A 288,358-nucleotide genomic window follows, 5' to 3' on the forward strand; every position below is an offset into this window, starting at 1 on the left:
AGCTTTAACTTCCTGACTAATGTCTTGAGATGTTGCTTCAATATATCCACAAAATGTTCCTACCTCATGATGCCATCTATTTTGTGAAGTGCACCAGTCCCTCCTGCAGCAGAGCACCCCCACAACATGATGCTGCCACCCCTGTGCTTCACGGTTGGGATGGTGTTCTTTGGCTTGCAAGCCTCCCCCTTTTTTCCTCCAAGCATAACAACGGTCCTTATGGCCAAATAGTTATATTTTTGTTTCATCAGACCAGAGGACATTTCTTCAAAAAGTACGATTTTGTCCCCATATGCAGTTGCAAACCATAGTCTGGCTTTTTTATGGCAGTTTTGGAGCAGTGGCTTCTTCCTTGCTGAGCGGCCTTTCAGGTTATGTCGATATAGGACTCGTTTTACTGTGGATATAGATGCATTTTTACCTGTTTCCTCCAGCATCTTCACAAGGTCCTTTACTGTTGTTCTGGGATTAATTAGCACTTTTCGCACCAAAGTACGTTCATCTCTAGGAGACAGAACGTGTCTCCTTCCTGAGCAGTATGACGGCTGCGTGGTCCCATGGTGTTTATACTTGCGTACTATTATTGGTACAGATGAACGTGGTACTTTCAGGCGTTTGGAAATTGCTCCCAAGGATGAACCAGACTTGTGGAGATCTACAATTATTTTTCTGAGGTCTTGGCTGATTTCTTTTGATTTCCCATGATTTCAAGCAAAGAGGCACTGAGTTTGAAGGTAGGCCTTGAAATACATCCACAGGTACACCTCCAATTGACTCAAATGATGTCAATTAGCCTATCAGAAGCTTCTAACGCCATGACATCATTTTCTGGAATTTTCCAAGCTGTTTAAAGGCACAGTCAACTTAGTGTATGTAAACTTCTTACCCACTGGACTTGTGATACAGTGAATTATAAGTGAAATAATCTGTCTGTAAACAATTGTTGGAAAACTTACTTGTGTCATGCATAAAGTAGATGTCCTAACGACTTGCCAAAACTATAGTTGGTTAACAAGAAATTTGTGGAGTGGTTGAAAATGAGTTTTAATGACTAAGTGTATGTAAACTTTTGACTTCAACTGTATGTATGAAAATGCACTCAAATAAAAGGTGACATTCTGTACTGTTGCCTCATGATACGTTTGATCTCTCATCTAAATAAGTATCATTCATGACATATCCCACACCATGGAATTACAGTCTGTGTGCTTCAGAACCAAGCTCCTGTATCTTATGACCAATGCATGTTGTGTGGGACTGTGCTATCACATCTTTGAGAAACATTCATACAGAGTTGTACCAACTCAAAGAGAAAACATTACATAACCCATTTCTATTTGCATTGGGCCAACATACCGTGGCTGGAAATGCATTCCTTAACATTTACAAATCCATATAAGTATAAACAGAATGTCTTAGAACACAAACAGTACGTCATGGTGTTCAATGTATGCAGGTATACTGGTGAATTATTGCCTAATGGCATATACCTGCTCTTTCCATGACATAGACTGATCAGGGGAATCCAGGTGAAAGCTATGATCCCTTATTGATGTCACTTGTTGAATACACTTCAATCAGTGTAGATGGAAGGGAGGAGACAGGTTAAATAAGGATTTTTATGCTTTGAGACAATTGAGAAATTGATTGTGTATGTGTGCCATTCCGAGGGGGAATGGGCAAGACAACATATTTAAGTGCCTTTACACGGATCATGTTAGTAGGTGCCCGGCACACCGGTTTGGGTGTATTAAGAACTGCAACACTGCTGTTTTTTAGTTTTTTTTCACGCTCAACAGTTTGCCGTGTGTATCAAGAATGGTCCACCACCCAATGGACATCCAGCCAACTTTACACAACTGTGGAGTCAACATGGGCCAGCATTCCTGTGGAATGCGTTAAACACCTTGTAGAGTCCATGCCCCAACGAATGTTCCTAATGTTTTGCACACTCAGTGTAATTCCTGTTGCTGGAGGCGCCTCTCATTAAGCTTCCGGCAGACCGAGAGACACCACTGAGTCACGAGCAGCGATAGGACCAAACAGACTGTAGCCACGGAAAGGCCCACCGACATCACCACAGACACTGGCATCTGGTTGATGTCTTTGAGCAGGGCAAAGCTGCTGAGATGACTGCAGGAACACACTGTGTGGGTGGAGTTAGAAACCACTGAGGCACAGCCTCGCCACTTTTTCTTCTTAGGAATATGTGTGACATCTATCACGTTTGAATTGAGTATGCACATAGCTACTGACAGATTTAAGAAGTTTTACATTGCAATCTCTGCTTGCTCATTTCTCCTTTGACCAATAAACACAGGCGTGCTAGTGCCAGTAAACCGGGCTTCAGGTGTGTGACGGTAAGAATGACCGGTTGGCGCAGCCTTGTTGTGTTGGGGTTGCTAACGGATACAGTAACCACTCTGGAGCCAAGTTTTTAATTGTTTTTATATCCATTGGCCAAAGTCTTTGTAACTGAGTAGAGTAACAAAGGCATTGCCTGGGCAGGTGTCTCCGTTGCGGTTTCCTAGGTGGTGTCGAGTTGGGTGTTCTGATTGGTCAGGCTGACCAGCCCACTGGGTGGAGTCCGTTCCCCCCTGACAACAAGCTCCACCTCTGTGTGGTTGGTCCTGATCCTGGTTGTGGTGTTTCTCACCTGAGGACTTACTTCTAAAATCACTTCTCCAGTCAACCGCTCCCCTTTTGCTCCAGACTTATTCAGCAACAGCCAGTTCTGTCTCAACAGAGACAAAAGACTGCCAAAGCCTGGCAGAGCCTGTCCAGGTGCAGCCTGCTGTGGTCGATACAGCTCACAATTCAGCTCTGTACACCGAGCATGTTTGTTGTCATAATTACTGAACCCAGGGGGGCACTGGCGCTGGTAGGTGCTCTCCAGATTCTGACAGGTTCCCCTCTTTCTGCAGAACAACTTGTCTGTCTTACACTCGTCCAGTTCCACATATCGTTCTGATGCACTCTTCTTTGCTATGAACCCAGGTTGACACTCACAGCAGTAGCCACCATTGGTGTTGAGGCAAGCCAAATAGGCCCTACAGATGGTCGGCTTGTCCACACACTCATCGATATCCACACACCGAGTGTGGTCCTTGCCGTAGTAAATTGATCCACTGGGACATTGACACGATTCGCAGCTGAACAGATGTCCTGCAAACTGTCCTGCTGCTAAATCATTCTGTATGGCCAGGAGCAGAAGGAATAGAGTAACTCCCATACTTCAATCCAGACCCAGACAAGTAGTGAGTCTCTGTCAGCTTCCTACTTTATGAAAAGAGAAGTCATTGAGTTTGTCCCATGCCTCCAACTAGCCAAAGGTTAACCATCTTTGTCCACCGCTTTTTCTCAACAACTTCCGCTTAATTTCCTAATTTGTCATCTTTCATCTGAATGAGGAAGTCTCTTGGTACAGCATCTCCCCCTCACTTCCACCTACTGAGCTGACGTTGATCTTACAGTCACTATCTATACTTAGGAATATGTGTGACATGCATCACGTTTGAATTGAGTGTGCGTATAGCTACTGACAGATTAAATAAGCTTTACATTGCAATCTCTGCTTGCTCATTTCCATGCTCCACCTCTGATGTATAGAACCTCTGTGCAAATTTGTGATCTTGTTGTAATTTAAATACCTTCCATTCAGTAGTTGAAACTCTCTTGGCTTGTTTTGCACTAGAAATGTGTTTCAATGGCTGCAAATAGGCAAGAAAGACACATTTTGAAAAAAGAAAATGATATTGGTGGTTTGGTGCATTTGGTTTCAAGATGGGGATCTACAGTATAATTGTGACCGCTTACAACGACATTGTGCCATCTTGTGTTGTTGCCATAGGTCTCCCTTCATGTAGTAGGGTGATATCTCTCTAGTCGTGATGTGATTTGTTTCCATTGTCTGCCTGCTGATGTATCTGTGTTGTTGCTAGTGTAACTGTCTTCAGTCTGTGTTGTCTTACTTTTAGTTTTTAAAAACTAATAGTCCGTCGTCTTACTTTTAGTTTTGAATCCCCGCCCCCTGGCCCACAGGAGGCCTTTTGCCTCATGCCAGGTAGTCATTGTAAATAAGAATTTGTTGTTTAATTAACCTGCCTGGTCAAATAAAGGTACACGAGACCTTGTGGGTCTAGTCACGATGCTGAGTCACAATGCTGATCCACGATGCAAAATGAACATACAGTATCACCTAAAGCCATAACGCATAAGTACTAGCTATCCCTTTCAAATAAATTGTTATATTACGGTTAAGTTAACCACAACATCGAACTCATGACTTCAATTAAGGTCAAATAATAGACAAACACTTTATTGTTTTGATAAAACATCACAGTTAAACAAGACCACACATGGAAGTTAAATCATATTAATTAAAAGTCAAAAATACTTTTAAAAACATGGCAATAAACAATTGACAGAAGAGTATCAAAATAATAGGTTCAAAGTTCAGACAACTCAAACACTCATGAGCAGGTGTGTGTACAATGCATCTTCCATCCAGTTTTCATAGTATCTTCAGCATCTTTTCTCAACATCTTCGTTTGTTTCATCTTTCATGAGGAAGTCCTTCGTAAAAAATCTCCAATCACTTCTTCCTACTTCTACCTGTCTTTGTAGGTCCCCGTTTCTAGTTAGGAATATGTGTGACATGCATCACGTTTGAATTGAGTGTGCGCATAGCTACTGACAGATTAAAGAAGCTTTCATTCTCAATCTCTGCTTGCTCATTTCCATGCTTCACCTCTGTTGTATAGAACCTCTGTGCATATTTGTGATCTTGTTGTAATTTAAAATACCTTCCATTCTGTAGTTACAAGTGTTTTCACTTGAAATTAGTTTCAATGGCTGCAAACAGGCAAGAAAGACACAGTATGTCTTCCTATTGGTGGCTTGGTGAGTTCTGTGTCAAGATGGGGATCTATGGGGTGGGTTTGCAGAACTGTTGTGGCCAAGCTTACAGCGACCTCTTGTGGGTCGTAATAAAATACCAAACAAAAGGTGCTATTTAAGGTACTTAATTGTTACCCAGAAATAATTTGATATCGAGATAAAATCAGCTGCATTGGACATTTAAGAAATATACATTCATATTCTTCTGGACTATGACTTCAATACACACACTGACTCACGTACGCTCAATGGATATGTTAGAACAATCATTACAGTAAACAGCCATGTACCGACAAAACAAGATTTTTGCCTCCTGTTAGAGATGGGATGCTACATTTAAAAGGTTAAGTCATCTCCAAACCTCAAACCTCATTTCACAATTTCTCTGTAGATAGCCTATTAAGGCTGACCATGCCTTTTGGTACTAACACAGGCTCAAATGGTTAGTGGCAGAGAGTGGAACAGTATGGGCTATTTTATTATGTGTGCTATTTTGCATAATCTTACTGGCTGACGTATTATAAATTATGGATTAGTCTATGTTGCTGTATATGTAATGCAAATGGCTGATCTGGTGTCTTCCACTGGGTTATTCAATACCACCATGGGCATGGAGTGAATTTGTTTTTTGCTGAGCCGGTTGAGTGCAGAGACAGCGGTCCAGTTGTGGTCACACCTCAGTGACAGTGCATTGACCGTCAGGGCTGCGTGAGCGCACACTGAGGCCTCCGCTGGAGGACCCACCTCCAGGTGGCAGTCTGTCAGGCTGGACCTCTCTGAGCCGGCGCTGTAGGAGTCTATGTCTGGGCCTCCGTCGAGACCCAACTTCCCGTCCCCCCCTCTCCCTATCCCACCCCCGCCCTACTTCATCACCACCACCATCCTCATCCTCACTGCTACCAGATGCTGACTCGTACACCTGGCTTATTCTTGAAGCTACCTCTTCATTCTCCTCTTCCTCCTCCTCTGGTTGGCTGATGAGGAGCTGGGACAGAGAGTCTTCAAGGGAGATGGAGGCTGAGGTGGCAGGGTGGGCACCCAGGACTGTGGGGGGTCTGACTGGAGGAGCCGGGATGACAACCCCTAAGCCCCCCGCCTGCGACCGTCCAGTCACATCCTCCCCATCAGCAGAGCTTGGCCGTTCCACTGTTGCCGCTGTGACCGGAACAGCTGCCACGGCAACAACTGGCGGGATGGGGTCAGGGTCCAGTCTGAGTCCGGCCACGCCCTTTTTGGGAATGTCTACCACATCACGCTTCATGCGTCGGCGGCGACCATGCTCGTTGCGGCGATACTGCACCATGTTCTCCAGGTCAGCCACGTACAGGAAGCCAGCAATCAGCATCTCAGCGCTCTTCCTGCCCTTGGCGAAAGCGTCCTCCAGCTCACGGCTGGTCCTCTCGTCATACTGCCACCAGCCGTTCCTCCCCTCGTAGTACCATGCATGGTCTCCGCCAGCGCTCCCTGGCCCGGTTCCTCCTCGTCCTCCTGCGGCTGCTGCCTTCAGCTCCTCTGGGGACAGCAGAGTTGGATGCTCCAGGAAGTCCTCAGGTACTTCCTGTCGGCAAAGAGCGCAGCGCTTGCTGTGCCAGGAGGCTCCTTTGACGCACAGGAAACAGAAAACGTGGCGGCAGGGCAGGCGAACTGGGTGGACACAGGTCTGGAGGCAGATGGCACATTCCGGCACGGGGTTGGCCGAGGGGGTAGGTGAGCTGGGGGAGTCACCTGTGAAGGCGTCCCCTCCGTCTTCTACCTTTGAGGAGGACACAGAGTCCACTGAGTGGTCCACCTCACCACAGCTCGCCATGCTGAGGGGAGACACAGCAAGTTAGGCAAATTCTGAGACAGACGAACAAACCTGCAGTCTAATTTTACTCTATTATCAAAATCTGGATATTCAAGATTGAAGCTTCATAGGATTAGCAATAATCTTCTCACCCTGGAGACTCAAATCACAAAGCTGTCATGAGATATTAAATTAGCAATAGGCCTAAATATCTAAATTTGAATTTCAGACGATCTTATTTCTAAAATTGCTATGATGGAAAATAAATTATCGCCTTACTGTTTCAAGTGCAGTTACTGGGATGTCATCAGGATCAAATCTGTATTCTCTCAAAGTTCCTCTCTATGGAAAAATATTGTTGAAAAGATGATATTGTCTCTGCACTCTTTCCCAGAGAGATTGTAACACTGGTAACTCGCCTCTCACTGTTTGTTTTGCTCAACAAAAACAAAGCCTGCCAAAGTTAGCTAGCTAGCCAACAAGACTAACTATACAGCATTTCACTATAACGTTATTAGCCATCTTGCTAATCTAAAGAGAACATATGTGCATTATAGAATTAATAGGAAAACTCTCCATACAAAATATATGTTGTTACTAAACCGACAGTATTACTAAATCATAGTATGATTTTGTCGTCATGAAACTAGTTAGCTATTTCTTGTAACGTTAACGTTAGCTTGCTAGCTTCGGAGGCCCAGTTGTCAAAGGTGACAGAATGGGGGGATTTCATCCATACTCACCTGTCAAAAATACTGTTTGCACTTCGCTCAGTGACGTAGCTATTTAGACAGTTCGCAAAATAGATGCTACCAAAACAAAGCAAAATAGAAGCGTTCCTCCTCTTTCAGAGAAGAAAAGGCGAAGCGAGAGGTTTTACTCTGAACAAAATCTGTCAAGAAAATAAAGCCATGAAGTGAGACATTTTTGTGTAGACGCCAATGAGAGGGTGTCGAATTTGGTCAACAAAAACGTCATTGATTTGATTGAATATAAGTTTCGTAATGGTTATGTTGTTATGAAAGCACTGATATAAGTAGACGCATGTGACATTTTGCCAACTTAAAAAAACACGACTTTATATCCGAGTTGTGCCTATTGCCATAGAGATGGATAGAGGACATGGACATAACACGTTTTAGCAAGGACATTGAGATTGCGGGCTTCCACCATTTTAAAGTAGTCAACTGGGTGGGGATTCTTATGAGTTGGGAGCAAGCAGCCAATGAAGAGGACAATTGACTACTTTAAAATGGGCATGGCTTCACTGCCCATGCTGTCACAGACGCGGAGGTATAGATACAAAAACGAGTCCTGTATCTATCTCTATGGCCTGTTGTTCACACTCATTGGCTAGAATGGTCCCACCTGATGTCACCTCCCACCTGTCTTCCATCTTTGAGGACATGTATTTCCATTGTTAGAGCGGTCACTCGAATATCTTGTCACTATAATAGACAATATTTGCCCATAGGTACTAAATACAGCATAGAGCTCGCCAGTTTGTAATGCTAAAACCGGAAATGAGTTACCGCTAGTTCGTTCAGAATGGGGAAAAAATAGGGTTTTGGGATAAACGCCGAATATAAGGTCTGAGATAAACACAGGCTTATACGTTTTGTTATATGAGAGAATAGAAATCAGTTAACATTACCTTTATGATTTATGAAGACTTTGTTTTTGAAATTACATAAATGCTTCAAAATTCACAAAAAGTGACGTTATCTGATGAAGATTATCTAATAGAACAACATTTATCAAATCTCCTGTATACCACAGACCTTATTTTTAGTCTTTATCCACAATCCCTACAAAAACACCATTAATTTCTGCATAGACTTTGTCCAATGAACCATGGTAGAGTTAGTGCCCACAAAAATACGCCATTACTATTTATCGCGACTGGCGAAGGGAGGTCATATCCACTTTAGAAATCTTTGGAAAAGGCTTGCCACATAAAAACAAAGTTAGTTGGTTCATTTTTTAATTCAGTAATTTGTGAAAACAATATAATTGACATTAACATCTTCTACACAAACAAACCAATGTGGGACCATACAAAAGATTTGAATCATCAAACGGCATCATTAGGTTCAATTTGACTTTATATATAAAGAAATGCTACACTTGTAGAACAAGTAGGCTAGCCACTGTCATGATGATGATAGAAATAAAAAATAATCTGAAAAGACAGTTTGCTTTCTGAACACTGCTTAATTCAGTCCATAACAATTTAGTGACTGTTTCCTGAAATGGATGGTTGAGGTAACATGTTGAAATAAACCCACAATGTTGGATGCCCATTATTATACAGCATATGATAGAGGAATAAACTGCTGCACACCGTCTTGACTACAGGCAAAACAGAGTTTGAGTTCTGGCCCCATCATTAAGGTCTCTCTCTCAACCCAGTCAATCCAGTCTTCCATCTGTCCATCCAAATGCTATATCGATCCAACCATCCATTAGGCCCGCAGTCAGTGTTCCAATTAATCCCAAAGGTGTTCGATGGGGTTGAGGTCAGGGCTGTATGCAGGCCAGTCAAGTTCTTCCACAATAATCTTGAAAAAACATTTATGTATGTGTAACAGTATAACTTCAGACCGTCCCCTCGCCCATACCCGGGCACGAACCAGGGACCCTCTGCACACATCAACAACAGTCACCCTCGAAGCATCGTTACCCATCGCTCCACAAAAGCCGCGGCCCTTGCAGAGCAAGGGGAACCACTACTTCAAGGTCTCAGAGCAAGTGACGTCACCGATTGAAACGCTATTTAGTGCGCACCGCTAACTAAGCTAGCCGTTTCACATCCGTTACATATGGACCTCGCTTAGTGCATAGGGGCACTGTCACACTGAAACAGGAAATGGCCTTCCCCATACTGTTGCCACAAATTTGGATGCACAGAATCATCTAGAATGTCATTGTATGCTGTAGAGTTAAGATTTCCCTCCACTGGAACTAAGGTTCCTAGCCCGAACCATAAAACAGCCCCAGAACATTATTCATACTCCACCAAACTGGCCAAACCCTGATTAGTCCGTCGGACTGCCAGATGATGAAGCATGATTCATCACTCCAGAGAACACGTTTCCACTGCTCCAGAGCCAAATGGCGGCAAGCTTTTTATTTTACTTTATTTTACCTTTATTTAACTAGGCAAGTCAGTTAAGAACAAATTCTTTGTGTGTGGCTGCTCGGCCATGAAAACCAATTTAATGAAGCTCCCGACGAACAGTTCTTGTGCTGACTTTGCTTCCATTGGCAGTTTGGAACTCGTTAGTGAGTGTTGCAGCCGAGGACAGATGATTTTTACACGCTTCCGCATTCTGTCATTCCGTTCTGTGAGCTTGTGTGGCCTACCACTTCGCGGCTGAGCCGTTGTTCCTCCTAGATGTTTCCACTTCACAATAACAGCAGTTACAGTTGACTGGGGAAGATCTAGCAGGGCAGAAATTTGACGAACTGACTTGTTGGAAAGGTGGCATCCTATGATGGTGCCACGTTGAAAGTTATTGAGCTCTTCAGTAAGGCCATTCTACTGTCAATGTTTGTCTATGGAGATTGCATGGTTGTGCGCTCCATTTTACACACCTTTCAGCAACAGGTTTGGCTGAAACAGCTGAATCCACTAATTTGGGGTGTCCACATACGGTTGTATATATTTTATGTGGAAAAATGTCAATAGAAAGGGATTTGATCACCAGTATTCCTTGACTCTTCCTCCTTTCGATGACACATTTCCTCCAATCTGTGACATGGGGTCAGGAGTTGCCGTACATGGTGGGGTGCCATAGGACCTCTCGTCTTTGTACCTCCTCAAACTTCCTGTAGACTCGTGTCCTCCCTCTCCGAAAGCAGGCGCCCGACTCCCCATTCACAAAAAGCGAGAGAGAGCAAGAGAGAGAGAATATACACACAAATTAGGATTATAGAGTGATCAACGATCTATTGGAATGGGTCATGTACAGAGATGGGGAAGAACAGGGAATGTATAACCTTGAGGAATGCACTACATAAGCTGTCCCTCAAGCATAACATATATTCTGCAGCCCCTACTTCTGGTTTCTAGAAAGTGTCAAAAACAGTGTCAGCAGGAGTTTCAGAGGATTGACGTTGGAGTGGATTTATTTGTTAGAGACGAGACCCAAAGACGCTGGCAGACAGGGGAGCTGGACGAGTCTAAGATCAAATTGAGTAGGTGCTCCCATACACCTACATATTTCTACATTACAGAAGAGATTAGTATTTTTTTCCCCAGTGAAATTACAAAAATGTTAGCATGTTGTTTCCTCAAGAAAAAGATACCATTGATATTTAGATAAAATCACAGATCTCCCTCTTCTAGCTGTACAAGTAAGCTTTCTTTCAGTGTAGGAAAAATTGTTAGTTTTTTCCTTTCCAGTTCCCACTGAACGTCATGTTTTGCCCTACATCTGCACCTGGATCCTGAACAGTGACAGCTGCTCTGCTATAACTGTCTGTCAGAGGCAGAAACTGGGACTGTCAGAGGGTCAAAGGTCCGACGGGTGGGGTTACACACCCAGAAACCCCATGCTAACTGTGAATAGAAACAAGGAAAGGCTAAGCTCGCTGGAACACCAAATCAGATTCACCAAATCTGGAAACAATCGCTAGAGAAAGGCAGGGAAGTATAACAACCCAGCTGGAGGTGGGGGAAAGCAAGAGGATAAGGAGGGAGACAATGGGGGATGAGAGAGTGGTGGAGAGATAGACACTGGTTCAAATGGTTGATTTTCATGCCAAGCCACCAAAATATGATTGAGCATGAGGCTGAGCCATACAGTAAAAAATATACTATGCATCAGTCCATTAGTAGAATTACAGTACATTGTGTCTTGTGTGAATGTTATTCTCATCATAACCTGATTATTATCACAATGAAGAAAGAACTTAAGATCCCTACAGCAGACCTCCTACAGGGCTCTATAAGAAAAAAAACAGTTGATTGGAGTGCTAAGAACGCACTCACGTGAAAACACATGCCACACAGTTCAAGTGCCATGGCTTCAGAAACCCCTCTGTAGTAAAATATGAGTGGGATAACATCTTGACATGCGGATAATATATGTAGGGTGAATAGGTAAGGAATTTGGGAGGAGTTTGGGGGCAGGCCAATGCATGGTCTTTGAAGCATTCAGCCTGCAGCTCTGACCACCGTGACCAACTGTTGATGACAGAGAATATAGGCCCGAGGATGAGGCTTTCATAAATGCTAGCTGGCTATTGCCTTTGTGAAGGAAGGAAACCGATAGAAGGCACCGGGTGCCGAAACGTTGGTTTAACCATTCAATTGTTGGGAGCATACTGCACATAGTGTGCAACTTTCTTCTTTTAATTATGTTTTTTTTTTTTTTTTTACAAAGGAAAACATTATTGGCATCAAACACCAACTGTACTGGCCAGAGTACTAAAGTGCATCGTACACCGAGTATACCAAACATTAGGAACACCGTCCTAATATTCAGGGGCACGGACTACATAAAGGTGTCGAAAGCGTTTCACAGGGATGTTGGCCCATGTTGACTCCAATGCTTCCCACAGTTGTGTCAAGTTAGCTGGATGATGGTAGCCTTGGCGCCAGTCTCTGTATTTTGTGTCACTTCTCTCAAAATAAGTGCATTTCTCTGACAGGGAACTAGGCTAGTATAACAGAAAAAAAACATTCTAGTCAGCTTGATGGAACATGACAGGGACAACAAGGCCTACACCAGAGATAGATCTACAGAACACAACATTTAATTGGACAGCATATAAAAATGTTCTAAAAATCTCTGTGCATTGTGGAAATACAAAATGACAGACAAAACAGATCAAATGAATACAGACAAGAACTAGAGACCACAGAAAAGATTAAAAATATAGGTTCAATATATAATTCAGGCCAATCTGACAATTAATAAAGTTGTTGAATCATGTTCATGTAGAACGGCCTCTCCTCTTCACCCTCGGGCTCGTTTCAGCAGTTTCTAAGGAAAGACAAAAAATCATCATTGACATTTGGAAAGTAGCATGATAAAGTCAGGAATCATAAGACAATCCTCTGACAAATGAACTGAAGGAATAGGACATCTCAATGTAGGATATCCATTAATCCACATGACTCGACTACAGCTGTATAACATTTAGCCACCTTGAGAGACATTTGCTGACGTGTACCTGTCCGGCGGCACTTTTCCCACGTCGGAGAGCATATCCTTGGATTGTTCCGAGGAAATCGTTATTTGCGTCGCCAAGCAGTACCCAGAAAATAATTGCATCCCATTGTTAGACACCCCGCCCAAATCAAAACCAAACGTGGATTCCATGTTGTGTCTTGCTTAGCTTGCCCACGTGAATTCTTTCCACACATAAAATGTATGCATGCTTGACTACATCACTTTTTCTAAATGGCATATTATTATGATGATATTTTTAGCACGCACACCTGTCTGTTTCACACCTGTTTGTCTAGCTAATAAGCCTCGTAATTGGGCAGCATGTTTGGTTTGGATTTGGAGGGGGGTGGTAGCATCTAACAATTGGATTCAATTCTTTCCTTGGTACTGCAAACAACGATTTCCTATAAGAACCGTCCACAGATAGTTGTATTTGTCCATGTTGCTAAACAGGCACAGGTAGGCAAATATCTCACACGCCACTTCAAAAGGTATGTCCTAAAACAGAATATTACAGTTTAAATAACTGTATATGACGAAGGGTCTGTAGGGCTAACTCACTACCACAACATCTATGACGTCAATACAGCAACCACAGACATTTGCCCCTCTCTCTATAAAGTATATTTTTTAAAGGTAACAATTCAATATTGTTATGTACTGATCTGAAAACCCATCACATTAGCGGGAACTTGCTTTCACCTGTCCAGGCTATTTCAGATCAGTGCTGATGAAGGAGAGAAAGACCCTTTAGCCCATTGATATGCACCCTGTGTTCTGCACCCAATGTTGCTGGGAATCCCCATACCTTGGATACTGCTTTGACGTGATGTGCTTTGATAGTAGCCGATTTCTCCTCGAAAGCTTTCGTCCTCGCCTCTTCTGCGAGGCTATGCAGAAATAGCAGCACGTTCAGCTCAACCTAAAATTGACATTCAAATTCAGGCACTGAAACACATGAAAATTAGAGAACTATCCTACTTGCTAGGCTAAGTTACACAGCTACTATAACGATAGCTGTATTGCATGTTTACCTGTGCGTGAAAGCTGTTCGTGTTAAAACAGTGTTGTAACGTTTAGCCTAGCTAGCATGTTAGCTAGCTACGAGAGCATTTTTAACAAACATACCATTACATCTGCCGCTGTGCCTATACGAATGTTGGCTTTATTCCTCATTAGAGACTTTAATGTAGCCTTGGGCACCTTTTTCAACATATTGCCAAACTTGTAGTTAGCAACATTAGCTAGTTATCCTCAGCACGGTGACCGTTGTTTAAGTTTTTCAATCTCCCGCGTTGCTCACTACCGGCGCATAATGTGACGTCAGGATTTTAAATAATGTTCAATGATTTGCTTTATAATAACACATATTCATATTGGTTCTTTCAATTGAAAATATAAAATTAATATTTATTTAGTTGAGGTGATGGCCATCTAATGCTGCATTCATAGCCAAGTGGGAAGGTGGTAATTACCAGTTATGAAGTCATAAATACCATTTGGATGCATTCAAGTGCTTTGAACTAGCTGAGAAACGCCGATTCGATCATGGCCAACAAGCTGGGTCAACCATAAACTAAAAGTACATCTATCATGCTTGATTCTAATGTTCAAAAAACATATTAATAGAGTGCTTTTTATAAATAATGTTTTGTTGTTTTTACGCACTGACTTTTGATGGGAAAATGCACATGTTGTTTTTATTCACGTGAACATTTCTCGCCAATTGGATGGAAACCTAGCTATAGACACCACAGGAGGTTGGTGGCACCTTAATTGGGGAGGACGGGCTCATGGTAATGGCTGAAGCGAAATAGGTGGAGTGGTATCAAATACATCAAACACATGGTTTGAGCCATCCTCCCCTCAGCAGCCTCCACTGATAAACACGCTAGAGACTCTGGCAAGTGTGCTAGTACAGTGTCACTTTGATTATGCCTGCACATCATGGTTCACCAGCAGCTTTAAACATCTAAATAAGCTTCAGACCAGCCAAAACAAGACATGTACTTAAACTCCCCCTGATACTCATCTGGAGGTCAAGCATTTTAAGCAGCTAGGTTGCCTATCGGTGGAAAAATAGTACTATTAATTCAACTTGATCCACAGAATTATCACGGACTCAGCCCCCAGGTACTTATCCAACCATTTTTTTTTTTATTAGAGATGTCCACCAGCATAATACCGGAGCTGTGTAGCAACCATTTGATGAAAAAGTTTAATGACATTCTGAGATTGTCAAGCCAAGCCTTCGATACTGGGTAGGCCTATAAGGTAGGGAGGGATGTCATTTCTGTTTGTCAAGTTTTTTTGGGGCGTTGAAAATGCAAACCATGATATTAAAGCGCCCAAAGTCGGTCTGCTTTGTTTATTGGTTGTGTGGTGCATTGGCACTGAAACCTGTTGGTGAAAAAGTGTTGCAAAATGTACAAAACATTAAGAACACCTGCTCTTTCCATGACATAGACTGACCAGGTGAATCCAGGTTAAAGCTATGAACCCTTATTGATGTCAGTTGTTAAATCCACTTCAAATCAGTGTAGATGAAGGAGGAGGGGGGAGACAGGATAAAGAAGGATTTTTAAGCCTTGAGACATGGATTCTGTATGTCAAATCAAATGTATTTAAATCAAATGTATTTACAGTGCCTTGCGAAAGTATTCGGCCCCCTTGAACTTTGCAACCTTTTGCCACATTTCAGGCTTCAAACATAAAGATATAAAACTGTATTTTTTTGTGAAGAATCAACAACAAGTGGGACACAATCATGAAGTGGAACGACATTTATTGGATATTTCAAACTTTTTTAACAAATCAAAAACTGAAAAATTGGGCGTGCAAAATTATTCAGCCCCTTTACTTTCAGTGCAGCAAACTCTCTCCAGAAGTTCAGTGAGGATCTCTGAATGATCCAATGTTGACCTAAATGACTAATGATGATAAATACAATCCACCTGTGTGTAATCAAGTCTCCGTATAAGTGCACCTGCACTGTGATAGTCTCAGAGGTCTGTTAAAAGCGCAGAGAGCATCATGAAGAACAAGGAACACACCAGGCAGGTCCGAGATACTGTTGTGAAGAAGTTTAAAGCCGGATTTGGATACAAAAAGATTTCCCAAGCTTTAAACATCCCAAGGAGCACTGTGCAAGCGATAATATTGAAATGGAAGGAGTATCAGACCACTGCAAATCTACCAAGACCTGTCCGTCCCTCTAAACTTTCAGCTCATACAAGGAGAAGACTGATCAGAGATGCAGCCAAGAGGCCCATGATCACTCTGGATGAACTGTAGAGATCTACAGCTGAGGTGGGAGACTCTGTCCATAGGACAACAATCAGTCGTATATTGCACAAATCTGGCCTTTATGGAAGAGTGGCAAGAAGAAAGCCATTTCTTAAAGATATCCATAAAAAGTGTTGTTTAAAGTTTGCCACAAGCCACCTGGGAGACACACCAAACATGTGGAAGAAGGTGCTCTGGTCAGATTAAACCAAAATTGAACTTTTTGGCAACAATGCAAGACGTTATGTTTGGCGTAAAAGCAACACAGCTCATCACCCTGAACACACCATCCCCACTGTCAAACATGGTGGTGGCAGCATCATGGTTTGGGCCTGCTTTTCTTCAGCAGGGACCGGGAAGATGGTTAAAATTGATGGGAAGATGGATGGAGCCAAATACAGGACCATTCTGGAAGAAAACCTGATGGAGTCTGCAAAAGACCTGAGACTGGGACGGAGATTTGTCTTCCAACAAGACAATGATCCAAAACATAAAGCAAAATCTACAATGGAATGGGTCAAAAATAAACATATCCAGGTGTTAGAATGGCCAAGTCAAAGTCCAGACCTGAATCCAATCGAGAATCTGTGGAAAGAACTGAAAACTGCTGTTCACAAATGCTCTCCATCCAACCTCACTGAGCTCGAGCTGTTTTGCAAGGAGGAATGGGAAAAAATTTCAGTCTCTCGATGTGCAAAACTGATAGAGACATACCCCAAGTGACTTACAGCTGTAATCGCAGCAAAAGGTGGCGCTACAAAGTATTAACTTAAGGGGGCTGAATAATTTTGCACGCCCAATTTTTCAGTTTTTGATTTGTTAAAAACGTTTGAAATATCCAATAAATGTCGTTCCACTTCATGATTGTGTCCCACTTGTTGTTGATTCTTCACAAAAAAATACAGTTTTATATCTTTATGTTTGAAGCCTGAAATGTGGCAAAAGGTCGCAAAGTTCAAGGGGGCCGAATACTTTCGCAAGGCACTGTATATAGCCCTTTGTACATCAGCTGATATCTCAAAGTGCTGTACAAAAACCCAGCCTAAAACCCCAAACAGCAAGCAATGCAGGTGTTGAGGCACGTTGGCTAGGAAAAACTCCCTAGAAAAGCCAAAACGTAGCAAGAAACCTAGAGAGGAACCAGGCTATGAGGGGTGGCCAGTCCTCTTCTGGCTGTGCCGGGTGGAGATTATAACAGAACATGGCCAAGATGTTCAAATGTTCATAAATGACCAGCATGGTCAAATAATAGGTTTGGGACAGGTAGCACGTCCGGTGAACAGGTCAGGATTCCATAGCCGCAGGCAGAACAGTTGAAACTGGAGCAGCAGCACGGCCAGGTGGACTGGGGACAGCAAGGAGTCATCATGCCAGGTAGTCCTGAGGCATGGTCCTAGGGCTCAGGTCCTCCGAGAGAGAGAGAAAGAGAGAATTAGAGAGAGCATACTTAAATTCACACAGGACACCGGATAAGACAGGAGAAGTACTCCAGATATAACAAACTGACCCTAGCCCCCGACACATAAACTACTGCAGCATAAATCCTGGAGGCTGAGACAGGAGGGGTCAGGAGACACTGTGGCCCCATCCGATGATACCCCCAGACAGGGCCAAACAGGAAGGATATAACCCCACCCACTTTGCCAAAGCACAGCCCCCACACCACTAGAGGGATATCTCCAACCACCAACTTACCATCCTGAGACATGGCCGAGTATAGCCCACAAAGATCTCCCCCACGGCACAACCCTCTACCGTGCCATCCCTAGGAGGGGTGAATCACTTAAGTGGGTTTTTTAATGTTATTATTTTACCTTTATTTAACTAGGCAAGTCAGTTAAGAACAAATTCTTATTTTCAATGATGGCCTAGGAACAGTGGGTTAACTGCCTTGTTCAGGGGCAGAACGACAGATTTGTACCTTCTCAGTTCGGTGATTCAAACTTGCAACCTTTCGGTTACTAGCCCAACGCTCTAACCACTAGGCTACCCTGCTGCTACCCTGCCGCCCCTGCCGGTTGAGTCACAAATGGGATCTTCCTGTCTGGGTTGGCACCCCCCTCCTAGGGATGGCACGGAAGAGCACCAGTAAGCCAGTGACTCAGCCCCTGTAATAGGGTTTGAGGCAGAGAATCCCAGTGGAGAGAGGGGAACCAGCCAGGCAGAGACAGCAAGGGTGATTCGTTGCTCCAGTGCCTTTCCATTCACCTTCACACTCCTGGGCCAGACTACACTCAATCATAGGACCTACTGAAGAGATGAGTCTTCAATAAAAGCTTAAAGGTTGAGACCGAGTCTGTGTCTCTCACATGGATAGGCAGAACATTCCATAAAAATGGAGCTCTATAGGAGAAAGCCCTGCCTCCAGCTGTTTGCTTAGAAATTCTAGGGACAATTAGGAGGCCTGCGTCTTGTGACCGTAGCGTACGTGTAGGTATGTACGGCAGGACCAAATCAGAGGGATAGGTAGGAGAAAGCCCATGTAATGCTTTGTAGGTTAGCAGTAAAACCTTGAAATCAGCCCTTGCCTTGACAGGAAGCCAGTGTAGGGAGGTTAGCACTGGAGTAATATGATCATATTTTTTGGTTCTAGCCAGGATTCTAGCAGCCATATTTAACACTAACTGAAGTTTATTTAGTGCTTTATCCGGGTAGCCGGAAAGTAGAGCATTGCAGGAGTCTAACCTAGAAGTAACAAAAGCATGGATGAATTTTTCTGCATAATTTTTGGACAGAAAGTTTCTGATTTTTGCAATGTTACGTAGATGGAAAAAAGCTGTCCTTGACACAGTCTTGATATGTTCGTCAAAAGAGAGATCAGGGTCCAGAGTAACGCCGAGGTCCTTCACAGTTTTATTTGAGATGACTGTACAACCATTAAGATTAATTGTCAGATTCAACAGAAGATCTCTTTGTTTCTTGGGACCTAGAACAAGCATCTCTGTTTTGTCCGAGTTTAAAAGTAGAACGTTTGCAGCCACCCACTTCCTTATGTCTGAAACACAGGCTTCTAGCGAGGGCAATTTTGGGGCTTCACCATGTTTCATTGAAATGTACAGCTGTGTGTCATCTGCATAGCATTGAACGTTAACATTATGTTTTCGAATGACATCCACAAGAGGTCAAATATATAGTGAAAACAATAGTGGTCCTAAAACAGAACCTTGAGGAACACCGACATTTACAGTTGATTTGTCAGAGGACAAACCATTCACAGAGACAAACTGATATATTTCCGACAGATAAGATCTAAACCAGGCCAGAACTTGTCCGTGTAGACCAATTTGGGTTTCCAATCGCTCCAAAAGAATGTGGTGATCGATGGTATCAAAAGCAGCATTAAGGTCTAGGAGCACGAGGACAGATGCAGAGCCTCGGTCTGATGGCATTAAAAGGTAATTTACCACCTTCAAAAGTGCAGTCTTAGTGCTATTTTCCTCAAAGAAGTTCATGAATTTATTACTGCTGAAGTGAAAGCCATCCTCACTTGGGGAATGCGGATTTTTAGTTAGCTTTGCGACAGTATCAAAAATAAATTTTGGATTGTTCTTATTTTCCCTCAATTAAATTGGAAAAATAGGATGATCGAGTAGCAGTAAGGGCTCTTCGATACTGCACGGTACTGTCTTTCCAAGCTAGTCGGAAGACTTCCAGTTTGGTGTGGCGCCATTTCCGTTCCAATTTTCTTTAAGCTTGCTTCAGAGCTTGGGTATTTTCTGTATACCAGGGAGGTAATTTCTTATGAGAACTGTTTTTAGTTTTTAGGGGTGCAACTGCATCTAGGGTATTGCGCAAGGTTAAATTGAGTTCCTCAGTTAGGTGGTTAACATATTTTTGTCCTCTGGCGTCCTTGGGTAGGCAGAGGGAGTCTGTAAGGGCATCAAGGAATATTTGTGTTGTCTGTGAATTTATAGCACGACTTTTGATGCTCCTTGGTTGGGGTGTGAGCAGATTATTTGTTGGAATTGCAAACGTAATAAAATGGTGGTCCGATAGTCCAGGATTATGAGGAAAAACATTAAGATCCACAAAATTTATTCCATGGGACAAAACTAGGTCCAGAGTATGACTGTGACAGTGAGTAGGTCCAGAGACATGTTGGACAAAACCCACTGAGTCGATGATGGTCTGTGGACTTTTCCATGTGAATATTAAAGTCACCAAAAATTTGAATATTATCTGCTATGACTACAAGGTCCGATAGGAATTCAGGGAACTCTTTGAGGAACGCTGTATATAGCCCAGGAGGCCTGTAAACAGTAGCTATAAAAAGTGATTGAGTAGGCTGCATAGATTTCATGACTAGAAGCTCAAAAGACGAAAACGTCATTTTTTAAAACATTCACAACAGATTTCACAAAACATTAAGTGTGTGCCCTCAAGTTAACACATATCTACAACATAAAATCCATGTTCTCGTGTGTTTGTATGCATGTGTCTCTGCCTATGTTTGTGTTGCTTCATTGTCCCACTGTTCCATACGGTGTATTTTTATCTGTTTTTTAAATCTTAATTTTACTGCTTGCATGAGTTACTTGATGTGGAATAGAGTTCCATGTGGTCATGGCTCTATGTAGTACTGTGCACCTCCCATACTCTGTTCTGGACTTGGTGACTGAAGAGACCTCTGGTGGCATGTCTTGTGGGGTATGCATGGGTGTCTAAGCTGTGTGCCAGTAGTTCAAACAGACAGCTCGGGGCATTCAACATGTCAATACCTCTCACAAATAAAAGTATTGATGAAGTCAATCTCTCCTCCACTTTGAGCCAGGAGAGATTCAAATCAAATTGTATTGGTCACATGGCCGAATACAACAAGCCCTTAACCAGCAATGAATTTCAAGAAATAGAGTTAAGAAAATGTTTAGTAAATAATTATACAGGGGGTACCCATACCGTGTCATTGTGCGGGGTTACAGGTTAGTTGAGGTAATTTATAAATTGACTATTCAGAGGTAATGAACAGCGAGTAGTAACAGTGTAAAACAAAGAGGGGGACGGGGGGGGTGTGTGTGTGTGGGGGACGGGGGGAGGCATTTGATTAATTGTTCAGCAGTCTTATGGTTTGGGGTAGAAGCTTTTAAGGAGCCTTTTGGTCCTAGACTTGGCGATCCAGTACCGCTTGCCAGAATGACATGCATATATTGTTAGCTCTCTGTGTACATCTAAGTCCCTTTTTGTGGCACCTGACCACACAACTGAACAGTAGTCCAGGTGCAACAGAACTAGGGCCTGTAAGACCTGCCTTGTTGATAGTGCTGTTAAGAAAGCAGAGCAGTGCTTTATTATGGACAGACTTCTCCCCATCTTAGCTACTGTTGTATCAATATGTTTTGACCATGTTAGTTTACAATCCAGGGTAACTCCAAGCAGTTTAGTCACCTCAACGTGCTCAATTTCCACATTTCTCATTGCAAGATTTAGTTGAGGTTTAGGGTTTAGTGAATGATTTGTCCCAAATACAATGCTTTAAGTTTTTGAAATATTTAGGACAAATGTATTCCTTTCCACCCATTCTGAAACTAACTGTAGCGCTTAAGTGTTGCAGTCATTTCAGTCGTTGTAGTAGCTGACGTGTATTGGGTTGAGTCATCCGCCTGCATAGACACTCTGGCTTTACACTCTGGCTTTACTCAAAGCCTGTGGCATGTCGTTGGTAAAGATTGAAAATATTAAGGGACCTAGACAACTGCCCTGGGGAATTCCTGATTATGTTGGAGAGGCTTCCATTAAAGAACACCCTCTGTGTTTTGTTACTTTTTTACCCCTATTGGTAGTTACAGCCTTGTCCCATAGCTGCAACTCCCATACGGACTCGGGAGAGGCGAAGGTCGAGAGCCATGCATCCTCCGAAACACGACTCTGCCAAGCCACATTGCTTCTTGACACACTTCTCGCTTAACCCAGAAGCCAGCCGCACCACTGTGTCGGGGGAAACACCATACAACTCTCGACCGTATCAGCGTGCATGCACCCGGCCCGCTACAGGAGTCGCTAGAGTGCGATGGGACAAGAACATCCCAGTCGGCCAAACTCTTCCCTAAACTGGACAACGCTGGGCCAATTGTGCACCGCATCATGGGTCTCCCGGTCACGCCCAGCTGCAATACGGTCTGTAACGATGCCTCAAGCACTGCAATGCAGCCTTGGACTGCTGCGCCACTCGGGAGGCCAGACAGGTAACTCTCAATCCACAATATAGCAGGGGGTGTAAAGTCATAACATATACGTTTTCCAGCAGCAGACTATAATTGATTATGTCAAAAGTCGCACTGAAACAGCCCCCACAGTATTTTTGTTATCAATTTCTCTCAGCCAATCATCAGTCATTTGTGTAAGTGCTGTGCAATTTGATTGTCCTTCCCTATAAGCTTGCTGAAAGTCTGTTGTTTACTGTAAAATAGCATACTATCTGGTCAAACACTATTTGTCCCAAAAGTTTATTAAGGTTTGGTAACAGGCTGATTGGTTGGCTATTTGAGCCAGTAAAGGGGGCTTTACTATTATTAGGTGGGGGAATGACTTTAAAAATAGTATGATATGTTACGTTTGGTATGGTTTCATAAGACAGATAGAAAGTAGGGTGATCGGTCGGGCATATAACGCGAACATCTAGCAACCCAAATGTTGCGAGTTTGAATCTCATCACAGACAACTTTATCATTTTAGCTAATTTTCAAATTTTGAACTACTTACAACTACCTAGCATGTTAGTGAACCAGCCCCCGAACCCTAACTTTAACCATTTTAGCTAACCCATCCCTTAACCTTTAAAAAAAACTCCTAAACCTAACCTAACCTAACCCCTAGCCTAGCTAATGTTAACCGGTTAGCTAAAGTTAGCTACCTAGCCAGAATTCATAACATATCATACGTTTTGCAAGTCGTAACATATAGTACGTTTTGCGAATTCGTAACATATTGTACATTATGAAAATTCGTAACATATAATACTAATTGTATTTCGTGACATATCATACGAAATGGGGGATGCACATCCACAAATTAATACTACGAAACCTTTCATACTATTATATTATATGGAGAGTCTCAGATGTATGTACAGAATAATACACAAGGCTCTGAGACCAGGGGGGGTTTGCCAACCAGTTCAATGTATTCCAAAACACTGGTGATAACCAAAGATACCAATACCTTAGTTAGAAAACAATGTCCCCCATTGCAACCTGGTCTAAGAGCACTTTGTATTATTCTGTACGTAAAGCTGAGGTACTATTTAGTATGATATGTTACATTTCATATGGTATGTATTAATTTGTGCATGTCCATCACCCATTTCGTATATGTTACAAATGACAATTTATGTTATATGTTTTACAAATAAGCAAAACATACAGTGTGTTACAGATTTTCAAAATGAATGATATGTTACAAATTCTAGCTCGGTGGCCAACGTTAGCTAGACTAGGAGTTTAAGTTTAGGAGTAAGGTTAAAGGGTTAAGTTCAGGGTTAGGTGAAGGGTTAGCTAAAAGGGTTAAGGTTAGGGTTAGCTAACATGCTAAGTAGTTTCTGGTAGCTAAAAAGTAGTATGTAGATGAAAAGTTGCTAAAATGCTAAAGTTGTCCATGATGAAATTACAACCTTTTGAGTTGCTAGACATTGGTGTTATACTCCCACCCATCCAACCACCCTTATTTCATCTTTGCCTTGAGTAACCATCTGTCTTATGTAACCATATCAAATATACAGTGGTCAGAAAAAGTTTGTGAACCCTTTGGAATTACCTGAATTTCTGCATAAATTAGTCATCAAATTTGATTTGATATTCATCTAAGTCACAACAATAGACAAACATAGTGTGCTTAAACTAATAACACACAAATTATGGATTTTTCTTGTCTATATTGAATACATCATTTAAACATTCACAGTGTAGGTTGGAAAAAATATTTGAGCCCCTAGGCTAAGGACTTCTCCAAAAGCTAATTGAAATCAGGAGTCAGCTAACCTGGAGTCCAATCAATGAAACAAGATTGGAGATGTTGGTTAGAGCTGCCTTGCCGGTTAAAAAAAACCACTCACAACATTTGACTTTGCCATTCACAAGAAGTATTGCCTAATGTGAACCATGCCAAGCTGGAAAGGGTTACACAAGTATCTCTAAAAGCCTTGACGTTCATCAGTCCATGGTAAGACAAATTGTCTATAAATGGAGAAAGTTCAGCAATGTTGCTACTCTCCCTAGGAGTGGCGGTCCTGCAAAGATGACTGCAAGAGCACAGCGCAGAATGCTCAACGAGATTAAGAAGAATCCTAGAGTTTCAGCTAAAGACTTACAGAAATCTCTCAAACATGCTAACATCTCTGTTGAGGAGTCTACGATACGTAAAACACTAAACAAGAATGGTGTTCATGGGAGGACACCACGGAAGAAGCCACTGCTGTCCAAAAAAAAACATTTCTGCACGTCTGAAGTTTGCAAAAGTGCACCTGGATGTTCCACAGCGCTACTGGCAAAATATTCTGTGGACAGATGAAACTACATTTGAGTTGTTTGGAAGGAACACACAACACTGTGTGGAGAAAAAAAAGGCACAGCACAGCACACCAACATCAAAACCTCATATGGTGGAGGGAGCATCATCATTTGGGGCTGCTTAGCTGCCTCAGGGCCTGGACAGCTTGCTATCATCAAAATAAAAATTAATTTACAAGTTTATCAAGACATTTTGCAGGAGAATGTTAGGCTATCTGTCCGCCAATTGAAACTAAACAGAAGTTGGGTGATGCAACAGGACAACGACCAAAAACAGAAGTAAATGAACAACAGAATGGCTTCAACAGAAGAAAATACCCCTTCTGGAGTGGGCCAGACAGAGTCCTGATCTCAAACCGATTGAGATGCTGTGGCATGACCTCAAGAGAGCAGTTCACACCAGACATCCCAATAATATTGCTGAACTGAAACAGTTTTGTAAAGAGGAATGGTCCAAAATTTCTCCTGACCGTTGTGCAGGTCTGATCTGCAACTACAGAAAACGTTTAGTTGAGGTTATTGCTGCCAAAGGAGGGTCAACCAGTTATTAAATCCAAGGGTTCACATACTTTTCCAACCCCGCACTGTGAATGTTTACACGGTGTGTTCAATAAAGACATGAAAATGTATAATTGTTTGTGTGTTATTAGTTTAAACAGACTGTTTGTCTATTTTTGTGACCTAGATGAAGATCAGATGAAATTTGATGACCAATTTATGCAGAAATCCAGGCCTTTCCAAAGGGTTCACATACTTTTTTTTGCCACTGTACATATCATACTACATGGAGTCTCGGCTTTACATACAGAATAATATGAAATGCTCTGAGACCAGATTACCCTCTGGCATGTTCTATTGAGAACAGTTTGGGACTCGTTGATTCCTTCTCAAATATATTTTACTTAAGTCAGACGAAATTAACTGGAATACACTGGTCTCAAATATAACTACGTTACACAGAACCACGGCGGACCCATTTTAAAATTAGGCTTTTCTCCATATTGAAACGTGTCCAAGTGAAATATGCCTATCTCTGCCCACTTGAGCGTGGTTTACGAAGTGTTCTTAGAAATAAATCATCTTATCTTCACATTCCAACGGATCGAGTTCTCACCACGCCGTCCTGGAGAGTCCTCCTTCCTGCTGTGCTGACTTAGTAGCTCTATGTTTGTCTGCTTTGTATAGCTCCCGTATCTTATGATAGGGCAATACTGCATAAACTGTCTATAAGAACTATAGTGTAGTAGTTAATGAAAAGTTGTGGCAAGTCGAGTCCCAGACAACCCCTGGGCATAAAGGTGTCTTTTGTCATAACAGTTTTCCCATCTGGTGTAAGGAAATAACTCAGCTCAACAGACATCAAATCACATGTTATTTGTCACATGCACCGATTACAACAGCTGTAGATCTTAGGGGGGATGCTTACTTAACCAACAATGCAGTTAAGAAAAAAACAAGTATTAAGAAAGTATTTACTAAATATACTGAAGTAAACAAAGAACATGTAAAAATACCAAATAATTAAATAGCCACAATAAAATAACAGTAACGAGGCTATATACAGGAGGTACCGGTACAGAGTCATTGTGCGGGGGCAAAGGTTAGGCAAGGTAATTGAGGTAATATGTACATGTAGAAGTCAAATGACTATGCAAAGATAATAAAAAGAGTAGCAACAGTGTAAAAATGGGGGTGGGTGGGGTCAATGCAAATAGTCCAGGTAGCCATTTGGTTAGCAGTTCAAGAGTCTTATGGCTTGAAGTTGTTAAGAAGTCTTTTGGACCTAGACTTGGCACTCCGGTACCACTTGCCGTGTAGTAGCAGAGAGAACAGTCCATGAATAGGGTGGCTGGCGTCTTTGGCAATTTTTAGAGCCTTCCTCTGACACTGCCTGGTATTGAGGTCCTGGATGGCAGGGAGCTTGGCCCAGTTATGTACTGTTCCGCACGCACTACCCTCGATAGTGCTTTGCGGTTGGTGGCAGCAGTTGCCATATCAGGCGGTGATGCTCTCGATGGTGCAGCAGCAGAACTTTTTGAGGATCTGAGGACCCTGTCAAATCTTGGAGGGAACTGGAGGGAGTAGGTGTTGTCGTGCCCTCTTCAAGACGGTCTTGGTGTGTTTGGATGATAGTTCGTTGGTGATGTGGACACCAAGAAACTTGAAGCGCTCAACCAGCTCCACTACAGCCTCGATGAGAATGGAGGCGTGCTCGGCCCTTCTTTTCTTGTAGCCCACGATCATCTCCTTTGTCTTGATCACGTTGAGATGGTTATCCTGGCACCACTGCCAGGTCTCTGACCTCCTCCCTATAGGCTGTCTCATCTGCAAACTTAATGCTGTGCTTGGCCATGCAGTCATGGGTGAACAGGGAATATAGGAGGACTGAGCACGCACCCCTGAGGGGCCCCCGTGTTGAGGATCAGCATGGCAGATGTGTTGTTGCCTACCTTTACCACCTGGGGGCAGCTCATCAGGAAGTCCAGGATCCAGAGGGAGGTGTTAAGTCCCAGGGTCCTTAGCTAAGTGATGAGCTTTGAGGGCACTATGGTGTTGAACACTGAGCTGTAGTCAATGAATAGCATTCTCAAGCACCTACACCTGCTAGATGTTGAGCAATTTTATAAATCCTAAACTACTTTGAAACATTGTCAGCTTTACCTATAGTAAATGTGCCTATGTAGCCTACCTAAAAGGAAATAAGCAAACCTTGGAAAAAAAGAGGATATGGGGGGGAAAAGTCTCAGGCTGGAATCGTATTATGTTATGTTTATTATTTCATTTTAAACATAACAATACAATAAATATCCTCAGTGATACTCACCTATAATATGACTGTTTTGGATTCACAGGAAATAACACTTTGGGAACATTCACAGTGAGAACAACACTCAACATCTATTACACAGAAAGAAACAAAGCCACACCTATAAGGATTTGTGAATAGTAGGATGCAGAAAGGGGAATGTCATATTTAAGCAGTATTGTCTGTATTACAGTATTTTCTGTATATCATGCAGTAGGTTTAGTCAGCTCATGGTAACTTACTTGAGACAGAAACAAAACACTCCATTTATCAACATTGGTCTGGAAAACAGTGGTATAAGATCTCAACAGAACACGTTAAGAAAAAAAACTAAAATGGTATATCCCTTTCTTTCCCGAAATTTCAGTACTCACCGGTCCTTCCCTTATGTAGTGGCAGAAAATGACAATCGTGACAGGTTTATACACAAACAAATGATTGATGTTAATGCCACAGACCAGACCAATCAACTTGGGAGTTATTGAACCGTCTTACTTCCCTTGGCTCATGTGTTCTAATGAACAGTTGAGTAGACTAAACTCACTCTGCAGTAACTCACTCTACTTACAGAAACACACCGTAAAACAAAGAGAAGGTACAGTTGGTCAAAGATGTGACAGACTAATACTGCCTTGAGATTCTTCAATCTATTTAGTGCTTGGATGTATCAACCTTGTGGCCGATTACAGGACTTACCTAAAAACAACAGAAAACAAACCAACACATTCACCAAAAAAAATACAATTCTGTAACAAAATGATACTATTTCAAACATCATACATTCTTTGTACAAATAAATCATAAGAAAAATTATAAAATGTGACGAGAAACAAACAAAACAGATACAAAAGTAAAATAAAACGACATTTGGTCATTGCAAAACCCCCTTTATGTTCCCTTCTTAGTTGACAGTTGTTTTGGAAAGAGACATGGAATGCTCTGAAATGCAATGTAACATTCTCATTAAGTCTATTTAGGACTGGAGACATGAAAACAAGAACCTTCAGTCATGGTAAGCCTCTTCTTTGTAAACAATTACTCCTATATTTAAAGTGGTTTTGGGGCAGATGTGTTTTGGAAGAGAAATTAGTCACAAAATGCCTACCTAAAACATCTAACCTTTCCCCTTTCACATGTTTTTTCCCCTGACATGTTATGGACTTGTCAACAAGAATATTCCGATTTTCTGCGTTTGTAGAGAATTGATGGTTGTGTTTACTCACCTGTAACCAGATACCTTGTTCCTTTTTGATGTGCATTGCACCCACTAGCCACATCCCTAATACAACAATCTCCCATCTCATTGCCTATGTTTTGATATTGTGTTTGAAATTAACTCATGACTGATTCCATTAGCTAGGACAATTGCCTCTTTGATCCTCCAGGAACATGTCGCTCTTCTCCAAGTGGGTAGAAGTTTTGAGTTCTGTAGGCAGGCTGCATGCTGGGATAGCTGTGGGTGGCATAAGGCAGCCAATAGAGTAATAGGGAAATACACCAGCCACAGCTTCTCACACCTCTGCCACCCTCAGGACAAACCACATCAAATCAGCTGTCATAAACCATGTCAAATTATCAGCTTCCCATTCTGGTAGAGTAAGGGGTGGGCGTTGAAGCCAGATCCTGGTCTCCCCCCTGGAGGGTTTTGGAGGGGACTGGATGAGGTGGAGGGAGGCTACTCGAAGGCCCAGACCTCCACACTGTGGATGATGAAGTCCTTCTGAGTAGAGAGGGGCTGGTTGTGGAAAGTGGCACAGCTGGAGGTGGTGCCATGATACAGGTCAGCATCCAGCCACAGCCCTATCTGACCTCTAGATGGAGGGAAGGAGAAAGAGACAGGAAAAAGTCAGACAAACTCATAACTACAAGTTGACTTCAACAGAAAGAGAGAGCAGGTCACACAAAGATAGTCTCACATTGCTCAACCACATACAGTACCTTCAGAACATATTCACACCCCTTGACTTTTTCCAGCTGTTGAAACAGCCAGAATATTAATAAAAATATTAAATTGAGATTGTGTGTGTGTGTGTACTGCAGTGACAATACCCCATACTTTCAAAGTGGAGTTATGTTTTTGAAATTTGACAAATGAAAAGCTGAAATGTCTTGAGTCAACCCCATTATTATGGCAAGCCTAAATAAGTTCAGGAGTAAAAATGTGCTTAACAAGTCATGGACTCCCTCTGTGTTTAACATGGTTTTTGAAGGACTACCTCATCTCTGTAGCCATATACAGTTAATTGTAAGGTCCCTCAGTAGAACATGAATTTCACAGATTCAACCACAAGGTCTAGGGAGGTTTTTCAACGCCTCGCAATGAAGGGCATCCATTGTTAGATAAGGGAAAAACTAAATAAAGCAGACATTGAATATCCGTTTGAGCATGGTGAAGTTATTAATTACAATTTGGATAGTGTATCAATACACCAAGTCACTTCAAGGATACAAACGTCCTTCCTAACTCAGTTTCTGTAGAGGAAGGAAACCACTCAGCGATTTCTCCATGAGGACAATGGTGACTTTAAAACAGTAACAGGGTTTAATGGCTGCGATAAGAGAAAACTGAGGATGGATCAACAACATTGTACTTACTCCACAAAGCTAACCTACATGACAGGGTGAAAAGAAGGAAGCCTGTACAGAATAAAAAATATTCCAAAAGGTGCATCCTGTTTGCAATAAGGCACTAAAGTAAAACTGCAACAAAAAAAAATGTGGCAAAGAAATTCACTTTATGTCCTGAATGCAAGGTCTTGTGATATGTTTGGGGCAAATCCAACACCGAGTACCACAATTCATATTTTCAGGAATGGTGGTGGCTACATCATGTTATGGGTATGTGTGTCATCGGCAAGGACCGGGGAGTTTTTCAGTATAAAAATAAACAGAATAGCGCTACGCACAGGAAAAACCTAGAGGAAAACGTGGTTCAATCTGCTTTCCAACAGACACGGAGACAAATTCACCTTTCCGCAGGACAATAAACTAAAACACAAGGCCAAATAAAGACCGGAGTTGCTTACCAATGTTCCTGAGTGGCCCAGTTAGTTTTGACTTAAACTCTATGGAAAGACTTCAATTGCTGACTAAGAATGATCAACAACCAACTTGACACATCTTGAAGATTTTTTATGAAAGAATGTGCAAATATTGTACAATCCAGGTGTGCAAAGCTCCTAGAGACTTACCCAAAAAGACTCTCAGCTGTAATCACTGCCAAGCGTGATTCTAACGTATTGACTCAGGGGTATAAATACTTATGTAGATTTTATATTTCACTTTCAATACATTTGCTAACATGTCTAAAAACATGATTTCACTTTGTCACTATGGAGTATTATGTGTAGATGGGTGAGAAGAAAATGATGTTAGAATCATTTTGAATACAGGCTGTAACACAAAATGTGTAATAAGTCAAAAGGTATGAATACTTTCTGAAGGGACTGTATATTCAAATACACTCACCCTCCTCCTCCCATCTGAAGAGAATCTGTGTTGCCTTTCACAAAGTAGGAGTTCTCCCCAGTCCAGCGGTAAACCTGAGAAAAGGAAAAGCAACCCACATCAAGTCAGGCAGCAAGGCAATGACAGAGGTCATATGAATTCTAAAACATACACTAACGTTCAAATGTTTGGGGGTCACTTAAAAATGTCCTCGTTTTTGAAAGCACATTTTTTTGTCCATTAAAATAACATCAAATTGATCAGAAGTACAGTGCAGACATTGTTAATGTTGTAAATGACTATTGTAGCTGGAAACGACTGATTTCTAATGGAACATCTACATAGGCGTACAGAGGCCCATTATCAGCAACCATCTCTTGCATTTCAAAGGCACCTTGTGTTGGATAATCCAAGTTTATCATTTTAAAAGGCTAATTGATCATTAGAAAACCCATTTGCAATTATGCTAGCACAGCTGAAAACGGTTGTTCTCATTAAAGAAGCAATAAAACTGGCCTTCTTCAGACTAGTTGAGTATCTGGAGCATCAGCATTTGTGGGTTCGATTATAGGCTCAAAATGTCCAGAAACAAATAACTTTCTTCTGAAACTAGTCAGTCTATTCTTGTTCTGAGAAATGATGGCTATTGTATGCGAGAAATTGCCAAGAAACTGAAGAACTCATACAACGCTGTGTATTACTCCCTTCACAGAACAGCGCAAACGGTCTCTAACCAGAATAAAAAGAGTGGGAGGCCCCAGTGCACAACTGAGCAAGAGGACAAGTACATTAGAGTGTCTAGTTTGAGAAACAGACACCTCACAAGTCCTCAACGGGCAGCTTCATTAAATAGTACCCACAAAACACCAGTCTCAACATCAACAGTGAAGAGGCGACTCTGGGACGCTGGCCTTCTAGGCAGAGTTGCAAAGAAAAAGCCATATCTCAGACTGGCCAATAAAAATACAAAATTAAAATGGGCAAAAGAACACAGACACTGGACAGAGGAAGATTGGAAAAAAGTGTTATGGACAGACGAATCTAAGTTTGAGGTGTTCGGATCACATTCGCAAGACAGAAAAAATGAAAAGATGCTGGAGGAGTGCTTGACACCATCTGTCAAGCATGGTGTAGGCAATGTGATGGTCTGGGCCTGCTTTGGCGGTGGTAAAGTGGGAGACTTGTACAGGGATCTTGCAACGCCATGCCATACACTACACGGCCCTTAATTGGAGCCAATTTCCTCCTACAACACGGAAATGACAAAGCACAGCGCCAAACTATGCAATAACTATTTATGGAAGAAGCAGTCAGCTGGTATCCTGTCTATAATAGAGTGGCCAGCACAGTCACCGGATCTCAACCCTATTGAGCTGTTGTGGGAGAAGCTTGACCATAGGGTATGTATGAAGTGCCCATCAAGCCAGTCCAACTTGTGGGACGTGCTTCAGGAAGCATAGGGTGAAATCTCTTCAGATTACCTCAACAAATTGACAACTAGAATGCCAAAGGTCTGCAAGGCTGTAATTGATGCAAATGGAGGAGTCTTTGAAGAAAGCAAAGTTTGCAGGACACAATTACTTAAATTAAAAATCATTATTTATAACCTTGTCACTCTCCTGACTATATTTCCAATTCATTTTGCAACAATTTCATGTAGGTTTTCATGGAAAACAAGGACATTTCTAAGTGACCCCAAACTTTTGAACGGTAGTGTAGGTATGCAGATACAACAGAGTATAAATTAGATTATGTCTGACCTTGATTTCAGGGCAGAAACTGAAGAGGAAGGTCTCTCCCGTGCCATAGCAGTGCTCACTTACTCTGAAGGGATGGGTGGAGTATCCCCCAAACAACTGGGGGGGAGAGATAAAGAGTGCGAATAAAACTCAAGAGCCCAATACAAATTGAGCACCATGTTCAGTGTGTGAGTACCTGGTTGTCCATGTCTTTGATGACCAGTAGCACAGGGCTGTCCACCTCTAATAGGCTCCTGTACAGGGTCTTTAGGCTGGTCCCGTGTTCCACCGTACTGTAAGCCAGTCGCCATGGATACCCCTGCACCCGCGCTGGCAGCCGACAAGCAAGCTGTGGGGAGACAGAGAAACGTGATTGCGTGAATATGTGTATTTCGGCATTTGTGGGCAGGTTGTGTAGGTGAAGTCACACTGGGTATGTTTTCTTGATTGAAAGTGTTTTGTGTGTCATGGCATTTGTGTGTTTACCTTCTCTATGTGTGTGTCCTGTAGCAGAGCACTGGGGTCACTGAGCATGGGCAGTAGATCCCCAAAAGGCTCCTCCCCATCATAGCTGCCAAAACTCTGCCTGCGCTTCGCTTCGTTGATGGTGATGATCTACGAACACAACCATGTATGGTCAGACACCTCAACAGTACAGTCAAAACATACTAAACTCAATGCATGGTCAAAACATTGAACACAGCTTGGGCCAAACACAAAAAAATGCATAGTCCACAAAGTCACAAAACACTTAAACACAATGCGAACATACACCACCACACAGACCAAGGTCATGCCATGTGAACACACCTCCCAGCTGCGAGAAGACTTGGGGTCACTGAAGAAGTTATCGATCATGTTGAGCTCGTCCTTCTCCACGACCACGAAGCCCTGCTCCCTGGCCTCCTTACCATACACATCAGGAGACCACTGGACAAAGAATGCATAGAGGTGGTCCACCCTGAAACACACCACACTTAAGTTTTAGAACATTCAACATTTATAGCATTGTGAATACACCCCAGTTCTCAAAGAGGTTCCGACTGTGACCGTTGTCATTGTTGACCTCTCACCTCTCCTGGGGCACAGCAAACCAGTACTCTGGCTGTTTTCCTCGCGTGTGGGCGGGGCTGGATGTCCGGCCAATGATGAAGGACTTTCTCATGGGCTTGCCCACCTTGAAGCAAAGGAACATGGGCGGGGTCTTACTCTTCTCCTCTGTGGAGAGCAGCATGTCTGCAGAGAGAGAGAGGGAAGTGTAATATTTAAATAATGCTATACAAGAAACCACACAAACCGCTTGTGAACACTCACTTTGGATGGGCGCCTGCATCCTCTCCAGCAGCCAAGACTTCACCTCCGCCTTGTTGCTCCTCTTTCGCTTCTCTTCCTCACTCAGCCACTCCTCTGCAGGGCTGGGTTCCTGAGAACTACATTTCCCTGAAGCCGCAGCGGTCTCACTCAAGCTCAGCTTCCTATTTTGGGCCATTGCCGATTCTGATTGGTCGCTAACACCGTTCACCAGTTGCCCTGAAGAGTTCCCGTCTTTGGCTTGGCGTGTGGCTAGGCTAGCAGGCTTCAACAGTTCACCGTTATTCTCAGTCTCTGAAAGGACAGGCAGTGATTGGGTCGTTTCCTCGATGGAGCGGTTCTGGACCAGTCCTTCATCGTCCTCCTCTCCTCTCTGCGAGGTCAGTGGGACTGGGTCAGAGAGGGACTGGGACTCCACCCGTTTAGGGGAACTCGATCCTGGGAGCTCTCCCCGCTGGTCCTGGCTGGTAGCACTGGCAGGTGGCCTGGATCCACTCATTGGTTCCTCAGCGCTCCCGTTCAAGGGAAGCTCCAGCTCTGTGAAACCCTCGTCTGATGGAGACTGGTCTGCTGGCTCACACTCTGCCCTCTCTATGACTGGGATATAAGAAACCATGAGGTATTACAAAAATTACCACATGGATCTAAATAATGCGAAATAAATTATTCCGCATAAGCCATTTGGTTTAGATTTCTCTTAAACTACACATACAATGATTCACTATGATGTATATTGATTTTCTATGATTCATCCCGATCCAATACAAGTCATTGTGCGTCATCTCTCAGTCATACCCGTGTCTGACAGGGCAGAGTCGATGTCGTCCAGGACAATGGGTCGTTTGGGATCCAGCGCCTCGTAGCGGCTGAAGGGGTTGAGGTCGCGCTCTGAGGGCAGCTCCTCCCACTCTCCGGGCCTATACAGAGGACACAGATCCTGGGGTAGGTCTCTGTGCGGGCCAGGAGTCAGGGGGCACCACACGCACATCACAACGGAGGATGGGAAAATTTAAACAAATCATATATGAACAAAATGAAAATGTAACTCAAAAACAGAACACAAATAAAATAATGTAAAAAAGGCTAAATAATAATACTAATTAAACAACAATGAACCAGTACAAAATGAAACAGATAAACTAAAAAAATGGAGTGTCATGTCTGCCCCTACAATCTGGTACAGGAAACCCAACAGCATGAGCTCGGCCAATCAGTTAACATTTTCACCTCCGAAGGAGAAGAACGAACGAACACGGGAGAGTGCAGAAAGAGGTAGAAAGACAGAATGCGACACTTGACAAATAAGCAAGGAAAGCAAGGATAAGATCAGGAAAGGGGGAAAAAGGGTTTAAATAGGGAGTGAAAGATGAATTGACAGTGCGAAAGAGTCTCAGGATGCCTGGGTGGGTCCTTACGACGGCAGCGCGTCCTTCAGCTTCATGCGGGAGATGTCGTTGTAGAGGGCCACAGACACCACCTCCTCCATTGGGCAGATCAGGCCGTACTCCTCACAGCCGTGCTCAATCACCAGGGGGTCCGACTTGTGAGGGTCAAACATGATGTTGTTGGGCGTCACGATCATCACCCCTCCCACCACACCCTGGGAGACAATAGAAGACACGAGTTTTAATCTCTGTTGCTGTGGTGGTTGTTTTAATTTCAAAATGGCCTCCGGCGTGGCCACTCACCATTCCGTCAGTGAAGTACTTGCAGCTCATCTTGATGAACTTGACAATGGCGGGGTTCTCATCCTCGGACAGGGAAGACCGCTCACGTCGTAGCGGTCTTACTGATCTGCCACTGAAGTCTCCATCCTGTAACATTGCCAGGCAGCAGGGACGAGCACAGTACTAGGATCAAATTGATTACTTTAGTCTGGGTTGTTCTTATCAAGGATAACTGACTTACCTGTGACACCTTCTCTGTTAGATCTTTGATGGAGGTGGGGTCAGAGGAACCCACAGACTGAGAGTCGGCTTCCGATTGGCCCACGTCAGGAACAAATAGCTTCTGCAAGGGTGACAGACAGGCTTGTTTGCCAATCAGAAAGCTAAGATTGACAGCAGGAAGTGGTGTGTTAAGTGCTGAAAGCTCACCTGTCCTGGATAGACACTGCGGGAAAAGAGGCGGTTGAGCTGCACCAATTTGTTGGGGGTGATGTTGAACTTCAGAGCAATGCTGTTTAGAGATTCTTGGGGTCCCACCTGCAACAAAGTTAAACATTTACCAAGGATGTATTACCAAAAGTATCAATCTAGCCAAGCCAAAATGCAGCACGAAAGACTAAAGTAGAAAGCAGAAACCTTGACTCCCTGAATAGGATGCAACCCTTTTGCTTTATTATTGAATTACAAAAAAATGTAGGCTTATCGTCCACATTGCCTACCTAAGTTAAGAGTCTGAGTCAGAACCCCATGTGGGAGTTGTAGTGTCAGAGGGTGGAGGTAGTGAGGCATTACGGAGGCAGCCTGTACTCACAGTATACTCCACTGTCCCGGGGGGCCTCCTCTTCTCTTTCTTGGCCTGGCTGCTCATGTTGTTGCTGTCATCTGAAAGACAGAGAAATAGGTCAGTGACACAGTATAGAGATGAATAAAAATAATCGTTCCGTTCATTCAGAAACAAAATGCATGTATACACCAACAAACTAGCACACACTGCTTTAAATAGAATTATATTAAAAAGCATAACCCTAGCTCGCGAACACACACACACGGCTAGCTAGTATCCTAGTGAACTCTGTACGCTACAGTCATAGTCAGCACTTCTTATTGCCAGAACCAGTTCATTAGAACACCCTCCCACTACTTCCGCTTTCCTCTACTCCAGCTCCTCTATAGAAACTGGAGGAATGACTCAGCATTGTACAGCAGGCTGTGAGGAGTCCAGCTGTGGGTCACTGTACATCCACACAGAATTGACCTCTGGTAAGAGCGGTCACTTACTCATTACGGTCTTTGTACCAATGTCATAATATAGATTTTTTAAAGTTGCTAAGTTAATGCAGTGTAGTCCTACATAGACTCCTTAGTCAGTGTATAACTAGGATGACTACCTTTTCGGATTTAATAACTTGTTTGTATGGTCATTATGCAACATCCTCGGAATTAAAAAGGCCGCAGACTAGCAATGTATAGTGAGTGTATGGAGTAAGAAAGTAGCTTGCTTAATGTGTCAACTAAATGGCTCTGTCTCACCAGAGTGAGCCATGAGCAAGCCAGAGAGGAGACTCATTGCTAGGCAACTCACAGACACAGGCTGCAGCAGTGGAGCAGAGGGAGAGACAGAGGAGCAGCACTCAGCAGCTTAGCTAGCAGTAGGAAACAAAAAAGCTTCTCAGAATTTCACTACTGGTTTTCATATCAACTTTCTTTGTTGTCCAGAAGCCAAAAAGGGACAATCCTAGTCATTAACCACCAGTCCTAGTTGTTGCATATTTAGATTTTCCTCTCAGATTATAACGAAGATCAGGGTTTTCTGTATAGAAAAGTGTAATTATTATTATAATTAGGGGCTGCCCATGTCCAAACAGTGAATAGAAAATAATTGTAGGGGTAAACATAAGACTAAAACCAGATATAATATAATGGACCTTTAAATAAGATGATTTTTGAGAACCAACAATCAACATAAAAGCTTGACAGTCAGGTACATCTAAAATGTAAAAAATTATGCATTTGAGTATTTTTTATCATGGCATGGGGATCCCATTGATTGTGCTATAATGTTTGAGTCACTCAGATTGCATGAGCCATGGCAAAATCTGTAGAATTACAGGAAATTAGCTTTAAAAACAGCTACATTTTGTCACTGCGGCCAACACGAGGGCCTCTAAAATGTCTAATCAGCGACAGCACCAGTGGCCACGCCCCCAAACCATGACTGGATGTCCTTTGGGTGGTGGATCCAGAAAAAACTACGGAAACATTAATCTGTCACACAAAACGACTCACATCATGTGTCTTTGAGAACAGTGTATTCCCGCAAATACATTTTTGCAAATGTTGTTTACTTCAAATCAAATTGTATTTGTCACTTCGTAAACAACAGGTGTGGACGAACAGTGAAATGCTTGCTTACGGGTCCTTCCCAACAATGCAGAGAGAAAGAAAATATAGAAATAATAGAAAAGTAAAAACACATAAAAGTATTAAGACACACACATTGATTAACAATAACATGGCTACATACAACATGTATCAGTACCGAGTCCATGTGCGAGGTAGTTGAGGTAGATCGATATGTACTTATAAAGTAGGAATAAAGTGACAGATTTTAGTAAACAGTATGTGAACAGCGTATGTGATGAGTCAAAAAATTTAGTGGAAAAAGGGTCAATGCAAATTGTTAAATAGTTAACCAAATAGCTACCCAGACTAACTATTTAACAGTCTTATGGCTTGGGGGAAGAAACTGTTCAGGGTCCTGTTGGTTTCAGATTTGGTGCATCGGTACTGCTTGCCGTGCGGTAGCAGAGAGAACAGTCTATGACTTGGGTGGCTGCAGTCTGACAATTTTTTGTGATGTACCATCCGCACTACCTTCTGTAGGGCATTGTGGTCGGATCCCAAGTGGTTGCCCATACCAAGCGTTGATGCAGCTAGTCAACATGCTCTCAATGATGCAGATGTAGAACTTTTTGAGGATTTGAGGGCCCATGCTGAATCGTTTAAGTCTCCTGAGGAAGAGGCATCGTGCCCTCTTCACAACGGTGTTAGTGTGTTTGGACCACGATAGATCCTTAGTGATGTGGACACAGAGGAACTTGAAGATCTTGCACCTTCCCATTTTGCCCTCAGAACAGCCTCAATTCGTTGGGGCATGGACTCTACAAGGTGTTAAAAGCATTCCACAGGGATGCTGGCCCATGTTGACTCCAATGCATCCCACAATTGTGTCAAGTTGACTGGATGTCCTTTGGGTGGTGGTACACACGGGAAACTGTTCAATGTGGAAAAACCCAGCAGCGTTGCAGTTCTTGACACAAACTGGTGCGCCTGGCACCTACTACTAAACAGCAAAAAAAAGAAACGTCCCCTTTTCAGGGCCCTGTCTTTCAAAGCTCATTCAAAACAAATCAAAATAACTTCACAGATCTTCATTTTAAAGGGTTTAAACACTGTTTCCCATGCTTGTCCAATGAACCATAAACAATTCATGAACATGCATCTGTGGAACGGTCGTTAAGACACCAACAGCTTACAGACGGTAAGCAATTAAGGTCACAGTTATGAAAACTTAGGACACGAAAGAGGCCTTTCTACGGACTCTGAAAAACACCAAAAGAAAGATGCCCAGGGTCCCTGCTCATCTGTGTGAACGTGCCTTAGGCAGGCTGCAAGGAGGCATGAGGACTGCAGATGTGGCCAGGGCAATAAATTGCAATGTCCGTACTCTGAGACCCCTAAGAAAGCGCTACAGGGAGACATTGTCCTCGCAGTGGTAGACCACGTGCAACACCACCTGCACAGGATCGGTACATCCGAACATTACACCTGCGGGACAGGTACAGGATGGCAACAACCACTGCCCGAGTTACACCAGGAACGCACAATCCCTCCATCAGTGCTCAGACTGTCCGCAATAGGTTGAGAGAGGCTGGACTGAGGGCTTGTAGGCCTGTTGTAAAGGCAGGTCCTTACCAGACATCACCGGCAACAATGTCACCTATGGACACAAACCCACTGTCGCTGGACTAGACAGGACTGGCAAAAAGTGCTCTTCACTGACGAGTCGCTGTTTTGTCTCACCAGGGGTGATGGTCGGATTTGCGTTTATCGTCGAAGGAATGAGCGTTACACCAGGGCCTGAACTCTGGAGCGGGATCGATTTGGAGGTGGAGGGTCCGTTATGGTCTGGGGCGGTCTGTCATTGCATCATCTGACTGAGCCGTTTGTCATTGCAGGCAATCTCAACGCTGTGCGTTACAGGAAAGACATCCTCCTCCCTCATGTGGTACCCTTCCTGCAGGCTCACCCTGACATGACCCTCCAGCATGACAATGACACCAGCCATACTGCTCGTTCTGTGCGTGATTTCCTGCAAGACAGGAATGTCAGTGTTCTGCCATGGCCAGCGAAGAGCCCGGATCTCAATCCCATTGAGCACATCTGGGACCTGTTGGATCGGAGGGTGAACGCTAGGGCCATTCCCCCCAGAAATGTCCGGGAACTTGCAGGTGCCTTGGTGGAAGAGTGGGGTAACAACTCACAGCAAGAATGGCAAATCTGGTGCAGTCCATGAGGAGGAGATGCACTGCAGTACTTAATGCAGCTGGTGGCCACACCAGATACTGACTTAATTTTGATTTTGACCCCCCCTATGTTCAGGGACACATTATTCAATTTCTGTTAGTCACATGTCTGTGGAACTTGCTAAGTTTGTGTCTCAGTTGTTTAATCTTATGTTCATACAAATATTTACATGTTAAGTTTGCTGAAAATAAACAGTTGACAGTGAGAGGACGTTTCTTTTTTTGCTGAGTTTATATCCCGTTCAAAAGGCACTTAAATCTTTTGTCTTGCCAATTCACCCTCTGAATGGCACACATACACAATCGATGTCTCAATTGTCTTAAGGCTTAAAAATCATTATTTAACCTGTCTCCTCCCCTTCATTGACACTGATTGAAGTGGATTTAACAAGTGACATAGCTTTTACCTGGATTCACCTGATCAGTCTGTCATGGAAAGAGCTGGTGTCCTTAAAAAGGAATAATCCACCATTCCTTTAAATGTGAGAATTTTTTTGTGAACAAATGTTTAATTTTCCTTTTATAATAAGGTTGGTAGCAACATGGAAAATTGTTGTTGAAATCTGTTGCAGGTCAAGTCGACTACAAAAATCCACAACGCAATGATCTCGTTATGGGCTGGCTTGCTAGCAAACGTAGTTAAACACAACAACCAAAGACAATACCATCATGTAAAGTAGGTAGTTAGCTGTCCACAATCTCATCATGTTCAACCTGCAGATCGATGTGCCTCACAGAGTGGAGTCTGAATCCAATGAATGAAGGAACATATAATTCTCCACCCAGCAGACTGTGGTCCAATCGTGTGAACAGTCATGCACGGTCAAGTTAATCGTTACACGGACTTTGAGAAGGGATTGCGTATGTCAAGAAACACGTCTATTTTCCTTGAAAGTAGAGAATGTCACGATTCCAAAGCTATACGATATTACAGATAGCAAGTTAATTCTCACATCTCAGAAAATATTTGCAATGTTGTACTTATTGTTGATGAAATTTGTGTTAATGTTGGGTTTTTGAGCTAGCGTCCAATAAACTCCCATTCACGTCTTGTCCCAGAATCGCCCAGAATGCACCACACGGCCCATTGGCGTAGCATGGGCAACGTTTCCCATGGACTGCGTGGTGCATTCTGGGCGATTCTGGGACAAGACGTGAATGAGAGTTTATTGGACTCGCGGCACTGTTCCAACATCTAGTGGAAAGCTTTCCCAGAAGAGTGGAGGCTGTTATAGCAGCGAAGGGTAAACCAACTCCATATTAATGCCCATGATTCTGGAATGAGATGTTCGACAAGATGTCCACACTTTTGGTCATGTAGTGCACTTCTGACCCTTTTTTAATGTGCCCATAGAAAGGCTGTGTGTGTGAGGCGTGTTTTACCTAAACCTTCAGGTGGGTTTGGTATTATCCTCTCCTGGGGATCAGAAAAAGCAGGGAGGGATGGGCAGGAGATGACGGGCGTCTTTAAGGACGAATCCGACGGGTTCTGCTCAGCCATAGCCTTCTCTGATTGGCTCTGTTTGAGCTGTCTCCGTCTCTTCAACCTGAGGATATGGAGAGAGGGCTGGTCAATCTGTTTACTTCCAATCATGCTTATGAACATTGGATTTCACGACTAATGAATGTTTCCTGTTAGGTTGTGAAAAACTCAAAAACAGAAATCCAAAACGTCACTGTCTTTTGCTTGCCCACTTTCTCTTCTCCTCTGTCCTTTTTCCTGATTCATTATTGATAGGTCAGGCGGTGATGTCATGGCATCTCCCACCCCCGCCTGCCTGGGTTCATTAACAGGGGCAGCTGCAGCTAACTAAGCCGACATGGCAGCATGTAGCTCTAGTCAGATTGAAATGGATTGTAAACAAGATCCTGGCTGTCTGGGCCCAGTACAGAAAAAGCTGGAGAAAGAATGGGGCAGGGAAATCAAAATTCAAGGAAAACAGATGCTGTACAGGCAAAGGACATGTGAAAATGGAGAAGCAGACGACTAAAGAGAGCGCTTGACAGCGACAGAGTAATGGAGGAGCACTGGATCAATAGGTTTGGATACAAGACAGACAGATATAGTTCTGGCCTTCAAATAGCATCTCTTCCATTACAAACACAGCAGCAGACCATACACACATATGGTAAACATTTCTGGATTCCACCAACAAATTCCACACAGCACACTACTGTTTCACACAGGGACATTAACAAGAGAGGAATGTAGAGATTTCCTTTGGCGCTTTACCTTTTTATCCACCTCTTGCTTTCTCTCTAGCCTGGTAGCAGAGGAATAGCTAGTCTGCCTGCGTACTCACTCAAGCGCAGCAAAACATAAACAACTCGTCCAAAAACAGCAGCAACCTCCTTATCCCAGGAGTAGAGAGCCAGGATCTCAAGCATACATCATCACTGCTGGATGTCTCATGCTTCAGCTACTTACAGGGATAGAAATCCAGTCGGCTACTCTACTGTGCGTGAGCATTGACGCATGACTCCATTGCATCAGTGCCAGTATCAGGTGTACCCAGTGCAGTGAGGGCCAGATGGCTACAGAGCACTACTCAGTGAACACAATGTCAGTCAGAGTAAAAGTGGACAGTCACTCAATGCACCGTAACAAACAACGGCATAGTGGGACGTCAGTTAGTGGTGCTACAAAACATCTCGTCCTCCCTCAAATCGCTATGCACACAGGGAAGCAAAACTGTTGCCACATGCTGGTAACACTAAAACCCACTTCACAGGCTCTCGAAAAACACAACACTATAAACACTTTGGCATAGACCTAAAAGAGGCTATACACAGAAGAACCGTTCACTTACCTGGCAAAGTAGCCCGGCTTCCTGTCTCTCTTCTCCATCAGTGCGGTATTCTAAAGCTGCATGCACCCCAACGCACACACACGCGCCGAGTCTGTGGGCACAACGTCCTAATGATCCCGCTCTTCTCCCTTTCCACAATCTTCCCACTTCCTTATCATGGGGGAGATAAAAACAATTATTGAAGGGAATTAGCTAAAATATCTGCATCATCTGCTGTATGCAGCAACGCAGAAGTGTACCAAACAGCAAGCCAAAAGACGCCAATCGAGCTGACTGAAGGTTAATGCCACAGCGTAGTCAGAGTGCTGAAAGCATATCGAATGAGCATTAGTCATGCTGTTCAACTGATACAATCTACTGGTCAGAGGATGTTTTTGTCACCTGCACAGGGTGCAGATGTAGTTGCAGTCTACAGTGAAATACTTGCGCTCCGAGTGCCAACAGCGTAGGTGTGAATAAAGCAAAAAATACATATTTACAACTGAGATATGATAATGTCCATTGGGATGTGGGCAGGGTAGATGTCTGTTGGGGGACGACGACGGCTACTGGTGGCTATTCAGCGGTCTGGAGGTACAAGCATTAGGCCAGTCTTAGTTTTAGCCATAATGCTCCTATATTGCCTGCGGCTGAGTGATGGAAGCGGGGAGACCAGGCTGTGGCTCGTGTGGCTGAGCTACCTGATGATAATCTTAGCCTCCCTGCAACACCTGGTGTTGTATGTGTCCTGGAGGGCAGGCAGTGTGCACCCAATGGTGCGTTAGGCTGAGCATACCACCCTCTGTCGTGCCATGCGGTCAGCGGCGGTGGAGTTACAAAGCTGCGATGCAGCCAGACAGTATGCTTGATGATGCTCCCATTGAACACTGAGGGTCCTCGGGGACAGACCAAATTTCTTCAGCCTCCTGAGGTTAAAGAGTTGCTATCGTGCCTTCTTCATTACGGGTTCTGTGTTGTTTGACTGTTTCAGCTCCTTGGATGTGTACACCAGAGTACTTTTTGACCGTGTCCACATTGATGAGGATGGGGCGTGCCCCATTGTTTTGCTGATGTTGATGGAGAGGTTGTTTACCTGGCACCACACTGTCAGAGTGCCTACTTTCTCCTTGTAGGCAATCAGGCCTACTACTGTCGTGTCTGCAGTGAACTTGAGGATGGAGCTGTGAGAGTTCACTCAGTAGTGGGTATACAGTGAGTACAGGTGGGGACTGAGGACACACCCTTGTGGGGCCCCATGCTGAGGATCAGTGTGGAGGAGGTAATGTTGCCTACCTTCACCAGGTAGGCTCCCTGTCAGAAATTACATGACCCAGTAGCATAGGGAGGTAAGTCCCAGGGCTGTGAGCTTTGGGGTGAGCTTAGAGGGCACTATGGTATTGAAGGTCGAGTGGTAGTTGAACAGCATCCCTCACATATGCATTCCTCTTGTCCAGGTGGGTGAGGGCAGTGTGCAGTGCAATGGCGATTGCGTAGTCTGTGGATCTTGTTGGGCAGTAGGTAAATTGGAGGGTCAAGTGTGTCGGGGAGGGAGGAGGTGACCAACTCTGACTAGCCTGTTGAATAACTTCATTACATGAGAGCTACTGGTCGATAGTTATTCAGTTCAGTTACTTTCCCTTTCTTGGGCACAGGAATGATGGTGGACATCTTGAAGCAAGTGTGAATAACAGCCTGAGTTAGAGATTGAACATTTCAGAAAACACAACAGCTAGTTGGTCTGCACATGTTCTGAGGCTAGGGATGTCGTCTGGGCCGGCAGCCTTGTGAGGGTTTACATGATTGAATGACTTACATACGCCCTCCATGGAGACCTTAAGCACGTAGCCTCATGGTCCTCAGGGGCGCTCCTTTGCAGCTCAGAGTCGTTTTGCACAAAGCGTGAGAAAAATAAGTTTCGCTCGTCCGGTAGGGAGGCAAGCGTTGGTGTCCACAACCTGACTGGGTTTCTTTTTATAATTTGTGATGTTTAGAAGCCACTGCCACATACACCTAGTATCCAAACCGCTAAATTTCTCCTCCATGTTGTACCTATACTTGTGTCTCCTCATCTTGATTTATCTGCATAGGTCATATTTGTACTGTTTAACCAAACAATTGTCCCCGGTCACCTTGCCGTATTTATAAGCAGCATCTCTCTCCTTCAGTTTCTCATCAATCCACAGTTTAAGTTTTGAAAGACACCATCGGTATCACATTATCTATGCATTTTTCCATGAATCATGTGACTGACTCAGTAGCAGCACATCCCTTGGCTTCTAAAGAAAATATCCCTAGTCATTCTGCTCACAATTTGATTTAGCTACCCACCTTTAGTCTTTTCCAGTTGCATGTTACTGCCATCGTGGTTGCAATGACATTGTCTCATGCCGTTATCATGTTTGCCATGTTATCTGCTCATTTGCAAAGCATTTTGCATAGCTTATCAGTCTCAAATCCCAGTGTGTGTGAGTTTAATATTTGCCTTTTGATTAGTGGGTGGGTATGAATAGGTGCATAGTTCCCTGAACCACTGCAACAGATCACAATGAAAAGCTTGGCAAACGGCTGTAGTAACCAATATTTTATTATACACATTGGTAGTAACTCTGAGCAACTGTATTAGAGCTCAAGGTGATACTGACTACTCTCTTCAAGACAGGGCATCTCCGTTAGCTAGCTAGGTACTTTTTACAATACATAACGTTACATTTTGTATGACTGTAGCTAACAAGTGCAGCAGAAATTAAACAGCTAACACTGAGCCTTTGATATTGCTAACAAGTGCAGCAGAAATTAAACAGCCAACATTGAGCCTTTGATATTGGCAAACAAAATATATATAGTGTCAAATAACGTTATTTTTTTTCATGTTGCTGTTTATCTATAACAATTAACGTTAGCTCAAATGTTCCTTTCCGTTAACAGTTATCGTTCGCTAACTAATATACTGTTGACGTAGTAGCTAGCTAACTTCGAATTAGAACTAGCTCGGTTAATTTAGCTAGTTAAGATTGCTAGCTCATACATGCTAACGCTAGTTTTAACAGCGAACTAAGGTTAGCTAGTTAAGTTAACGTTACCCACCGTGTTTCTAGCTACATCCTTTGCTTTGGCTGCTTCGCTTGTTTCTGGTGCAGCAATACCGAGATTTCCCGATAATTATGTAACCTTATGCAACCGGAGTCTACTGACTGGATGGATGCTGCGTGAAACTGTGGAGAGGGGACACTTTTAGCTACGCAGAAGGGACAAGGTCCACACACAACTGACAGCTGCGCTGATGCTGGCTCAGCACGTTAACGGTGGCCTAGCTTCGTCAAAGATTACGTTGTCTGTGGCTGCGTAGGCACATTTATTAGCCAGTTCGTTTACGATCAGTGCTATCTGGGATCCTTGGGCCGTCCCTACCCTAACGTACATTTACCATACCCATTTAAGCTACATTTCAATTTAAATGGCGGTATGGACGTCCGAAGCCTCCCAGATAGCATTCAGTCGCGTAGTTATCCCTTGACAACCACATTATAAATGAACGTGAGATACGATTTCCAAATAGTGGACATGCACGCATAAAACGTTTACATATATCATCCAATGGTAGCTACGAGCAAACATGGATACATGTTCATACTTCGAACACAAATACAACCTGTCCAGTTTACCTTACCGCATGCCATGGCATTTCCCACCTTTTCCTGTTTACGAATGCACAGCGCCCTCTGGTGCTAGAACAATCACCTGAGGAACAAACGTAAATTAATCACATCACATTAAACGTAACAATCTTCCGAACTGACTTTGTCAAAGAAACAAAATAACAATGGCTTTACAACGATTTTGAACAAACATGACGTGAGACATGCCAAAATGTGGCCCAAACGGTCGCCAGATGGCCCTATTATCCCCTTTACGTCATTTGTAATAATAGTGCCATGCCATCTGGCGGCTGGTTAGGCTAGCCAAATTGGGGGTTTTCATAGAAAGCATCTGATTTATTTGAATGAAAACACACCACTATTGGATTTTTTTTCAACATGGTTTAGTTAGAGCTTAGATGCATGTGATCCAACCGTACAATGTTGTGTTTTATCCAAATTTACACACAATGTCCACGGTTGACGCCATCACACTGCCTTATCCCATCTGGACAAGAGAAATACCTAGAGGAATATCATTGCTACAGCTCAGCCTTCAACACCATAGTACCCTCCAAGCTCATCATTAAGCTAAGGAACCTGGGTCTGAACCCCGCCCTGTGAAACTGGGTCCTTTGATTTCCTGAAGGGCCGCCCCCAGGTGCTGAAGGTAGGCAACAACACGTCCACTAGGCTAATCCTCAACACATGGGCTCCACAAGAGTGTGTGCTCAGCCTCTTCCTATACTCCCTGTTCACCCATGACTGCATGGCCACACATGTCTCCAACTCAATCATCAAGTTTGCAGATGACACAACAGTGGTAGGCCTGATTACCAACAACGATGAGACATCCTACAGGGAGGAGTTGAGGGCCCAGGTGGAGTGGTGCCAGGAAAATAACCTCTCTCTCAACGTCAACAAAACGCAGGAGTTGATAGTGGACTTCAGGAGACAGCAGAGGGAGCACGCCCCCATCCACATCGACGGGGCAGCAGTGGAGAAGGTGAAAAGCGTCAAGTTCCTCTGTGTACTCATCACTGACAATCTGAAATGGTCCACCCACACAGACAGTGTGGTGAAAAAGGCGCAACAGAGCCTCTTCAACCTCAGGAGGCTGAAGAAATTCAGCATTGCACCAAAAACCATCACTAACATCTACAGATGCACCATTGAGAGTATCCTGTTGGGCTGTATCACTGCATGGTACGGCAACAGTACCGAACGCATCCGCAGGACTCTCCAGAGTGTGGTGTGGTCTGCTCAACACATCACACTGCCTGCATCCAGGACATCGACACAACCTGGTATCACAGGAAGGCCAAGAAAATCATTAAGGACCTCAGCCACCCGAGCCACGGCCTGTTCACCCCGCTACAATCCAGAACATAAGGTCAGTACAGGTGCATCAAAGCTGGGACTGAGAGACTGAAAAACAGCTTCTATCTCAACTCCATCAGAATGTTAAATAGTCAACACTAGCCGGTACACTGCCCTGAAATTTAGTCACTGTCACTACCCGGCTACTCTACCATGCACCTTAGAGGCTGCTGCCCTATGTACATAGTAATGGAACACTGGTCACTTTAATAATGGAATACTAGTCACTTTAATAATGTTTACATACAGTTATACCCATTTCATATGTATATACTGTATATTCTAGTCAAGGCCTATCCTGTTTAACTATTGCTGTACATATGCTATTCTACCCTACGTATTCTTCAGATATATAGGCAATATGGATAGAATATGTAGCATATCCCAAGACACACACTGGAAGCTGACATTGCTCATCCTAATATTTCTATATTTCAGAATTCCATTAATAGCACTTTTTTTAGATTTGTGTATATTATTGTGTATTGCTAGATATAACTGCACTGTTGGAAGTAGGAACACAAGCATTTTCCTACATCCGCAATAACATCTGCTAAATATATGTATGCGACCAATAACATTTGATTTGAAAGACACTATTTGTGGAATAACCTAAAAGCTGTATGGCTAAGAGGCCATGTTGAATTTAAAAACATTTTTTTTAAAGATTTTATTTCACAACCCAGCTCCCTTAGTAGAGGTTCTTGTAGACAGATTGCATGATCAATATCCAGTTTTTTGCTATGCATTATACATTTCTTGAAAATTGCAGGTTGTGAAAATATGAAATCAGTTGATTAGCTTGGCAATAAATTGACTTGAGATAGTAACCAAGTTCTACAACTACTTTGGTGTTGTTACTGACTTATAAACAAGAACATACTGTCACAATATTCAGAGCAGATAGCCTAACATAAAAAAAAATATCGCTTTATTGATTATTATAATAGGCATTTTAGCCTAGGAATTTTGATAAACCTGGGAAAATGTATCAAAAGCCACAACAGAAAGATATAGCAGTGAGATGATTCGATTAACCTGTCTCGGGCGCCCGGTTACGCGTGCTGTACACCGGGTGAAAGTTGATTGCATTCGTTTCATAACAGGGCTGCCCCGCTCAAAGCCCACGGCTAAATCGGCTCAAAATATGCTGCCTTGTTGACAACATTGCCGAGTGGCGCAGATTACTGATCGATTTGAGAATGGTGCTCCTCACCGTTTTTGCCCGTTCACGTCACGGGCCATAGACCGGTGCCCTGCTGCTCAGCATAATCGAATCCGCCCAGTGAAGCTCTTCAAGGATAAATAATATCATGCGTTTGTAATACTCACGAGAGAAAGCTAGATGGTAGCATTGGCCAACTACAGTTCCCAGAAAACGCTTATCGCTATAAGCATGCACATTGGCTTTTTGATAATCGCAAAGGGGATGATGTCACTGGGACAATCTCTATTGAATTCTCCTCGCGTCCTCTCTCCTCTCTTATCTCCTCGCCTCCTTATTAAACCCGATTGGAGGATAAGGTCAGAAGGGCGGGACCTCTTTTTTAAAAATCCAATGGCTTTTGAGTAGGAGGCGAGGAGAATGCCTATGCAATTGAGATTATCCCAAAAATACTGAGTCTACCGGTAGCTCAATATTAAACAGTACATTGTTTGCTGGGAGTACTTGTGGATATCATCAGAAAAATGTGCACCCACACGAGGTAAGAATGCTTTTGGTGCAGACTTTTGAACGAGTTTCTTGAATACGCTCATCATCCGTGCAGAACCTTCGATAGGCCCCTTAGAAATTCTATTGTGCTGTTTGTCTTGCAGAAAGATGCAGTGACACCGGCTAGAGTGATCAGAGACAACTGCATTTAGGACGCATTTCCTTCTGTTGCTGTGTAACGTGGTTACATCCTGCGTATTTGTTGTTGCTGTGTTAACTTTTTCTATACTCATATTTCCACAACTTGTATACCTAGTGTTGAAGTTCGACGCTCAGGAGAGCCTCTGTGATCAATTGTTTATTATCAACAGTTTCGATGTCGTTCGAGTTGGCAAAGCCTGTCAGTAATTTGCAGGTGCTGTTTGCATCTCATGTAAGATAAACACCCACGTAGGCTAGCCTACTCAATTGGTTTAGTAGCTGTAACGGGCTAATTTGATGCTCCATTAGCCGTTACAGGTTAGGTACTGTTTGGCGTAGCAGAGGAGACTGGTACATACCGGTAGTTAGTCCGGCTAGCTATTGGTTAACTATCTGCATTGACCCTTTTTAGTGTTAACTCTGACACGCTGACCAGACCGGACACGTCGCGTGCGCGAACGTCGCTAAATAAGTGTAGAAATCCATGTTATTCAATTATTGCGCCAACGAGCGTCTGCGATGCCAAGGGCTAAAATAGAAGTAATTCCCATTTCTGACGCAGATCGAGCTGAAAGTCCTGCCTCTCCTCATTGGTTTATAGAAGCAGGTACCCATTGAAAGACAAACTGTTTTGCTGGTAGTCGTGGTAATACTATGAAAGTTTAGATTTATCACCATATAAGTTCAACAGGAAAAAGCTTGGAAGGAGGAGTGATGACTAGAAACGATTCGGTTGGCCGTTTTATGTGTGGATTAATTTGTCGGAGTAGAGTTCAGGTAAAACAACCTTGTGCAGTTCAGGTAAAATAACAAGTCAATGTTTATATCCCAGGACAAATTAGCTAGCAACAGCAAGCTAGCTAAATAGGACAAATTAGCTAGCAAGTGCAAGCTAACTAGCTAAATTGCCATACATGTTTAATGCTTTTTGACCTGTCCCCAAATTAATGTCATTGGTTCAGAGTTTGTTTTGATATTTTACCCTGCGTGTCGTGGTCGCATTTGGTGTAGGGAGACAAAATACATTTATGCACGATGGCGCACGCGTGCAGCCGGTTTGGGTTCCGTGTGACTCTTCACATGCGCTGCTTAGTATCTATCCTGTTGTCTAGTCACGTGCTTTCGGAAAGTATTCAGACACCTTGACCTTTTCCACATTTTGTTACTTTACAGCCTTGTTCTAAAATTGATTTCAAATAATAATAATCCTCAGCAATCTACACACAATACCCCATAATGACAAAGCAGAAAAAAAACAAATACCTTACTTACTCAGCCATGAGATCAAAGGGATTGTCCGTAGAGTTCTGAGACAGGATTGTGTCGAGGCACAGATCTGGGGAAGGGTACCAAAACATGTCTGCAGCATTGAAGGTCCCCAAGAACAGTGGCTTCCATTATTCTTAAATTGAAGAAGTTTGGAACCACCAAGACTCTACCTAGAGCTGGCCGCCTGGCCAAACTGAGCAATCGGGGGAGAAGGGCCTTGGTCAGCGAGAACCCAATGGTCACTCTGACAGAGCTCCAGAGTTTCTCTGTGGAGATGGTTGTCCTTCTGGAAGTTTCTCCCATTCTGCAGCACGCCACCAATCAGGCCTTTATGGTAGAGTGGTGAGACGGGAGCCACTCCTCAGTAAAAGGCATATGACAGCCTGCTTGGAGTTTGCCAAAAGGCACATGAAGACTATATAGACCATGAGAAACAACATTCTATGGTCTGATGAAACCAAGATGTAACTCTTTGGCCTGAATGCCAAGCGTCACGTCTGGAGGAAACCTAGGACCATCCCTATGGTGACGCATGGGTGGCAGCATCATGCTGTGGGGATATTTTTCAGGGACTGGGAGACTAGTCAGGATCGATGCAAAGATGAACGGAGAAAAGTACAGAGATCCTTGACGAAAAGCTGCTCCAGGGCTCTCAGGACCTCCAGACTGGGGTGAAGGTTCACCTTCCAACAGGACAATGACCCTAAGCACACAGCCAAGACAATGCAGGAGTGGCTTCGGGACAAGTCTCTGAATGTCCTTGAGTGGCCCAGACTTGAACCCGATCGATCGAACATCTCTGGAGAGACCTGAAAATCGCTGTGCAGCGACGCTCCCCATCCAACCGGACAGAGCTTGATAGGATGTGCAGAGAAGAATGGGAGAAACTCTCCAAATGCATGGCCGATTAATTAGGGTCGATTTCAAGTTTTCATAACAATCGGAAATCGGTATTTCTGGACACCGATTTGTCCGTTTTACATTTTTTATTTTATTTTTTACAACTTAAATAAATTGAACTAGGCAAGTCAGTTAACCACCTGCCTCTCATTGCACTCCACGGGGAGCCTGCCTGTTACGTGAATGCAGTAAGAAGCCAAGGTAAGTTGCTAGCTAGCATTAAACTTATCTTATAAAAAACAATCAATCAATCATAATCACTAGTTAACTACACATGGTTGATGATATTACTAGTTTATCTATCATGTCCTGCGTTGCATATGTAACAGTATAACTTTAGTCTGTCCCCTCACCCCTACCTGGGCTCAAACCAGGGACCCTCTGCACACATAGACAACTGACACCCACGAAGCATCGTTACCCATCGCTCCACAAAAGTCGCAGCCCTTGCAGAGCAAGGGGAACAGCTACTTCAGGTCTCAGCGAGTGACGTCACCGATTGAAATGCTATTAGCACCACCGCTAACTAGCTAGCAATTTTACATCAGTTACACATATAATCGATGCAACGCAGGGGGATGATTTAACAAAAGCGCATTTGCGAAAAAAGCACAATCGTTGCACGACTGTACCTAACCATAAACACCAATGCTTTTCTTAAAATCAATACACAGAAGTATATATTTTTAAACCTGCATATTTAGCTAAAAGAAATCCTGGTTAGCAGGCAATATTAACCAGGTGAAATTGTGTCACTTCTCTTGCGTTCATTGCACGCAGAGTCAGGGTATATGCAACAGTTTGGGCAGCCTGGCTCGTTGTGAACTAATTTGCCAGAATTTTACGTAATTATGACATAACATTGAAGGTTGTACAATGTAACAGGATTATTTAGACTTATGGATGCCACCCGTTAGATAAAATACCGAACGGTTCTGTATTTCACTGAAATAATAAACGTTTTGTTTTCGAAATGATAGTTTCCGGATTCGACCATATTAATGACCTAAGGCTCGTATTTCTGTGTATTATTATGTTATAATTAAGTCTATGATTTGATATTTGATAGAGCAGTCTGACTGAGCGGTGGTTGGCAGCAGCAGGCTCGTAAGCATTCATTCAAACAGCACTTTAGTGTGTTTTGCCAGCAGCTCTTCCCTGTGCTTCAAGCATTGAGCTGTTTAGGACTTCAAGCCTATCAACTCCCGAGATTAGGCTGGTGTAACCGATGTGAAATGGCTAGCTAGTTAGCGGGGTGCGCGCTAATAGCGTTTCAAACGTCACTCGCTCTAAGACTTGGAGTAGTTATTCCCCTTGCTCTGCATGGGTAACGCTGCTTTGATGGTGGCTGTTGTCGTTGTGTTCCTGGTTCGAGCGAGGAGAGCTGGCAAAACGCACAAAAGTGCTGTTTGAATGAATGCTTATGAGCCTGCTGGTGCCTACCATCGCCCAGACTGCTCTATCAAATCATAGACTTAATTATAACATAATAACACACAAATGCGAGCCTTAGGTCATTAATATGGTTGAATCCGGAAACTATCATCTCTAAAACAAGACGTTTTTTCTTTCAGTGAAATACTATTATATTATATAGATATTTTATCTAACGGGTGGCATCCATCAGTCTAAATATTCCTGTTACATTGCACAACCTTCAATGTTATGTCATAATTACGTAAAATTCTGGCAAATTAGTTCGCAATGAGCCAGGCTGCCCAAACTGTTGCATATACCCTGACTCTGCGTGCAATGAACGCAAGAGAAGTGACACAATTTCACCTGGTTAATATTGCCTGCTAACCAGGATTTCTTTTAGCTAAATATGCAGGTTTATGAAGGCATTGGTGTTTATGGTTAGGTACACGTTGGAGCAACAGCAGTCATTTTTCGTGAATGCGCACTGCATCGATTATATGCAACGCAGGACACGCTAGATAAACTAGTAATATCATCAACCATGTGTAGTTAACTAGAGATTATGATTGATGAAGTTTAATGCTAGCTAGCAACTTATCTTGGCTTCTTACTGCATTCGCGTAACAGGCGGGCTCCTCGTGAGGCAGGTGGTTAGAGCATTGGACTAGTTAACCGTAAGGTTGCAAGATTGAATCCCCGAGCTGACAAGGTAAAAATCTGTCGTTCTGCCCCTGAACAAGGCAGTTAACCCACCGTTCCTAGGCTGTCATTGAAAATAAGAATGTGTTCTTAACTGACTTGCCTAGTTAAATAAAGATTAAATAAAAGGTGTAAAAAAAAATTAAATAGCAAAATCGGTGTCCAAAATGACCGATTTCTGATTGTTATGAAAACTTGAAATCGGCCCTAATTAATCGGTCGACCTCTACACTGTATGTACATATCTACCTCAATTACCTCGTACCCCTACACATTGACTCGGTACTGGTACCCCGTGTATATAGCAAAGTTATCATTACTCATTGTATATTTATTCCTCATGCTATTATTTTTTAAATTATTTATTTTTCTCTCTCCATTGTTGGGACGATCCCGTAAGTAAGCATTTCATCATTAGTCTACACCTGTTGTTTACAAAGCATGTGACAACGTTATTATTTTTTGACCTGTATGAGATGGAACACGGGATATCCCGCAGATTTTATACTAAAGCTGGCAAGTGTATTCCTGTTTGGTGGACAATTTATTAGCAGAGCTGGAGAAAATGATAAGGCAATTTACTCATGTCCGGTGCCCTACTGAAAGGTAAGTGATCGTCAGCAGCCTTGGATATCTTGGTGTTTTCTGTATACATGTATTCAGCTTATTTTTAGATGGTGTGGTGCATTAAACTGAATATTTTTGCAAGCCATTTCAGTCTTGGTTACATAAGGGAATAGGCCCAGAGGCCCACAGCAGTTTATGAAATCATCTTGGTATCATCAGTGCAATATTTTATTAAGTGCAGTGAAGGTCAGTAGGCTATTATGGCTTCACGGTTCAAAAAACGATCATGCATTTTATATTCTGTGGTTTTCAGTGATCTTTCATACCTCTAATGGGCATCAGTGAATGTACTATGTGAGATGTAGATCTGTGGCTTGGCATACACCCCTAAATCACCCGTGCATGTCCTGTGTCTCAAGGATTGTGTGTAATGGAGTTCGCTACAGTATGCCTTGGTGTGGATACAGTTTTCTTCTGAAATATACAAGCCATCTATACACCTCATGACCAAGTCTATGAATCACATGCTAAAAAGTAGTAGACTAGTAAATTCTAGGCTTATAGAATGAGCAGTCAGTCGGTGACTAGACCCTGGTATTAAACCAACAAAGGTGCAGGGCTCTTTTTAGAGTGATGATTATATAACTTTTCTCTATAGAGTCTCAAGGTTCCTCCCCTGAGCACAAAGTCATTGCCACCTGTCTCCATTAATTTCTTCTTTTGCTCATTGGAGATGCTCTCAGAAAGGTCAGGCTCCTTAAAGCCCCTGATTTGACTGTTTTGGGTATTTATAACCAATACCCCTTTCTCCTTATCCTGTGTGCGCCTCTGGGCCAGTCGCCATGGCAACTGGCTCGACCTTGGGAAAGTGGGGAGGGGAAAGGGAGCAATGCGGGGATGCTCTCTCTATCTTCCACAGGCTCCATTCCACTCCATTCAACTGCCTGGCCTTGAGTCGTAGGGCTGGATTAGCCGGACAATAGCAGGAAAATCCATCTGCAGTGACTGCCTCGCTTAGTACTGCTTCTGTTCAGAGACTTAGCTCTGTTTGGTTCCCTTGTCATTTATGCGAAAGGAGGAGGAACAGTACAAGAAAATTGTTTTCATGCCCCGGTTTACATAAGAGTGCAGGTCACGATTTCTGCTCTAACACTGAGGGAGAGCATCTTTGGGAGAATAAGGAAGAATGGGGGCTCTTATTGAAGTTCATCGTGTTGTTGCCACAGGGGGTTGCTACCGAGATTTTTTTCAGTTATTTTAAAGAGATTGAACTGAGATTTTGTATACTTATAAGGCAGTAGTTTTTAAAGTAGCGCTCAGGAGCCTGAAAGGGTCCCCAAAAATTGTGTACAACAACATCACGTCATTGTTCTCGAGCCCCCATATCGGGTGCCTAATGACAGTCAAAAAAATAAAAAAATAATTGTGGTGTCCATGTTGGGCTCCATCATTGGACAATACTGTGCTGACCTGATCCCGCCTCCCACTTTAACCTTGCAACCTTATTGGTCATAATTCCACCTGCCAATCAACATTGTCCATCAGTTCGGTTACAACAGGGGTGTTCTAGTAGTTGCATGCATGATCTCATGAGAATAGTATGGCAAGCGAATGTGATAATGTAATTTTATACAATGGAAAAGTTATACTTTTATATGTTGGTATAAAAATGTTCTACTCCTTGAAAGTTGTGTATTGATTATAGCATATGCCTCATGATGAATTATGATCGCTGGCAATCAACAGCTGCAGGGTTGCCCATTGGATAATCCCATATCATGGAATATGTGTGAAAGTTTATAAAAACTAGGGGCACACATGGGATTATTTGTTTTGGATGGTTGACACAATAAAGGTAGAGTTATATTTTCTTAAAAAGTGGGTGAAAGTTTGCAGTATACATTTCTCGATCATATAATAGTTATGCGTGTTGTCACGATTCATGAACGGTATAAATGGATGGACGTGAACCTTGTAGTCTATTGTGCAAAACTTTCCTAAATTCAAACAAAATACACCAGCGATACCATTTAGGAGATACAGGTTGTGAGCATAGTGTTTCTGATCTGGTTGACAATCATCTTGCAATGTATTTGTCTGGCTACAATGCCATCTTTCCAGAGAAATGCATTGAAAGAGTAATGAAACTACTACCGAGGTTTAATAGATTAGAAAACATTTGAACTTATGATGCATGGATTTGATCGCTGTATTTTCACTTATCAAAATAACTAAGGGCATGCAGCCAGGAAAGGCATTCACGACATGACAGGGATGAGCGTGCAGATCTGATGCACTAAAGGATGCCGGGTTAGAATGTTTCTCCGCTGGGAGAGGACTGTAGATGGTTTATTGCATTATGTGTCAATGTATGCATAATGTAATTAAACCATCTACAGTCCTCGCCAAGTCCAAAATGAGAGCGTTTAAAAAATAACGAGAGAATTTGACATTACATTCATAAATGGATATTTCCAACAATGACTGATAAAACATAGCAGGGGCTACAAAGTGGACTTTCTAATGGCTGCATACTCCAGTCTATCATTGTTGATCCTGGAGCCATTGAATGCTGGACTTCACTCCAGTTGAACATGAGAGTAGACACTTAAGTAGTGTGCTTGTTAAAAGCGGAAGACACATTTCAGTTGAATGCAGTCAGTTGAACAACTGAGTAGGTATCCCCCTTGTTTCAGAGTATAAGAGTTTGAACCAATTTCAAGTTAGCCAGAGCAACAATGCTCTCATTTCTCAAAATGTGGATGTTTGGGACATCCACTTTCATAATGTATTGAGACTTTATGAAACAACAGTGATACTCTGACACCAGAGTTGAGAAACCCTGATAAATAGTGGAACATTTCTAAGTGATTTAGCAGGTGATGTATGGCACTACTACATCTGACTGTACCATACTATGGTGTTTGGTACTACAGCAGTTTCAGAGGACCAACATTGTGCAGGCCCACCATACAGTATGCGATAGGACCCTGTTGGCAATGGAAACAACAATGGGCCTGTGTGGCTGTTTTGAATGTCTCTTTCTCTGCACAGTGTGCTTCACTTCGGACAGACAATGGCTTCATTTAGCGTCACTTATCCACTGAGTCCCTGTCTGTCACCAGGGTGCTCCCACCACACCCTGCCCTCGTCTCGCCTCGTCCACTTGGGATTGACGGGTCAGACACTGAATTGACCACACCTGACCCTAAGATGGGAGAACACTTTAGGGATACTTCGTAAACAAATCAAATTTAGAGAATATATTGAAACAATGGTCTTGCCTTGACCAAGACACTTAACCCTACTTTTCTCCAGGGTGCCGTACTACAATGGCTGACCCTGTAAAGCAACACATTTCACTGCACCTATCTTTTTTTGCCTGGATGCAAGCATATAAGGAATTTAGCTCATCTGGTACACTTGGGTCACTGGCAGCTCATGTTTGGGTTTCCCTTTTATATTCTGTGATTGTTGGATGTGGTAGGGTTTGCAAACCCTATCTTATTCCTGTATTGATGTTTTCAGTTTGTTGTCTTATTAGTGTCCCGCTCTTGAAAGTGGCAGCTCTAGTCTCTAGCTCAGTGCAGATGTTTCCTGTAGTCCATGGCTTCTGGCTGGGATATGTACATCATTGTGATGATGACTTCGTCGATGCACTTTTTAATGAAGCTGGGGATTTATGTGGTAAACTCCTCAATGCAATCAGATGAATCCCGGAACATATTCCAGTCTGTGCTAGCAAAACAGTCCTGTAGCTTAGCATCTGCTTCATCCGACCTCTTCCGTATTGAGTGTATAACTGGTACTTCCTGTTTTGAGTTTTTGCTTGTAAGCAGGAATCAGGAGGATAGAGTTATGGTCAGATTTACCAAATGGAGGGCGAGCAAGAGCTTTGTATGCGAGGGAGGGAGAGCTTTGTTTACGTCTCTGTGTGTGGGGTAAATGTGATCTAGAGTTTTTTTTTTTACAGCTCCAGTTGCACAGGTGACATGCTGGTAAAACTAAGGTAAGAGGGATTTCAGTTTCCGCTGTATTAAAATGACCGGCCACTAGGAGCGTCACCTCTGGATGTGCATTTTCTTGTTTGCTTATGGCCCTATACAGATCATTAGGTGTGATATTAGTGACAGCATCAGTTTGTGGTGGTAAATAGACAGCTATGAAAAATATAGATAAACTATTGTTGCGTGTCACATGCATGTAGTTTTTGTGGCCCCAAGATGGAGACGGGCTAGAATTTTTGGTAAAACTTGCCTATTTGGTTAGTGAACGGTCTTGACCACTGTCAATGTCTGTCAATCGGCACCACGCCCATGTTAATGCTGTACATGACATATGAGCCAGTTACTTTTGTATACAGTACAGAACGTGGAGAAAAAGTAGAGTAGTTCTGGAGGAAAAGTAGAGTAGTTCTTGTCTTGTTCTCCTTTTTCCATTTTGTTTCCCTCCGATCACGCTCTGTTCTTCTTTGCAGCTAAAATAGGATTATGCACCAAGCCGGGTGACTGTAATTACCTCTGATCTCTGCCCCGCCTCACCCTCCCTCTCTGCTATTTTCTCCTCCATCTCCCTCATTTTTCTCTTCAATTGCACTGTTTGTTTGCATTCATGTGGAAGTATCATTATTACAAGCTCTGCAGGAGAGCTTAGCTCAACTGAGCCGTTTTATCTGGACTCTCCCAGCAATTTAGGCCTAGATTATATTTGCGTCTTTTCTTTTGCCATTGTTTGAAGCTATCGACGAATATGTCTTGAATTACTGATATAATTGTACCCCTATTAAATGAAGCAATGAAAAGATTACCAAAAAAACTATATTTTAGAAATGCTGGTATTTGATTTTCTGGGCCGCATGATTTTGCGTCTTTTCTGCAAATTGATAGTGCGGTTATGAATTTCCTAAACTTAAACGTGTACATGCGTGACTTATTTGCCTGGCTACCCAAACCCCTTCCGCTGGCCAAACTCTACGCCACGCCCAGGGACGTTAGTTTCTTCTCTGCAATGAGTCTTGATCTGAGTACCTCCCCGACTATTACTAGAATGGGAATCCATTCTAGACCCTCTGATTGGTCCCAGAAACCAATGGGTTGGGCCAGAGCAGAACAAACTTGGGTAAAGCGGTGTTTTGAAAATGTGTCATTGGCTTTGATACTCTTGATTGGATCATCTCTAATCAATCTCTGACTTTGTTTTGTACAACACCCCTCGTTTGACTCCCCACAATCGACTTCAATGATGTCAGTCTCCGACTGAAGTATGTAGCAAACGATACATGCAATGGAGCAGTGGAAGAATTCGGTTTGAGTCGTCAGGCAAATGAGATATACAGTTCCTTGCAAAATTATTCAGCCCCCTTTGCATTTTTCCTATTTTGTTGCATTACAACCTGTAATTTATTTTTATTTGGGTTTTTATTTGGATTTCATGCGATGGACATACACAGTACAAATTGGTGAAGTGAAATAAATTAAAACAAAGTAGTGGGTGCATATGTATTCGCCCCTAAATACGATCTGGTGCAACTAATTACCTTCAGAAGTAACATAATTAGTTAAATAAAGTCTACCTGTGTGCAGTCTGTCACATGATCTGTCACATGATCTCAGTACATATACACCTGTTCTGAAAGGCCCCAGAGTCTGCAACACCACTAAGCAAGGGGCACCACCAAGCAAGTGGCACCATAAAGATCATGGAGCTCTTCAAACAGGTCAGGGACAAAGTTGTGGAGAAGTACAGATTACGGTTGGGTTATAAAAATAAAAAAATCGGAAACTTTGAACATCCCACTGAGCACCGTTAAATCTAGAGGTCGACCGATTAATTGGAAGAAGGTACTCTGGTCAGATGAGACTAAAATGTAGCTTTTTGACCATCAAGGAAAACGCTATGTCTGGCACAAACCCAACACCTCTCATCACCCCAAGAACACCATCCCCACAGTGAAGCATGGTGGTGGCAACATCATGCTGTGGGGATGTTTTTCCACCGGCAGGGACTGGGAAACTGGTCGGAATGATGGATGGCGCTAAATACAGGGAAATTCTTGAGGGAAACCTGTTTCAGTCTTCCATAGATTTGGGAGTGGGATGGAGGTTCACCTCGCAATACGACAATGACCGTAAGCATACTGTTAAAGCATCACTCAAGTTGTTTAAGCCCAGACCTCAATCCAATGGAGAATATGTGGTATGACTTAAAGATTGCTGTACACCAGCAGAACCCATCCACCTTGAAGGAGCTGGAGCAGTTTTGCCTTGAAGAATGGGCAAAAATGCCAGTGGCTAGATATGCCACGCTTATAGAGACATAACCCAAGAGACTTGCAGCTGTAATTGCTGCAAAAGGTGGCTCTACAAAGTATTGACTTTGGGGGGGTGAATAGTTATGCACGCTCAAGTTTTCAGGTTTTTTTTCTTCTTTTTTGTCTTGTTACTTGTTTGTTTCACAATAAAAAATATTTGGTATCTTCAAAGTGGTAGGCATGTTGTGTAAATCAAATGATTCAACAAAATAGGAAAAATGCCAAGGGGGTGAATACTTTCGCAAGCCACTGTAGCCTTAGAAGCATTTTTCCAGATGAGCCTTTACTTTGAGTAAAATGTCTGCCCCTTCACCTTTCTCATTCTCTATGGGCCGATGGGTCAGTCACCCTACTCCCAAGTCCTGAATAGAGGGAGATCTTCATTTATGGGAGTTGCCGTGCTGAAACTCCTGGTTATGGGGGACCTTGTATGTGTCCAAAAGAGCTCTTCTCAAGTCTTTGCTGCTGTTTGGTGTTAATTAGCACCCTAACCCAACCCACTGTTTTGCGCATTAGCTTGCAATTTCAATAACCTTGTGGAGGACGTGGACACTCCAAGTTCAAATGGGGCTTTTTCTACCTTCCATGGAGGCAGAGATTCTTCAATGGCCCCCTTCTTTCAATCTGAGCCTCACCAGATGTTCAAATTCATCTCTGTGAAATGCTTTCTCGCTTGACGCGATCAAATAAATGACTGGTTCTGAATCTGAGTTTTTGGCGTTGGTGGAGCAGTTCGGAATTTGAAATTCCTGAAAATGGAGTAGGCCTGGGTACTTTGGAATGCCTTCCATAAATTTGCTCAGAATTCTGCAACTCCTGATGTGGTAAATAATTGCAGTTTCTCCCTCGAACCTTTGTAAACAGAAACTTATTGAATATCATGAACATATTACGGCAATTCCACAGTAACTGAATTGTGTCGAATCAGATTTTCTCTTAAAAATGTATACCAAACAAAAAACATTGATTTCAAAGTTTATCAAACCATACTAAAATATGCACAAGTACTACTTTTAACCATTTACAGTGAATATTTAAAAAAAATTAACATTTACTGGAATAATTGTACAGATGTAACGTTTGGTAACAGAATTTCAGTAAAATCTCCCTGTTTTTTAATATGACCACATTTTCTCTAAATATCTGCCCCAAATTAAGTTTCAAAGATGGCTGCAGAAAGATTGGGGTGACACCTTGACTTTAAAAAAACATGTTATTGAACTACATTAAATTAAGTGGATTCATAAGCCTTAACAGTATTGTAGTAATGGAATTCTATCGTTTGCATAATCTCTACTTCACAGAAGTGCATTATTATGAATATTAATGTCATTCTCTTTATGGTGATGTATCCTAAATAGGTACACAAAGGCATACCTATGCAATATCCTCCTTTGTATATTTGGGTATTCTATAACTAATTGGTAGGTCTACCTTTACTTGTTACTTCTGTGAAATTGTATTACCCTTACGAGGGAGAGAAATGTGAAAATATGTTAAACTTACACAAGGCAAATAATTTATCCAAAACTAAATATGTGTTTTATTTGTTGGCAGGGATCTATACTTTCTATTTCTAATACTTTTTAAATACTTTTTCTAATGATTTTTTCTAAGACCCCTTTTCCATCTGTATGACCAGAAATCAAAGCCTTTGCTTATTCCTAATATTTAGGATGCCATCATTTATACAAGATATAGACTCTTAGCTAATATTTGACACCAGATTTGACATGCTCCTATGAACTTGGTGCTCAAGGGTCCTTTTACATGGAAATGACAGTTAGTCTTGGAAGACTAGCCCTTGGTGGGCTCAAAGAGATCCTAATAAACAAACAAACAAACATTTAGAATTTTGGACAGCGAATGTAAGACAATTCAACCAGTTCGAATCCCCAAATACTTCACCAATCTGTGTGGATAGAGCAGGCAAAATAGTTGTTTACATGCATGATGGACAAACAAGTGGTGAAAGATGTGACTGAAATTTTAAAGGTGGGGAGAGAACGAGAGGGTTGATGAGCAGGCTTGACGTGCTCACATCTTATGACATGAATTAGGTCCACAGAATTATACCTAGGATGAGTGGCTTCAATGAAGGAACTTTGAATATCTTTTGCGCTAACAGGCTTGAGCTAGCAAGGTAACAAGCTTGTGTGTGCAGAGTGGCACCAGAATTAACACATCTTATCTTTTTTATGTAGTTTATGCTTCGGAGGTAGCCTAAACATGCACACACATCTGCAAAGATTTTCAGCTTGCAGGCAGACGCTGGAATACATTTCTGAGTGACAGTGAGGGCTTTGTATAGGCACGTTGTTGTGCTTTTTGTGGGACTAGAAAAAAATGCCTTGATCGTAAAATAAAGTTTATTAAGCGGTTTCCATGCATTTAATATAACGGTTCTGTTATTGAACAGTATGGATCACTTTCGTTCCTGGTTCTGTTCCTTGATAAAAATATTTTTAATTCCGGTTCTGTTTCCTGAATCACTTCCAACCCTTGATAGAATTAGTGTTATTTTTGATACTTCTGTCAAATGTGTCTCACGGATCAAGCCTGTCCATCAGCGCAGCCGACCCCTTATCATAGTGCACACTTACTCATTGCTAGTCTGAGTCTGAGCTGCATCATGTTGGCTCCCCACTCCGTTTAGGTATGTTGAAACTGTTAACTACTGTTTGCAAAACAGTGTCCGTAAAGACTACAACACTTTACAATGGAAGATAGTGATCAACGACGAGGGCTTTTTGAGTTCGGTTTTTGGTTTTGATTGTATTTTTGTAGTTTTAAAAAAACAAACATTTTTAACATATTAAACGTTTTTTAATAGAAATTCCAACCCCAAAATAGTGAACATTCAATTGCCAAAACATAAAATATTCCATTGTCTCTGTCAGGTCCACATTGGGTAGACGTCAATAGAAAAATTGGAAATTACTCTGAAATGATACAATTTATATTACTTACTCATTTTTATTAGATTACTTTATCATCTGATCTCTGCTCAGGCAAAGGCAGCCAATACACAAGTATATATTTTTAAACCTGCATATTTAGCTAAAAGAAATCAAGGTTAGCAGGCAATATTAAACTAGGGAAATTGTGTCACTTCTCTTGCGTTCATTAAACGCAGAGTCAGGGTATATGCAACAGTTTGGGCAGCCTGGCTCGTTGCGAACTAATTTGCCAGAATTTTACGTTATGACATAACATTGTGCAATGTAACAGGAATATTTAGACTTATGGATGCCACTCGTTAGATAAAATACGGAATGGTTCCGTATTTCACTAAAATAATAAACGTTTTGTTTTCTAAATGATAGTTTCCGGATTTGACCATATTAATGACCAACGGCTCATATTTCTGTGTTTATTATATTATAATTAAGTCTATGATTTGATAGAACAGTCTGACTGAGGGGTGGTAGGCGGCAGCAGGCTCGTAAGCATTCAAACTTTACTGCGTTTGCCAGCAGCTCTTAGCAACGCTTGCTTCACAGCACTGTTTATGACTTCAAACCTATCAACTCCCGAGATTAGGCTGGCAATACTAAAGTGTCTATAAGAACATCGAAAAGTCAAAAGGTATATGAAATACAAATGGTATAGAGAGAAATAGTCGACGTGTCATAATTCCTATAATAACTACAACCCAAAACATACATATATGTAAATAATATAATAATAATTCGGCCGATTAGTTGGTATCGGCTATTTTTGGTCCTCCAATAATCGGTATCGGCGTTGAAAAATCATAATCGTTCGACCTCTACTTTCAAGTGATATCCTCTGGGTCCACATTGTACATTTTGTTGTATATGTCTGTTACCCAAAATAAATTCAATTCAATACTGTGTACTAATTTAGAACATACTGTTTAGTAAAAACAAATAGACTAAGAAACAAATATCAGCATGCTAGGCTCATCCTACTGAGAATGCGTCATTTTATGCTCAATTCTGTTGATTCCCACCTTTGTTAATTTTGGTACAGCGCGTCCCGTCAGCTGATTATCAGCTATTATCTAACACACGTGAGTCTCGAAAGACGATTCTCTTCCTCAAAAGTGTGCAGTAAATTAAACTAGATGAAAAGCCAAAATGACATCCTGGCATTTAAAGCATACAAAATGTTTGAAATTTCACATACAGTACCTTAAATAGCTACTATTTAGAACGCAAGAACGGGTATTGGGACTCCACCATTGTCCTCATTCAGTTATAGAAGCATATCAGAACAACAAATCAGAACAAGAGTTTGTTGTCTGCAAGGTAGGTCACCATTTGCTTGACAGCAGTGCAAAGCAGGTAATGCTCCTCCAAACAGTTACAGATAATCCCCTGCTGACAACGGTCTGCTCGCCTCAACCCATTCCCTGACCTGCTGGAGACTACCATTGTGTTTGGTTTCTAAGGAAACACTCGTCAGAATGGATGACTGCTGCCCTCATCGACAGCACGTGTCAATTGTTGGTTCTTCTTCTCTAAATAACATGACAAAAAACAAATGGAGTAAAGGCTAAATGCACTCAGACTAGTTGTAGGAAAGGCTAGGAAACCTAACGATCTGATAATCTGAGAAGTAGTATGAAATATCGCTGACGCAGCCCAGATTAACTGCTGCATCGAACATTGTCAACTGAAAGTTCTGGCACCATGACAGCATCTCTTTCCATGTGATCCCAGTGTAACCGGAATACAGTCTAAATTCTATAGCATCCTACCCAAATCCTTCTGCAGACAGCCAATATCTGCACTCCATCATTTAGCTACAATTGTGTGACCTGGAGACAGACTTTGAACAGGGACATCCTAGTTATGAAATGCATACACCAAGCCCCTTATCACCCCCATGGTCTTGTCACGGCTTCACTGGAGCCAGCTGACCCCCACCACCACCACTCTTTGTCTGCGCTGGGTGTTAGTGGTGCACGCCCTCTCCTCATCGCCAGGGCTCTGCCAGCTGTTCATTTGTGAATTATTTGTTCATTATCATGGTAATCTAGGCCTTGGTTCCGCTTCTGGCTTCTCTCTGGCTTCTCTGGCAGAGCAACTGTCGCTTGGGGACAAAGTGACACTTAAAACAGGCCATCGTTTGACACAGACTGCAGTGGAGAGGGAGTTGCTGCAACCCTCTTAAAAAGGGGAATTTAAATGAAAAATATTTGTTTGTGCTTATAACCCTACAATTGAATGGTGTCAATAGCGCTACATTGCTAGACTGTTGGAGTCACCCTGATCTCTCTAGCAAAGGCCCTCTGCGTTCCATTTGTCACTTAAAATAAACATTTCATTTTACATTATCCTGTTCGGGAAGCCCAGTCAAATATGAGATGAGCTTTACAGACCGTTTACAAACGGAAACTGCGTTGTTTCCAAATCTGCATATTTGAGCACTCCACAGGGATGCCCGATTTCAAGTCAAATCTTTCTCTTGATTAAATACAATTCTTTATAAACGGCAGAGTCAGAGATAAAAGCTGGCACACATTTAACCCTTTAGGAAGTAGGCTACAGTCCATAAAGTATTTTGGATTAATTGTGAAACTACTTAACTACATTCCTGCCGCTTAACATTTAAAAAGACTACCAAACTATTTTCCCTATTCAAAGAACTAAAACAGTCTGATATTTGTATGTGTTTTTGCAGGTCCTTGAAGCTCCTCCACTGAAGTGAAACCAGAGCGGGTGGCATAGTTACACCAGAACTAGAACATCCTGTGCCTTTGACTCAAGGACACATCTTAGAATTTCAGTGGCCCAAAAAACCATTACATAGGTCACCCATTTCTGCATCGCCAGTATATTAATAGTAGTATAAAGTAGAGTGCAGCTACAAGGATTACTTCTCTTGGGAATATGTGAAGACTTTTGGGTGTGTTATTTGCGTTTAACCAAGCAAGTGCATTACTAACATTAAAAAGCAGAAGAGTTGCAAGGGACAAGGCGGCAGGGTAGCCTAGTGGTTAGAGCGTTGGACTAGTAACCGGAAGGTTGCAAGTTCAAACCCCCGAGCTGACAAGGTACAAATCTGTTGTTCTGCCCCTGAACAGGCAATTAACCCACTGTTCCTAGGCCGTCATTGAAAATAAGAATTTGTTCTTTACTGACTTGCCTGGTTAAATAAAGGTAAAATAAATAAATAAAATGCGAGGAGACCCAGCAATGAGAGCTTGTCCTTTTGCCCTTTCATTTCACCCTCTTCAAGTTCATAGATAGCTAGTAAGCCACACAAGCATGAACATCAGCATGTCTATGTCTAAGCATGATATGATCAGAGGGGGAGGGGGGGGGGGGGTCCTATACAGTCACAGGCTTAAAGGTGCACAATGCAGAAATCACTCTGCCATTTCCTGGTTGCAAAAATTCTAATAGTTATCCTGATTTCAGTTTGTGTGATAAAACAAGCAACTAAAGTTTAGAAAATCATTGGACCATCTAAAACACTGTGAAATATATTTTTCCTTACCAAAAATAGTGCACTTTCAGCTGTTTGAAGCTGGTATACAAAACCGAAAGTAAGACATTGTTGTACTTGTTATCAATGACAGATTATATCGGGTTGCCCAAAAAGTTGCAGATTTAACAGAGTAAACTCAAAGGCTGCTCATCTCCCCCTTCAGGATGAAGGAGAAAATGCTCTGAACTGCACGCCATTCTGTGCCCCGTTTCAAGAGCTGTACACTGGTCGCTGGTGACGCAGCTCAGATTGGTCAGTGCAACTAGTGTTCCACATCCTTTTTTCTTGTACTATTGACCACACTTGCAAAAAGTATTCCTCCTTCAAATCGAACGGCATGTCAAAATATTCCAAAGAACAGTGCCACTGACAGAAAACAAATTACAGGTAAACAACGGAGCAACTCTAGATAATAATTAAGAAAATACCACAAGCACATCCTGAACTGGAGACAAGTTGAGCAAACTATATTGTTTTCAGGGTTATTGTAAGACATGACCGAGTACATACAGTATCTTTATGCTGGTGCTGAATACCCAGGAATAGGGAATGGACAAAAACAAGTGCTGAGCAAATTAATATCCCTTCATTTTCTATTTCACCATAAGAGTAAGCGGTAGACAGAAAGAAGATTTATGAGTGTTCAAACCTGCTGCCATGTTGCTCCCTTTACCCCGAAGACACATGAAATCTAGTGCTTTCCCGACAGAGCAAAGTTATCAAATATAAAAGGGCCTCTTTTCCAGCATCAGTCCTCGCACCAACTAGTGGAATAGTGTAAATTTCAGGGCCCTGGATAGCAGCAGGGTTCAGGACAAGCCAAGGCAATCTGTGTTGCTGCTGAAGCACTTTTGGTAATTGGATGATGCCTCCTGTCTCGTCATTTTTCTGAAAATGGCTCAGAGAAACCCAATGACTATCAAACCAGACATATGGTGAAGATATCAAATGTTTCAAATGTGGGGGAAAGCCTTTTTTTTAACAAGGAAGGGCTTTTTGGAATCCAGGGCGAACCAATGGCCCCATGACCCTTATACTCTCTGTCCTCTTAACCCAAAGAGGCTGCTTTCTTGTTTGAAGGTTACTCTCTGCACACGTAGTTCCCTGTGTCAGATGTTGCTCAGTCGCAAACAATGACGAACAAGACAATGCCTTGTCACAGGTAACGAAAGAAAGGTGAACAAACGGGTGTGGAAGCAAAGTAGAAAAAAGCATGGTGGCAAAACACGAGACATCTCTTGCTGTTGAGAGAGGGGGTGATCTTACGATGGGAAAATGTAATGATAAAAGGAATCTGACAGGCACCTACGTACTGACTGAGATAATCTAACAAGTCATGGCTTCCAGGAGGAAACCACACATCCTACACATTGAGATTTCACATTCAAAATGTTCACTGAACAAAAATATACACTTGAAGTCAGAAGTTTACATACACTTACATTGGAGTCATTAAAACTCGTTTTTCAACCACTCCAAATTTCTTGTTAGCAAACTATAGATTTGGCAAGTTGGTTAGGATATCTACTTTGTGCATGACACAAGTAATTTTTCCAACAATTGTTAACAGACAGATTTCATTTATAATCCACTGTATCACAATTCCAGTGGGTCAGAAGTTTACATACACTAACTTGACTGTGCCTTTAAACAGCTTGGAAAATTCCAGAAAATTATGTCATGGCTTTAGAAGCTTCTGATAGGCTAATTGACATCATTTGAGTCAATTGGAGGTAAACCTGTGGATGTATTTCAAGGCCTACATTCAAACTCAGTGCCTCTTTGCTTGACATCATGAGAAAATCTAAATAAATCGGCCAAGACCTCAGAAAAACAATTGTAGACCTGCACAAGTCTGGTTCATCCTTGGGAGCAATTTCCAAATGCCTTAAGGTACCACGTTCATCTGTACAAACAATAGTACGCAAGTATTAACACCATGGGACCATGCAGTCATCATACCGCTCAGGAAGGAGACGCGTTCTGTCTCCTAAAGATGAATGTACTTTGGTGCGAAAAGTGCAAATCAATCACAGAACAAAAGCAAAGGACCTTGTGAAGATGCTGGAGGAAACCGGTACAAAAGTATCTATATCCACAGTAAAACAAGTCCTATATCGACATAACCTGAAAGGCTGCTCAGGAAGCCACTGCTCCAAAACCGTCATAGAAAAGCCAGACTACGGTTTGCAACTGCAGAGATCATACTTTTTGATGAAACAAAAATAGAAATGTTGGCCATAATGACCATCTTTATGTTTGGAGAAAAAGGGGGAGGCTTACAAGCCGATGAACACCATCCCAACTGTGAAGCACGGGGATGGCAGCATCATGTTGTGGGGGTGCTTTGCAAGAGGGACTGGTGCACTTCCCAAAATAGATGGCATCATGAAGGAGGAAATGTATGTGGCTATATTGAAGCAACATCTCAAGACATCAGTCAGGAAGTTAAAGCTTGGTCGCAAATGGGTCTTCCAAATGAACAATGACCCCAAGCATACTTTCAAAGTTGTGGCAAAATGGTTTAAGGACAACAAAGTCAAGGTATTGGAGTGGCCATCACAAAGCCCTGACCTCAATCCTATAGAAAATTTGTGGGCAGAACTGAAAAAGTGTGTGCGAGCAGAGAAGCCTACAAACCTGACTGTTATACCAGCTCTGTCAAATTTCACCCAACTTATTGTGGGAAGCTTGTGGAAGGCTACCTGAATGCTACCAAATACTAATTGAGCTTATGTAAACTTCTGACCCACTGGGAATGTGATGAAAGAAGTAAAAAGCTGAAATAAATCATTCTCTCTTATTATTCTAACATTTCACATTCTTAAAATAAAGTGGTGATCCTAACTGACCTAAGACAGGGCATTTTTAAAAGGATTAAATGTCAGGAATTGTGAAAAACTGAGTTTAAATGTATTTGGCTAAGGTGTATGTAAACTTCTGACTTCAACTGTAAATGCAACATGTAAAGTGTTGGTCCCATGTTTCATGAGCTGAAATCAAAGATCCTAGAAATGTTCCATATGCACAAAAACATATTTCTCTCAGATTTTGTGGCCGAATCTGTTTACTTCCCTGTTAGTGTAACAGTACTCTTCTTGCGTTGTGTACAATCAGTCATCGACACGGAACTCCAATATGTAGCACCAGTCATGTAGCTTTATTCTGATAAGAACGACACAAAATTGCACGTCATGCAATGCACGTCTCACCATCCAACTCTGCACTCACGCACTGTACAAAATATATGAACCCCCCCCCACCAGACACAGTAAGTTGCTAGCTAGTACTGGCGGGAATTCTCTACAACAAAATGCACAACAAATATTCTCCAAAAACCGCTGCATCTTATGTGTGATGTTCGAATAACATTTACAAACAATTTGATATAAATTGTACATTTAAATCATCACTTGAGAGTATAAAAATCACTTTTGATGTACAGTGCTTTGCAACCAACAACTTACCGCTGGTTTGGTGCTTGTTCACTGGGACGATTCTAACTGGAACATCCCCCCTCGTAAGCAAGCTACGCAAACCAGCCAATAAGATGCCATGTTGAGTAGGTGAAGGCAAGACAAACTCAAACCAAAAACCCATTGGCTTAACAATAAAGTGGCAAGGGGAATCACCAATATAACCCTGTTACATTAGTGAGCATTTCTTCTTTGCCAAAGTGTCTGAACTCTCTACGGACAGTGGCTCTGGACTGGATCTGATCTGACCTTTGAACTGTTTGTTTGTTTATGTCTGACTGTTATTTTCATCTTTGAACTTGTTGCATATCAAGAAGCTGATTAAACAGCATGATCATTACACAGTTGCACCTTATGCTGGGGGCAGTAAAAGGCCACTATAAAATGTGCAGTTTTGTCACACAACACAATGCTACAGATGTCTCAAGTATTCAGGGAGCGTGCAATTGGCAAGCTGACTGCAGGAATGTCCACCAGAGCTGTTGTCAGAGAATTGAATGTTCATTTCTCTACCACAAGTTGTCTCCAATGTCGTTGCAGAGAATTTGGCAATATGTCCAACTGACCTCACAACCGCAGACCACGTGTAACCACGCAAGCCCAGGACCTCAACGTCCGGCTTCTTCACCTGCGGGATCGTTTGAAATCAGCCACCCGGACAGCAGATGAAAGGTTTACACAACTGAAGAATTATGGCATCGTAACTGACTTCAGTGGGCAAATGCTCACCTTCAATGGCCTCTGGCACGCTGGAGACGTGTGCTATTTATGGATGAATCGTTCTCATTCTGAGAAATAAGCATCTTCTCATCAGGTAGGCCACTTGATTTCAATAATCTTAAAGTGAGCAGGCTGTTGTTCAAACAGTTGGAGACTGACAGGAGGGTGTATTCATAACAGTTCAAACTGTTCTACCTTGTTAGCAAGCACATACTGTATCTATAATGGACAGACTTTAAATATAAAGATTAGCCCGCTACTCACTGGCATGTGGGCTTGTGCTTATTTATTTATCATTAGTGGATGTGCATTGTTCTGGTTGAATTTGTAATGTTTACCCCCGAGTGGGGCAGTGGTCTAAGGCACTGCATCACTGTGCTAGCTGCGCCACTAGAGATCCTGGTTCGAGTCCATGTATGCCGGGGAATGTCGCCGCCCCAAAGCAGAGCTGGAGGCAGCGAAGGCAGAGAGGCGCTGGTATGAGGAGGCAGCACGGCGGGGAACACGGGGAGTATGGCGAAGCCAGGTAGGAGACCTGCGCCAACTTCCCGTACTTACCGGAGAGCGTGAGAGACCGGGAAGGCACCGTGTTATGCTGTGGAGCGCACGGTGTCCCCGGTGCAGGTGCATAGCCCGGTGCGGTACATTCCAGCTCCTCGTATCGGGCCGGGCTAGAGTGGGCATCGAGCCAGGTGCCATGAAGCCGGCTCTACGCATCTGGTCTCCAGTGCGTCTCCTTGGGCCGGCGTACATGGCACCAGCCTTACGCATGGTGTCCCCAGTTCGCCAGCGCGGCCTATTCCACCTCGCCGCACTGGCCTGGCTACCGGGAGCATTCAACCAGGTAAGGTTGGGCAGGCTCAGTGCTCAAGAGCTCCAGTGCGCCTGCACGGTCTGTTCTACCCAGTGCCACCTCCACGCACCAGCCCTCTGGTGGCAGCCCCCCCACACCAGGCTGTCTCTCCGTTTTCTGCCTACAGGGTCTCCCGTCTGTCCGGAGCTGCCAGGGTCTCCCGTCTGTCCGGAGCTGCCAGAGTCTCCCGTCTGTCCGGAGCTGCCAGAGTCTCCCGTCTGTCCGGAGCTGCCAGAGTCTCCCGTCTGTCCGGAGCTGCCAGAGTCTCCCGTCTGTCCGGAGCTGCCAGAGTCTCCCGTCTGTCCGGAGCTGCCAGAGTCTCCCGTCTGTCCGGAGCTGCCAGCCAGCCAAGAGCTGCCAGAGCCGCTACCAAGCCAGGATCTGCCAGAATCGCCCTTCACTCCGGAGCTGCCGGAGTCTCCCGCCTATTCGGGACCCATTTCTAGGGTCCCCAGTCCAAGGTTGGTGGCGAGGGTCGCCGCTTTAAAGAGGCCACGGAGGCGGGCGAAGAGGCGCACTAGAACTATGGTGAAGTGGGGTCCACGTCCCGCGCCAGAACCGCCACCGCGGACAGACGCCCACCCAGACCCTCCCCTATAGGTTCAGGTTTTGCGGCTGGAGTCTGCACCTTTGGGGGGGGTAATGTCACGTTCTGACCTTTTATTTCCTTTGTTTTTATTTAGTATGGTCAGGGCGTGAGTTGGGGTAGGCAGTCTATGTTTCTATGTGTTTGGCCTGATATAGTTCTCAATCAGAGGCAGCTGTTTATCGTTGTCCCTGATTGAGAACCATATTTAGGTAGCCTGGGTTTCACTGTTGGTTTGTGGGTGTTTGTTTCCTGTGTCAGTGTTTGTGCCACACGGGACTGTTTCGGTTAGTTTATATTCACTTTCTTGTATTTCATAGTGTTCAGTCTTTTCTATTAAAACATGGACACTTACCATGCTGCGTATTGGTCCGATCCTTGCTACACCTCTTCAGAAGAAGAGGAGGAAATCTGCCGTTACAGATGCATTTATTTTGGGACATGTGCTCTCACCACTCTGTGTGTAAGGATAGAGGACTCACTCAGAGAGTAATGCTACCCAAGTTTCTTTACATTTGGGGTGTCGCCGCAAGGCCATCTACTAGTGTTGTCATGATTCCAGAATTTTGACATATACCAGGCATTTTAGCCAAAGTCATCAAATGGCACTTGGTCCAGACAGAAACTCAGCTACTGGGCATCTTTTGAGTTTCGAGTAGCAAACTACATAATTGTAATGATTTATTTGAATGGTAAATCAAGATGTAGCCTAGGCCAATCCACAATACAGGTGAATGCATATTCAATAGGAGTGCATCCATTGGGTGAATGCTTGTTTTGGCTGATTTCATGGGGCTACAGATAACAAAAAAATATATTTGCCGTTCCATTTTAGACTTATTTTATGATACTGATCAACAACTGCATAGAAGTAGCTTCTTTTATAGAAAATATGCGCTCTCTCTTTAACCAGTCATCATTAGTGAGGCAGTCAGTTTGCTGAGGCAATAGATAATCTTTGGGAGAGACATGAGATGTTCATTTTGGTGGTGTTCAGCTTCGAAATCAGCATATTTTGCGTTATGGTTTGCATATTAAATCACAAACAAAGTACTAGGGTAGTGAAGTGATGTTAGCTTTAGCTGTCAGCTAGCAAGGAAAGTTAACCTACAAAGCTGGAAGCTACCAGTGTCTCTTCCATTAGTGCTGAGCAATTAACCGACATATCGTTTTTTGGGGGTGTTATTAAACTACTAATTGACCGATGTCGGTACATTTTGTGAGCCAATTGATCTTTGTCGGTCAATTTTGTGAGCCCAATGCACTGTTTCGAAAGAGAGAAATCAAATCATTCATGAGATAAATCCTGTGAAGAACTACGGGGGATGCTGGGCTGAAGTGAGTTTTAATTAAGCAAATAGTCAACCTAGTTCAGAGCAAGAACATGGTAATGAAATACAATGACCAAAATCCATTTTGCCTGTTTTTTCCGGCTCCGTCTGAGATGGATCTACTTTTACGCCTGCTATGTTAGATACACACAGACCACATGAGATAGGAATGTAGACAACTAGGAGAGGGAGACAGTTTGTGAAAGTATGCCTTATCTACTTTTTAAGAACTAGTAAAATGATTGTCAGACAGCTCTGCAGCATGCTTAGCCAGGCTAGCCTAGCTACAGTGCCTTGCGAAAGTATTCGGCCCCCTTGAACTTTACGACCTTTTGCCACATTTCCGGCTTCAAACATAAAGATATAAAACTATATTTTTTTGTGAAGAATCAACAACAAGTGGGACACAATCATGAAGTGGAACGACATTTATTGGATATTTCAAACTTTTTTAACAAATCAAAAACTGAAAAATTGGGCGTGCAAAATTATTCAGCCCCTTTACTTTCAGTGCAGCAAACTCTCTCCAGAAGTTCAGTGAGGATATCTGAATGATCCAATGTTGACCTAAATGACTAATGATGATAAATACAATCCACCTGTGTGTAATCAAGTCTCCGTATAAATGCACCTGCACTGTGATAGTCTCAGAGGTCCGTTAAAAGCGCAGAGAGCATCATGAAGAACAAGGAACACACCAGGCAGGTCCGAGATACTGTTGTGAAGAAGTTTAAAGCCGGATTTGGATACAAAAAGATTTCCCAAGCTTTAAACATCCCAAGGAGCACTGTGCAAGCGATAATATTGAAATGGAAGGAGTATCAGACCACTGCAAATCTACCAAGACCTGGCCGTCCCTCTAAACTTTCAGCTCATACAAGGAGAAGACTGATCAGAGATGCAGCCAAGAGGCCCATGATCACTCTGGATGAACAGCAGAGATCTACAGCTGAGGTGGGAGACTCTGTCCATAGGACAACAATCAGTCGTATATTGCACAAATCTGGCCTTTATGGAAGAGTGGCAAGAAGAAAGCCATTTCTTAAAGGTATCCATAAAAAGTGTAGTTTAAAGTTTGCCACAAGCCACCTGGGAGACACACCAAACATGTGGAAGAAGGTGCTCTGGTCAGATGAAACCAAAATTGAACTTTTTGGCAACAATGCAAAACGTTATGTTTGGCGTAAAAGCAACACAGCTGAACACACCATCCCCACTGTCAAACATGGTGGTGGCAGCATCATGGTTTGGGCCTGCTTTTCTTCAGCAGGGACAGGGAAGATGGTTAAAATTGATGGAAATATGGATGGAGCCAAATACAGGACCATTCTGGAAGAACCTGATGGAGTCTGCAAAAGACCTGAGACTGGGACGGAGATTTGTCTTCCAACAAGACAATGATCCAAAACATAAAGCAAAATCTACAATGGAATGGTTCAAAAATAAACATATCCAGGTGTTAGAATGGCCAAGTCAAAGTCCAGACCTGAATCCAATCGAGAATCTGTGGAAAGAACTGAAAACTGCTGTTCACAAATGCTCTCCATCCAACCTCACTGAGCTCGGGCTGTTTTGCAAGGAGGAATGGGAAAAAATGTCAGTCTCTCGATGTGCAAAACTGATAGAGACATACCCCAAGCGACTTACAGCTGTAATCGCAGCAAAAGGTGGCGCTACAAAGTATTAACTTAAGGGGGCTGAATAATTTTGCATGCCCAATTTTTCAGTTTTGGATTTGTTAAAAAAGTTTGAAATATCCAATAAATGTCGTTCCACTTCATGATTGTGTCCCACTTGTTGTTGATTCTTCACAAAAAAATACAGTTTTATATCTTTATGTTTGAAGCCTGAAATGTGGCAAAAGGTTGCAAAGTTCAAGGGGGCCGAATACTTTCGCAAGGCACTGTAAGTAGGATGACTAAAGACAATAGCCTACAGTATGGGGAGAACAGAGAACATTGTCTGGCTGTTTGATTTTAAGAAAGGTTTTTGATGTTTATGGTTAGGTACACATTGGTGCAACGACAGTGATTTTTTTCGGGAATGCGCTTGTTAAAAATCACCCAATTGGCGAAGTAGGCTGTGATTCAATGATAAATTAACAGGCACCGCATCGATTATATGCAACGCAGGACAAGCTAGATAAACTAGTAATATCATCAACCATGTGTAGTTAACTAGTGATTATGTTAAGATTGATTGTTTTTTTTATAAGATCCGTTTAATGCTAGCTAGCACCTTACTGGGGCTCCTTGCTTCACTCGCATAACAGGTAGTCAGCCTGCCACACAGTCTCCTCGTGGAGTGCAATGTAAAACAGAGGCACAACATGAGGCGTCTGTCCTCTGGTGCAGGACGTGTGTGTGTGAGCGTGTGTGTGTGTGTGTGTGTGAGCGTGTGTGTGTGTGTGTGAGCGTGTGTGTGTGTGTGAGCGTGTGTGTGTGTGAGCGTGTGTGTGTGTGAGCGTGTGTGTGTGTGTGTGAGCGTGTGTGTGTGTGAGCGTGTGTGTGTGTGTGTGTGAGCGTGTGTGTGTGTGAGAGTGAGTGAGAGTGAGTGAGACATGCTGGCCAAACCGGATGCGCACACATTGATTTTGTTCACCCACACCAGAAGCTATCAGGACACGCAGGTTGAAATATCAAAACAAACTGTGAACCAATTATATTAATTTGGGGACAGGTCAAAAAGCATTAAACATTTATGGCAATTTAGCTTGCTGTTGCTAGCTAATTTGTCCTGGTATATAAACATTGGGTTGTTAATTTACCTGAAATGCACAAGTACCTCAACTCTGACAATTAATCCACAGATAAAACGGTAAAGTGAATTAGTTTCTCATCTTTCTTCCTTCCTTAAGGCTTCTTTTTCTTCTTTGGACTTTATATGGCGGTTGGCAACCAACTTTACAGCATTACCACAATCTATCGGAGTGTGGACCTTAGTTCATATTCCAATCACCCACGTGGGTATATACTGCTTAAAACCAATGAGAAGATGGCAGGTGGGTATATGCTCCTAAAAACCAATGAGGAGATGGGAGAGACCGGACTTCCATTGCTTTGAGCGTCACAAATAGAACCAATTTCTATTTTAGCACCTTGCCACGCAGATGCCCGCGAGCAGTGTGGGTGCCATGATTGAATAACATGTATGTGTTCATGTTTTTTGCAATGCTCGCGCACTTGACGCGAGTGGTGTGGTCAGCATGTTAGAGTAGGAATTGGAACACAGAGAGCATTTGCATGATGGTATTAAGTGGTCAAGCCAAGAGGCCATCGAGACAGCATCAACCAGTGGTCACTCTGTCAGTGAGCTTTTACACCCAGAAACTTGTTTAATCATCACATGACATGTATACAGCCATATTGTTTTAGCCTCCTAAAGTACAATTTTGATAGCCTATGTCTGGCTAGTCTAAAAAGGAATCATGCCATTAGATCAGTTTCCTACTATGGCCAATAGTTGCTTATAAACTGGATGGTTCGAGCCCTGAATGCTGATTGGCTGACAGCTGAGGTATATCAGACCGTATACCACTGGTATGACAAAACCATTTATTTTTACTACTCTAATTATAATAGAACCCTCTGGGGTTTGTGATATATGGCCAATATACCACGGCTAAGGGCTGTATCAGGTACTGCCTTTAGCCGTGGTATATTGGCCATATACCACACCTGCTCGGCCTTATTGCTTAAAAATATCTCAGGATATGCATAGGCCTAAATTCCCATTAATTCTTAATTGAGATCTGGCTGAGGATCAAGTACATGTTATGATAGTCTCTTTGTCTGCCCTCTCTCATTCTCTCCACGAATCAGCAATGGTTGCTTGAGCTCTTCATAGCATTGAGGCACATCTGGGGGGGATCAACAAGTTAGGCCCTAAACCAGAACTGTTAACCCCCAAATTCCATAAATCCAGTGCAAGCACGTTTCCCCAACAGCTGCAGCCCTTTGCCTTGCTCTTTCCTTTCTCCCATTAAAAGTTTGGAATTCCTTAATTCACAACACGACACAACACATCAAGCAAAGCTCCCATGGAAGGACGTCTCTTTTGAAACCTAATGTGCGAACCAGACAGGGACTAAGTATGTTTTGTGTGGTTGATGTACCTTGCCAGCTTAGAATTGGTTCATTGATTTGATTTTGATTTCATCCTTTATTTAGCCAGGTAAGTCATTGAGAACAAATTCAATAACAACCTTTATTAATTATTTAGATTAAGCGGTTCAACTGGAAAGTATTTCACGTCCCTATAGCAGAATTCAGATTTTGCCAAGGCTGTCCTCTGAGTTGGAGAGGACAATCAGGAAAGCCTAAAACCTTTTGAGGTAGCCACCAATGCAAATAGACCGAGATCCTCTGAAAGTTAAACACACAAGCTCCCTCCCCTCTCTTCTACTCATATTTCCCACTCTCAATCACTCCCTCTTTCTCATTCTCACTTTATCTTTCTTTTGAAGTTCAAAAGACAGCTGCATGGAATAAAATGCTATTTTGACCACGAACAGGAGGAGCAGTTGCTTTTCTCTCCTTTTATTTTGGATCCCAGATTTAAAAAGCAGTGCTCCCCGCCTTGGCGAGATAGCGGCCCTTTTTTTCACAGCTCCAGTTGTTCAGTGGCATTCAGGGTAGATTACAGGACACAATGCGTGGCAAGGCCCCTCGTGGGGTGTCCGGAGTGATGCCAGGCGGCAATTACAAGGCCTTTCCACCCCTCTTAACGCAACCCTCTCTACGCCAAGCTTTTAATTTGTGATCACGATAGTCCCAAATTAGGGGGGCTGCATTGATGGAATTTGTGGGTACGGCCCATCCCTGAATTCACCACTCCTTTTGGTTTGGAATGGGACAACTGGGCTTTTATGTAGAACCCCCACACATGATGCACACCCCCACATAGTTTAGTGGTTAGGTGCACTTGGTTCAGAGGCAGGGCACATATCAGGCTTTACTCAATGGAACTTTACCCCCCTCCCGGATCGTTAGTTGCCCCTCACACTGCAGAGCAGAAGCCCAGAGAGAGTCAGGGCTGCTCTCCATGGAACTGGACCTGTGTGTTATTCCAGCTGCAGTCGGCCCTTTTCAGAGGCGGCATCCCAGAACAAGATAGCTCCTTGTGTTATCCATTGGTTCAACACATGCCCCTTTGCTTTAGGTACATCGGTTACATAACTATATTGCTACTAGCACAACTAGAATGGTGATGAACAAAGGAAAACAATGTAGGCTGCTTGAGTCAATTACATGTCAGTTCCAATAGAAGACCCTACATTATGGACATTTGTTAATTAGAAAGGTATTCCGAGTTGGACACATTTTGATGAATAGAAGTACGTTCCTTGGAGAATTTCTGTATCCTGCTGTAAATTATGTAACCTCTGCTCCAGACTAGAATGCTGCTAGCTGTGGCTTAATGCAGAGCTCATCCCTCTGCATTGTGACAAGTGTTGGCCTGACGAGATTGTTGTTTCTTCAAATAAACAAATGTGAAGACCAGCCTCACTGTTGGTTCGATCTTATTTCTACAAATACCCAATACACCATAAAAACCAAGGGTTTGTGCTATGCCATGTCCATCTCTTTCTTCTCTTAGTAGCCTAATACTTGTTAATTAAATTATACTTATCCCACCAGACATGCCACCAGGGGTCTTTTCACAGTCCCCAAATCCAGAACAAATTCAAGAACGCGTACAGTATTATATAGAGCCCTTATTACATGGAACTTCCTTCCACCTCATATTGCTCAAATAAACAGCAAACCTGGTTTGAAAAACCAGATAAAGTAACACCTCACGGCACAACGCCTCTCCCCTATTTGACCTAGATAGTTTGTGTGTATGCATTGATATCTAGGCTACTTGTGCCTTTTTAAAAATGTATGTAGTACTGTCCTAGAGCTGTTCTTGTCTATTGATGTTCTGTATTATGTTTTGTGTGGACCCCAGGAAGAGTAGCTGCTGCTTTTGCAACAGCTAATGGGGATCCTAATAAAATATCAAATAAGTATTCAGACCACTTTACTTTTTCCACATTTTGTTACGTTACAGCCTTACTCTAAATGGATTAAATAAAACAAATTCCTCATCAATCTACACACAATACCCCCTAATAACAAAGCAAAAACACGTTTTTTTTCTCGCATTTATAAAGAAACATTTGCATAAGTATTCAGACCCTCTATTCAGTACTTTGTTGAAGCACCTTTGGCAGCGATTACAGCCTCGAATATGACGCTACAAGCTGGGCACACTGGTATTTGGGGAGTTTCTCCCATTCTTCTCTGCAGATCCTCTCAAGCTCTGTCAGGTTGGATGAGGAGCGTCACTGCACAGCTATTTCCAGGTCTCTCCAGAGATGTTTGATCAGGTTCAATTCCGGGCCCTGGCTGGGCCCCTCAAGGACATTCAGAGACTTATCCCGAAGTCAATCCTGCATTATCTTGGCTGTGTGCTTAGGGTCGTTGTCTTGTTGGAAGGTGAACTTTCACCACAGTCTGCGGTCCTGAGCGCTCTGGAGCAGGTTTTCATCAAGGAGTTCTCTGTACTTTGCTCCGTTCATATTTCCCTCAATCCTGACTAGTCTCCCAGTCCCTACCGCTGAAAAACATCCCCACAGCATGATGCTGCCACCACCGTGCTTCACCGTAGGGATGGTGCCAGGTTTCCTCCAGACATGATGCTTGGAATTCAGGCCAAAGAGTTCAACCTGGTTTCATCAAAACAGAGAATCCTGTTTCTCCTGGTCTGAGAGTCCTTTAGGTGCCCTTTGGCAAACTCCAAGCGGGCTATTGTGTGACTTTTTACTGAGTGGCTTCCATCTGGCCAGAGATGGTTGTCCTTCTGGAAGGTTCTCCCATCTCAGAGGAACTCAAGAGCGCTGTCAGCGTGACCATCGGAGTCTTGGTCACCTCCCTGAACAAGGCCCTTCTCCCCCGACTGCTCAGTTTGGTCGGCGGCCAGCTCTAGGAAGAGTATTGGTGGTTCCAAACTTCATCCATTTAAGAATGATGGAGGCCACTGTGTTCTTGGACCTTCAATGCTGCAGAAATGTTTTGGTACCCTTCCCCAGATCTGTACCTCGACACAATTCTGTCTCAGAGCTCTACAGACAATTCCTTTGACCTCATGGCTTGATTTTTGCTTCTACATGCACTGTCAACTGTGGGACCTTTTTATATAGACAGGTGTATGCCTTTCCAGATGATGTCCAATCAATTGAATTTGCTACAGGTGGACTCCAAGTAGAAACATCTGAAGGATGATCAATGGAAACAGGATGCACATGAGCTCAATTTCGAGTGAAGGGTGTGAATACTTATTTAAATAATGTATTTATAAAAACCTGGTTTTGCTTTGTCATTATTTGTTATTGTGTGTAAATTGAGGGAAACAAAACATTAAAACCAACAAATAAAAACACATAGCAGCCCGCAGGTAGAAAATATCCAAATTAAAAATAAATATCCTAGAAATCACATTGGCTACCCATGGCCTGTCTGCAAGGAACTTGAAACACGAGCTTCAGAAGAAAGTTCTTTGTTTCTGGCCCTTTTGAGCCTGTAATCGAACACACAAATGCTGATGTTCCAGGTACTCAACTAGTCGAAAGAAGGCCAGTTTTATTGCTTCTTTAATCAGGACAACAGTTTTCAGCTGTGCTAACATAATTGCAAAAGGGTTTTCTAATGGTCAATTAGCCTTTTAAAATGATAAACTTAGCTAACACAATGTGCCATTGGAACACAGGAGTGATTTTAAAAACCAGGACGTTTCTAAGTGACTCCAAACATATGAACAGTTTGTGTGTGTGAGTGATATATATATCTAACAAATAAATCTATTTACCACTGCTCGACAAAGAAAATGTGGATCTACCAACATTCTATCGACAAAACAATTGACTAAATGGGGTCAGCCCTACAAACTATGTTTTAGTCAAATAGTCTATCTGTTTGTGCTTCTTGCAGTCAATTTGACGTCTACAAATTATTTGTAATTTTGTTCCGCCCCCTCTCAAGGACAAAATCGGCCCGCGGCTGAATCTAGTTGATGATCCCTGATCTGTGGCAAGACCTGAAAATGGTAGTCTGTCAATGATTAACAACCAATTTCATAGCTTGAAGAATTTGTCTCTTTGTCCCGCAGGTGTGATGTTCGGATGTACCTGTGCAGGTGTTGTTACACGTGGTCTGCCACTGCGAGGATGATCAGCTGTCCGTCCTGTCTCCCTGTAGTGCTGTCTTAGGCGTCTCACAGTACGGACATTGCAATTTATTGCCCTGGCCACATCTGCAGTCCTCATGCCTCCTTGCAGCATACCTAAGACACATTCACGCAGATGAGCAGGGATCCTGGGCATCTTTCTTTTGGTGTTTTTCAGAGTCGGTAGAAAGGACTCTTTAGTGTCCTAAGTTTTCATAACTGTGCCCTTAATTGCCTACGGTCTGTAAGCTGTTAGTGTCTTAACGAACGTTCCACAGGAGCATGTTCATGAATTGTTTATGGTTCATTGAACAAGCATGGGAAACAGTATTTAAACCCTTTACAATGAAGATCTGTGAAGTTATTTGGATTTTTACAAGTGATCTTTGAAAGATAGGGTCCTGAAAAAGGGACGTTTCTTTTTTTGCTGAGTTTATATGGAAAAGCTCTATTAGCGCTATTTAGTGTTTTCCCACCAATTGCATTTTGGCAAATATTTGATCATGATGTTTTATTGGCTGCTTCTTACAGGACTTTCATTTTCTGTTTAAAATTAATTACAATAATATAAATGGGATTTCTGTAATCCTGAACACCGTAGGTGGGCGCCCTAATGGGTTATGCACCCAATTCATATGGGTCCGGTAAATTTCTCAAATTGCCGGTAAATTTAAATCTTCCCATTCACATTGTCTGGCGCCACAGTTTTCTCCATAGCCCACAACTTTTCAACATTCAAAATACTACATTTGATTTGTCGACTGTCAGAGTGATGGAGGATTGTTTGATTTCCAGTTTAAGACTAAGTTTTCTTTAAATCATTTACAAGAAAAGTCTGGTCCTCACCATTGGGTATCTCACCGCACCCTCATATGCCATGTCTTGAAATATGCAGATATACGGATTGAAAGTAAATTTAGATTGTAAAACTTCTGACGACCAACTTTTGGACTTTGTAGCACTCCCAGAAGTCATGAATTATTGAGTCCTTTTTATTTTTACACTTAAGATATGACTCTGTGCTGTATAATTGTCTCTTGTATAATACATTCTATACATTAGGTTATACTGGATTAAGCGTACATTTTGTTAACTGTAATTTCATTAATTACTACACATGTTCTAACACTCCCTCCATCTTGTAGAGATATTAGTATTTCTGTTATTCATAAATAACTGGCTAGGTAGCAAACGTCATAACTTTTAGGACCTAGATTTGTTCGCTGACAGAAAAAACTATTGGTAACTTCAGCTAACAGGATAGCTTCTTCGTTCCGGGTCTCCCGGAGCGAAGAGGCTACTAACTAGTAACTAGCTAACAGTAGTATCGGCAATATAATGGCACCGTTCGCTAACTTAAGTAATGTTATCTAGCTCGCTACAACGTTAACATAAATTAAAAGGGAATACAATGACTTGTTTGGTTACAAGGCCCTATCAAACTAGCTAACTGTGTATCTTATGAGGGGGGTATATATCTTATGAAATAGTTAGCTAGCTAGCAATCAATGTTTAAACGTTACGTAGCTAGCTAGATACAAACAGAATGATGCATAGAATGATCTTCAGAAAAAGGCAAACAAGGTCTGTCAGCTAACTGTGACCCCCTTCTGGTCTGTTTTAACTAACGTTAGCTGTCACTGCCCAGCGACAGTTTCAACAAACAAAGCAACGTTTTACCTTCAATAATTCTTACCTTAACATAACTTACAACAATACATCAACACATGCTTCACCGTTTCATCAACCATACATTCCATACACATTCTTGCCAACCAGATGAAATGATGAGTTCATTGTTAATGTCCTAGGCATAACCAAGCAAACACAACCTCATTGCAGGTTTAAACTTATTTTTTTATTTTCTAGTGTTTTTCTCAAATTTTCTTAATCAGTTTGTTCATTACTACACACACCCGGGTAGAAATGTTGAATACTAATTGCTGGGTACTTACCGTCCACCTGACCTCCCCGAATTCCCTGAGACGGCAGAACAATGCACTAGCTTCTTTGGCGAGGTGTCGAGCTTCTTGGGAGTCCTACCGAAGAGTAGGAAGCAGAGACACCGACAGAGAGGCAGATGTGGCAGGGTTTTAGTCCTCCATTACTGAGCATACTACCCGCCAATGTTCAATCATTAATGAACAAACTAGACGAACTCAGAGCGAGGATCTCCTACCAGAGGAACATCAGATCCTGCAACATACTCTGTTTTTCTGAGACTTGGCTTTCAGATGGATTATATACAACCAGCGGGCTTTAGTTGTTTGAGCGGAAAGGAAGTGGGCTCTACAACACGGTGCGACACGGGAAACGTACAGGAACTTGCGAGTTTCTGCTCCGCCAGCTTGGAATACTTATTCATAAAATGTCTTCCAATTTACCTTCCGAGAGAGTACACAGGGATTATTGCCATGGCTGTGTACATTCCGCACCAAGCGTACTCCCTTCCCTCCCTGACATACTCAACCCTCTCCAATTTGCCTACCACCCTGTCAGATCCACGGGAGATGCAATCACCATGACCTGAAGCAGGTCACCTTCTGTGAGCTTGTGTGGCCTACCACTTTGTGGCTGAGCCGTTGTTGCTCATAATGTTCCCACTACACAATAACCGCACTTACAGTTGACCGGGGCAGCTCTAGGAGGGCAGAAATTTGACGAACTGACTTGTTAGAAAGGTGGCATCCTATGACGGTGCCACGTTGAATGTCACTGAGCTCTTTAGTAAGGCCATTCTACTGCCAATGTTTGTCTATAGAGATTACATGGTTGTGTGCTTGATTTTATACACCTACCAGCAACAGGTGTGGCTGAAATAGCCGAATTCACTAATTTGGAGGGGTGTCCACATACTTTGTATATATTGTTGAGTATACGGTTAATTAAAACAACAACCTGTCTACAGAAGGAACCTCTGTAGAGGAAGGGTTCAGCTAGCGTGTGTGTGTGTGTGTGTGTGTGTGTGATGAACCCATATACACTACGGGTCAAAAGTTTTAGAACACCTACTCATTCAAGGGTTTTTCTTTATTTTTACTATTTTTTACATTGTAGAATAATAGTGATTACATCAAAACTATGAAATAACACGTGGAATCATGTAGTAAGTAAAAATGTGTTAAACAAATCTAAATATATTTTATATTTGAAATTTTTCAAAGTAGCCACCCTTTGCCTTGATGACAGCTTTGCACACTCTTGGCATTCTCTCTACCAGCTTCACCTGGAATGCTTTTCCAACAGTCTTGAAGGAGTTCCGACATATGCTGAGCACTCATTGGCTGTTTTTCCTTCACTCTGCGGTCCAAAACTCTGCTGTCTCATCCAAAACCATCTCAATTTGGTTGAGGTTGGGGGATTGTGGAGGCCAGGTCATCTGATGCAGCACTCCATCACTCTCCTTCTTGGTCAAATAACGCTTACACAGCCTGGAGGTGTGTTAGGTCACTGTTCTGTTGAAAAACAAATGATAGTCGCACTAAGCCCAAACCAGATGGGATGGCATATCGCTGCAGAATACTGTGGTAGCCTTGCTGGTTAAGTGTGGCTTGAATTCTAAATAAATCATTGCCAGTGTCACCAGCAAATCACCCCCACACCATAACCCCCCCCCTCCCCCCCTCCATCCTTTACGGTGGGCAATATACAAGCCGAGATCCTCCGTTCACCCACACCGCACTTGCAAAGACACGGCGGTTGGAACTAAAAATCTCCAATTTGGACTCCAGACCAAAGGACAAATGTCCATTGCTCGTGTTTCTTAGCCCAAGTAGGTCTCATCTTCGTAGTGGTTTCTTTGCAGCAATTCGACCATAAAGGCCTGATTCACATCCTCTGAACAGTTGATGTTGATGTGTCTGTTACTTGAACTCTGTGAAGCAATTCTTTGGGCTGCAATTTCTGACTCTAATGAACGTATCTTCTGCAGCAGAGGTAACTCTGGGTCTTCCATTCCTGTGGCGGTCCTCATGAGAGCCAGTTTCATCATAGTGCTTGATGGTTTTTGCAACATCACTTTCAAAGTTCTTGAAATGTTCCATATTGACTGACCTTCATGTCCAAAACTAATGATGGGCTGTCATTTCTCTTTGCTAATTTGAGCTGTTCTTGCCACATTATTTTACCAAATAGGGCTATCTTCTGCCCCCCCACCTTGTCACAACACAACTGATTGGCTCAAACATTAATTTGTGGAATTTCTTTCCTTAACTTTTCAGGAAGGCACACCTGTTAATTGAAATGTATTCCAGGTGACTACCTCATGAAGCTGGTTGAGAGAATGCCAAGAGTGTGCTGTCATCAAGGCAAAGGGTGGCTACTTTGAAGAATCTCAAATACAAAATATATGTTGATTTGTTTGACACATTTTTGGTTATTCCATATTGTTATTTCATGGTTTTTATGTCTTCACTATTATTCTACAATGTAGAAAATCCCTTGAATGAGTAGGTGTTCTAAAACGTTTGACCAGTAGTGTACGTAAATACCCATCAACATTATTTAGTAACATTATCTATTGCTATTTTTTTTACTCCCTCACTGACACTCTCCTCCTCTCTCTCTTGCTCACACTCTCAGACATACACACACACACACACACACACACACACACACACACACACACACACACACACAGGCTCACACCTAGGCTTTATTTTCTCACAACCCTTCTCTAAACAAACCCTAAACACTTTAGCAAACCATAAGGGGGTTAAACTGCCTGAGTCCTATAATGGTTCTGGCTGTTGAAAAGGGGTGTGGTCTAAAGCCAGTAACATCTGTGCCTTTACCCTCAGCCCCCAACAGCATGCTGGTGGAACAGAGCGAGAGAGGGGAGGGAGAGAGATTATGACGTAGCGAGGCAGGGATGGACCATTTGTTTTCGCAAATTCTCAGGAATACTAGGGAGAGGCTGCATTTGCCGGCCGGCTGGGGGAAGATCAGGAACGTCTGCTTTTGCTGTGTGCTTTTAACCTTCCACAAACCGGGCTCTGGGAATACATCCAACCAGAGCTGGCCTATATTCTTCCTCCCTTTCATTGTGGACAGCCCTTGGGGAATTTTGTCACTTGAGGCTTTTTATTCATGTGCTGAGATCCAATCAGTGTGTTACCTGGATACTGATAGCTCCCAGAAACAGTCTTTCGCTGGGAAGCTGTGATGGAAGCAGCTCTGTAGTAATGTGCGTGTGCAAAACTGGATACTGCAGCAACGCGGACTCTTAAAGGGGATACAGCAACTCTCACTCACTTCAATAGGGGGTAAGAAAATGCTGAATTTGATATCACACCATTCTCCCCCGTAATGAAGTGAGAGAAATGGGGTTGAGCATTGTCCAGTCAGCGAGCCTGTCTGCTATCTCTGCCGATAGGATGGTGTGATGCCTGCATGTGATTATTACCTCTGCGAGGGGTATAGGCCTTGATGGACTGTTAACCCTTCAGTTGGCTATCTCACTCAGTGTGTTATTCCACTCGCTGGGAGGTGTGACTGCTTGTATAATTAATTGGGAGGTGGCGGTTTGTTGAGAGGGGGGGAGGGTGCCTTGGGCAGTTGGTAATGTAGAGATCTGTCCTCTCTGCATGCGGGGGAATGCCCCGTAATGACAAGCTTCGTCTAGAGATGTGCTGAGGCGGCGGGACAAAAATGCTCCAACCTCCCTCAACAGTTTTCTGTATCAGAGTATGCAGCCTTTGAGCAGAGCTGTGTGTGTGTGTGCGTGTGTGTGTGTGTGTGTGTGTGAGTGAGGGAGGGAGATGGGCTGGCATACATTTTTATCGAGGGGGTGGGGCAGTGCAGATAAGGAGGTCAATGAAATGGAGAGTCACCTTGAAAAGAGAAGTCTCTTCAAGCGGTCTCTCTCCCAGGCATGCTATTTTCCACTCTTCATATGGTCTCTCTCAATTAATGTTGCTTTGCTTTATCAACATGCCCGTAAGAGATGCAGCAAATCCAAGGAACAAATAGTTGAACTTAATGCCTACGTAGATCGTTTCAATCCCTTTCCCTAAAAGTTGAGAATGGTGGTGCAGACTCTTGTGTAACCTAGTCCCAAATTGTGTGCATCCCTTCCTCTGGTTTCCATCCCTCTCCTCACCTCCCCTTCCCTGCCCCATCAGTCTTTAATGTTAAGCAGTGTGTGTGTGTGTGTGTGTGTGTGTGAGAGAGCGGGATCCCCAAGCTGGTTGTCATGGCAGTTCCTAGAACTCATCATTCCATCCATCCAGACAGTACATCTATCCATTTTGGGGGTATTTTTAAAACTCCATCAAAACATTTAAGGTACAATACTAAACATCCATACTTTAATGTGAGATATGACAGAGAACTAGACATTTACTAGTTTTTAAGCCAATATGTAGGCGTGGCCTCTGCTTGGGAGTGGGTGCTCTCTCAAATCCAATTTGCTTTGAATCATTAAAGCTGTGTTTGATTTTTGGCTGGCGAATTTGGAAGAAAATAACTTTTCTCTCCACAAATGACAACAAACGGAGGATTAAAGAAAAGGCAATATGTGGAATATGAGATCTTAAATAATACACAAAGCTTTAACTAGTCACCCAGCTGGCGTTGTCAAGGCAACTGAGGCATCGTGAGGATTCCGCAGTTTGAAACTGTACATTGCAGGATAAGATGGTGTCTTATGGAGAAATAACATGCACAGCTTGAGCTACTCCAGGAAGTGACGTTGCAGGCTATCTCAGTGCTGGCCCCTCTCACTGAGTAACTCTAGTTGAAGGCCGACCGGGTACTGCAGGCTAACTAAAATATCCTTATAACTTCTGTGTGCGATTTTTAAGAAACTGTTCAAGGACATACGTCTGGTGTATTAGAAGCAATAATTGGCACCTTGATTGTCTTTGCACATTTTTTATTCATTTACACAAATGATTTACATTGACAATGAAGATTGCAATTTTTCCCTTCACAATAATGGGGATCCTGTTTTCTGCTAACAATAACGGCAGCACCGCAGTAGGTCTTGAACGTCTATGGCTTCAATGAGAAGGGGCAGTCATTCTCCCCTGGATCTGCCTATGTATTGTACACAGAATTGCTTTTAAATAGTGCTCAATGGTTGCATGAGCGGTGACCAGTTTAGTGGATTGGAAATCTAGAGAACATGTTGTTTGGGATTCAAATGAGCAATTTATGAACTTTTCTAAGGGTCCAGTTCGAAGCTCCAAGGATTCCCTCTGACCCCACCTGTTTTCTTTCTCTTCCCTTTTTGTCCTCTCCCTTCATAGGCCCTTTGACCAGGACAAACATACTGCCTGGATGACACCCACCTGACCAAGCATGTTAGGACACTAATGTCACTCCCAACCCTTCCCTACTATTTGCACGAATCTTATAGTTATGGCCTTGCTTAAAGTGGTCCTTTGCCAAAAACTATATTAATAAAACCCTATGAAATATGTCAAGAAGACATTGTGATGACAAGCAACCCCCTTTTTAAGTCTTCTGGGAGTGTGGAAAGGATAGACTATTGTCTCTCTGGATTGGAATTTTAATATCTGTCTGACTTTGCTTGTAATGAATCTCTAGAGGCATGTCAAGTAATGAAGTTTAAATGTTTGCTTAAAGTGAAGGAATTTTGGAGAACAGTCATTTTTGGTGTCATGGGTGCACACTAGGGCTGGGAATTGCCGATATGATATGTAATGCGGTTCTCAAGATTCTATATGTATTGCGATTCGATACTGTGATTTTTATTGCGATTTGATGTTCCAAACATATTGCTCGCCACGTCTGCTGCGGAGGTACAAGAGAGAGTCATGAGAACAAGTTTAGATCAGTCATGGAAATAAAAGTGCTGAAAACAAATTGCATAATGTTGTGGGGGTGCATTGCTACAGGAGGGACTGGTGCACTTTGCAAAATAGATGGCATCATGAGGTAGGAAAATAATGTGGCTATATTGAAGCAACATCTCAAGACATCAGGCAGGAAGTTAAAGCTTGGTCGCAAATTGGTCTTCCAAATGGACAATGACCCCAAGCATACTTCCAAAGTTGTGGCAAAATGGCTTAAGGACAACAAAGTCAAGGTATTGGAGTGGCCATCACAAAGCCCTGACCTCAATCTTATAGAAAATGTGTGTGCAGAACTGAAAAAGCGTGTGCGAGCAAGGAGGCCTACAACCCTGACTCAGTTACACCAGCTCTGTCAGGAGGAATGGGCCAAAATTCACCCAACTTATTGTGGGAAGCTTGTGGAAGGCTACCTGAAACGTTTGACCCAAGTTAAACAATTTAAAGGCAATGCTACCAAATACTAATTGAGTGTATGTAAACTTCTGACCGACTGGGAATGTGATGAAAGAAATACAAGCTGAAATCAATAATTATATGTACAATTATTCTGGCATTGGTGATCCTAACTGACCTAAGACAGGGAATTTTTACTCGGATTAAATGTCAGGAATTGTGAAAAATGTAGTTTAAATGTATTTGGCTAAGGTGTATGTAAACTTCCGACTTCAACTGTAGGTATAACTAGCTAGCTACTAACTAGTTCAATTTCTCTCATGATTATAACATTTTAATAAAAACAGCATATTATTTAACTAAAAGTTGAACTGTGTTAGCCCAGTCGGTAGTTTATCCAGGGTCAGTGATACATAGAGCAACCATGTGTTGTCTATGGGGAACAACTGCAACCTTTTGCAAGTCGCATTGCTAAAATAAGATGAACCTCATAATGTCATCTGTAAAGCATTATCTCCTTATTTGACATATTTTTATATATTTTTTAATCATTTCGCAGACGCTCTAAACCTTAATTGCTCCTGCAAGTCGCTCAGGATAAGTGCCTTGCTCAAGGGCACATCGACAGATTTATTTTCTTACTTAGTTCGAATTAACGAGCCGACTAACGGCCTTTCGGTAACTGGCCCAACGCTCTTAACCGCTAAGCTACCTGTACTTCAATTACAAGGGTTGGATTTGAACGAAACAATTTTGTACGTCAACACGTGCTGCATATGGTTAGCCTCAAATGCATTGTCTACCGGTGTTATTTTAAATCGAGAACCTATAGCTCAGCATCTAGACTGTGTGAGTTTAGCTATTCTCTGCTTCAGACGACAGATGCCCAGTATTGCCATAATACTGTAGATCTACGGCTGCATTGGCAATGCATGCCATATGATAAGCTGCAAAATGGATTCACATATCTTAATACTGAGAGAGGGTGACAATCAAATAAAACAGATTGGAGATCTTACAACTAGACAAAAATGAAATGTTCACTTTAGAAACACAAATATTAGAGACGACCCCTCCCCATCTTTATTGCAGGATTGTGATCTGATTCATCAACATTGACACTAGTTCATTTTGAATAATAGTTGAACAATTCAAACAAGTTTAAACACTTCACTTCAAGGAATCAACACTTCATCACTTCAAAATGTACAAATAAGCTAACTTTTATGTAAAGATGATAACATATCTTAGTCTAAACAACAATAGATAATTGAGAAATAACATGTAGGCATCATTTCAGGTGAACAAAAAGCCCATTCCAGCAGTGGCCAACCTTGCTTCACTGATCCCTGATCTACTTGGTGAACAAACTTCTATTCCAGCCCAGCAATAGCACACTCATAAGTTTTAATAAGTTGAATTAGGTGTGTTATTGCTGGGCTAAAACAGAACCCTGCACACCCAGCAGGGTTAGCCTGCTCCAATTGTGTGTGATTAACTGTATTTGTTTTGTATACAACATTTTCTTACATAGATAGGCCTATGCATATAACCCATGGCATATAGGATATACCCTTAGTATCTTGAGACATCTATTGGGATTACTCTCTTCACCTGCAAACAGGTTGTCACAGCTTTCCATATGAGGACAGAAAACGTCACAAAGAAGCAGGCTTCTTTATACTAAAATTAGATAGCACTGAAATATTATCTTGCTATTACTGTATCTCTCCGTACTCAAAGTTTTCCCCTCTAGGGACTGTAACTGGAGAATAATTTCATAATGTCCTCCCACAGAATTACCCGCCTTACCCATACAAAAGAAATTGTAGTTTTGAAACTGCAGTAAAAGTGCAGTAACTGCAGTTGTCTGTGGCATTTTGGGCGCAGTAATTGCAGAAGAAATGCAGTGTACTGCAGTTGAACTGCAGTTCTACTGCACTGTAACTGCAGTTACAATGCAAAATTACTGCAGTAAAAAGAAGTTGCTTTTATGCAGTATTTGCAGCATACTGCAATTATACTGCACTCTGACTGCAACCTTTTTTTGTAAGGGTATCCTGTAGCCTACACCCTCACTTTACTGACAGCTGGAGCTGCAATCTCACTCTTTTAGATGGCTGTTATCTACAAATGAATTTAGAGACTGTTTATAATTTACAATGATTACATCAAAAATAACTACCTATTAGCTAGCTAACTAGCTGATGACATTTAATTCACGTACCTAAACCGTGTGTATAGTTAGCTAGCTAGCAGCTCAGTTGAGTTAGCTTAGTAAGTGGCCTACTGTAGCCAGCTAGCTAATAATACATCCCGTTTTTACATTTTAAAAAATGTATTCACTTGAATATGTTCTCCCACTGCCAATTATTTTGTTTTTGTAAGGACAATCTTCCAGATTTTGTGACGCACATAACACCCAGCACTGCTTCTACGGGCAGGTTCTTGAAATGTAACATCCAATACAAATTTTGCTGCAGGGAGCCAGTGGATCATTTTAAACCGTTTTTGCAATACAAAATTCTCCAAAACACGAGACTACCTTGTATGTAACAATGTCACATGGTTATTTCAATTTAATTTAGAAAAAGCCTTTTTAGTGTTTAACATTTTTTAACATATTACTCACACAAGTGTTTGAGTACTAATATCAATTTGAATATTCTAATAACCCGATCATCCCTAATATGAATCATATTTGGGGAGTCACCAGAGCACTTCAGGCCAGGTTTACTTTCAAAGCAGTTAGACCTCTGTACCAAATGCTTACCATTTCTTTAACCTCAATTTGAAGGTCGACCTCGGGAAGAATGCAAACTCATCGCAGTGAAGTTTAGACTGGGGGGTGGATGACATGTCTTGTTGAGATTGACAACCCTGCCCGTCTTTCAGCCAGCTCTTTTATCCTCACTCCCTCAATTGCCCCAGTCAGGAGGGAGTGTGGAATTTGACCCGTGTTGAGTTTACCCGAGAACCTGATTTGTCTTTCACTCACGCTGTGTGACCACAGTGTGTAAATGCACTGTCCTTACCATGGCTCTGTAAGGGGAAAGACTAGGGTTGGCTTTATACTCAAATAAACATACTCTGTAACCAGTTTGATACTTCACCACTCACTGTACAGAGGTCTCCATGTGGAACACAAGCTCAGACCATATGACATACATTCGTTTTGGAGCTCAGCTCATACTCCTCTGGAAACCAACAGTCTTTGGATAAATGGAGTTCCTTCCCTTACAAACACGTTTGCAGTTAGAGTGCAGTATAACTGCAGTATGCTACAAACACTGTCCAACATTTTAAATTTTTTACTGCAGTAATTTGCTGTTTTAAAAAGCCTTTTTTCTTCATATTATTGTTCTTCACCTCCTAGATATGATCACATACTGTACTCTGCAGTTTCAGTCCCTAGGTAACTTTTCAGTGTACTACAGCTGCCTAGTCCAGCCTTGACGATATACAATTGGAGTTTAGAACCATTGGCCAGTGAAATAAATGCATGTTCTCATCCTAGGTCATAACACTAAGTGTTGATGACTGAACTGTCGCCCCATTGATGTGTTCTCGGTTAAAGACGACCTTAAGTCATTTAACCAAATCAAATGTGTTTTTCCCAACAGTTAGTGATTCACTTAACACTAGCCAAAGTTAATTCCAAGCAAAACTTCCTTCCTTTCTCGTCTGTCCTTCTCTCTTTGTTAATCCAGTAATCTGAGAAGGATCTCAGACGCCACTCCCATGAACACCTTGGGCTTTCGCCCATGTGACATTCACACTTCAGAGACACTGCTCCCCTGTCACATCAACACACACACAAACACTTTCATAAGAACTCTGTTACTTTTGTGTTCGGGGCTTGCCATACACTCGCAAGAAACTCACGTGTGCAATTATGTTATACTCGACAAACTCGGGTTTAGTCCCCTTTAAAGCAGACCAAATTGCTGTTATGGTAACGTAGTACATAGTGTTATAGCTTATGCATTTACAGTTGTTTGAGTCAGAAGTCTAGGTTATAGTCTAGGTCTATAGTCTAGGTTATATCCATATTAGGTGTACAGTTTGTTGCTTTATTAAAGGAAAAGTTTATATTTTTCCAACCAAACTTACCGGACCCATTTGCATTGGGTGCGTAACCTGATTATGGCGTCCACCCACGGTGCTCAGAACGACAGAAAGAAATAGCCTATTCCAAACAGACTGGGACAGTTGTGGGACAATAGATCCCACATTCATACAACCTGTTGGCCTACATCCCAAAAACATTCAAAAGCAATGGTGTTCATGCAACAGATCAGAACGTTTAGCTTAAAATGTTGACAAACTATTATTTCTTAATATTAATAAGCGCATCAATGTACACAAGGCAGTAGGTTACGTGCAAATGTTCCCGCAATTAGCAGGAAAACACCATTGTGAAAAGGGCACCACATATGCAAGCTGTTTCATGAGATGGAGATGAACATATCAATTAGAAATTTAGAAAGAGGGGAGATCTAAAAGTGCAACAACAGGCATGGTTTGCTAATATGACTAGGATTGTGTCTTTGCCTTCTGGACAATGAAAGAAAGTTGATTTGAAAACCAATAGAACATGAGAGAATTAGCTACAGGCTTCAATGGCATATGGACGTATTTGAAAAATAATTGCCTGCATGTTTGGTTGCCTGCATGCCTCACAATAAAGAAGTCAGGTTTCAAATTTTTTGAAAGTATGTTTTCAAAATGTATACTGCATCCAGCTCATTGCAAAGTGGTGTGACATGCTGAAGCCTGCTTTTGAATGGCGAATGGAAAGTGTGCTTCAATTACCATTAGAGAAATAAAAATGTGTAATCGTGGCCATAAACTGTTAAGATGTGATTGCATTTAAAATTGTTGCGCAATGATTGGGCTTATAAAAGCACATTTCACTCCATCAGCAACAAACAAGCTGTTTTGATGAGCTGAAGCAGCAGCTCTTACGCTTCATCGACTCATATTCCAATCAATGAATGGGCTAAAATGCATTTTCGCATTTGGCTGGCATCAATATTTTTATTTTTTATCGGCAAAAAGCCGGCTATTAACGGCTAATGGAAACACTGTCCCAGACACTTTTTGGGTGAGTTCACATGGTTTTGAGAAACTTACCCCAACCAGCGATAGACTTCCTCATGCTCATTCTGCATTGCCAGGACATGGATAAAAGCTCCAAAAACACCCAAATATGGCCTTTTAGAAAGGGCAACGCTCTTAGTATAGGCTAGTGATGCAGGTCTTTAGTTGTTGTGGACATGAAATTGTGTCATTTCGAACTGTATCCACAACGTTATGTCCTTGTGCTGGACTCAAGTGATACTTTTCTGTGTGCGCATGTGCTCACCAACGCTGTATTCACTAGCCAAGCCATTGATTTTTGTGTTCACCTTCAGATTGAATTTCAAGCAGAAGTGCATGTTGAGTGAGCCAAAGTCAACGTGATGTCATGACATGTCTTGTGGAAAGAGGCGCAAATGGGATGCCATTGAATCTCTCGATGCCCCATGAGGGATTCCAACCGTTATTGAAAATGCACTCTTACTTCCCCCTTTCCCGACGGTAGCCTAATCGTCAGACCTGACTGGATTAATGAATCAAAGATCAGTTACTGGTCCAGAGAAGGGATGAGAGGAGACTTGAGTTTTGAACATACTCTGATAGGGCTGTGCACTCATGATGGAATGGAAGGAACGGTTGGTTATAAGTGATATGGAGACAAAGTCCTCCTCTCCTTGTTTCTACCCATAAAGATTATCTGGCACAGTGTTTGAAGCTTGAGCATGCCAAGAGATAAAGCAGAACATCTCAAAGAAACTGGGCGAGGAAAGGGAGAGAGGAAGGGGATCGAGGGAGAGGGAAGAGGCAAGTGAGAGCGCGATGAAAGAGGAGAGCGAGAAGAGGGTTGGTTATGTGAGAGCGGGAGCCAGAAGGGAGGGAGGCCGCTGGAGTGAAGGTGCCAGCTCTCGTTTGATGTGTGCAGCACAGCAGGCCTCCTTTGTGGGGTTGCCTCCAGACTGCCAGCGATGATACACCTCTGTCCACATTCATCCATCACCTTCTTTAGTCAGGTACATGGTTTAGGAACGTGCCCACCACCCACGTTTAGGGCTCTTCTCTTCTGTTTTTTTTTTCTCTGCGAGACCTAATATAGGTGAAGGCTTCTTGGGGTTAATCTCGGATACAAGTACTGCATGTAATGTGCCCTTGTCTCAAGCTACAAAGATTTGATGCTACTCTACACAGGAACTCCGCACCAAGCCAGGAGTAGACTTGCCTATCAGAATAAGAATTAGAGTTTTTGGTTAGTTTGTGGAATTGTGTTTTTGTGTGCATGTATTGAAGAGAGCGATATTATTGCAAGTAATAATGTGGTCGAGAGTGTGGGAGAACTAGTAATATGAGGTGAGAGTAGCTGGTAGGTGTTGTTGTGTTGAAGTTGTGTTGAAGTTGTTCAGGGTCATTGAGCCCTCCAAAATATGAGTGGAATGTGATCCTGTCTTGACAAGCCAATGGGAGGAGGGGGGGGGGGACTTGACAGCTTCACATACAACCTTATAGAGGGGCAAGTTCAGGGGCCAGAGTCAGGTTAATGAAATGACTATAAACATGCAAACCCTTTGAGATTTACGGTGACATTACTGCTAATCTGGTGCACACACTCTCTCTCCCTCCCTCGTTTCACGCTCCCTTTATTACATTCCCCCACATTCTCCCACAATTTTTCACACTCTCCTGCTTTTGCACTCACACTCTTTAAAACTCACAAGGTCTCCCAGCTAGAGGTCCAAAAAAGCCAATGGAAAGCAGACCCCAGAAGACCCATGCCCATTTGGATGTAAGAGACTCGTTCAGATCTGAGAGTAGAACGAAATGGAGAAATAAACCCTTGACCTGGCGTAGCCAGTGCCATCAATGTCATGCCTTTTTAAATAGCAGGGGGGAAAAATAATTGTCGACATTCATAACAGTTATAGTCTATGACGATGTCGTCTATATCAGGGGTGTCTAATATTGATATTGAACCTACATTTATACAGTTTATTGACTGTGTCCAGCTTGCTAATAATCACTGGAATTAAACTAGACAGTCGGGAGAAAAGAAAATTCCAAAACGATGGATAGTTCTCTATGTTTTGCAAATTTGGATGGCGAGGAAATGTAACCAATTTTCGGTGTGGCCTTCCAGAACTGATTGATGAACGAATGCAGCCCCCTGGGGCAAAATGTAGTTTGACACCTCTGGTCTATATGAATGCAGCCTCCTGGGGCAAAATGTAGTTTGACACCCCTGGTCTATATGAATGCAGCCCCCTGGGGCAAAATGTAGTTTGACACCCCTGGTCTATATGAATGCAGCCCCCTGGGGCAAAATGTAGTTTGACACCCCTGGTCTATATGAATGCAGCTGCAACTGTATTGAAGCCATTGGACGCAGTTTATTATGGCGCAATACGCTTCATTAACGTGCAACAGGTTCAGTACACATCACTGCATTCTGTATCAGAAAGTAGGCTGGGCCTCTTTTGAAGTCTTGTACATAGATGCATTGCACTCTTTTTGTTAATATAGCCCTTTTGCACAAACCTCCATCGTACTTTACTTCATTGTTAACCTACAGATGTACAAACTACTAGACCTGGTCTCAGGGATGGCTCACTCTAGAGAGCTCTATTGAGTAAGGTAAATCTGCTTTCAGTTTCTTTGCACCCCATGTATGGAATGATTGACAGAGTTCCCTGCAACTTGATGTTATGGTGCCTCTGGGGCAGTTCAAATTGTTGATTTAAGAACCTCTTTGCTAAGGAATGTGATCGTTTTCCCTGTGGAAATAAAGTTTATAAAACTGGATGTGAAAAATAAACTAGTGATATTGGCCAAATGAGCCAGAGTTGCGTGTCCCTAAAGACTACCTATAACAAATTACAAAAAACCAATACCTTATGTTTCGATGTGTAGTATATTTAAAACTTTAGGCTATAGCCTATCGAACTCGCCCAGTCAAGTGAAAGGGTCGCACTCTGGAGCCCTGTCATCGTTGAGCTTGTCCTACTCAATTTATGTGTCTTAGTCTCCTCACACAGATTATTGTTTTGGCAGACTCAATAGTTCTGTGTTTTTTGTGTGATTGTCAGATGTGTTTCTGAACTGCTCAGTACCAATGAGGTGGTACCACAAAACCATTTCTCCAAACCACCCCTTTTGGTCAAACCACAATGTCATAAGTTCAGCCAAGAGGACCGGGAGTCCAAGACTCTGGAGCAAATATAGCTTCCACAGGGATGGAGATGGTAGAATGTCTAAATGCACCAAAGACTATACAAAGGGATAATAGGAATCATTTCCAGATGCTTTGCTCTGGCTTTAAGAGTCCAGTTTGCTCACATTTGGATTTGAGTCTGCTTCAAAAATGCACCTGTGCACTGCACTTGTACTCAACAATAAATTACAGTTTGTTGTTGCAGCGATCATTCAGGGCCACACTTTTTGCTGCTGGATTGAAGTGCTTGATCACGGAGGTCCAGCAGGGACTAGAGACAGCTGCTGACAGATCTCTCGCTTGTTCACCGCATGTTTTGGCCATGTTTTGATGCTGCTGTGCTGCGGGCAGGAAAGCATGGTGACCCTTGACTGCTTGCACAGTTCGGGTGGTGGCCAGAACAGATTTCTTTTCTCCCACTGGTATTGGGCAGTATCTGTATCAGGATGTTCCACACAACCCTGTTGGAGTATCGAGAGATGCACAGCTAGATCACAGCTGGTCGTTCTGTGGCGGACTGCCCCAAAAGGAGGGGTTGTGTTTGAACACTTGTCGACATTGGTGAACTTTGTCTTATCCTTCAGCAATATTTTAGCATCCCTCATTGCTTGAATGAGACCGATTTGCATTCACAATCACATGTACATAAGGAATGTTTTTTGTATTTTTGTTGTTGTTCGAATCTCTGCTAAGAATGTGTACAAAAATTCTGAGTGCTCTAATATGTGACATTATGCAAAGGTGCTTACTCTTTTCACTTAAAGATCACAGGATCACAGTGTCAAGTGTAGACAGGTCATGTCTACACTTGATACTTACATGTGACTTCAGCTATCAGAATGCAAAGATCACATTGAAAAGACAGGTGTAGACGCAAAAAAAGTTGCTTTCTGGTCTCGAGTTCAGATCTGGCTGACCACCTTGACCACTTCAGGAGGTCAGAGAGCGTCCTTTTTATCCACGCCAAACTTGTGGCAAAACCACTCCCACGAGAAACCTAGCAACATTCAAAGCCGTGCTGATTGGTCAGACTTTGGTTGTCCCCTGCGAGAAGTAAAGGTGCGCTAGAGACGGAAGACCGCTAGAGACGGAATCCCCAACAAAACATAGCATTTTCCCGAATTTGGATATGAAGTTGCATTAAACTATGTAGCTTTTTAGTGAGTGATTGCAGGCAGCCTGATCAAATGGATAGCAGTGGCATTGTTTTCGGGTGGTAAGTAAGCTGTGATTTATATCAAAGTGTTATCTCTATCTTACAACGCCGATTGGGATGAAGCTGTCTAGTAGTGTGCATCATCTAGCGTTAGCTTAGTGTGGTTATCTAAGTGTTTACGAAAGGACTATTGAGATACTTAGCTACATGACATTTGCTAGATGACAACTAAAAGAGATGCTGCATAGCTAGCTTCATTGATTCACTATTAATGACAATCATGTAATGTTAGCTATCTACACTATGTACACTATGCCTTGAATCTATGCTATCGTGCCCAGAAACCTGCTCCTTTTACTCTCTGTTCTGAACGTCCTAGACGGCCAGTTCGTATAGCATTTAGCCGTACCCTTATCCTACTTCTCCTCTGTTCCTCTGGTGATGTAGAGGTTAATCCAGGCCCTGCAGTGCCTAGCTCCACTCCCCAGGTGCTCTCATTTGTTGACTTCTGTAACCGTAAAAGCCTTGGTTTCATGCATGTTAACATTAGAAACCTACTCCTTAAGTTTGTTTTACTCACTGCTTTAGCACACTCTGCCAACCCGGATGTCTTAGTCGTGTCTGAATCCCGGCTTAGGAAAACCACCAAAAACCTTGGAATCTCCATCGCTAACTATAACATTTTCCGCCAAGATAGAACTGCCAAAGGGGGCGTTGTTGCAATCTACTGCAAAGATAACCTGCAGAGTTCTGTATTACTATCCAAGTCTGTACCCAAACAATTTGAGCTTCTACTTCTAAAAATTCAACTTTCTCTCACTGTTGCCGCTTGCTATAGACCTCTCTCTGTCCCCAGCTGTGCCCTCGATACCATATGTGAATTGATTGCCCCCCATTTATCATCTGAGCTCGTGCTACTAGGTAACATAAACTGGGACATGTTTAACACCCCGGCCATCCTACAATCCAAGCTTGATACCCTCAATCTCACACAAATTATCAATGAACCTACCAGGTACAACTCCAAATCCGTAAACACGGGCACCCTCATAGATGTCATCCTAACTAACTCACCCTCAATCAAGATCTCAGCGATCACTGCTTCATTGCCTGCATCCGTATTGGGTCTCCGACCAAACGACCACCCCTCATCACTGTAAAACGCTCCCTAAAACACTTCTGCGAGCAGGCCTTTCTAATTGACCTGGCCGGGGTATCCTGGAATGACATTGACCTCATCCCGTCAGTAGATGATGCCTGGCTATTCTTTAAAAGTGCCTTCTTCACCATCTTAAATAAGCATGCCCCGTTCAAAAAATGTAGAACTAGGAATAGATATAGTTATTGGTTCACTCCAGACCTGTTGGCCCTTGACCAGCACAAAAACATCCTGTGGGGTTCTGCATTAGCATCGAATAGCCCCCATGATATGCAACTTTTCAGGGAAGTTAGGAACAAATATACACAGGCAGTTAGGAAAGCTAAGGCTAGCTTTTTCTAACAGAAATTTGCATCCTGTAGTACTAACTCAAAAAAGTTCGGAGACACTGTAATGTCCATGGAGAATAAGAGCACCTCCTCCCAGCTGCCCACTGCTCTGAGGCTAGGAAACACTGTCACCACGATAAATCCACTATAATTGAGAATTTCAATAAGCATTTCTCTACGGCTGGCCATGCTTTCCACCTGGCTATCCCTACTGCCCGGCACCCTCCACAGCAACCCGCCAAAGCCCCCACCATTTCTCCTTTACCCAAATCCAGATAGCTGATGTTCTGAAAGAGCTGCAAAATCTGGACCCCTACAAATCAGCCAGGCTAGACAATCTGGACCCTCTCTTTTTAAAATTAAAATTATTATTAATTATTGTTGCAACCCCTATTACTAGCCTGTTCAACCTCTCTTTTGTATCGTCTGAGATTCCCAAAGATTGGAAAGCTGCCACTGTCATTCCCCTCTTCAAAGGGGGTGACACTCTAGACCCAAAACTGCTACAGACCTATATCTATCCTACCCTGTCTTTCTAAGGTCTTCGAAAGCCAAGTTAACAAACAGATTACCGACCATTTCGAATCCCACTGTACCTTCTCCGCAATGCAATCTGGTTTCAGAGCTGGTCATGGGTGCACCTCAGCCACGCTCAAGGTCCTAAAAGACATCATAACCGCCATCGATAAGAGACATTACTGTGGTTTACCAACTACTTCGCAGACAGAGTTCAGTGTGTCAAATCGGAGGGCCTGTTGTCCGGACCTCTGGCAGTCTCTATGGGGGTGCCACAGGGTTCAATTCTCAGGCCGACTCTCTTCTCTGTATACATCAATGATGTTGCTCTTGCTGCTGGTGATTCTCTGGTACACCTCTACGCAGATGACACCATTCTATATACTTCTGGCCCCTCTTTGGACACTGTGTTAACTAACCTCCAGACAAGCTTCAATGCCACACAACTCTCCTTCCGTGGCCTCCAACTGCTCTTAAACGCAAGTAAAACTAAATGCATGCTATTCAACCGATCACTGCCTGCACCTGCTCGCCCGTCCAGCATCACTACTCTGGACGGCTCTGAATTAGAATACGTGGACAACTACAAATACCTAGGTGTCTGGTTAGACATTGTAAACTCTCCTTCCAGACTCACATTAAGCATCTCCAATCCAAAATTAATTATAGAATTGGCTTCCTACATCGCAACAAACATCCTTCACTCATGCTGCCAAACATACCCTCGTAAATCTGACCATCCTACCGATCCTCGACTTCGGTGATGTCATCTATAAAATAGCCTCCAACACTCTACTCAACAAACTGGATGCAGTCTATCACAGTGCCATCCGTTTTGTCACCAAAGCCTCATACACTACCCACCATTGCAAAGCCCTCGCTTCATACTCGTTGCCAAACCCACTGGCTACAGGTTATCTACAAGTCTCTGCTAGGTAAAGCCCCGCCTTATCTCTGCTCACTGGTCACCATAGCGGCACCCACTCGTAGCATGCGCTCCAGCAGGTATATCTCACTGGTCATCCCCAAAGCCAATTCCTCCTTTGGTCGTCTTTCCTTCCAGTTCTCTGCTGCCAATGACTGAACAAACTGCAAAAATCTCTGAAGCTGGAGACTCATATCTCCCTCACTAGCTTTAAGCACCAGCTGTCATAGCAGCTCATAGATCACTGCACCTGTACATAGCCCATCTGTAAACAGCCCATCTATCTACCTACCTCATCCCCATACAGTATTTATTTATTTATCTTGCTCCTTTGCACCCCAGTATCTCTACTTGTACATTCATCTTCTGCACATCTACCATTCCAGTGTTTAATTGCTATATTGTAATTACTTTGCCACTATGGCCTATTTATTGCCTTAACTCCCTTATCTTACCACATTTGCACTCACTGTATATAGACTTTTTTGTTTTCTTTTGTTCTACTGTATTATTGACTATGTTTTGTTTATTCCATGTGTAACTCTGTGTTGTTGTATGTGTCGAATTGCTATGCTTTATCTTGGCCAGGTCGCAGTTGCAAATGAGAACTTGTTCTCAACTAGCCTACCTGGTTAAATAAAGGTAAAGTAAAGTAAAGTAAAGTAAATAAAATAAAAAAATACAGAGTCAGTTGTTGCTTGCCTTTTGTTTAGATCATTTCAAACGAGGCCGCGAAACTGTGCATCTCCCTTGGTTTGTGGCATGGCAGGCACGAGCAAACTCCGATTCCCTGTTCACAGGGATTCCCTCTAGCGTTCTTCTTCTCTCACACTCATTTACTTTGTCACAGGGAACCTCCGAACTCTGTTACTCGTGGGCGTGGCTTTACACCAAATTTGGCGTGGAAGAAAAAGGCGCGATCAGGGATGCATTGTGTGCTGATTTCTTCTCCGTCTGGATGCAATTTGGCTACCAAAAGCGCATACAGTGGGTGACGTCATCAGCGCTCCTCCCACAAGTTTCCAGAAATGTGTGTTTTGGGACCGAGGCACCGTTTCATTATAATGTTGGAAGAAATAAATGTGATTAATGTGTTTGCTGGCCTCATAAATGCTAGCCAGCTAGCTAATATTTAGAAAAAAAATGGTTTTGTTTGGCCAAAGTTATGCTAACTTCTTTGCAATCCCTTTAGCGTTGCTTGCTAGCTAGTTAGCTACAGTAGTTAGCTACTGCCATCAGTTGTTGTGTTATCATATTTTGCCTATTCCACCGTTTTGTAGAATGCATACTGGCATTTGAATATAGCACAGGTAAAGGGAATCCGGACACAATGGACACATATTTAAGTGTAGATGCATGACGCGTTCGGGATTCCATGATCAGAACTCTGTGATCAGAATATTAAAGCTGCATGAACTGTGAAGTCTAGACACGGCCTGAGCGCAGTCTGACAGTTTTTTAAAGAAGAGGCAGCTGGGAATTTCTCTCCGGCGTCAGATTAGCTGAGATTTGAGGTTCAGCTGTGCCACTGTGGTGTGGCCAGAAGTCTGTCAAGCATCTTTGCCAGGACAGCCCTGGCCACCTCGGAGGAAATGTGGGCGATTCCCTCTGAGACCCTACATTTACTCTATTGTGTATAACTTTACCACTCAGGACTCCACCTTCTACAACTTGAAATGTTTTCCTTGCCCCATGCTTTGTCCTGGCAAACTCATTATCTTGGCTACACTGACACATTCACCGAGGTGAGGTGAAACCCTACCGTGTTTTTCCAACAATTGTCCGCAGCCCTCGGGCTAAGCAGCTGGGCTGAGGTACCATACCGCCGCCCTCACCTCTGTCATTATATACCCTCACTCTGCACAGGTGTGCACTCCCTGCTTCTGCTTGGGTAATGCTACACTTGTGGATCACCCTGCTGTGTTACACCACTTGAACTTTCTGGCTGACTGGATGAACTGTGGGGTGGTGTGATCCTTTAATTGTTAATGGCAAATCTCATCTGTGCGTGTACAGGAAAATGTATCTGAAATATAGGCTCAACCCAACCCAGTAAAGCTACACAGGGTGCATGTCCCCACAGAGCAACGCTTGAAATGCTCACATTTTTGTGAAAATGTGAAAACAGACGTTCGTACAGGGCTATGTCAGGCATGGCTTGAGCCCATATAGCCAGGTGTTGTTTACCCAGCATCTTTTGCTGGCATAAGACTGCGTCTCTGAAATGTGCACATTTCAGCAGCTCTGAGTGAGGCGGTGACCTCTGCCCCATGTCTTGGCCCGCCCTGTGATAAAATCTCTGATCCTAAACTGGTGTATGGCAAGAGACAGTAGCACAGTGGTAGTGAAACTTGTTACAAGCTCAAAGGGCTATCATAGATTGTAGCTGAGACAGCTGACCCGTATCGCTTTCTGGGGGACTTCGGGAGGCATACTATGGAAGTATAAAGAAAATGATATTTTTTGCCTATATTGGCGATTCCAGCGTTATGGATGTGACATTTGCATGCAAAATCACACATTGAATTTCTCACATATTGGACTAACAAAACATAAATTAAAATGTTGACGTATGTGTCTGTAGTACCCCTTGGGTTGAGTGTATACCCCAAAAAACTGGCTCCTAAATATAAGCATGTTGGATAAAAAAAAAGAAGCTTTATGGGAGACTTAACTTATTAGCAAACTCTTGAGTTTGTAAGTCTTAGGTTAAAACATTCATAGCCATTTTGAAGGAAAAGATTGTCATATCCATTATTACTTTATTACGATCGTTATGGATGTTACGCTATTTGTTATGGATGTGACAGTCTGAAATAAAATAAAACAAAATCGATTAGTTGTCATCTGGAATGTTTTAAAAATGTCAGCAGAAGGCTGAGTACTTTAGGGTAACATTATTACAGGTAGCCAGAATAGTATACTACATAGCATAAGGCCAGGAAGGCAACGTACCCTAATGGATGAAAACATATTTTATCTTCACATGCATCGAAATTGACCTTGGACAGTGGAATGTAGACATTTTAGATTAAAAAAAAAATGTATTATGCCTTTTCTGAAATATTCCAATAAAACATGCAAATGAGGCAATATACTGTACAAATGCTTACACAGCCAATACACTTTTAGGGTCAATGGATGAAGTCAGCATATTTTGGGTGTGTTTAATTTAGAATAACACAATCAAGGAATATTCACAGATTGTGGATAAACACCTTTCTATCAAAAAATCTATCACTAAGTTACTGCCATGTGTGAGAAATGCATTTAGTCATATACTGTGTTCTCTAAGAAAATCTTACCCAGAACACAGACTTTTAATGATATCAACAATTTGCTTCTTTGAAAGTCTGAAGAGTATTTCTCAGAAGCACACAGTGTGTGGTGCATGCACATGCATCTGAAGCCAAGAATACGATGCATTCGTATCCATCTAATCCACAACCGTTATGGATGTGACTATATCATAATGCTGAAAAAGGATACCGACAATGAAAAGATGCCAATTATAAACCATATGAAATATTGATGGAAGTTGGCTTTACAGAGTAAGTTTCAAGATGATCTGATGAAATGATTATGTTTTACAAAAACTTTTCATTTTCCTAAAAGACTGTAGAACTCTCCAATAAAACTCAGGACAGTTCAATGTAGTATTATGATGTCAACTTCATAACAAACACTGGGGGGAAAAAACAGTGGGGAAAAAAATTAAAAATAAATAGAAGCTCTGTGAGTCCTTTCCAAAAGCCATGAAATATGATTGACTGAAAAGCCTTATTTGAGACTTGGCATCCTACTCCGTAATGACCAAAATTCATCAAATAAATGTCTTACTAAAACTGGTGGACTAAAGCATACACTCAAACAAATAATTACGAATGTGGTGTCATTTGGAAATGAACAACTATTTTTGCATTCTCAAGTTGACTTTCCCACAGAATTGACCATATGCAATTTTATATTTCTTACACAACATTGTCTCTTTGTTTTTTTCCCCCCATAAAAATGACTAATAGACATATATTACGTGCATGATATTACCATATCTCTAGAATTTTCATTAGCATTGAACAGCTGTTGTGGTTTGATTAAGTTATATAGCACCTGTGCTCAGAAGGCCTGAGGTTGAAATGCATTTATGAACCATATGTCTGTGGTGTTTCTCATGCTCTTCACTGACTGTTTTAGACCTCTACACATGCATAGCAAGGTAACATGTTAACAGATGCAACTTCTAGACTGCACTGACCACTGTGATTATTATTATTATTTGACCCTGCTGGTCATCTGTGAACGTTTGAACATCTTGGCCATGTACTGTTACAATCTCCACCCGGCACAGCCAGAAGAGGACTGGCTAACCCTCAGAGCCTGGTTCCTCTCTAGGTTTCTTCCTAGGTTCCTGCCTTTCTAGGGAGTTTTTGCCTAGCCACCGTGCTTCTACACCTGCATTGCTTGCTGTTTGTTTGGGGTTTTAGGTTGGGTTTCTGTACAGCACTGTGTGACATCAGTTGATGTAAGAAGGGCTTTATAAATAGATTTGATTTAAATTTGATTGATCACAATCATTACGTCCTGGAAGGAAAGCTGTTGCTCCCGAGGGAGAGGGTCTAGATTTCAACTACCATCTGCTTTTTACCCTGTGTTGTAAATCAATACAAGTGGCTGTGCGTTTACAACCAGTGAAATGCGATAGTGTGCCACCTCTTAACAGACACCTCTTTAAATATTAGCTTTTTAAGTGTGAGGTTTCTATCAAGCCAATGAAAGCCTTTTTAATTATGGCAATTTTTCTGTGATTTGGCTCAGAAAATCTCTGGCCCTTGCTAACTAGGAGCTTTTTCCTTAACAGGAAAAAATTATTTGGCCTAGAGCAGGAAAAAACCCTAGCCCTACTTATAATCAATGCATGCTGTGTAAGCCAGGGATGTTGTATTGTTTAGATATTGTGTTGTTTAACCGACCCCATCTTCTCCATTTTTGTACCGTCACAGGGCTCTCTAAAGGAGTTGAAACACTGAGGTAGCGGAGGCAGGTGTTGCAGAAAGAGCCTCACCCCCTTCTCCCCCCAAACCTGAACCCTCTGCCGCAGCAGCGGTAGCCATGGCACCCCGGAAGCGTGGTGGTGGCGGTGGCGCCGGAATCTCCTTCATCTTCTGCTGCTTCCAGAGTGGCAGCGACCACCCAGAGATCACCTACCAGCTACGCGAGGACTTCGCCCTGCAGACCATGGAGCCTTCACTGCCCATGCCAGGCTATGATGAGCTGGACGGCATGTTCTCCGAGTTGGTGGTACGTAGCGACCGGAGTTTCCTTTTTGGTATTATTGTCAGGATTGTCATGATTTATCTTCTGAACATGGGCCACAGTTGAAAATGAGCTATGTTGCTAGCTTGGGTTTAATACTCCGGGTCGCTATTCACAATTTCCCCACTGGGGGGAAACACGGGGGAGTTCTCATAAACCACAAGCAAAGAAAAGCCTACATTTACATGTTGCTTATGAGTGCGTTTCACACTACTTTTGGATTATAATTGGATTGTAAAGGTTTCAATATCCTGCTTAATATAATGTTTTTGTAATCGTCGCCAATCAACTGCATTAAACTTGAATCACTTCAACTACAACCAGTAAAATGCTCTTTGGCTAGATCACAACAAAATATAATCTTAGCGACTGTTCAAGCAATAACCAAAACATTGTAACCATATGGGAACCCCCAAAATTGTTTTGTTTAGAAGTAATAGCCTAGATTTACGTAGTTATGTTGAATGGGCAAAGATGGCCAATGGCAGTTAACTTCCCCCAAGGTGGGTGTGGTTTAGGAGACTACTTCTTCATGATGTGAATAGCGATTCGGAGCTTAGCCTACTTTCGTTGTGCAATCATTTTCCTCTCGTCTCAGTTTAGCTGCCTTTTCTCATCCTTTCAGTCTGTTCTAACTTCTTTAATCTGCCATCCACTGCCTATGTGGTCCTCTGACATGGTTGCCACACTTATGCAGGCCGCCACCAGATCGTTTTGCACATCAATAGACCCCTATTGAGAGGCCCTGTGTCTCGGCCTCCTCCTTCTGCTAATTGCTTGTTTTTGTCTGGCCTGCCCTCCCTCTCTCCAGCCTGGATTGAATAAGTGGAGTGTGACGACAAAGGGGGCTTCCAGTCGCTATGTTTTCACTGAGGAGATAGACACAAGCCATCCACTTGCTCGATAAACCCTAATTTGTCTGGGTCGGAGGTAATTTAGTGAAAAAGCTTTAAAAGATCAGGGCTGGCAGGGAGATTGGCGGCCACCTATAAAATACCATTACCTTATTTAACAGATTTATATTCTGCTCAACTGTAGACATGAAGGGGATTGTTTGCTCTTGTATAAAGAGGGCAACCAAGTTGGTTGTCCCTGTAGTCTTGAATATCTTCTATCTCGGGTGTCCTTTCCCTTGTGACCAGTGACAAGCTCGTGACCACTACCCTGGCATTGGTCATGGGGCTAGAAGGTATGAAGGAAACTGTTTGAGACTATTCCAGCAGCATTTAGTCTCCCGTCTCGGGATCAGCCAGGCCCAATCCTGCTTAGCTTTAGAGGCTAGGGTGGTATTTACATGGTTTAGTATGTCGACTCTAAATAAAACGAATGATGATTGTCCCCTTCATAAAATCTAATTATAGTATTAATGTATAACAATGCAGCCGTCATTATCCTTGTAGAACCTGAATTGATTCCTTGAGTCAAATAGATAGATTGTAGATGGTGAGGCACTCTATTCTCTTGTCATAATTTAATTCAGTCTGCATGCCACGGCCACAGTAACAATTCTGTCCTTTGTCATTTGGGTTGTTCCACGAAGAGTCTCTTGAGTAGTGTAACTTAGAATAAAAAAAATATATAATCTTATAATCTTATTTTAACATTCTGTCATAAAGAGCACATCAATTTAATAAAAAAAACATGTTTTCCCATTTCAAGAGAATAAATAAAAATGACTGTAGTCAAATCAAATCAAATTTTATTTGTCACATACACATGGTTAGCAGATGTTAATGCGAGTGTAGCAAAATGCTTTTGGGTGTAGCGAAATTAAATGCTTGTAGTAAGTGCCAAATTAAGTAACAGGTTTGACCGTAATAGTGACAGGAGGAATGGAAGCTTGTTGTGTGCAACAGGGAGAGGCAATTAAATGCAATTCTTAACAAAACATTTTTTTTTTAAACATTTCTTTCCATGGGTAACAGGGTTGACTTGTTAAGCCCAACCCGCTCAGTTTTCCACCACAAAACACCAGAAAATGGCCAAAAAGAATAGAACCATCTCACCTGCTTTTATACTGATTTAACTATTTAAATGTTTGTTTCTTTAAAAAATATATATTTAAAGAGGAATAGTTTCACCATAAAAAAACGAGAGTTCAGTTCATGTAACACGGTTGACGTTAAAATGAGGGACAGTTTTTTTACTTTTATTTATTTTTTATTTATGAATCACTAATCACATGAAATGAATAACCTCCAGAAATGACTTTGTTAAAGCAACAATATTACTAGTGCTTTACAATGATGGTGAAAACTTGGAGGTTAGAGGAGGTTAGGGGTTAAGTAGGTCAACAAGCCCGTTTAGAAATGTTGTACGTGGTCTATCTTAAAGGGCTTTTAAAATTCAATATTTGTGCACTACTTTCTACTTAAAATATCAAAGCGATGCAAAAGGCCTCATTTCGCAGAATGACCCGCTTGAGTCGCTAAGTTGAACCACAGGGCATATGAATTGAGTAGCCATCGGCCTTATAACTAGCGTAGAGCCTGTGCTAATATGGTTGGGAAAACTCAAATGAACATGTATTTTACTGCACTTTTACTGCGTCTTTTTAATATTTTGTGACGGTAGGCGGATGCTGAATAAATGCGGGGATTCTCCCAGAGGCTAAAGTGTTCCTTGGTGGAGGCTCTGAGACGCTTTTCTGAATGACAGGTCTGGCGACTTCACTGAGCAGCTCACAGAGCATGGAGACATTGCCAGTCCCATTTTAGATTGGGTCAGAACATCTTTAGACCTCAAATGGCAAGCTGCGTGCTGTTGTCTCTAGCCACGAATGTCGCATGGACGCATCTTGTAATGTATCGTTGTAATCTGTATATTCTTTTACAATGTCCAAAATGTTGCATCCCATGCTATTGCTACCTTAAGTGTCATCCTGTGTATTGGTGCGCGCAACAGGTGCTGTTTTGTGGAGAGAAAATACATTTAACATAGTAGTACTGATCATTAGGCTTTGCCTTTATAGACCCAAATAGACTCTTCCCCTGGAATGAAAGAGAGTAACCTAATTGTACTTCTGAAATACAGCTTTACCTCAAAAGGAATACCATATTAGGGAAATACTGGAAGATCCATAAACTGTATGCTTAATGTTAAACTCAGATTAATTTGGGATTTAAAAGGCCAACCAACTAGAGCCGTGTCTTTTCTTGGTCTTATAAATGGAATCAAACAAACGGTCATATTAAAATATATTTAGACCTTGATTCAAGGAAACCTACCTCAGCAATGTTTATGCAGTTCCTTTGTTTATGCAACGAGCTACTGCCAGGCAGCAAAATCTTATTCTGAAACTGGAAGCATCGTACGAAGAGCCTTCTTTGTCCATACTCAAAACAAAACCACACAGATTTTATTTGACTACAGGAGAAATGGGTTTGTTTATATGCTACCACAGAATTCAAAACGCATCCGGACAGAATTCAATTGGACATGTAGCAATGCACAGACATAAGCAGTGACATAAGTAAAAGTGTGAGTCTTTGTTGCTATATTTTTCTTCAAATATCTATTGCTGTACGTCTAGGAGTGAAATTGATCATTTTTCAGGCATTGTTTTTGGCTTGTCTGTATCTTGTTATCTCTAGCACTATATGGTAGTTGATTCAGAACAGTCCCCTTCCTGATGGCCCTAGGAGGATAGGCTACTGGAGCTAGGTAGGAGAGGCCTATCTGGTGAGGTCATCTAAAGAGGCCTTCAGCCCCACACTACTCATCAACTTGTAGCTTGGCTATTCCCTGCCTTATGACAGTTAACTTAAGCTCTATTGGCTCTGGTTTCCCTCAACATGCTATCTTTCATAGCATTTGTTTATACACAACATGGGAACTCTCTGGCCCTGTACACATAGTCTGCATAAAGCCCACTAAGGCCATTGCCAGACATCTGTCATGGCAGGCACCTTTTGAATGTCCCCCCCCCCCCCCCCCCCCCCCTCCCCCAGCAGTATTCCCAAGGAAGTAAACCCTAGAATTTCTCCCTACGATAATAAATAAGATGTTTAATGACCATGACACATCGCAATGAAGATCAGATGACTCTGATGAATGTGTTGTGTTGCTAGTGTTAACACACCTAAACTATAGATCTTATAGATCTTAATATGTAAGGCTATAATCCTCTATCATTTTAATCTTATCAATGGATTTGTTTGAAATTAAATGCAATTTAATGCTTTCCTTATTACTGTGGTAAGGACATTTGTGCCTGTCGTAAGTCATCATAAGTCTAAGTGTAGAAGCAAATCCTTGTCCAGGGTTAGCGACTATTATACAATATGACAATATATATGAGGCTCAGCGGACCAAGTCCTGTCTTTGATCAGCTGCATGTTGACGGGAGTGCTGTCAGGTGAGCTTGAAATAGAGGTTGGTTAATGGAGCCTTGGGTTCCTGTCTGACATTTTCGTTTTTGTTTACACAGCTAAAGCTCTGAAATGGAGATGGCCTTTGGGAAGCATTACACTAGCTTGTTATCGTTATGCTAGTACTTCAGATGAACCGGCCTGGCTGGTCGGCTTTGCATATGAATGTCATGCAAAGCCGACCAGAGCCGAAAATGACATACTTCTAGTTTAAAACAAGTATAACCTGTTACTGTGACTGCCTCCACAGTGTAACACAGACAAATAATACTAAATTTGTAATGTAATCGTCCTACATTTTAGAATGCAAACACTGTTTTAAGCATTGCACAACTATTTGCAATGCATTGGCCACCTCCTAACAAGAAATAGATGTCCCACCTCCAACAGCTGAAGTCAGAAGTTTACATACACTTAGGTTGGAGTCATTAAAACTTGTTTTTCAACCACTCCACACATTTCTTGTTAACAAAATATAGTTTTGGCAAGTTGGTTAGGACATCTACTTTGTGCATGACACAAGTAATTTTTCCAACAATTGTTTACAGACAGATTATTTCACTTATAATTCACTGTATCACAATTCCAGTGGATCAGAAGTTTACTTACACTAAGCTGATTGTGCCTTTAAACAGCTTGGGAAATTCCAGAAAATGATGTCATGGCTTTAGAAGCTTCTGATAAGCTAATTGACATCATTTGGGTCAATTGGAGGTGTATCTGTGGATGTATTTCAAGGCCTACCTTCAAACGCAGGGTCTCTTTGCTTGACATCATGGGAAAATCTAAAGAAATCAGCCAAGACCTCAGAATTTTTTTTTTTAACCTAAACTGGTTCATCCTTGGGAGGAATTTCCAAACGGCTGAAGGGACCACGTTCATCTGTACAAACAATAATGCGCAAGTATAAACACCATGGGACCACGCAGCCGTCATACCGCTCAGGAAGGAGACGCGTTCTGTCTCCTGAAGATTAATGTACTTTGGTGCGAAAAGTGCAAATCAATCCCAGAACAACAGCAAAGGACCTTGTGAAGATACTGGAGGAAACAGGTACAAAATTATCTATATCCACAGTAAAACAAGTCCTATATCGACATAACCTGAAAAGCCACTCAGCAAGGAAGCAGCCACTGCTACAAACCCGCCATATAAAAGCCAGACTATGGTTTGCAACTTCACATGGGGACAAAAATCTTACTTTTTGGAGAAATGTCCTCTGGTCCGATGAAACAAAAATAGAACTTTGGCCGTAAGGACCATCGTTATGTTTGGAGGAAAAAGGAGGAGGCTTGCAAGCCGAAGAACACCATCCCAACTGTGAAGCCAGAGGTGGCAGCATCATGTTGTGGGGGTGCTTTGCTGCAGGAGGGACTGGTGCACTTCACAAAATAGATGGTATCATGAAGGAGGAAATGTATGTGGATATATTGAAGCAACATTTCAAGACATCAGTCACTCAAGTTAAAACTTGGTCGCAAATGGGTCTTCCAAATGAACAATGACCACAAGCATACTTCCAAAGTTGTGGTAAAATGGCTTAAGGACAACAAAGTCAAGGTACTGGAGTGGCCATCACAAAGCCCTGACCTCAATCCTATGGAAAATGTGTGGGCAGAACTGAAAAAGCATGTGCGAGCAAGGAGGCCTACAAACCTGACTCAGTTACACCAGCTCTGTCAGGAGGAATGGGCCAAAATTCACCCAACTTATTGTGGGAAGCTTGTGGAAGGCTACCCGAAATGTTTGACGCAAGGTAAACAATTTAAAGGCAGTGCTACCAAATACTAATTGAGTGTATGTAAACTTCTGACCCACTGGGAATGTGATGAAAGAAATACAAGCTGAAATCAATAATTCTCTCTACTGTTATTCTGACATCTGACATTCTTAAAATAAAGTGGTGATCCTAAATGACCTAAGACAGGGAATTTTTACTAAGATTAAATGTCAGGAATTGTGAAAAAGTAAGTTTAAATGTTTTTGTCTAAGGTGTATGTAAACCTCCGACTTCAACTGTATATGCAACGTTCACTGAAATGCTGCTAACAGTAACACGATTCTGCGCACAACAAACTGAGCATTAATTTGAAACTATCAATGAACATTGATTCTCTCATTTTAATAGGGTCTGCTCTGTTCTACATTTTGGGAGTTGAGACAAAAAAGGTATATTTTTTTAAAGGTTAATTTCTCATCTATTACAGTAAAATGTCTCTAAGCGTTTCTGTTGGACCAAACCTCGTGTAAATAGCGAGTTTAAACTTCTTCCTCTCTGACAACAAGCAGTTATCTTTCATCATTGTTGTTGTTGTGAGTGACAGGGGGAGGGGCTTGGTGTCTGTGTGTGAGTGGGAAGGTGCACATAAAAATAAAATAAACATATTGATTCTTGCGATACAGGCATTTGGAACATCGCACTGAAACATACATTGGATTGAATTCTATATATCGCCCAGCCATACATAACATGACGCTATTAATCTTGCACCCAAAACATCTGGCTTGCGTCTGATTTGGCTTGCTTATTACACAACAGCGCAGGTACTAATTTAACAATTCCACGGGTCCACCACTGCCCGTAGCTGAAAAATACTTCAGAGGAAGAGCTCCTCCACCCTGTAACCCTTCCCAGTGGCTCCCTGCCCAGATAGGAACCCTAGAACACATGTGAGACAGTGTTCAGTTCCAGAGAGAGCGTCTGTTTGCTGCAAATGTGGTTGCATGCAGAAATTATAGTTGAATAGTTGAGCTGACTCTCTCACACCCCACCACACCCCTCCGCCCCACGAAGACCATATGGGTACACATATTTTCTACACAGACTTGCATGCATGCTCTGACATAGTTAGTACTCACACACAGTGCATATAGATATATACACACACAGACACCATTGAATTAACATGAGATTTTAATAATTTAACAAACTCTGGCTAAGACTGACTTACAATAAGTATATCCTGGCTTTGTTGATCACTTTGTTCACTGTCAGAGGTAGGAAGTCTTTCTAGGTTAAAATACATTTAGAGAACAATGCATTCTCTAGTCTTATGGTTGTCGGTGTTGCTATCAGAGGTTTGTGGCAAAGATTTAGTTCTGCAGTACCTGATGAAAGACTCATTTTGATTCATACGATGCAGTAGGTTTTCTTTCAGGACAGTCATAACAATGTAGCTCACTGGCCTGTGATCATTTGCCTGCAAGTTCAATCTTGATTGTTGTTACTGAAAATCATGGTATTTTTCCTCACATGACCAGGACCCGTATCCACAAAACATCAAAGATGCTTGAAGATCTAGACAAACAGAAAGCCACAGGACTGGATAACGTCCCAGCTAGATTCCTGAGTGATGCTACTGATTGTATCGGACCTTATGTAACACACATCAACCTTTCCATTCAACATGAAAGGTATCACGGGTCGAAGAGTTCCTTTATTCAAGAAAGGAAGCAAAGTTGAACAAGGGAACTACAGACCAGTGTCAATCTTGGGTGTGTTGTCAAAGGTTTTAGAAAAATCACTCCATGAACAGATCATAAAGTACAATGATGACCATGACATTTTATATGACCTTCAGTCAGGTTTTTAGACAATCTTATTCTACCGATACCTGTTTACTATACTTGACAGAAAAGCATTTGATACTGTAAACCATGATATTTTGTTGTACAAACTGAAAGCAATTGATTTTTGCACTAACTCCTTATTATGGGTGAAGTTATACCTATCTGATAGGGTCCAAAGGGTGGATGTAGCCAGGACACTGTCTTATGCTAAAGAGAGAAACTATGGTGTCCTCCAGGGGAGCATTTTGGGGCCTTTGCTTTTTTTTTGCTCTTCATAAATGACATGGATTCTGCCTGTTCATGCCCTCTGTTCCTGTATGCAGATGATTCTGCCCTCTTGGTTTCACATAAGAATAAGGAGATCGTTGAAAACACCCTAAGCTGCGAAATGACTAAAGTCAGTAAGTGGTTATCCGACAACAAACTGTCTCTGCATTAAGGCAAGACGGAATGTATCATGTTTGGTTCCAAAAACAAAGTGAGAAACCTTTCCAACTTCTCAGGTGTAATGGTGTAGCGGTGATGGGGAAAATGCTCTGTTACATACTTGGGATGTGAACACATGACCGATGAACCCAGGGCTCTAAAGGTCATTGGGAATGTTTATTCCAGGACAAAGATCCCGGCAAGGGTAGCCAAGTTCGTGGATACAGAGACTATGAGAACCATGGCAACATCTCTGATACATTGCCACTATGACTATGCTTGTATCTCATGGTTCAGTGGCATAAAAAAAACTCTGAAGTACAAACTTCAAATGGCCCAAAACAAACTATTGACAATTATACTCAAGCTCAGCCCGAGGATGCACATTTGTCCTAATCATTGCAGGGAACTGAACTGGCTTCCAGTTGATCTCTGGGTGGTGCAGATCAAACTGTTGATGGTTGTTAAAGTTGTACATGACCTTTCCCCCAGTTATCTGTCTGGTTATTTTAATTTCATTAGAGACTCTCGTAGCCATCACACCAGTTGCCAATATCAGACTGCTGTGCTATTGGAGCATGGTAGGAAAAAGCTTTTTCCTTAACCCTGGTGCAGAGGAATGGAATGGTGTACCAAACCATATAAAATATATCCCTACGCTAGGGAGTTTTAAGAGAAACCTTAAGAAATGGTTTATGGGCAAAATGCTTTAAAACTGCACAGGCTTAAAACAAGTTTAATTGTTTTCCATGAACGTTACATGGTAATCTATGAATTCCTTTTACAGTTTCCTCTCTATTGATGAGATGTATTCATGTGGGCCATAATAGAAATAGGTTTTAAAACTTTTTTTGTGTCATACTCAATGATTTTAATGACATTGTATTGTATCCACATGCGTGGTTGTATTGTTTTGAAATGGTCAAATAAATCAAATAAAAACATTTCAGAAAAGGTTCAAACCTGTTTTAACACTAAAATAACTAATAGCTTTCACCTTGCGGGTTCTGGGTCCTTCATGACCATGGTTCTAATCCTATGAAGGTGCCCATCCCTTCGGCGACCGATTGGTGGTTGTTTAGCCCCGGGGAGGGCTGGCTCTCGGGTCCAGTCCCCAGCTTGGTTCATCTTGCGTCTCCATGGTTCCCCTCTGTTGTCGAGCCAGTTTAATTTCTTCTGACCGATTGGCATTCGTTATCCACCTGGGAGGGCCCTATCGGCCGGCCTTAGGCCGGTGTTCAGATGGACGGTTCCTCCCACTATGTGGATTAGCTTCTATCGGGGGAGCCCCTTTCGGAGACGGTTTACCCCATTTCTTCGATACGCTCCAGCCGAGCCCCAACTCGGAGTAGGTTTTAGGATGATGTTAAGACAATGCCCAGACAAACTCTAAGTCACGAGTAAAATCAACTCATTAAAAGTTTCTCAGCTGGTAATCGTTGCAGTTTGAGGCAAAGGAAAGATTGTGTTGGCGCTCATTGACATTGTTGCAAGTTACGGGGAATAGCCAATTGCAATGAGGCATCTCTTCAGGCAACCACAGTGATTGTGACTGTACATCAAATGTTGCAATGGTAAAAGGATTTATATCATTTTCACCTGACAGTCACTTTGCCTACTATTAATTGTTGCCTATTATGTTGGCATGCATAACTTTTGAACCTTTTTTTGACCAATTCTGGTCAAGTCATTTGCCGATTTTCTAAAGTTGCATACAATGTTTGAAAGGTCTATAATTTACATTGATTTTAGTTCAAAGTTAACATACAGTGTCAAGAAAAAGTATGTGAACCCTTTGGAATTACCTGGATTTCTGCATAAATTAGTCATCAAATTTGATCTGATATTCATCTGTACATCAATAGACAGGCATAGTGTGCTTAAACTAATAACACACCAATTATTGTATTTTTCTACTCTATATTGAATACATCATTTAAACATTCACTGTGTAGGTTGGAAAAAGTATGTGAACCCCTAGGCTAATGACTTCTCCAAAAGCTAATTGGAGTCCGCTAACCTGGAGTTCAATCAATGAAACGAGATTGGAGATGTTGGTTAGAGCTGCCTTGCCCTATAAAAAAACACTCACAACAATTTGAGTTTGCCATTCACAAGAAGCGTTGCCTGATGTGAACCATGCCTCGAACAAAAGAGATCTCAGAAGACCTAAGAGACCTAAGAATTGTTGAATTGCATAAAGCTGGAAAGGGTTACAAAAGTATCTCCACGACCAGTCTACGATACGTAAAACACCAAACAAGAATGGTGTTCATGGGAGGGCACCACGGAAGAAGCCACTGCTGTCCAAAAAAAACATTGCTGCACCTCTGAAGTTTGCAAAAGTGCCCCTGGATGTTCCACAATATTCTGTGGACAGATGAAACTACAGTTGAGTTGTTTGGAAGGAAAACACAACAGTCTGTGTGGAGAAAAAGAGGCACAGCACACCAACATCAAAACCTCATCCCAACTGTAAAGTATGGTGGAGGGAGCATCGTGGTTTTGGGCTGCCTCGGGGCCTAGACAGCTTGCTCTCATCGACGGAAAAATGAATTTTCAAGTTTATCAAGACATTTTTCAGGAGAATGTTAGGCTATCTGTCCGCCAATTGAAGCTCAACAGAGGTTGGGTGATGCAACAGGACAACAACCCAAAACACAGAAGTAAACAACAGAATGGCTTCAACAGAAGAAAATACGCCTTCTGGACTGACCTCAACCCGATTTGAGATGCTGTGGCATGAATTTGAGAGTAGTTCACATCCCAAGAATATTGCTGAACTGAAGCAGTTTTGTAAAGAGGAATGGTCCAAAATTCCCCCTGACCGTTGTGCAGGTCTGATCCGCAACTACAGAAAACATTTGGTTGAGGTTATTGCTGCCAAAGGAGAGTCAACCAGTTATTAAATCCAAGGTTTCACATACTTTTCCCACCCTGCACCATGAATGTTTACACTGTGTTCAATAAAGACATGAATGTATAGTTGTTTGTGTGTTAATTTAAGCAGACTGTGTTTATCTATTGTTCTGACCTAGATGAAGATCAGATCAAATTTGATGACCAATTTATGCAGAAATCCAGGTATTTCCAAAGGGTTCACATGATTTTTCTTGCCACTGTAAGCCATAGATACACAATATATACAAAGTATGTGGACATCCCTTCAAATGAGTGGATGCAGCTGTTTCAGCCACACCCGTTGCTGCCAGGTGTATAAAATCGAGCATACAGCCATCCAATCTCCAGAGACAAACATTGCCAGTAGAAAGGCCAATACTGAAGTGCTCAGTGACTTTTAACGTGTCACTGTCATAGGATGCCACCTTTCCAACGTCAGTTTGTCATATTTCTGCCTATTAGTGCTTCCCCTGTCAACTGTAAGTGCTGTTATTCTGTTGTGGAAACGTCTATGAGCAACAACGGCTCAGCCGTGAAGTAGTAGGCCACAAAAGTTCACAGAATAGGACCACTGAGTACTGAAGTGCATAGCGCGTAAAAATCATCTGTCCACGGGATTAACACTCACTACCTAGTTCTAAACTGCCAATGAAAGCAACGTCAGCACAAGAACTGTTCGTAGGGAGCTTCACGAAATGGGTTTCCATGGCCAAGCAGCCGCACACCAGCCTAAGATTACCGTGCACAATGCCAAGCATTGGTTGGAATGGTGTAAAGCTTGCCGCCATTGGACTCAGTGGCAGTGGAAATGCGTTCTCTGGAGTGATGAATCACGCTTCACCATCTGGCAGTCCGATGAACAAACCTGTGTTTGGCGGATTCCAGGAGAACGCTACCTGCCCCAATACATAGTGCCAACTGTAAAGTTTGGTGGAGGATGAATAATGGTCTGGGGCTGTTTTTCATGGTTCGAGCTAGGCCAGCATATCAATGACATTCTAGACAATTCTGTGCTGTTTGGGGAATGCCGTATAGAAATGGTTTGTTGAGATCGGTGTGGAAGAACTTGACTGGCCTGCAAAGAGCCCTGACCTCAATCTCATCAAACACCTTTGGGATGAATTGGAACGCTGACTGCGTGCCAGGCCTAATTGCCCAACATCAGTGCCTGACCTCACTAATGCCCTTAAGGATGAATGGAATCAATTCCCCGCACCAATGTTCCAACATCTAGTGGAAAGCCTTTCCATAAGAGTGGAGGCTGTTATAGCAGCAAAGGGGGGACCAACTCCATATTAATGCCCATAACTTAGGAATGAGATGTACTTTTGGTAATGTAGTGTACCTTCAATTGCCCAACTTATCGGCATAACCAATTTGTACATATTTTTGAACAACGGCATGTCGTGCTCCAAATGGATAACTTGAAATAACATGGTCATTAAATAATCAAAAGAAAACGTGTTTATTTATTAGCCTAGTGGTTATAAGGATTTAGGCATATCATGTGAAATGGGCCTCGTGAAACCATCGTCAAAGCACGAGATACTGTTGCATGTAGGTTTAGATCATTTATCGATTGATCAAATTGAAATATCTAAACATTATTTTTACTACTCCAAAGCAATTGCATGTGGTGCAGGAACCACTGACTCGCTTTAACGAAAAAAGTTAAACATTACTTAAACTTAACCCCATGCATTGCACTGTGGTTCTTCTCGGACAATAAAAAAAAAAAAATCATAAGTCACACTTCATTATTTCTGCCTCACACCAATTCATGTTTACTCCTATGACCAGACAATGTGAAATATTCCTCTATTAAGAAAGACAAGACGCTAATAATAACCCCCTTCTGTCGATAGACTTTGTAGTGCGAGTGGATAGGGAGAAATGTGTTTTATGGCTCAAAAGTGTTGAATAAAAAAGTAAACGTGAACTCACAGCTGCTCTTTGCTGTATTCGCTGGCAGTCTCTCGCTAGTCATGGTTTTATAGGTTTTGAAATCTCACAGTATGAACTTCGCTGTGGTCTCATGGAAGCTACACGTGGATCTGTGATATCTGATTGGCCAGCGGTAGGCCTATAGGTGCACTTGATTTGCTCTCAGGGATCACTGGGTAGGCGTAGTTTGTTCCCTTAAGACACTTGAAATGGTTTAATTAATCTCTCTTGGGTAGGGGGCAGTATTTTGACATCCGGAGGAAAAGTGTGCCCAAAGTAAACTGCCTGTTACTCAGGCACAGAAGCTAGGATATGCATATTGGTAGATTTAGATAGAAAACACACTAACGTTTCTAAAACTGTTAAAATTGTGTCTGTGAGTATAACAGAACTGATATGGCAGTCGAAACCCAGAGGACAACCCCCCAAAAAATGTCAGCTTACCACTATTTTCAATGGCTAGTACTATAATTATAAGCCCAAGTCCTCCCAAATTGCAGTCCTAGGGCTTCCACTACATGTCAACAGTCTTTAGAAAGAGTTTCAGGCTGGTTTCTGGAAAAATGACCCAGAAATTGTCGTTTTTTCTAGGTGGCTCCCATTTTGGCTGTAGTGTTTCCAAGCGCGTGGAGGAAAGCGCGTTCTTTCTTATTTATCTCCGGGAATGAACATACTATTCTCTGTCTTAAATTTATTACGTTTATTTGCATTTTAGGATACCTAAGGTTTGATTATAAACATTGTTTGACGTGTTTGGAAAAGTTTATTAGTAACGTTTGGGATTCATTTTGTATGCATTTTAATGGAGGTAAACTGAGTTGATTATTGACTGAGTTTTTATGGATATAAAGAAAGACATTATCGAACTAAAGAACCATTTGTGATGTAACTGGGACCTTTTGGGGTGCCAACAGAAGATGATCATCAAAGGTAAGACAATTTTTATAGCGCTATTTCTGACTTTTGTGTCACACCTGCCTGGTTGAAATATGATTTTCATGCTTTTTATGCAGGGTGCTGACCTCAGGTAATCACATAGTTTGCTTTCGCTGTAAAGTCTGGATTAACAAGAAGTTAAGCTTTATTTTGATGTATAACACATATATTTTCAAGAATGTTAAATATTTGAATTATTTTAATTTTATTTCGCGCTCTGCAATTTCACTGGATGTTGGCCAGGTGGGACGCTACCGTCCCACGTACCCGTAAGATAAAATGCGATCACTTCAACTACCCGGCACACAAGCCAGCAATCAAGTGCACCTACTGTAAACCGCAAATTCCCCCTAACTTGGATTAGTGGCTTGTAGGCTATGTGTGGAAGCCAGGAGGTGCTAAATGTGTTTATGTTAATTAATGGTTAATGACTGTGAGACCGGCAGTGATTTGCTTGACAATCCAGCCTTTCTCTTATAGTCTAGCAGTCTGACGTTGGCAATGCTGGCTCTGGTATGATGGAAGGTCAACTGGAAACCAGTGCAGTTCCCTGAAATGATTAGGATCAGTGTCCATTCTGGGGCTTAGCTTGAGTATAATTCTCATCAGTTTTTTCTGGGTCATTCAGAGTTGTTCTTTCAGAATTGTTGTCATGGCGCTGAACAATGGCACTGGATCAGAGGTGTTCCCAGGGTCCTCCTAGTCTTCTTATACAGGGTGATGGCCACCCTTGCCAGGAACTTTGTCAGTCTGTCATGGAAAGAGCAGGTGTCCTTAATATTTTGTACACTCAGTGTAAATGTGCCAATTTAGCATTTGTTATCTGTAATGGGTATAATACATTAGGCATTGTTGCTTACTGTTTGCATATAGATAAATGCACAACAACAAAAAAATCCAGTGCCACCTTGTTCAAAGAATAGCTTTTTATTTTGATTTGAGTACTCGAAAAATAATCATGCGAGTACTCGACCAGTCAAAGGCAAAATGCCCATCCCTACTCCTGTGGCACCTGTACGATCGGCAGCATCACTCAAGAACCAAGGTGTCTTTTTGTTTATCATGATCTTGAAGCATCTTTGCAACATCTGAAATTGAAACCTGGGAAAAGGCAAACTGTCCTTCGAAGATGCCCTTGGCTGAATAATAGGTTTGAATATGAGGGTTTCCAAATTCTACAGAGCATTAACTGAGTTGGTCAACAAGGTTGCTGTCAATGGTGGTGAAAAACTCACTAAAATGATCAGCCACCTGTTACTGTTGTCTACAAGTTGTATTCCACATTAATGTACAACTGTGAATTATATATTGTCTATACATTAATTCATCAATAAGGGTTTGTGTGTAGATTATAATATTTACTGTATTTGTAGGCTACTCACACAGACTCATTTTCTCTCTCCATCTCTCCCCCTTTCCCCACACACACTCTCTCTCTGCAGGATGAACTTGACCTCACAGAGAAACACAGGGAGGCCATGTTCAACCTGCCTGCAGAGAAGAAATGGCAGATCTACTGCAGCAAGAAAAAGGTAAGGTTTTCTGACCGCATCATTGTGTGCGTGTCATGTAATTCAAGGGTGTCCGCGTGCATATGCATGTTTGTGTCGGTCTCCCTGTTGTAGTAATCTTGGTATAAGTGCATTTCTGTGCCCCATTAGAGGGCATAAGGCAAGCCCAAGCATCTTGCCCTTTTACCTTAGTCAATCCATCACTGGTTAATTTCAACAGAAGCCTGCGCCAACTTCTCCAAAACATTTTAGAGGACCACTTCACTTAATGAAGATGTTCTCAGCAAAGCATCTAATCTCTTTAACCAAAGAGCTGCAGTGAATAAATCTCTCATAGGAGTGGAACGGCCCACAATATTAATGTGCCCCCCTCCCCCTGTACCGGTCATAATAAATCTTGCTGAAGTTTCTCAATCGCCTGATGCAGTGCACGGGTTTCAATCAGCTAAAATGCAGGATAGCCGCTTTCTGTGGAGAAAAGTCTGTAAGAGGATGTTTAGTATTTTCCTGTACTCTTTGACCCCTATGAGAGGTCATTTGGGTGGAGCCTGTTGCCATTTAGAGATGCTGCCCATCTGGCAAAGAACAGTCAGCTGTAGGCCATCCCCGCACTTTAGTTGCGGCGAAGTGCAGGATACCCTTAGCCAGTTGGAGGCTGTGTAGGTTGCACAAATCTGTTGCTTTATCCCATTGTTAACTCCAGGTGATGAGGCAGGAGAGTCAAATTCGCTGACCAGGATAATACACAAAATTAACCATCCTGCAGGGATATGACTGCACAGCTGCTTTTCCAAAGACTTCAGATGAAGAATTGTCTGTGCTGGTATTCTCAGCTGTAGAATTGTCCGTGCTGGTATTCTCAGCTGTAGAATTGTCCGTGCTGGTATTCTCAGCTGTAGAATTGTCCATGCTGGTATTCTCAGCTGTAGAATTGTCCGTGCTGGTATTCTCAGCTGTAGAATTGTCCGTGCTGGTATTCTCAGCTGTAGAATTGTCCGTGCTGGTATTCTCAGCTGTAGAATTGTCCGTGCTGGTATTCTCAGCTGTAGAATTGTCCGTGCTGGTATTCTCAGCTGTAGAATTGTCCGTGCTGGAAGTCCAGCTAATTTGGAAGATTTATGATTGTAGGCAACTGTATATTAACTGCATGAGTTTTTGTGATATGGTTTGGTCTGAGCTGTATTTGGTTAATGGTCTTTAAGGGAGACCGGAGTTTGACATAAGATGATAGATCGCTCAATGTCTGGAATGGAGTATGATAGTGGTGAGAGACAGCTTAGTTTTGTTGGAGTAATAACTTAGAAAATATGGTTCGTATTCTCACAGTGAGTCGAGGGAGTTGATAAGGACACGCCACATTTCACATCCTGTCACAACTGGTGACCTCATCAGCTTTTTGACATGTATTCTCTCTGACCCCATCCACACTCTGCTTACTGCTGGACTTTTTGGACTCCCGTCTTGGGACATAACCCTTGGGTCTCACCAAATGACCTTTCCATGACCTGTCTGTACAACTCATCTTCAAGCATTGGCTGATGGTCCTTTTTATATGGACAATAAAACCCCTACACTGCCTCTTACATATCCAATGTTTGTCACTTGCTTACTGGGTTTTAGGCTTGTTCAAACAACAGGTTGCCATGGTTTAATTCCAGGACCTTTCGAAGCCGCATGATCCTGGGAAAGTTATTTCGAAGAAAGAACTGCCTCCCTCTTTAGCCCGAAGATGGATGAGTCCACTGTTTAGAGTAGCAGTATGCACATTCTGTTTGTCACATGCTGCTTTAAGATATTCATATTATCTTGACAAGGAAGCTGGGGCAGCAGGTAGCCTAGTGGTTAGAGCGTTGGGCCAGTAACTGAAAGGTTGCTAGTTCGAATCCCCGAGCTGACAGGGTAAAAGTCATTCGTTCTGCCCCTGAACAAGGCAGTTTAACCCACTGTTCCTAGGCCTTCATTGTAAATAAGAAATTGTTCTTAACTGACTTGCCTAGTTAAATAAAGGTATAACAAAAATTAACCCCCCCCCCCCCCCATTCTCTGCAGCCTCACCAAACACAAGCTTTAACTCTCTTCGACGCTCTGGAAAGACGAGGTGGCCATTTTATCTGATGCTTCCCATCAGCCTTCAACAATTAGGATTTTAATTTGATCCAGATGGCAGGCAGGCACCAAGTTCTCCACTGTAATGTCGGAGTGAATAGTCAGGGGGCCGGAACATGGTTATAATAATTTGTACACTTCAAACTAAATGCAAAATTACGTTGTATTTGAAAATAAAATAATTTCATACCCTGATTACATTGAGACACGATCTCATTTGTGAGAACTTGGAAACAGATTTTCTAAATTAAGCTCTCTCACTCTTAGTTAGTTAGTTAGTTAGTTTGGGGACACTTATAAATGTCCTTGTTTTTGAAAGAAAAGCAAGGTTTGGTCAGCATGTCACACACACAAGCCTTAACATGTCCCACACCAGAGAACAGACGCCTCAAGTTGTGCTTCTGTTTTAACAACATGTCTGGTACGATTGTAGTTGAAGGGTTAAAGCGGGTGAGGGGACAGGGTGAAAAACCCCCACATACGCTACCGTTCAAAAGTTTGGGGTCACTTAGAAATGTCTGTGTTTTTGAAAGAAAAGCACTTTTTTTTTGTCCATTAAAATAACATCGAATTGATCAGAAATACAGTGTAGACATTGTTTATGTTGTAAATGACGATTGTAGCTTTTTTTATAGAATATCTACATTTATCAGCAACCATCACGTTGTGTTAGCTAATCCAAGTTTATAATTTTAAAATGCTAATTGATCATTAGCAAACCCTTTCGCAATTATGTTAGCACAGGTGAAAACGGTTGTTCTGATTAAAGAAGAAATAAAACTGGCCTTCTTTAGACTAGTTTAGTATCTGGAGTATCAGCATTTGTGGGTTCAATTACAGGCTAAAAATGGCCAGAAACAAATAACTTTCTCCTGAAACTCGTCAGTCTATTCTTGTTCTGAGAAATGAAGGCTATTCCATGCGAGAAATTGGCAAGAAACTGAGGATCTCATACAGCGCTGTGTACTACTCCCTTCACAGAACAGCGCAAACTGGCCCTAACCAGAATATAAAGAGGAGTGGAAAGCCCTGGTGCACAACTGAGCAAGAGGACAAGTACATTAGAATGTCTAGTTTGAGAAACAGTCCTCAACTGGCAGCTTGATTAAATAGTACCCGCAAAACACTGTTTGTTTGTGGGTGTTTGTTTCCGTGTCTGTGTTTTTCACCACACGGTACTGTTTTGGGTTTCGTTCGTTCCACGTTTATTGTGTTTGTATTCAGTCGTGTTCATGGTGAGTATTTCTTATTAAAAGAACCATGGACACTTACCACGCCGCATATTGGTCCTCCGATCCTTCTCGCCTCTCCTCTTCAGACAAAGAGGAGGAAATCCATTACATCAACAGTGAAGAGGCGACTCCGGGATGCTGGCCTTCTAGGCAGAGTTGCAAATTAAAAGCTATATCTCAGACTGGCCAATTAAAAGAAAATATTAAAATAGGCAAAAGAACACAGACACTGAACAGAGGAAGATTGGAAAGAAGTGGTATGGACAAATCTAAGTTTGAGGGGTTCGGATCGCAAAGAACAACATTTGTGAGATGCAAAAAAAATGAAAAGATGCTGGAGGAGTGCTTGACGCCATCTGTCAAGCATGGTGGAGGCAAAGTGATGGTCTGGGGGTGCTTTGGTGGTGGTAAAGTGGGAGATTTGTACAGGGTAAAAGATCCTTCCTTCTTCAAGATCCATCACTCCATTTTGCAAGGCCATGCCATACCCTGTGGACGGCGCTTAATTGGAGCCAATTTCCTCCTACAACAAGACAATGACCTAAAGCACAGCTCCAAACTATGCAAGAACTATTTAGGGAAGAAGCAGTCAGCTGGTATTCTGTCTATAATGGAATGTTAAGCACAGTCACTGGATCTCAACCTTATTGAGCTGTTGTGGGAGCAACTTGACCATATGGTACATAAGAAGTGCCCTTCAAGACAATCCAACTTGTGGGAGGTGCTTCTGGAAGTATGGGGTGAAATCTCTTCAGATTACCTCAACAAATTGACAACTAGAATACCAACGGTCTGCAAGTCTGTAATTGCTGCAAATAGAGGATTCTTTGATGAAAGCTAAGTTTTCAGGACACACTTATTTCAATTAAGAATAATTATTTATAACCTTGCCAACGTCTTGACTATATTTCCTATTCATTTTGCAACTAATTTCACGTATGTTTTCATGGAAAACAAGGACATTTCTAAGTGACGCCAAACTTTTGAGTGTGTGTGTGTGATGGATGTATGTATGTATGTATGTATGTATGTATGTATGTATGTATGTATGTATGTATGTATGTATGTGTGTGTATATAATATATATATATATATATATACATATACATATACATACTTTTTTGCCCCACTGTATGTATGTGTATGTGTATATATATATATATATACATATACATACTTTTTTGCCCCACTGTATGTATATATATATATACATACAGTGGGGCAAAAAAGTATGTATATGTGTATATATATATATATACATACATACATACATACATACATACATACATACATACATACAGTGGGGCAAAAAAGTATTTAGTCAGCCACCAATTGTGCAAGTTCTCCCACTTAAAAAGATGAGAGAGGCCTGTAATTTTCATCATAGGTACACTTCAACTATGACAGACAAAATGAGAAAAAAAAATCCAGAAAATCACATTGTAGGATTTTTTTATTAATTTATTTGCAAATTATGGTTGAAAATACGTATTTGGTCAATAACAAAAGTTTCTCAATACTTTGTTATATACCCTTTGTTGGCAATGACAGAGGTCAAACATTTTCTTTAAGTCTTCACAAGGTTTTCACACACTGTTGCTGGTATTTTGGCCCATTCCTCCATGCAGATCTCCTCTAGAGCAGTGATGTTTTGGGGCTGTTGCTGGGCAACACGGACTTTCAACTCCCTCCAAATATTTTCTATGGGGTTGAGATCTGGAGACTGTCTAGGCCATTCCAGGACCTTGAAATGCTTCTTAAGAAGCCACTCCTTCGTTGCCCGGGTGGTGTGTTTGGGATCATTGTCATGCTGAAAGACCCAGCCACGTTTCATCTTCAATGCCCTTGCTGATGGAAGGAGGTTTTCACTCAAAATCTCACGGTACATGGCCCCATTCATTCTTTCCTTTACACGGATCAGTCGTCCTAGTCCCTTTGCAGAAAAACAGCCCCAAAGCATGATGTTTCCACCCCCATGCTTCACATTAGGTATGGTGTTCTTTGGATGCAACTCAGCATTCTTTGTCCTCTAAACACGACGAGTTTAGTTTTTACCAAAAAGTTATATTTTGGTTTCATCTGACCATACGACATTCTCCCAATCTTCTTCTGGATCATCCAAATGCTCTCTAGCAAACTTCAGACGGGCCTGTACATGTACTGACTTAAGCAGGGGGACACGTCTGGCACTGCAGGATTTGAGTCCCTGGCGGCGTAGTGTGTTACTGATGGTAGGCTTTGTTACTTTGGTCCCAGCTCTCTGCAGGTCATTCACTAGGTGTGGTTCTGGGATTTTTGCTCACCGTTCTTGTAATCATTTTGACCCCACGGGGTGAGATCTTGCGTGGAGCCCCAGATCGAGGGAGATTATCAGTGGTCTTGTATGTCTTCCATTTCCTAATAATTGCTCCCACAGTTGATTTCTGCAATTTTGTTTCTGGTGTCCTTTGACAGCTCTTTGGTCTTGGCCATAGTGGAGTTTGGAGTGTGACTGTTTGAGGTTGTGGACAGGTGTCTTTTATACTGATAAGAAGTTCAAACAGGTGCCATTAATACAGGTAACGAGTGGAGGACAGAGGAGCCTCTTAAAGAAGTTGTTACAGGTCTGTGAGAGCCAGAAATCTTGCTTGTTTGTAGGTGACCAAATACTTATTTTCCACCATAATTTGCAAATAAATTCATTGAAAATCCTACAATGTGATTTTCTGGATTTTTTTTCTCGTTTTGTCTGTCATAGTTGAAGTGTACCTATGATGAAAATTACAGGCCTCTCTCATCTTTTTAAGTGGGAGAACTTGCACAATTGGTGGCTGACTAAATACTTTTTTGCCCCACTGTATGGAATCATGTAGTAACCAAAAAAATGTTAAACAAATCAAAGTATATTTGAAATTCATCAATGTAGCCACCCTTTCCCATGACCGCTTTGCACACTCTTGGCATTCTCTCAACCAGCTTCATGAGGTCACCTGGAATGCATTTCAATTAATGTGTGCCTTGTTCAAAGTTAATTTGTGGAATTTCTTTCCTTAATGTGTTTGAGCCAATGAGTTGTGTTGTGACAAGAACATAGCCCTATTTGGTAAAACACCAAGTCCATATAATGGCAAGAACATCTCAAATAAGCAAAGAGAAACAACAGTCCATCATTACTTTAAGACATGAAGGTCAGTCAATACGGACAATTTCAAGAACTTTGAAAGTTTCTTCAAGTGCAGTTGAAAAAACCATCAAGCACTATGATGAAACTGGCTCAGGACCACCAGAGGAAAGTTAGAACAAGAGTTACCTCTGTTGCAGAGGATAAATGCATTAGAGTTAACTGCACCTCAGACTACAGCCCAAATAAATGCTTCACAGAGTTCAAGTAACAGACACATCTCAACATCAACTGTTCAGAGGAGACTGCGTGAATCAGGCCTTCATGGTCGAATTGCTGCAAAGAAGCCAATACTAAAGGACACCAATAATAAGAAGAGACTTGCTTGCCAAGAAACACGAGCAGTGGACATTAGACCTGTGCAAATCTGTCCTTTTTGTCTGAGTCCAAATTTGAGATTTTTGATTCCAACCGCCGTATCTTTGTGAGACGCAAAGTAGGTTAACGGATGAACTCCCAGCGTGTGTGGTTCCCACCGTGAAGCATGGAGGAGGAGGTGTGATGGTGTGGGGTTGCTTTGCTGGTGACACTGTCTGTGATTTATTTAGAATTCAAGGCAGACTTAACCAGCATGGCTACCACAACATTATACAGCGATATGCCATCCCATCTGGTTTGCGCTTAGTGGGAATATCTTCTGTTTTTCAACAGGACAGTGTGTAATTATGCATTTCTTAGGCTGACCCATGCCAGACCTAGGCTTCAGACTTTTAAAGAGTCGGCTTGTGATTTCCCTCACACCTCCTTACATATTCGGGCAGATAAAACATGATTGTCCACTTCTGACGGCGAAACTACTTACACTACTGCATATGTCGTGCCCCAATTAGTGGCCTAATTAAGAATCATCTTGGGGCCTGGACTAGCCTAAATGGGTCTCCCTACGTCTGAAAACAAGCCAAAAATGTCTCCATACCCTCATTATTATAAATGTGAGAAATGCTTGGAGTTGCACTTTATCCAACCTGCTTTCCCTTCACTATGTTGCTTTTATTCTTCTCTCTTTCTCTCCCTATTTCACTTGATTCTTTCTGTATGTTTGCTTAGCTGTGGTCCGAAGCAGAGTGGATCAGCAGGACTTTGCTGGGATTTTTTTACCAGTGTTGCAGTGAGGATCAAAGCAGGGTAGTGTGTTTGGGCACAATTAATCAGCAGAGTTGGAGGAGGATAAACCCCTAGAGCCAGTGTGGAGGAAGGGGAAGCGGGGAGAGGGGATGGATGGATGGCCTTTGGGAGGTAGTTGGCCGCAGAGAGAGGGGAGTCTTGGCAGCGGGACGTCAGTAATGCAGACTCAGCAGTGAGCCTGGCCCGGGCCCAGCTAGCAAGGGCTTGGCATGGCTCCCCAAAGGCCTAAAGCTCACAGACAGAGCGGGTGGGGGGTTGTAAGGGTTGTGCTCAGTCGTCCAAAGCAAACAGGAAAGCCTCCCTTGGCAGGTGCAGCTTTTGTTTTCGAGGGAGATGGGGTTGGTGGTGGGGGCGGCCAAGCCCGCAGAGTGATGGAGGCACTCCTTTCTCAGTCCCCACTTCACAGCCAGCCAGTTCATTATGGAGCCTTTGTGTTCCAGAGGACTTCGATACGGTAACAGTTATCCAGTAAACACGATCCCCCGCAAGTTCCGCAGAACAAGCAATGAATGGTAGGCTAGCAGCGGCGCTGTCTCTCTGAATTAATTTGTTTACTTTGGTTCAGCCACCTGAATTGATGAGGTCATGCTGGAGATCATCAATCGCTTTCTACAATTTAATTTAATATGGTTTCCTCTGTATTTGTCTCTGTTAATCAGGAGGTGCCCTGCTTAGCTGCTCTGTTAGCAGGGGATCTGCACTTGAAACACACAAAATGAAGGATGCTTGTTTTTTTCTGTTCAAATATATTTTAATATATTTTATTTTTTGTTGTTGGTCAAATCCACTTTGCCATAGTGCAATCTGCTTTAAAAGTTATTATAGTTACCTCCCTGGGTCCACTAACTACAGTAGGCACAATACCACTCAATTTTGTTCCAGATTCTGGATTATGTCCTAGGTGAAAGTACACATGTACACACTGACACACAGAGGCATACCACTGATTATGTATGGGTGAAGGAAGTTTTGTTTTGCTATATGGAATTCTGTGTATTTGCTGTTATTTTAGTTTGTCAACTTTCCTTTCAGCCCTAGACTATGGCGACATAATAATCTATATGATCTAGAAAAAAAAGAAACGCACACCTATTTAGGCGAGGTGCTGGCTAGCGGAGTAGAAAACGTGAAAATAAAGGAGAGCCGCACACTGTAGGAGCTCAGATGTAAAAATGTAATATCCAACGTCAAGACATAATCTATATGAACACAGCTGCCACTTCTTTAACACTAGAACTGCTGGGCCCCGAGGGACCCCCCTTCAAACTAATGAGCAGTCATTTTGACTGCAAAACACTAGCAGTGTAATTAATAAATGTAATATATGCTATCGCAAAAATTATCAGTTGGTTGTGTTTATGACAGTCTTAGGTAACATTAGAATACATTTTTATAACACAATAGCATTTTCATTAGTTTTACTGTAGGCTATTATGTTAAAAAAAACAAGTTTAAGTTTTCAATCAGTTTTATTTGTGGAATACATTTGTTGCAACTATGAAACAAAACACATATGTGTTGGAGCACAGTAACAGCTTCTTGACAACAACAAGAATTATAAAAAACCCAACCACCAAGATGCACAGTCAGCAAGACGCGCCATCAAATAATGAAAACATCAGAAGCCTAAACATTATTATAAGCGCCAATTGTGAATGATAAAGTGAAAATCAGCACAAAAGTAATAATGGCATTACAAAAACAATAATAGCATAATTTGACAGCTGTCGATATTCTGATAATCTGACCGTAGCATTGTCACCGGCTTGTTCTATCCAACCAATGTCATCCTTTCCTGTTTCCTGTCTCACCGTTTCATTTGGTGGTGGCACGGGCACCTGCTCAGTGCGCACGGTTCTGGCCTCAGAGGTGAAGGTTCAGAATTAGAAGAAGAATCATCAGAAATGTCATGATTCATTTCTTCCACACCATCTGATTGGTTTTCATTCAGATTTTGTAGCAGCGCTAATGCGGCATGTGCATCCATTCTTCTTGGTCTTCTTGCCATTGTAAATTGCTCACTATCTCACTGTGTACTCCAAGTAGGGCACAGTAGACTGATAAGACTGCTTGGATTTGATGGACTGATGTAGGGTACATTCCATTTTGAGATTACAATTAGAATAGATCAGTACAATAAAATGGGCCACCTTGTTCTTCATTCACAGTTGGTGATTACTCAATTATGCATCATTCGCTTCCCCTCGCTCATCAACTCACGCATTGTCCCCCTTTCTCCCCATCATACTTTACTTCATTTATTTGTTATGTGTGAAATTTAGTTTTGGTTTAGGTTCAGCTTCGAGGCAATTATCAATGTGAATATCAACTGGGCACAGCGAGAAGGTGTGGAGCAGGCCTTACTGTCGGGGGAAGGAGGGGCAATGGGGGAAAACCATTTTAAAAATATCACATGCCCTCCTAGAACTGGGTAGAACTTACATTTTGTTGGTGATATTAAGATTCTAACAACAACAGTGTGTTATATAGACTTATTTAGGAAAGGTCAAGGATGGAGTGAGGCATGACTTAAAAAATAAGTAATACAATGAGTAATACATTTTTTAAATTAATGAGCAATCAAAATGACTGCTTCCTGTTGTTAAAAACCATTGGATGCTGTTTATCATAGCGCTCTATGCTTTATTATGGGTGACCAATAAAACTACCATACTGTGTTACCTCGTCACTCCTAATTTACAGAAATACATTACTCATTCACAGGAATGGCTAACTCTTGAAATTCCTAGTTGCCAAAGATTTAGGTAGAACAGCCTTTAGTTCTTATGAGCCACATACTTGAACAAATTTCAGAATACCTTACGATTGGTTGCACTAGTGTTTAAAAAAATATATATATATATATCATTTGTATTTTTCCTTATTATTTACGTTGTGTTTTCTGCATTATGAAGCAGGGCTCTCTCGGAAAGAGACCTTGGTCGCAATGGAATATCCCTGATTTAAATAAAGGTCAAATAAATAAATGTTACGATGCTCCCACCAGCTCTCTGTAGTCAACTGCCAATGCCAGAAACCACCAGCTGCCATGGTTTGGGGGGGACCCTCATTTCAGGTCTCAGATTAGGTAAAGTCACTGTGCAAAGCTAGGCTAGCTATGACTAGCTGAACTACGCTATATGAGACAAACACTCTGGCATATACACTACATGACCAAGAGTATGTGGACACCTGCTCGTTGAACATCTCATTCCAAAATCATGGGCATTAATATGGAGTTGGTCCCCCCTTTGCTGCTATAAATGCCTCCACTATTCTGGGAAGGCTTTCCACTTGATGTTGGAACATTGCTGCGTGGACTTGCTTCCATTCAGCCATGAGCATTGGTGAGGTCAGGCACTGATGTTGTGCAATTAGGCCTGGCTCGCAGTCGGCGTTCCAATTCATTCCATAGGTGTTTGATGGGGTTGAGGTCGGGGCTTTGCAGGCCAGTCAAGTTCTTCCACACTGATCTCGACAAACCATTTCTGTATGGACCTCGCTTTGTGCTCGGGGGCATTGACATGCTAAACAGGAAGGGCCTTCCCCAAACTGTTGCCATAAAGTTGGAAGCACAGAATCATCTAGAATGTCATTGTATGCTGTAGCGTTAATATTTCCCTTCACTGGAACTAAGAGGCCTAGCCTGAACCATGAAAAGCAGTTCCAGACCATTATTCCTCCTCCACCAAACTTTAAAGTTGTCATTTTAAGGTTTGGAAGCTCCCAACGAACAGTTATTGCGCTGGCATTGCTTCCGGAGGCAGTTTGGAACTCAGTAGTTAATGTTGCAACCGAGGACAGACTATTGTTAGTTGCTACGCACTTCAGCACTCGGTGGTCCCATTAGGTAAGCTTGGATGTCCACTTCCTTTTGTATATATAGTGTATGTAAATGTTTGTAAGCCCATACTGGTCAACATGACCTTGAAGAGAGGTTGAGGGCTGCTGGCCACCCATCTTAAGGTCAGTGCTGGAGGTGCCGGATAGAGACAGCAGTTTTTAACCAGATTTCCAATAAAATTCTAATAAAATAATTTTAAAAAGCAGACAGCTCACTCAAAGTTAACAATGAACTGCACAAGATCAAATCTGTCTCGACTAATGCAATATGTATCACATTAAGTATGGAGAAAACAACAATGTTGGCCAATGTTGGATTTTTGAGGTTGGTTAGTTTTTTTATTGTTTTTATTTAATTGAATTTTTTTATATATAATCACAGTTTTTGATTTCTGAATCTCTGAGCAATTGTATTTGTATAAAATAATTTTCCAAATGTTTTGAGCTCAGTATTAGTATCATGTATTGTATACAGTCATTTTGGCTCATCTCTATCAAGGGTGCCAATCATTTTGGAGGTGACTGTAGGTTGTACGCCATTTGGTCTGCCTACTTGTAGTCCCAAAACTGAAATAGAACAGAGACTCAAAGTAGGACAATGCAGATAAGTGGGCCTAGTTTATCTTCAACTCATCTCTGCGAACTGTGGCCCAGAACACAGAGTGAGAAAACCAAACCTTTATGTCCATAGATTATTCCTGGCTACATACGAAAGCACAAGCTTGATGAAAATCTTGGGAGAATTGTGAATGAATGCTCAAGTTGTGCATTGGGGACATTGCTCGAATTTGGAAGGCTACATCTGCCTTGCAGGGCCGTTGTCCATTAATTACAGTGGGCTCCAAAAGTATCGGGACAGTGACTGTTGTCATTTTGGCTCTGTACTCCAGCACTTTGGATTTCAAATTATACTATTAATTTGAAGGTATTTCCGGGTGAACTTAAAGCACTTTTTGTACATAGTTTAGAAATTACATCACTTTTTTGTACATAGTCCCCCCATTTTAGGGGACCAAAAGTATTGGGACAAATTCACTTGTGTAGTAAAGTAGTCAAAAGTTATGTATTTGGTTCCATATTCCTAGTATGCAATGATTACATCGAGCTTGTTACTAGCACGCAATGATTACATCATGCATCATCAAACTTGTTGAATGCATTGGCTGTCTGTAGAGTCCCAAGCATGATGTAATCATCGCATGCTAGGAATATGGGAATAAATACTAAACTTTTGACTACTCTAATACACATATAAGTGAATTTGTCCCAATACTTTTGGTTCCCTGAAATGGGGGGCTATGTACAAAAAGTGATGTAATTTCTAAACGGTTCACACAGAGAAGTCCACAGAGAAGTCACTAATTCCTTTAATTTACAATCATTTTTGTGAATAAATATTTAATTTTGATGTTATAATAAGGTTGGTAGCAACATGGAAAATCGTAGTTGAAATTTGATGCACCTCAAGTCGACTGCAAAAGCCACAATGGGCTGGCTAGCTAGCTAGCAAACGTGGCTACAAACAATAGTAACAAAGCTAGTTAGCTGTAAAATCGTCTAAACAAACTACACTATAAATTTAATAGTCAACAATCTCTCCATGTTCAACATGCATATCGATGTGCCTCACAGAGTGGAGTCTAACATTCGCAAAGGTAGATATACTTTTGAGGAGATGGGAAACGTTGCCAACGTTAATGGGCTGCGTGGTGCATTCTGGTCGATTCTTGGACAAGACGTGAATGGGAGTCTTCTGAAATGGGAGTTAATTAACTTGCTATCTGTAGCATCGTATAGCTTTGGAATCGTGACATTACGTACTATCAAGGAAAATAGGCAAAAAAAGAAACGTTCCTTTTTCTGGGCCCTGTCTTTTAAAGATAATTTGTAAAAATCCAAATAAGTTCACCAGATCTTCATTGTAAAGGGTTTAAACACTGTTTTCCATGCTTGTTCAATGAACCATAAACAATTAATGAACAGACGGTAGACAATTAAGGTCACAGTTATGAAAACTTATGACACTAAAGAAGCCTTTCTACTGACTCTGAAAAACACCAAAAGAAAGATGCCCAGGGTCCCTGCTCATCTGTGTGAACGTGCCTTAGGCATGCTGCAAGGAGGCATGAGGACTGCAGATGTGGCCAGGGCAATGTCCGTACTCTGAGACCCCTAAGAAAGCGCTACAGGGATACAGGACGGACAGCTGATCATCCTCACAGTGGCAGACCACTTGTAACAACACCTGCACAGGATCGGTACATCCAAATATCACACCTGCGGGACATGTACAGCATGGCAACAACAATTGCCTGAGTTACACCAGGAACGCACAATCCCTCCATCAGTGCTCAGACTGTCTGCAATAGGCTGAGAGAGGCTGGACTGAGGGCTTGTAGGCCTGTTGTAAGGCAGGTCCTCACCAGACATCACCGGCAACAACGTCGCCTATGAGCACAAACCCACCGTCGCTGGACCAGACAGGACTGCCAAAAAGTGCTCTTCACTGACGAGTCGCGGTTTTGTCTCACCAGGGGTGATGGTCGGATTCTAATTTATTGTAGAAGGAATGAGCGTTACACCGAGTTCTGTACTCTGGAGGCGGGATCAATTTGGAGGTGGAGGGTCCGTCATGGTCTGAGGCGGTGTGTCACAGCATCATTGGACTGAGCCTGTTGTCATTGCAGGCAATCTCAATGCTGTGCGTTACAGGGAAGACATCCTCCTCATGTGGTACCCTTCCTGCATACTCATCCTGACATGACCCTCCAGCATGCCACCAGCCATACTGCTCATTCTGTGCTTGATTTCCTGCAAGACATGAATGTCAGTGTTCTGCCATGGCCAGCGAAGAGCCCGGGTCTCAATCCCATTGAGCAGGTCTGGGACCTGTTGGATCGGAGGTTGAGGGCTAGGGCCATTCCCTCAGAAATGTCTGGGAACTTGCAGGTGCCTTGGGGGAAGAGTGGGGTAACGTCTCACAGCAAGAATGGGCAAGTCTGGTGCAGTCCATGAGGAGGAGATGCACTGCAGTACTTAATGCAGCTGGTGGCCACACCAGATACTGACTGTTGCTTTTGATTTTGACCCCCCCCCCCCCTTTGTTCAGGGACACATTCCATTTCTGTTAGTCACATGTCTGTGGAACTTGTTCAGTTTATGTCTCAGTTGTTGAATCTTGATAGGTTCGTACAAATATTTGCGCATGTTATGTTTGCTGAACAAAAACGCAGTTGAAAGTGAGAGGACATTTTATTTTTTTGCTGAGTTTACATTGACTTTGAGAAGGGATTGCGTAACTATTAGTCTAGCGACAACCTGAACGCGATTGGTCGATAGTCTGCTTAGTGGGGCGATTTACGTTCCTTTGTTCATTGGATCTCTTTTCTATAATATCTCAGACAAATGCACCATACAATGCACCCTGGACTAAAGAGGCAAACAAATAGGAATAATGTGCTAGACCTTTCATTAAATTACACATTTCTCGAGGTAGGAATATCACAAAAATATCATCAGTGGCTCATTTGAGAGAAGACATCCTCCAGAGTTATGACATTGGCCAGTATTGAAATCTGACATATATGATAGACGTTTTTGTGATCTAAAAGCCGTATTCCTATGAACTACCAGTGTAGTAAGAGCGATTTTGCACGGTGCTACGTAATACTGTCCGAACACCAATAACTCGGATACACATGAAAACTTGAAATGACCCAGAGAATCGATAGAACATCACTCAGAGATGCATAAAAACATAGCATTCAAAATGGGTGAACCTTTCATTTAAGGCTGACAATCTGCACTTTCACCTCAGTCATTGTATCATTTCAAATCCAAAGTGCTGGAGTACAGAGCCTAAACAACAACAAAATTGTCACTGGCCCAATACTTTTGAAGCTTACTGTAATTAATGGACTTCAGTCCTGCAAGGCAGATGTAGCCTGCCAAATTCGAGCAATGTCCCCAATGCACAACTTGAACATTCTTTCACTAATCTCCCAAGGTTTTAATCAAGCTTGTGCTTTCGTATGTTGCCAGGCAGAATCTATGGCCATAAGGGTTGGTTTTCTTCCTCTGTGTTCTGGGCCACAGTTCTCAGAGACGAGTTGATGATAAACTAGGCCCCCTTATCTGCACTGTCCTACTTTGAGTCTCTGCTCTGTTTCAGTTTGGACTATTCATGTATCCACTATACTAGATCTACTCTGTTTCTTGTGTCAAGTTGTGTGAGTGTGTTTGTGCTCATATTTTGTATGTTTATGTTGTGTGTTTTTGTGTCTGTGCACACATGCCTGTTTAGGTCCATGTGAATTGTGTGTAAATTAGGTAATTTACTCTCAGGGCCCTGAATGTGGTTGACAAATCTGTTGTTGAAATGCTAAATGTGTTTCTGCTTTCAAGAGGAAGTCCCTGTCGTGATGGCTGCAATGGCATGTGAAATGTGTTATTCCCATGGTTCTCATTCACAATATATAATTCCCACATTGTGTTATGAGCATTTTATTCCAACTCTACAATTCCCACTAATTTCATGCTTTACGTTACTTTCATCATTCTACCTACCCTGTTATTGTTGAGGATGTTCTCAGCTTAAGTAGGCCACATGATTTATTGGGGTCATGATGATTTAAAACAATATGCTTCCATTACTGTGTTTTATTCTCAACTCCTCTGTGCTCCCGGTCTCTTGCATGGACTTAACAATGGTGGAAACTCAGTCCAGCCGATGCTGACACCAATCATTTGAGATTGTACAAGTGCACCCTTCTGTAAAAGGGTGCAGAATTTGGACGCAAGCCCTAGTGGAAGACTCTAACCGACCAAACACATACTCTCTTCTCCTCTTTTTAGGAACAAGAGGAGAACAAAGGTGCAACCAGCTGGCCAGAGTATTACATTGACCAGCTCAATTCCATGGCTGCCGTAAGTAATGACTCCTTGTCATTCTTTACTCTAGGTCTCTTGTCTATGATTTTGTATCAATCTCTATCATTGACACTTCCAAAGTGAGTGTACTGTGGTACTGAATTTCACTTTCACACTCCTTAAACAGATCTGGAAGAGACTTGACTGTCAATATAAACATTTAACTTTATCATTTACATGCTTGATATCAGTGATCCTAAAACCTGATATGCAGTATGCAGGTTTATGCCCCAGCTTAGTTGCATCTCACCTGATTCTACTGAGCTGGGACTAAAGCGTTGAATACGCTGCGACGATGAATGGCTAAAAGCTGCGGGTTGCCGTCCTATTTGCTGTCGCTGCGGTGTGTTATAGGGACCACTCGGTTGCACTCGGCCGTCCATGGATCTGGTGTGTGTTTCCCATAAAATGTGCGTTACTGCGGCTCTCCAAGAGCAGGATGGAGGATCACTGTGTCTATATCAACTTTTGCACTGATTTGAGATTATCCTTGATTGAAACCTGATCAGGTAATAAAAAGCATGTGCAGTAACTTAAATGATTCTTAAATTCTCAATAAAAGAGATTGTACTGTACTCTAACTTCAAAACAATGTAACAAACAAATGCAAACAGTTATAATTACATCGGTAATCTGTAGCTCCTCAGATCAATCCTAAATCAGATTAATTCTGCATCCATGTTAGATTCAAAATGTAACCGCAATTGTCAGCGTTTTAACTCCTGGCACGTGCTATGTTGATATGTTTTTGGTAATACTATTGCAGTTTTGGCAGGTGCAAGAGGTTCTGGGTAAGTTCCAAAGAAAGTCAGGCAATATCTAGCACAGACATGCCTCAGGCCTAGACACATCCAGCCGACTCAACTATCTAGAACTGTTCCTTTTGTATTCAAACAGCCGAGCAAAAACCTGGCACAGATTCGAGACCTTTCTCCTTTATCTGAATGGCACGTTCTCCACTACACTTCATTTATAATAAAAGCCAATGAACACAGAAATTGCTGGCACATGCTGGGATGCTTGTTATCGGATCCAAACATGGAGTCCCTTTCAGGTGCTTGTTCCCCAGCTGTTCCATACGCTTGATAAGCAGCATAGGTTTTTAGCTGCACATGTGCAAAAAGCGTATGTTTGGTCAAGCAAAATATTACTTTCCAGTCAGAAATGGTATCTTTTGAAGCCACAGTCTGTAAGATTTCCAGTAATTAAATACAGAAATTGTACACATTGATTTTGAATATGACTTACAGTACAAATACCTTCCTCAGTTTAGTACAACTTTCCTACCTTTTTATGTAACCAAATAACGAAAGACCTGTTACTTCATGTTTTACTTCATGTTTTTGTTGTATTTATGTATGAATCGAATCATGCTTAAACAGTAATGTTGCTCTCACAGGATGTCATACGTCGAGCACTACAGATAATCTGTATCATGCCAATATCACAGGATGCATTTGCTCTATTGTCTCTGTTCCTATTGGTACTATTCACAGTTAGTGTGGCTTGAAAATACAGCACCTGGCTCAAGGAGTAGTCTAACCAATTCACGGCATTTTGACATGTTGTAACAGCTTTGGTGACGCTATATTTACGTTGCACAGAGGAAGACACTCCTTGCCCTGGAGAAGGAAGATGAGGAGGAGAGGAACAAAACGATAGAGAGCCTGAAGACTGCTTTGCGGACGCAACCCATGAGGTGCCCTGGCTCTCAAACTTCCATACACTTCACTGTACGGCGCATACACTCGCTAAAGAAACTCATTTAAATAGACTTGTAGATAGACACACACCCTCTTCAAAAATGACCTGTAGCTACCACACATAGAATAAACACAGGAGGGAACAGGATTGTTTTCTGAAATGAATTTCATTATACAAACGCTCACAGACACACACACACACCCCCTTCTCTCTATTTCCATGCACTCTTCCTTCATTTTTTTTGTACTCTCTTTGAATTACAAGAACTGAAATAACAGGACCCTACAGGGAGTAATTGCCATTGGAGTTACAGACCTATAGAAGTGTATATGCAGACCAGAATGAACAACAACGGCCCAGTAATTCATCACTGTACTGTAGATGGCTAGGCTGGAACACCACTCTTGGATATTGTCACACATGTCATAAATGATATGGTCCCTCTGCTGCGCTAGTTACAGTACCAATGCTATGTGGAGCAGTTATGTAACTGCTCTTAATAAAAGTAGGCTTTATTATTCTAACGCTTCAGGCAGTCCTTCCCAGAACACCTAATCTTTCATTCAAATCACCTATTATGTCGTTAATCATACTTACTGCTGTGGGGCAGTAACCTGGGTAGCGTTCATTGCAACGTAAAATGTATTGAAATGAAGATGAGTGTTTCTTATTGGCCAAGTCCAGGTAGACCCCTCCCTGTTTGTCTGTTTCTTCCGTTTGGTGCCAAATGAACACGACCCAGATTGATCTGCTGATTGAACATATGGTGTCCCTCTGGCTGCATTGTGTGTAGCATGTTTTTTTGTCTCTTTCACATTAGTGTGTGTTGCACCGTTTAATGACCCTGTGCGACCTGAAGATCAGGTGTCAGAATTTCACCCCCAGGGGTTATGGTGGCACTTGGTCACTTACTGGCCTTTTATTTCTTCAGGTCTTTGTTTTTTAACAACTTTGATAACACACTCACAGAGGTTGACCATTTCCTCAAGATGTTAGACCTAATTACTATTTTGGGTATTTCCAGTGCTTAGGATTGTAGTCTTTATACCCTATTTCAAGTGGAAGAAATGACAATTACTACATGAGATCCCATAGACTAGCCCCTTTCCTCCAACTGGCAACTGGCACTTGCACTTTTAACTTAGTTTTTTTTTATTGATATCCCCATTTCCACTTGACCTTCCTCAGGTTTGTGACTAGGTTCATTGACCTAGATGGCCTGACCTGTATCCTCAACTTCCTGAAGACCATGGACTATGAGACGACCGAGTCGCAGATCCACACCTCGCTCATCGGCTGCATCAAGGCCCTGATGAACAACTCCCAGGGGCGCGCCCACGTGCTCTCGCACTCGGAAAGCATCAACATCATCGCCCAGAGTTTGGCCACCGAGAACGTCAAGACCAAGGTGGCGGTGCTGGAGATCATGGGCGCTGTGTGCCTTGTGCCTGGCGGGCATCGGAAGATCCTGGAGGCCATGCTGCACTACCAGCGCTTCGCCTGTGAGAGGACGCGCTTCCAGGTGGGCAAGGGGAGGGTTATTAATTAATATTTTAGTCACCGTTAGCAACCAATCCCCTTAGTTGTATTGGATAAACATTCAGTACCATTTAATATTGTAACATTTTGACTTTTGGCTGGGTTATATACACTGAGTGTACAAAACATCCAGGTGAAAGCTATGATACCTTATTGATGTAATTTGTTAAATACACTTTAATCAGTGTAGATGAGGGGGAGGTGACAGGTTAAAGAAGGATCTTTAAGCCTGGGGACAATTGAGACATGGATTGTGTATGTGTGCCACTCAGACGGTGAATGGGCAAGACGAAAGATTTAAGTGCCTTTGAACGGGGTATGGTAGTAGGTGCCAGGCGCACCAGTTTGTGTCAAGAACTGCAACGCTGCTGGGTTTTTCACACTCAACAGTTTCCCTAGTATATCAAGAATGGTCCTCCATCCAAATGACAACCAACCAACTTGACACTACTGTGGGATACATTGGAGTCAACATGGGTCAGCATCCCTGTAGAACGCTTTCGACACCTTGTAGAGTCCATGCCCTGGTGAATTGAGGCTGTTCTGAGGGCAAAAGGGGGTGCAACTCTATATTAGGAAGGTGTTCCTAATGTTTTGAACACTCAGTGTATAGTTGACACCCAATTATAGTTATTCATTTCAGCGCTTGAATAATGAATAATGTAATATTTCCTTTAAACATCCGCCCTTTATTCAAATAACATGATTGGCTGGCCATTTGCAACAGTAAACGCTTTACATTGGCTAAAGTGGTTTGGCTCCAATGGTTTGTGCAACTTTGTGTCTGCAATATAAATTGTCTCTACAATATGATTGCTCTCTGAACGACGAGCCATATCTGTGGTCATCTCCTCTCCTTCACCACCCAGACCCTGCTGAACGATCTGGACCGGAGTACGGGTCGGTACCGGGATGAGGTCAACCTGAAGACAGCCATCATGTCCTTTATCAATGCTGTCCTCAGCCAAGGTGCCGGAGAGGTAAAATTAGCCGTCAACCTCTGCATCGCTTGTCTCCTAACTCCACACTTGCACCATACTTCAATTTGATTTTCTCTTCAATCGAACTTGTGCTGCACCTCAATCTGACTTAACTTTATTGACACCTACTTTTGGTCCTCCATCTTGTTATGTTCCCAGGCCAGTTTAGAGTTCCGCATCCACCTCCGTTACGAGTTCCTGATGCTCGGAATTCAGCCAGTCATTGATAAACTTCGCTCCCATGACAACTCCACATTAGACCGGTGAGTTGGAGCCCAGTTCCCGTTAACCTGAATTGTGACACAAGCCCCTTTTTTCTCTTGATCTCTGACTAAGCATACCCCTATTCATTTTACTTCCTCTCCCCCAGGCATTTGGATTACTTTGAAATGCTGCGCAATGAGGACGAGCTAACTATGTCGCGACGTTTTGAGTCGGTAAGTAAAAACTTCTTGTTTCCTTCCTGAATCCCATCGTCGGTTGTGCATAATAAGGACTGTGACTTGTCAACGTGTTCTCTGTTCCCAGGTGCACATAGACACTAAAAGTGCTTCCCAGGTATTTGACCTCATCCGGAAGAAGATGAACCACACTGACGCATACCCTCACTTTATCTCCGTCCTGCACCACTGTCTCCTCATGCCTCGTAAGTGCTCCCTGCCTCATTCCTGACCTGCTACTAATGTTGACCCCGGTCAGTAAGAATTTAGCGCTGTGACTTTGGTAGTTGCCCAGAATATTGTGTTTCCCTATTCCTGTCAGTGGAGGCTGCCGAGGGGAGGATGCCTCATAATAATGGCTTGGAATGAAGCGTATGAAATGGTATCAAACACATGGAAACCATATGTTTGATGTATTTTCTACCATTCCACGTGTTCTGCTCCGGCCATTACCACGAGCCCGTCCTCCCCAATTAAGGTGCCAGCCAACCTCATGATTCCAGTAGAGCTGACCTGCTGTCTTCTTCCTGCTAGCTGTGCGTGTGCGGGTGCACGCCGTGTGGGGGTGCAGGTGTGTGGGTGCAGGCGTGTGGGTGTGCAATTTGAATGAATTTTTATCTGTATGACGATTTGTCAGCAAACCAAGATGGCATCTTGCCCTCTAGCCACACTATGTATAAATCAATTGTGGAAACCTCTTTCTGTCCTTAGTTAAATATCTACTTGTGCAGAGAGGCCTCTTCTACTCGACGACATCTCTGTAACGGCTGTATTTGATGATCTCACTGTGCCCCCCCCCCAGATAAAAGGAGTGGGAACACGGTGCAGTATTGGCTGCTGCTGGACCGCATCGTCCAGCAGATGGTCCTGCAGAACGACAAAGGCCACGACCCCGACGTCACGCCACTTGAGAACTTCAATGTTAAGAACGTGGTGCGGATGTGAGTGCTCTCTGTGTAACCCCTTAAGATGACGAGGGAGAGAGGGAGCGCGCCCTGCTTGAGCGCAACTGACTGGGATGACCTGGGATGATATAGGCCTAGGAAAGACATGAAAATTCATAATTGAACTGTCAAATGAAATCATTTCCTAACTGACCCTCCAATCAATACTTCAATACTGTAGGGAACCTCAGTCCCTTGGAGGCTTCTTATAAAATGTATTTAAAATCTGTTAGTCTGCACTGCTTCAGTATGAAAACTGTATTTTAATTCCCATAATAGCAATGAGCTCAGCTCCATTTCCACAGGATTGATTGTTTGCATGTTGTCTTTCACATAAGTCAATGCATCAGTCATAGAATGCTCACATTGAGGACCCTCCAGTAACTTTGTTTGTGTGTCTCTCCTTACAGGCTGGTCAATGAAAATGAGGTCAAGCAGTGGAAAGAGCAGGCGGAGAAAATGCGAAAAGGTCAGTTTCATGTTTTGAGTTGCTTCTTTGTGAAACACTGCCCTTTTGGCTCTATTGCACGTTTTAAAAAAGACCACAAAGAATTCGACAGCATGTAATTTACACTTCACATGGAAGGGATTGACTACTACCTCCTCTACCTCACCAGTAGCACATTGATCCAGTCACTGCCTACTATTGGCCCATATGTTACCCTGCCCCTGTTAGATCTATCAGAAATAACAGCAGACAACCATCTTCTGAGCCACCCTGTGGTCCCATGGGTTGATCGCAACAAAGATTGTGATTTAACATTTCAACACGGTCAACTCAGGAAATGATTAGAAAATGATCATAGAAAGGAATTGGTGATATCCAAATGTCCTAATTGAATTGAGTTGAACCGAACCTGTTCACACTCACAACATAACCTCCAACCCCATCGGGCAGAGCACCACGAGCTCCAGCAGAAGTTTGAGAAGAAGGAGCGCGAGTGTGACGCCAAGACCCAGGAGAAGGAGGACATGATGCAGACCCTCAACAAGATGAAGGAGAAGCTAGAGAAGGAGAGCACCGAGCACAAGGCAGTCAAGCAGCAAGTGGCTGACCTCTCTCTCCAGCTCCACGACCTCAGCTCTGTACGTCACCCTTCAACTCCTTCAGACTTATACAAAGAAATGGCACCAAATATGCCTTAATGTAGATTCATTATGTTTCATCAAGATTCATTTACTGTTATTAGATTTACAGTACATTATAGAAGGCACATAAAGTAAATTACTGCGTGGGTCTCTGATGCAACCAATGTTACGACATCAAATTGAAAGGGAACGATAAGCTAAGGATTGAAATACGATTAATTAAGATAAGTGATGGTGCATTGTCTTTATCTGTGTATTTTCCCCCAACATTTCCAGAGACCGATCGCCAGTGTCCCAGGCGGTCCCCCCTTCATCCCTGGCCCCCCTGGTGGGCCTCTCCCACCCCCCCCTCCCCCAGGAGGCATAATGCTCCCTCCCCCACCACCCCCAGGGGGTATGATGCCCCCTCCACCACCCCCACCTCCAGGTGGTCCCCCGCCTCCTTTTGGACGGCCACCCATGGGAGGGATACCTCCTCCCCCTGGGGCACCCCTGGGGTCCACTCTCAAGAAGAAGAACATCCCCCAGCCGTCCAACCCACTCAAATCTTTCAACTGGGCCAAGCTGGCTGAGGTGAGATTGCAAGGGTTTGAAAAGGGTCATGTTCATAAGAGATCAAACAGAAGTCAACGGACTGAAACAGGGAGAGACTACCTAGACTTGTCCAATAAGGAACACTCGTTTCTGTTCCTTTGCAAAACGTTTTAAAACAGTTTCTGTTGCGTGCCCTAAAGAACATGACCCCGGTAATTCCCTACAGAGTCAATTTGACCTCCTCTTTGTCATCATTGACAGCGACAGGGAAATGTTAGTCTGTAAAACCTGCAGACAATATTTTGATCCCTGAAAGTTTCGGTTTAGTTAGGGAGAATGTTACTTTTTTCCCCAGTTATTCAAGTGCACTTAGAATGGGGAACCAGATGAAAACGTTCCTGTATGTTCTGGGAATATTTTTGTTAGTGTTTAAGCTGATTCTATATTAGCTCCTATAAGTGATTATTCTTCTGTTGCAATCTTTGAATAACATACTCTTGTGTTAGGCCTTGGTGATTGAACTATGGCTGCTGGAGATTGCTTACAGAACATATTGAGGATACTGAAAGCCAGGGTTGGGGTCAATTCCATCTCAAATCAGTCATTTCAGGAGGTGAACTGAAATGTTCCTCTTTGCTTGGAATTTCTGTTTATTTCGTTGAATTGAAATGGAATTGATCCCGACCCTTCTGAAAGCACCACCTCAAAAAATGTCAATAAAATTCTCCCACTCTCCATCCCAGAATAAGTTGGAGGGCACTGTATGGACAGAAGTGGACGACGGGAAGGTTTTCAAAATCCTCGACCTGGAGGACATTGAGAAGACCTTCTCGGCCTACCAGAGGCAACAGGTACTGTACTACGGCCAAGTGTTCACGCTGGTCCTGCTGATGAAGAGAACAGTTTTATAGAGCCACCAACATGTATCCATCCTCACCCTTTTTCTACTTATTCCCTTCTCGTTAGAGATAAATCACCAATACAAAACATGACTTCACTCATGCTGATTATTTGCCATCTCACAAATGTAGAGTAATACCATATTGTTTGGCTAGTGTGCAGTCTACTGGCATTTGGCACTACTAAATAACATAAAAGCCTTGCATGTATGAATAACAGAAATACAAAAGAGCACTGACTACTTAGCGTACACTGTCATAACCTTTTTATGATGCTAGAGTATCAATGTAAAATATCTTCAAGATCATCAGACACGTAAAGATTGAGTTTGGCCCTTAGTGCCTGGAGCTTAGTATTACCTAATACCACAACACTCTGATGTTTGTGGGATGAACAGATCACCATATTGTCGTCAGGGGAAACATAGGGACTTTTGTGTTCACAAACATTTGCAGACATTGTCCTGACGAAATTGGACCCAGGGCTACTAAAATCATCAGCTAGTTAGCACATAAGCCACAAACACAGGGAATAGCTCTTATCTCACTACTCAATGGCCCTCTGTATGGAATGCAAATCTGCTTGAGTTCACCTTGATCATACCAATGCAAGAGATTTAGTCACAATGTAGCCTAGGTTTTCATTCTGCGCTATTTAAATCAGGGGTGTCAAGCAATGAGGCCCAACATCTGATTTAATATGGCCTCCATGTGTGTCCCCTTCGCTAGTTTCTTTGCATGTTTGAAAAAAAAAAAGATTTGAATGTAGTTAAAAAAATAATAATCTAATAACATCAGTGAATTCATAGTTAAGGATCTGTTGTAGATGAGGCCGCTCTCACATTTGCCTTAACATTTTGACGTCCCTGGTCTAAATGAACATTATGACAAACGTATCACGCTCAACTGACTCCAATGTTGCCACATTTGTTTTGCCTGTGACTCACGCTAACACCCGCACCTCATGATCAGCTCACACGCATGCACGCAAACACACATGCATTTGGCAATTCCCCAGCCCCCATCCGACACCCATCTCTTATGGCCCATCAGCCTTTGCTTGCCTAGGCCAGTCACACTCCCACTTCACTCATCACTGATCAACCGTATGAGCTTGTTTCTATTTGTTTGTTTGGTTTGGCCTGAATTCACCTAACTGCGCTATCATTATAATGAGTGCCCACATCTTCCTTGCTTCTTGCCTGCGTTCTAGGACTTCTTTATGGTCAATAACAGCAAACAGGTGAGTTCATTCATTTCCACACCCAAAATGGTGTGGCACTTTTTTCATCCTCCTCCTCTTCTATCATTTAGAACATTTTGCTTTCCTTATCTTATCCTCTTGACATCTTCATCCTCTTGAAAATATATATATCTTCAGTAGACACATGAAGAAATACTTATAGCTTATGGTTTCCATAAATCAACAATATCCTTTTGTACATTGCAGTAATTTAGGCTTAGAAACTGTTCGTTTTTTTTCTGTGAAGGAAATACCCTCTTATTTTAAAGTATGTCAAAAAAAAATCCCAACCCCTTTTCATGAGAATGTCCATTCACTCATAATGCAGTGTATGTCTGTGTCTGTTACTGTGTTCGCACACGTAGGTGCCTGTGTCTGTATTCCTCCATGTATTTGCTTGTTTTCCTTGTCTGTCTTCGTAAGTTTGTCTCGTATCTGTGCGTTTTGTCTTTCTTTACTTTTTATGTATGTGTGTAATGTATTCCTCCTGTTGCTCCTAGTTAAGATACCTACCATTCTGAAATGCATCTCCTCTGAACGACTCTCCACAGAAAGAGAGTGAGGATTCGGACTCCTTGAGCTCCAAGAAGGTCAAGGAGCTCTCGGTCATCGATGGCCGCCGAGCCCAGAACTGTAATATCCTCCTGTTGCGGTGAGTGTGTGAATACTGGCAGTCAGAAACTGGGCCATGCTATTGAGGTAATTTCCTGTTCTGATGAGAGTAACATATTAGCACTGAAATGTCATATGCTGTTGATAGGAAATACTTTTTGTCTAATTATGATTTGATCCTGATGTCAGTGAGTAGGCTTTCTTCTTTGCGTCATTCTTCTCTTTCAATGCAGGCTCCAGTGAATCATGGGACTTTATCTCATAATCAAAACATTCTCTCTTTCTTTACACAAGGCTAATCTTGAGAATCCGGAACTAAACTATTGCGTAATTGTGTCAGATGGTCGATTAGGTATGAGGGAATATGTATGAGAGAAGATACTAATGAGACTAGCGAAGTCTCCACCCCCCTGAAACGGAAACTCTCAGCCAAAGCCCCCTTTTGATAAATGTTCGCTTTACAGAGAAAGTTTCAAGTTTTACAAAAACTTTTCCTTAAAAACATGCTACAATATTGCAGCATATTGATGATTACATCATCACTAATGTGTGGTTAGTTGGCAGATTGTTTTGCCCCAATGCAATGTGTAGAAGGAGTCATGCTTGTGCTACTGCAAAATCCTAAATTGCAACAGATAAAATTAGCCTACAAAATATATGTATGTATGTATGTATGTATGTATGTATGTATGTATGTATGTATGTATGTATGTATGTATGTATGTATGTATGTATGTATGTATGTATGTATGTATGTATGTATGTATGTATGTATGTATGTGTGTTTAGCATTTCAGTTCAGAGACGTAGGCTACATCATGTCAGTCAAATTGGTTGAGGGTTCAGAAGAAGGTGTGTAAAAGAGAGAAGCGGGAGGGTGAGCAGAAGCTACATAAAAATAAAAATGTGTGCGGCAGACAGACATCCAAGGTGATATGTATGTCATTGTTTTTAAAATATATTGACAGTAGACGTTACTTGGAGACAAATTCCTGGCTCTCAAAACTTGACTGAAACAACATGAAACAGCTCTCCGTTAGCAGAGCTGCTGTGATTTCTCAATAATTGAATGTGGTCTGGTATCATTAGTAAGCCACACATTCACACAGAGGGGAACTTTTAATTTAATCAAGACCAATCTGACTCAAAACGACCACGAAACAAGCCAAAATGGAACCCACTACTTCTAATGCTTCCTTTTTGGGTGTTCAAATCGGGTTGTCCCACATCAAGGCGATTTTATTAAGAGTTTGGTGGAGGAGGACCATTCAGTTGTGATGCAAGAGTAATGGTTTAGCTCAGGAGGAGAGATGGTTGTGTTTTTAGTTTTCCTGGTCATGAACTCCGGTCAATAATTACTCTCTATGTGGAAGCTTAGACCACTTCTAACAATTTATTGAAAAGGAGTGATTTTATAATAGAAGTAGAGTTGATCGTAGGATCACAACTTATTTTTTTCCAAACGCGAGAAGGTTGAGGTTTCTCAGTCAGAGCATGTGGTGTGATATGAAGAAGTTGCTCCATAGCTAGCTTTTATTTTACAATGTGTTTATTAGGTTTCCTAAGTAAAAGCTGTGCACAAACACACACCAAATTAGCTCCCGTTACAGTCTAGCCCATCTCGCAATTCAGAATCCTAGCTAAAATCAACCGCCCCTCCTATACTAATTTAATTTAATGGTTTTTAATGGGCTTCAAAAAGCCTTTAACAGAGACCTCCCATGCGGATGCACTCCAAGGGGATTGAATGGAGTACTACGCTCCCTTTTAAGTGGGTGCCCTCAAAAGACGGTACACAGATTTTGAGGAGCAAACATGATCTGTGAATAATCTGTGGTCAATGCCATTTAAAGACACCAGAGACAAAGATGCTCCCATCAATGGGCAGTCTAGTAAGCAAATGCTTACCACGACTCCATTTTGTTGCTCCCAGCCTACGGACAGAAACTCAAACAAGAAGCTCCCGCGCTCAGGTCTGTTCAACGCTGGTCCGACCACTCTGATTCCACGCTTCAAGACTGCTTCGATCACGTGGATTGGGATATGTTCCGCATTGCGTCCAACAACAACATTGACGAATATGCTGATTCGGTGAGCGAGTTCATTAGAAAGTGCATTGACGATGTTGTACCCATAGCAACAATTAAAACATTCCCAAACCAGAAACCGTGGATTGATGGCAGCATTCGTGTGAAACTGAAAGCGCGAACCACTGCTTTTAATCAGGGCAAGGTGACCGGAAACAAACAGTGTTGCTATTCCCTCTGTAAGGCAATCAAACAAGCCAAGCGTCAGTGTAGAGACAAAGTAGAGTCGCAATTCAACGGCTCAGACACAAGAGGTATGTGGCAGGTTCTACAGTCAATCACGGATTACAAAAAGAAAACCAGCCCCGTCGCGGACCAGGATGTCTTGCTCTCAGACAGACTAAATAACTTTTTTGCCCACTTTGAGGACCATACAGTGCCACTGACACAGCCCACAACCAAAACCTGCGAACTCTCTTTACTTGCAGCCGACGTGAGTAAAACACTTAAACGTGTTAACCCTCGCAGGGCTGCAGGCCCAGACGGCATCCCCAGCCGCGAGCATGCGCAGACCAGCTGGCTGGTGTGTTTACGGACATATTCAATCAATCCTTATCCCAGTCTGCTGTTCCCACATGCTTCAAGAGGGCCACCATTGTCCCTGTTCCCAAGAAAGCTAAGGTAACTGAGCTAAACGACTACCGCCCCCCGTAGCACTCACTTCCGTCATCATGAAGTGCTTTGAGAGACTAGTCAAGGACCATATCACCTCCACCCTACCTGACACCTTAGACCCACTCCAATTTGCTTACCGCCCAAATAGGTTCACAGACGACGCAATCGCAACCGCACTGCACACTGCCCTAACCCATCTGGACAAGAGGAATACCTATGTGAGAATGCTGTTCATCGACTACAGCTCAGCATTTAACACCATAGTACCCTCCAAACTAGTCACCAAGCTCGAGACTTTGGGTCTCGACCCCGCCCTGTGCAACTGGGTACTGGACTTCCTGTCGGGCCACCCCCAGGTGGTGAGGGTAGGTAACAACATCTCCACCCCGCTGATCCTCAACACTGGGGCCCCACAAGGGTGCGTTCTGAGCCCTCTCCTGTACTCCCTGTTCACCCACGACTGCGTGGCCATGCACGCCTCCAACTCAATCATCAAGTTTGCGGACGACACTACAGTGGTAGTCTTGATTAACAACAACGACGAGACGGCCTACAGGGAGGAGGTGAGGGCCCTCGGAGTGTGGTGTCAGGAAAATAACTTCAAAACTCAACGTCAACAAAACAAAGGAGATGATTGTGGACTTCAGGAAACAGCAGAGGGAGCACCCCCCTATCCATATCGACGGGACAGTAGTGGAGAGGGTAGTAAGTTTTAAGTTCCTCGGTGTACACATCACGGACAAACTGAATTGGTCCACCCACACAGACAGTGTCGTGAAGAAGGCGCAGCAGCGCCTCTTCAACCTCAGGAGGCTGAAGAAATTCGGCTTGTCACCAAAAGCACTCACAAACTTCTACAGATGCACAATCGAAAGAATCCTGTCGGGCTGTATCACCGCCTGGTACGGCAACTGCTCCGCCCACAACCGTAAGGCTCTCCAGAGGGTAGTGAGGTCTGCACAACGCATCACCGGGGGCAAACTACCTGCCCTCCAGGACACCTACACCACCCAATGTCACAGGAAGGTCATAAAGATCATCAAGGACAACAACCACCCGAGCCACTGCCTGTTCACCCCGCTATCATCCAGAAGGCGAGGTCAGTACAGGTGCATCAAAGCAGGGACCGAGAGACTGAAAAACAGCTTCTATCTCAAGGCCATCAGACTGTTAAACAGCCACCACTAACATTGAGTGGCTGCTGCCAACACACTGACTCAACTCCAGCCACTTTAATTTTGGAAATTGATGTAAAAATATTTCACTAGCCACTTTAAACAATGCTACTTAATATAATGTTTACATACCCTACATTACTCATCTCATATGTATATGTATATACTGTACTCTATATCATCTACTGCATCTTTATGTAATACATGTACCACTAGCCACTTTAACTATGCCACTTTGTTTACATACCCTACATTACTCATCTCATATGTATATACTGTACTCTATACCATCTACTCCATCTTGCCTATGCCGTTCTGTACCATCACTCATTCATATCTTTATGTACATATTCTTTATCCCTTTACACTTGTGTGTATAAGGTAGTAGTTTTGGAATTTTTAGGTTAGATTACTCATTGGTTATTACTGCATTGTCGGAACTAGAAGCACAAGTATTTCGCTACACTTGCATTAACATCTGCTAACCATGTGTATGTGTCACGAATCCCGCCGAAGATGGTGCCTCTTCCTGTTCGGGCGGTGCTCGGCGGTCGTCGTCGCCGGCCTACTAGCTGCCACCGATCCCCTTTTCTGTTTCATTTAGTGTTGTCTGATTAGTTGCACCTGTTTCTTGTTTAGGTTTTGGGCTATTTAAACCTGGTAGGCCTGCCGGCTTTTGTGCGGGCTTGTTTTCTGTTATTTGGTTTGTGATTTCTGTGGATGTTAGTTTTTCCTGAACCGTTTCGTCCTGTTGTTTTGGACTGGGTCTTTTAGCGCCCGTGTGTGTGGCGTTGACCGACAATGTTGCTTTGGGAATAAACTATCCACGTATCTACTACCCTGCTCTCTGCGCTTGACTCCTCCACCCACTACTTCTTGTACTGACAGTATGTGACATACATTTGATTTGATTTAGGACAAGTAGAATTATATTTGAGAAAATACAATGTCTTTTTTTTTGCAGTTTCAAAGTACGGCTAGTTATTACAGTGAGCAGCCGACAGAGCCTGTCCGGCACTTGTTCCCCCACTGGATCGTTCTCGGAGTTGGTGCATAAAATCAGACTCATAATTTTTTACTTTCAACAGGACAATTCCACGAGGGAGAGGCCGTTAAGATCGTCTGTTTCTTTTTCGGCAAATCTCTCTCCAGACAGTTCCTCCCTATGATATTGTATATAAATACATTGCACATTTGGCTAATTCGTAATAAGCCTTGGCTTTAGAATACTTTTGAAATACATGTTTGAAACACAAACCGGTTAGGAAGTGCCAGGAACTGGAAACTGGCAATAAGGCAAAGAAGTTATGTTGGCAGTGTTTCTCATTGTGGTCTGAGGAAATGATTTACCCACAGTTTACTTTACTTTTCCTGTGGTTTGAAGTTCAGTGTTGCAGGCCAAATTTGAATTATACATTTAGTATTATCTATTTGTTTAGGTTGAGGCTTCGTGGCACTTCTTGTTGAAGTGCTCTTGACATCAAAGTAGAAAGCTGAGGCATATTCCAGTTGAATCTTAGAAATGCCTAAAACTAATTATGTCAGTGATATAAATAAATACATATATATATATATATATATATATATATATGATATAAACACATATATTTAGGTCAAGAATGAGCGGAAAATAACTTTCACAATGGCAGAGTTATTTGAATTTACAAATCACATGACGCCTCAAAAACAGTTAAAGTATTTATGGTGGTTCTAGTGTTAAGAGTTCCTGTGGCTGACATCTCCTGTGATTGTCATCTAGGCTGAAGCTGTCCAATGAGGAGATGAAGAGGGCTATCTTGACCATGGACGAACAGGAGGACCTCCCCAAGGACATGCTGGAGCAGGTGAGTCTACGGCAAAATCACATAGGCTTGAAACAGTAAACTTGCACACCTAAATGTGCTTCCAGGTGCATGGAGCAAAGCGTATACTTGTTAAAAAGAAAAACTCCAGCACACCAGAAATCGGTATGATCCAGTGTCACATGGGCTGACATTTTCTGTTTCTCAGTGAGCAAAATCAAATAGACGAGATTTCAAATAGACAGGATGCATCTTTGGATTACATCCACATAAATTATCACCTCCATTTCATAAACATCATAAAAAGAGAGGTTTAAGATTACATTGCAATATTGTAAGTGATATGGTAGATTTATGTCAGTGCAATGTTTAGCTACATATGTTGCTAGTGAATGGCCAGTCATTTTCATGGCTCCTCCTCAGATGCTGAAGTTTATTCCAGAGAAGAGTGATGTGGACCTCCTGGAGGAGCACAAGCATGAGTTGGACCGCATGGCCAAGGCTGATCGCTTCCTTTATGAGATGAGCAGGTAGGATGATCTGCGAGAGAGAAGTAGACCAAGGGCCTGATTCGATCAAATGTCTTTTTTGTTGTTGTTTATTTTTACACAATTCTTCCAACTTGCATCGGTGATGAACCTGAACCCACTGTGCTACAAGTCCATGTTAAGTAAGACTCAACATTATCTTGGTGAGCTCACAAGTCTTCAGGTCATAGGCAAGCTAACTTACTCATTACGAGAGCTTGGTTCCCATGTTCTCACATTCCCACAGAAATGGATGATTCCCACCATTACTTAATAACAAAACAAGTCCCATGTTGACATCTCAGAGTGGAGCCAACGACACCATAGTATTTCGACCTGTTCCTGCCAGTGTATCTCGCTGTTTAGTCTATGCACTGTAAGTCACTGTTGACCAAAGAGTCTGCTAAATTAATTTAGACACAGGGAACATCCCTGCTTAGACCACCCACCCTAAAGCCTGACTTGAGTTCGCTGCCTGGCTGTCGTTCTTAAGAATATTTGGGGGGGGGGGGTTGATACAGTTACATATCCCAATATTATTTTGGATGATATTAGGACCATATTTGACTCCAAGTATCAATATTTTTTTGCTACTGTAGGTAGCGTTAGCAAGCGCTAGTCGGTTGAATAGTACCTGAGCCAAAACTCCAGTATTTTTCATCCTATTGCTTGTTCTCCCTCTTATTTTTAAAGTGAGCCAACATGCTTTCAGGACTATTACACTACATAACCAAAAGCATGTGGACACCTGCTCGTTGAACATCTCATTCCAAAATCATGGACATTAATATGGAGTTGGTCCCCCCTTTGCTGCTATGAGCTTCCAGTCTTTTGGGAAGGCTTTCCACTAGATGTTGGAACATGTTTGTGGCTACTTGCTTCCATTCAGCCACTAGCATTAGTGAGGTCGGGCACTGATGTTTGGCGATTTAGGCCTGGCTTGCAGTTGGCATTCTAATTAAGGTTGAGGTCATTGCTCTGTGCAGGCCAGTCAAGTTCTTCCACACCGATCTCGACAAACCATTTCTGTATGTACCGCGCTTTGTGCATGTGGGCATTGTCATGCTGAAACAGGAAAAGGCCTGCCACAAGCTGTTGCCACAAAGTTGGAAGCACAGAATTGTCTAGTATGTCATTGTATGCTGTAGCGTTAATATTTCCCTTCACTGGAACTTAGGGGCCTAGCCCAAACCATGAAAAACAACCCCAGACCATTATTCCTCATCCACCAAACTTTAGAGTTGGCATAATGCATTCAGGCAGGTAGCGTTCTCCTGGCATCCATCAATTCCAGATTAGCCTGTAGGACTGCCAGATAGTGAAGCGTGATTCTTCATTCCAGAGAACGCGTTTCCACTGCTCCAGAGTCCAATGGCAGTGAGCTTTACACCACACCAGCTGATGCTTGGCATTGCACATGGTGATCTTAGGCTTGTGTACAGCTGCTTGGCCATGGAAACCCATTTCATGAAGCTCCAGATTTAACCGTTCTTGTGCTGATGTTACTTCCAGAGGCAGTTTGGAACTCTGTAGTGAGTGTTGCAGCCGAGGACAGAACATTTTTACACGCTTCCGCATTCTGTCATCCCGTTCTGTGAGCTTGTGTGGCCTACCAATTTGTGGCTGAGTCGTTGTTGTTCCTAGATGTTTACACTTCACAATAACAGCACTTACAGTTGACCGGGGCAGGTCTAGCAGGGCAGGAATTTGACAAACGACTTGTTGGAAAGGTGGCATCCTATGACGGTGCAACGTTGAAAGTCACTGAGCTCTTCAGTAAGGCCATTCTATTGTCAATGTTTGTCTATGGATATTGCATGGCTGTGTGCTCGATTTTATACACCATCAGCAATGGGTGTGGCTGAAATAGCCGAATCCACTCATTTGAAGGGGTGTCCATATACTTTTGTATATACTGTATAGTGTATTTCCCTGACTGTTCAAAACTTGTTTTCTCATGCTCTATCTTCTCTCTCTGCAGCATACATATAGTGAGCAATATGTTTGGAACATCAAATCGCAATTAAACCGCAGTATTTAATTGAAATACAAAGAGAATTGTGAGAATCTTAATCGCAATACATATCGTATCGGCACCTAACTATCGTGATAACATTGTGAAGTCCCTGGCAATTCCCAGACTTACTGTTAACTGTGTTGGATATAACCACAATAACGACACTCTTTCTTCATCAATATGTTCTCAACTCAAACAGGAAACTCATCATAGATGCACAACAGCCTCATGTCCCAGTCGGGGGAATCATAAAACAAACAAGGAGCACATGCCCATGGAAACAACACTCCCTCTTTATTAGACACCATAAAAATGAATTGTGTAATAGCGTTTTTCCCCATCCTGTGGTTGGAGATGTGGGGTGCTTCTTTCCAGGAACTGGCTTTGTCTTTCAAACAGAGTACAACTAATGTTTTGGTTTCTGAGAGCCCTGTAGCCAAGGCGACCCCCCCCCCCGGCACTGAAGTGTGGATAGCGACGCCCTAGTGATGAGTTCAGCCAAATGGGTCGCTCCATGTTTGCTCTGCCTTCCTTCAACAATCCATCTTATTGTCTCACGTCTAGCCAGCCAATGCCGAGATGGCTGTCCGACCATATCAATAGGGATAAGGGCTTCTTCATTTTTTTTTCTGACTAAGCTAACAAGATCTTCTCATGTTTCCAATGTGACCTGGGCAATTTTGTATCCTATAAATGACTTTTTCCCAACCTCCTTTCAGGACATATCAATTTATTTTGCTTACTTTTTTTTGCACTTTTTAATAATCCATCTCTCTTTCTCTTTTGCTCAAAGGATAAACCACTACCAACAGAAGCTACAGTCGCTGTACTTCAAAAAGAAGTTTGCAGAGACGATTGCAGGGATTAAACCCAAAGTAGAAGGTGTGTGTGATTGTGTGGGGCTTCTTGGCAAACCCTTACATAATAAAACTCAACTCAAAAACTCCCAATGAGGTCCACTGTATACACACATGTGAAGTACCCTACAGTTCAGGTGTCTTTTTTGTTTCTTCACTCCTCAGCTCTGATCAAGGCCTCCAAAGAGGTGCTGCACAGCCGCAATCTGAAGCAGCTGCTGGAGGTGGTGCTGGCCTTTGGGAACTACATGAACAAAGGCCAGAGGGGCAATGCCTATGGCTTCAAAGTGTCCTCGCTCAACAAGATCGCAGACACAAAGTCGAGCATAGACAAGTAAGAGGAAGAACTGTAATTAAAATTACGAGTGTGATGAGTTCGCTGTAGTGATACGCTCTATGAAGCAACCTGTTTGCATGTGTTGTATGGAGTGGTGTCATTATATGGGTGTGTGCATATGTGCCCCATGATGTGGTACTAGTGCTGCAAGTATCTATTGTCTATGTGCATGCAGGAACATCACCCTCCTCCACTACCTGATCACCATCCTGGAGAAGAAGTACCCCAAAGTCCTAATGTTCCAGGAGGACCTGCAGAGCGTGCCGGAAGCCGCTAAAGTCAAGTAGGTCGAGCCACAAAGACACCCTCCACATGTACAGCTCTCCAGTGTTTAGATCTATAGGCCCTTGTTGTATACTCTCATTAAATGTCTTCAGGAAATGGTTTTCAGTGGTCTATCAGTCCCATTGAGTTAACATTCACCCTGTAGGTCATACAAGCCATTGTAGATACTGCTACAGCACAAACTTCTCAATGCTGCCAACTGGGATTTAGGGGAACAGTTGTTCAGAATGTTTACTTAGCATTTTCCTTAAAGGGGGAGATGATTAGTGAAGATAAGCTAATATAATACTGTATATACACTGAGTGTACAAAGCATTATGAACATCTGCTCTTTCCATGACATAGACTGACCAGGGGAATCCAGGTGAAAGCTAGGATCCCATATTGACGTCCCTTGTTAATTCCACAATCAGTGTAGATGAAGAGGAGGAGACAGGTTAGAGGGATTTTTAAACCTTGAGACATGGATTGTGTATGTGTGTCATTCAGAGGGTGAATGGGCAAGACAAAATATTTAAGTGCCTTTGAACAGAGTATGGTAGTAGGTGCCAGGCACACCGGTTTGAGTGTGTCAAGAACTGCAATGCTGCTGGGAAATTTACGCTCAACAATTTCTTGTGTGTATCAAGAATAGCCCACCAAGGGCATTCAGCCAACTTGACACCACTGTGGGAAGCATTGGAGTCAACATGGGCCATCATTCTTGTGGAACGCTTTCTACACCTTGTGGAGTCCATGCGTCGACGAATTGAGGCTGTTCTGAGGGCAAAAGGGAGGTGTGCAACTCAATATTAGGAAGGTTTTCTTAATGTTTTGTACACTGTGTAAAGACCGTTTAGCAGAAGCTTTAATCCAAAACGACTTAAAGTCATGCCTGCATACATTTTATGTATGGGTGGTCCTGGGAATCGAACCCACCACCCTGGCATTACCAGCGCTATTGCCAACTGAGCTACAAAGCTACTCTGACCATAAAAATGGTGTGGTGAACTTCCAGCGCCTTTGTGTCTGCATAAGTAGCATCAGATCCATTAATTTATTTCTAAATACATGTCTCTGAGTAGCAGCACTCAAGTGGGTGCTACAAAGTGTTAGTGGAAAGAAGTGGCTAGCCAGCTAACCATCTACAAAGGCAGAGCCAGGAGGACGTGGGGGGACGGTGAGGTGCATTGCACCGGCTGCCGACCTGACTGTCTCTGACTGACTGACCGGCAACCTCAGACATCACCGCGACCTCCGCTCTCAAACCCAACTGAGCTGCTTCAACTCCCATTACCATCCTTCAGCTCCCGTCCTGACTGACTTACTGACTTTAAAATAGTTTTTGTCTAAGTTACTTGTTTGTTTTGTGTACTGTAATTCAGCTTTTAGCTGTCAAGTACGGCCTAATAAACTACTATTAATAACAAGGTTAGCGAATGACAACAATACCAGAATGTACGTCAACACTAATATTAATGACAACAAAACATTAACACTAATGACAGCAAACAGAAACACAATTTGGCTTGCTTGCAAATGCCTGCCATAGCATGTGTACTAATGCTAAGGCAGACTCTGTGCTATAATGGCCACCATCTCTAAAACGCCTCACCACAGTTCGATTTGATCATGTACAGTGCCTTCAGAAAGTATTCACACCCCTTGACATTTTCCACATGTTGTTGTGCTACAGCCTGAATTTAAAATTGCCTACACACAATACCCCATAATGTCAGTGGAATTTTAGATGTTTTTTTTTAAAGATTTTTGTACAAATAAATGAAAAGCTGAAATATATTCAACCCCTTTGTTATGGCTAGACTAAATAAGTTAATGAGTAAAAATGTGCATAACAATTCACTTAATAACTTAGATGGACTCCCTCTCTGTGCAATTATAGTGTTTAACACAAAAAAAAATGACTACCTCATCTCTGTACCCCACATATACAATTATCTGTAAGGTCCCTCAGTCAAGCAGTGAATTTCAAATACAGATTCAACCACAAAGACCAGGGAGGTTTTCCAATGCTTCACAAAGAAGGGCACCTATTGGTAGATTTTAAAAAAAAGAAGAAAATAAGCAGACATTTAATATCCCTTTGATCATGGTGAAGTTAGTGGTTACACATTGGATGGTGTATCAATACACCCAGTCATTACAAAGATACAGGCGTCCTTGCTAACTCAGTTGCCGGAGAGGAGGGAAACTGCTAAGAGATTTCACCATGAGGCCAATAGAGACTTTAAAACAGTTAGAGTTTAATGGCTGTGTTAGGGGAAAACTGAGGATGGATCAACAACAAATATTCCAAAACATGCATCCTGTTTGCAATAAGGCGCTAAAGTAAAACTTTAAATGTGGCAAAGAAATTAACTTTGCGTCCTGAATAGAAAGAGTTTTGTTTGGGGCAAATCCAACACATCACTGAGTACCACTCTTCATATTTTCAAGCATAGTGTTGCATTATGTTATGGGTATGCTTATCATTTGCAAGGACTAGATCTGTTTTTTGTTGTTGTTGATAAACATAAACGGAATAGAGCTAAGCACAGGCAAAATCCTAGAGGAGAACCTGGTTCAGTCTGCTTTCCAACAGACACTGGGAGACAAATTAACCTTTCAGCAGGACAATAACCTAAAACACAAGGCCAAATATACACTGGAGTTGCTTACTAATGTGACATTGAATGTTCCTGAGTGGCCTAGTTAGATTTTCAAGCCAATTTAAGTAAAACTATCTGAAAATGATTGTCTAGCAATGACCAACAACCAACTTGACAGAGCTTGAAGGATAAAATAAATAATAATGTGCAAATATTGTACAATTAAGGTGTGCAAAGCACTTAGACGCTTACCCAGAAAGACTCACAGCTGTAATCGCTACCAAAGGGGATTCTAACATATTGACTCAGGGTGTTGAATATATTAGCGTTTTATTTTTCATATATATATATATATATAGTTAAAGTTAATGAGACAAGGGGCGATTGTAGTGGATAAGTTTGAATGTATCATCAGCGTGTGTCAGTGAATGGCCGTTTTTTTACTACTGAGCCTATGAGTCAGCCTTGCGTCATCTAAGCATGTGCTACGTCTTTTAGCCCAGAGGAACGGATGTGTGTGTGTTTGTGTGATTGGATCAGTTGCACTCCACAATGCTTCAATTGTAGATATCTGAATTAATGGCTCTTTTGAACAAACACACACACACTTACTGATGTCATTCCACGTGACTGTGTGTAGTAGAAAGATACAAAAAGTGTTTTTTTCCTCATTCACTCATAGAACTCGTGAGCAGTGTTCTGCAAGACCACACCAAACACAATTCGTCAGGTCCCGAGGCAGCAAAGTATCCCCAAACCATCACACTACCACCACTATGCTTGACCATTGGTATGAGGTTCTTACTGTGGAATGCAGTGTTTGGTTTTTTCCAGGCATAATTGGACCCATGTCGTCCAAAAAGTTATACTTTTCAATCATCTGGCCATAGAACTTGAGTCTTGATGATCATCCAGGTGCTTTTTGGCAAACTTGAGTCAACGTTTTGGACAGGATGGGTCCTATTATGTCTGGCCAAAACCAAACGCTGCATTCCACAGAAAGAACCTCATATCAATGGTCAAGCATGGCAGTGGTAGTGTGATGGTTTGAGAATGATTTGCTGCCCCAGAACCTGAATGACTTGCCTTTAATAGAAGGAACCATGAATTCTGCTCTGTATCAGAGAATTCTACTGGAGAATGTCAGGCCATCTGTCTGTGAACTGAAGCTGAAGCGCAGCAAGACAAATGATTCGAAACACACAATCAAGACTACATTAAAATGGCTAAAAAGCAACACATTTGAAGTTTTCGAATGGCCTAGTCAACGTCCAGACGTGATCCCAATTGAGATGTGGCAGGATTTGAAACGAGCAGTTCCTGTTTGAAACCCTACAAATGTCACTGAGTTAAAGCAGTTCTACATGCAAGAGTGGACCAAAAATTCCTTGACAGTGATGTGAGAGACTGATCAACTACTACAGGAGGCATTTGGTTGCAGTCATAGCATCTAAAGGTGGCAGCACAACCAGTTATTGAGTGTAAGGGGGAAATTACTTTTTCCACACGGGAATTGGGTGTTGCGTAACTTTGTTAATTAAATAAATAATGCATACATTTTTGTTATTTGTAAACTCCGGTGCCCTTTATCTAATTGTAGGTTTTGGTGGAAGATCTGATAAAATTCAGTTTCAAAAATATGACTAAATAGAGAATTAGAAAGGGGTCAAATGCTTTTTCACTACACTGAATTTCTATATTGAAACAGTTCTAACTAGGCTAACACCATGGATGTGAGAAACTCTGAGTTGGTAGTGTGATTTTGTGAGAACAACTTTGAAAGTTAAGAAATGGAACTTTGCAATTGAAGAGCTCTCTTGAGGATTTAACCTCTCTTTCTCTCTCTCTCTCTCACTGTAGCATGACTGAGCTGGAAAAGGAAATCAATCATTTGCGCAGTGGCTTGAAAAACGTTGAGAGTGTGAGTACAGTAATTGGCCTGGTCTTCATCCTAATTCCCTCGCTGTCATCGCTTTTTCTACCAATCCACACATTTTCCTCATTCATGACCCTTTTTCCTTTTTTCTCCTATTTTCTTTCTCTTGTCCTCTTTCTCTTGGTCTCTATGATTGTTTTCTCAATTCATAGTACGTCACTCCCAATGGTATGTGCATCAGGTTGGGGTCAATTCTATTTCCATTCCAGTCAATTCAGAAAGGACACCAAATTCCAATTCCACATTTTCATCAGTGAAAAGCATTGATGAGAATTAATTGGAATTTCAGTGTACTTTCTGAATTGGCTGGAATTGAAATTGAAGTAATAATAGCTGTAGTCAGTAGCAACCCTGATGTGGATTATCCTGCCACCAAGGGAACCACTGAATATTCTCCCAGGTATCATAGTCCACATCATTGTCAGACCTAAAGCAAGAGATTGTTTTGCTTGAGAGCAAATTGAACAGAGAAATTGGGAAAGTAGACTGGAATTCTAGGGATATCACTTCTAATTATTAAAAGGTAAAAAAGCAAACAATGGGTGACCAAGTTAGCTGCAAATTTCCTCCCCTCTGCTCTGTCACTCACTTTTTCCTCTCTCTCTCTCTCTGTCCTTTTCTTTCGCTCTGTCAGGAGTTAGAGTTCCAGAAGAAGCGGCCCCAGGAGGTGGGCGATAAGTTTGTGTCAGTGGTGAGCCAGTTCATCACTGTGGCTAGCTTCAGCTTCTCGGATGTGGAGGATTCTCTCACCGAGGCCAAAGAGCTGGTGAGTGTGTGTGTTTTTATAGGGCCATGTGGGAGTCTAAAAAGCTGTGCTTCCATGTCCATGCCTACCTGAGTATCTGACTGTGACAGTCTTAGTCTCTGATTGTGTTAGGGGAGTTTGTATGCGTGTCGTGTGTGCAGCAGATTAGGGCTGCCTCAGTTTCCTCACAAGGTACAGTAGCTGTTGAAACAGGCTTCCGTGACCCCCTGGCCACCCCCTGCGAGGTGTGAGAGTAACATCAGCACACAGCATGCTGGGAGCTTCCTGTGCTGCCGCCCCTGGCTTCATTATTGGTCCCTAGGGGGCCTCAGGAAACTGGGAGAGGAAACACGCCTGGAAATGCTGGCTCTGGCTCCAATTAAACTGTTGCATTTTTATATAACATGCAGAATTGTGCACTTTTTGCTATAGAGGGTTAATGTTTGCTCTCAGATGTTAAATATGTTTAGGTGGCGCTGTGAAGATCCTCAGGCCACAGAATATCTCTAGTTGTAGTGAGCCATATACACTGGACCCAAACAGACACAAAATTCCCCTCTCCCCCAACCCCGTCACATCACCACCTGTGGCGTTGCATGCCTCATATGGCAGTGATGAACTCGCATCAAAGGCATAGTAGGAAGAGCAAAGTTAACGGTGCCCCCCACTTCACCCCATACACTACGACAAACACACACGCACCCAGTTCTCATTTCTGCCCTAGGCCCAGGTTCACCAGCTGTAATCAGTAGCACATGAAATGTACGTTAATGAGGGCTTCAAAGCCTTGCTGCTGCTGCTCCGCTACCAAGGGAGCAGGACATCCCTGTTTTACAGCAGAAACAGGATCCTAACCGCCACTGTCGTTGTTGTGTTTGTTGTTTTCAAACCCTAGCATTAGAAGGCTTTCTTCCTTCCTTTTAATGACGTGTTAATAATATGACACCAAACACATAGAATCAAGGGTAGTGGGTCAAAGTAAAGGAGCTGACATTACTACAGACTCATTTACTGTCGTTATACATCTGGAGAATATGCAATGTCCTCAATTTTTTAACCCACAAAAATTAACTCACGGTTACATGGTTAGGACTTGTTTTGTCCTTTTGGTTTTTGCAAGCTATCCTCAATGCAGTTGTTTGGGATGGGTGGTGGTTCTGTGTGGCTACAGTTGTTGTTCTGAATAAATGACATATCTGTCTAGTAGTTGTTGTTCTGTGTGCTTGTGTTGGTTGGCTGCAAAGCCTTAGCACTGGCCTGTATTTTGGCCCTGCTGCTGCACCATAAAGCTGATAAACGGTTTGCCGTAATGGCACTGTTGATGATTCTGGAGTAACATCCTCTGGTAACGCAGGTCACACTATAATTTAAACACATCTTGGGAAATGCTCTGATATAGATACAGTATATACTACTATGGTCAATATACTCACCTTTCTTCTACAATGCTCTCAGTGGTAATGTAAACCAATGTTTGGCCAAGAACAAATGCCTGTGTGGATCAGAACTATTTACACACTACCAGAAATAGCAGTACTTAAAAATCACAACATATAGCCAGAAATGGATGTATGCACACATTTTTCTCGGGTCAGAAGTGGTTGCAGTAAAAAACTGTTCTAGGATCAGTGAATGTTTTAGTTAATCTCTTCTCAATCCCAAAGTTCCTGAGGGCGGTGAAGCATTTTGGTGAAGATGCTGGGAAGATGCAGCCGGATGAGTTCTTTGGCATCTTCGACCAGTTTCTGGGGTCGTTTGCCGAGGCGCGTCAGGAAAATGAGAATATGCGCCGGCGCAAGGATGAGGAGGAGCGCAGGGCAAAAATGGAAACTCAGGTGTGTACATACCTGCTAATCCTGAATTTCATTAAGATTTCCCCTGACAATTCTCCCTTGTTTCAATATCTGTGTGCTGTTTTTATATCGCATTTAGTGCTGAAGATCGCAACCTCATTTCATTATGGATTTAAGTTACAGCTGTAAGGGTGAACATCACATTATTACAACCAATAATTACATTTTTATTACATCAGATATGTCACCAGGGCAATTTTCAGATTTTACATTTTCGTACCTCAAAAGAGGTCTTGAGTCGAACCAATTTCATATTCCATGCCTTTTGCTGATTAGATTGCATAACATGCATTAGGAGAGATCTGTAGGGATACATTTCAGATTAATGGGAAAGATTGGTCCCATCCAAAATCAGCTTTCCCTCTGAGTCCTTCAACCTGTTAATCTGGCAAAAATCCTGATGTCCTTTCATTCAAGTACAGAAATCAGATAAAATGCTCAATTAGATTAAGAAATGTGCGTCATGCACAGAATACTTGGACATCAGTCTTTTTCATCAGGATATTGGGCTAGATATGGTGCCACTGCTGGTACAAGCCTGGCACACAAGCCCATTTGCTTGTGAACACACTCAACAATGGCTAAACCAGCTACAATCTAACACTTCCCATGGCTCAAGATCGTATTGGAATGTTTAATGCCAGTTTGACTGAGACGTGGAACGTAGTCAATATGCAGAACACAGGGTTGACAGGAGGAAATTGGGTGCTTTTTGAAAAATATCACATCAGCTGTTGTCGTTACACCTTTATAGCAATAGCTCTTTTTCTTCCCCCACGTCTTTCCTTTCATGATCTCTCCATATTTCCATCTACCCTACGTGTCTCTCTCAGCTGAAGGAGCAGAGAGAGAAGGAGCGGAAGGCACGGAAAGCGAAGGCCAGCGGCGAGGACGACGGCGGAGAGTTTGACGACCTGGTGTCGGCACTGCGCTCCGGCGAGGTCTTCGACAAGGACCTGTCCAAGATGAAACGCAACCGCAAGCGCATCAACAGCCAGCCAGATACTGGCAGGGAGCGGCCAGTCACCAAGCTCAACTTCTGAGAGGTCCGGCCCCCTGCCCAGCCCTCCATCCTTTGATCCACCCACTGTCCATCTCATAAGCCTATCAACTCAGACAACCCAGCCATCCACAGGCTGCTTCACCCCTCCTTTTGGCCTATACTGTCATCCGGTGGCAAACGTTGGGAGTGCACATTCTTGACCCAACAGCCTCAGAGAAACGTAAAACCATATTTCCACTCATCACAGTATAACGTTCTGAAACATTTTGAGACATGTCAGGCTGTTAACCTCTTGAGGTCTGTAGGAGGCACCACTTCCATTGAAAACTTTGCTACTATGTGACAATAGGAGCAATTGATGAATGTGACCCAGGATAGTGAATGTTTCAAGGTGGTCTACTGTTCTTCCCCCAAGATGGAACAGAATGATAAAATGGATATAGACGTTTGTCTGGAAATGAATAACCAAATAAACAGAGTTTGAGGGGGAAGAAGTTTACTAAAACCAGGAAGAGGCCTCTGACAACGCGTGTTATTTGTATTTCAGAATGGGAGAATGGACTGACGACACTATCGTGTGGAGGTCACCTGGGGCGTCATTTATAACCGTTGCGTAAATTTCACACAATTCCTGCGTGCACCATTTCTGAGAAGTCTGTACACGTACAAAAAATATTGAGATTTATAAATTTAGCTTACGCCTTACATACACGTTTCCTGTTATAAATCAGACCTATCGTAACATGGGGACAATAACGGCCTTTATTTACTGTATAATTTGGAACTATTGGCATTAGGCCACGGCATTTAAAATCCGAATTGTTGTTCGATATTTACTTTATCAATAGATTATTGGGTTTCTATTTCCTGCCTTGGTATAGACTCAGGCAATAGGCAATGATGTCGCGCTCCCATCGCACAATTCTTTTTATTTTGCATAAACTACCGGTCTATTTACTATGTTGGCAGAATGTTTTAATCTTTAGCAATAATTTATGCTGTATCTGGAAAAGCACCGTGTCTGTTTCTGGCAGAGAAAACAATGGCAAATTGTCATGGACCCGTCAGCAGAACGTTTTGCATCGACTTTTCCTCAACCTAAATATACTAATAATAATGTATGCCATTTAGCAGACTCTTTTGTCCAATTCTACTTTAATGCGTGCTAATGCGTGCATACATTTCAAGTATGAGTGGTCCTGGGGATCAAACCCACTGATCTGGCGTAGAAAACGCCATGCTCTACCAACTGAGCTACAGAGGAGCACAAATATGATGGATTGCCAGTTAGAATTGTAAAACATTGTAGAGAAGGCTGGCAAAAAAAATATGCAATTACAGTAGGCCTATTTCAATGTAAAAGATCTGTATGTCGGTATTATAAACCGCGCTCCCTATAATATTGCAAAACATATAGCCTATCTGTTTACTAGGCTTCTAGGTCCAATGAAATGGCAGATGCGCATGGTAATTTGTTCTATGTCCTTCGGGAATATGAACACATCACGGCCAGAAAAGAAGAGGAATATATTCTACAATGGTTATGAAAATAAATAGGAAAAAGATTCCTATGTCTAATTATTTTGGATTCTAAAATTAAAAGTGATTTTCGCTCTTCTCACTACTGGCAAATGACTGCATTCTTGATAATATGTTTTCCAGTTTTTTATGAATATGCTTGTCATCATATCGCCATTTGCAGAAAATACATGGTTGCAATACAATATTTCAACCACTAGCAGATGTACGTACGCATGGTCTAAAGTTAGTGACGAGGAGAGCACATTCTCAGTTCAAGTTAGATTTTTATGCGTGATAACTGGCACGCACACATTTTGGGGTATATTTTGTACATACGCACGGTTTATAAATGAGGCCCCACGACTTCTGTGGAAAGTCACTATTTGCTCAGACCTCATCTGACACCTTTATAGCCCATGTAACCTGTGGAAACATATTCTATGTCTGGATGGAATTGATTCCAATGACATTATAGCTTCACTAAACAACCCCCAAATTCATGCTGGAGCATGCTCATTCATGCTTGAACAGACACTATTCATGCTGTGTTTAATGGCAGAATCATTGGGCAGACAAATGTACAGGAAACAGAATTTTTGAAGGCTGGGTGTTGGAACGACATTTGGGACTTGGGAGAGAAATCTAAAACCAGTGGAAGATGTATGTTGATCAACTATAGTTGACATTAAGAGGACATTTTACAGAGTGGACAAACTTTGTTTCACTTTTTTTTTCCTGCTGGAATGGGGAATTTTGTATGTGGTGATTTTCTAGATCATTAACGCCCAACGTATCCAAGGATCTGAGTGAATAATTACAGGACAGGAAAATACTTTGTTGTTATCTAACAGCCTTGTCTGCCATTTCACAAAACTGTGGACGCTCATGTCAGACTCTATGCATACAGTACATACAATGTTGGTTGTTTGCCCCCCCCATATTTCATGTTGTATGTAATTAATTTAAAACCATATCCAGTCAATGCAATACTACTCAACCATTATTTCCCTTTCACAGGAGTGCCCTCCTCCAGAGTTTAACTGTGTGGCAAATTCTCTTTCACAATTTCAGATACCTCCATTGGGCTTCTATAATTTAAATATGGCCTTCCATTTTATGGTGGAGCTGAAGTTAATAAATGGGGAAAAAGATGCAGGTTGTGGTATTTTTATTTCAAATCAAGGTGAAAATAACATTGTCCAATGGCTGCATTCCCAATCACAGCTAAATGTGTCTATGAATGGATACATGTTTTTTTTTAAATTACAAACATCAGCCTCCTTCATAGTCACTTGACTACTTTAGCAGAAAATGTTTGTATAGCGCCATCTTGAGGCCAATATGTGATATTACCCAATATGTTCCACCTTGGCTTTGTAGCACGACACTAACATTGATATGCACATCACCTTAAAGGGAGGCTGAACTGACTGATTTCACCACAGTTTTCCTCCTCATAGGAAATGTGACTCTGGAGATGAGATTCTGTCATGGGGTTGTGGTTTATAATAATATATGCCATTTAGCAGACACTTTAAAGTGTGCATACCGCAGATTGGTGCACCTTAATTGGGGAGGACGGGCTCGTGGAAATAGCTGGAGTGGAATGGTATCAAACATGTTGTAGGCACAATGCATTGGTAATGAAGGGGGGTGTGTTTTTTCATCCAATACAACTGTTGGATTTTCAAATACAAACAGCGGGAGGTCTCAACCCCCAGGGGGAAAAATGTTTGAGAGAATCAAAGTTCAAACCATTTTTGCGTGTATATTGCACCAACAAACTGACTCCTGTCCAGACCAGTGTGTCACAGCTCTCCCATCGCTTTGTACCAGGCGATGACTGGGCATGACTGAAATCAAAACCCAATCCTCAAATATCCAAGAAATCTGAGACATTGTTTCCTTAAAAAAGACTGACTTTATGACCAAAGTTATCCTACTTAACACTTTTTAGTTAATTTTGTGTTTATGACCACTACAGGACAGGAGCAAACTTTGTTATATTGGACACCTGCTCATGGAAGTTGACCTTAACCATGCAGATGTTTGAGGGAATTCCAACAGCCTTGTCTGCCATGTCTCTCATGTCAGACTCTGTGCATACAGTACACACAATACTTATGACCATTACCGATGCTACATAGGCCTTCAATGAGTGATGGGTTTTTTGTGTGTGTTTTTTTTTTTTTTTACAATTGATTTGCAATCTGATATGGTCCTTTGCTTGGATGGAGATGCACTCAAAAGTGGTTGTGGACACTGGTAGCTGCTCCTATTTCAGCAGGAAACCAAGTTTTAGCTTGTCGTCACTTTCCTGCACAAAGCTGGCCACGCCAGTGTAGTGTGCTCTGCCAGCCACCTCAACCACCACAGCCTTGAAGTCTCCACATGTGGTGTCCTGTGCAAAATGGACAGAGAAGTAATTGGGTGCCTTCCAGGTAGACAATTATAGAACTTTGTTTATGCTTTAAATAGAATCTGCATAAAACTGAGTTTACCTACGATTATTGTACTAGTTTTGGGTAAGCTTTTGTGTGTCAAATATCTTTGCTGAATAATTGGTGCAATGATTGCAATGTCAACTGCAGAAAGCAGCAACAAGTCAGTGGCCTTCGATCAAAGTGCTGTGTTTTGCAAAGACGCAGTTATCAGTATTCCCCCCCCCCCCCCCCATGTACATTATGCTCTTATTTGCTCCTCTGCACCTGCAGCACTATCAGGTCTGCATAGTGCATACAGACCTTCTGCTATCCTGAAATTAATATCAATATAACAAGACAAATCATACATTTGAGATATCATTGTGTTAATGAAACGAAGCTTAATTGAAAACTTCCAAAAAGGCTAAGAGGCATGAACATATATTGGAGACAGCCCTAGTACCTGAACAGCTTTGCCAGTGAACAGAGATCCTGTGGCCCCACTCTGGAAGGTCCTAGTCTGGTTGAGTTGGATGAGGCCTTTATGGTACTGGAGAGCCACACGGGCAGTGACCCCTGAACCTGTAGGGCTTCTGTCCACCTAGCCCATGTGACGTGTCAGAGAACCAAAAAGGATACAAAATCAGACCACATTAATGTAAGAAGTCTTGCTATAGTTGCAATTAACTTGAACTCTTCTAATTTTAATATCAAATGACTTATTTACAAATCACTGTCAACTTCAGTCTCCAATGTTTATCTATGCTTGCCATTTACTTTTCTTTTCAACCTTACTTCAAATCATATGGTGATATGACAGGTAGCATGAACAGTGGCTTCTGTTGAAGGCTACTGTACCGTGGCAGGATTTAAAGTTTGTTGTACCTGGGCATCTGCAAACACACACATGTTAGCAGTGGGCTCTTGGGAATAGGCATCTTTTCCATCTGTGAGGATGGTGCCATAGAGAAAGGCCAGGTCCTCACTGGTTGGGTGATGCAGTTTTACCTAGGGGAACCAGACATTCACAGGGTTTTTTCATCTCCTAGGTTGAAGGATTCAGGACATTGAGGTGAACATTGAGTGGCTGTTTAAACTGCAAATTTACAGTTGGGCTAGAACAAATCTTTACCTGAGATTTGACAGAGTTGGTCACTGCAGTAGCTGCATCCACCAGATCCCTGGTCTTGGACTTGTTGATATCCAGGCCAAATCGCTCTGCACTTACAAATGCGTAGAATGCTCCTCCGTAGCTTATATCAACAGTGACTTCATCATGCCCAGGCACAGCAACAATTACATCTGACAAAAAAGAGATTTAGCCTTGATAGCCAGAGGCAGCCAGCAGTGTAAAGTAATTTGAGATGGTGATACCTTGTATTCTACAGGACACAGATCCAACATTTCTCATTGCAACTCTATATGCAATATTACTATGTATTGAAATGCTTGTCAGCAAAGAATGCAACTTACCTGTTGCAAATGCAAACGCTGGAACACTGTGGAACCTCACACCTCCGGTTTTACCATTGGAGTACTCCACAAATGCCTTAACCAGGCCACATGGACAGTGTATATTCACCTGCGTCTCTGGCGACCTTGGCTCTTGAACAAGTTTGTAGTCTACAGCAAACCTCCCAAGAGCGATGACTGCGTGGCCACACATGGTACTGTAACCTTCGTTGTGCATGAAAAGAACCCCCAAGTCGGCTTCAGGTATCTCACTCTCCACGACCAGGGCTCCGTACATGTCATAGTGTCCTCTTGGTTCGAACATCAACACTCTCCGTAGGTAGTCCAGATGCTCTCTCACGTAGCGTCGTTTGGATAGCACACCCTCGCCCTTTACCTCTGGGTAACCACTAAGGATAATGCGCAAAGGCTCTCCACCTGTGTGCATGTCAACCACAGAGAGTACCGATCCTTCGTGGGGTGGAAGCTCCATCTGATTTCAACAAAAACATTCAACCAGAAGGTTTGCATGCAATTTTCTGTGGTGTAATAATTGATCACTAGGTAATGGGAATGCAACAATATCATCCATTGGGTTTATCTACCTCAGGTTAGGGCCCTGTGTTTTGCCAATCATATACAGTGCCTTGCGAAAGTATTCGGCCCCCTTGAACTTTGCGACCTTTTGCCACATTTCAGGCTTCAAACATAAAGATTTAAAACTGTATTTTTTTGTGAAGAATCAACAACAAGTGGGACACAATCATGAAGTGGAACGACATTTATTGGATATTTCAAAATGTTTTAAATCAAAAACTGAAAAATTGGGCGTGCAAAATTATTCAGCCCCTTTACTTTCAGTGCAGCAAACTCTCCAGAAGTTCAGTGAGGATCTCTGAATGATCCAATGTTGACCTAAATGACTAATGATGATAAATACAATCCACCTGTGTGTAATCAAGTCTCCGTATAAATGCACCTGCACTGTGATAGTCTCAGAGGTCCATTAAAAGCACAGAGAGCATCATGAAGAACAAGGAACACACCAGGCAGGTCCGAGATACTGTTGTGAAGAAGTTTAAAGCCGGATTTGGATACGAAAAGATTTCCCAAGCTTTAAACATCCCAAGGAGCACTGTGCAAGCGATAATATTGAAATGGAAGGAGTATCAGACCACTGCAAATCTACCAAGACCTGGCCGTCCCTCTAAACTTTCAGCTCATACAAGGAGAAGACTGATCAGAGATGCAGCCAAGAGGCCCATGATCACTCTGGATGAACTGCAGAGATCTACAGCTGAGGTGGGATACTCTGTCCATAGGACAACAATCAGTCTTATATTGCACAAATCTGGCCTTTATGGAAGAGTGGAAAGAAGAAAGCCATTTCTTAAAGATATCCATAAAAAGTGTCATTTTAAAGTTTGCCACAAGCCACCTGGGAGACACACCAAACATGTGGAAGAAGGTGCTCTGGTCAGATGAAACCAAAATTGAACTTTTTGGCAACAATGCAAAACGTTATGTTTGGCGTAAAAGCAACACAGCTGAACACACCATCCCCACTGTCAAACATGGTGCTGGCAGCATCATGGTTTGGGCCTGCTTTTCTTCAGCAGGGACAGGAAAGATGGTTAAAATTGATGGGAAGATGGATGGAGCCAAATACAGGACCATTCTGGAAGAAAACCTGATGGAGTCTGCAAAAGACCTGAGACTGGGACAGAGATTTGTCTTCCAACAAGATAATGATCCAAAACATAAAGCAAAATCTACAATGGAATGGTTCAAAAATAAACATATCCAGGTGTTAGAATGGCCAAGTCAAAGTCCAGACCTGAATCCAATCGAGAATCTGTGGAAAGAACTGAAAACTGCTGTTCACAAATGCTCTCCATCCAACCTCACTGAGCTCGAGCTGTTTTGCAAGGAGGAATGGGAAAAAATGTCAGTCTCTCGATGTGCAAAACTGATAGAGACATACCCCAAGCGACTTACAGCTGTAATCGCAGCAAAAGGTGGCGCTACAAAGTATTAACTTAAGGGGGCTGAATAATTTTGCACGCCCAATTTTTCAGTTTTGGATTTGTTAAAAAAGTTTTAAATATCCAATAAATGTCGTTCCACTTCATGATTGTGTCCCACTTGTTGTTGATTCTTCACAAAAAAAATACAGTTTTATATCTTTGTTTGAAGCCTGAAATGTGGCAAAAGGTCGCAAAGTTCAAGGGGGCCGAATACTTTCGCAAGGCACTGTAACACAGTAATATTTTATCCTGTATTTGAAGCCTAATCCAGAAATTAGAACTACATAAAAAATTCAAACAATGGTCTAAGGATTGTGCTGGACCATCTGACATGAAAATGGGACAGTTTGATGAAAAAGCTTTAAATAAAAGTTAAATTATAGCAGGGTTGGGGTTAATTCCACAAATTCAATTCCCTCTCCCCGTAAATTCCATTTCATTCAAATTCCAGGTCAGTCTTTGAATTCAGAGATGGGGGTGGGGAGTGGCAAACTTGACATCACAACAACTTGGGGGCAGTGGTACAAAAAAATATATACACTGAGTATAGAAAACATTAAGAACTCTTTCCATGACATGGACTGACCAGGCAAATCCATGTGAAAGCTATGATCCCTTATTGATGTCACTTGTTAAATCCACTTTAATCAGTGTAAATGAAGGGGAGGAGACAGGTTAAAGAAGGATTTTAAAGCCGTGAGTGTGCAAGACAAAAGATTGAAGTGCCTTTGAACGGGATATGGTAGTACAGTAGGTGCCAGGTGCACCGGTTTGTGTCAAGAACTGCAACGCTGCTGGGTTTGTCACGCTCAGTTTACCGTGTGTATCCAGAATGGTCCACCACCCAAAGGACATCCAGCCAACTTCACACAACTGTGGGAAGCAATGGAGTCAACATTGACCAGCATCCCTGTGGAACGCTTTCGACATCTTATAGAGTCCATGCCTCAACAAATTGAAGCTGTTCTGAGGGCAAAAGGGGGGGGGGGTGTAACTCAATATTAGGATGTTTGGTATGCTCAGTGTATATACCACCACCCAGTGATAGTGGGAGGACAAAGGAGGCAGGTACTCTGGCACAGGTAGACCCCATCTGTGCACGTGCCTGCCCCCTCCTGAACTTCAGTCTCCCCCCACCCATGAGACTGATTTGACCCTCCCTCCTCTTATTACTGCAATTCCATGGTAACGGAATTACACACTCAGATTTTTCACTTTAAAATGTATACCAAACAAAAACCATTGATTTAAAAGTTTAAACAATAGAGTTCTGTGCACAAGGACTACTTCCAACAATTTCCACAGAATATTTTACAAAAACACTTTCACAGGAAGAACTGTGCAGATACGAAGTTTGGTAACAGAACAAAACTAAAGGAGACTTTGCCGTTAGATGTCTCAAATTGAGGGAGCGTGCAATTTGCATGCTGACTGCAAGAATGTCCACCAGAGCTGTTGCTAGAAAATGTAATGTTCATTGCGCTACCATAAGCCACCTACGTCATTTTGGAGAATTTGGCAGTACGTCCAACCGCAGACCACGTGTATGGCGTTGTTGGCAAACAGTTTGATGATGTCAACGTTGTAAAAAGAGTGCCCCATCGTGGCGGTGGGGTTATGGTATGGGCAGGCATAAACTACGTACAATTAACACAATTGCATTTTATCTATGGCAATTTGAATGTACTGAGATACCATGACCAGATCCTGAGGCACAATGTCGTGCCATTCATCCACCGCCATCACCTCATGTTTCAGCATGATTAATACATTGCCCCATGTCGCAAGGATCTGTACACCAGTCCTGGAAGCTGAAAATGTCCCAGTTCTTCCATGGCCTGCATACTCAGACGTGCCACCCATTGAGCATGTTTGGGATTGTCTGGATCGCCGTGTACGACTGCGCATTCCAGTTCCCCGCAATATCCATCAACTTCACACAGACATTGAAGAGGAGTGGGGCAACATTGAGCATGTTTGGGATTGTCTGGATCGCCGTGTACGACTGCGCATTCCAGTTCCCCGCAATATCCATCAACTTCCCCCAGCCATTGAAGAGGAGTGGGGCAACATTCCACAGGCCACAATTAACAGTCTGATCAACTAACTATATGCTAAAGATATGTGTGGCCCTGCATGAGGCAAATTGTGGTCACGCCACAGACTGACTGGTTTTCTGATCCACGCCCTTACCTTTTTTTTAAGGTATCTGTGACCAACTGTATTCTCAGTCATGTTAAATCCATAGATTAGGGCCTAACAAATGTATTTATGTTGACTCATTTTCTTATATGAACTGTAACTAAGTAAAATCTTTGAAATTGTTGCATGTTGCCTTTATATTTTTGTTCAGTTCAGAATGAAGTGTATTGAATTGAGTAAAAAATATATAATAACACCTACAGTATGAAACACCATTCAAAACCGTTTTTCAAGGTAGCCTATGAAGTTAAAAGTAGTTCAAACTATGCTATTAGAGTGCTGCAGGGCATGCGTAGAGTTGTTTACTTACTTTCTTAGATCCAATCCTGATATTTACGTTCATGGAACGCTGCTTAAATTTCCGTTCCTTTCTTTCCGGTATTCAAATGCAAACTTCAAAATAAAAGTAAAAAATAATTATTTTTTTAATCAATGGCTTCTAATATTATTGCAAGCAAATGTGATAAATGATTAATGAAAACAAGAATTTGGGATTTCAATTATTTTATACCAGTAAGAACTCATTCAATATTGAGACTGGTATTTATTGGCCTGTAGCAGTGTTGCCACGTGATATTTCCAGCAGGCAGCGCTGTTAACACTTTCCAAAGACCTTGATTCTATTTGAGTCAGTTTTACATTGCAAACTCTACTACGCCCAAACTTAAAAGGAAAGGATTGGGTACTGGTGTGGATAGACGAAATCAACATGCATTTGCATGGCTGGTTTGGGGCCGGTGATAGGTTTTGTTTACACGAAACAGTATCCCTTTCTGAAGGTCATGGACGCATTCGAGCGGATTAATTTTGTCAAGTCCTTTACCATCGTTGGTCACCGTCTTTCAAAGTGTGTTGCATTCTGGGGCACTTTTTTTTAAACTTACGCCTACATGTTGACTGCATGTACGTTACACAAATCATGTGATCAAAGGTCATGACTGCAGCCGTGAATCCCAAAGTGTTGTGAAGAAACTCCAAGGATGATTTAACAGAGAGTGGCGATGGGCTTTAATAAACACATTAACTTCTGGACACACTCCCGACTTGATCGATGCAATTCATGTTCCACTTTTAAATAATAAAACGAGAATGAAATTGTTTTACAAGATATTAACCTCCGTAACTGTTAAACATTTAATTTGGGAAGTATATCTGTTAAATGTGTCAAGTCAATAAATCAGATATATAAGCATGTGACACATAATTAGTCACTCCTCTCCATTCTTTTGGATTAAATTGTGCAAACTCCAAACATATGCAGTGCTTGTTGTGATAACACTTCTCTCTGAAACCTGCAGCCCTGCTGTCTAGATCATTTTTACTCCCTCAGCTTTGGGACACCTGAGCAGATGGCAAAGGCACACGTGAAGGCTCAAATGGAAGGCTGAGGGGAAGGGGTGATTTGTGATTCAGCCCAAGTTCCGTAGTTGCTTTTCAACAACTTCATCCTGCATCCATCACCTGCATTGTGGGAGGCTCTATTGTCAACTAAACCAGTTTTTTGTTTGTTTGACCAATGCGAACATGACCAAAGACAAGACTGAAATGCAGTGGCGTAAAAAGTACCCAATTGTCATACTTGAGTAAAAGTAAAGATATCTTAAGTATAAAAAGTACATGTAATTGCTAAAATATACTTAAGTATCAAAAGTAAAAGTACACAGCATATATTAAACAAACCAGGCTGCAACATTTTCTTGTGTTTTTTTTTAATGAAAGATAGCCAGGGGCACACTCCAACACTCAGATATCATTTACAAAGCATTCAAAATGTAAGGAGTACTTCTGGGTGTCAGGGAAAACATATAGCGTAAAAAGTACATTGTTTTCTTTAGTAAAAGTAGTGAGGTTAAAGCTGTCAAAAATATAAATAGTAATGTACAGATACCCCCCAAAACGATTTAATTAGTATTAAAGTATTTTTACACCAATGCTGAAATTGAACCAATTTGCTGCGATTCATGTGTCACGATTCATGCATCCAATGTTGACAGAGCGACTTTTGAGGATTTTACATGTTGTGGTGTTCGTCTGCAAAGTTGTTTCCGCGGTCGCAAAAAGCTAAATTAACATCACACGAACTGAATTAAATGTAAACGGTTAAATGTAAAAGGCATTGAAAATAGAACGCTTGCGGTACGCTCAGTTGTCATTTCACAATGGTAAGCTTGTTTATGTGAGAAATCTTTAAAAAAAACATCAAATTTTGAAAAACGGATACTAAAATCTGAAAATACTACATGTCATGTCTAAAAATCTATATCTATCTTTCCTCTATAATGTTTTATGTCCAGATTCGAGAAGAAAGATGACGAGTTTAATGGTGAGCCTGTCACTGTCAGTTAGCCTTTTAATTATTGCACAACATCCAGCCAAATTGATGCAATGGTATTTTCCAGATTTCTGAACACTTTTTTCTTCATTGATTTAGTCATCCTAATTTTGGCCATTCTCCAATAACTTTTGAACGGATTATGATAGAGACTTGAGGTTTGGACCTGGGCATTTCTTAGAGGAGTATCTACACAACTAACATACAGTATTTACCCATTTGTCAAAATAAGCGTTTTTGATTGAACACCCTAAACATTATATCAAATGTCTGTGTGTATATATATATATATATACACACTACCGGTCAAAAGTTTTAGAACACCTACTCGTTCAAGGGTTTTTCTTTATTTTTACTATTTTCTACATTGTAGAATAATAGTGAAGACATACACTATGAAATAACACATATGGAATCATGTAGTAACCAAAAAAGGGTTAAACTAATCTAAATCAATGTTATAATTGAGATTCTTCAAATAGCCACCCTTTGCCTTGACCCACTTGCAGGCTATTGGCATTCTCTCAATCAGCTTCACCTGGAATGCTTTTCCAGCAGTCTTGAAGGGGTTCCCACATATGCTGAGCACTTGTTGGCTGCTTTTCCTTCACTCTGCAGTCTGACTCATCCCAAACCATCTCAATTTGGTTGAGGTCGGGGATTGTGGAGGCCGATCATCTGATGCAGCACTCCATCACTCTCCTTCTTGGTAAAATAGACCTTACACATTCTGGAGGTGTGTTGAGTCATTTTCCTGTTGAAAAACAAATGATAGTCCGACTAAGCCCAAACCAGATGGATTGCGTATCGCTGCAGAATGCTGTGGTAGCCATGCTGGTTAAGTGTGCATTGAATTCTAAATAAATCACAGACAGTGTCACCAGTAAATCACCCCCACACCTAAACACCTCCTCCTCCATGCTTTATAGTGGGAAATATACAATCAGAGATCCTCCATTCACCCACACCGCACTTACAAAAACACAGTGATTGGAACCAAAAATCTCCAATTTGGACTCCATACCAATGGACAAATTTCCACCGGTCTAATATCCATTGCTCGTATTTCTTGGCCCAAGCAAGTATCTTCTTATTATTGGTGTCCTTCAGTAGTGGTTTCTTTGCAGCAATTTGACCATGAAAGCCTGATTCACAGTCTCCTCGGGACAGTTGATGTTGAGTTGTGTCTTTACTTGAACTCTGTGAAGCATTTATTTGGGCTGCAATTTCTGAGGCCGAATGAATTTCCCGATAGGCTTGGCCAACGTGCCTTGGCGGAGTTGGTGTCTACAAAAAAATGGCATTACCATTGCTCTCTATAAGCACTGTGACAACCAATCCGTGTGACAACCAACCTTGGTCTCCCCCTTCTCCACGTGCTTTACATACGACAATTTGTTTTGAGCAGACTTCGCCAGCCGCTTTGAACAGGGTACGCGGCTCACACCCCAACCCTCACCGGGGACGCTGCATGGTTTCAAAATGTGCAATCACTTTTCACCTGTGAGGAAGCCTTGGCATAGAGCTCTGTAAATATTGTACATCTTTCTTGCAATTGTGACGTGTTTTTATATATATTTTTCATTTTAAAAATACTTTTGGGGTTTTTTCATTACCAGTTGAGGGTTAAGCAAAAATATCTGTTGGTGACCTCTGGAATTGCAGGACTGACAATGGCAAATCTGTTTACTTGACTTGGCTAGCTATAGCTAGCCAGCTGGCTAATCTAACTTGAATAATGCATCAACACCTGATCAACACAGCAAAAGCTTTTTATTCCACCTGCTCCTGTTTCTGTAAGGATGTGGACTGTGGTGTGGTGGTCTCTCGGGCTCTTATATCTCCCGAATCATCACCCAGGTAGGTACTACACATTTGGTGGTGGATGTTCCAGCCTACCTACAGAGGAGTAGCTGTGAACTTCAGCCACAGAGGTGCCTGATGCAAAACTCCGGGCCTGTCTGACTGATGTTTCTCCCTCCCTGGCAGTACCATCAATGCCACCACCACTCAAGCTATACCTTTACTGAATTGCATTATTTAGCTGTGGGAGACTATCTCCCATGAAATGCCAGCTCCCTGAATTTATTTAGATTTTTTTTTTTTAAAGTGACTGAGATTGGGAGATTCTGGTCTAGAGTAATCGCCAATCCCACAACACACTGGTTAGCCACACATCTCTCATTCAAACAGTATAGCTAATTTGTTTGAATGAGGAAGTGTAGAGCACCCAAAACCACCCTGCTCACAAGACAGTGGCATACAATACCCCCTCAACCCCCTGTGTGTGTGTGTGTGTGTGTGTGTGTGTGTGTGTGTGTGTGGGAGGAGGGGCATAAGGCAGAAGACACATTTCCATTCTCATCAATACACAGTGAAGTATCTATTTTATGCTATTGCCAGGTTGTGTTGTCCTGCCGGAGGGAGGCGGCCTGGGCGGACACTGAGGAGAAGGTCAGCTGATCAGTTAGGTGGTCAGTCATTTGATCATGTTCTGTGCTGCTAAACTCCTCCTGGTCTCTGGTCTCTGACTCTGGAGCATTATTTTCTCTGTAGAATCTCCTCCTGAAGCTCTTCAGCTGTGGCAGCTCACAACACGTCTCCACCACCACCAACAGACACACCAAGCCAAGCAACAGGTACACTAACACAGAGGGAGAGTGATGAGAAACAGGGGAGAATAGGATTAATCACACATGAAACTGATATAGTAATTCATTGGTGGTTCTGTTATGGTTATAGTAACTTACAAGTGATGGCTAGACTATAGCATGTGGTCGAGGTTATGATTGTGTTATTATTAGGGCTGTCAAGAGTTGATACGTTAACTCAAGTTAACTTTTTGTAATTTTATTGCCCAATAATTTTTTATCGTGCTTAATCGTCTTTTCTGAAACCTTTCAAAATACACTGACAACATCCCAAATACCCAATCGATACAGCTAAAAACAACCATGCATTCTAAAAGCAAGTTCACTTTGAGGTTAAAGAAAGTCTGCTTTTTTCAATTTATCTAATTTTGCTAACCATTATCTTAGACCAAATCAAGTCATCAATATTTTTTTTTTAATTATGAAAAATCTTAATTTTTGCTTAATTTAAGCAAATTCAGAATTTGTGATTAATCACAGCAAATCCTGGAAATAACTTGATAAAAATGTTTTATCGTTTGACCGAGCTAGTTGTTATGGTTAGTTTATGGTTTTATAACTCATACCCTGATGAAGAGAGCTTGCTGTCAAAATGTTGTTAAATCAATTATTGCATCGGAGCTACTACATTGGAGCCAGTGGTGTAAAGTACTAAAGTAAAAATACTTTAACATACTACTTATGTCATTTTTTGGGGTATCTGTAATTTACTTTACTATTTATATTTTTGACAACTTTTACTCCACTGCATTCCTAATGAAAATAATGTACATTTTACTCCACACATTTTCCCTGACACCCAAAAGTACTCTTTACATTTTGAATGCTTAGCAGGACAGGAAAATGGTCCAATTCACACACTTATCAAGAGAACATCCCTCGTCATCCCTACTAAACACAAATGCTTGGTTTGTAAATTATGTCTGAGTGTTGGAAGTGTTGGATCTGTAAATGAATATAATTAATGTGAAATGATTTATACTTTTACTTTTGATACTTAAGTATATTTTAGCAATTATATTGACTTTTAATACTTCATTATATTTAAAACCAAATAATTTTACTCAAGTAGTAATTTACTGGGTGACTTTCACTTTTACTTGAGTCAAGTTCTATTAGGGTATCTTTACTTTTACTAATGTATGACAATTTGGTACTTTTCCCACCACTGAGTGGTGTTTCCATTCTGAAAAATAACTTATAGGACATGGCTAAAGACTGTAGTGTAGCTAAAGACTGTAGTGTGCACTGTTTTTATACACTGTATACACACACTTAAAGTGACATCAAACTGGATTGAACAGATTATATTTCTTATCTATGGAATCTATTGTTGCATGGCAGTAGGGCAGGCGATCTATCTTGCTTTTTCATTAGTATCTTTGACAAGGTAAATAGCAGTGAGGGCTGAGGTTCACGGCTTTGCTATGGTTAGGTGTTGGTTGTGTTACAGTAACTTACGTGTAATAGCCAGCTTATATAGCGTGCGGTGAGAGTTGGGAACGGTATTGTGAGTCTCTCCAGGTACATAGTCTCCTAGGCCAATTGTAGTAAGCGAGATGAAGCAGAAGTAGAGGGACTCCAGGTAGCTCCATAGAGGCTCCAGCCTGCAGAACACTACCGCTGGTAGGAGGAAGAGGAGCAGTGCTGCAACAACGGATAGACATGCCGCATGGACAGCGGCAAACTTTGGTTTGGACACTACTCCCCATCGCAGGTGAAGGTACGCCACAGGCCGGCGTGTCACCAGGACCATGATTCTTTGTACCAGGGCGGAGAGGAAGAGGAGAGTGACGGGGATTCCGAGAAGAGAGTAGAACACACAGAATGCCTTTCCTCCATCTGACAGTGGTACAGTGTGACCATAGCCTGCAACAACATGCACACACACCTTTTTAAATGCAATACCTATCCTGGAGGCTGACAGCCCTGCTCAGGTACAGGCAACTTCAGATTTATCCACTTCCACTGAAAATATATTTTTTAATTGAATTTTGACATTAGTTCCCCCTCAAAGAAATGGCTTATTCAATTCATCTTAATGTTTTCACAATTATCTAGTAGTGATCCAACTTTGTGATACCCATCTTGGGAAGATGAAACCAACTTTAAATAACTACATTTTAGCAAAGGTTAAAATCACACTGACCAACCCACCTAAACCTACCCGTGGTGGTTAGAACTGTGCTGGTAAAGAACAGAGAGGATATGAAGTCCCAGTTGTTTTCGCTAGCGTTACCGAGCACCGACACGCCGTAGTTATTGGCATGCAGCGCGCGGGTCAGAAGCTCCTCGAGCCTTTCGTCAGACACGCACACGTTGTCCCAGAGAAACTTTTGCCGGGCGGTCTCCAGCTGTTCGCGCAGCCGTTGCTCATATGGAAGCTCAACCGCGGAGAAGACCCATGCGCCAAGAATCAGGTAGAGCGCATAGCCTGACAGCAGCAATGCGAAACTCAGCTCTGACCGGTGTCGTTCCACCAGACTCGCGCACTGGCGGTACATTCTGAAACTGGACCTGACTTACAACTGTTTCTTTCAAATTCTGTGATGCGGTCAATTTATTATGTCTAATTTTCACATTACTGATAGTTGTTATCGATGAGAGTTAATATCTTAAAGTATTCTGTCCAGATGGTGTGATCTTCTTTTCCTCATTCCATGATACAACCCTTGTCAAGGTGACGCGCGACCTGTCCTGAGGACGGGACGCGTGACGTCGTTGGTTCTCACTGGGCCAGGTAGACTTTAAAGGTGAGGTGTGTGGTTGCAGGGCAGCCGGTCTTGCCGGTTTGGGCTGGTTGTTATCACTCTGCTGCTCTAGTGCATGACAGGGACAAAGGCTATAAGGGCCCGCCTGTCGCTTAAACCAATATTTAATTACAGAATATGTTAAGGCAAGGGTCAGCTTTAGGTTTTGGCTAGTCGGTTTAAGAGTCAGCTGTGTACCTAAAGTCTCTCCTGCATGACAGCATTTTTAACACACCGACCCAAAACCTTATTTCGTAATGAAATACATTGTTGGTTAAAACAATGTTGTATATACAGTATATATAACAATTGTATTTTTTTGTATGCCCATTCCTGCCTACACCTTTCTTCCCCCACTAGATGGAGGCAGAATACGTATATTTTTTAACTGTGGTTGAGACAGGTGCATTGGAAGATATTGTCTGAATTCTCATTTAAACAATTCGTTTGTTACTTTACATTCACATCAGGCAATTCGATTGAAGCCATCTGTAGGTGGTCCACCAAAAAACATGTTAACAGTGAAACAAATGCATCACATTCACATGAGAGCACTTTGATTGTTATGATCTGTACTAGTGCTCAAGGAAAACCATTCCATAAAAATGTTTAAGCATTATCTCTTTATAAAGTATCTTAAAGAGGCAATCTGGGATTTGAAAAACAACAAAACTGCAATTTATTTATTTAACCTTTATTTCAACAGGGAATCATATTGAGATCCATGTCTCCTTTTTTAAATGAGCCCTACAGAATAATATAAAAATACACATTTTAAATGTGAAGTGCAATCAATAGTAATACAATCAATCAAAACAGTAAGTATAACCTTGCATGAGCCTTGGCTTGTGCGAGAGAGAAAGGCTCCTGCCATATGAGCCGATCTCCTGTTTCTGTAGCGAGAGGCAGCTTGATGTACAAGTACACCCCTTGGACAGGAGGCTAGTCTATCGCAGGGCCCAACCTGGTCTCAGAGCATTTCTTAATATTCTGTACATAAATCTGAGACACTCCATGTAAATGTTATGTTTGGTATGGTGTGGTTACATAAGACAGATGGTTACTTAAGGCAAAAACAAAAGTAGGGTGGTTGGTCAGGGTGGATGGGTAGGTGTATAATGCGAACGTCTCGCAACCCAAATGTTGCATATTCGAATCTCATCACGGACAACTTTAGCTAATTAGCAACTACCTACTTCTTTTTAGCTAACCCTTCCCCTCTCCCTAACCTTAACCCTTTAACCCTAACCCTTAGCTTAGATAACGTTAGCCACCCAACTAACGTTAGCCACAACAAATTGGAATTCGTAACATGTACGTTTTTCAAATTCGTAACATATTGTATGAATTTCAATTCGTAACATATCATACGAAATGGATGATGGACATGCACAAATGAATGCATACCATACGAAACATAACATATAGGGTGGGGAGAACAAGTATTTGATACACTGCCGATTTTGCAGGTTTTCCCACTTACAAAGCATGTAGAGGTCTGTAATTTTTATCATAGGTCCACTTCAACTGTGAGAGACGGAATCTAAAACAAAAATCCAGAAAATCAAGTTTCATATAGTTTACAGTAACAATGAAAGTTCAAGTTATTGCTATTGTAGCCACCATGTCTGGTGCATAGCCCTTTCTTGCATTCAAATGACCTAGTGGCCTAAAGGGTGGAATGTAATTCATATTTTACATAATTTCATAATTAATAAACATTATTTCAAAAAACCTGTTGAAAGTCCGGTGTTTCTATGTCAACAGTTTTGTTATATTTCTTTTGTGATGTAAACTCAAAATGTAATACATTTCAACTGTTACATTACATATCTGATATGGTACATTTGTTTTCTTTTTTTTAAAGCCCATAACCATGTGTGTGAGGTGTATACTTTTGTTTCAAAGTAGGTTTGTTTAAGACTACATCGAAACACTGACCCTGATTCAGCCCACTGCAGTAAAAGGTTACGGCTTGGTTACAGTATCAGGCAAAGGCACAACTATATGAAAGGCAGTGTCAGACATGCACTAAGGACCAAAAAAGAAAGTGTCTAAAACCTAACACATGAAATGTTCTGGAAGGCATGTTCCTCAGTTCTTATAAAAAGCCACAGATGTCTATGATATGCTTTCTTCTTTACTCCTAACCGTAATGTGCAGAGCGCTAAGGACATTGGAGATAAGGCAAGAGCAATGTGAGGAAGTAGGCAAATGACACTCATAAGAGTATAAATAGTCGAGGTGAGGAGTCATTACGCAAAACATCAGCTAAGTTGCTTAGCGATGACCAGGGAGGGTAGGTCTTGCTAGCTGTTGGATAGGCAACCAGCCAAGGTGCTGTTTTGCATGCTGTTCGGAAGAAACATACAAAATACAAGGGGATATCTAGGAGATGCTGTATGACAACATGGTATCCAGTGAAAACACATCATAAGGCATTGAACACCATACAATGGACATGACGTCCTGACCTTGATACTGAAGGCCATTTAAGAACACTGGTTAAGGAGTTGAGGTAATGTCGGACCTGATTAACTAAGCATTTGCATCAGCAAAGCCTTGCACATTTTCGAAATCAGGATTTTTTAGTTAGTCTCTCTAGTGTCCAGTGTGAACAGACATACAGTATAGGGGTGGTTTACTGGACACAGATTAAGCCTAGTTCTGGACTGAAAGTGAAAGGTAGCCTAGTGGGTAAGAGTGTTGGGTCAGTAACAGAAAGGTTGCTGGTTCAACTCTCTGAGCTGACTAGCTGAAACATCTGTTGATGTGTCCTTGAGCAAGGCACGTAACCCTAATTGCTCCTGCAAGTTACTCTGGATAAGAGCCTCTGCTAAAATGTAAAAAGGATTCTGAATGTAGAATCTCCATTGAAAGTGCTCTTTAGTCCAAGACATAAAGCTTGAAATACACAATAAGTGCATGCATTGACACACTCACACTCTCTCTCCTCACACACACTTGGTGAACGTTTCATAAAAATCCTGTAATTTGAGACGTAGCCTAGCCATGGTTGGTTACACTAACATTACAGCGGGTAATTACTCATTATTACACTGTAAGGTTACTTCGGGTTAGTATTAGGGTTAGGTTTGATGCTAGGGTAAGGCTTGAACCGGAATGTGGACATGAAGCTAGGGTTAGACTTGCGGTTGAGGCTAAAGTTAGGGTTGAACTGGATGTTAACATGAAGCTAGTGTTAGGGTTGTGGTTGACGCTAGGATAAGGGTGGAACTGGGTTGTGGTTTAGGCTAGGATTGGGGTTGAACCGGGATGTGAACATAAAGCTAGGTTTAGAGGAGAGGTTGAGACTAAGGTTACAGTTGAACCAGGATATGGACATGAAGCTAGGGTTAGGGTTGTGTCTAGGGTTTAATAATGAGTAATTACACAACTTATTACAATGTAATTAAATGAGTAGTTACACAGTAATAAGGACACTAATGTAAAGGGTTAACACTTCTTTTCACCTGTTACTCCTGGAGGAGTTGGGGTAGATTAAGCCTACCATCTACTGCTCTTCAAGTTTATTTGCCAGCGGAAGGAGCTATTTTTGGGTCATTGCCTGCATTTGGAGAAGAAAAAAATACATTTAGCCTAACAGCCAACATTAGGTACAATACTAGAAATATACACGTACATAGGTCTAAACATAACAAAATGTTGCTATAATCCTACCTTGAAAGAAACGATGTGGTTCCAGAATCACCTCTCTGACATAGGGTCCAGCATATCTCTTGATGATTTCTTCCTCAAAGAAATCTCGAGCCATGATACCTGAAAAAGGAGGCAACAGTGAATTATTTTGGAACACATAACAGTCTGTGCAGTGTAGGCTACAATATTGTATGTACCTTTTTTATTTGTAAATAGCCAATTTACCATCAAAAATATGGGCCTGGTCCCTGGCGAGAAATTGCCCCCCACACATGGAGTTAGAGCAGATGCTTGGGACTCGGCTTGCTTGACCATCTTCCTTTCTTTTGCTCAAGGGCCACGGTTGATTCGTTTGGGAAGATGACATCATTGAATGTCTCGCCAGCTTTGATCCATGCCTGGGCCTGTGTAACCGATGTGAAATGGCTAGCTAGTTAGCGGTGGTGCGCGCTAATAGCGTTTCAATCGGTGACGTCACTTGCTTTGAGACCTTGAAGTAGTGGTTCCCCTTGCTCTGCAAGGGCTGTGGCTTTTGTGGAGCAATGGGTAACGATGCTTCGTGGGTGTCAATTGTTGATGTGTGCAGAGGGTCCCTGGTTCGAGCCTGGGTATGGTCGAGGGGACGGACTAAAGTTATACTGTTACACCTGCAGGATGCAAAGTTCTTGGTTTGTCAGACAAATCATCAGGTCGAAACAACAGAACGGTACAAAACAAGCGAATACACATGGTTAATGTTAAAAATATATATATATATATTTTTTTAAACGTGTCTTACCGAGCATTTCCATCAATCCACACAAGTTTATTCTACTCTCTTCTGACTGTGATTAGAGTGATGTTGATGTCGTGCCGTGATGCCAGCAGATTACAGATGGCCTTTGCCGATCGCTCATCATCTTCATCATCATCTTCTTAAGCATTATTTTTAGCATTATTAGGCCAACTTTACAGTATTGTCGCCTACTGTAGCCTACCTGTTCATAGGCCACTGTAATCGATGGGGGCTCAGGGTGGTACCATTTTGCTCATCTGATGAAGGTGCACATGGATCAGATTCAAACTTTGAAGACCGAGATCGAGTCACTGAAGGCAGACCAGTAGAAAGAGAAACATTATCTGGGGGCAGAGATACGGGCGACAGCTGATGCATTAGTCCAGAGCCAGGCGGCATTGGCGGAGAGTCAGGTGGAGAATGGTGCGTTGATGGCGAGGAACGAGATGGAGTCCCAATCCATGCCAGGCACACCTGTGAGCTCTGGAACTCCACCTCCGACAGTCAGAGTCAACATACTCATCAGGTCATCGGTTCACCTTGACATTTACATTCCTCTTCTGACAACAGAACTTTGCCAACTGCTCACCAGGCAAAGCAAGGGCCATCCGGACCTTTATGCTGTTCTGCTATAGCCTAAAAAACAAATGCCGGTGGCTTATATTTATTTATTTAGTTATTGATCCATAAGGAATTACTATGGGAATAAATATCACTGAATTACATAAATATTGGAACAAAGTTGTCTAATGAAGGTAAACAAATGGTTGCTTACTGGAAAATACTCTTTCAAACACACACGGTCACATTGTACAGAGCCATTATGGCTATTAGCAGGGCTATATTTTGGCCTTTATATGCGAGCGGTTCACAATTGGCCCAGCGTTTCTCTCCCTCTAAAAACAGAAATAAATGTTTTGGCCTTAACAAATATTATTTTGGCCTTTATTCAGATTACCATCGCTCACTCATTAAATAACCTCTAAAATATTGCTATATATTATCAAGTCGATGGCACAGTCACATAGCCAGCACCTACATAAAGCTGAGTGACTCACTCATTCATGGCTTTGTATCAAAATAAATAAGTACCAACATTCTTTCTGATAGTCTTTAATAAAGAAATGTTTTGGTTATCCTGACCTGGACACAGTGTACAGTATTATAATAGCCCATTATAGGCTATTAGCAGGACAATATACCTTTACCAACACCTCTCTGTATTTTGATACTTTGTGGAAGGGGGCTCCGGAGTGGATGGGTGCTCCCGCAGTGCAAAATGCGTTGCTACAGATGCAGGTTCGATACCCATGTCGGCCGCCACCGGGAGACCCGTGAGGCAGCTTTTGGTTTTAATTTAGAATCCTTCAATCCTCTATATGTAATTATTGGCAGAGAATCACATCACTTTTTAAAATATACTGTAGGCGACATGAGTCTCACTAGTGTTGAGTAATGTGCTGTTAAAAGTGGTGTAGGTCTTATTTATTTAAAGAGCATATTGAAGTTAGAAGCAATAGGATTTGAAGCAATAGCCTACAACTATTTTAGCACCATTTCGCGCTGCTCTGAGACAATCATGGGGACTGGTCTCGATAAATCAATGAGATTTTTATTTTCACTGAATCTCCGTTTGGGTATTGGTTAGACTACAATTATGTAGAAATGTTATGCTCATAGTGTAACCTTTATTTAACTAGGCAAGTCAGTTAAGAACAAATTCTTATTTACAAGGACTGGAATAGAAACACCATACTATTAATCAAAATAATTAAGCAAGATTTCTTAAAATCCGTCCCATAAACTGTTCTTACAAAAAAGAAACTATATACAGCAACTATTGAAGGCTATCAAATGCTTCTCAAAGATGTCCTCTGGTGGTCAAACTAGCACTAACTAGTATTAAGGGTACCAGTGGTTGACACTTAAATAACGTACCATAGAATTCTCAGGCATCATGCAAGCTGTGCCGCAGTACACTGCAACTTTTCAAGGACGAACCACTGTACTGTAGCCTAGGCTACATGGTTAGACAAAAGGTTTCCAGAGATGGGACCAAGTCACAAGTAAGTCTCAAGTCTTAGCACTCAAGTCCCAAGTCAAGTCCCAAGTCAAGACAGGCAAGTCTGAGTCAAGTCTCAAGTCAAGACCAACAAGTCTCAAGTCAAGTCTCAAGTCCTAAACTTTGAGTTTTGACTCCTAAACAAGCCATAATGTGCTCTTCACCAAATGTACATTTGAAGTCGGAAGTTTACATACACTTAGGTTGGAGTCATTAAAACTAGTTTTTCAACCACTCCACAAATGTGTTGTTAACAAACTATTTTTTATAGTTTTGGCAAGTCGGTTAGGACATCTACTTTGTGCATGACACAATACATTTTTCCAACAATTGTTTACAGACAGATTATTTCACTTATAATTCACTGTATCACAATTCCAGGGGGTCAGAAGTTTACATACACTAAGTTGACTGTGCAATCAAACAGCTTGGAAAATTCCAGAAAATGAAGTTATGGCTATAGAAGCTTCTGATACATCCATCTGTAACTGTGGATGTATTTCAAGGCCTACCTTCAACCTCAGTGCCTCTGTGGTTAACATCAATGGAAAATCAAAAGAAATCAGCCAAGATCTCAGAAAATAAATGATAAACCTCCAAGTCTGGTTTATCCTTGGGAGCAATTTCCAAACGCCTGAAGGTACCACGTTCATCTGTACAAACAATAGTACGCAAGTATAAACACCATGGGAACACGCAGTAGTCATACCGCTCAAGAAGGAGACATGTTCTGTCTCCTAGAGAGGACCGTACTTTGGTGCGAAAAGTGAAAATCAATCGCAGAACAACAGCAATGGACCTTGTGAAGATGCTGGAGGAAACCGGTACAAAAGTATCTATATCCACAGTAAAAACGGATCCTATATCGACATAACCTGAAAGGCCGCTCAGCAAGGAAGAAGCCACTGCTCCAAAACTGCTATAAATAAGCCAGACTACGGTTTGCAACTGCACATGGGGACAAAGATCATACTTTTTGGAGAAATGTCCTCAGGTCTGATGAAACAAAAATAGAACTGTTTGGCCATAATGACCATCGTTATGTTTGGAGGAAAAGGGGGAGGCTTGCAAGCTGAAGAACACCATCCCAACCATGAAGTACGGGGGTGGCAGCATCAGGAGGGACTGGTGCACTTAACTGCAGGAGGGACTGGTGCACTTCACAAAATAGATGGCATCATGAGGTAGGAAAATTATGTGGATATATTGAAGCAACATCTCAAGACATCAGTCAGGAAGTTAAAGCTTGTTTGCAAATGGATCTTCCAAATGGACAATGACCACAAGCATACTTTCAAAGTTGTGGCAAAATGGCTTAAGGACAACAAAGTCAAGGTATTGGAGTGGCCATCACAAAGCCCTGACCTCAAACCTATAGAAAATGTGTGGGCAGAACTGAAAAAATGTGTGCGAGCAAGGAGGCCTACAAACCTGTCTCAGTTACACCAGCTCTGTCAGGAGGAATGGGACAAAATTCACCCAACTTATTGTGGGAAGCTTGTGGAAGGCTACCTGAAACATTTGACCCAAGTGAAACAATTTAAAGGCAATGCTACTATATACTAATTGAGTGTATGTAAACTTCTGACCCACTGGGAATGTGATGAAAGAAAAAAAGCTGAAATCAATCATTCTCTCTACTATTATTCTGGTGATCCTAACTGACCTAAAACAGGGAATATTTACTAGGATTAAATGTCAGGAATTGTGAAAAAACTGAGTTTAAATGTATTTGGCTAAGGTGTATGTAAACTTCCGACTTCAAATGTAATACCATTTATATTTTTAACAAGAGTAATAGTTAGTATATTACATTTACACAAATCATGAATGCTTTTAAAAATATATTTATTATTTTCCAAATAAACGTTATATTTCCATGGAAATACATGGGTAGCCGTAAGAAAGACCCCCCAATAGCGATCGACTATCGAGGATCGCTATGGGGTGCAATTGGGCAATGTAGGCTTATACACAATCGCCCAACCTTACACACACACACACACACACACACACACACACTGTGTGTGTGGTTACAGTAGGCTAACATATGTCAATGGCTTTAGGAACAGCAGTAACATCAGGCAGGATTTAGGCTACCAACTGCCTAGCCAGGTGTAGCTCAATCTTGGGTGCAATGATCATGTTCCCGCACTGACTGAATGTGTGGAGGCTCATTGATTTAACATTACGTTAGCCATCATGCTACACTAGCAAAGTTATGAATGATATAGCTGTCGGCTATATTAGCCACGACTTACCGTTCTTTGTGCAGCTTCAAATGTCAAACAAAGTTGGAAGTTGTTGCGCCCCCGTCTGTCATTTTCTTCCCTCATGTTTTGCAAGTTGCAATAAGTTTTTTGTTGATACAGCATAGTCTTTATATCCGAAAATAATATTTTTGGGTATCATCTTTCCAAGGACTCCATCTTAATTTACCCGCCAACGTTCCTCTGCACTGCCACTCGCAACTTTTTCTCAGCTGGCACATTTTATTGGCTGCTGTCCGATTCAAACTGTAATCTGTAAAATGAAGAGTTGACGCACTGCACACTTTTTTAAATAGCATCATTTTTTATATTTGGGCTTGAGGAGGGTATCAAGTCAGTTCGAGTCAAAAGGCTCAAGTCCAAGTCAAGTCACGAGTCATTGGTGTTAAAGTCAAAGTCGAGTTGCATGTCATCATATTTGTGACTCGAGTCCACACCTCTGTAGGTTTCTACCAATATCCATTTTCATCTGAAGAACCCTTCTTCGATGATTCTTTGGGTGGCAAGAAAGATTCTTTGGAAGGCAAATGTTATACATCTGAATAAGCTTTTTCATTGTAATTTTTTCTTTATTTTAAATAGTGCCTGAGCATTAATGTTAACCTCAGTGTTTAAACTTTAACATCAAGAGTTTGAGTAATCTGATACATTTAGGTGTGAGCATGTTTAAAACCGTACCTATATGGGAAAATACAGTGCATTCGGAAAGTATTCAGACACCTTGACGTTTCCACATTTTTTTTAGAGATAAAGGAAAACAGCCCCGCCCACAACCATAAGGCTCTCCAGAGGGTAGTGAGGTCTGCACAACGCATCCCCGGGGGCAAACTACCTGCTCTCCAGGACACCTACACCACCCGATGTCACAGGAAGGCCAAAAATATCATCAAGGACAACAACCACCCGAGCCACTGCCTGTTCACCCCGCTATCATCCAGAAGGCGAGGTCAGTACAGGTGCATCAAAGCTGGGACCGAGAGACTGAAAAACAGCTTCTATCTCAAGGCCATCAGACTGTTCAACAGCCATCACTAACATTGAGTGGCTGCTGCCAACATACTGACTCAACTCTAGCCACTTTAATAATGGAAACATTGATGTAATCAATTTATCACTAGCCACTTTATATAATGCTTACATACCCCACATTACTCATCTCATATGTATATACTGTACGCTATACCATCTACTGCATCTTGCCATTTTGATGTAATGTATCACTAGCCACTTTAAACAAGGCCACTTTTTATAATGTTTTCATACCCTACATTACTCATCTCATATGTATATACTGTACTCTATACCATCTACTGCATCTTGCCTACGCCGTTCGAGCATCAATCATTCATATATTTTTATGTACATATTCGTATTCGTATATATTGTTGTGAAATTGTTAGGTTATATTACTTGTTAGATATTACTGCATGGTCGGAACTAGAAGCACAAGCATTTCGCTATACTCCCATTAACATCTGCTAACCATGTGTATGTTACAAATACATTTGATTTGATTTTGATATGGTTCAATCAAGCCACACATCAACAAACTTTCTCTCATCAGCGCATTTTCGAGGCAAATTGGATAAAATCATTGCATTTGCCATGCAAAATAGCAGAATTGCTGTAGCAAAATCAAGCTCTTTTGCCTGCAAATATCACAGAAAATCCCGCAAAATCCTGGAGGGATTGTAAAACATTTAAAAACAATCCCATCATTATCGTATTTCCCAGCGTGCTCTATTGCTGGTTGATTTTCAGAATGGTTTGTTTCCATATCTGTGTTTTTGCATGTACATTGATTGTTTGATTATGCTACACGAAGATAAATAACATACATTTATAATTTTAATACTTATCCTGTCTGTTAGTAGTTGGATTTATTGCACACGTTACTGAGATAGTTGTTCCAGTTTAGATGATTTAGGTCAGGCGTGTCAAACTCATTCCACGGAGGGTTTAGTGTCTGTTGGTTTTGATTTTTACTTTCAATTAAGACAGAGACATCCAGGTGAGGAGGGATTCTATGAAAAACCCTAAATAGACCTCTCTGAAAAGGGTTTTATCTAGCACCAAAAAGGGTTCCCCTAAAGGGAAAAACCGAACAACTCTATGTGGTTCTATTTAGCGTCTTTCTTTTCTAAGAGTGTAGCCAGCCTATTTGTTGGTAAATGTAATCTCATGCAAGAAAATGGACAGTGTTGCTTGAATTGCAAAAAGAGGGAGAATACGTTTAAGAACCCATTGAGCTATAGTTTACTTCCAGATAGGTTGAAAATATCGGCAAAATTTTCTAACAGCTTGGATTTCAAACTCATGCCGTTGCTTGAGATTATTGCATTGACCATCTGAGATTCAATGCCATCGGGTTTGCGGTGAAACATCGAGAGCGCAGGCGCACCAGGACAAACTCGTAGCCTGCGGAGCTGCTTTAGCTCTGTGATAAAGAATCTACATCAAACCAGCCTCGGTGCATTGTTACCATGAGCTTCTTCATCCCACAGACTCTTACTTATCTAGACTATTTCACTTTTGCGACCAGCTTTCATAAAGCTTGAAGCCCCGAACGACACCTCCTGACCACAGAATGCACGGGGGAAAAAGAGGTTTGGTGGCACCTCAGAACACTTTTTTGGAGAACATTGTCCGGCGCTCAAGTGGTAAGAGTTCCTTCCCTCTGTTAGTAGCATTAAATGGTTCAAGTGCATGTAGAAACAAGTGTAGATTAGCCTACAATTACCAAATCTGTTGAATTTCGCTAATGATGTCAAACCCAATTTTCTGAATGAATGATGCTGTGCATTAATTTCAGGGCCATTAGGCATAATTATTATTATTTTGTCGGCGAATAAGCAGATGCAATAGCCTGTGGTTGCAAACCTGATACTGTATTTTTTTTGTAGATAAGCAAGGTCTGTGAATAGCAGAGCCACGGTGGTTTATTTAAAAACTCCAAGACACCCTCTGTTGGCAGTTTATAGATAGGCCTATACAGAAGACGATCATGTGCCACTTAATAATAACTTACTGCGCTTTATGCGATGCATACAATTTATTGATGTAGCCTATAGGCAATAAGTGACAAGTTTATGCGTAGGCAAAATTGTATTTGTTTATCACATTATACATTTTTTAAAACAAGGCTGTGCATAGAGTAAGGTTTTCTCAGGGACCTTCGCATTGCGCGTTTAATGTTTTGGGATAGCCCTATTGACATTAAAATGTGTGCTCCCCGATATGATTATTGCCAGAATCGGGTTGTGTCCTAAAAAGCCTTACTTAAACGAATTGTCCATATAATTTCCATGACTGTAAATGGGGCAAATATTCGGAAAAGACATAATTTCTGCTTGTATTTATAACGAAGCCCCAAAGTTTGTTGCTTTGATAATTAATGGTAGTGATTTAAAGGCTAATATGAGTTAATGAGGCATACTTTAATAAGCTACATTGATTATTATGAATGTAACATCAACAGCTTTTGGGATAGGCAGCAATATAACTTCACAGTAGCCTAGGCTAAAGCTATGTTTACTAGACTGACTATATGCAACTTTAATTTGAAAAACATATGCACATTGCATGCTACAATATGCACAGTAAGGTGAGTTATTTCAATGCGTTTTAGTCATGATATAGCCGGTTGGTTTGTGATGTGGAATTATTATTACTACCAGCCTATCCTAATGTTTTAGCGCCAGGCTACCACCTGAGAAGTGAATGAGTCAATTGAAGAGGCGCTACACTACATGACCAAAAGCATGTGGACACCTGCTCATCGAACATCCCATTACAAAGTCATTGCTGCAGGGACTTGCTTCCATTCAGCCACAAGAGAATTAATGAGGTTGGGCTATTCATCCCAAAAGGTGTTCGATGGGGTTGTGGTCAGGGCTCTGTGCAGGCCAGTCAAGTTCTTCCACACTGATCTCGACAAACCATTTCTGTATGGACCTCACTTTGTGCACAGGGGCATTGTCATGCTGAAACAGAAACGAGCCTTCCCTAAACTGTTGCCACAAAGTTGTAAGCACAGAATCGTCTAGATTGTCATTGAATGCTGTAGCATTACGACGTCCCTTTATAGGAACTAAAGGGCCTAGCCCGAACCATGAAAAACAGCCCCGGACCATTATTCCGCCTCCACCAAACTTTAGTTGGTACTATGCATTGGGGCAGGTAGCATTCTCCTGGTATCCGCCAAACCCAGATTCATCCATTGGACTGCCAGATGGTGAAGCATGATTCATCACTCTGGAGAACGTGTTTCCACTGCTCCAGAGTCCAATGGCGGCGAGCTTTACACTACTCCAGCCGACACTTGGCATTGCGCATGGGGATCATAGGCTTGTGTGCAGCTGCTCTGCCATGGAAACCCATTTCATTAAGCTCCCGACGAACAGTTCTTGTGCTGACGTTGCTTCCAGAGGCAGTTTGGAAATCTGTAGTGAGTGTTGCAACCAAGGACAGACAATTTTTATGCGTTATGCGCTTTAGCACTAAGTGGTCCCGTTCTGTGAGCTTGTGTTCCCAACCACTTCTGGGCTGAGCTGTTGTTGCTCCTAGACGTTTCCACTTCACAATAACAGCACTTACCATTGACCGAGACAGCTCTTGCAGGGCAGAAATTTGAAAAACTGACTAGTTGGAAAGGTGGCATCCTGTGACAGTGCCACGTTGAAAGTCACTGAGATCTTCACTAAGGCCATTCTACTGCCAATGTTTGTCTATGGAGATTGCATGGCTGTGTGCTCGATTTTATACACCTGTCAGCAACGTGTGGCTGAACAGCCGAATCCACTCATTTGAAAGGGTGTCCACATACTTTTGTATATATAGTGTATTTGTAACTAGGCTACACTCAGAGAAAAAGGCAATTGAGGGGTTCTTTGTCAGGTGTGAGGGTTATATGTTGAGCCACTTTTACCAAAAGGTGATTTGCATATCAGGAAGGGTTCTTTTTTAGCCTGCTGCTGTGATGGTTGTGAAGAACCTTTTATGCCATGAAATGCTACACTGTTAAAAAGTTCCAGTAATTCTACGCTACCCTACAGGCTAGTGGCTGCAGTGAAAGTACAGTAAAGAACAACAAGTTACTGTATTCTTACAGCTGAATTAAGGTGTTATTGCTGTAAAAAGGCACTATGCTGCTGAATGCTGATTACTTGGGACTATACTGTACCTCACTTGGGATTAGAACTCACAACCTCTTGGTTGCTAATGACCTGAATTTCCTGCTACACCACCAGGTCTGTGGCCCCAGATTTATGTCTCGTTCAAAACAACTGGGAACTGGGAACTTGGAAATCTCTGACTTCTGATTTTGGTGCATTCAAAACAACTGGGAACAATCTCTGATTTGAACGGTCATCAAACTTGGAATTCCATCGCGGGAACTCGGGCCTCTTTCTAGAGCTACGACATTCCGACTTGAAGATCAATGACATCATGATTTGACCTCGTATTTTTCAGAGTTCCCAGTTGTGAAGGCAGCATTATTGCCAAGTAGTGCTGTCACGATACCAGAATTTTGACTTCGATACTTATACCAGTGGTGTGTTGAGTTCACTTCAACATTTGCTAAGTTTCCAAACAGTTTGTACTGAACGCCAAGACGTTCCCCAAAACGTTCTTGAAAATACGGAGGTACGTTTGCTCTCATTTGGTGGGTGTGGCGAGGTGTGGCTTAAAACAAGAGGTTTATAGGGCCAGTCATTCAGTACAGCACCATTGCATTCTATTAAACGTTCCAAAACGTAAAAATGTGCGGAATGCAGCCCTAGTTCAGTATTACGATACTTGATACCATCACAATACTCAATACTAAATTATACCAAAACAATACCACTGCAAAAAATAGGGCATATTAGCCAAAGTCACAGAATGGCACTTGATCCAGACAGAGAAACTAAGCTACTGCTCTGTTCAATATTTGGGCATTTTTGAGTGAAATATGATTTCATTTGAAATATTTTGCGTCAAAAACGTAATGCGGTGGCCAAGTACAGTATGCATTTATGAATAAATTATACAGTCAATTTGACTTTTGTTTTTACCAATCTAACTACATAACAACAATGGCAATCATTTATTTGCATGGTCAATCTCTGTAGCCTAGGCCTATTCACAGGACAGGTGAATGCATTTTTCAATAGGAGTGTGTTCATGCATTGAGTTATTGAGCTTGTTTTGGTTGATTTTGTGGGGATTTTGTGTTGATTTTTGTTTCCCTTCCATTTGAGACTTATTTTATTGTACTGATCAACAACATTTGCATAGAAGTAGCTTATTTTATAAAAGTGTGCGCTGTCTCTTTAAGAGGGGGTGGCCCATCTGAGCTCAAGTCACACACACAGTCAGTTTGCTGAGGCAATAGATATTCTTTAAAAGATGTGAGAGTCTGATTAAGTGAATGAAAAAAGTTTTGGTGGCAATCAGCTTTGAAATCACAGTTTTTTTCTGTTATGGTTTGCATATAATCTCAAACAAAGTACTAGGGTAGTGAATTGATGTTAGTTTCAGATGTAAGCTAGCAAAGAAAGTTAGCCTACAAAGCTGGAAGCTTCTTCTTGCATTGTAAAGTGTCCTAGTCTGTGGGAACATTGTTTTGGGAACAGTAATTCAGTTTCAACATTTCTACATGCCGTGTCGCATTATTCAATTGTGCTAACTTCTTTGCAGCGAGAGTGGGAAGCTAGTATGCAGCCCAGACTTCCGGTGCAGGCTAATAGGTGGTGGGCCTATGCCAAAAACAGTGAAGTTGATTGATCTATATCGAGGGAGGAGCTGATTTTTTTGTATATGACAAATACATATTCTTATGATTACTGTAAAATGTATTGGCACCTTAAAATATTTTCCCCTCGTGATGAAGGCAGCTTCTATCTAAGACGTAAACACAGCCTCACATGAAATCGTTATCTGCTGTCAATGTGTTAAGAGGAACTAACGCTAGCTCCCAAAGACTGAAAGAAGATAAATATCTGTTTTCGAGTGCACTTGAAATATGCAGCATGCAATAGGAATGGTTTTGATTATATGAAGAGGTAACTCTGTTGACCATTTATCCAATTTATTGAAAGTTAGCTAATGTTACCATTGACTAGCTTAGCCAATACTGTAAACATCAATGTGCCTGCTCAGGTAGCTAGTGCTTCATTAGCTATCTCTCTGTCAGTGAATTCAATTTTGAATCATGTTTTGTCATGATTGTTTCATTTCAAGTAACTATCTGCAGGCTTAAATAAACATTAAATCATACAAGTTGCATAGAAATCTAAATAAAAACATGTAGATAGATGTATATGCGACAGCTTCATATGCATATTAGCTAGCAATACATAACCCATACACATATAGCATACCTTGAAATTAAAATCTTCTCTAAAAAATAGTTGTACAATGCGCTATGCAATAAAATAACCAGTTTGATTTCTAAACCAGATGAGTTCTCAAATAGCTGCTGCCCAATACAATGGTGGGCCTGCATAAAGTTGGATGCATTTGAATATAAGGTATGGAGAATGATAGGGGCTGTAGGATTATAGAAAAAGCAGTAGGGAAATGAATGTATGATTTTCAAATACTAAATGTCATTTTAATGTGAGTATATTTAGGTGGTTCAAATTATTAACATTCCTACTATCTTTCTAAAAGATGGCGATGACAAAATCTGGCCAATCCCTTCATTTTTCTAATAGCAATGACTGAGTGAGACATGTTTTCCATAATGTATGTTTCATGCATATACATTTGAACAAAGAACACCATCACAAATAGTGTTTCACCATTTATTGAGTACGGAGACCAATACTAAAGGTGTCTCAGGCAGTATTTAAAGTATCTAAATATAGTGTAACCAATCAATGTATATCAGGTGCCATGGAAGGCACAATCTTACAATGTTGCAGTCCAGAAATGAGAGCTTTACCATCTGCCAAACGCCTGGGCCTCTGATGGAGACTGTACAACCGTCATCAGCGCATGATTCCTCCTCCTCTCTAGGAGCATTTGTGTGCCCAGGCCCCATAGGAGACAAGTGCTTTAGCAGAATGCAATCTAAAGCTTGTATGGTCCAGAGACTAACTCTACCATCTATGGCAAAAGCCTGGGCTCCTGACGGGGACAATAGAATTCTCACCAGTGCATTTTATGATAGTAAAATAATCTGTCACCTGTCAAACTGATTCTAGATTGAATTTAGTCTTTGAGATGCTCAAACTAAAATGCACTAGACAAAACCCACAAAGACAACACTCAAATGCATATGTGGTCTCAATGTCTAATTAGTGACAGCAGGGCTAGTTCAAACTGCAGGACTTGGTGAATAGCTCATAGGAGACAAACGTGAGAGGCAAGAATGAATACAATAAATCATCGCAGTAAAGGAATGTAGTTTGTGAGCTAGAAAATGAACATCCTGACAGTCTGAGGCAGGGTGCTCTGCATTGATCCTACTCCAATTTCTTATTTGTCAGTATGAATTCATCTAGTGGGTCCTGCCTTGTCTTTACACTGTGTATTAGCTTTACACTACCTGTCCTATAGATGTGTGTAGTCTTAAATTATTACTTGGAAGAAACTAACAACTAAAAAACTTCTTATCCCGGAATGACATGCTAGCTTGCGCTCGATAAAATTCTCTGCTCCTGCTACATAGCAACAAATCTACTTGTTGTAACTAGCTGGCTAACTAGAAAGCTAGCTACATTACTAAGGTTGCTGCGTTCTAAGGTGGGAGTCATGTTACAGCTCGCTTTGATTGTATCATGTTTCTATAACTAAATATTTAGATTACAAAACCCCCAAATTACTTTACCTGATAGAAGTTTGTCGGATGGCGATCTCTCTCAAGCTGTCACCAGCTGTCTACTAACTTAAGTACTTGGCGGCATTTGCCTGTACAGCTAGCGAACATAGAAGTAAGTATTTAGAAAATGTTTTGAAGAATTTACAACAAATGGAAATGTGTTCAGAAGAAATAAATACACACAATATGGAAAAACCATCTCCTCCCTCGAGAGATAGTGATCATCTCGAAAACTAAAGCAGATGGCTTGTTATTACCCACTGGCTATAAGTGGAGCAACCACGCCACACATTTCTTGTTAACAAACTATAGTTTTGGCAAGTCGGTAGGACATCTACTTTGTGCATGACACACTTATAGTTCACTGTATCACAATTCCAGTGGGTCAGAAGTTTACATACACGAAGTTGACTGTGCCTTTAAACAGCTTGAAAAATTCCAGAAAATGATGTCATGGCTTTAGAAGCTCCTGATAGGCTAATTGACATAATTTGAGTCAATTGGAGGTGTACCTGTGGATGTATTTCAAGGCCTACTTTCAAACTCAGTGCCTCTTTGCTTGACATCATGGGAAAATCAAAAGAAATCAGCCAAGACCTCAGAAAAACAATTGTAGACCTCCACAAGTCTGGTTGTTCCTTGGGAGCAATTTCCAAATGCCTGAAGGTACCACATTCATCTGTATAAACAATAGTATGCAAGTATAAACACCATGGGACTATACAGCCGTCATACGGCTCAGGAAGGAGACGCGTTCTGTCTCCTAGAGATGACCATACTTTTGTGCGAAAAGTGCAAATCAATCCCAGAACAACAGCAATGGACCTTGTGAAGATGCCGGAGGAAACAGGTACAAAAGTATCTATATCCACAGTAAAGCAAGTCCTATATCAACATAACCTGAAACGCCGCTCAACAAAGATTGTACTTTTTGGAGAAATGTCCTCAGGTCTGATGAAACAAAAATAGAAAAATGTTTGGCCATAATGACCATCGTTATGTTTGGAGGAAAAGGGGGAGGCTTGCAAGTCGAAGAACACCATCCCAACCGTGAAGTACGCGGGTGGCAGCATCATGTTGTGAGGGTGATTTGCTGCAGGAGGGACTGGTGCACTTCACAAAATAGATCATCATGAGGTAGGAAAATTGTGTGGATATATTGAAGCAACATCTCAAGACATCAGTCAGGTGAAGTGAAGTTAAAACTTGGTCGCAAATGGGTCTTACAAATGGACAATGACCCCAAGCATACTTCCGAAGTTGTGACAAAATGGCTTAAAGACAACAAAGTAAAGGTATTGGAGTGGCCATCACAAAGCCCTGAGCTCAATCCCATAGAAAATTTGTGGGCAGAACTGAAAAAGCGAGTGCGAGCAAGGAGGCCTACAAACCTGACTCAGTTACACCAGCTCTGTCTGGAGGAATGGTCCAAAATTCACCCAAATTATTGTGGGAAGCTTGTGGAAGACTACCCAAAATGTTTGATGCAAGTTAAACAATTTTAAAGGCAATGCTACCAAATACTAATTGAGTGTATGTAAACTTCGGACCTACTGGGAATGTGATGAAAGAAATATAATTTTAATAATATAAATAATTTTGTCAATAATTGTCTGATTATTTGACGACATCAATGTAAATAAAATAGCAGTGCTAAGGGACACTTGACGTGAAGTGTGCATAAATGCTTTGGGGATATGAAGTGCATTAATGTTGTTAAATTACAATAACTGACTGGCTACTGAGTTGCGTTTAAAATACACAAAATATATATAATTTACAAGAATGTATTTTAATCAGAATACAGTAGCATGCTGTCATTTTACAACAACACCTTAATTAAACTGTAAAAAATATAGTTTAGCTGTAAAAAAATACAATATGTTTTTTACTGTGTTTTCACTGCAGCTCAGTAGATGGTAACTTACTGTCAAATTACAGGAAAAGTGCATTATCCTATAATCATAACTGTAATTGCAAGTGAGACATGCTGAGATAATTTACCAGACGGTCCAAAAAGTGCTCAAATGCATTGTGATTGACACAGTAAAGTGCCCAAATACATCAAAAGAATGACACAGTATAATTATATATTTTCTTTACACCACATTTAACAGAAATTGCCAAAAGTGTAGAGGGTTGTACCTAGCACCCAAAATGGTTTGACATGGACAAATGAAGAACCCTCTGAACAACCTTTCTCATTGGTTCTACCTGGAACCAGAGGGTTCTTCATGAGGGTACTAGGAAGCACCCTAAAGGGTTTGCCTACAGGGACGAGGGTTCCTCATGAAAGGGTTCTAAATGGAACTCAATGGTTCCATGGTTCCTCTATAGGGACAAATCAAAGGGTTCTACGTTGCACTCAAAAGGATTCCCACAGTGGGACAAATGACAGATTCCTCTTATCTCTAATCTTTTAACAATCTCTATCATACCCACAGACCTGAAAGTGTAGAAGGAAATTCAGGCCGCTGGCAACCAAGAGGAGTTCCAAGTAATCAGAACACCGCATACAGTACCTCACAGTAATAACACTGCCCAAAAAATACTGCCCAAAAAATACAGTAACTTGTATATTTACCATTTAATGCAACCAGTAGCCAGGATTATTTTTATTTTTTTTTACAGTTAAATTAAAAAAGTTTTTGTTCCTAATGGAACCGTCTGCGGATGGTTACGCTATACAAAGAACCAATATTAAAGGTTATCCACAGTGCAAAGAGGGTTCCCCTACTGGGAAAAATGAATAGCCCTTTTTCTCTGAGAGTGTAGCCTACTCAAACAGTAACTGTTCAAAAAATAATTGTTTAACACACACAAATTGAATTTGCCTCTAAAATCCGTTTTGTTACAATAAAAAAAAATATATAAACACTAAACAACAGCTTTACGGGCTATTTATGTCAGTCTTACTATTTACACATTTAAATGACAGCTAGCCTATCTGTATCCACCAGGGAAGAGCTTGACATACCCTCCTTCAATAGTAAAGCTAGGCATACATTAGACAACAACAATAATCTTGACATCTTGGCAGGACTCACATTATGCGAAATGTCTGCATAATATTGTCATCCTGAAATCTGTGACCGGTGTGCTCACGTTACATTGCAACCTGGCTCTCCTTTCCTGCTGGGCGTGGCACCAGTGGCTTTAAGAAGTGTCATCATTACCCCTCACTATACAACATACTACCGGAAATGTATGTTGTGTCAGAAAAATTATCGGGACCTAAGATGCCCATAATTACACGTCTCTCACCTGCTCATATTACGCAACCTACGACTACAAAATTTTCTGAAATTTACTGTGGATCCCAAATCATTGCAAAATCTCAGTTTAAAATTAACACGTTAGTGGGTGTTCATTTGTCTCCCTCCCTTGCTCTCTCTTGCTCTCAACTACAGTCTTGGCTACAATTACTGTTGCCCCTCAAGTGGCTTTTTAAATTAGTTATTGTTTAAAGTTGGTATAATATTTAAAATGACACATCATTGATCAGCCATAGTCACTTTTAAAATGTTGTTGAATGTAAAAAAACAAACAAAAAAAGTTAATTAAATCACCACTATGATGGGCCAATCCCAGTAGGCTTAAGCATATCCCCAATAACAATGATTAAAAATGAACAATGAATAGTAATACATATTTTAATTCACCCATTACTGTCTCACATAAAATGGATAAGGAACCTCATACAAGAATTGTAATCTGAATGAGGGGTTGATTGTAAGACAGGACTGAATCACAACACACCCCTTTAAAGCTTAACGTGAGCATGCAGTGTTTTCATGCGTCTGAAAAAGATACAGCTGTAGCATTGTGCTTTTTGTTGATGGACTCACTGCAGTTACTTTCAACCAGAGCAATGCCACTTTGGTTGTACTGTACTGTACATATTGATGGTCGTAAAATGGAGCATCTTGGTGCCCTTTCAACCCTCTCCCCAGTACATTTGGTTAAAAAAATTGACAAGCTAGTTTCGTGAACCCAGTCGATGGCCTCTCCATTCTATGTTGGTGTTCACGATTCAGGACTCCAGAGTGGGATTGTGAATTGGCCTGTCTGTCCTTCAGTGCTCATCCTCATCACCTTTCAATGCACCGGTGGACACTTTTCCACTAGGACAGGTGACACATCCCCCTCTCTAAATGGCCCTCTGTTTGCCTGTTGTGGCAGAGTACGCCTCTGACCCCTACACTATAGTTGTGGCACAAACCACGATTCACCACCAATCATGCACTCTCCTCAGTAAACAAACACTCTTTGCCGATGGAACATTCATTGTACGATGCAGTTTGGTTAGGAAACTATGGAGGGAGGTCATCATGGTGATGGTCCTTCTGCTCTTTTCCCCCTGTCACTGCAGTTTTCTGGATCATTGTGGTGACTTTTCCTCTTTTGCTCCAGTTATATTAAAATCAGGGAGTGGAGACCATCATACTCATCCTTTAAAGGTTTCACCATGGGTTTGTGACATTGAATTTTGTACAAGTAAGAGGCTGAGTATGAATGACTTTAACTGAACCCTGTGGGTGGCACCTGTAGTATGCCTGATGACAATCGGTGACTACAGTGCCTTCAGAAAATATTCATACACCTTGACTTATTCCACATTTTGCTGTGTTACAGCCTGAATAAAAAATAGATTAAATAGATTTATTTTCTCACTCATCCAATCACAATACCCCATAATGACAAAGTGAAAACATGTTTTAAGAAATGTGTTAACATATATAGAAAATTAAATACAGAAATATCTAGTTTACATAACTATTCACACCTCTGAGAAAATACTTTGTAGAAGCACCTTTGGCAGCGATTACAGCCGTGAGTCTTTCTGGGTAAGTCTCTAAGAGCTTTTCACACCTGGATCGTGCAACATTTTTCAAAATTCTTCAAGCTCTGTCAAATTGGTTGTTGATCATTGCTAGACAACCATTTTCAGATCTAGCCATAGATTTTCAAGTTGATTTAAGCCAAAACTGTAACTGAGCCACTCAGGAACATTAAATGTCTTCTTGGTATGCAACTCCAGTGAAGATTTGGCCTTCTGTTTTAGGCTATTGTCCGGCTGAAAGGTGAATTAATCTCCCAGTGTCTGGTGGAAAGCAAACTGAACCAGGTTTTCCTCTAGGATTTTGCCTGTGGCTAGTGCCATGCTGTTTCTTTTTTACCCGAAAAACTCCCCAGTCCTTAACGATTGCAAGCATACCCATAACATGATGCAGCCACCACTATGCTTGAAAATATGGAGAGTGGTGCTCATTAATGTGTTGTATTAGATTTGACCCAAATGTAACACTTTGTATTCAGGACAAAAAGTTAATTGCTTTGCCACATTTTTTAAAAAGTATTACTTTAGTGCCATGTTGCAAACAGAATGCATGTTTTGAAATATTTGTATTCTGTACAGGCTTCCTTCTTTTCACTCTGTCAATTAGGTAAGTATTGTGGAGTAACTGCAATTTTGTTGATCCATCCTCAGAATAAAACTATCACAGCCATTAAACTCTGTAATTGTTTTAAAGTCACCATTGGCCTCAAAGCGAAATCTTTGAGGAGTTTCCTTCCTCTCTGGCAACTGAGTTAGGAAGGGCGCCTGTATCCTTGTAGTGACTGGGTGTATTGATACACCATCCAAAGTGTAATGAATAACTTTTAATGTTGAGATGCGTCTGTTACTTGAACTCTGTGGAGCATTTATTTGGGCTGCAATTTCTGAGGCTGGTAAATCTAATAAACTTATTCTCTGCTGTAGAGGTAACTCTGGTTGTTCCTTTCCTGTTGCGGTCCTCATGAGAGCCAGTTTCATCATAGCGCTTGATGGTTTTTGCAACTGCACTTGAATAAACTTTCTTGAACTTTTCCGTATTGACTGGCCTTCATGTCTTAAAGTAATGATGGACCGTTGTTTCTATTTGCTTATTTGAGCTGTTCTTGGCCTTGTCTTCCTTATACCCCCCCCCCCCCCCACACACTTTGTCACAACACAACTGATTGACTCAAATGCATTAATAAGAAGGAAATAAATTCCACAAATGAACTTAAGGCGGCACACCTGTTATTTGAAATGCCTTCCAGGTGACTACCTCATGAAGCTGGTTGAGAGAATGCCAAGAGTGTGCAAAGCTGTCATCAATGCAAAAGGTGGCTATTTGAAGAGTCTCAAATGTAAAATATATTTGAGTTGTTTAACACTTTTTTTGGTTACTACATGATTCCATATGCGTTATTTAATCGTTTTGATATCTTCACTATATTCTACAATGTAGAAAATAGTCAAATTAAAACCTTTGACCGGTAGTGTATATTAGTCAAGTCTTTGTTCAGCCATGACTTCAAGAAACAGGATATTACAGTTATTCAGTTCCCGTTGATGGGATGGTCTCGAACAGAGCTCGTCCAGTTTGTTTTCTAGTGATTGTACGTTCGCCAAAAGAACAGAGGGTAGAGGCGGTTTATTTTCTCGATGATGTAGTCTAAACAATGGACCCGCTCGTTTGCCTCTCTTGCGCAATCTATTCCTCTTTCGAGGCACGGGGATTAGGGCCTGGTCCGCAATGAGGAGTACATCCACAGCTGCCAACTTGTTGAAGTAGAAATCTTCATCCAAATTGAGGTTAGTGATCGCTATTCTGATGTCCAGAAACTGTTTTTGGTCATCGGAAATGACGACGGAAATATTATGTAAAAGAAAAGTTCAGATCAGTGTAAAAAATAACATAAAATAACAGAATTGGTCCGGAGCCCGTAAAATGGCAGCTCTCCACTTCAGCGCCATCTTCACATTTGAATGTTGTTTATCCTAGCCTAGTTTTGTAGGATTGGGTATAACCATGCTGTTTTAGCATGCATATACATGTGCTATAACAGCTTATTACATTTCTGCCTCAGCAAAAAAACATTTGCCAACTTCCGCTTTCATTGACAGCGCTCTACAACTTAAAATCAGATTGAATCCTCTCCTAATTTTGTGCAACCAACCATCCAGGTTGTCCACGCAACTGTATATTGACGGTACATTGCACAGTGATCTAAAGCTTGTAATTTCATGCTTCACTTTAGGGCACTCATCATGCAAATATACTTCAGCCATGCACCTCCACTACAGGTGTAAGCCAATTTTCTCAGATGAGACTAAATCTCTTAAGGGGGTAAAAAAATATATATATATATAGAAATAAACTGTTTCTACCCCTCTATCTTTTTCACTGCATATATTAAATAACTTTAGTGCTGAATGAGTGCTGTTCACCCCCCTCAAATCCCAACCCCTTAGACCTGGGGCCATTGACTGATGGGGTTTTGTATCTGGTGTAAGTGTCCCGTGTGGGGTCGAGTGTAGTCCTCTTATTTTGCACAACTGTCCATCTCTCCCCATCCAGAAGAGAGCAGCTCCTTTTTCATATGGCTTACATAAGACTACTCGCTATAGCTAGGAGCCATACTCACTTACAATAAGTAGAAGGGGTGTGCTGAAAAATAGGGGGCAAGGGCTAAGGGCTCTATTCAATCTGTGTCGCTGAAGCGTAACATATTGCGTGATAGAAAGCTGAAGGTAATTTCTGTTTGAACCAACATATGCAGCGTTTACCGTGAATGCAGTTTCCTCCAACACGGGTATATTGTGCTTTAGCGCTGAACTTCTGCGATACGGATTGATAGAGCCCTAAATCAGTGAATTCAATCGGACAAAAAAAGAGACCGAGATGGGGATAGACTAGAAGAAAGGTGGAAAATGACATATGAGGGAAAGACGGAGAGGAATAGGAGGAATCAGGAAACTGGAAGATGGTACTGAGGAAACTGGGAGATATTGGTATTTATTAGACCGATCAAAAAAAACATTGGAGATAGAATAGAGATAGAGAGAACAGTGTGTGGTAGAAGACAAAAAAGGTAAATCAGGTACTAAATTGTTTATGTTCTGGGAGGATGTCTCTTCATTTTAAGGTTGTTTTGTTTCACAAAGAGCTGACTCTTCCATTTGTTGTTTACCTAAACCATGCAGGCACGACAACCAAACTGTCTGCCGTGGTGGCACTTTGCCTCCTGCCTCATGAATATTACAGTTGCCTTTGAATATGTATCAGTAAATCAGCTCAGATATTTCTAGTGTATACCCACTACATAGCCACATTAGGTAATTAAAATGTGCCCTGGAAGCATACTGGCATATACAGTACCAATCAAAAGTTTGGACACACCTACTCATTCAAGGGTTTTTCTTTATTTTGTACTAAGTAATCATTAATGATTTACATTTTCTCAATTTAGGCCTATCATTATGCCACTGCATGACAATGCACATTTTATTATAGCCTACAATTGTTATTGTCTTTGAAGCCAAAAACAGGATGTGTATTTGGGGGAAATGATCTAAATAGCAAGTTGTTATTTTCATAACAATACATGAAACCAAAATTGAACCAGCCTACTGGGGGAATGAATGAAAATATCACAACCTACATTTGAATAGCAATGAAGCAGGCTTGAGAAGCGGTGGGTGCACGATCAATATCTACCTTCGTAACATGGATGAAGCCTGAGCTGGAATGTGCAGCGAAACTGCTTGCTAATTTCAGAAAAGCCTGAGTACATCTAGCATCGAGTCGTAGTTTAGGCCTGTGGCAGTGACTACCGGGCAAAACCATTTGAGCAAGTCTGAAATGGTTATGCAACCATTTGAGACTTGCTGCCACTCCAACCTGTCCCCGAAATACATTCAATTGTCGGGAAACTATTACTACCACCACCACATGAGTTACAGTGCCTTGCGAAAGTATTCGGCCCCCTTGAACTTCGCAACCTTTTGCCACATTTCAGGCTTCAAACATAAAGATATAAAACTGTATTTTTTTTGTGAAGAATCAACAACAAGTGGGACACAATCATGAAGTGGAACGACATTTATTGGATTTTTCAAACTTTTTTAACAAATCAAAAACTGAAAAATTGGGCGTGCAAAATTATTCAGCCCCTTTACTTTCAGTGCAGCAAACTCTCTCCAGAAGTTCAGTGAGGATCTCTGAATGATCCAATGTTGACCTAAATGACTAATGATGATAAATACAATCCACCTGTGTGTAATCAAGTCTCCGTATAAATGCACCTGCACTGTGATAGTCTCAGAGGTCCGTTAAAAGCGCAGAGAGCATCATGAAGAACAAGGAACACACCAGGCAGGTCCGAGATACTGTTGTGAAGAAGTTTAAAGCCGGATTTGGATACAAAAAGATTTCCCAAGCTTTAAACATCCCAAGGAGCACTGTGCAAGCGATAATATTGAAATGGAAGGAGTATCAGACCACTGCAAATCTACCAAGACCTGGCCGTCCCTCTAAACTTTCAGCTCATACAAGGAGAAGACTGATCAGAGATGCAGCCAAGAGGCCCATGATCACTCTGGATGAACTGCAGAGATCTACAGCTGAGGTGGGAGACTCTGTCCATAGGACAACGATCAGTCGTATATTGCACAAATCTGGCCTTTATGGAAGAGTGGCAAGAAGAAAGCCATTTCTTAAAGATATCCATAAAAAGTGTCGTTTAAAGTTTGCCACAAGCCACCTGGGAGACACACCAAACATGTGGAAGAAGGTGCTCTGGTCAGATGAAACCAAAATTGAACTTTTTGGCAACAATGCAAAACGTTATGTTTGGCGTAAAAGCAACACAGCTCATCACTCTGAACATACCATCCCCACTGTCAAACATGGTGGTGGCAGCATCATGGTTTGGGCCTGCTTTTCTTCAGCAGGGACAGGGAAGATGGTTAAAATTGATGGGAAGATGGATGGAGCCAAATACAGGACCATTCTGGAAGAAAACCTGATGGAGTCTGCAAAAGACCTGAGACTGGGACGGAGATTTGTCTTCCAACAAGATAATGATCCAAAACATAAAGCAAAATCTACAATGGAATGGTTCAAAAATAAACATATCCAGGTGTTAGAATGGCCAAGTCAAAGTCCAGACCTGAATCCAATCGAGAATCTGTGGAAAGAACTGAAAACTGCTGTTCACAAATGCTCTCCATCCAACCTCACTGAGCTCAAGCTGTTTTGCAAAGAGGAATGGGAAAAAATGTCAGTCTCTCGATGTGCAAAACTGATAGAAACACCCCAAGCGACTTACAGCTGTAATCGCAGCAAAAGGTGGCGCTACAAAGTATTAACTTAAGGGGGCTGAATAATTTTGCACGCCCAATTTTTCAGTTTTTGATTTGTTAAAAAAGTTTGAAATATCCAATAAATGTCGTTCCACTTCATGATTGTGTCCCACTTGTTGTTGATTCTTCACAAAAAAATACAGTTTTATATCTTTATGTTTGAAGCCTGAAATGTGGCAAAAGGTCGCAAAGTTCAAGGGGGCTGAATACTTTCGCAAGGCACTGTAAATTGGCACAGCACTCTCACTAACGGGTGCAACAAATGTAGCCTCTTACAAAGCACACTTCAAAATATGTTAATGAGCCAGAAACAACAATACCATGCACCCACTAGTGAGTGCTAAAATGTTTTTTGGCACTCCAAAAATACTGTACACAATTCAAAATCCAGAAATTCTTTCCCTCCCACATTTTCCCACAATGCACCATAATTGACAGTATGCTGCAATATACTCCACAGTACTTTACTGTTGATAAGTGTGCCAATGCATCGTAGAAATCACAGTTTTCCATTACCATGTAATATTCAGTATAATTAACTTTTGTAAATCAACTGGCAACTTCAGAAAGTTTCCAGTTAAACAATTCCATAATGCTGTGCTGTGACAGTAATGTACTGTTAAACCAAAGTTTATTTGGTATTTACGCTATAATTGACCATTTACCCCTACAATCACCCAGAGTGCATTGCTATATATGGCATTTTACTGTAAATAATATGGTACTTTACTATTAGTTTTTATTGTATAATACTGTAAAAACAGCCAGATTTTTTTTTTAACAGTGTAGTTATCAGGTATGTTAGCGTATTTGACTAACATAAACGTATATTATTTAAATGAATCGGCAAAGATAATGTAATAACTACCTGCATTGACAATCCAACCTCTATTGTGGCGATATCCCTGCCAATAAACTGTGCTGCTTTCAAAGTGAATGATTTTGTGACAGTTGCTTCAAAACTAATTTCAAAAGTTGGAGTAGTTTTCTTGGAATGATTCCTGGAATTAATAAATAAACACATTCTTGCAAAACAATATGATGTGTTGTGTATTTCTGACACTGATATTGTTCCCATTGCATATTAACACTTTTGGATGACTGCTCATTTAGTACCTTTACAAATATGAACAATTATCTTTTTTATGTATTTATTAATAGCTAAATGTATCCCATGTATTTATTCAAACACCATTAACTCATGTTGATTATAGAACCCTTATTGTAAAGTGTAACCTTGTTATTTTTTCTAAACAAACCACCTTTTTAAAAAGGTTGCGGTGGTACATTTTGTGATATCAATGGTGACAGGTCAAAAGCAGAAGCTTTCTCACTAGTTAGGTATTCAACATTCTCGCAAAGGTAGAAGCCAAATGTCGCTTGCACTGCAAAAATACTTGTTTAGATCAGTGTATTCAACAAAACAGTGTTGACAGTAGGAGACAAACACGGAACAGAATGTTCATTAAAAAACATATTGGAGTTGAATGAATTGTATTTTTAACTTATCCCATCAACCCAGTTAACAGTTTAGATTAAATAGGGCCCTTATTCTGAGAACTGGATAACAGCCCAGCAGCTGCAGCCCTGCCTCCCACACGCACCGGGAAAACACGGTGCTGCATCTTTCATCCAAAGCAATATGCCTCCTATTCATCACCCTCGTGATAAGCTGTCGCCAGCACCACCACATCATAAGCCCACATACATGCTGAAGGAGTGTCTTTGTCCCGTAATAACGACAGAAGGACCCTGAAAACATTGCCGTGGTTAAGCCTTGCATGTGACGTCAATATGCATTTTTTTTTTTTTTTAATTTTTTTTTATTTTACCTTTATTTAACCAGGCAAGTCAGTTAAGAACAAATTCTTATTTTCAATGACGGCCTGGGAACAGTGGGTTAACTGCCTGTTCAGGGGCAGAACGACAGATTTGTACCTTGTCAGCTCGGGGGTTTGAACTCGCAACCTTCCGGTTACTAGTCCAACGCTCTAACCACTAGGCTACCCTGCCGCCCCTAGGCTACCCTGCATTTTTTTAGCACCTCAGGTTTGGGGCAAATCTAATTCAACACATTACTGAGTACCACTCTCCATATTTTCAAGCATAGTGGTGGCTGTATCATGTTATGGGTATGCTTGTAATCGTTTAGAACTGGGAGTTTTTCAGAATAAAAAATATACGGAATGGAACTAGCCACAGCCACATTCCTAGAGGAAAATCTGGTTCCTTCTGCTTTCCACCAGACACTGGGAGATGAATTCACCTCTCAGCAGGACAATTATCTAAAACACAAGGCCAAATATACACTGGAGTTGTTTAACATGAAGACAGTGAATGTTTCGGAGTGGCCAAGATAGTTTTGACTTAAATCTGCTTGAAATTCTATGGTAAGGCCTGAAAATGGTTGCTTAGCAATGATCAAAAACCAACTTGACAGAGCTTGAAGAATTTTGAAAAGAATAATGGTCAAATATTGTACAATCCAGGAGTGGAAAGCTCTTAGAGACTTGCCCAGAAATACTCACAGCTGTAATCACTGCCAAATTAGATATTTCTGCATTTAATTTTCAATACATTTGCTTACATTTCTTAAAACGTGTTTTCACTTTTTCATTATGTGGTATTGTGTGTAGGTGGGTGCTAAAAAAAATATTTAATCCATTTTGATATCAAGCTGTAACACAACAAGTCCAGGGATATGAATACTTTCTGAAGGCACTGTACATTTCAAGATTGACATAACGCAGGTATTTTTATTGGGTTTTGATGCAAAGTCACACGGGTCCTTATTTGTTTAAATGTCAACTGCAGTAGATGCTGACACTGAAGTCTTCACTTTGTGCTCTTTGATGCGTAATGTACAGTGATTGAATTCCTCTGACTTTTGCATGAGAACTTGAGATTTGAATACTGACATGTTAACTATAACACACAAGCTACCCTACTGTACACATTATGGAACAACATCAGAGTGCAATGCTAAACTGCCAAACTATGACAGCGATTAGCCTGGCTGTAGTGGAGTCGAAGTTACTTCTCTGGCTATATCAGATGTTGCTCTTCTTTTGTGAGAGGAGGGGAGTTTATCACCAGTGACAGTGGGCACATAATTAGCTACATCTGAAGGCTCCGATCTCGGGCCAAGATCTGGGTCACCTCAGCCCTTGGGGCTGGTCCATTCCTCTGACCCTTGACCCCCGAGGCCACTAAAGCTTTAGCCACAGTCTATCAGCTTCTATAATGAGCCCTGGACTCTTACAGATTTACAGAGTGGGAGCAAGGCAAGGAGACAAGAGAGAGTGGGAGAATGAGGTTTATTCAGCTGGAGATGGATGCTGCTGCCCCATTTAGTAGCTGTGTCAAGTCCTCCTCTCTCCATCCCACCTCCTCTTTCTTTCTGTCTTTGTTACTCTCTCACTTACTTGTTTCTTCGCTCGCTTGCTCGCTCCTTCACTCTCTCTCTCTCAATACACAAAAAAGGGGATTTGTGTCATAATAGGTATGTAATGTTTGGAATAAATGCCCTGATTCCATCAGAGTGCTATGCCGTTGTGTCCTGTTTAGCTGTCTATTTTTGGTCTTTCCTGAAGAAACAGTTTTTTGCTGAATCAGTTCTAAACTGGGGAGAGACACAAGAGTTACTAAAAAGTTGCTAAGTTGTGTAGAAAAAAATAAAGAGTCCCTAAAACTTTAATTACCCTAGAAGCGCCAACCGGTGTCAAAAACATTGTAATTTTAAAACTTTTTTTATCCTAAAAGTGTAGGACTTTGTCAATCAGCTAGTTACCCCCTCATTTGTAGATATTTTCATCACAAAGAAGAAAACAACTTAGTCCCAATTCCATCTGAAAGATGAGATTCTCATCTTTCAAGCTACCATTAGCTCACAGTCAACCTATGAGTAACTTGCCAATCAGTTCTGAAAATACGAGCATTTTTTTATGTTCCAACTACTAGCCAATCAAAGCAACATTGACATTATCCCACCCCCAAAAAGCCAAACACAACACAATATCTGCCAATTAATTTCCACCCAGATTGCTCCTCTCTGTCTGTTTTGGTGCACCTGTTTATCTATCACGCTATATGTAGCCAGTTAATGATAACCATCGTGTGGGTAGACAAAGATTTCCCCCAAAAACCTTCTCAATTAAATGTTAACTGCAAAGTAAGTTTACCTGGCAGAATTCTATAATTATTTGTTGTATCAATTGAGTGGTGATTGTTTTGAGTGCAGTAGGTGTAACAGCAAAAACACCAGACTGACACATCCCTCTCTTGCGAGATTCGCAATTAAGGGGGAATTACATGTATTTTGTATTACTATGATCATGTCTTCTGATGTGATTTAAGCATTGACATGGACTCAGTACATCTATTTTAGTTGTTTCTCTATGAATAATTGTAATATTGAGAGTAAATAATCCCAAACCAGGATACATTTTACAGAGAAAAGAGAAATCGGGAAAAGAAAAACTTTATTTTATGGGGCCCCCTTAGAGTTGTTTATTAACCATTATTTTACCAGGTGTATTGACAGAAAACACATCTCTTGTACACCATGGACCCGGGAAAGAGTTGCGGGGTAAAGGAGAAGAATGTACCCCTGGTATAGAGACATTGACTGGAGGCTAATATGTATTGAGTTACATTTATATATTGAGTTACATGGGCAAAAAATATGGGTACAACTGTACAACTGCAATTTGACCCGGAAAGTGACCACCCACTAGGCATAGACCTCAGTTAGGAAAATATTCAGACCCCTTGACTTTTTCTACATTTTGTTATGTTACAGCCTTATTCTAAAAATGATTACATTTATATATTTTTTTCTTATCAATTTACACACAATACCCCATAATGACCAAGCGAAAATAGGTTTTTAGAAATACCCTTTTACATAAGTATTCAGACCCTTTGCTATGAGACACAAAATTGAGCACAGGTGCATCCTGTTTCCATTGATCATCCTTGATGTTTTGACAACTTGATTGGAGTCTACCTGTGGTAAATTCAATTGATTGGACATGATTTGGAAAGGCACACACCTGTCTATTTAAGGTCACACAGTTGATAGTGCATGTCAGAGCAAAAAGCAAGCCATGAGGTCGAAGGAATTGTCTCTAGAGCTCCGAGACAGGATTGTGTCAAGGCACAGGTCTGGGGAGGGTACCAAAACATTTTTGCAGCATTGAAGATCCCCAAGAACATAGTGGCCATCATTCTTAAATGGAAGACGTTTGGAACCACTAAGACTCTTCCTAGAGCTGGTCGCCTGGCCAAACTGAGCAATCGGGGGAGAAGGGCCTTTCTTAGGGAGGTGACCAAGAAACCGATGGTCACTCTGACAGAGCTCCAGAGTTCCTCTGTGGTGATGTGTGAACTTTCCAGAAGGACAACCATCCCTCCAGCACTCCACCAATCAGGCCTTTATGGTAAAGTGGCCAGACGGAACCCACTCTTTAGTAAAAGGCACATGACAGCCGGCTTGGAGTTTTCCAAAAGGCAACAAAGACTCTCAGACCATGAGAAGCAAGATTCTCTGGTCAGATGAAACTAAGATTGAACTTGTTGTCCTGAATGCCAAGCGTCACGTCTGGAGGAAGCCTGGCACCATTCCTACGGTGAAGCATGGTGGTGGCAGCAACATGCTGTGGGGATGTTTTTCAGCGGCAGGGACTGGAAGACTAGTCAGCATTGAGGAAAAGATTAACAGAGCAAAGTACAGAGAGATCCTTAATGAAAAACTGCTCCAGAGAGCTCAGACTGGTGTGAAGGTTCATCTTCCAACAGGACAACGGCCATAAGACTACAGCCAAGACAATGCTGGAGTGGCTTTGGGACATGTCTCTGAATGTCCTTGAGTGAGCCAGCCAGAGCCCGGACTTAAACCCGATCGAACATCTCTGGAGAGACCTGAAAATATCTGTGCAGCAATGCTCCCCATCCAATTTGACAGAGCTCGAGAGGATCTGCTGAAAAGAATGGGAGAAACTCTCCAAATACAGGTGTGCCAAGCTTGTAGCGTCATACCCAAGCAGACTTGAGGCTGTAATCGCTGCCAAATATGCTTCAACAAAGTACTGAGTAAAGGATCTGAATACTTATGTAAATATAATATTTCTGTTTTTATTTGTAATAAATTTGCCAACATTTCTAAAAAACTGTTTTTGCTTTGTCATTATGGAGTAGTGTGTGGATTGATGAGGGGAAAAAAACCATTTAATACATTTTAGAAAGGCTGTAACGCATCAAAATGTGGAAAAAGTTATGAGGTATGAATACTTTCCAAATGCACTGAATATGTGACTTGCTCTATCATAATCAGTCACTTTGACCCCGAAACACAGTTTTATACTGTGCTGGAAAGAGGAGAATGCTAGCTTTCTAATGAGACCAACATCATCTCTCTACTCCAAATATCAAGTGAGTTACGTGCCATTACCTGCTGATTTGGCACCAAATGTTTTGGAGAAAAATGCAGTCAAAGTTTGCAGTTACTTTTAAGACATTTATTCAAATAATTAATAAGAACTATTTGCTTAGTACCAAACACAATACATGAAATCCATTGACATGAGTGCCCATGTTCTTCGTTTTCTCACTCAGTCAAGCTTACTTACACACACACACACACACACACACACACAGAGGCTACATTTAAATTACATCTTGCTCTAACTATACAGACAGTGTCTGTCTGCATCGTTGTCGCGCACCCACATGCATGTACAGTGGGGCAAAAAAGTATTTAGTCAGCCACCAATTGTGCAAGTTCTCCCACTTAAAAAGATGAGAGGCCTGTAATTTTCATCATAGGTACACTTCAACTATGACAGACAAAATGAGGGAAAAAAATCCAGAAAATCACATTGTAGTATTTTTAATTAATTTATTTGCAAATTATGGTGGAAAATAAGTATTTGGTCAATAACAAAAGTTTATCTCAATACATTGTTATATACCCTTTTGTTGGTAATGACAGAGGTCAAATGTTTTCTGTAAGTCTTCACAATGTTTTCACACACTGTTGCTGGTATTTTGGCCCATTCCTCCATGCAGATCTCCTCTAGAGCAGTGATGTTTTGGGGCTGTTGCTGGGCAACACAGACTTTCAACTCCCTCCAAAGATGTACTATGGGGTTGAGATCTGGAGACTGGCTAGGCCATTCCAGGACCTTGAAATGCTTCTTATGAAGCCACTCCTTCGTTGCCCGGGCGGTGTGTTTGGGATCATTGTCATGCTGAAAGACCCAGCCACGTTTCATCTTCAATGCCCTTGCTGATGGAAGGAGGTTTTCACTCAAAATCTCACGATACATGGCCCGATTCATTCTTTCCTTTACACGGATCAGTCGTCCTGGTCCCTTTGCAGAAAAACAGCCCCAAAGCATGATGTTTCCACCCCCATGCTTCACAGTAGGTTTGGTGTTCTTTGGATGCAACTCAGCATTGTTTGTCCTCCAAACACGACGAGTTGAGTTTTTACCAAAAAGTTATATTTTGGTTTCATCTGACCATATGACATTCTCCCAATCTTCTTCTGGATCATCCAAATGCTCTCTAGCAAACTTCAGACGGGCCTGGACATGTACTGGCTTAAGCAGGGGGACACGTCTGGCACTGCAGGATTTGAGTTCCTGGCGGCATAGTGTGTTACTGATGGTAGGCTTTGTTACTTTTGTCCCAGCTCTCTCCGTGTGGTTCTGGGATTTTTCGCTCACCGTTCTTGTGATCATTTTGACCCCACGGGGTGAGATCTTGCGTGGAGCCCCAGATCGAGGGAGATTATCAGTTGTCTTGTATGTCTTCCATTTCCTAATATTTGCTCCCACAGTTGATTTCTTCAAACCAAGCTACTTACCTAATGCAGATTCAGTCTTCCCAGCCTGGTGCAGGTCTACAATTTTGTTTCTGGTGTCCTTTGACAGCTCTTTGGTCTTTGTGACTGTTTGAGGTTGTGGACAGGTGTCTTTTATACTGATAACAAGTTCAAACAGGTGCCATTAATACAGGTAACGAGTGGAGGACAGAGGAGCCCCTTAAAAAGAATAAGTTACAGGTCTGTGAGAGCCAGAAATCCTGCTTGTTTGTAGGTGACCAAATACTTATTTTCCACCATAATTTGCAAATAAATTCATTAAAAATCCTACAATGTGATTTTCTGGATTTTTTTCCTCATTTTGTCTGTCATGTACCTATGATGAAAATTACAGGCCTCTCTCATCTTTTTAAGTGGGAGAACTTGCACAATTGGTGGCTGACTAAATACTTTTTTGCCCCACTGTAGTTGTTGACATAGTGGACGATTCGCTGAATGTCCTCGTAGGACAGCACCCGTTTGCTGGCGAGAAGACCCCGATACCTCTTCTTCCTTGGAGCCACACCATGTTCCTTGTTGAACTTTATCACTGCAGTCAACTTTTTGTGGAAATTCTGAAACCAGAAGAGAACGGATTTAAAACATGCCTTTAATATGTGCTGAAAGGCACTATGTATTCTCAGCTCTTGTATTTCTATTCATGATACAGCCTACTACCTCATGAACTTTATAATAATGTTGCTGCCCCAGTAATAACAGAAACATCAAGTTGTTTTACTCAAGAAAACTAACGCTTGTAAGAACTTGAATGTTTCTCTGCAGATTTGCTGGCTATCAAGGAACTCTGATGTTCTCTGTTTGGTTTCTTTTTGTTTTCTCCTTTTCGACCGTTTCCGTGCAGAGGTTAATCAAAACTGCGATGTTGCCAATGAGCACTAATGTTTTTCATCTATAAAATTATTATTATTAAACACACACGCACACTTTTTAACTAGTATTGTAGATGTGTCATGTTTGATATAAAGGTATGGGAAAATTTCATACACCGAACAAGAATATAAATGCAAAATGCAACAATTTCAAAGATCTTACTGAGTTACAGTTCATATAAGGAAATCAGTCAATTTAAATAAATACATTAAGCCCTAATCTATGGATTTATGACTGGGCATATTTCAGAGATCCGATAACAAATGTTAGGCTGGGTATCAGTCAAGGAAGACCTGATGAGAATGATGATATGTGCCCTAGCCTACCACACAAAGGCACTATGGATTTATGTTCCCTGGTTGACACAGACATGCTCAGGCAAGTGATACCTGCCTTCTCGATCCTATCCCCACCAAAATACTTTTTAATTGCATATCCGAAGAAGTGTAAACCGCTGCACTAAAAACTGCTGTGGTGAAAATCCTTCTGAAGAAGATTCCTCAGCTCTTACATATTTTTGGCCAATATCCAACCTTAAGCAAAATTCTGGAGAAATTGGTTTTAAAACAGCTGAATTATTTTGTATATTTGAAAAATTCCAATCTGTTTTTTGGGCCCACAACAGCACAGAGACATCCTTAGTTAAAGTGGTAAATAATCTTAGAACCAACACAGATGCCACACAGCTCTCTGTCCTTGTACTCTTGGATTTAAGTGCTACATTAACCTGGAGAGGTTGGTTGATCCCTCCGGTCCAGTTCTAAATTGGTTTAGGACTTATTTAACCCGGTAAATAGTTTTTTTTGTCACCCTTGGTGAACATAACTCAGAGAAAATACATATCACATGTGGCGTTCCACAAGGTTAGATTTTGGGTCCGGTACTGTCCGGTTTATATACTGTATGTTACCCCTTGGCAGTGTTGTCAGAAAGCACAGCATTGATTTTCACTGCTACGTAGACGATACACAACTTTTTATATTTCTTTGTATCCAGAGGATTTCAGCTCCATAGATAAATTATTAGACTGTATTAGTGATTTAAATACTTGGATGGCTCACAACTTCCTCCAGCTAAATCAAGGCAAGACCGAGGTACTTATTGTTGGAGCCAAATCACAGAGAGAGAATCTGGCCGCACATTTTCATTCACGGGTAATAAAGATAAAAAACCTAAGTGTTATTTTAGATTCTGAAATCAATTTCGAATTCCACATTAGCAATGGGACCAAAATAGCTTTTTACCACCAGAGGTACATTGCCAAGGTGCGGCCGTTTCTCTCTCAAGCTGATACAGAGACTCATCCATGCTTTCATTAAAAGCAGGCTTGACTACAGTAATGCTCTCCTGTCTGATCTACCGAAGAAAGCCATTGGTCATCTGCAAAACATACAGAATGCTGTGGGAGGGGTACTGACCAAGACCAGACGGAGAGCTCACATTTCCCCTGGTTTTAATGTCTCTGCACTGGCTGCCTGTGAGTTTTAGAATTCATTGTAAGATTCTTTAATTGGTTTTTAAATCAATACACGATTGTGCACCCCAATACATGTCAGACATGGTTTTAAGCTATGTCCCTCAGGTCCTATGGCACTGGCCTTTTAACTATCCCAAATCCTAGGACCAAGAGGCATGAAGAGGCAGCTTTTAGTTAATATGCCCCCAGCCGAAATGGTGGACATTTTAAAGAGATCTTAAAACACACATTTTTACCTTTGCTTTTCCTTAGGGTGCTTTTTAGTCATTCAGTTTGTATTGTTATTGTTTTTTACCCTCTTATGTTTGTTGTGAAGTAAATATTTAAGTTTTTATTTTCATTGTTTTTATTAGTTTTTTTCCTGTGAAGCACAATTTGTTGCATTCCAGGTCTGAAATGTGCTGTATAAATAAAGCTTGATTTGATTTGATCTGGGCATGAGTGTACTTGGCAGCCAGGTCCACCCACTTGGGAGCCAGGCCCATCTAATCAGAATGAGTTTTTCCCCACAAAAGGGCTTTTTTACAGAAAGAAATACTCATCAGCACCCCCCACACCGCCTCAGACGATCCCGCAGGTGAAGAAGCCGGATGAGGAGGTCCTGGGCTGTTATGGTTACACATGGTCTGAGGTCGTGAGGCCGGTTGGACATACTGCCAAATGATCTAAAACAACATTGGAGGCAGATAATGGTACAGAAATTAACATAAAATTATCTGGCAACAGCTATGGTGGACATTTCTTCAGTCAGAATGCCAATTGCACGCTCCCTCAAAACATCTGTGGCATTGTGTTGTGTGACAAATGTGCACATTTTGTGGCCATTACACAAGGTGCACTGTGTAATGGTCATGCTGATTAATCAGCTTATTGGTATGCCACACCTGTCAAGGGGAAGGGTTATCTTGGCAAAGGAGAAATGCTCACTAACAGGGATGTAAACAAATCTGTGCACAACATTTTGGAGAAATACACTTTTTGTGCGTATGGTACACTTGGGATCTTTTATTCCAGCTCATGAAACATGGGACCAACACTTTAGATGTTGCATTTATATTTTTGTTCAGTGTTGATGGTCATTTCATGCATTTATGTAACCTGTCTTTAGGACAAATGGGACAAATATAAGCACCCATCATGCACGCATGCATACACACACAGAAACACAGACAGACAGACAGGTCCCATAAGTTACTGCAAATGTTTTATGCGCTACACATTCCTCATGTCTCTATCTTGCTCGCTCTCATGTGTTCACACACGCACACACTCACTCAATTACACCCTCACCCACTCAATTACATACACACACACACACACACACACACACACACACACACACACACACACACACACACTTGGCTTTAATATAATAGCAAGCTAGCTAGTCAGTTTACTTGTGCCTTATCTCACACACACACACACGCACACACACTGACAGATAGGCAGACACAGAAACACGCATACATTACACTTTACTCACTCACAGCCAACAAAACTTGACTAATAGTTAAATGGCAAGCACTTACCATTGGTGAGTTAATTCATCTGGTCACTTTTCTTGACCATCTCCTCATGGGTAAAAAGCAAATAGTAGGGCTTTCTTTGTTGGTCTTGCAAGTGCACCTGATCTCGTGAGCATTTTCAATTTCTTTCCCGGCATCACTGATATATTCCCCGTTGACCGACTGAAGCACCTTAATTGACGGATCCACCATTAACGGGGGTCTTCCTCGGGTGCCTCCTCAAGGGGCTCGGCCTCGACTACAGTGAGCTCGTTTGAGTCGCTCTCTGCGGAGTCGCTGATGGTGACGCTCTCCGGGTTAGTGTCAAAAAGTAGGTTCCAATAAGTTGACGCCGCTGATCGTCTGATCCAGTTCCCAGCACAACATTATTATATAAAAATTTTGATTTCTGATTTCTCTTGGGAATCCATCGATGCAGTAGAAAGCTAAGCTAGCTAGCTAAGGTGTAGGCAGTAGTGACAGTGTGACTATGTGTGATGGGTTTTGAAGTGCGAGAGAGTGTAACCTGAGGTACACTTTGTTTTCACGTGGTTGATACGTTACAGTAGCTTTTGATTGGGCAAACAGGAAAATGAACCGATTGAATAGCCTATTGTAGCTCGATTCAAAATATATAGCTAGCTAGTTAGTTTGTAATTCATTCATGATTTCGGAATAGGGGAAGGTTGTAATAGTGCAGTTAAGATACAGCCGTGAAAGCCTGATATATTGCAAGCCACCGAACCAATGTAAAATTGCTTCGTTGCTATGTCTCATCCTACGTTTATAAGATTAAAAACTATATTTATACTCTGAATTTGGCAATAATACATACAGATTCTGAAAGCAAAGACATTGTTTTGTTAAAACCAGATGAAACCCCCAACAGCGACAAATGTAAATGTTGACAAAAACACCATTTATATCCAAATTAAGCCAGTGCGACTTCCGACGGATTATGATAGAGTGCATCACATATCCTCCGGGGGTTTAGTGGGGCCTCTGCCTCATACCTCTACCCCCCTCACCTGTTCAGGGGGTGCCAGAGGACTGTTGGTTATTGAATGCAATGACACACACACAACTTACTTTTTGTAGATTTTGTTGGATCCTTCAAATGTCTCATGATTTTGTCAAACAACTTGTTTTTTTATACCTGTGTCCTTTTTTGTATTCTTTGCATCAATGTGAATGTATTTGTTTTAACCGTTGTGTTGACTGATGGAAGCATTTTCTTGTAGGAGTAATATTTAGTGGTACACACAGTGGGGGGAGGGGAATTTGAACCTCTATCAGAGTGGTGCAATTCAAGCTCAATAGAGGCTGCACATCTTCATGTTATTTGTGTCCTAATTCTTCTGTTCATGTTCAAATTCAATACTACCATATATTTAGTTGACATTTTTATGATTATTCCACTAAAATTGTGTCATTTTATTACAATATTGAAAATACAGCTCGTTAGCTATGACTGACATGCAAGGAATATAGCACGGAACAAGATGGAAGTCATTTTGGCTACCTGTGGCGCTTTTCACAATTTGTGCCCCATATCGGGCACTTTCTGGGTCAAATTAACTCAATAATATAAATACATATTTGGCCTCCAGTCAACATCTCTATACCAGGTTGGAATTCCCATCTTTCAGATGCAATTGGAACTGAATTGATTGCCCATGGAATTCTGAAGTTAGAGCTGAAAGTCTGATAGGGCCCCAGCGCCCATATCGGATGCCATTTTAGGTCGTACTGGTATGTCAGATCAGAGATACTGGATATAATGAGGAGAGGCCTATGTGTCCGCCCTAACCATGGGATTCGTTGTCCACAGAGCCAGATTTTATAGTAGTCCATTGTCTTCTTCTTTATTGGCTGATTGTACCCAACTCGTAGGAGTCCCCACCCAGTTGACTAATTTAAAATGGTGGAAGCCCTCCATGCTTAAACGGGTTATATCCATGTTGAGTCCTCTATCTATTTCATGACAACAGGCACAACTCTGATATAAAGTTGTTTTATTCAAAGTTGCCAAAATGCCATGTGCGTCCACTTATATCAGTGCATTCGTAACAACGTAGTCTCTCGTTGCCATACCTCCAAGATCACGTTGTTGTCACACCTCCCTTGAAGGTCTGGAGGATTTTGTATTGCAACAACGGTTTGAAATGTCCACTGGCTCCCAGTGCCAAGATTTTGATTGGATGTTACATTTCAAGAACCCTCACCCCACACGCCCGTTGAAGGGGTGCTGTGTGTTATATGCATGGGGTAGTTGTTGCCTATGCTAGTTTCAAGTGCTAGTTTTCAAATTATCACGTGTGGCCGACAGTCTGCAATTTATATTCATTTAGATTGGATTACTCTGGCAATGACAAATGTCACAACACGTTCTAAACGTTAAAAAAAAAATATATATATATTTGTATTATTTTGTATTATTCATAATACAAAAATCAACTTACATTGCTGCATCAAACATGTCTAGCAAACCAAACACAGGCATTAACAATGCTCAAACATACAAAAAATATCAATAAAATACAAAAAATATCAATAAAATACAAAAAAGAAACAATTTAAGTGCATTTATTTTCACTCTGAAAATATCTTATTATAATGATTCATGAAGATGTTATTATTTTTGTTATTCACTAGGGTTAGTGTTTTAATAAGATAATTGAATTCAATCAGAAAAATTTGTAATTTTGGTATAGAATTTTGGAATTTTTATTTGTATTTGTGTGTAAAGTATTTGGCAACAAGAATACAAAAAATAACAATCATTTCAGTGGTTTTGTTATCATTACAATAGTAACATAATATATATTTAATGTAAAAAATACAGGCAGTGTTCATAATGGTAAATAAGTACTTTGCAAGGTTTTCCCAAAATTCTGCCACAAATTTACATTCAAAGAACAAGTGAGACAGATTCTCACCTTCTTTTTCACAGAAAACGCAGATATCATCAATAGCCACAAATTTGGAAATCATAGAATTACATGGATATATCTTATGCAAAATGTTGAAGTGCACTTCCTTAACTTTGTTTGGTATACAGTATTTGTAAGGTCTTAACCATGCATTTTTCCAGACCATGCCAGGAATAAGCATGTTCCAGAAAAACTTTCCTCCCTGTGTAAGTTGGTTTTGTGAATAAAGAATTTGTCTTATATATTTCTTACAACAAGTTTTCTCAAGTAAGCCCACGCCTTCCAATCTGAGTTCTGGATAAACTTTGTGATCATTCCCAAAATTAAGATGACTTTTCATAAGTGTAGTTAGACCACTGGGAACGGCTTTGATCACAGAAATAAACTCTCTGAAAGGTATTGGAAACTTTTTCAATGTTATAAATTGTTCATATGTGAGAATATTACCCTTGTTGTCAAAAATATCAAGAACAAAGTCAATGTTCCTCTCATGCCAGCTGGGGTAGAACAATGACTTATTCCTTACAGTTATGTCTGAATTATTCCACAAAAGAGCTTTATGTGGGGGAAAATTGTGCAGGAAACATATTTTCCAGGCCAGTAAAGCTTGTTGGTGAAACCTAGCCAATTTAGCAGGTAATCTTTTGGGAATATAATTACATTTCAGTAAAAATTGAAGACCTCCCAATTTATTAAACACATTATTTGGAATGAAAAACCATATTGAATCAGTATCGAGCAAACATTTTTTCAACCAGTTTATCTTGAAAGTGTTATTTATGTCAACAAAGTCCAACACTTCCAGACCGCCTTCAGCTCTTTGGTTAGAAAGGACATATTTTTTTAGTTTGTGAGACTTATTTTTCCAGATGAAGTCAAGAAAGGTCTTATTGATCTCTTTACAAGTAGCTGGATTTACACATAACGATAATGAAGGATACACAAAACGAGGCAGTCCCTCTGCCTTGGACAGAAGTACTCTCCCAAGTATAGAAAGATCTCTTTGTAGCCAATTATTAAATATATTTTTAGTTCTCTTAATTTTAGGAGAGAAATTCAAATGTTGTCTATTGTCTAATGTATCTATTCCTTTCTTTAATATTTTCGAATAAAGCAGAGCAATCAATTTGTAATCAGTATTTAATAAAGTAATTGGTCTCCAATTGTCAATGAGAGAAGGGTCTTTATCAGGTTTCGGAATCAGTAAAATAAGGTCTTGTTTCATAGTGGAGACCATTTCCCCTTTTTTAATGCAATCTTGAAACATATTGAAAATCGGGTCTTGTAGTAACTCCCAAAACTGTCTATAGAATTCAACTGACAGGCCATCAGGGCCAGGTGATTTCCCTTTTTTTCATTGAATTCAGAGCCTCTCTAATTTCTCCAATTGACACAGGAGAATTGCAAACTGAGTAGAAATCATCCTCAATTACAGGGACACAATTCTGAATGTGGCAAATGTAACTTTCACAACCATCTTCCTGAAATTGAGAGCTGTAAAGGTTTTCATAAAAGGAATTGACAAATGATGATATTGTAATGGGATCTTTGCATAAAACATTGTTAATTTTGAGTGCAGTTATAGATTTTCTTTTGTAGTTTCTCTTTTCAAGTGCAAAAAAGTAACTCGTGTTTTTTTCCCCCTCTTCAATCCATTTGGCTCTTGACCTTACAAAGGCGCCCTTTGCCAGATCCGTGTAAGTCTGTTCTAATTCTAGTTGTAAAGACCTGAACACAGACTCCTCTTCTCCAGATAGAATATCTTTCTTTAGAAAACTGTCAAGCTTGCTCATCATCTCCTTTTCTCTATTGTTCTTTAATTGCATCAGCTCTTTGGCTCGTTTAATGGCTACCATTCTGACTTTATATTTGAAAAATTCCCATCGACTTCCATGACCCAAGTCTTTTCTAGCAAAAATATCTTTAGCTAATGATTTGATGTTTTCAATGAGATCAGTATCTTTAAGAAGTGTGTTGTTTAATTTCCAATATCCTCGAGTACCTTTTGATTTTTTAGTAGCTTGTAAATTCAGGGAAATCAAGTGATGATCAGAAAAGGGAGCCAACTGATGATCTACATCTATAACAAATTGTAACAAAAAAGGGGAAATTAGGAATAAATCTATTCTAGATTTACGTGACATAGTTTTGTTGGTCCAGGTATAACCCTTAGCATCCGGATTGAAATAACGCCAGGCATCCTCAACACAGAGATCCTTGCATAATGTAATGATAATGTTACTATTTTGAAGGTTTTGACTCGTTCTAGGAGAAAAACGATCAGCAGATGCATCAGGTGTTTCATTAAAATCCCCTGAAATAATTAGAAAAGCCTCAGAGTATTTGCTGTTTAAATCCTGTACTTTCCTGGTAAATTGGGTAAAAAGGATCTTATTAGGAGCATGTGAGTTATGTCCGTATACATTACAGATGATGAAAATAGCATTGTCAAGTTTAACAGTTACTATGAACCATCTGCCCTCTTGTGAAGATGTGGATTCTAGAATGTCACCTTTAAACGTGTGAATAAGTGTCAAAACACCAGCAGAATGATTTGATCCATGACTGAAATAGGCCATATCTCCCCATTGTGCTTTCCAAAATGTCAAATCACTTTCACCCGAATGAGTTTCCTGAAGAAGGACAAAATCTGCATTACTGTGTTTACAGTATAAAAATAAAGCTTTCCTTTTTGTAGGATTTCTCAAACCCCTAGCATTCAGACTAACAATATTGAGTGAATTGAAAACAAACTCCTGCATTAAAAAATAAAGAACACAAATTAGATAACAAGTATTAATGTGAACAAGAAAACAAACAGTGAACCTTGAGAGGATTACTCGACGGAAAACTACGCTCAGCTGAGGTAGCGGTGGTTCACAGAATAACAAATCTATTTACTTCCTTTTCTTTGGCAAGTGATCATCAGTTGTAGTTCGAACGGTACATGTATAATTGGCCGTACATTAACTGTACTCATGGTAGTACTCACAGTTCCAATTTGCTTAATGTCAACAGAGTTACCCAGTAATCATTCTTCCTTCGATAAACGCGTGTGGGCCCTTGAACCCCGCCTTCGTTCCTTCTTGTCGCTCCTTCTGTATAAGCGGCCACAGTTTCTCTCTGGCAGCCTGATCCTGCGGTTTCAGAGCTTCTTTGATGCGGAGTTTCTTCTCGTCCAGAAACTTGTTCCCCTTGGCCATTTTCCATATGATGTCTCTGTAATGGCACATAGTTAAGCGCAAGATGATATTGCGAGGGGGTCCATCAGATCTTCGTTTCCCAAGTCGATGTACCACATCAATCACGTCTCTTAGCCTGTCTTTGATGCATGGTGACACTTTTCCCAGGATATTAATGACTACATCTATAATATCGTCTCCCTCTACCTCCTTTACACCTTGGATTTTCAGATTCCACCCGCGAGAGTACCTTTGAAGTTCAGCTACATTCTCACACAGCTCATTATTTTTGGATTGCATTTTCTTCAGCTCATTCTCTAGGAACGTTATCTTTTCCTTGTTCTCACACACAAATTTTGTGTAGTTTGATTTACAGTTTCTGACAGATTATCGATCTTCTTTGATGTTTCTTCTGTAGCCCGCTCTATGATGGACACTTTGGAGAGCGTGGCGTCTTGTTTAGTAGACAGGATCATTTTTACTTGGGGTCTGAGGTAAAGAGGTTGCATCCTGGTCAGTTTTGTTCTTTCTCTTGCTTGAGATCGCGGCTTCTTGTGTATCCATGCTGCTCTGGTCCTCGTTGTGGCTAGCTAGCATGTCAGACGTCTTCTGTGAGACTTGGATATTTCGTCTACTTTTGTCTTTCTGTCGTGTTCTTCCCATTCAACTTGACAAAAACTAACTCTAAACTTATCCCATGTCCATAAAAAAAGTTAGTAGTTAAAAATAGATAGCTTCTTTCAATATTAATAGCAATATTTGACTGTTAACCACCTAACCCTCAATATTGCTTTGAAGAGCGCGAAAACACTCCCTCTCACAGCGACGCCATCTTGGAGTCTCCCAACACGTTCTAAACTGCTCTTGTGACAAACACACCTTTTACCTTGTCTCCATTCATCCACATGGCTGCTATCTGCACTTTGTTACCACCGAAAATATTGTGAAGATTGCACATTACTTTGTTTTTGCAAGGACAAAAAACACAGAGGCAGTGGGAGAACCTCTTCGAGTAAGTAAATACATGTTTTTAATGTTAAAGTATGTATTATTAGCTAGCTAGCTGGTGACAGTAGACCACTTTGAAGGCTAACTTAACTGATCGCTGTTAGCTAGCTAACTTTATACACTGTTTAACTAAGTGAATTAAATGTAATCAGGTAGCTAACTTCCTATGAGCTAGCTATCTTGATGTAATCATTGTAAATTAAAAACACAGTCCAAATGCATTTGTAGATAACAGCCATGGAAGAGGGTGAAATTGCAGCTCCACCTGGCAGTAAAGGGAGAGTGTAGGCTACTGAATATAGCAGGTCATTTTGTGGGAGGACATTATGAAAAGATTCTCCAGTTCCAGTCCCTACAGGGGAAAACTTTGCGGACAGAGAGATAATAGCAACATAATATTCAGTGTTGTCTAATTTGATTATAATATTTTCTGTCCTCAGATATGGAAAGCTGTGAAAGCCTGTTAGCAGATGAAGAGAAAGGTCCCAATAAAGGAGACTAAGAGTATATCCTATATGTTATATGTGTAGGTCTACCTATGTTAGCAAATGTTGTATGCATCACACACGATGGACATCACACACTATTACAATTGGAGCAGGCCAACCCTTCTGGAGGTATGCTGGGTGTGCAGGGTTCTGTTTCAGCCCAGCAATAATGCACCTGATTTTAACGTATAACATCAGATGAGTTTAAAATCAAGTCTGCTATTGCTGGGCAGGAATAGAATACAGTAGATCAGGGATCAGTGGAGCAAGGTTGGTCACCGCTGTTATGAAGATTTGTTCACCTGAAATGATGCTTTAGTAATAATGGCCTACATGATACTAGTACTAAATTATCTATTGTTGTTTAGACCAATCTTTACATACCACAGTGGAGGCTGCTGAGGAGAGGATGGCTCATAATAATAGATGGAATGGAGCCAATGGAGTGGAATCAACCACATTGAAACCACGTCTTTGATGTGCATTATACAATTCCATTGACTCCATTCCAGCCATTGTTATGAGCCGTCTTCCCCTCAGCAGCCTCCACTGACATACGAGTTAGCTTATTTGTACATTTTAAAGTGATAAAATGTGGATTCAAGTTTTTAAACTTGTTTTAATTGTTAAACTATTATTCAAAATGAACTTGTGTCAATGTTAATTAATCACTTAACACAATCCTGCAATAAAGAGGGGAAGGAGTTCTGTCTTTAATGTTTCTGTTTCTCAAATAAACACTTCATTTTTGTCTAGTTGTAAGATCTCAAATCTAGGTGCCGAAAGCGTTTCACATGTTGACTCCAATTCTTCCCACAGTTGTATCAAGTTGGCTGGATGTCCTTTGGGTGGTGAACCATTCTTGATACACACAGGAAACTGTTGAGCGTGAAAAACCCAGAATCATTGCAGTTCTTGACACACTCAACCAGTGCGCCTGGCACCCACTTCCATACCCCGTTCAAAGGCACTTAAATCTTTTTCATCCTCTGAATGGCATGCAGGCATCCATGTCTCGATTGTTTCGAGGCTTAAAAATCCTTCTTTAACCTATCTCCTCCCCTTCATCTACACTGATTGAAGTGGATTTAACAAGTGACATCAATAAGGGATCATAGCTTTCACATGGATTCACCTGGTCAATCTATGTCATAGAAAGAGCAGGTGTTCTTAATGGTTTGGGTATTTTGTGTATGTTCTCAATAAAAAATTATACCAGTAGACAATGTATATGAGGCTAACAGATTTTGTACATCCCTTTGAAGTGATGACATATAACATGGTTTAGTGCAAATCCAACCCTTGTTATTTAGGTACAGTATGAAAATAAGGGTGACAATTAACCTGCAGGAGATGAGCGTTACAGTTAACATTTTATGAAGTTGATTTAAATGTATTTGTTTAATTTTAGCAATGTTGGTTGCAAATGATTTTTTAGTTATTCCCACGGACAGACAGTACATGGGTGCTCTATAAATCACTAGCGACTGCGCTAACACAGTTGACTTTTTAGGTCAATAATAATATGCTGTTTTTATATAAAAAATGGTTGGCTTTATAATTGTGAGAGAAATGTAACTACTGTAGCTATTAGCTAGTTAGTTATGCCTAGGTAACGTACAAGGTTAGCTGGCTTTTCTATACACAAACCTCATTGTGACGAGATACTTTTTGTCCTTCATGCTAGCCTTTACAGTCAAATATCACTTCAGAAATATCAACATAAATTTTGATATTGATATGGCCAGCATTGTAGACCATTTCTCCCTTCTTGCTGCAGCTATAGCTCATCTCGAAATATTAGAAATGCTTTGAAAACCAACATGCTGCAAACACTGAAAGGTTTTGTCACCAGTGCTTGTTTTGTTGAAATGTTTGGTGCTCACGCACTAATCTGGTGAGCACTTTTGGAGATCTGCCCAAGCAAGCGTTTTACAGAAGCATGGTTCACGACGAGGCTAGTAAGAACCTAACTATTCCGAAACTTCTATTAGATCAAGCCTCACGTAGCAAATTAGCAATTATATACTTTGTTTACCAAATTTGACACTCATTGACTTCCGTAAAAAAAATATTCCCTTTGTGGGCTTATTTTCGTGGACAGATTTTAGCCGGAGTAAACCCTCTCACTTTGCCTCTTCCTCTCAGGTCAGTTTAGCTATATCGCCAATTTCTCAGCCTCTGAGTATCACAGAAACACAACACTTTCAATGAATAACAGAACAAAGTTTATGACAAGTTGCTGTGGATGAAATTGATCAAAATAACTTTTAAAAACATATATTTTTAAACATCAAATGTAACTACAAATGTGTGAACATTGAAAAAATATATTATTGATTATTTTTATTCTAAATATTTATTAATAAAAAAACATTGGAGATGGGGGGTTTAAACCATTTGCTTGTGTTACAAGAGATTCATAAAATGAAAAGTGCTACTGCTTGACAGACAGTGTCTCTGCATTCATTACCAATTTGGAGCTTTCAAATATATAAATATGTTGGCGCTTTTAGGGTTCATAAGACAGTAAGTCTGGGTGGATTAGGGAGACGACAGAGGTAGGTACACATCTCTTTGTAGCAACTCCTAGCTAATTGTAAGAGCAATGGGATGTCAGAGTAAACAGAGAACATGAATAGTGTGGCACCATAATACGATGCCCTATGTAGCAAATACTGTACAGTATGTTACAGCTCCCTATATGCATTGTAGACACTACTAATAGGCCTATTGGTATTATTTCTGTGATCTAAGTAGGATGGTTTTTCGGGCAGATGGCAGTTTGCAATCTAGGGCAAGGAACCTCTCATCTCTCACACAGTTGTATACCATTTAAAGGACCAGAACCAATAATGGGAAACTATTGCTCACTGTAGTCTAAATCCACATGAACTATTTCAAAAGTTGCCTTGCAAGATAAAGAGATGAGATCAAATGATCAAACCTGTATATGAGACAAATCTGCACAGGCATTATAACATTTCTCCTGCACCATAGAAAACAAATTATGTTTAGCCTTGTGATTTAATTAGACAATGTTCAGGGTGTAAACAAAAACAAGGTTATTTATGGCGTCCTACTAATAACTCAAAACTACTCAAAACAACCCCAAAATACCAGAACAACCCATTTACCATTTCCATATTTAGCAATAAAAGTAACCATGGGATTTTTCTAAGGCGCAGGCTCCACATGTTAACACTTTATTTTAAGGGCAGGTGTGGTTTCATGTCAATATCCAATAACAATGACCACAGTTGGAGCATTTTGAGAGGTCAGTTTTAAAGTAGTTATCACCTCTAAAAACCACAATGTGGGCTTACTTGTTATTTATCTACAATTGTTTACATTTTGGGATTTGGGACTGAACTCACTTTCTATAATTCTATAGATGTTCTGCTTTTTCCCATGGCTGTCTTTCAGAAACAAGTTTCCTGTTGGGGAATGCCCAGATAGTGGAATGGCCAGTAGTATACAGTAATGACGGGTTTTGTAAGCTGTCGGGGTACCACAGGGCAGAAGTCATGCAAAGGAGCAGCACATGCAGGTAAGAACTGGGCCTCTGTCCCTGTCCTGTCATTCATTTATTTCCACTGTTCACAGAAGCGTAACACATCCACTGACGGTTTACACATGCATGTAATGTGAGTTGACAGTGGGAGAAGGACTAAAGCAGGTCCAGACACAGTCCAGTTTTAGTACACACACAAGGTATATGTAGAATATCCAACTGCTCTTTGATCACATAAAAAAAAAACAGTTGAATAAGAAATTAATTATAACCCATCTGCTGCAAGGTTTTATACTTTGATTGATTTGATTCATAAAGCATTCATATAGGCTTCGTAAGCACTGCATAAATCACAAATCATCTATAACCTTATTTCATGCTCAATAAAAGATTAATAAATGTAAACAGATAAATGTATGGGTATGTCACATTATGATATATCATAATGTGACATACCCATACATTTATACAGCATGATATACAGTTATAGATGATTTGTGAAGCATCTATGTAGTGCTTATATTCATGACCCCTTCCACACATGCTTTTTCTTTTTACAAATCTGTAAACAAATACACTGAGTGTACAAAACATTAGGAACACCTTCCTAATATTGAGTTTCACCCCCCTCCCCCATTTCCCCCTCAGAACAGTCTCAATTTGTTGGGGCCATGGACTGTACAAGGTGTCGAAAGCGTTCCACAGGGATGCTGGCCTATGTTGACTCCAATGCTACACACAGTTGTCAAGATGGCTGGATGTCCTTTGGGTGGTGGACCATTCTTGATACACACGGGAAACTGATGACTGTGAAAAACCCAGCAGCGTTGCAGTTCTTGACACACTCAAACCAGTGCGCCTGGCACCTACTACCATACCCGGTTCAAAGACACTTAATTTTTTTTTTATCTTGCCCATTCACCCTCTGAATGGCACACACACGTCTCAATTGTCTCAAGGCTTTAAAATCCTTTAACCTGTCTCCTCCCCTTCAGCTACACTGATTGAAGTGGATTTAACCAGTGACATCAATAAGGGACCATAGCTTTCACCTGAAATCGCCTGGTCAGTCTGTCATGGACAGAGCAGATGTTTCTAATGTTTTGTACGCTCAGTGTATGCAAAAAATGTACTGACAATGCTGAATAATTTCCTCTGTGGATAATACTTGATAATGCATGTGCAATTTGTGCAGTTATAAGCTGCTGTTGTTTTAACACTTTGTGTTTCCCTCTCAAGTAACTCATGAAACAGTAATGATAATTGCATCTCGGTCTGTACTTGGTGGAATGTTCAGTATATTTGTATAGTATAATCTAAGGTTTCTCTGCTCCAGTCCTGGGGGCCCTGTATACAGGATTTAATATTAACGAATCAATCCGATTAAGAAGGCTCAATTGCATGGCCGAAACAGCTGGCTTGTCCTTGTATATAAGGATTGGCAATTTAACAGTCTAACATCAGCCTGCTTGTGCTGAGGTGGGAGGGAGGCGTTATTCATACTGTATAAATAGTAACTTTAATGGATTATAAACTGTTGGAGAGGAAATGGTGAGATATCTTTGACGTGATACATTCTCGATTTAAAGTATTTTAATTAGGGTGTCCTGCACACTTGTAATGCCCAAAGGAGTGGGATTTGCTGTCTTGCAGGAGATGGAGCGTTAAATTGTCCCCATGAAATTTACAACACCCCTCCCTCCTCATTTTCGCCATGTCTTTATGTCAATGCATGCTCACAGAACCAAAAAGATACTTTGACACACAGCAAGAGTGCTTACGTTTCTTTACTGAAGCTGGGCACACTGAACTTGCAGACACTGAAAGTACTGAGGCTTCTGAAAATAACCCCCACTTGCTGCACACTGCCCTTCCTAAGAAATAGACAGACAAAGATACAAAAGCTGTTGCTATGGGGATATCTTCCATAAAAATACTTTATTTTTCACCTGATAATGATCAGTGGTACCAGAAGGATAGGAGATAAAAGTTGGAGAGGATGGGAGGGATTGACGGAATTGGCTTTAATTTGTAGACTTAGGCCTAGATCAGATCAGTGTTAACCGGCGGTAATTGACAATCGCATAGCATATGATTGTTTTTTTTCTTTAGGCGATGTCGGAGGTTTGACACGTTGGAGCTGTCAAATTGGTGAGCGGCTCTTGTGGTCATTGTCACGAAACCCCACCCATCCTTATATCCCACCCGTGTTGTACAGTGCCTTCAGAAAGTATTCATATCCCTTGACTTTTTCCACATTTTGTTGTGTACAGCCTGAATTTGAAGTAGATTAAATTGTGATTGTGTGCCACTGATCTACACAGAATACCCCACATTTTTTTAAATTAATACAAAATTGAAAGCTGAAATGTCTTTAGTCAATAAGTATTCAACACTGTTGTGTTGGCAAGCCTAAATATGCTCAGTAAAAATGTGCTTAACAAGCCACATAATTAGTTGCATGGACTCACTCTGTGTGCAATAATAGTGGTTAACATGATTTTTTAAATGATTACCCGTCTCTGTACACATATACAATTACCTGTAAGATCCCTCAGTCTAGTAGTGAATTTCAAGTACAGATTCAACCACAAAGACCAGGGAGGTTTTCCAATGCCTCGCAAAGAAGGGCACCTATCGGTAGATGGGTCAAAAAAAAGCAGACACTGAATATCCCTTTGAGCATGGTGAAGTTATTATTTACGCTTTGGATGGTGTATCAATACAACCAGTCACTACAAAGATACAGCCGTCCTTCCTAACACAGTTGTCGGAGAGGAAGGAAATTGCTCAGGGATTTCACCATGAAGCCAACGGGTGACTTTTAAACAGTTACAATGTTTAATGGCTGATAAAAATACACTGAGGATGGATCAACAACATTTTAGTTACTACACAATACTAACCCAATTGACAGAGTGAAAAGATGTAAGTCTGTACAGAATACAAATATTTCAAAACAGGCATCCTGTTTGTAGTAAGGCACTAAAGTAATACTATTTAAAAAATGTGTCAAAGAAATTCACTTTTTGTCCTGAATACAAAGCATTATGTTTGAAGGTAAATCCAGCACAACACATCACTGAGTACCACTCTCCATATTTTCAAGCATGGTGGTGGCTGCATCATGTTATGGGTATGCATGTCATCGGCAAGGACTAGATCGTTTTTTGGAGGGGATAAAAATAAATGGAATAGAACTGAGCACAAATCCTAGAGGAAAACCTGGTTTAGTCTGCTTTCCAACAGACACCTTTCAGCAGGAAAATAACATATAACTGAAGGCCAAATATACACTGGAGTTGCTTACCAAGACGACATTGAATGTTCCTGAGTGGCCTGCTGAAACTAAGTGGTAAGACTTGAACATGTCTGTCTAGCAATGATCAAAAACCAACTTGACAGAGCTTGAAGAGTTTAAAAAAGAATAATGGGCAAATATTGTATAAGGTGTGCAAAACTCTGAGACTTGCCCAAAAAGACAATGGGGATTCTAACATGTATTGACTCAGGTGGTTGAATACTTATCTAATCAAGATGTATATTAGTGTTTTATTTTTCATTAAAAACATTTTTTTTAGCATTTGTCTTCCACTTTAACAAAGTATTTTGTGTATATCGTTAAAAAAAGAGACAATTTAAATAAATTTTAATCCCAATTTGTAACAACAAAATGTGGAAAAAGTAAAAAGGTGTGAATTCTTTCTGAAGGCACTAAGTTCAGAACGAGAAAGTGTAGGCTATATAGAAAAAAATACACTAACATTCTAAATCATCAAACAAAATAATAAGGATTTATATCAGCCTAATCGAGGTGTTGCCTTGTGGTTTGAGGTTAAGACCATCTTCAACATTAGACATCTTCAGCTCCTCAATTTAGACACACTTTAATAAAAAGAAATTCTGGGTCAGGTAGACAGCCTCTTGTTGGGGTAAACCTTCACCCTCTTGGCCCAAGCAAAAGGAAAACATATTTGGCTTCACCACGGTCAAAAAAATATGCTGTCTGGATGTTTTGGGAACTTTTTGAAGGATGTTCTGTGCACCCTTAAACTAACATTGTGTGATGATGTGTATAACTGGACACATCCACCGCAGGCAGGGAGCAGCAAAGGGTCATCCACAGAGCAGGTTAGGGTTTGATCAGGGGTACAATGGCAATAGTTTGCATGGAGAAAATATTCTGATTTAGGCTTACCACAGGATGTTTAGAATTTGAATTTAATGTTGCAATCAAAATCTGAAATATTTAATAATGATATAGAGTGATACAACTGCCAACATTTAGGAAATGCTGCTCAAACACTCAAAGCACAGCTTTTAAAAGGGTCATCACTCTGATGTTGCATCAATGTTCCATGTTCATCCACAGTTCACCTAGGGTTGGGAGGTTATCGAGTTGTCAGCCCTCTCTTGTTTACTCAGGCCTCTCTTTTGTTCAACACAAACACTGTATCAATAGGATTTGACAGTCAACGTCATCACGTTCCCATGAGCAAAATTACAGTTCAGTGAGTGATAAAATGGTGTCTGTTGTGTGAATGTTTATGCCACATAGGTTTGCACGACTAACCCTCTCTCTTTTGTTTTCCCCATCTGCCTTTCAAACTAACCCTACCTACCATGCCTTTTTGACCCTCTCCTTCTTTGGCTCCCGCAGTTTCATGTATGGGGACCTGACAGACAAGAACACAATAGATGAAGTCAGGCAGACCTTTGATAACTATGAATCACATTGCTTTGAAGTGCTGCTCTATAAGAAGAACAGTGAGTATAAAGATGTCACTAACTATCCTTGTCAATTTAGCTTAGGGGTTTACCCCTGTAAGGACGGGGTTAAAGTGCCTACTGTTTTTAGAAACGTTTTATTACTGAAGTTCCCTCCGGGGAAAATCACGTTATTCTACAGTATTCTATTCTCACTGACATTATATGATTTTACACTTAAAGGTGCTTTATGCAACAATTCCACCTGCAATATTCCTAAGTATCAATGGTATGTATATATGTAGAAGTAAAGGGATACAAAATTGGTAGCAATCTATTCTATGACATAGAAATAATCAGATATTAACTTGGTAAAATTGTAATTGCACTATTTGTTTTACCTTTATTTATTTAACTATATATATACTATATATACTCAGCAAAAAAATAAACGTCCTCTCACTGTCAGCTGCGTTTATTTTCAGCAATCTTAACATGTGTAAATATTTTTATGACCATAACAAGATTCAACAATTGAGACATAAACTGAACAAGTTCCACAGACATGTGGCAAACAGAAATTGAATAATGTGTCCTGGAACAAAGGGGGGTCAAAATCCAAAGTAACAGTCAGTATCTCGTGTGGCCACCAGCTGCATTAAGTGCTGCAGTGCATCTCCTCCTCATGGACTGCACCAGATTTGCCAGTTCTTGCTGTGAGATGTTACCCCACTCTTCCACCAAGGCACATGCAAGTTCCCAGACATTTCTGGGGGGAATGGCCCTAGCCCTCACCTTCCGATCCAACAGGTCCCAGACATGCTCAATGGGATTGAGATCCGAGCTCTTTGCTGGCCATGGCAGAACACTGACATTCCTGTCTTGCAGGAAATCACGCACAGAACGAGCAGTATGGCTGGTAGCATTGTTATGCTGGAGGGTCATGTCAGGATGAGCCTGCAAGAAGGGTACCACATGAGGGAGCAGGATGTCTTCCATGTAACGCACAGCGTTGAGATTGCCTGCAATGACAACAAGCTCAGTCAGATGATGTTGTGACACACCGCCCCAGACCATTACAGACCCTCCACCTCCAAATCGATCCCGCTCCAGAGTACAGGCCTTGGTGTAACGCTCATTCCGTTGACGATGAACGCGAATCCGACCATCACCCCTGGTAAGACAAACCGCGACTCGTCAGTGAAGAGCACTTTTTGCCAGTCCTGTCTGGTCCAGCGACGGTGGGTTTGTGCCCATAGGCGACTTTGTTGCTGGTGATATCTGGTGAGGACCTGCCTTACAACAGGCCTACAAGCCTTCAGTCCAGCCTCTCTCAGCCTATTGCGCACAGTCTGAGCACTGATGGAGGGATTGTGCGTTCCTGGTGTAACTCGGGCAGTTGTTGTTGCCATCCTGTACCTGTCCCGCAGGTGTGATGTACGGATGTACCAATCCTGTGCAGGTGTTGTTACACATGGTCTGCCACTGCGAGGACGATCAGCTGTCCGTCCTGTCTCCCTGTAGCGCTGTCTTAGGCGTTTCACAGTACGGACATTGCAATTTATTGCCCTGGCCACATCTGCAGTCCTCATGCCTCCTTGCAGCATGCCTAAGGCAATTTCACGCAGATGAGCAGAGACACTGGGCATCTTTATTTCTGTGTTTTTCAGAGTCAGTAGAAACGTCTCTTTAGTGTCCTAAGTTTTCATAACTGTGCCCTTAATTGCCTACCGTCTACGTAAGCTGTTAGTGTCTTAATAAAAGTTCCATGTTCATTAATTGTTTATGGTTCATTGAACAACCAAGGGAAACTGTGTTTAAACCCTTTACAATGAAGATCTGTGAAGTTATTTGGATTTTTACAAATTATCTTTGAAAGACAGGGTCCTGAAAAAGGGACCTTTCTTTTTTTGCTGAGTTTATGAACAAAACACTTGTTTGTTTCTTTGGTATTCATTGGGATCTATTGCAATAAGCCCCAATAGGCTCCATTTAGTACCAGGTACAGATGTAGGATCTTAATTTGATCACCCTGTTGCAGGATAATTTTTGTGCAATGCAGGATTTTTTTTTAACTTGTAGTGTATTAGGTTTTAAAAAGCTTCTAAAGTTTGTAATTTCCACTTAGAAATTTCAGAATTGATTTCCCCTTATGAAAAATTTATGAACCACGACAAAAAATGTCCACATAATTATAGTCCACATTATAAATTTCTGTTGCTGCAGGTTTATATTCCTGCTGTAGTAAACTGTCTCAAATTAAGAGCCTACATCTGTAGTTACCATTTGTGTTTAAATAGAAGGAAGTACCAGAAATGACCTAATGATACCACATATTTTCCTATTATGTAGCCTTTTACACTCCTTCCTTGGTTCCCTTCTCCTCTTTTACCCTGCAGGGACACCCATATGGCTCTACATGCAGGTGGCTCCCATCAGGAACGAGAACGACAAGGTGGTTCTGTTCCTGTGTACCTTCAAAGACATAACTGTCTTCAAGCAGCCTATTGAGGACGAATCCACCAAGGGTGAGAGACCTAATATTAATTAAGTAAAAAGCCCGAACAAAGTATATTGTGTTCCCACGTGACCTAATGAAGGCTATTTCAGCCGCAAAGTTGTCTAGTGTGTTGTGGATGACATCCAAGCAGCTCTGGCATACTGTGTGTGGGCTTTCTTTATGTGTTCAAAGAATCTATTATTGGCCCAGGACCTGTTTGAGGATTTGGGACGTGTATACGACTCGCACATCCTTTAAGAGTTTGTTACCTGTCAACTAATAGAACATGCTGTTGTCCCTTGTTCAGTAGGTGGTTGCTTGGATGTTTATTTTTTTGTGTTCTGGTGGTTCTGTAAAGTGGGGCTTTGTATCCGGGTCTGAAGTTTGCGTTGGTCATGGATTGGGTGAGAGGTGTCGTTAGTTATGCTGTAAGGCTTTGCACGTTGCCCTTATTTTGATAAGGGAAGGGATGTCCTGGCATCTTACAAGCCACAGATGTTTTTAACTAATCACTACAAAGTTGATAGCAGAGGGCTTCTTGGAGATCACATGTTATGCACTTGAGGCCATAAACTTCAGCAGAAGAGGAGTGTTGCAAGACAGATACGCTGTCTGCTTATGTCTGGCCCTGGTTCTTTCTAGAGAATGGAAGACTGAGTAACAGGGCTCTCCTCTGGTATACGTGATTTATGCGCGATTTATGCGCAGTGTGAGATCTCTTCCTTCACCCACCTTCCTCTCTCTCGTTGGTCTCTCTTGCTAGCAGCAACATTAAACTGTGTAGTTTGTATATCAACAGAGAGCTGTGATCAAAATATATAAGGTGTTTCATGTGAGAGAAACCAACTGGTGATTTAAAAAGACAAAGATAAGTTTGGAAAACATATTTGGCTTCATTACGGTCAAAGGATATGCGATAGTCTGTTTGAATGTTTTGGGAACTTTTGAAGAACAACAAAATAGCTTTTTGTGAACATTCTTGCACCATCAAGGGAATGTTCTGAGCACCCTAAAACATTGTTTGATGATGCGTAAAACTGGACAGATTTTATGTTTATACTGATACTTTTTGGCAATGTTCTTACTTACACCTTTGCTGCCAATCTAATGAAATGTTCTGTAAACATTCACATAAGCATATTTAGTTTACATGGCATACTGTAGCTACATGTGACCTGGCCACACACTGTACTTATTGGCCCAGATGTTGTTTGTCTGAATAGATGGATGTGTGCGTCTCCCCCTGGGTCCACACCGACACATCCCTGGGGATCATGTGCAGCAGTGTGACTAAGTATGTAATGGCAAGCAGATGGCAAGGACAACTCACTTCATATTTGATGGAGTGACAGATGCAACTGCTTATGTCCATCACAAAAGGAATGCTCATTCATTTAACAGCCAACTGGACCTCATTCTGTTAATTATGTGGAGAAATAGCGTACACCAACTGTCAGGATGACTGAATGTTAAGTAACACAAATTTTCATTTGTTTAAAGGCCCACTGTGATATTTGACAGTCGTTTTTATCATTTAAATGAATGACATAACCATTGTATCTTGAAGAATGCCTCATGAGCAGTGTAACCCCATCATAACCCAACATTTACTGCATTGTTTCTAAACAACCGGCGGATGGGGACTTACTGGGGCATATCTACATTATAAATGCATAAATGGGAAACACTGCCATCCCTCAGCTTTATAGCTAACCAAGTAGTGGGGCTGTAATTCCTTGCAAGCACACTGCTGTGTGATACACATAGTATACAGAACAAACAGTTAGCATTAGAGAGGTTGGCCTGAATAAGTAACTTTTTTTGCCCTCCCATATGGCTCACACTTTATTTGCGTGCTGAACTGAAAGGGCTGAGACAGGCCAGCAAACTATTTTAATCCGCCCCACCAATCATTGAACATGGTTGAGTTCACCCCCTTAACCCTTGAATGATTTAATGTGTCTGTGCTTCAGTATTTCTCTGCTTGCTTTTCTCTGCATTGTCGGGTGATGGGCAGAGAATAAAGGTCCACAAGGGACTTGGCTTAGTGATGTCATATGTTCTTGTTGTTTTGGTTTACATTCACCAAAATGACTTCAATGGAACTTTTAACATGATCTTTTTTATTTATCCAAGCAAACAAGATTTTATCTGCGAAACCTACCATTGGCGTGCGTAGAAGCAGGCAACGATGATTTGAGAGAAATCTGGACTTGTAACTATGCATTCTGCATATCTCTCTTTTCCTAAACTCCAAAGGCCAAAGCCATCAGCCTCCCAAAGCTGTGGGAGAGTGGTTAAAAAGAAAACGTTTGGCTGTTAAATAATGTATGATAGGGATTGCATCAAACGAGACGCTCAGCTGGGTTCTCATGTCTCACACCATAATGCTGCCATTCAGTTTGAAGTCAAAAGGAGATTTTGTACTCTTATTAGGTCCCTCAGGGCATTACAATCTTCCTAAAAGCTCCAGAAGAAAAGAGCGTTGGTTATGTTTGTAGCTTGTTGACAGGGACATGTAAGGTTATAGACGGAGAGCAGAGTGGTACACTACGATGCCATCTAGATCTACTCAGGATTTTATAAAGCTAGCCAACTTCAGTTAGCTTCACATTCCAGCTCAGGCTTCATCCATGTGATGTAGGTGGATATTGATCCTCCACCTGCCGTTAACTCCAGCCAGGCTTGTAACTGTGCTCGCATGTCACACGGGGATAAGCCCAGCAAGCTGAACTCGCCATTTAGACAGTGCTGAAACAGCAATCCATTGGCGAGTGAGTGCCACATTTGCCAAATCAACATGAAAAGAAAAATGATCTTGCAAATTCAGCAGGCTATGGTGTAAAATAGGCTATTAGAGGTGCCCGGTTTCTTTTATTACTTGTTGTTAATGCCATCTTTGGTGTGCATTGGTGCACCTTTTTTCCCACTCCTATTGATAAAATAACTTTATTAAGTCATAAAGTTTTCCTGTGCATGAAGTTTCAAATGCATCCTGTCATTTCTAAATGTGTAATGAATGCATGTATTTTAATATTATTTTTTTTTTACACAAATAAAAAATTTATCGGTCGACTTTATCAAATAAATTGGATGATGATGCAATCATTGCGAGGGAGGGAATCTGATTTCCTTGGTCCTCAACTCGCGGTTCAAACAGGATAAGTGGAGTCAGCCGTGAGTCAGCCTGCCCCAGAGCAGGTTAGTGTTAGTTCTTAAGGATTAGTTGCCATAGAAATATACCTTACTAAAAGGTGAGCTACTTTCGTGTCAACTGTTATCCCGAGTTGAACTCATAGTTGACCAAATCAGGCAACAATATCCTCTAACTCACTTTGTAGTACACAAATCATATCTGAATTAGATTGCCTCAGCCTAATTTTCCCCACCTTTCTCACTTTTGTCCATGCAATAGACCAAATGGTGGTATGCCATTAGCTATATATCCTTTATAGAAACTGGGAGACCCTATATTCTGAGACCAGAGTCACTGCAGATTGTGCCCACAAATGTGTCCTGTGGTCTTCCGGTAAGTTTTTGTCCATAAGAGAAGACCTACAGTTTAAGTTTACTAATGGCCTCTCTGATGTTAAGTAAATATATGATAGAAGCAGACTCAATATGAGGCAGTGAAAGATTAAGACAATGGCGGTCAGAGAATATAATTTTTTTGTGGTGATTTTGCTCAATGGACTTCTGCTCATCTCTGGCAGGATGGAACAAGTTTGCCCGGCTGACCCGGGCACTGACCAGCAACAGCCGCAGCAACATGCAGCAGCTGACGCCCATGAACCAAGTCAACGAGGTCAGCCACAAGCACTCCAGACTGGCTGAGGTGAGCATCTCACTGGAAAAGAATAATACAATCCTGACCATATGTATTTGGACAGTCAAGATACATTTAAAAATTTTGGCTCTGTACTACAGCATTTTCGACAGTTCAGAATGTTTCCTTTCATTTGAGGGTATTTTCATACGAATCTGTTTGACCATTTACATTTTCTTAATCATGGCAGCATCAGGATGAATTTAAGTGTTCAGATGTATCTTCTCTGTTTATTTAGAAAGAAAATGACTAAAAATCACCTTTTAGTTACTAATGTCCCAAAATACACCTGAAACAAACTACAAATATACCCAAAACAAACTACAAATGCACCCAACGAGTTTGTAGAGTTGCAAGCTCGATGCAGTCATTGGGTGCAAGCGATATGGGACCAAAACGAACATTCAGACCATTTTAACACACTATCAAGTATATTTCTAAAGTGATTTTATGTCTAAGTGGTAAAATAGATATGTATGAAAACACCCTCAAAGGAAGTAAGGCAACCAGGTTTTTGACTAAAATGACCTGGTAGTGCATAAAGTTCACGATGCCGTTGACCCTAACGAGGGCCCCTGAATCAGTAGAAGCAAAATAGCCCCATTACATCAAAGATCCACCACCATATTTTATAGTAATTATGGGCTTCTTCTCTGCATATGCATCTTTCTTTGGATGCACTGGTGTGCGTGGCCTAAGAGCTCTATTTTCATATCATCCAACAAATGTAAATGCCTGGAGTTAGCAGAATGGCATTGACAATTGGATTGGAACCGGTGCTATGGTCAGATTACATGGAAATAGAGCTCTTTGGCCACCCACACCAGTGGTGGGTTCTGCATCAAAATAAGGATGCATAAGCTGAAAATATATCCACACCTACTGTAAAATATGGTTGTGGATCTTTGATGTTATGGGGCTAATTTTCTTCCACTGGCTCCTGGGTATGGTCGCAAAGGAAAGGTATATTACTGGAAACTTTCGAAGTTTACCAGTAAACTGCCAAAATGTTGGTATATTTCAAGGATTTTATGTCATCTATCACAAGACATCTAGTGGCCATTTTAGGTCCTTCAGATTATCACAGGTGCCTGTAATCATCTCTGACAATCATTTTAATAAGATGATAAAAAAAAATAGAATGACAAAGCTGTAAAACATGATCCTAATGTTCAGCAAGACACACATCAAAATCCACAAATAAATTGTTAAATGACCACAAAATCAACATTTTGCAATGACCATGTCAGTCTCCGGACTTGAACATTGTAAGAGGGCAGTCCATAAGCGCAGACAAAGGATATCAAGGATCTGGAAAGATTCTATATGGTGGAATGGTGTAAAATTCCTCCCAATTTGTTCTCCAATCTTATAAAACATTTTAGAAAAAGGCTGTCGTTATCCTCGCCAGGTGAGGTATTGAAAGGTATTGAAAACAGGGGTGTACCTTTGAGAAAATAATTATTACCTGTTAAAATCTCTTTCACAGAGCAATTGTATTAGCATAAAATAATATAATTACCCCATTTTTATATTCAGTGTCCGATTTGTTACTTTTGCCCATCAACCAATCGCTGTTCTTCATTATAAGGCATTGGAAACGTTCCCTGGTCTTTGTAGTTGTAAGGGGTGCATACTGGCGGAAGAGAAGTCAGGCGCAGGAGAGCAAAAACTGTGTTACAATAAAAATCACCGTAAACAGAACAATAAATACAATGGGTACAAAACCCGTCGCACACCAGAAATAACGTGCACAAGCACTTAAAATAAACAATTCCGGGCAAGGACATGGGGGGAACAGAGGGTTAAATACACAACATGTAATGAAATCAGGTGTGTGGAAAACAAATGGAAAATGTAGAGCTCATAGGATGATGGCTAGAAGACCGGCGACGCCGACCGCCAAACGCCGCCCGAACAAGGAGAGGAACCAACTTCGACAGAAGTCGTGACAGTAGTTTACTCTGTGCTTGAAATTCAACTGAGGAACCTTAGAGGTTGTATGTATGGGGAAATCTTTCAAAAATCATGTTGACCCCTGCAACTTATTATGTGATTTGTTAAGCCAATTTTCTCTCATTAACTAATTTAGGCTTGCCATGACAAAGGGGGTAAATCATTTTACAACCAATACATTTAAGTTATTTATATTTAATTTTAACTTGTAAACATTTATAGAATGTACTTTTCACTTTCACATTATGGAGTATTTGTCTATGCAGATCAATGACAAAGAAAATTCTAATCAAATCAATTTCAATTCCACTTTGTAACACAATGGAGGTGAATACTTATTATAGGCACTGCAAGTAGATATCAGGTAAATAGCATCTGAAACAGTACTGTAATATAAAGGGTTACTTTAACAGCCTTCCTCTTTTCTATGTGGACCTCAGGCTCTCCAGCTGGGCTCGGACATTCTCCCCCAGTACAAGCAGGAGGCGCCCAAGACGCCGCCCCACATCATCCTCCATTACTGCACCTTTAAAACCACCTGGGACTGGGTCATCCTCATCCTCACCTTCTACACAGCCATCATGGTGCCCTACAATGTCTCTTTCAAGACCAAGCAGAACAATTTGGCCTGGCTCGTGCTGGACAGCGTGGTAGATGTCATCTTCCTTGTGGACATTGTGCTCAACTTCCACACCACCTTCGTTGGGCCTGGTGGAGAGGTCATTTCGGACCCGAAGCTGATTCGAATGAACTACCTGAAGACCTGGTTCGTCATTGACCTGCTGTCCTGCTTACCCTACGACATCATCAATGCCTTTGAAAACGTAAATGAGGTAGGCCCTGAACATACTTGAAATGTCGTTCTCCATAGTTTTTGACCAATGACATACTCAATCAGTATACCTTTTTAACCTTTTTGTCCTCTGAAAGATTGATCTGAATTATGTTCCCCCAGTCAAATCAGAGAGTAGAAGGGGAGGCTCTGTTAAGTCTAAGTATGTCAGAGAAGCACAGTGATATATTTACTTTTAGTCTTAGCTTGATTATTTCCCAGGCAACATGTATCATTTCCCTTCTGAGGCTTACTAGCAGGTGAATCCTCAGCATGGTTGGAATGCAATTAAGTTTCAAAATTACTCTGAGCCAAGATTTCAATAATGGGGTGCTTTTCGGTGACATTTAGGGCTTGGGATATTGTTCAATCAATTTTGATGCACTTAAAGTCCAATAGACAGAGTCTTGCTTTGGCATGTAGGAATCAACATGGACGGCAAGCTCTTGTCTCTGTCAGTATTGCCCTTTTAATTCCTGTATGAATGGGAGAAGATGGATAGAAAGGTTATTAGCCTAACAATAAATGCAGTCTCTCTTCTCTTGCAAAGCTGGCCACATACCTTTCCTTCATGCTTTTAAGGAAAAACATATATTACAATACAATAAATGTGTGGAATATACTATTTACACTGAACAAAAATATAAACACAACATGTAAAGTGTGTGTCACATGTTTCATGAGCTGAAATACCAGATCCCAGAAATGTTCCATACGCACAAAGCTTATTTCTCTCAAATTTTGTGCACAAATTTGTTTACATCCCTGTTCGTGAGCATTACTCCTTTGCCAAGATAATACATCCACCTAACAGGTGTGGCACATCAAGAAGCTGATTAAACAGCATGATCATTACACAGGTGCACCTTGTGCTAGGGGTAATAAAAGGCCACTCTAAAATGTGTAGTTTTGTCATACAACACAATGCCACATATGTCTTAAAATTTGATGGAGCTTGCAATTGGCATGCTGACTGCAGGAATGTCCACCATAGCAGTTGCCAGAGAATTGAATGTTAATTTTTCTACCATAAGCTGCCTCCAACATCGTTTTAGAGAATTTGGCAGCCTCACAACCACAGACCACGTGTAACCATACCAGCCCAGGCCCTCCACATCCGGCTTCTTCACCTGCAGGATCGTCTAAGATCATTCACCCGGACAGCTGATGAAACTGTGGGTTTGCACAACCAAAGGATTTCTGTGCAAACTGTCTGAAACCATCTCAGGGAAGCTCATCTGTGTGCTTGTCATCCTCACCAGGGTCTCGATCTGACTGCAGTTCGCCATCGTAACCGACTTTAGTGAGCAAATGCAGACCATATGCTATCCCCAGCATTTCCCTCTCTGCCACCTACTTTAATCTTACCACTCACTTTTGAGACATGCTACTACTTAGCAATTTTTTTCAGTGAGAACTTTAAACTACCTATATAGGTTATAAGCTGAGTATAAAAATGTTTCTTTCCCATACCACTTTTAAATCTAAAAGTAACAACATCAGTTTCACTCCTTCTAGTTGAATAGTTATGGTTATCTTTTACTAAGTTAAAGTAGTTACATACGTATCTGGGGACCATACTGTGGACAATCTTATGTACAAGACACAATTTTATCTGAGCGACTCTCTCCTCCACTTTAAGCTATCTAAGCCTTTTAAAGTGGGAATAGTCAAGATGCGAAAGTGCTGGAAGTTTAAGAATAATCCTGACTAATTTGTTCTGAGATGTCTGCAATTTATTTTTTAATATCTGGGGGGCACTATTGTACCAGGAAGAGCATGCATAGTCAACATGGCACTGAACAAGAGCTCCTACCAATGTCCCCATTGGATTCTTATCGAGATATTTGGAGGTCCTAGCCAGGAACCTAATTTTATGGTTCACTTTGGCAATAACATTTTGTGCCATGCTCTCCCCTGTCAGATGGTTATCTAGCACACATCCAAGATACTAAACATATTATTTTGCTGCAACTACAATGTCACCTACTACCACCTTAAAATCTGGGGATTTCCTCAGTTTCACTTTGGACCCGAACAAGATGGACTCTGTTTTTCCAAGGTGAAGTGACATCTTATTGTCATATAGCCATTTACTGACATTCAGAAGTTCAGCACTGAGGGATTTCTCAACCACATTTTTGTCTTTGTGGGAAACCAACAGTGCAGAATCATCCGCATATAGTAAAAGGTCACATGTACAGGCAGATTTCAGATCATTTATATACAATAGAAATAAAAGTGGACCCAGCACACTCCCTTGGGGTACCCCACATATTTTGGGTTTAGATAGGGTCCCATCCACATCCACCATCTGTTTTCTTCCTTGCAGGTAAGAGCTGAACCATTTTACTGCTAAGTTGTTAAAGCCCATGGCCCTTAGTTTGATTAACAGAATGTCATGATCCACTGTATCAAACTCCTTTTGGAGATCTAAGATAACCATACCTAAAAATCTCCCTCCATCTACTTCCTTCCTTATGTGATCAGTCAGATATAGTAGACAGGTGTCAGTGGAATGGGATTTCCTGAAGCCAGATTGGAGCTCATAGAATAGGTTATGCAAGGAAATATAACTGACAATCTGCTTGAACATAATCTTTTCCATGACCTTCGATAAAACACACAGGATTGAGACAGGACGATAGTTTCCATGATCTAACTTATTCCCTTTTCATATAAAGGAATGACCCTTTCAAGTTTTAGTTCACTGGGAAAACACCCTAGTTCAATAGACAGATTCACAATGTGAGTTACACAGGGAGGGATAATTACCGCAGCATCCTTTAGAAATCTGTCAGGAATGTTGTCAAGGCCAGTTGCTTTGGAATGGTCAAGTTCTTTCAGCCTCTCTAGCACAGTTGACTCAGACACCTTTTCAAATGCAAAATCAGTTAATTGAATCCCCTGCTGTGAGAAGGGGCTCACATGACTCTCCCCATAGCAACCTGATTGACAAGGTAACTTGCTAACTAATGTATTAGCTTTAGTTGGAAAATAGCTATTCAGACTGTCTGCAACCATGGTCTTGTCTGATGTAACCTTTCTTCCAATGTCCAAGCTAAGATTGAGAGCTTTGGTCTTTAATCTGTTACAATAACCTAACAGCTTCAGACACTTCCATAATTTACTCAGATTGTTCCTATTTTCAACTATTTTGTCATTAAAATATTATTTATTGGCCTTCTTGGCCTGTATCATCCTGTTGACCTCATTTCTTAATTTGTTATAGTCTATAAATATATAATCTGCCCTGGATTTCCTAAACTCCAGAAAGTGTTCATTTCTACGCTTAATTGTCTTTAAAATGTTATAATTTATCCATGGTTCTGTTCTTTGCTTAATTCTAACCTGTTTTACTGTAGCCTGCTTATCTACAGCATGTAAAAACAATTATTTAAAATTGCCCCAGGATTTCTCCACCTCTTTGCATTTCAATACAGCAGACCAGTATTTGCTCAGACAATTAACAAAAATATCTGCACTATAATTCATCATAGCCCTAATTTCTATTAAGTTATGATAATTTAAAAATTGTTTTCTGAATTTTCCTACTACAGAAAATGATGGCATGATCACTGAGGCCATAGTTTACAACCCCACTGTTTGACATCCTTGATCTATCCGACACCCAACACAGGGTCAATGATGGTTTGGGTAGAAGGACAGACCCTGTTGGGCTCATTAATCAGCTGGTATAAAGCAAATAGATTACAACAATTATTAAGAGCTTTAAAAGTAGCATGGCCCTTTTTGAGCATATCTGTATTAAAATCACCAGTAACAATAACCTCTGATTTAAGTCTGTACAGTTGGAACAAGTCTCCTCCAACAATTCATCAAACTTGTGCTGGTCTATAATAGGTTCCCACTATAATAGCTTTACATTTCAGTAATAAAATGTTCCACCACACAGCTTCAATCTCATCATGGTTTAAATCTGATCTATAGTTGAACCCAATATCTGATTTTACATAAATACAAACTCCCCCGCCTGTGTGATTGTGGTCTCTTCTAATTACTACATAATTTTCAACTTCAATCTCAGCGTTTTTTTTTATCCAACCATGTTTCGGTAAAGCAAAGCACTCCCACTTTACAGTTACTGGAGGCGAATTTCCTCCATCTTAGGAATAAGACCTCTAATGTTGAGATGACATTTTCTAGAGTTAAGTTCTCCTCCTCTGTTGGAACTGTCAGCTGAAATTGTTCACTTGAGATGAGTGTTGACTCTGTGCAGTCCAATCGCCGCAATGAAGCTCCTTCCAAGATTCCCACTCGCATTTGAAAGAGATGGTTGTTGCTCTTTCCCTTCTGACCCTCTAAATTATAGCGAATGGATTTATCGCTCGAAAACGGGCCGGTGCACTGATGGACATCTCCAGACTACAACTGGCATAGGGTAATTATTAGGTTTGTACCATCTATTTGGCGTTTTCCCCCGACCATAATCGCCCTTTTGGAGGCCAAAATGCTTAGTGCCAATCTGGTCTTCGAACCTCATCTTCTGATTAAAAACGCATACTTTGTCAAAAGGACATCGACTTGATGTACAAAAGGGGCTAGTATCGATACACGTTAATATAAAAGCGGGGATAAAAAACGCTGCCAACACGCCAAACTTTCCGGCTGCCATCTTGAAAAGCAGTGTGCTTAAACTAATTAAACACAAATGATTGTATTTTTCTTGTTTATATTGAAAACATCATTTAAACATTCACAGTGTAGGTTGGAAAAAGTATGTGAACCCCTAGACTAATGACTTCTCCAAAAGCTAATTAGAGTCAGGAGTCAGCTAACCTGGAGTCCAATCAATGAGATGAGATTGGAGATGTTGGTTAGAGCTGCCTTGCCCTATAAAAAACACTCCCAATATTTGAGTTTTCTATTCACAAGAAGCATTACATGATGTGAACCATGCCTCGAACAAAAGAGATCTCAGAAGACCTAAGATTAAGAATTGTTGACTTGCATAAAGCTGGAAAGGGTTACAAAAGTATCTCTAAAAGCCTTGACGTTCATCAGTCTAAGACAAATTGTCTATAAATGGAGAAAGTTGAGCACTGTTGCTACTCTCCCTAGGAGTGGACATCCTGCAAAGATGACTGCAACATCACAGCACAGAATGCTCAATGAGAAAAAAGGCACAGCACAGCACACCAACATCAAAACCTCATCCAAACTGCAAAGTATGGTGGAGGGAGCATCATGGTTTTGGACTGCTTTGCTGCCTCAGGGCCTGGACAGCTTGCTATCGTCAACAAAAAAATGAATTCCCAGGAGAATGTTAGGCTATCTGTCCGCCAATTGAAGCTCAACAGAAGTTGGGTGATGCAACAGGACAACGACCCAGAACACAGAAGTAAATCAACAACAGAAGAAAATACCCCTTCGGGAGTGGCCTAGACAGAGTACTGACCTCAACCCGATTGAGATGCTGTGGCATGACCTCAAGACGGCAGTTCACACCAGACATCCCAAGAATATTGCTGAACTGAAACAGTTTTGTAAAGAGGAATGTTCCAAAATTCCTCCTGACTGTTGTGCAGGTTTGATCCGCAACTACAGAAAACATTTGGTTGAGGTTATTGCTGCCAAAGGAGAGTCAACCAGTTATTAAATCCAAGGGTTCACATACTTTTCCCACCCTGCACAGTGAATGTTTACACGGTGTGTTCAATAAAGACACACGTAAACACGTATAATTGTTTTTGTGTTATTAGTTAAGCGGACTGTGTTAGTCTATTGTTGTGACCTAGATGAAGATCAGATCAAATTGTATGACCAATTTATGCAGAAATCCAGGTATTTCCAAAGAGATCACATACTTGTTCTTGCCACTGTATATGGAAAAACTAAAATTTTATACTCGTTTTACCTTTTTAAAGTTATTCAAGATCATTTGTGTGGATAAAAATATGGATGGGCTTGCTTTAAATTGGACAGGCACTGAAATGTGCTACTTAGGCCTTGGGGCCATGGAAACCCTTTATATGCACCCCTTAGGACATTGCTGCTAGACCTTTATATCAGTGTGAGTGCAATATAGGCTCTGGGAAGAGACACATAGGGAGCGAGAGTCTGAGGGACAGAGATGGAGACAAATGTGGATGGAGATCATTCGGAAGCTGGGAGCAGGGATGAGTAAAGAATGATTGGAATGAAGAGGTGTGTGGAAATACAGAGCAAGAGGGAAAGGGTAAGAGCACCAGAGGTGTAAAGGAGAGAGAATATTGGAGTATTCATAGTTTACATTGCAGAAACTGGACCCTGGAATGGAGAGAGGAGACTCATGGGAAATCAATATTGCCTCTCGTTATTCTGTCTCAAAGCTTTGTCCATCCAGAGCCCTGCAATATGTGTTTCCACTGAGTGGGATCTCATACAAAAGACCACAGCAGTCCAGAAGCACACACCAGCTGTAAGAATGTCACTCCTCAATTATTGTCGCCTTCACAGATACAATAGTGGTCGACCTTAAATGTTTCATCCTTTGGCTGACACTAGCTTATACACATTTTGTTGAGATGGCAAGTCGTTTCAACTGCTACTCCCTAACAACACATTTTGGTGAATGTTAAAATCAGTGCATTAATTGTTTTAAAAGCATTTTTGGTGCTGTTCATATTTGTATTCGTCTCCTGCCTATTCTGTGTGCATGTGACAGTATGCATGTGAATGGGGTTAGTTTGTGTTTGTTTGCAAATTCAAAGCAGTGTAGGCCTCAGGTCCTGAGTGCTGAGAGCTCTCCATCCCATACACACATTTGTAGGGCAATCTCACACAGGGCATCCCATAGGGCAATCTCAAACAGTCCACACACACAGTCATTTGAGGTCAACTTTAATATTTAAAGTGTTACAGAGGCAATTTGCAGTTCAAACAATAACAAAGTGATCACCCTGCCTCCGTTTTGGTGAAGAGCTGAGGGACGGGGCTGGAGAAATGTAACCACTCTCACATTCATAGACCGAGCTACGGCTGCAAATAATTACCATCCATCAGATAAAATTAACCATGTTTTGAGGCTATGCAGTGTTTGTTTAGATTTTTTAAATTTTTTATACAAACGATGGTGTACAACATGCTTATATTTTGGGTTCTGGTGTGGTATGGCAGTTTAACTAAGCTCATGAGGCACAATAAGTGAAATACTTTAACTTCTTGATTCTACTTGAGACGCATATGTCTCAAGTAGGCACCTGGAAATGCAAATGCGCTACGCTAAATGCTAAATGTACTCGTTAAAACTCAAACCTTGATCAAAATTCACAAGCAGGGTATTGAATTAAAGCTACACTCGTTGTGAACCTAGCCAACAAGTCAGATTTTTAAAATGCTTTTCGGCGAAAGCATGAGAAGGTATTATCTGATAGCATGCACCACCTGAAAATGCCTGAATGCGACGTAAACAAAGACTCTGCTTATCCGACGCAGCACAAAACGCAGAAATAAAATATAAAACATTCATTACCTTTGACGAGCTTCTTTCTTGGCACTCCTATATGCCCCATAAACATCACTATTGGGTCTTTTTTTTGTTTAAATCGGTCCATATATACCCAAAATAGCTTTCTATGGAAGCTGTGTCATTCAGAAAAAAACATCGTTTTTTAACGCTGCATCATTTTTTAAAATTAAAAAAGTCGACGATAAACTTTCACAAAACACTTCGAAATCCTTTTGTAATCCAACTTTAGGTATTAGTAAACGTTTATAATCTATCAAAATGATTACAGGGCGATGTATATTCAATAGCTCCTCGTCTTCAAATCAATGGCTGCCATTGTCCACATTTACAGCGTCCTGGTGGAGACTGGAAGAAACGGATGCCAGATACTTGGATTTTCCAACAAAAAATTCAATTGAAAATGACGACAATGGCGACATCGTGTGGAATTTGTATGAATTGCATGCAGGTCGATATTAAATTTTGTCCTCTTTTAACAACCCATGAAAGTGACTTATGGAAATTATTTTTAGCTTTCAGAGAGCAGTTTTTCTTGCGTTTTTCAATGAAACACACGATCTGTTATAGTCACAGCCGTGATTTAACCAGTTTTAGAAACTTCAGAGTGTTTTCTATCCACACATACTAATCATATGCATATACTATATTCCTGGCATGAGTAGCAGGACGCTGAAAAGTTGCGCGATTTTTAACAGAATGTTCGAAAAAGGAGGGGGTAGAAGTAAGAGGCAATGGGTGCACAGTATATCATTCACTTAAAGCTAGAACAATTAGTAGCTACATCCCTTTTTGGACTTATAAATGAATGGTATTGACCCATTAATTCTTGAAGAATATAACTTAAATGCTTCATGAGCTTAGTTCAACTGTTAATCCCCATCAGATCCCAAAATATAAGCTTGTTTTACTCTTTGTGAACAAACACTGTAGCCTCAACATGATTATTTTGATATCATGGTCAGTCCTTACATTTTTATTTTATTTAACCTTTATTAAACTTGGCAAGTCAGTTAAGAACAAATTATTATTTACAATGACGGCCTATCTAAAGGTAAAAGGCCTCCTGTGGGGACGGGGGCTGGGATTAAAAATAAAACTATAGGACAAACACATCAAGACAAGAGACACCACATCCATAGCTCTGTATATGAATGTGAGAGTGGTTACATTTCTCCAAGCCCATCCTGCAGCTTTTTACCAAAACAGAGGCGAGGTTAACGCTATTACATTGTCCAGCAAGAAAACAGAAGGGGGAACTAACAGAGTCACTGACAACATCCAAAATGAAACAGGTGGGGTTTTAAGACAATCATGGGGTGTCCATTGAATGCTCACTGCCAACAATAGCTGGGACCTAAAAGACACCCACGAGCGTCCACTAAATTTGCCCAAGAGGCAAACAAAATAAAAACCTACACCAAACTTAAAGACAGGAAGCAAACCAAAAAGTGGAGCAAAACAAAAACAGGGAAGTTCAGATAAAGGATTGTTTATTTAGATTGTTGTTGTTGTTTCTTCAAAATAGGGAGAGCCAACTGAAGGTGGTAACCTTCCACATCTCTCAAGCCAACTGGAGAACTGGGCCAGCCGCTCTTAAATATCACCTGTGCCAGCACAGGTGAAACACCTTCTGACTAACGAGATGACACGTCAGCACAGGTGTAAAACATACTGCCTAATGTCCAAACCTCAAATTATAAATGGAAGAACCAAAGACTGTATCAACGCTTTGAACTAAGGATTCTAGCTTTAAAAGCAGATTGCCCCTTTAATAACATGGGTTATATACATGAATGAAGATGTAAGCACTGTAAATAGTTGTAGATCTCTGCCAAGATGGTGAATGAGTTACTTTTGTTTTACTCTATTTTAGTTTGATGATTTACAAACAGCTATCATCACAATGTGCAAAAATACTGTATTGCAGCAGCATGTACCTATTAAGTGTTTGTTTTCATGGTGACCATGAGGGGGCGATGAATTTGTATGCAGATTTATAGTATAGTATACAGTGTTAAAATGTGTTGTATGCCATACAATCACAACCATTACAAACCCATTTTGAATTAAGTTCCAACTAATCAATATGAAATGTTAGGGTTACTCTGTACACTGTGAAGGCTGTTCTGTGGACAGAAGATGTCACCTATTGGTGTAAAAAGCATAAAAGGTGTCACTATTGTCAAAACCCACTTTCAGACATTGAAAACGTGGTCCTCTATTTATTTCAAAACACAAGGTGTGAAATCACTGCTTCCTTACAGAAACAACTCACTGATTCCAGACCTGGTGTGGAACAAGCGTTAAACTCATAGTTGATACATTATTGAGTGTTGTATAAGAGAGACAACCCACTCGAGTGAATTATAGATGTCTGAGAGGGAGCGCTCTGTTGATTTGACTCTTTATGAGTTACAGTTGGAGTAAAATGAAAGTTATACCGTGTGTAGATTGGAACTGCTAACCTCTTGATTAACGGTATTGATTCATTCATCTCAGGGTCCTGCTTGACTTAGGAGAATCTTGACTTCACTAAAGAGAGGCATATCCCCTTGCCTCAACATATTATTCATCAATACAAATGGCTTCTTAATAATGCAATAAGCTTAATCATTCCCTTATTGAAGAAATGGCAATATTGGTGTATAGTGACTGGTATTCATGCCTAATAAAATATACATTTTCCAGCAGACGCCACCACATATCAAGTGAATTTAAACAGTTTTGTGTGGGGGTTGAACAATATAAAGTTTCAATAGATAAAAAAAATAGATATTAAGGTAAATAGATAATATACAGTAGTAGATAGATAATGTATAGAAAGATATCCTCCCATGATCAAATGAGCCTACCTAGGCTTTCCTCAATTGGTGAACTTCTGTAGTGTCTGTAGTGTCCTACTAATGTAAGATGTTATATTATCTGTTCAACTCTCTCTCTTTCCTGTTTTTATTGAATTAATTTGTATATGAATACCAATGTCAAGTGTGTACGAGTGATAATAAATATTTTGTCTGTATGTTTCTGTGAAGGATTCCATCTCAGACTCTTTGGCAGTGGGGCACCTGCGAGAGTCATCCAGTTCGCAGAGGAACGCCACGAGGGCAGAAGACTCAGTTCTCCCAGTAAGCAGATTTTCCCTTCCCCTCTGTGGCCTTGACATGCCCTCACTTAGGCTGTGACTGGATTCTCGTACTTGCATGTATAGCATGTCCTGTTTAGTAGGCTTTTTGAGTATGCGAGAATAGAGCATTTTCTAGTGAAACGTTCTAAAAATGGAGTATGCTTTAAGTGCTGGGATGTCATACTTTTGGTATTTTCATCTTGTATGAATTTACTCCACATTCAAGGAAGAGAGTCCTCTTTTCAGACCCTTGTGTCTGACAACAGCTGATGATCACATAAGGGAGGGGCTGTAAAAAAATAAATAGAATAATAACAATTGCAGGGAACAACACGATTCATTGCACAACAGACATCACTTCCTCAGTATTAATGATATTTGTCACTTACTACATACTGCCAGAATGTTCTAAATTGTATGTATTATGGTTAGTACACACAAGTTATATTTCTAGTAAGCAGCTATGCTATATAGAATTCAGTCACAGCGTTTGTCTCAACTCCTCCATCAGTTTTGGGGTCGGTTCCTTTTCAAGTCAGTCAATTCAGGAAGTCAACTGGAATTCCAATGTTCCTAATTGCTTGAGGATGATTGTAATAGGGATTTCAATTTACTTCATAGATTGACTGAATTTAAATGGAGTTGACCCCAGTCTTGGTTGCCACTCATAGCTGATGCTATATTGCGGCATTTTCTTCGCTTAGTTTTTTGAGCATCAAAAATGTAGAGAGAATCTTATTTTTTGAAAGTTTTATTCTGCTACAGCTACAGTCAAGTATTGGCACAAAATGTTTTGACTTTTAAATTAATGATATATAGTCATTGATTCTTGATGAATATAACTTGAGCTTAGTACAACTGCCTTGTCCCATCAGAACCAACAATGTACAGTAAAGCTTGAACATGGTTAAAACTATAATGTGGATGTCATGGACTGTCAGTCCTTTTAGAGTCTGAGAGGTGTTACATTTTCTTAGCCCCTTTCCTGTGCTGTATTCCAAAAAGAGTGGTGGGTTAGCCGTTTCATTGGTTTTCGAATTGCAGACTGTAGCTTTAAAAGATTCTGGTCTATGCCTAGTAAAGTCAGCATTTCCCTCCTATAAGAAAATAATTGGTACTATGTTGCTGTGTGGGAGTGTGTGTGTGTACCGTATTGTCTTCTGTCATTGTCACTGTGGGCTACTACTGTGCAGTGGGCTACTACTGTATATCTCTTTACCCTAAAGCGATTGACCCCAAACAATGGTAATGACTAGCACATGAATAACCTATCCATCTACAGCAATAGTCAACATGATGTATGTGGTGGTACACATTGTTGGAGGGTGTAGTGGCTGAGTTATTACTGAATGTAATTATTAATGGATAATTCTTCATGGGTAATGGAATACATTTGACATGGCACTAAATATAATTGAAGTAGCCCATTGAGCTTAGAGGCTACATTAATTACAAATAAGGCATAAAGAGGATAGTTGACCATGGAACGTTGAAGAAGTTAGGACAATGGGAACTCTAATGTACCAGCAACAGGGGCAAACATGTTATTTATTTTATGCTACCTGTCATGAAGAGAGAGCAGAAGTACTAGGAGTTGGAGGAATTCATCCATACAGTCCCCATATAAACTCATATATTTCCATACAAATACATGAAAGTCGTTACATAAAAGAGCCATAGGCCGGCAGAGTGAGGCAGGATTCCTTGAAGCTTTGGGCTGTCCATCCATCTAGCTGGATTTTTTCCATGTGAGATTGCAGTGTAAAATACTATCATAACTTGCCTCACACGTCTTGAGACTTCCTGGTTGCCTTGCCTTTTGAGAGGGTGAGAATTCTATGGTTATGGATCCAGTGGGATTAAGCTGTACTGTACATTGAGTTGTGAAAACTCTTATACCCGCTGCTATCTGAAGGTTATTGCCTATAATCATCCATTAATGATATTCTAGGTATTCATACGATGAGGTGAATTTGTAATTAAGGTCACATTTCCTTTCAAACTCTGATGTGATACTCAGGCTACACAACATACTGATTTAAAAGCAGTGCATACAAAGGTTAGTACACCAGGTGCATTCAACAAGGCATACATTTCTTGAATTTTTGTTAACATAAAAATAATAATGTGTTTTTACTGATTCTGTTTACTGATTTAGATCAGATTTCTGCTGTGTAATCATGGCCCCTTCTAGAGATGTGGGGCTGAGTAGACCTCAGTAGCAGCTGATTCAAGGCTCTCATTAGAGTTTAGTATATATTTTTTTTTACAGTTGGCTTCAGTGCTTTTTTAATTGCACTGAGTCCATAGGACAATATTACAAATACACCCAGTTGCATGAGGATTTCACTGACAAATTCCCTGTCCTCATGAAATTGTGCCACATAATTTAACAAAAAGAGTGACTATTAGCATGCATACAGATTTTTTTATTTTAAAGTTGGATTATTTCTAGTTGTCCAGTGTTGTCTAGTGCAGTGGTTCTCAAACTTTTTTGACCTGTGACCCCCAAAAACAAGTGGTTCAAAGCTTGCACCCGAAGCTCGCAGACCTAGGTCTAAATTGATATATGAGTGGACCATATTGCAATTGCTCTCTCCCTATCTTTCTCTATATTTATCTCCATCTCCTCTATCATTCTCCTTTCTCTCTGTCTCTAGGGCCTCAGCAGCCTCTTCAGCTCACTGAAGGTGGTCCGACTTCTCCGCTTGGGCCGCGTGGCCCGGAAGCTTGACCATTACCTGGAGTACGGGGCGGCGGTCTTGGTTCTACTGGTGTGTGTCTTCGGCCTGGTGGCTCACTGGCTGGCCTGCATCTGGTACAGCATTGGGGACTACGAGGTCATTGACGAAGCCACCAACACAATCAAGACAGACAGCTGGCTCTACCAGTTGGCCACGAGCATTGGCTCACCCTACCGCTACAACGCCAGCGGCTCTGGCCAGTGGGAGGGTGGCCCAAGCAAGGACACACTCTACATCTCCTCTCTCTACTTCACCATGACCAGTCTCACCACCATCGGCTTTGGCAACATCGCTCCCACAACAGACGGCGAGAAGATCTTCTCTGTGGCGATGATGATGGTGGGCTGTAAGTATTCATATTTATCTATGACTTTTGTGAAACTAGATAGGTTATTCTCTTTTACAATAACTAATAGTTCAAAGTTGAAAGGCTCCTCGCCAACTAAAATTCTACATTTCATGCCAATAAAGACTACCAATGATCATGTGCAACTACCGGATAGAGTATGGAACATAGTCTAGGGCTGCACAATTAATCCATTTTTATTTCAAATGGTGATATTGACATGTGCCGTATGCCATTCACCGAGTGGTGCAGCGGTCTAAGGCACTGCATCTCAGTGCAAGAGGCGTCACTAGAGTCCCTGTTCGAATCCAGGCTGTATCATATCCTGCCGTGATTGGGAGTCCCATAGGACGGCGCACAATTGGCCCAGCGTTGTCCGGGTTTGGCCGGGGTAGGCCATCATTGTAAATAAGAATTTGTTCTTACCTAGCTAAATTTTAAAAATGCATATCATAAGAGGCTGCAATTTTTTGAAACCTCACTCAGCTACGTGTAAAACCTTTTACAGTTTACTCTGCTTGTCATCTCTCTCCAGTCTCCCTCTTTCTCCTATTGCGGCTGCTTCCTACTCACACCATGCCCCGCCCCCTGTCACTCAATCAGGCACAGTTCTGGTTCTGCATGCTTATGTTAGCTAGGCCAATGCACGAAGTCAAGAAACAACAACGACTCTGTTTTCAACTTTGCTTCTTCATATAAATCCACATGTTTTCTATATTATACTGTTAGTTTGTGTGTCTTTATCTCTGCAAAATGCCTCCTCATGTGCCTACCACATGAGCTCCACATGTGCTAATGCTAATCACTAACTAACCACTGTAGCACTTTCCTTGCTGTTATAAGCATGTATTACCCCTAGCTTCTTCTAAAGTTTTTTTCACAGATACTTTTTTTGTTAATTGACTGTAATACTGTATGTCCCCTGTTCAAACAGCCTGTTATTTACCTGCTGTTTTCAGACAGACTCATAACCTGTTTTATACAGACTAGGTATTGAGTTTTTTACCCCCCTATACAAAAACGGCAAAAACCCTCTGTGTGAAAGGGGTTATTGTAAGGCTTATAATATGTTTCATGTCAGGATCGTGATGAGATTATATGAAGACATTATACCCTGCACAGGGAAGTTTGAAGCCACAACCTCAGGGCAGTAGGAGCTCAAAAGAGCTGTGGAGAGTACCGTAAATCCATACAGCTATGGAGCAATCACCACTTTTGTGCTTACTCATGAAATTAAGAAATAGGCAGTAGGTTTAACACGATCTTTCATGCAGTGGAGTAATCTGAGGGGATATTTGAGAACATATTTTGATTTGAATCAGAGCAGTTAAAAATAATTATTAGATCAAGAGGCAAGAGGCATCATGAGTTGCATCATCAAGGCTAGAGGCTTTGGGGATTGCCTGAAACCCCAGCGCAAATTAAGCCATGAGGGACTGATACAATATGGCCTGGCTTTGGATTAGATTAATGAAGGATCCGAGTTGTTGCATTAGGCCAAAGTTGTTGTGTTTAGGGTTTGGCTGGGTTAGGTTGGTAGGGCTAGATTTGTAAAGACTTTCATGCTTTTAGGGGAGGAAAGGAAAGAAAAATCATACCGGAATGCACTAAAATGTATAAGAAGCGCAAGTTCTCTCACTTGTTTTTCTGGATGACACAGCAGGGGTTTTTTCAACACAACATTTGTAAAAAAAAAAAAAGATATATAAATCTCAATGTTGGCTGTCCAGCGTGCTATGAATTTAATCCCAGCCAAAATAATGACTTTTCCATTGTTCTCCTGCAATGTGTGGTTGTGCAGGTAATACTAAATGACTAATCTAATGGCTAATGGTTTACTGTTTTAAGAGTCAAATGAGTAGCATTGATCAATGAGACATTCGAGCGAGTTGATGTTATATCGGTGCTATAGCTCTGAAGTTCTGCTATACTGATTTAATCAAACACTTAGAGTTCGAGTCCGTCTGACCGCACGTCAGATACATTTTTATTCGATGAAGCGTTCGTTGCCCGACCTGCTATCATACTATGTTCATTAATCGCATTGGTATAAATTGCATATCGGTTTGTGTGAGGAAAAGCTCTGGGGCTTTCGTTCCAAGTGGTTTGTATTTAGATCCCGCTTTAGTCCATCACTCTCAAAGGCTACAGGGACGGCAGAGATGTGTGTGTGTGTGTGTCTACATAAGTGTGGGCGAATACCAACGTCACTGGGCCAAGGATGGCGCTCAGGAGACCTGTCCTATCTAATTAATAATAACACATACCTTACGTAACAATCTTCCCAACTCGCCTCTTCCAACACAAACAACACACCACGTTAACACACACACACACTTTGAACAGAATAGCCCAGTGGCAATTGTCTGGGGCTCAGCACAACACCTCGGTACTGGCGAGTATTTCATTTGAATTTGAACAGAGGCAATAGAGTACTGTATGCTGAGTCGTATTCTGGGCCCTAGAGCCGCTCAAGGTAGCACAGTGGTGTCTCACTGTGCTATTCTGGGTCACACTGGGACCAGGTATCCCCTGTCGGCTGACATCCATTTGTTTTATTTCTCTATTTTCATTTTGGCCCTGTTTCGTGCATTTGTAAATCACATTAGATCAGTGTGCTGCATCTACTTTGCTCATTGAATCATTTTGTTTTGATTACATAATGCATAATCCAGGGCTCACTAGACTGCAAACGTATGCAGTTCTTTTACACATCACCATCTTGATCTTTTGTGAGACAGGGGATACCTGTTCCCAGTGAGACCCAGGATCAAAAGCTCCCGTGGGTGAGACACCGCTGTGCTACCCTGAGGAGCTCTAGAGCCCAGAATATACGGCACTCTATTTAAAAAATGTAAAAAATATTGTACCTTTACTTAACTAGACAAGTCGGTTAAGAACAAATTCTTATTTACAATGACGGCCTACCCCAGCCAAACCTGGACGACGCTGGGCCAATTGTGCGCTGCCCTGTGGGACTCCCAATCACGGCCGGATGTGATACAGCCTGGATTCGAACTAGGGCCTCTAGTGATGCCTCTTGCACTGAGATGCAGTGCCTTAGACCGCTGCGTCACTCAGGAGCCTCTGTTCATATTAAAATGGAAGGGAGGTGGCCCTCATTGGCATCAAATAGGTAGAAACAATGCATTCTGTTCAATTATAAAGATTTTATGCAAAAACTCCCTCATTACCTAACATTGTTACTAACTTATAGAAGAAGTACGGGAAAGCAGACCCACTCAGAGGGTTGGCTAACTCTTGAAATTCCTAATAAAACTGTGTTGAGGTAAAATGTAGTCTGTATCTGCGCTGTTCTCTGTTCATAATGAACCAAATGGCTAAACGCAAAGAAAAACTAGACCTGTGCACATAAGGTTTAGAGATAAAGAATGGAGAGATAAACCTGTACTTTGCAATTTACTTTAAAAGATGATTTCTGCTTGAGCCTACATGTTTGAATCCAGGCCCCATGTTTTGGGGTAGACATGATGCAGTCACTGATTCAGTCAATATGTGGTCAATACTGGCCTATAGACCATTTATATGTTAAGCTAGAAAATATTCACAATTGATTTTAGCAAGCACATTTTTTGTTTTATGTTGGATGCACAGTGATGCCGAAATGTTGGGAAATACCCATAAATTACTGGGAGATTATATGTGGAGTGTGCGACTTTCTTTATTTGGATGCACATTAGTTAACAGCTCAATTGCACTTCACACACATTCAATGTTGTGTGATGTCTTTTGCCCATACCTAGGTTCAGATACATTATTATTTAAATGTTTGTATTTTAAATACTTGTTTTTTGTATTTTAGTATTTTCAAATAGACTGGCCAAATCAAATACTTCTATTTGCAGTATTTCAATGCCTACTTGTAAAACCAAATACAATTTTAGAATGAATTCTTCAAAATACTAATACTAATACTACTTAAACTATTTTCAACTATTTTTCCCAAAATAAATGTAAAATACCCTTAAAGGTTGGGCAAAGAGGCAAATGTTTTTATACCATAAATAGATTGATATACTTTATTTTCCCCAAATGAACGTCAGGTGTGGCAAATCGAATAAGATAAAGATATATACAAATATATAAACAGCAACATTCACACATGACATATACAAATGCTTACTATATATACAAGATAAACATCTATTTCCATTTAAATCCTACCGATGCCAGTGCTAAACTGTCATTGCCTCTCATGATTTTAAGAGGTTAAGACCTCACTTTGCACCCTGATGGCAGTACTGTAAATATACAGTACTAGTCCAAAGTTTGGAAACACCTACTTATTCAAGGGTTTTGCTATTTTTACTATTTTCTACATTGTAGAATAAGACATAAAAACTATGAAATAACACATATGGAATCATGTAGTAACCAACAAAAATAGCCACCCTTTGCCGTGATGACAGCTTTGATCTCTTGGCATTCTCTCAACCAGCTTCACCTAGAATGTATTTCCAACAATCTTGAAGGAGTTCCCACATATGCTGAGCACTTGTTGGCTGCTTTTCCTTGACTCTGCGGTCCAACTCATCCCAAACCATCTCAATTGGGTTTTGGGTTGAGATCGGGTGATTGTGGAGGCCAGGTCATCTGATGCAGCACTCCATCACTCCTTCTTGGTCAAATAGCCCTTACACAGCCTGGAGGTGTGTTGGGTCATTGTCCTGTTGAAAAACAAATTGTAGTTCCACTAAGCACAAACCAGATGGGGTGGCGTATCGCTACAGAATGTTGTGGTAGCCATGCTGGTTAAGTGTGCCTTGAATTGTAAATAAATCATGGACAGTGTTACCAGCAACGCACCCCCACACCATCACACCTCCTCCTCCATACTTCACGGTGGGAATCACACATGCAGAGATAATCCTCTGCGTCTCATAAAGACATGGCGGTTGGAACCAATAATCTCAAATTTGGACACATCAGACCAAAGGACTGTAGTTCTTTGCAGCAATTTGAAAATTAAGACCTGATTCATGTAGTCGCCTCTGAACAGTTGATATTGAGATGTATCTGTTACTTGAACTCTGTGAAGCATTTATTTGGGCTGCACTTTATGAGTCTGGTAACTCTAATGAACTTATCCTCTGCCGCAGAGGTAACTCTGGGTCTTCCTTTCCTGTGGCGATCCTCATGAGAGCCAGTTTCATAATAGTGCTTGATGGTTTTTGTGACTGCACTTGAAGAAACATTAAAAGTTCTTGAAATGTTCCGGATTGACTGACCTTCATGTCTTAAAGTAATGATGGATTTGTTGTTTCTCTTTGCTTATTTGATCTGTTCTTGCCATAATATGGACTTGATCTATTACCAAATAGGGCTATCTTCTGTATACCAACCCTACGGATTGGCTCAAAAGCATTAAGAAGGAAAGAAATTTCACATTCACTTTTAACAAAGCACACCTGCTAATTGAAATGCCTTCCAGGTGAGGTGAGTGAGTGAGTGAGTGAGTGAGTGAGTGAGTGAGTGAGTGAGTGAGTGAGTGAGTGAGTGAGACCTCATGAAGCTGATTGAGAGAATGCCAAGAGTGTGCAAAGCTGTCTTCAAGGCAAAGGTTGACTACTTTGAAAAATATCAAATATATTTTGATTTGTTTAACACTTTTTTGATTACTACATGATTCCATGTGTGTTATTTCATAGTTTTGATGTCTTCACTATTATTCTACAATGTAGAAAATAGTAAAAATAAAGAAAAGCCTTTGAATGAGTAGTTGTGTCCAAACTTTTGACTGGTACTGTGTGTGTGTGTGTGTGTGTGTGTGTGTGTGTGTGTGTGAGTGAGTATATTTAAAATGTTTTTCCAGATCAGTGCAGTGCATGTTAATTGAAATTGTCCATAACCTACTCTGCTTTGTAGTCTTTTCTTTGTGAGATGCCTATTCCAATTTCACTGTGCTTCCTGTCAGGCTGCATTCGAATGAGGCTCAGCTCCAAGTAGTCGATTGGACTCTGTGGTGAAGGCACTGCATTAATTAAGTGCTGTAGCATCATGCAAGAGTTTTTCTCGGGTCAGGGGATGCTGCTCCTTTGTGTGGACTCTTCAGTGAGCTGTGGTAAGAGAAATAGAAGAGAGAGGAAGAGAATGAGAATTACCCAGGGAGGGGATGCTAATCGTATAGTTTCTGCCCAATGCCCAGGCATTTTTTTTATTTTACCTTTATTTAATTAGGCAAGTCAGTTAAGAACAAACCCCCTAGTCTAAGGGTCCTGGGCTGAGTTTCTACTAAGCTAACATATGGAATTGTTTTAAACATATTTGATGTAACATTTAATTTGGCCTTACTGCTTTTAGCCCATAAAAATACATTGAATAACAGATTCATGCATAGAAATCAGATAGTCCAAAAATAAATCAAAAGAAGGTATGTTAGCTTTGACGTGGAAATGCCCTATTCAATTTTATAGATTTTTCGGCCTGGTACCAGGTTACCTTCAGATGAGTTTCGTAACACCTGTGGGGGTTTTAGAGCAAAACAGAGAACAACATCGTATTCAAGAGAGTCTCATCTTTACATAGAGGGGTCATATTAGCCCAAACCATTCAGACCTACAGACTTTTTCATGAGAAGACCCATTTTCGGTCTCCTGATCTAACAAACACCGCTGTAGCACTGCCACTTTCATCCGCAGATGTTGTGACGACAGTCTGGTTTCAATTATGGACTATTTTGGCATAGAGGAACGACGTCACTACCAACATCACTACTTTGTTCACTTGAATAAAATACAGACTAGTAGCTCGCATGATGGAGGTTATTTTTAATGCATCAACAAGACTGTATATACAATAATATGTGGACACCCCTTCAAATGAGTGGATTCAGCTAAACTGCCTCTAGAAGCAACGTCGGCACAAGAACTGTTCATCAGGAGCTTCATGAAATGGGTTTCCATTGCCGAACAGCAGTACACAAGCCTAAGATCACCATGCGCAATGCCATGCGTCGGCTGTAGTGGTGTAAAGCTCGCTGCCATTGAACTCTGGAGCAGTGGAAACGCGTTCTCTGGAGTGATGAATCACGCTTCACCATCTGGCATTCTGACGGACTAATCTGGGTTTGGCGGATGCCAAGAGAACGCTACCTGCCCCAATGCATAGTGCCAACTGTAAAGTTTGGTGGATGCGAAATAATGATCTTGGGGTAGTTCGGGTTTTATGATTCGGGCTAGGCCCCTTCGTTCCAGTGAAGGGAAATCATAACACTACTGCATACAATGACATTCTAGACAATTCAGTGCTTCCAACTTTGTGGCAGCAGTTTGGGGAAGGCCTTTTAATGTTTCAGCATGACATTGCCTCCATGCACAAAGTGAGGTCCATACAGAAATGGTTTGTCGAGCCTGGCCTGCTTAGAGCCCTGACCTCAACCCCATCGAACACCTTTTGGATGAATTGGAACACTGACTGCGAGCCAGGCCTAATCGGCTAATCTCACCAATGTTCTTGTGGCTGAATGGAAACAAGTTCCCATAGCAATGTTCCAACATCTAGTGGAAAGCTTTCCCAGAAGAGTGGAGGCTGTTATAGCAGCAAAAGGGGGACCAACTCCATATTAATGCCCATGATTTTGGAATGAAAAGTTCGACGAGCAAGTGACCACATACTTTTGGTCATGTAGTGTACCTTAACTAAAAACACTGCAAAGGTTTTGCCTGCAAACTTTGGTTTTAGAATTGCGAACTTCTGTCATGTATGCCTTGTGGCCGGCTGCGACAGAGCCTGGACTCGAACCCAGAATCTCTAGTGCCACTGAGCCACTCGGGAGGCCCTAAACAGATGGATTTTGATGGGGATTTATTTTACTGTGACTATCATTTAAATATCATTAAATATGAAGACTATATTATCAAAATCAATTCTCTATGTGTAATATAATTAAGTGACTAAACTAAATATGTAACTTTAATTAACTAGGAAGTCGGGGCACCACATAAAGATGTTGTTTATAGAGTGTCAATTTCCTGAATATAACTCTTCAGATACTTTCATATCATATCACACAGTCGATTATTAATGAATTGTTATTACCTCATCTGTTCTCATTACTGAATGGCGCAAACCCTTGGATATCTCTATGAACCCTAGCATAAATTATGAATCAGCTATATACAAATTGGTTTATTTATTTATTTATTAACTCACTAATCAAGTCACAGAAATAGATGAAAACACACACAATTAGTTCATACATGGGGTATTACATGATACAAAGAAAAATTCCCTAGCGGATGAAACTGATATGATGGCTTGGTAGACAAATGAAATGGGGTGTGGACCGCTCAAGAGTGGGAAACTCATAGCTGATAACTACACTCATACAAATAGCTAATACCTTACATGAACTCATTCGAAAATAAATAGCAATTTACATATTTACGAGTGTATGTCTTGTTGTCTCTCTCTGTGGGCCCTGGTCCGCCTGCTGGAGAGAGTCGACAGAAAGTCTCTGGTTGTGTTCATAAGAGATCAAAGTTGAAGGTTGTTAGAATAGTCAGAGTACAATTCGGAAATCTTCTTAGAATTTACCAGACTAAAGTATTTACTCAGCTGCAGTCTGAATAATGATTCTTTACTTTGTAGATTTCTTCGCCATTTCAACGTGGGAATGATCTCCACATTCTCTGGTCTTGTCCTCTGGTAGAGTTGTAGTTTAAACCACTTCACACACCAGTGTCACCAGGCATGTTTTGGTCTTAGAAATTCAACCATTTGCAACCTTAGCTTACACCGTGGTTTGCGTGGTCTGGTGTGAATTGCGTCACAGGGGCTTTTATACTTGGGTCATGTTTGTGCCCACCTGGGCGTGGCTACTGACTGTGCATTAGTTACCATAAAACAACCAATTCTCATTTAGAAGACTAAATTGCATTGATATCTTTTCAAAAGTCTACTTATACTTATTCATCCATCTTATACAACATTCAGAAGTAAACGTGACATCTGGGAAATGTACATTCTTAGAGATATGTGTGTTTCCTGTCCTTCATGAGATCACCAAATGAAACACACTCGACATGACTGTCCCTTAAGTGTCCACGGACCAGTCCCACATTCTCAAAAATATAAATATTATATTAGGAGTTTCTAAAGAGGAGCTCTTTGTTCTCCATAGGCGCTCTCCCTCCATACTCCATGGCAGGGAAGAGAGAATGTTTCTAGCAGGAATGTAATGACCTTTGTAAAAACCTGACGTGGGAGAGAGGGTGAGAGAGGGGGGAGCCACGATATACACCCCAAAAGGGCCATGTCGTGAAATGCGTCAATCAAATTTGAACCTACTTGGCAATTCTGTCAGTGTTGAGACATAGCTTCTTCAAGATTTTGCACAATGTAATATTTTTATTTTCTCTCCACATCATTCTCACATTGCACCTTCTAACCTCCACTGTCTGCACTTCTGAGCAATTTCCCACTTTATTTTCTTTATATTTATTTTCTCTTGCCCTGCCTGCCAAGGTGGGTCACACTGACGCTGAATTCTCTGGACATGCATGCAGAATGCTATCAGGCAATCATCACCACACTGACCCAGACACCAGTAGTTCCCCTGGGTCCCTTGTGACTTGCCACATTCCAGCTCTCAGTGGCATGATTGGATTCATGCTTCACGCCTGATGGGACGTAATTAGACAGCGGTGTAAGGACTGCTGTCTATTAAATGACTGAAAGGGGAAGTTGAATAATGAAGAGTTAGACAACAGGAGCTGTCTGAGGCCAGGGGCTGTAATGTTCTGGGTGGAGAGGAGGGAGTTTCAACCCACCCATTTCATTAGCTATACATTGAACAGCCCACTACTCTGCTCATAAATATAGCCCCGACAAGGACAGAGGTCCATTTGATTTGAAGCCCTGATCCACTCAAAAGATCTGCCGCGATTGGTCGTTTCTACCTACATTGCAGTCGTGCCCCAACTCTCATAATGCCTGGATAAGTGATTAACATGTCAGTTACCACATCAATATGGCATTGCAGTCGGATGCCCAACTGCAATCTAGATCAGTGGTTTTCAACCTGTGGTCCGCAGACCCGGGGTACTGCAGGTGGTCCGCAAATTCTTCTTTTTAATAGATTGTTTTTCATCAAACAATAATAATTGTTGGTAGTATTATTGGTATTAGAAGCAATTTTACGATACTTTTCGCAATGCCAATTGTTTATAATAATAATCGTTTTGCTACATTCACTGATAAAGTTGACTATACATTTGATAGGCAAGACATTTTATGTAATGAAATTATTTGACTCCGTGAATGGTGGTCTTAATGAGCTTTTGACGGTGATTTGGTGGTCCCTGGAAAATAGAAAGTTGGGAACCTCTGATCTTGATGACTTCATTCAATCATTAGTTAACTGTGCAGCTTTGCAGATGGTCTGGAACGCGGATGTTAACTTGGAAACGCTGCATTATGTTGCTTTGTGCGCGGCCCAATATAATTCAGATATGCAGTAATTGGGAATTATAGATCTGTCATTCTCATTGAAAGCAAGTCTGATAAGCGGTAGATCCATTCTCTATGTGCTATTTCTATGCTTCCCCTTCTTAAGTTTTGTTTTTGAATCTTTTTACTTTCACTAACCAACCAAATCTTGCCTAGGGCCCCTAAAAGGCTAGAGTCGCTTCTGCCCAATGAGCTTCCATTATTAACTTTCCAATACCTTTCTGATGCATTTCAGTGACTTACAGCTGCTAATACAAATTGTTACACCTTTCCCATATTCAAGTCATTTGAAACATATATTAAGTTAATAGCCTTATGAACATAGAAACGTGGTTGCAGTTTCTGTGCCACAATGGTTACATTTTTTACATTGTATCTTTAATACTGGTACTCAATGTGTTTTTATGTGTTAAGTTATATGGCTACAATTTGATTGTTTGAAGTGTGACTTTATGATTTCTTACTAAAAAGGTATTGTTTACCTTTTTATATTACTAAATACAAAATGTCTATTTATTTGGCTCGCAGCCCACCACTCAGATTATATTTATGGCCCACCAAGCCCAATCTACTCTGTACATTGCTTGTTTTTGAACATAACCTGAAATATGGCGAACATTTTAGAATTTTAGAAAGCAGTTCATGGCGGAGCAATTTCAACATATTGAACCTTTTAGTGTTGGGTAATGCATCTCTAGGTTGTTTGGCCATTGGTTTTGATCAACTTCCGGTAACACTTTACTTGACACCGAGAGTCATAACACCTTATGTGGTTATGTGGTTATGGTCATAACCATGTCATAACAGTAGCATAACATTGTCATAACCTGTCATAATTTGGTCATAACATTGTCATGACTCATATATTTACACCTGTTATGACATGTATTGCAGTATTTTATGGCTGGTTATGACACCTACAAGAGTGTCAAAACCCACATTTACTCCATTTTTTTTCCTGCCAAGAAGTTTCCTTTAATTTGAAAGTTTTTTCTTTAGAACTTTGTTGTTGTTGTGAAGAATTATTTTCAGTCCTGATTTTTTTTCTCCATCATATTTTGAATAACTTGTGAAAAGCATTATGACCATCCTGTGTCACTTGACTTTGACTAAGAACATGCCCTTTATGACACTGTCAAGAAGCATTATGACCGTCATAATCATATAAGCCAGATAGGTCTATCACGTACATGCCCTTATATCAGTCATCAGTCAAAAAGAGGGTGTCTTGTCCTGCTCCTGAAATCTGCTCTTGCATTCATCCCAGCCATCAGAAACAGAGCATTGGGGTAGGTGCATGTGTGACATCAATGTGTGCGCAATTACAGTGCATTTGGAAAGTATTCAGACCCCTTGACTTTTTCCACATTTTTGATTGATACATTTTTTTTCTCATCAATCTCCACACAATACCTCATAAATACAAAAACAGGTTTTTACAAATGTTTGCTAATTTATTACAAATAAAAAAACTATCACATTTACATAAGTATTCAGACCCTTTACTCAGTACTTTGTTAAAGCACATTTGGCAAAAACTGTTTTCGCTTTGTCATTATGGGGTATTGTGTGTAGATTGATGAGGAAATGTTTTTATTTAATCAATTTTAGAATAAGGCTGTAACATAACAAAATATGGAATAAGGGAAGGGTTCTGAATACTTTCTGAATGCACTGTACAATAATGATTTAATATGGCCAATTTCAGAACCCTATAGGCTATGGTGGAATGGACTGTTTTGTCTTGTGTGGTACATTTTAATACTTTTATGTAGGTGTCATAACCAGCCATAAAATAACTACCGTGGTAGGTTTTGTTGCTTTTTACACTTTTTAAATATGTATTTATTATTTTTTATCCTTTTTCTCCCCAGTTGTGTGATATCCAATTGATAGTTACAGTCTTGTCCCATCGCTACAACTCCCGTATGGACTCGGGAGAGGCGAAGGTCGAGAGGCATGCGTCCTTCGAAACACGACCCCGCCAAACCGCACTGCTTCTTGACACACTGCTCGCTTAACACGGAAGCCAGCCGTACCAATGTGTCGGAGGAAACACCGCACAGAAGGCAACCTGAAGTCAGTGTGCATGCGCCCCCCGGCCGTCAGAAGGAGTCGCTAGAGCGCGATGGGACAAAGACATCCGGCCGGCCAAACCCTCCCCAAACCCGGATGACGCTGGGCCAATTGTGTGCCGCCTCAGGGGTCTCCCGGTCGTGGCCGGCTGTGACACAGCCCTGGATCGAACCCGGATCTGTGGTGACGCCTCTAGCTCTGCGATGCAGGGCCTTAGACTGCTGCGCCACTCGGGAGGCCGCTTTTTACAATCTTTTGTATTGGTCATAACCAGCCATAAAATAACGCAATATATGTCATAACAGGTCTAAATATATGCGTCATGACAGTGTTATGATCATATTATGACAGGTTACTACCCAATTTCCTCACCATCCCCCACTGAACTATTGATTATTTCAGGTCTATCTACAACATCAATACTCACTGCAACATTTGTATTCTTTACAAATTTCCATTGTTCACTTACAACAATGGTTTCTTGAGTTTCTTGGAGTTTCTAGACACAGGTCTCCGGTCTCACATAAAGAGTAGAGCATTTTACCAAATCTATTCTTTACCCCAAATTCCCAAGTTTCATCTACATTAGAACATTAGTTTCTCTGAGTTTATAGTCACATGCGTCTCTGGTCTCACGGAAAGAGTAATACATTTGACCAAATCTAAAAGGATGCTCATTCTTTGTGAGTAAGACAGGATGCTGCAGGCTAGTCAGCACAGCCTCTATTCTCAAAGCAATCACTTGTCGTCTACAGATGGACCACTTGAGGTCTGTCCAAGGCGGATATGAGTACTTTTACTGGCGTGCCGAAAGACTCTCCCCCAATGTATTAGGAGTTGCACTGCAATCCATACAAATCATCCGCCATTACAGAGCAATTGCACAATAATCTGAGACTATGGTGCTTTAGTTTCCATTGCCTCAGGGTCCCGGTTACTGCACTGTGATGAGAGTGTGTTATTGACTTGGAATGGGACTTTAATTGAAACTACAAGAAAGCAGGATGAATGTAATTCTGCCAGTTCAGATCAGTAAGTCATATGCCAGTCCAGCCAAGAGAAGGCAATTGTAGCATGTCTTCTCAATCTGTGTGTAATGTTCACCCTGATTCACAGCATTAAAATTATACTTTAAAGGAGCCCTTCTTCACAAAAAAAAATAAGAAAATATTAGGTACATAATAATGAACTAGTGATACAAATGACAACAAACAAAGGCAGAAGCATGAGAACTGCAACAATACATAAATACCATTTTAACAAATTGAACAGGTCCCTTTGTCGAAGAACAGTTCCTTTACCAATACCCTAAAATGCCTAAAAGGCACAAGAGCGTCCAAACGTAGGGTATTCAGGAATGTGTTCCAAGTGTACGGCTCATAAAAACTAAAGCCTGTTTTACCTAAATCGGAGGCGACGAGTTATTTCAAAACAGGTTCAAACTGTAGAAAACTGAAAATAACTATAGAGAACTGAAGCCTTTGTTGTTTGTTTGTGTCCCTTATAAATGTAATCAGAACAAAATAATCACACTGGTATAATATTTGCTTAACTCAAAATTATATTGTCTCAAAGATCAGAATAAGACAAGAGAAACACAACCCTATGAGTCCGTAACTAAACCAATCAAACCGATCCACCAGTGATGCGGTGGCAAGAGCGCAAGACTAAGTCATTTTTAATCAAACGCAAAAATAAACTTCACAGCCTTAAAAAGATAATAAATAAGGGTGTGGCAACAAAACTAGCAACATTGTAGTGTTATTCTTTATTAGACAAGGTTCAGACTTTTTTTTTGCATAGTGTCTCTAATACACACTATAGGGCAGTGATCACTGAGATCATAAGCAAAGACCCCCCTAGGCATGTATTTATGAGGGTTATTAGTAAGAACTATATCAATGAATTAAGAATTTAAAGTTTTTTAACATTTATAATGGCTATCAAAAATATTTTCTTAAACAATCTAAGCGGGGGCCATCTGCACATTTAATAGTTGGTTTCATGTTTATAGCTTAAATCTTTTAAGTGCTAGAGCAGGCAGAATAATAATAACAAAAAATGTGTAAGAAATCTAGAGTGGCCTTGCCTTCAGCAAGCACATTAATAACCTATCATCCCCCATGTCAGAAGCATTACAAATGTATAGACATCCACAGAGGCAGTTGTCATCAGCATTGCATTTAACCAGGCATGTCAGTTCGGAGCAAATTCTTATTTACAATGACGGCCTGGCAAGGGTGGAAAGAGGAGGAAAGAAGGAAAGGAGAAAATAAGGTGCAGAAGTGGATTGTGCCTGGCTGCCTGGAGGCCTAGATGTGATGAATGAACATAGACTCCTCAAGTTAGATAGATAAACCACCCAAAGAACAGAGTAGAGGTTATCCTCATTCCCCAGAGTGGATAGAATTCATGATAAGCAATACTAACTGACTCATTTGGGTCATTGCAACTTCCAGCATGCAGTATTCCTGGTGAGCAAATGTGCATTCCATATTAGGACATGTCTATATCTAACGGCTACTTGTTTGTACTTCACAGGGGAGTTACAGAGTGTAATGGAAAAGCTAATTGTTGTCTATTTAAAATACAGTTCCCAAGAGGTTTATTTATGCTCAAGGCTTGCAAATGCACTACTGACTCATTTTAGCTCATGTAATTGGAGGCAGTTTGTTATTGTGTCTTCTGCTTCTTATTGCAATGGATGTGCAAATAGACAACAATGCCCAGCTATCACATTTGGTTCCTTGGAAGTTGTGGGAACGTAAATGTTTGGTTTCCCATTGGTTCTGGGAATGAAGCCATTCGTTTCCTGACAGTTTTTAAAAAATGTTCTGAGAACAGAAGTGAAAATTTAGCTTGTTCTGAGAACGTACATTTTTAGGTTGCAGGGAGGTTACTATGGTTCCCTGAATGTTTTCCTGGGAGGTGAAATTAACGTTCCTTAGAACCGAAATTATAGGTTATTTGAAGGTAGTTAAATAACTTTCTGAGAACATTCTCAAAATTTTGTGAGGTTTTTTAATAACTGTCACGTCGTTCGTAATAGTGATGGTCGGACCAAGGCGCAGCGTACGTAGAGTTCCACATAATTTTTATGTATAAAGTGAAACTTAAGCAAATACAAAACAAATAAAGAATAAACTAACCGTGGCGACAATGCAGTGCTAACAGGCAACTGAACATGAACAATATCCCATAACCCACAGGTGGAAAAAATGCTAGTTAAGTATGATCCCCAATTAGAGACAACGATAACCATCTGCCTCTAATTGGGAATCATACAAATCACCAACATAGAAAATTAACCTAGAACGCCAAATAGAAAATATAAACTAGAACAACCCCCCAGTCACGCCCTGACCAACTCTACCATAGAAAATAAAAGCTTTCTATGGTCAGGACGTGACAATGTTTCAATAATACTGCTAGCTTAGGCTAACTGTTTTTAACTCCAAGCACACGGTGTCACCCAATGCTCTTCTGTTCTCTATCCATGGAATCAGTCCACTGTGCCACCAGGATGGCGCTAGCATGCAATGTTGTTTTTTTTTCCTCAGAAAAGCTGTTCATTTTAGTCTATTCAAACAGAACCCATTTCAAAGGAAACACATGCTCATTAAGATCATGTGTGGCCAGTTAGTGGGCATGGCCAACACACCTGAACACAATTAACAAGATAGAGGATAGAGTGAGTTTTGTTGACATCGAGAATGGAATGTATGTTTTTAAATAACATCTTAGAACGTTCTCTGAAATTCCCAAAGAAGAACGTTGTTTCTTAACGTAAGAACAATTTGAGAACATAACTTTAAATAGAACCATACGAAACATGTAGGGAACGTTATATTGAAGTACTGAAATTCCCACAGAATAACTTTGATTCTTAGCGTCCTCTGAACTATTTAAGAATATTCCCAATGTCAAATGAGTTGTAGAATGTTCCTGGAACATTACCAAAAATGTAATTTGAAAGGTAACCATGCTTGAACTTTTAGGAAACGTTCTGTTAAAGTAATAAAATACCAAGAGAAGTATGTTTTCATCATGTTCCTTAAATGTGCTGAGAATGTTCCAGAGCCAAACAACTATCCCGCACCATTCCATGAACGTTGTGGAAAGAATTCAGGGATCAGGGGATCATTGTAAATAAGAATTTGTTCTTAACTGACTTGCCTAGTTAAATAAAGGTTAACTAAAACATTTTTACAGGCAGACATGAAACAGAGCTAGTCATTTTGGCTGTGGGAGGAATACATTAAGTCGGGATTCAAACGAACCGCAATACGCAAAACCACACTGCACCTGATTTTTAAAAGTAATTGATGCTTGAGTCATCCTCTGTTTACCTACAATCGTATCTCCACAAATGTCAGGGGAATTGCCTTTAAAAGTCAAGTGCAGTTCGATGTCAGTTGTTACGGTTTGTTTGGCTGCGTATAGACAGGCAACCCAATTCTGATATTTTTCACTAATGGATCTTATGACCAATCTGATCAGCTTTGAAAAAGTGGTTGATGTGGTTGGTCAAAAGGCCAATTAGTTTTTGCTGCCTGTCTAAACGCAGCCTTTGAATACCAGTCTGAGCTTGTATCCCTGTATGTACTGGATCCTTTTACATTCAATTAGACAATCAAAAGTGGAGTAGAGTTTTGATTGGGCCTAAAAACTAAAGCCTGGCCTTTAGTGGCCGATGAGTTTAGGCCTAAGCTAGGCCAACTCCAGCCAACTCCAGCCCTTACAGACAAATTATGATCCCAAAACCAAAGTAAATGTATTTATTTATAGGCTAGTGTTCCTCTTACAGTAATGACTGAGCTAAGTGCCATAACCCATGATTACTTAATGTGCTGACATGTTTATATATACTACAAATGGCTTCACTACCACCTATGTAAGCAGCACTCCTGTTAGCATTGGAACACTCAAGCACACGCCACTCCATTCTTGCAATGCATGTTGCTAATAACCCCTCCCTCTGCCTATTTGTGTTCCAGCCCTACTGTATGCCACCATTTTTGGGAACGTCACCACCATCTTCCAGCAGATGTACACCAACACTAACCGCTACCACGAGATGCTCAACAATGTGCGTGACTTTCTCAAACTTTACCAGGTGCCAAAGGGACTGAGCGAGAGGGTCATGGATTACATCGTCTCTACTTGGGCCATGTCCAAGGGCATTGACACAGATAGGGTAAGTGGGCAGAAACCATATTGTTCTTTCAGTCCTAGATCTCCTGTCTCTGTTTCAGGGTCTTGTGTAGAGAGATTGTGATACCACTGTGATACCAATATTGAAACTGGCACATTGGTGGCATCTTAATGGGACTCACAGCCTCATTTGTTGGTCATTTTTTGTGTTTCCTTTACAAGGAATGGGACTTAATAATTGTTGGAGCAGTCTTGGGAAAAGTTATGCTGGTGCATGGTTTTCCTCTGCAAATGGTTATGGAATTTCACAAACTTTACCTTAAGGCTCATCGAGGGCGGTCTCCACTGTGAAAGTAATATGCAAAGACTATGGCTGAACACTGCCCATCTCATTCCTGCTCAAGGTGTAGATTTTGTAGTGGGGAAATTAGAGCAGTCTTGGGAATGTGGTTGGTCAAAAGACCAATTAGTGGAGAAAATGTCAGAATTGTGGCTGCCTGTCTAAACGCAGCCTTTGAATACCAGTCTGAGCTTGTATTCCTATATGTACTGGTTGCTTTTACATACAAGTAAGATGGCGTCGAAGAGGATGGCTGACTTTTACATGCTCCTAACCAACTGTGTAATTTGTTTTGCGTTATTTGTGACTTGTTTTTTTACTTATTTGGTACATAATGTTGCTGCAACCGTCTCTTATGACAGAAAATACCTTCTGGCCATCAGAACAGTGATTACTCAACACGAACTGGAAGAAGCTTTTTCCTCTAACGAGAAGGATATATTGCTTTCCCGAGAACAGGCCCAAATACCCGTCATTTGCATGAAGAAAAGACGGAGGAAAAGGGGGCGCAGGTCTAGCTGTCTTCTGAGAATCCGTAGGCGAGCGAGTAAACTGCCACTGCCATCCGTTCTACTTGCTAACATGCAATCATTGGAAAATAAAATTGATGACCTACGATTATCCTACCAGTGGGACATTAAAAACTGTAATATCTTATATTTCACCGAGTTGTGGCTGAATGACAATACGGATAATATAGAACTGGCGGAATTTACCATGCACCGGCAGAACAGAGAAGAAGCTACATCTGGTAAGACGAGGGTTGGGGGTCTATTTGTCAATAACAGTTGGTGCGCAATGCTCGCCTGTACCTTACTATAAGCTGTGGACCACACTATCTACCAAGAGAGTTTTAATCTATATTATTCGTAGCCATCTATTTACCACCACAGACCGATGCGGGCACGAAGACCGCACTCAACCAACTCTATAATGCTATAAGCAAACAAGAAAATGCTTGTCCAGAAGCGGCGTTCCTAGTGCCCAGGGACTTTAATGCAGGCAAAATGAAATCAGTTTTACCAAATGTGTACCAACATCTCACAAGTGCAACCAGAGTAAAAAAAAAAAACTCTAGACCACCTTTACTCCTCAGACAGAGATGCATACAAAGCTCTCCACCGCCCTCCATTTGGCAAATCTGACCATAATTATATCCTCCTGATTCCTGCTTACATCAAAACTAAAGGAGGAAGTACTAGTGACTCGCTCAATACGGAAGTGGTCAGATGGCGCGGATGCTACGCTACAGGACTGTTTTGCTAGCACAGACTTTAATATGTTCCGGGATTCATCCAATGGCATTGAGGAGTATAACACTTTAGTCATCGGCTTCATTAATAAGTGCATCGACGACGTCGTCTGCACATATCCCAACCAGAAGCCATGGATTACAGGCAACATCAGCATCGGGTTAAAGGCTAGAGCTGCCGCTTTCAAGGAGCGGGACACTAATTTGGATGCTTGTAAGAAATCCCGCTATGCCCTCAGACGAACCATCAAACAAGCAAAGTGTCAATACAGGATTAAGATTGAATCCTACTACACCGGTTTTGATGCTAGTCGGATGTGGCAGGGCTTGAAAACTATTACGGACTACAAAGGGAAACCCAGACGCGAGCTGCCTAGTGATGTGAGCCTACCAGATGAACTAATTGCCTTTTATGCTCACTTCGAAGCAAGCAACACTGAAGCATGCACGAGAGCACCAGCTGTTCTGGATGACTGTGTGATAACGCTCTCGGTAGCCGATGTGAGCAAGACTTTTAAACAGGTCAACATTCACAAAGCCACAGGGCCAAACAGATTACCAGGATGTGTACTCAAAGCATGCACGGACCAACTGGCAAGTCTTCACTGACATTTTCAACCTCTCCCTGACCGAGTCTGTAATACTGTGCCAAAGGAAGTGAAGGTAATCTGCCTAAATGATTACCACCCTGTAGCGCTCACGTCGGTAGCCATGAAGTGCTTTGAAAGGCTGGTCATGGCTCACATCAACAGCATCCTCCCGGGTACTCTAGACCAACTCCAATTCGCATACCACCCCAACAGATCCACAGATGACACAATCTCAATTGCACTCCACACTGCCCTTTCCCACCTGGACAAAAGGAACACCAATGTGATGATGCTTTTCATTGACTACAGCTCAGCGTTCAACACCATAGTGCCCACGAAGCTCATCACTAAGCTAAGGACCCTGGGACTAAACACCTCCCTCTGCAACTGAATCCTGGATTTCCTGACGGGCCGTCCCCAGGTGGTAAGGGTTGGCAACAACATGTCTGCCACGCTGATCCTCAACACTGGGGCCCCTCAAGGGTTTGTACTTAGTTCCCTCCTGTACTCCCTGTTCACCCACGACTGCATGGCCAAACACAACTCCAACACCATCGTTAGGTTTGCTGACGGCACAACAGTGGTAGGCCTGATCATCGACAATGATGAGACAGCCTATAGGGAGGAGGTCAGAGAACTGGCAGTGTGGTGGCATGACAACAACCTCTCCCTCAATGTGAGCAAGACAAAGGAGCTGCTCGCGGACTACAGAAAAAAGCTGGCCGAACAGGCCCCATTAACATTGACAGGGCTGTAGTGGAGCGGGTCGAGAGATTCAAGTTCCTTGTTGTCCACATCCCCAATGAACTATCATGGTCCAAACACACAAAGACAGTTGTGAAGAGCACGACTATACCTTTTCCCCTTCAAGAGACTTGGCATGGGTCCCCAGATTTTCAAAAAGTTCTACAGCTGCACCATCGAGAGCATCATGGCCGGTTGCATCACCGCCTGGTATGTTAACTGCTCGGCATCTGACAGTAAGGCGCTATAGAGGGTAGTGTGTACGGCCCAGTACATCACTGGGGCCAAGCTTCCTGCAATCCAGGACCTATATAGTAGGCAGTGTCAGAGGAAAGCCAATAAAATTGTTAGAGACTCCAGTCACCCAAGTCATAGACTGTTTTCTCTGCTACCGCACGGCAAGCGGTACCGGAGAACCAAGTCTTGGACCAAAAGGCTCCTGAACAGCTTCTACCCCTAAGCCATAAGACTGTGGAACAATTAATCAAATGGCCTGGTAATTTACATTGACCCCCCCCCCCCCCTTCCATCTCCATTTGTTTTGTACACTGCTGCTACTCGCTGATTGTACCTATATGTACAAATTACCTCAACTTACCTGTACCCCCGTACACTGACTCTGTACCAGTTCCCCCTGTATGTAGCCTCGTTGTTGTTATTTTATTGTGTTACTTTTTATTATTTTTTACTTTAGTTTATTTGGTAAATATTTTCTTAACTCTTCTTGAACTGCACTATTGGTTAAGGGCATGTAAGTAAGCATTTCACGGTAAGGTCTACACTTGTTGTATTCGGCTCATGTGAAAAATAAAGTATGATTTGACTTTATTTTGAATGATATGGAACCAGGCTTTTCATGAAAACATAATGTTTGATTCTAGCTCCGCACCACAGTGGAAAAATATTATTAGATAGCTAAGACCATATTACATCTATTCAATCAATCATTCTTTTTTTATGTTTACCTTTGTTTTGACTGGGAGTGTCACGTCCTGACCATAGGAAGCCTGTATTTTCTATGGTAGAGTAGGTCAGGGCATGACTAGGGGTGTTTAGTCTAGTTTATTATTTCTATATGGGGTTCTAGGTTTATTTTTCTATGTTGGTGTTTGTGTATGATTCCCAATTAAAGGCAGCTGGTAATCGTTGTCTCTAATTGGGGATCATACTTAAGTTACATTTTTTCCACCTGTGGGTTATGGGGTATTGTTTATGTTTAGTTGCTGGTTAGCACTGCATTGTCATCACGGTTCGTTTATTCTTTATTTTGTTTTGAGTTTGCTTTAAGTTTAACTTTCATTAAAATATGTGGAACTCAACATACTTGGTCTGACCATTATTATTACGAACATCGTGACAGGGAGTCATGCTTAGATCATGGTCTCTCTTACAGATGAGCCCTGTAGTTACAAAAATATTCACATAATGTACAACTACGAAATGCAAAACAGAAATACAAAACATGATCATAAAATAAGATGAATGTCTTTGGATAAGTGGAGGCAGTAGTGTTCTATCGCTTCATTGGCCGTTTTGGCCATTGATTTCACTGTGCTGGGCAATAGGAGCAGGAGTCGGATAGCCCAGTCTACTGTATATGGTTGGTAATGCTGGTTCAGCTTTGATAAGCATGACAGGAACGCTTTTATCGTGTCTGAATGCAGGGTAAGCTCAACATAATTAATCCAGTCAGAATGTGACTGATTTTCTAATTCATCGTCTTTATTGCCACCCTAAAGGAGTGTACATTAAACAGAACAGACAGTATTGATTTAACATAAAGTGCTGTCCAGCTGATGGTCTCATTCCGCATGGAACAGCGGTTGTAGATATTGTACACTTCCATTAAGTTTACGGATTGACGAGGGACTGTGGGGCACAGCCAATGGTCAAAATGAATCAAATGGATGGTTTATTGCGGTTAAGTTAGTTAGGGTTAAGTAGTGGCTTGGACAAACTCCCAAACCTTTAGGGAACATTTCAATTAGGTTACAACTTGGCCTACAAGTAACGTTACTGCGGGAACATCACATTCGTGTTTTTAAAATCTCACTGGAAAAACATTTCTTGCATGGCACACAGACAATGGCTATAAGAACATTTGGAGAGAGAAAGTTCCAAGAATGTTTGTTTTTGACAGGACATCATATGAACATCAGCGACTAATGGTTATATGAACATCACTGGCTAATGTTTGTGTGACGTCTTTTTGAAGTTAAGTTAACAGTAAGTTCCTACAACATTAGGTTACTGGAGCCTTTTTAGAAAGCGTTGGTTTGCATTACACTGTTAACATGACATACATTGTGCATGTTCAATTAAACAGTGAGCACACTTGGGACCTCAACCTCACCTTAGATTTGAACTCACAACCACTTGGTTGGCAGCAACCTGACTTATCCGCTAACTCACCAGACTTTATTTAACCTTTATTTCAACAGAGAGTCATATTGATACCCAAGTCTCTTTACAAATGAGCCCTGAATAAAAAAAATAAAAAACATGTACATGTCATGCCCTGACCATAGAGAGCTTTATATTCTCTATGTTGGTTAGGTCGGGGTGTGACTAGGGTGGGTCATCTACGTGATTAGGTTTCTATGTTGCCCAGGTATGGTTCCCAATCAGAGGCAGCTGTTTGTCGTTGTCTCTGATTGGGGATCATATTTAGGTAGCCATTTTCCCCATTGTGATTTGTGGGATCTTGACTATGTTTGTGTGTAGTTGCTTTCTGCACTGCATGTAGCGTCACGTTTCATGTATTTTCTTTATTGATTTTGTGCTTTAAGTTTCTCTTCTAAATAAAAGGATGGAAACATACCATGTTGCATCTTGGTCCAATCCATCTCTAAACGATCGTGACAACACAGTATTAACACGAAATGAATCAACCAAACAGTTTCCCCCTACAGTTTCCCCAGCCCATCAAGATATCAGAAGTAAATGAGAAAAAACACATACGCTACTCTGTGAACATGTCTCCCACCAATGAAATGACTGAAAGGTACTAGGCAGTCTAATCTCAGAGTGTCCTGAAATTCATTCCATGTATGCGGCACATAAAACCTGAAGGCCGTTTCACCTACAAGTAACTGACAAAAGAAAGTAAACACTGAAATGCAGGTTTGAATATAAATCAAAAGGCTAAGCCTCAATCAGGCCTACCCTTTCAAACCAACTAAATCAAGTTAGGGTATACCAGGCGATGGACAACCTCCCCACCCAGCTCACATACCACAGCTAGAACATCCCTCCTGCTCACAGGTTGAATACCTATGGCTCCTCCCTATGGACCATATCATTAACCATGGAGCTCTTTACTCAAATATGACATGTTAAATCATGTAACATTGTACCCACATTTACATATTCCGTCTAAATAAACATCTTAAACATTCCTGGCTTATCCTCAAGGAGGGAATACTTTACATTAATGAATACACATTTCAAAAACAATAGTTCTGAAGGCCAACAGACGGCAAAACGTATTACTTACGGAGCCACGCACCTGCGACGCACACATTACAATATGGAAATAAACAAACTTTTTTCCCGTCAGTGTAGCAAGTGTTCATGTGCACCAGAATATTGCATCCACTGGGTGAATTGCAAAATGGTCAATCTCTGCATTTAAATATGAAACTGAAATGCGTCACAATGCAAATCGACTAAACATTTCCTCAATACATAATTAGCCTTGCCATGATACTGGCAAAAGAGGAAAAGAACAACAGTATATACAGAACATTTAGGATAAATGAATTACTAGATATGGGGAAACATGAATGCGCTAAACAATTTGTAAGAATAATTAAATAATGAGCACTGA

At 41.4% G+C, this 288,358-nt stretch overlaps 7 protein-coding genes across 14 annotated transcripts in view; 2 read left to right on the forward strand and 5 right to left on the reverse strand.

The window, feature by feature from the left end:
- Positions 1 to 4,286: 4,286 nt before the first annotated feature.
- On the reverse strand, positions 4,287 to 7,790 carry LOC139415219 (E3 ubiquitin-protein ligase rnf146-like). Its single transcript, XM_071163124.1, has 3 exons — positions 7,429 to 7,790; positions 6,965 to 7,027; positions 4,287 to 6,707 (listed from the first exon to the last, which is right to left on the reverse strand). Exon 3 carries the CDS (start codon positions 6,704 to 6,706, stop codon positions 5,570 to 5,572), a length of 1,137 nt encoding a protein of 378 aa, XP_071019225.1. The 5' UTR covers position 6,707; positions 6,965 to 7,027; positions 7,429 to 7,790; the 3' UTR covers positions 4,287 to 5,569.
- A 4,633-nt stretch (positions 7,791 to 12,423) lies between these two features.
- LOC139415617 (centromere protein W-like) lies at positions 12,424 to 14,155 on the reverse strand. The gene is made up of 3 exons (XM_071163732.1): positions 13,996 to 14,155; positions 13,676 to 13,789; positions 12,424 to 12,678 (listed from the first exon to the last, which is right to left on the reverse strand). The coding sequence occupies exons 1-3, from the start codon at positions 14,080 to 14,082 to the stop codon at positions 12,652 to 12,654; spliced, it is 228 nt and encodes a 75-aa protein (XP_071019833.1). The 5' UTR covers positions 14,083 to 14,155; the 3' UTR covers positions 12,424 to 12,651.
- A 13,249-nt stretch (positions 14,156 to 27,404) lies between these two features.
- LOC139415220 (nuclear receptor coactivator 7-like) lies at positions 27,405 to 46,704 on the reverse strand. Of its 5 annotated transcripts, none has more exons than XM_071163127.1 (17): positions 46,663 to 46,704; positions 43,017 to 43,166; positions 41,590 to 41,753; positions 36,432 to 36,502; positions 36,050 to 36,157; positions 35,862 to 35,963; positions 35,642 to 35,767; positions 35,369 to 35,553; positions 34,749 to 34,903; positions 33,957 to 34,550; positions 33,716 to 33,878; positions 33,453 to 33,603; positions 33,129 to 33,257; positions 32,839 to 32,991; positions 32,664 to 32,759; positions 30,925 to 30,998; positions 27,405 to 29,267 (listed from the first exon to the last, which is right to left on the reverse strand). In XM_071163127.1, exons 2-17 carry the CDS (start codon positions 43,052 to 43,054, stop codon positions 29,132 to 29,134), a joined length of 2,445 nt encoding a protein of 814 aa, XP_071019228.1. In that variant the 5' UTR covers positions 43,055 to 43,166; positions 46,663 to 46,704; the 3' UTR covers positions 27,405 to 29,131. The 5 variants fall into 5 exon arrangements, with proteins under 5 accessions (XP_071019228.1, XP_071019229.1, XP_071019226.1 ...); XM_071163128.1 differs by lacking the exon at positions 46,663 to 46,704 and adding an exon at positions 46,080 to 46,262 and having other exon boundaries at positions 43,017 to 43,162; XM_071163125.1 differs by lacking the exon at positions 46,663 to 46,704 and adding an exon at positions 46,080 to 46,262.
- A 2,925-nt stretch (positions 46,705 to 49,629) lies between these two features.
- LOC139415221 (disheveled-associated activator of morphogenesis 1-like) lies at positions 49,630 to 171,093 on the forward strand. Of its 2 annotated transcripts, XM_071163131.1 has the most exons (26): positions 49,630 to 49,716; positions 108,245 to 108,542; positions 124,147 to 124,236; positions 140,536 to 140,607; positions 142,215 to 142,309; positions 143,503 to 143,836; positions 144,723 to 144,833; positions 144,993 to 145,096; positions 145,204 to 145,270; positions 145,362 to 145,479; positions 146,076 to 146,214; positions 146,628 to 146,686; positions 147,116 to 147,303; positions 147,583 to 147,879; positions 148,584 to 148,691; positions 149,953 to 149,982; positions 150,534 to 150,634; positions 156,231 to 156,315; positions 156,697 to 156,803; positions 159,611 to 159,699; positions 159,840 to 160,008; positions 160,187 to 160,294; positions 164,745 to 164,805; positions 165,455 to 165,586; positions 167,230 to 167,400; positions 168,252 to 171,093. In XM_071163131.1, exons 2-26 carry the CDS (start codon positions 108,354 to 108,356, stop codon positions 168,459 to 168,461), a joined length of 3,234 nt encoding a protein of 1,077 aa, XP_071019232.1. In that variant the 5' UTR covers positions 49,630 to 49,716; positions 108,245 to 108,353; the 3' UTR covers positions 168,462 to 171,093. The 2 variants fall into 2 exon arrangements, with proteins under 2 accessions (XP_071019232.1, XP_071019233.1); XM_071163132.1 differs by lacking the exon at positions 149,953 to 149,982.
- Positions 168,901 to 178,436, reverse strand: LOC139415222 (trans-L-3-hydroxyproline dehydratase). 3 transcript variants are annotated; one of them, XM_071163133.1, is made up of 7 exons: positions 178,357 to 178,394; positions 176,663 to 176,810; positions 173,839 to 174,310; positions 173,498 to 173,667; positions 173,251 to 173,373; positions 172,829 to 172,966; positions 171,042 to 172,343 (listed from the first exon to the last, which is right to left on the reverse strand). In XM_071163133.1, the coding sequence occupies exons 2-7, from the start codon at positions 176,786 to 176,788 to the stop codon at positions 172,218 to 172,220; spliced, it is 1,155 nt and encodes a 384-aa protein (XP_071019234.1). In that variant the 5' UTR covers positions 176,789 to 176,810; positions 178,357 to 178,394; the 3' UTR covers positions 171,042 to 172,217. The 3 variants fall into 3 exon arrangements, with proteins under 3 accessions (XP_071019235.1, XP_071019234.1, XP_071019236.1); XM_071163134.1 differs by lacking the exon at positions 176,663 to 176,810 and having other exon boundaries at positions 168,901 to 172,343; positions 178,357 to 178,436; XM_071163135.1 differs by lacking the exon at positions 176,663 to 176,810 and having other exon boundaries at positions 173,839 to 174,255; positions 178,357 to 178,421.
- Positions 178,437 to 182,707: 4,271 nt separating this feature from the next.
- On the reverse strand, positions 182,708 to 185,675 carry LOC139415618 (potassium channel subfamily K member 1-like). The gene is made up of 3 exons (XM_071163733.1): positions 185,197 to 185,675; positions 184,491 to 184,898; positions 182,708 to 183,022 (listed from the first exon to the last, which is right to left on the reverse strand). Exons 1-3 carry the CDS (start codon positions 185,531 to 185,533, stop codon positions 182,772 to 182,774), a joined length of 996 nt encoding a protein of 331 aa, XP_071019834.1. The 5' UTR covers positions 185,534 to 185,675; the 3' UTR covers positions 182,708 to 182,771.
- An 11,458-nt stretch (positions 185,676 to 197,133) lies between these two features.
- Positions 197,134 to 288,358, forward strand: part of LOC139415619 (potassium voltage-gated channel, subfamily H (eag-related), member 5a) — a 117,453-nt gene continuing 26,228 nt past the window's right edge. The window contains exons 1-9 of the mRNA XM_071163734.1: positions 197,134 to 197,206; positions 236,310 to 236,433; positions 241,058 to 241,164; positions 243,504 to 243,632; positions 247,318 to 247,439; positions 249,827 to 250,219; positions 260,722 to 260,814; positions 263,474 to 263,903; positions 281,447 to 281,646. Coding sequence (XP_071019835.1) covers positions 197,134 to 197,206; positions 236,310 to 236,433; positions 241,058 to 241,164; positions 243,504 to 243,632; positions 247,318 to 247,439; positions 249,827 to 250,219; positions 260,722 to 260,814; positions 263,474 to 263,903; positions 281,447 to 281,646 — 1,671 coding nt within the window. The remainder of the gene's footprint in view (positions 197,207 to 236,309; positions 236,434 to 241,057; positions 241,165 to 243,503; positions 243,633 to 247,317; positions 247,440 to 249,826; positions 250,220 to 260,721; positions 260,815 to 263,473; positions 263,904 to 281,446; positions 281,647 to 288,358) is intronic.

The sequence above is a fragment of the Oncorhynchus clarkii genome, chromosome 8 (genome assembly GCF_045791955.1).
Source record: "Oncorhynchus clarkii lewisi isolate Uvic-CL-2024 chromosome 8, UVic_Ocla_1.0, whole genome shotgun sequence".
NCBI lineage: Eukaryota > Metazoa > Chordata > Actinopteri > Salmoniformes > Salmonidae > Oncorhynchus > Oncorhynchus clarkii.

Coding starts and splice junctions, on each gene's coding strand:
- LOC139415222 (XM_071163133.1), bottom strand. CDS start 176,788: ATGGACTCTATAAGATGTCGAAAGCGTTCCACAGGGATGCTGGTCAAT. Junction 172,967..173,250: donor GTGTGTTTGCAGATGCCCAG/GTACAACAAACT, acceptor CACATGGGCTAG/GTGGACAGAAGCCCTACAGG. Junction 172,344..172,828: donor TCACTGGCAAAGCTGTTCAG/GTACTAGGGCTG, acceptor CATTTTGCACAG/GACACCACATGTGGAGACTT.
- LOC139415220 (XM_071163127.1), bottom strand. CDS start 43,054: ATGGAGAAGAGAGACAGGAAGCCGGGCTACTTTGCCAG. Junction 33,879..33,956: donor GATGCAGGCGCCCATCCAAA/GTGAGTGTTCAC, acceptor CTCTCTCTGCAG/ACATGCTGCTCTCCACAGAG. Junction 33,604..33,715: donor TTTGCTGTGCCCCAGGAGAG/GTGAGAGGTCAA, acceptor GGTGTGTTTCAG/GGTGGACCACCTCTATGCAT.
- LOC139415219 (XM_071163124.1), bottom strand. CDS start 6,706: ATGGCGAGCTGTGGTGAGGTGGACCACTCAGTGGACTCTGTGTCCTCC.
- LOC139415618 (XM_071163733.1), bottom strand. CDS start 185,533: ATGTACCGCCAGTGCGCGAGTCTGGTGGAACGACACCGGTCAGAGCTG. Junction 184,899..185,196: donor CACAGTTCTAACCACCACGG/GTAGGTTTAGGT, acceptor ATGTTGTTGCAG/GCTATGGTCACACTGTACCA. Junction 183,023..184,490: donor ATATAAGCTGGCTATTACAC/GTAAGTTACTGT, acceptor CCTCTGTGTTAG/TGTACCTGTTGCTTGGCTTG.
- LOC139415617 (XM_071163732.1), bottom strand. CDS start 14,082: ATGTTGAAAAAGGTGCCCAAGGCTACATTAAAGTCTCTAATGAGGAAT. Junction 13,790..13,995: donor GCACAGCGGCAGATGTAATG/GTATGTTTGTTA, acceptor TGTCAATTTTAG/GTTGAGCTGAACGTGCTGCT. Junction 12,679..13,675: donor ACGTCAAAGCAGTATCCAAG/GTATGGGGATTC, acceptor GTCTTTCCTTAG/AAACTGCTGAAACGAGCCCG.
- LOC139415221 (XM_071163131.1), top strand. CDS start 108,354: ATGGCACCCCGGAAGCGTGGTGGTGGCGGTGGCGCCGGAATCTCCTTC. Junction 140,608..142,214: donor AGCTCAATTCCATGGCTGCC/GTAAGTAATGAC, acceptor TACGTTGCACAG/AGGAAGACACTCCTTGCCCT. Junction 144,834..144,992: donor TCAGCCAAGGTGCCGGAGAG/GTAAAATTAGCC, acceptor TTATGTTCCCAG/GCCAGTTTAGAGTTCCGCAT.